Source organism: Podarcis cretensis, assembly GCF_951804945.1.
Source record: "Podarcis cretensis genome assembly, chromosome: 4".
Lineage (NCBI taxonomy): Eukaryota > Metazoa > Chordata > Lepidosauria > Squamata > Lacertidae > Podarcis > Podarcis cretensis.
This window is the reverse complement of record NC_137173.1, coordinates 7,859,855-8,121,353: the sequence shown is the minus strand read 5'-3', so window position 1 is coordinate 8,121,353 and position 261,499 is coordinate 7,859,855. Positions and strand designations below refer to the sequence as shown.

Sequence of the window (261,499 nt, the reverse complement as noted above, 5' to 3'; positions counted from 1 at the left end):
CATGTGTAATAAAAGCATTTATTCTAAAGACATGGTTGACCCTTCTTGGCGAGTGCTTGGAACCCCTCTCACTGCTCAGAGACACAGGTGACGTGAACTTTATATTCTTATAAGCAGCATCTAGGTTTCAGCTTTTCAGCTTTCAATGAAGACAATCTGATTTTGCAGAACTTTTCATGGATAATTTATCGCACTCCCGCTGTTTTCTTTATTGCTGCTTTTTATTACTATTATTGCTGCTGCTGCTCTTGCTGCTCCCTGTGGTTTGTCTGAATCTTAAAAAAAAAACAAATTACAAGATGCGTTTAATAAATAAATCAAAATAGCGATCCAGCTTGCTGAACAGTAGGATAGAGATTTAAAAATGTGCAGACGACAGCAACCCGAATTGCACCAGTCAAGAAATTTTATCCACCGGACTTCCAACGGGCCTGAGTTTGTACGGCAGACCAACCTGAAGCATCGTGGCATCGCCGGCGAGCACAGCTCCAGAACTTTTGGCCGAGGAGAGCATGGCACCGAGATAAGCAGGAATGTGATCCGGCGGTGGAATAAGAGGCCTTTTGTTCAGCAAACAAGGTCCGAGTCAGTAGCGTGTTGTTGGGAGAGTCACTCCATCCGAATGGCCTGCGAATAAGATACGGGAATAGAGAATGCATAGGCTCTGTGACTCCCTTGGGAACAAAAAAACATATTAACCCAAGAGATCACTTATCAAGAATGTGACTGTAAAGAGAGGCCTATGAAAGGGATTGATTGATGTCCGGGAGCATGGCGTTCAGGTTTTAATGAATAACAAGCTCTTAGCCATTATTGATTAATACTGGGAAAGTATCTACCGTGTCTGTTGGTTGTGGCAATCTCTGGCTGCTTCCAGGGTCGGGGAAACATCCTGCAATCTGGTATTCTGTCACATCGAATACACCGAGGTTTTAGTCCTCATGGCTAAGGAGAGCAGCTAAGCCTATTGCTTTCTTTAAAGCAGAGGAGCTGTTCTCCTTTTCCATGATTTTTTTTGTCTTGTCTTTTTTGCCCAAGTTAAATATTTACAGGAGTTACAGCGCAGCTGTAAACAGAGAGATGTTTCAAAGCCATTAGAGAACCAGAGTGGAATCAGCAATGACTGGGAACTGAACCCAAATGCAGTTAATGGGACAAGCTACATAGATATCTCCCATTTTATCAAGCACATCCCAGTGGGACTATTGGCTTATGAGTTCCAGCCTTGCTCATCAAAAAACACTCCTTCCTCCTTACACCTTCCAAATGGGATATGTCTGACTGCCAACGGTTTTTCCTGGGTCTTTTATCCAGCTGTGTGATGCAGAAATTAAGCTATTGGCAGTTTTCTCAGCAGGGAGAGAAGTAAAAGCTTCACTCACAAGAGTCATAGGAACGTGCAAGCCCACCCACCACGACACGGTGATTGCCTGCGAGCGCTCCAGTTGGAGAACCCACACTGTGATCAACTCCCGCCCGGAAACCTGTGTCCCCACTGTGGAAGGATGTGTGGATCCAGAATCGGCCTCCACAGTCACTTACGGACTCATTGTTAAAACCGTGTTTATGAAGACAATCTTACTTGGCTACGAAGAAGGAAGGAAGGAAGGAAGGAAGGAAGGAAGGAAGGAAGGGCAAAGGTTTGCTTGCTTAACTTCTACGCTGCTGTCAAAGGCACAGGAGCAGAGTCAACAAAGAAAGTTGACAACTCTAAGCTGGAGGTACGATTGGCCTTCATTTCTGTACATCTTTCTGGGGAGAAGCCCATAAAAGCAACTCAATAATAAGCTGCAGAAACAGTTTTGCAGACTGAAAACCAGCAGAGGTGATGGGAGTTTCCAGGGTACTGCGCTAAATATCACATGTACCACATTCTGCCTGTCTGGAGAGAAGTCACATGCTCTCCAGACATTCCTCAGATGAAAATAAGGACATTTCTCATTCCCCACCAACTGGCCCTTCTTAACACACACACCCATTTTTGTCCCATCCCCCCTGCCACCATTTCAGCAACAGGAAGCTCCAAGCTGGGCATGTTTAGCCCGGAGAAGAGGAGGTTAAGGGGTATGATATGATAGCCATGTTCAAATATATAAAAGGATGTCACATAGAGGAGGGAGAAAGGTTGTTTTCTGCTGCTCCAGAGAAGCGGACACGGAGCAATGGCTCCAAACTACAAGAAAGAAGATTCCACCTAAACATTAGGAAGAACTTCCTGACAGTAAGAGCTGTATGACAGTGGAATTTGCTGCCAAGGAGTGTGGTGGAGTCTCCTTCTTTGGAGGTCTTTAAGCAGAGGCTTGACAACCATATGTCAGGAGTGCTCTGATGGTGTTTCCTGCTTGGCAGGGGGTTGGACTCGATGGCCCTTGTGGTCTCTTCCAACTCTATGATTCTAGGACACAGGGCCCATAGCCTTCAAAAATGTACAGTGGTACTTTGGGTTAAGAACGCCATTCGTTCTGGAGATCCATTCTTAACCTGAAACTGTTCTTAACCTGAAGCACCACTTTAGCTAATGGAGCCTCTCGCTGCTGCTGCACCGCCGGAGCACGATTTCTGTTCTCATCCTGAAGCAAAGTTCTAAACCCGAGGTACTATTTCTGGGTTAGCGGAGTCTGTAACCTGAAGCGTCTGTAACCCGAGGTACCACTGTACTGAGAAACCCCCTTTATCCTGGTTTTATTTTATTTCATCCTTTGGTAGATTTACAAAAAGGAAAAACACACACGCACACCAATAAATAAATTTTAGAAAGGGGCAAAAATAGGCACAGATGCACAAAGCTGGTGTTGGTGGAGGGGGGTCTGTGGTCTAAACCACTGAGCCTCTTGGGCTTGCCAATCAGAAGGTTGGCGGTTCGAATCCCTGCGACGGGGTGAGCTCCCGTTGCTCGGTCCCTGCTCCTGCCAACCTAGCAGTTCGAAAGCACGTCAAGTGCAAGTAGATAAATAGGTACCGCTCCGGCGGGAAGGTAAACGGTATTTCCATGTGCTGCTCTGGTTCACCAGAAGCGGCTTAGTCATGCTGCCACATGACCCGGAAGCTGTATGCCGGCTCCGTTGGCCAATAAAGCGAGATGAGCGACTGGACCTAATGGTCAGGGGTCCCTTTACCTTTACCTAGGATGAAATCAGGAGCCAGGATGGTTTTTGTAATTCCGGGACTGTCCTTGGAAAAAGGTAAAGGACCCCTGGATGGTTAACTCCAGTCAAAGGCGACTATCGGGTTGTGGCTCTCATCCTCACCTGAGAGACCGGTAGTGTTTTAGAAATTCCTTCTCCACACACAGAGAGAGTTACAAAAATTCAGGATGACCAGCCCTGGCTCAGCAATTTCCAATTACGGATTTCCTCGGTCACATAAACAACGAGGCTTCCTGTAAACATTTCTCACTTGGAAAAATACATAATTTCGCTTTGGAACTAAAGAGGGGCTTAAGCTGTTTCCTAGGGAGTAAACATCCACTTTTACTCGGCCCTGCCAATTAAATCCTTCAAGCCCTCTGCAATTTCAAAGGAAATTCTGAGCAATTAAATATAAACAGCACAGACTCTGTCTTCTAACTGATCTCAACCCTGAACGGGAGAAGAAGGCTGGTTGGCAGGGCAGGGCGAAACTGCACCATCTCCTTTCTAAATGTTCAATGGCATTTGCTTTGCCATTGAGTCGGGTTTCATCCCAACCACCTTAATCGGCAATTCCGGATCTTTGCAAACAAAGCAAGGTTGTTCTCTTGGTTGGGACATAAACAGGGAAACCTGAGCATGCATGCAAGGAGCGAACGAGAGCGGGTTTGCGGGGACACTTTCCTGTCCTTGTGCCTTCAGCAAGACCTTCATCTTCAGAAATCAGCAGAAGATAGGGTTGCCAGGCATCCGGAATACTGCAGCCGCAAGCAAAATGTCTGGGGAAATCCGTACTGTTATGTACTGAGTTGAATACGATTCAAAATGCAGCAGCCTGATTGGTCCTAGAACAATAGGGTCCAGAATGCAGCAGCCTGATTGGTCCTAGAACAATAGGGTCCAGAATGCAGCAGACTGATTGGTCCACAGGAGCCACCCAATCCAGCTCCAGGTGGAAGTGAATCCGCAACCTGATTGGCCTACAGGAGAATCCCGGAATTAGCCAATCACGTGGGGCCCATTGTGTAAATAATGTATATAAAGCAGACGTTCTGGGGGAACTTCCATTCCTCCTCACTACTATGAGCTGAATAAAGAGCATGAAATCCACTCTCAGCTCCGAGTGTATTTCACGTACGTATGGCAACCCATGTCTCCTGTGTCATTTATGCCGATTTCCCTCAGAAATAGCTCAACAACTTTGGCCAAAACTAAAAAAACACACAAAAAACTCAACAATTTTTCTATCCGGTAATATGCCTGGTAATAGGTATTGTCACCGGCAGGCGTCTGCCTGGCAAACCAATGTTTACCAAAGGCACAAGCACCGTGGCTACAAAAAAAACAACAGCCACAACCTTTGAGGCTTTTTGCAAACAAGCAGTGTATAAATTTTATGAAATAAATCATGATAAATAAATAAAAGACAGCAGCTCTTTCTTCCACTACATGTGCACAGACAATATCTTGGGCCAGGATTAGGACCCACCCAAACATCCATGTGTGGTTATGATTTGCACTCTTTTTTCAAAAAATAGATTTTATTGGAATTTAGAAATAGGTATGCAGAAATTATTATGAAATATCTTTTTTATCAAAAGTAAGATGTTAATCTAGATAGAAGCACAACCTAGAAAGAGAGAGAGAGCTAGAAAGGAGAGAAAGATTGACAGGAAAGAGAAGAAAGAAAGCGAAGAAATAGAAAAAATAAAAGAAGGAAAATAAAGACCTAATTCATTGTCTATCAGCTATTTATAAACGTTATTCAACTCATCCACTCCAATATTACACCTCTCAAAACCACTTTCTATAAACCAACATCATCTTCAAGCCCAAATGTCCTTAATTCATTTTCTTTTTCATGCAAAATGTCGATAAGAGGTTTCCAATCTTTAGCAAGTGTTAACAATGATTTTTCTCTGCTTATACATGTCCATTTCTCCATCTCGGCTAAGTCCAATCATTTTAACAGTCATTCCTCCATTGTTGGTAAAGATGAGTCTTTTACATCTTTGTGCATATAAAAGTATATTTTATTATGCAGTTATGATTTGCACTGTTGAGGGCATTGGAGCAGTTATACACGATCCCACTTTAAATTTAGATTTAGATTTAGATTTAGATTTAGATAAATTTATTGTCATTGTCCGTATATACACAGTATACACAACAACGAAAATCAAACACCCAAGACCGGATTCACATACACATTTGCACGTAACTCCAACACTCTCATCCTATTCAAACATAATCTATTAAAACATACATAATCCAGAATATAACACAACCTATTAGAAGCATAGCATAACCTAAAACCTATCTCATTCCTTACTACTCACTGCTTGCTATTTCTTACAACTGGCCCTGAGATCATTGTTTAGTGCAATCAGAGCTCTTGGATAGAAACTATTCAGAAGGCGTGTAGTTCGTGTTTTCATTGTCCTATATCTTCTGCCCGAAGGCAACAGTTCAAAGAGGTTGTGAGCAGGATGGGTGGGATCTCTCAGGATATTGTGTGACTTCTTCAAGCTGCGAGACGTGAAGATCTCATCCAGGGTTGGTAGTTGGAGCCCAATAACATTCTGGGCAATTTTAATTATTCTCTGTAAGGCTTTTTTATCCATTCCAGAGCTGCTCCCATACCACGATAATATACTATAGGTTAAGACACTCTCAATGGTACTATGATAATAGGACAGAAGTAGGTGCTGGGATAGATTCAATCCTCTGAGCATTCTCAGGAAATACAACCTCCCCTGCACCTTCCTCACAACCATATTAATATTTGCAGTCCATGAGAGGTCCTCAGAGATGTAAGTGCCCAGGTATTTAAAACTACCAACCCTCTCCACCTCCTCGCCATTTATGTGCAATGGTAAAAATACACTTTTCTTTCGCCTAAAATCAATTATGAGTTCTTTGGTTTTTTTGGTGTTTAGCATAAGATTATTTTCTTTACACCATTGAATTAACCCCTGTACTTCTTTCCTATAAGCTCTTGTGCCTGCAAAAGTTTAGGGTCAGACGCACAACGTCATTCTTAATCCATGCATTCCTGGTAGCTTCCTGCTGAAATCCTGCTACTTTTTCTATGACAAATATTCTGTGCTTGTTCCCTTGCTGCTGTTATTGTCGTGCTGGAAGCACCGCAGAACAACTAACAAAGCAGAATGGCGTGCAGATGCTCCAATATACATCTAGCACTAATGCACTATGACCAGGACATTCACAGGGAAACCAAAATGCTTGTTTACAAAGCTATGGTACTACCAATCTTGTATGCTTGTGAAACGTGGACCACTTATAAACGCCATCTCCTCAAAAGACTCCCTCAATGGCGTCACAAAAAAAAATTACACATCACTTGGGAAGACAGGCCAACTAATGCCAGTGTACTGGAAGAAGCAAACATCACCAGGTTTGAAGCAATGATTCTTCAACATCAACTTCATTGGACTGGTCATGTTGTGCGGATGCCTGATGATCGTCTTCCAAAGCAACTAGAATCATAGAATCATAGAATCATAGAGTTGGAAGAGACCACAAGGGCCATCGAGTCCAACCCCCTGCCAAGCAGGAAACACCATCAGAGCACTCCTGACATATGGTTGTCAAGCCTCTGCTTAAAGACCTCCAAAGAAGGAGACTCCACCACACTCCTTGGCAGCAAATTCCACTGTCAAACAGCTCTTACTGTCAGGAAGTTCTTCCTAATGTTTAGGTGGAATCTTCTTTCTTGTAGTTTGGAACCATTGCTCCGTGTCCGCTTCTCTGGAGCAGCAGAAAACAACCTTTCTCCCTCCTCTATGTGACATCCTTTTATATATTTGAACATGGCTATCATATCACCCCTTAACCTCCTCTTCTCCAGGCTAAACATGCCCAGCTCCCTTAGCCGTTCCTCATAAGGCATCGTTTCCAGGCCTTTGACCATTTTGGTTGCCCACCTCTGGACACGTTCCAGTTTGTCAGTGTCCTTCTTGAACTGTGGTGCCCAGAAGTGGACACAGTACTCCAGGTGAGGTCTGACCAGAGCAGAATACAGTGGCACTATTACTTCCCTTGAACTACTCTATTCCAAACTTAAAAATGGAAAGCGTAATGCTGGTGGTCAACAAAAGAGGTTCAAAGACTCTCTCTAGGCAAATCTTTAAAAATGTAGTATAAACACCAACAATTGGGAAACACTGACCTGCGAGTGCTCCAGTTGGAGAACAGCCTTTACCAAAGGTGTCGTGGGCTTTGAAGACACTCGAACTCAGGACGCAAGGGAGAAACGTGCTAAGAGGAAGGCACGCTTGGCAAATCCACACTGTGACCAACTCCCGTCCGGAAACCAATGTCCCCACTATGGAAGGACATGTGGTTCAGAATTGGCCACCACAGTCACTTACAGACTCACTGTTAAAACCGTGTTTATGGAAGACAATCTTACTCGGCTACGAGGGATCGCCAAAGGAGAAGAAGACTTTGACTGCATCAGTGGCATGTTGCAGAAGATACCCACAAAACACCCATCTGGAGGGACCCTACATTCCATCTCATATGGAAAACAGAATGCAATATCCTGATGTAAGAAATAGATTCCTCATGGGATCACTGGCTGCCATTATGTATCTAGCAGGCTTCCTGTCCTTTTAAGAAATGTATGACAGGCTGAAGTTCCACCAACGAAGCTTTCTCCGGCGCTGAGATTTGGTGCAGCTGGAGTCACACCTGTCGAAATTCTGCCTCATACCACCATTGAAAGGGATGCAGATGGCATTGTGGGTTAAACCACTGAGCCTCTAAGGCTTGCCGATCAGAAGGTCGGCGGTTCAAATCCCCGCGACGGGGTGAGTTCCCGTTGCTTGGTCCCTGCTCCTGCCAACCTAGCAGTTTGAAAGCACATCAAAGTGCAAGTAGATAAATAGGTACTGCTCTGGCGGGAAGGTAAATGGCGTTTCCGTGCGCTGCTCTGGTTTGCCAGAAGCGGCCTAGTCCTTCTGGTCACATGATCCGGAATCTGTACGCCGGCTCCCTCGGCCAATAAAGCGAGATGAGCGCCGCAACCCCAGAGTCATCCATGACTGGACCTAATGGTCAGGGGTCCCTTTACCTTTACCACCATCGAAAGCCACATAAGAAAGGCAAAGGGGAGGAAAGTTTTCACCTACTGAAAATCTACTCGCGCTAAAGACCCGGGAGAACTCTCAGTGAGGAGGAGTTGACTGTTCTGAGTATTTTTTTAGTCGAAGAGTGTTTCACATGCAATACCCTCACAACGGCCCTGTAAGGTTGGTCCTCAATTGCTATTTTCTCCAAATTGCATGTTGAGCTGGGAGCAGCTTATGTAAAGCTGGGTGTTTGGGCTGGGTGTTCATCAGTATGCAGATGACACCCAGCTCTACCTCTCTTTTAAATCAGAACCAGTGAAGGCGGTGAAGGTCCTGTGTGAGTGCCTGGAGGCGGTTGGGGGATGGATGGCGGCTAACAGATTGAGGTTGAATCCTGACAAGACAGAAGTACTGTTTTGGGGGGACAGGAGGCGGGCAGGTGTGGAGGATTCCCTGGTCCTGAATGGGGTAACTGTGCCCCTGAAGGACCAGGTGCTCAGTCATTTTGGACTCAAAGCTGTCCAAGGAGGCACAGGTCAAATCTGTGTCCAGGGCAGCTGTTTACCAGCTCCATCTGGTACGCAGGATGAGACCCTATCTGCCTGCGGACTGTCTGGCCAGAGTGGTGCATGCTCTGGTTATCTCCCGCTTGGACTACTGCAATGCGCTCTATGTGGGACTACCTTTGAAGGCGACCCGGAAACTACAACTAATCCAGAATGCGGCAGCTAGACTGGTGACTGGGAGTGGCCGCTGGGACCACATAACACCAGTCTTGAAAGACCTACATTGGCTCCCAGTACGTTTCCGAGCACAATTCAAAGTGTTGGTGCTGACCCTTAAAGCCCTAAACGGCCTCGGCCCAGTATACCTGAAGGAGCGTCTCCACCCCCATCATTCTGCCCGGACGCTGAGGTCCAGCGCCGAGGGCCTTCTGGCGGTTCCCTCATTGCGAGAAGCAAAGCTACAGGGAACCAGGCAGAGGGCCTTCTCGGTAGTGGCGCCCGCCCTGTGGAACGCCCTTCCAGCAGATGTCAAAGCGATAAACAACTACCTGACATTCAGAAGACATCTTAAGGCAGCCCTGTTCAGGGAAGTTTTTAGTGTGTGACATTTTACTGTATTTTTGGTTTCTATGGAAGCCACCCAGAGTGGCTGGGGAGGCCCAGCCAGATGGGTGGGGTATAAATAATAAATTATTATTATTATTATTATTATTATTATTATTATTATTATTATTAAAGTCATCCATTCAGTGGATTCTGGTGCCTCGTGGCAGAGACAAGATGTGAAGGAAGGACTTTCTGATTCATGTTTCTTGGCTGCTCTGCTCCTCTCTTGCCCGTGCATCCAAACTAAGCACTCTTTCCATGCTTCCTCTATTTATTTCCTCGTTGTCATGCTTTTGCCCAGTGCAGTTAGCCAGCAGTTACTGGCTTTTGCACAAACAGCAGAAAGCATGTTGCAACTCCTTGGTTTCTGCTAGACATTAGCTCATGTTCAAAAATGTCCCTTTTGCAATCCGTACCTTGTGACCAAATACCAGGGAACACCCTGACATTGGTGACATAAATCTGGCCTCAACGGGTGCCATGAACTTTCCTGGACCTGCTGGTTTTCAAGGGCTGCAAGCCGTTCCCACAAAGAATCCACTAGTTCATTAATTGCAGGTTTTTTAAAAAGGCACATTAATCCATCAGTTCAGGTATTTTGCCCTCTCCAAGAAAATAAAATAGGATAATAATTACAGGAGCAAAACTAAATGGTGCACGGATAAAAGAACTGTTGCAAGTCCACCCTTCCAGCATGTCAAATATTAAAATAGTTCTGACTTGCAGTGTGCTTGCGGTGTCTCAGGAAAGCCCACCACTCAGTTGCAGAACACTTGCTTGGAATGCAGAAGGCTCCACATTCGAATCCTGGCATCTCCAGGGATGCAGGAAGCTGCCTTATAATATAATAATAACAATAATTTATTATTTGTACACTGCCCATCTGGCTGGGTTTCCCCAGCCACTCCGGGCAGCTTCCACAGAAACAAAAAATACACTAAAATGTCACACATTAAAAACTTCCCTGAACAGGGCTGCCTTAAGATGTCTTCTGAATGTCAGGTAGTTGTTTATCGCTTTGACATCTGATGGGAGGGTGTTCCACAGGGCGGGTGCCACCACCGAGAAGGCCCTCTGCCTGGTTCCCTGTAGCTTTGCTTCTCGCAATGAGAGAACTGCCAGAAGGCCCTCGGCGCTGGACCTCAGTGTCCGGGCAGAACGATGGGGGTGGAGACGCTCCTTCAGGTATGCTGGGCCAAGGCCGTTTAGGGCTTTAGATCAAGTCAGACCACTGGTCCATCTAATTCAGTACTGCCTACACCAGAGATGTGGTACCCATGGCTCTCCAGATGTTGGACTACAACTCCCATCATCCCTTAGCATGGACCTTGCTGACTGGGGATGATGGGAGTTGTAGTCCAACGACATCAGCATGGGGAAGGCTGTATTACACCAAGACGGCCCATCTTCCTGAAAACTTTAATTGGCCTGTAAGGTGGCAGATAAGGTGGAAGGAAACCTAAACGAAATGCTTTGTCTTGCCTGCTTCACAGACCTGTTCTGTTTTTTGCAAGATGCCTCTGATGGTCCAGCGGGCGGACAAAAGATGTTATTTGCAAGCAGGCTTGGAGACGTATCATGTGATATGTGTTCTGAGTGCTCTGTTGCATGAATGAGATTTCCCTGTGCTTTTTTCTAGCTGGGAACCTTTAATAATAGGGTGGCAGGTAATTCTCCCATTGTTACCTCCGTATGCCGGGAACGAGTAGACCCTTTGAAGTTGTCCTGATTGCACAGGTATTAACAAGGAGCATGAGAAAGAAAAGAAAAGAAAAGAAAAGAAAAGAAAAGAAAAGAAAAGAAAAGAAAAGACAATAGTACTAGTAATATGAATAAAACAGCACTTGTGAAGAAGAAAGCATCACACACAATCTTTGAAAAAGACATTTGCATTTGTATGTCATCTAAATTTTTGTACATTTTAGTATTAATAAATAATGGATATATTTTAATAACAACAACAATAATAATTTTTGGTTTTTTGTATTATTATTATTATTATTATTATTATTATTATTATTATTATTATTATTATTATTTCTGCCTGTTTATTAATGGAATTGAACCCGGAAACTCATCCATGAAAGCTTGATTGAGCTGCAGTCTCTTCACCTCCGGGCTTCAAGCTGTTTGATCTTGAACGGACCTGAAGAGTGTTAAGCCACAAGTTCTCTCACACATTTGCCAATTGCATTTTCATAATTTGCTGTGCCACTTTAATTATGAAACATCAGAAATTAATCCGAGAGGTCACAAGTCTCCGGGAGCCAAAGTGAGGAATTTGCTGGTGTCGCATGTGACTCACCCATCACCCCCGAGTCCCCACGGCTAAAGGAAGCCATCCTCAACAGAACACACACCAGATATTTTTGGACTACAATTCCCATCAGCCCCAGTAAGCAGAGCTGGGAGTTGTGAAGAAAGGTTGCAAAGCAGTATTGGAGATTTCTTAGTCTAGACTACAGAAAAAGCAAGGAAGAGGTGACATGATAAAAGGAATGGGCAGGGTGTTGTTGTTGTTTAGTCATTTAGTCGTGTCCGTCTCTTCCTGACACTCTGGACCAGAGCACGCCAGGCACTTCTGTCTTCCACTGCCTCCCGCAGTTTGCTCAAACTCATGCTGGTAGCTTCGAGAACACTGTCCAACAATCTCGTCCTCTCTCATCCCTTTGTCAATGTTGTGACACGCATCACTTGGGAAGACAGGCAAACTAATAACAGTGTACTGGAAGAAGCAAACATCACCAGGTTTGAAGCAATGATTCTTCAACATCAACTTCATTGGACTGGTCATGTTGTGCGGATGCCTGATGATTGTCTTCCAAAGCAACTACTCTATTCCGAAGTTAAAAATGGAAAGCGTAATGCTGGTGGTCAACAAAAGAGGTTCAAAGACTCTCTCAAGGCAAATCTTTAAAAATGTAGCATAAACACTGACAATTGGGAAACACTGGTCTGCGAGCAGTCCAGTTGGAGAACAGCCTTTACCAAAGGTGTCATGGGCTTTGAAGACACTCAAACTCAGGACGCAAGGGAGAAACGTGCTAGGAGGAAGGCACGCTTGGCAAACCCTCACCATGATCAACTCCCACCAGGAAATCAATGTCCCCACTGTGGAACGACGCGTGGATCCAGAATTGGCCTCCACAGTCACTTACAGACTCACTGTTAAGACTGTGTTCATGGAAGACAATCTTACTTGGCTATGAGCGATCGCCAAGGAAGAAGAAAACTGAACTACCTTCACCCTCCGTAAAATCGTGGTTGCCTTGGCCATCTGTCCTGGATGCTTTAGTTGAGATTCATCTGTATTGCAGGGGGTTGGACTAGATGACCCTGGGACCCTCCTTCCAACTCTACAATTCTAGAATTCTGTAGTAGTAGTAGTAGTAGTAATAATAATAATAATAATAATAATAATAATAATTTATTATTTATACCCCGCCCATCTGGCTGGGCTTCCCCAGCCACTCTGGGCAGCTTCCAAAAAAATATTAAAATATGTGAAAGATTTCAATCTTTCACTGTTCCTTTTCCTGATCTGGACCCCTTTACCAAGCATCTTAAAAAGCAAGCTTGCCTCGGCTTCGATGGCACGAACCTGTCAAATTCATCGGCGATGGCCCTTGCCGGTTCTCTCCTGGCTGTCAGTAGGCGGGCAGCGGACCTGTCAAGCGATGGCCTTTGTGTCACTGGGCTGCTTGCTCAGAACTGACACCCGTTTCCAGGGCGTCGAAAGCCAGCCATGTGGAATGAAGCAGCAGTGCTGCTCAGGGCAGCCTTCGTGGGCTCAGCGCAGGATTTGGGAAAATGCAGGCAGTTTCCGCCCAGGGTGGCGAGGCAAGGGAGCACAAAATTGAGAAGACTGATTCGGGGGTGCTGAGCACACAAGATTACCAAAGTCCACTCCTGGTGTGTTGGCTGGTGGGAGTTGGGAGTCTAAAGGCTGACTGGTGGTTGGAGGAGAGAGCGGTGGGGAGGGCAGAGGAAGAGGGCTCCTGTCAGGTGCTGAAGAATCAGCTCAGCTTGTTGGCTCCCTCAACCTGAAACGTTGCAAAAGGTGTGTGCTTCACTCCTGGCAAGATGAACATGAGCTCAATAATAATAATAATAATAATAATAATAATAATAATTTTATTTATACCCCACCTTCCCTGGCCAGAGCCGGGCTCAGGGTGGCAAACACCAATATAATCACAGTAAAAACATAATGGGGGGCGCAATTTAAAATACAGCTTAAAATGCAATTTAAAATGCAGCCTCATTTTAATAGTAGCCCATAGATCAAAACCGTAAGGGGAGGGAAACATAAGGGTCAGACTGAGTCCAAACCAAAGACCAGGCGGAACAGCTCTGTCTTGCAGGCCCTGCGGAAAGATGTCAAGTCCCGCAGGGCCCTGGTCTCTTGTGACAGAGCGTTCCACCAAGTTGGGGCCAGTACTGAAAAGGCCCTGGCCCTAGTTGAGACCAATCTAACAACCTTGCGACTTGGGACCTCCAAAATGTTATCATTTGTGGACCTTAAGGTCCTCCGCGGGGCATACCAGGAGAGGCGGTCCCGTAGGTACGTAGGTACTATGTTAAGAGGAGAGAAACAGAAAATGAGCCTTATTTATTTATTTATTTATTTATTTATTTATTTATTTATTATTTGTTATGGGTTGCCATATTTCAAAAAGTACAAACCAAAAAAGTACAAACCAAAGTCCCAAAGTAGTTGACCTTTTTTCCCCCTACAAAAACACCCCAAAGTTTGCTTTTTTGATTGACTTGCCTAAGATTCAGGACAAAGCTCCGCCTTCCCCTGCAGGACAATTCTGCCTTTAAAATCCCAGCAATTTTGGGGAAAATCCGGACATATGGCAGCCCTACCTTATGAGAAACAGCTGAGGGAGTTGGGGAGGATGTTTAGCCCAGAGAAGAGAAAGACGCAGAGGTTATTTTAGCCAACTTGGATGGCTTTTAAAAAGAATCGGACAAAATAATAATAATAATAATAATAATAATAATAATAATTTATTTATACCCCGTCCTTTCCTGTTCAGAAAACTGGGCTCAGGGCGGCTAACAACAAATTTAAAACACATAATTGATGCTACAAAAAAAGCATAAAATACTGTGTAAAACGTGAATAACAATAAAATCAAAAATCAATTTAGGGGGAAAATCCATCCAATAAACCTTAGATGATCACCAGGGCTAGATGGCTAAATCAGTTCCACTTTGGCCAGTGAGGAGACCAGGGGAGAATTAGCTGTGGGATCCCAGAGCGGGTAATCTTCATAAAAGGGCAGGGGGAGGGAAGGAAGGGAAACAAAAGATCAGGCTAAGCTCAAATTGAAAGCCAGGTGGAATAGCTCTGTCTTACAGGCCCTGCGGAAGGAGGTTCAATCCTGCAGGGCCCTGGTCTCATGGGACAGAGCATTCCACCAGGTCAGAGCCATCACTGAAAAGGCCCTTGCCCTGGTGGAGGATAATCTGACTTCCTTAGGGCCCGGGACCTCTAAACTATGGTTATTCATGGACCTTAAAGTCCTCTGCGGGGCAGAACAGGAGAGGCGGTCCCGTAAATACGAGGGCCCTAAGCCACCTCTTCTTAATGGAGAAGAGGTGCCCCTGAAAGCCAGTTGAATACATCTCTGAAATACCTTTTAGGGCAATCCCTGTGGGTTAAACCAGAGAGCTTAGAACTTGCCGATCAGAAGGTCGAAGGCAGTTCGAATCCCCGCGACGGGGTGAGCTCCCGTTGCTCGGTCCCTGCTCCTGCCAACCTAGCAGTTTGAAAGCATGTCAAAGTGCAAGTAGTTAAATAAGTACCACTCCAGCGGAAAGGTAAATGGCGTTTCCGTGAGCTGCTCTGGTTCGCCAGAAGCAACTTAGTCATGCTGGCCACATGACCCGGAAGCTGTACGCTGGCTCCCTCGGCCAGTAAAGCAAGATGAGAGCCGCAACCCCAGAGTCAGCCACGACTGGACCTAATGGTCAGGGGTCCCTTTACCTTTACCTTTATTCGGCCAAGGAAAATGTCACCAAAGAGTGTGGAAGCCAGTGGACTCTGGTGCAATAGGAAAAAAGGGGTGTTGCGCCCAAAACCTTAGCTGGCCACTGCCTCCCTGCTTCATTGCTCACAACCAGTCCAAAGGGCCACACTGGCCCCCAATTTCCTCCTCCTCCTCTGCCCCATTGCAGAACTCAGCTGGAACAAGCCCCGGTTTAACCTCTGAGCAAACTTGGTGCAAGGATGCTCGATAAATAGGTCGGGCGGAGCAGACCTTCAGGAGCATCGCTGCAGAGGCTGTCACAAAGAACATCCAGCATGCATGTCTGGCAGATGAAAACACGTGGATCAAAGACATCATCGCGTAATTGCGGTTCGGAGTCAACTAAAAAAAGGGGGGGGCAAAAACCATCCAGGGATTTAAACTCTGCTTCATTAGGGATCAGACCACCAGGTAAACAGGAAACACGCAGGGAATGTCTATCCTTTCTGCGCTCTCTTGAAAACCATTTTTAATTCCTGCTTACATAAAACCAATCCTGCTGTTTCCACTGCCTCTCTTCCACCTCTCTGAATTCCCCATTCTCTCTCTCTCCCCAGCCACCGACTGAATGTCAGCAGAAAATAATTCCTTTAATGAGTGTGCAGAGATACATCAGCTGACTGGGGTTTACCTCGGCAAAGTCCGGCAGGTCACAGGGGGTCAAATTCTGCAGCAGGCGGGTGTTTAATCCCAGCCTTTTATAGGACATGAGACTCGGCAGCCCAAGTGTGTGTGCAGCCCAAGGGGAAAGGTCTCTTCTTTCCAGGAAAGGACTTCTGCAATGAATAAGGGGCAAAGATGGTCTGGAGTCTCCAGATGAGTTTGGCAGTGGGGATTAAAGGGTGTATGGGGAATTCGGGTTTACACATTTGGAGTAATAATAATAATAATAATAATAATAATAATAATAATAATAATTTATTATTTATACCCTGCCCATCTGGCTGAGTTTCCCCAGCCACTCTGGGCAGCTCCCAATCGAGTGTTAAAAACAATACAGCATTAAATGTTAAAAACTTCCCTAAACAGGGCTGCCTTCAGATGTCTTTTAAATATAAGATAGCTGCTTATTTCCTTCACATCTGAAGGGAGGGCGTTCCACAGGGCGGGCGCCACCACCGAGAAGGCCCTCTGCCTGGTTCCCTGTAACCTCACTTCTCGCAATGAGGGAACCGCCAGAAGGCCCTCGGCGCTGGACCTCATTGGGTTGAAGAGCTCTGTGTCTCTTGCACAGGGGTCAGCAATTTTTTTCAGCAGGGGGCTGGTCCACTGTCCCTCAGACCTTGTGGGGGCCGGAGTGTATTTTGAAAAAAATAAAATATGAACGAATTCCTATGCCCCACAAATAACCCAGAGATGCATTTTAAATAAAAGGACACATTCTACTCATGTAAAAACCCTGCGACGGGGTGAGCTCCCGTTGCTCAGTCCCTGCTCCTGCCAACCTAGCAGTTCGAAAGCACGTCAAAAGTGCAAGTAGATAAATAGGTACCGCTCCGGTGGGAAGGTAAACGGCATTTCCGTGCGCTGCTCTGGTTCACCAGAAGCGGCTTAGTCATTCTGGCCACATGACCCGGAAGCTGTACGCCGGCTCCCTCGACCAATAAAGCGAGATGAGCGCCGCAACCCCAGAGTTGGCCACGACTGGACCTAATGGTCAGGGGTCCCTTTACATTTACCTTTAGGGAAAGGCACTGAAGTGTGGGGCTTGAATGAATGGCCAAGAGGAAGATGTGCAGATGTCCCAAAAGCAAATCAGGATGAATGCAGAATAAAAGTCTGTTTAACATGTACCCCTAAACTGATTAGAAGGAACGGTCAGTATATAGATGAACGCAGAGCTTCCCAAACTTTTTGGGGGACCCTCTTGGTTCCATAAACCCAGCACCCCCTAGCCTATAAAAATAATTGTTCAGACTAGCGGTTTGCACAACCCACCAGCTCTGGACACTGTTTGTGTTTGTGTTTGTGTGTGGCTCCAGGCCCACAAGGCAGACAGCTAATTTGACTCATCTGCTTATCTGTGTGTAATTGCCCGCCTTGTTCAGCGTGTACTTAATTAGAAAGCTGGTTTGCTGTTCTAGGGTGAAAGCTGGGGCACCCGCAACTGTAAAAAATTGAACGCTCTGAACAGTTATGTAAGCTCAGAGAGAGAGAGAGAGAGAGCCTGGATTAGACTCTATTTGCAAAATTCAGCTCTTCCCAGCAGGTAGGAACACTGCAAAACAAAATAACCACCCCTGACTGGCGAGGGGCAGGCAAATCTTAAAGAGTTTCAGCAAGGAGGTAGATTAGCTGCCTTTGTTCCTCTTCCGTATCTTTTGAAGTCTGAAACCTTAGCAGCTCTCCTGGTTTTTGCTCCGGTTCCGCAAAGCTCTGATTTTGAGGATCACACAAAAGCTCTGTTTCAGGACCTGGGAAAAACTAAAAAAGGGATAAAAATAGATGCGTAATTGTCAGCGCAAAAAAAAAGCAAAAGCAAAGCAGATGCGTCCCAAAATTGCCTGATTATGCCCTAGATAGAAGAGTGTATCACCGCCTTAATTCGGGTTCCTTCATGGCCAGCTCTTTCCTCTGGCTACGTTGTTGCCATACGTCCTCTTTTTTCCAGGGCATAATAAGGCAATTTTAATGGGTAGGTAAAATATAAAATAATAAGGCTCTTTTTAATGGGTAGGTAAAATGAGAGTCTTCATAGCGATCCATAGTTAAAAGCAGAAGTTGGCAAATGTGTCCCCTTTTTTCCTCTTCAAAATATGGCACTGCCAGGGCTGGATTTACATTTGATGAGGCCCAAAGCTACTGAAGGTGATAGGACCCTTTAGATGTCCAGCTGTCCTTTGTCAACAACAAATTGCTTTTTTATTGAATATATGCTCTATGGTAATTTATGGACCTAATAGGTATCTCAAACCATTTGCACATGTCGCCATGCAGAATGTAAAAAGGGAACCCTGACCATTACGTCCAGTCGTGACTGACTCTGGGGTTGCGTGCTCATCTTGCTCTATAGGCCGAGGGAGCCGGCGTTTGTCCGCAGACAGCTTCTGGGTCATGCGGCCAGCATGACTAAGCCGCTTCTGGCGAACCAGAGCAGCGCACGGAAACGCTGTTTACCTTCCCGCCGGAGAGGTACCTATTTATCTACTTGCACATGGCGTGCTTTCGAACTGCTAGGTTGGCAGCAGCAGGGACCGAAAAACGGGAGCTCACTCCGTCACGGGGATTCGAACCGCCAACCTTCTGATCAGCAAGTCCTAGGCTCTGTGGTTTAACCCACAGCGCCACCTGCGTCCCAATGCAGAATGTAGGCACCCTATATATAGAAAGGAGCAAACGAGTGATATTTTAGGGAGCAGGCTAGCAGGTGGGGCCCATGACTTACATCCTAGGAACCTACAAAACACTGTTGCTGTATGTAGGTTTTATTTGATTTGTTTTTTATCTTATATTTTGGAAATGTGCATCCAGTTTTTTTTTTCTTTATATTTTTTGGGGGCCCCCAAGAGAGTGGAGCCCTAAACTACAGTGGTACCTCAGGTTACATACACTTCAGATTACATACGCTTCAGGTTACAGACTCCGCTAACCCAGAAATAGTGCTTCAGGTTAAGAACTTTGCTTCAGGATGAGAACACAAATCGTGCTTTGGCAGCGCGGCGGCAGCAGGAGGCCCCATTAGCTAAAGTGGTGCTTCAGGTTAAGAACAGTTTCAGGTTAAGTACGGACCTCCGGAACGAATTAAGTACTTAACCTGAGGTACCACTGTATAGCTTGTTTAGCTTATACGAAAATCCGGCACTGGCCACTGCTTGCCTTACTTTAAAACCAGCTCTGCCAAAGCTGGCAGCCTCCTGGTGTTTAGGACCACAGTCGTGCCGGGTCTCCGAGTAGAGTAACTTTTGTTGAAGAGAATATGTATGCACAAATACACTGTGCCATAGGGAAGGAGAGGGGAAAGATAGAATCCATTCAACACAATGGGGAATACAAAATACCTGTCTTGCTTCCCAACAGCAGCGATGAAAAGCATTCGCAATATGCAGGCAATAACAGAGGAATTCTGCCACCCACAATCTAGGTCCCTGGTGCTTGAAGAATCTCCTGCTTCCTCTCCGAAATGAGGCCCTGGCATTTGCCCAGAAGTCCTTAGCAAGCAGAACTGCTGACTTAAGTTTCCTCATTTGCGGCCTCCCAAGATTAGCACATAACTGGCTCCTGGAAATCACCCAGGCTCTAGAATGCAACAGGAGATTTATATTTCTGGCTCACTGAGGCAGATACAGCCCTGGTCCAAATTCCCCCCCCCCCTTTCTCTTTCTCTTTCTGCTCACCTCCCTCTTCCGTCTCAGAACGGGAACTCCTGCTGACACAGTTCTTTTATTCTTTTTCTCTGCTTTTCAGTTTTATACATTTCACTCATTCATTTTACAATAATTTCAACACCTCAAAACTCGACTTCCTTCCCCTCCCCCCTTTGTGCAGTTCCTAAAGTTTATTTTTAATACCTTAGGTAAAGGTAAAGTCTGACCATTAGGTAAAGTCGTGGCCGACTCTGGGGTTGCGGCGCTCATTTCGCTTTATTGGCAGAGGGAGCCGGCGTACAGCTTCCGGGTCATGTGGGCAGCAGGACTAAGTCACTTCTGGCGAACCAGAGCAGCGCACAGAAACGCCGTTTACCTTCCCGCTGGAGCAGTACCTATTTATCTACTTGCACTTTGACGTGCTTTCAAACTGCTAGGTTGGCAGGAGCAGGGACCGAGCAATGGGAGCTCACCCCGTCGTGGGGATTTGAACCGCCAACCTTCTGATCGGCAAGTCATAGGCTCTGTGGTTTAACCCACAGCGCCACCCGCGTCCCTTTAATATCTTATGCATATCCAAATTAACTAAATTTGCTCATTTATTCATCTACAGTCATACCTCTTGTTACGTTCGGTTCAGGTTATGTCTTTTCAGGTTGCGTCCCACGGTGACCCGGAGGCACCGGAAAGGGTTACTTCCAGGTTTTGCTGCTCGCGCATGCGCAGACGCTCAAAATGACGTCGTGCGCATGCGCAGAAGCGGCGAATCGTGACCCACACACGCGCAGACACGGGTTGTGTTCTGCTCATGTTGCGAACGGCGCTCCAGAACGGATCCTGTTCGCAACCAGAGTTACCACTGTACTTCATATATACAGTGGTACCTCGGGTTAAGTACTTAATTCATTCCGGAGGTCCGTTCTTAACCTGAAACTGTTCTTAACCGGAAGCAGCACTTTAGCTAATGGGGCCTCCTGCTGCCACTGTGCCGCCAGAGCACTGTGCCGCCAGAGCACGATTTCTTTTCTCATCCTGAAGCAAAGTTCTTAACCCAAGGTAATATTTCTGAGTCAGCGGAGTCTGTAACCTGAAGCATCTGTAACCCAAGGTATACGCTTATGAAACTGCAGGTTATTACAATAATCCTGCCAATGTTCTTGTCTGTTTACATCTGCAAATATTCCTGCCGACGCGATTTTAAGACTGTATGGCCTGTGACTGAGAGGCTATATTTTGGGTAAAATAAATAAATGAATCACAATTTCAGTAGGGTCAAAGCAGAGATCCAAATGTTGATAACAGCCTCATTTTAAAAATAGACTATTTCCCAACCAACCTCTGATGGCCCATCGGATAGAGAGGACTGACCCCTTTAAAGATGGACACCTGACCCTTTCTCTGCATTGCTATGAACATTTCTTTATGTTCCTGTTGTTGCTCCCCAGGTAACAGGACCGAGGAGAGGATGCTTGAATAAATTTTGGTTCCTGCAGCCTATTTTGGGGGCATGCATGCATTCAGGGCCAGATTTAGGTTTGATGAGGCCCTAAGCTACTGAAGGTAATGTCCAGCTTCATATGTCCAGCTGTCCTTTGTCAACAACAATTTGTTGCTGTTTTTTGCGTTGAATATATGCTAGATGGTAATTTATGGACCTAACAGGTAAGAAATGCAGGTAAGAAATCTTTTCAATTTTAATTTTTTATCATCTACGTTACTGTTTTATTTATTTTATAGTACAGTACATTGATTATTGCTTTCCTTTTATGGATCAAAGGTCTGGCTAGATAGTAAAATCTGCTGTTTTAGGGGTTGTTTTTAAAAGTCTGGAACAGATTAATCCGTTTTGCATTACTTTCTGTGGGAAAGGGCCCCCTGGTTTTGGAACGCTTTGGTTTTGGAATGGACTTCCGAAACGGATTAGGTTTGAGAACCAAGGTACCACTGTACAGTGGTACCTCAGGTTAAGAACTTAATTCGTTCCAGAGGTCCGTTCTTAACCTGAAACTGTTCTTAACCTGAGGTACCACTTTAGCTAATGGGGCCTCCTGCTGCTGCTTTGTGATTCCAGTTCTCGTCCTGAAGCAAAGTTCTTAACCCAAGGTACTATTTCTGGGATAGCAGAGTCTGTAACCTGAAGCGTCTGTAACCTGAGGTACCACTGTATATAGAAAGGAGCAAACCAGTGATATTTTAGGGAGCAGGCTAGCAGGTGGGGCCCATGACTTACATCCTAGGAGCCTGCACAACACAAAACACTGTTGCTGTATGTAGGTTTTATTTTATTTGTTTTTTATCTTATATTTTGGAAATGTACAGGCAGCTTTTTTTCCTTTAATTTTTTGTGGGGGGGCCCACTTGGGGCCTTAAGCTATAGTTTGTTTAGCTTATATGTAAAGCTATGGTTTTCCCAGTAGTGATGTATGGAATGAGAGCTGGACCCTAAGAAGAATGGATGCTTTTGAATTCTGGTGCTGGAGGAGACTCTTGAGAGTCCCATGGACTGCAAGAAGATCATACCGATCCATTCTTAAGGAAATCAGCCCTGAGTGCTCACTGGAAGGACAGATCCTGAAGCTGAGGCTCCAATACTTTGGCCACCTCATGAGAAGAGAAGACTCCCTGGAAAAGACCCTGATGTTGGGAAAGATGGAGGGCACAAGGAGAAGGGGACTACGGAGGATGAGATGGTGGGACAGTGTTCTCAAAGCTACCAGCCTGAGTTTGACCAAACTGCGGGAGGCAGTGGAAGACAGGAGTGCCTGGCGTGCTCTGGTCCAGGGGGTCACGAAGAGTCGGACACGACTAAACCACTAAACAACAATAACAACAACAAATCCGGCACTGGTTCCTGCAACCCATATTGGGGGCATGCATGCATTGCATTTCTAACTGCTACCCTTGCAGGAAAGTGTTTTAGAAATGGTGACATTTCGCCACCTGCTGGCAGACACACATCTCTGCCTTGGAAGCAATTTAAGACTTGTTTTTGTTTTGGGTTTTTTTTTAAAAAAAGGGGAAGTCTCCAGTTAGGTCAGCTTTATTAATAGAATGACTGGATGCAGGATTATTTTGCACTCTGAACACTTTCCCCCCTACAGAAATACTATCCGTTCCTGATGTGAGCAGCTGAACTTCAAGGCTGTCAGTGATGACATGGTACTATTCTGCACAGGCAGAGGGAATGGAAGGGTTGTGGCTTGGTGGAAAAAGCACATTTTTGCAGTCCAAGGGCAATGCTTGATTTACGTATAAGCTAAACAAGCAATAGCTTAGGGCCCCACTCTCTTAAAGGTAAAGGTAAAGGTACCCCTGCCCGTACGGGCCAGTCTTGACAGACTCTGGGGTTGTGCGCCCATCTCACTTAAGAGGCCAGGGGCCAGCGCTGTCCGGAGACACTTCCGGGTCACGTGGCCAGCGTGACATCACTGTTCTGGCCAGAGCCAGAGCCAGAGCCAGAGCCGCACACGGAAACGCCGTTTACCTTCCCGCTGGTAAGCGGTCCCTATTTATCTACTTGCACCCGGAGGTGCTTTCGAACTGCTAGGTTGGCAGGCGCTGGGACCGAGCAGCGGGAGCGCACCCCGCCGCAGGGATTCGAACCGCCGACCTTTCGATCAGCAAGCCCTAGGCGCTGAGGCTTTAACCCACAGCGCCACCTGCGTCCCACTCTCTTAGGGGCCCCCAAAAACTAAAGGGGAAAAAACCTGGAAGTACCTTTCCAAAATATAAGATAAAAAGCAAATGAAATAAAACCTACATAAAGCAACAGTGTTTTATGTTGTGTAGGCTCGTAGGATGTAAGTCATGGGCCCCGCCTGCTAGCCTGCTCCCTCAAATATCACTGGTTTGCTCATTTCTGTATATAGGGTGCCTACATTCTGCATGTGCAAATGGCTTTAGATACCTATTAGGTCCATAAATTACCATATAGCATATATTCAAATTTAACAACAGTGACCATTTGTTGTTGACAAAGGACAGCTGGACATATAAAGGGCCCCATTACCTTCAGTAGCTGAGGGCCACATCAAACCTAAATCTGGCCCTGTCCAAAGATCTCATGTTCAATCCCTGACAACTCCAAGTTGGACTAGGATAGATTGCGTCTAAAATTATTATTATTATTATTATTATTATTATTATTATTATTATTTTATACAGTTCTACGATTCTGTGGTTCTATGACTTCCAGGAGGTTCCCAAAAACCCTGGCATTGGTGCTGGTCGCAGCAAATTGCTAATCCCTGAAAAAGTGCTGACATTTCCCCCCTATACTGAGCCTGCTTGGCGTGGCTAACCTGGAAGAATGGTCTTGCTAACTGAAGACAGAGGGACAGATTAGAGCAGCCATTTGTCAGACTCATTGTCTAGGCGCACATCCCAAATCAGCGCTAATGTCTCCTTATCTTGCCTTCCTGCCTCTTCTGCTTCCACAAAGCAAGATGTATTTATCTGGGCTAAATCTTGTCTCGACTTGCATGTTCCACATTGCCTTGCAGACCATTGGATAAGTGGGCTACTGTAGGGTGTTTTGGACTACAAAGCCCATCAGCCACAGCCAGCTCTGGGCTACGGTGGTCTGGCTATTCGTGTCCAGGGATAGATGGGGGACCCATCCACTGAAATAGCAAAGTGCATCACCTCAGGCCCTGAGGAAAACGCGTAACCAAACCGAAATTGAGACTCGGCCAAACTGTTAGAACGTTTCCAATGGCAATTTAAAGCCGCAACGCTTTTCGTTTTGCTGACACAGGGAGGGCTCGGAAACTCTACCTCCGTTTGACAGCAGAGTGTGAAATGCTTCGCCGAGTGTCTCCAGGCAAGATGTTTCCTTCTAAAGGCAGCTTGATCCTTCGTGTTCAGGCACGGCGAGGAGGAGGAGACCCCGTTAGAAGCATTTCAGGAAGATGACGAAAGGCTGCCCTCAGGGAAGGCTTTTTGGAAAAAAAACATTTGATGGCTTAGAAACCACAAGTGGGGCTGAATCACAGAGAAGGAAGCCCCACCCCGTCTAAAAATGGTGCGGTCTGCAAACTGTGGTGCGGAAAGTGCACATGAGGTGGAATCCTGACAAGACAGAAGTACAGTGGTACCTCGGGTTAAGTACTTACCGTATTTTTCGTCCTATAGGGCGCACCGGCCCATAGGACGCACCTCATTTTTTTGGGGGGGGAAATGAATAAAAAATATATATTTCCCCCCCCCCAGCTGCGGCTGCCGCCCCAAGCCTTGTGCACACCTGCCCGAAGCACGGGGCGCTCTCCGGAGGGCTCCGTGTGCTTCGGGAGGCAGGCTGGCGCCCCAAGCCTCGCGCGCCCGGCAGGAAGCCCCTCCGGGCTTGCAAGGCTTGTGGATAGCTTCCTGGAGCCTGGAGAGCGAGAGGGGTCAGTGCGCACCGACCCCTCTCGCTCTCCAGGCTTCAGCGAAAGCCTGCATTCGCCCCATAGGACGCACACAGTTCCCCTTCATTTTTGGAGGGGAAAAGTGCGTCCTATGGGGCGAAAAATACAGTAATTCGTTCCGGAGGTCCGTTCTTAACCTGAAACTGTTCGTAACCTGAAGCACCACTTTAGCTAATGGGGCCTCCCGCTGCCACCGCCACGCAAATTCTGTTCTCATCTTGAAGCAAAGTTCTTAACCCAAGGTACTATTTCTGGGTTAGGGGAGTCTGTAACCTGAAGCATCTGTAACCTGAAGCATCTGTAACCTGAGGTACCACTGTACTGTTCTTGGGGGACGGGGCGGGCAGGTGTGGAGGACTCCCTGGTCCTGAATGGGGTAACTGTGCCAGCCTGGGAGTCATTTTGGACTCACAGCTGTCCATGGAGGCGCAGGTTTATTCTGTGTCCAGGACAGCTGTCTAACAGCTCCATCAGGTACGCAGGCTAAGACCCTACCTGCCCGCAGACTGCCTCGCCAGAGTTGTGCATGCTCTAGTTATCTCCCGCTTGGACTACTGCAATGCACTCTGTGTGGGGCTACCTTTGAAGGTGACTCAGAAACTGCAACTAATCCAGAATGCGGCAGCTAGACTGGTGACTGGGAGCGCCGCAGAGACAACATAACACCGGTCTTGAAAGATCTACATTGGCTCCCAGTATGTTTCTGAGCACAATTCAAAGTGTTGGTGCTGACCTTGAAAGCCCTAAACAGCCTCGGTCCAGTATACCTGAAGGAGCGTCTCCACCTCCATCATCCAGCCTGGACACTGCGGTCCAGCTCTGAGGGCCTTCCGGCGGTTCCCTCATTGCGAGAAGCAAAGCTAAAGGGTACCAGGCAGAGGGCCTTCTCGGTAGTGGCACCCACCCTGTGGAACGCCCTCCCACCAGATGTCAAAGAGATAAACAACTACCTGACATTCAGAAGACATCTGAAGACAGGCCTGTTTGGGGACGTTTTTAATGTGGGACATTTTAGTGTATTTTTTGTCTTTGTTGGAAGCCGCCCAGAGTGGCTGGGGAAACCCAGCCAGATGGGCGGGGTACAAATAATAAATTATTATTATTATTATTATTATTATTATTATTATTATTATTACTATTACTACTACTACTAGTACTACTACCCCAATTTGCTGTATCAATGACTCAGTTTGGGAGCGGCACGAAACACAGGGTTCGCAACACAAGACTAGCACTCAACTTCGACATGAGATTTGAGGGGGCAGGAGCTGAAATTTTAGAGCCACATGTTAATGCAGCTGTCCAGCATCCTGTTTTCACAGTGGCCAGCCAGGTCCCAATGGAAAGCCTGCTAGCAAAATTTTGGGAATAGCTACAGAGCTGCAAGACAGAGCTGTTCCACCAGGCCTTTGGTCAAGGCACAGTCTGACCTGCTCCTTTGGTAAACCTCATAGAACTCTAGGCCAATGGTTGCCATTACCATATTTTTCGCTCTATAAGATGCACCAGACCACAAGACGCACCTAGTTTTTGGAGGAGGAAAACAAGAAAAAAAATATTCTGAATCTCAGAAGCCAGAACAGCAAGAGGGATCGCTGCGCAGCGAAAGCAGCAATCCCTCTTGCTGTTCTGGCTTCTGGGATAGCTGCGCAGCCTGCATTCGCTCCATAAGACGCACACACATTTCCCCTTTTTAGGAGGGAAAAAGTAAGTCTTATAGAGCAAAAAATACGGTAATTTGATTCTGAATTGATTTTAGAATGTATTTCAATTAATTGATTGTGATTTTACGTAAACTGTGTTACTTTTATTGTTGTTAGCTGCTCTGAGCCCGGCTTCAACTAGGGAGGGTGGGATATAAATAAAATTATTATTATTATTATTATTATTATTATTATTATTATTATTATTTCCCCTCCTGTGCTTTCCAGCAACTACTACGATGTCAGCTGTGGAGGCAGAGCCTGGCTATCAGCCATCATAAACCCCTGAATTTGTCACATCCTCTTTAAAACCACCCAGGTTGACAGCCATCAATAGCCTCCAATATTGGGATTGAGCTCCACAGATAAACTGTGCACAGTTTTGAAACAGCCCTTTCTTTTCTCTGCCCCGAATCTTCCAACACTCAGCTTCTTGCCCACGAGTTCGACTGTTGTGACAGAGGGAAGTAAACTTTCCTCTATCCAATTTCTCCAAGTCATGAGTAATTTTCATAAACTTCTGTTATATCAACTCTTATTTGCCGTTTCGTTAAAATTAAAAGTCCCAAACACTGCAAACATTCTCCATAGAGGAGCCGCTATGTCCCCTTGATCATTCTGGCTGCTCTTTTCTGAGAGGAGAAAAAAAAGTGTAGCTGAATCTTAACCCCAGAATGAACACAGTGTTCTGCCTGACTCTTAAATGCGGCATTGAGAAGAGCCACCCCCTAAACTCACAGCATTCCCAGCTTGGAAGCACGAATCCTAAGAAGGGAGGTAAGAGGGAGGGGCGTTGTGGAGGAGATTCTCTCACAGCTGCTGGCCAGGACTCCCGACATCTGCGTTTCTCTTAGCAGACATTGCTTGGCAATATTTTTCCAGAGTTGCATCATGCCGACTCCCAGAATTTTCTAGACAATCATCTCTCTGCCTCTGTGGGGGCTTGAAGCCTAAATTGTATATCTATACAAAGCTGGAGCATGACATAAATGTGCAAAGGAAACAGGCAATTTTCTCAACGGGGAGAATTTGTGTTGGGCTAAATTAAAAACTGTGTGCAGTTCCTGCTAGCCATCCCTGTGATTTCTTTTTCACCCAGAAAAAGATCAACGCCATCCAAAGAATACTGGCAAAATGTTATAAATAAGGAAATGTATAATAAGGAAAGCTATGTAATATGATTAGGACTATGATATGGTCCTTAGAAACACTGATATTGGAAACTGCTACATATAATTACTAAGAAATTCGGATGGAAGAGATTCGAGGAAGTCAAATACTATGTTTATGAAGATGGATGGTACTTAATTTTAATTAATTAAGTGGTAATATGTTGTATGTATCTTTTTTCTCTTTTCTCTTTTTCTCCTATTTTTTGTTTGTCTTTATTATTGTTAATCTCTTCTTTTTTATTATGTTTATCTACTGAAAATAATAAATATTATTTGGGGGGGGGGGAGAATACTGGCAAAATGCTCAAAACTGGCCTCTGGAAGATAGCTCTGGATTTATATCATTTTGGCCGACCAGTTCCTCAATTCTGACCCAGTTGTCATCACTTAGTCTGACTTTTTTCTCCTGCACGTTCAGCCTGAAAGAGGCTTTGTGCTCCTCAGCACTGGATTAAAACTCGCACCAACATTCTTAACAACTAGGTAAAGGTAAAGGGACCCCTGACTGTTAGGTCCAGTTGCGAACGACTCTGGGGTTGCGGCGCTCATCTCTCTTTACTGGCCGAGGGAGCCGGCGTACAGCTTCCGGGTCATGTGGCCAGCAGGACTAAGCAGCTTCTGGCGAACCAGAGCAGCGCACAGGAACGCCGTTTACCTTCCCGCTGGAGTGGTACCTATTTATCTACTTGCACTGGTGTGCTTTTGAACTGCTAGGTTGGCAGGAGCAGGGACCGAGCAACGGGAGCTCACCCCGTCGCGGGGATTCGAACCGCCGACCTTCTGATCGGCAAGCCCTAGACTCTGTGGTTTAACCCACAGCACCACCCGCGTCCTAGGTGGGTTTGTTAAAACAATAATGCTTTTAGCAGGTGCCAAAAAAAGTACAATAAAGGCACCAGCCTGACATTAATAGGCAGGGAGTTCCGAAGTTGCCGCACTAAAAGATTGAGTTGTTACAAATGCAGAACAGGTGTTGTGTGAACCTGTAAAAGTGCCAGTTCCTCCGACCAAAGGGATTCTGGGAATTGTAGTCCAACATCTGTAGGGTCAGCTAAAGCACATGCAACCGCTTTCTGGCCTTCCATTTCTGCAGCACATGGGTGGTGGGAATTGGGAACCCTTCCTGTTCTCATGGGCCGGGTGCCAAGATGCAGAGATCGCAATGAACATGCGGGAAGAAACTGAGCTCAGCTGGATGGCAGGCAGAGGGGGCCACAGTTTGATGTTGAAGCCCATAATTTGGATGCACACATGTCGCTTGGCTCAGTCCCTAAATCAGCCTTGCCCAGCCCTGTTTTGAAAGGCAGCACCCTTCAGCCTCAGACAGCATGGCTGTTGGTCAGGCATGAGGACAGGTGTAAAGGTGAGGTAAAGGTAAAGGACCCCTGGACGGTTAAGTCCACTCAAAGGTGACTATGGGGTTGCGGCGCTCATCTCGCTTTCAGGCCAAGGGAGCCAGCATTTGTCCACAGACAGCTTTCCGGCTCACGTGGCCAGCAGGACTAAACCACTTCTGGTGCAACAGGACACTGTGACGGAAACTAGAGTGCACAGAAACACCGTTTACCTTCCCGCTGGAGCGGTACCTATTTATCTACTCGCACTGACGTGCTTTCAAACTGCTAGGTTGGCAGGAGCTGGGACAGAGCAACGGGAGCTCACCCCGTCGTGTGGATTCGAACCGCTGACCTTCTGATCGGCAAGCCCAAGAGGCTCAGTAGTTTAGACCACGGCGCCACCTGCATCCCCAGAACAGGAGTAGATCTGTATTTCTGAAGTCACTTCAACAGCAGATGGGGGGAAAAAATATCGTCCCCCAACCGCCTCACCCTGCTCCGCCCTGTATTTTGCCAGAACAAAGATTCCTCTTTTTAAGGTGATATTGTCATCTCCCGCTTTCAATGGAAGTAGACGTAAATTGAGCGTTTTATGCGAAAGGTGTGTTCCAAGGAGGGATCTGAAGGAAGCCAAGAATATGATCCTCAGTGAGGGAGTTCTGGGCACCTAGTGAGAATGGGTGGCACTCTGAAAACCAATAATAATAATAATAATAATAATAATTTATTTATACCCCGCCCATCTGGCTGAGTTTCCCCAGCACTCTGGGCAATCTAGTGTTAAAAACAACACAGCATTAAATATTAAAAACTTCCCTAAAGAGGGCTGCCTTCAGATGTCTTTTAAAAATAAGATAGCTGCTTATTTCCTTCACATCTGATGGGAGGGTGTTCCACAGGGCGGGTGCCACCACCGAGAAGGCCCTCTGCCTGGTTCCCTGTAGCCTCACTTCTCGCAATGAGGGGACCGCCAGAAGGCCCTCAGCGCTGGACCTCAGTGTCTGGGCTAACGATGGAGGTGGAGATGCTCCTTCAGGTCTACAGGACCGAGGCCATTTAGGGCTTTAAAGTTTCTGTCATTTGGAGGAAGCAATAGTAAGGACCAAACAGCAACCAAGGATAATGGAGCCCACTAAGAAGCTCTCGATGTCCAAAGGAAGGCACATCTGGACCCAAGGAAGCCCTTTTATACCCCTTCTGGCCAGGGACATCTGATGGTAAGACTCGGTGGGTGGAGTCAGTTCAGGCCCCTGCAGTCCTGCATTTCACCACATGGGGCAGCTGCACACTGAACCCTCAAGCTTTTACACCCTTGGAGTTGAATTAAGCATCACCCTTTGCAATTGGATTGGGGGAATTTGCCTAGCCGGCATTACCCAAGCTGGAGTCTTCTGCACAGAATAACAGCATTCTGTTTTCATTTGGGAGTGCAGGAGGAATTTCCCTTGGGGCACATTGGCAAGAGACTACGAATTGCCTTCTGCGCCACCGGACAGTGAGAATCAAGCAGGTATTAGTCAGTTACAGAGGCTCTATTGCATGGGTAGGCAAACTAAGGCCCGGGGGCCGGATCCTGCCCAATCGCCTTCTAAATCTGGCTGGTCTGGGAATCAGCATGTTTTTTACATGAGTAGAATGTGCCCTTTTATTTAAAATGCATCTCTGGGTTATTTGTGGGGCAAAGGGATTCGTTCATTTTTTTCCCTTCAAAATATAGTCTGGCCCCCCACAAGGTCTGGGGGACAGTGGACCGGCCTCCTGCTGAAAAAGTTTTCTGATCCCTGCCTATTGAGTCAAAACAACAGAGAGCTTTGCAGTACCCTAGGTAAAGGTAAAGGGACCCCTGACCATTAGTCCCAGTCGTGGACGACTCTGGGGTTGCGGCGCTCATCTCGCTTTACTGGCCGAGGGAGCCGGCGTACAGCTTCTGGGTCATGTGGCCAGCATGACTAAGCCGCTTCTGGCGAACCAGAGCAGCGCACGGACACACCGTTTACCTTCCTGCTGGAGCGGTACCTATTTATCTACTTGCACTTTTGACGTGCTTTCGAACTGCTAGGTTGGCAGGAGCAGAGACCGAGCAACGGGAGCTCACCCCGTCACAGGGATTCGAACCGCCGACCTTCTGATCGGCACGCCCTAGGCTCTGTGGTTTATTTTATTTTTTTATTTTTTATTTATAAAATTTTCAAATTTAACAATAAAAAAAAACATTCCATTTGAATTATACATCCAATTCTAATCTTTCCACTTTCAGACTTCCTTCAGTCTATCTGGAAATTTTCCTGTTTTCACAGTTATTCACATTTCTTGCATCTATATTGTTTTGTTTTGTTTTTAACCAAATTAATCTTAACAATTATTATAAAACAATAATTATTTCCATTGTTATCACAGAGCTTCTTGAAAACCTACAAACATTAATTGACCTTCACAAATATTCTTAATATACTCTAAATTTATTCCAGTCCTCGGTAAATCTCTGATCTCGCCGGTTCCGAATTCTCCCCGTTAGCTTGTCTAATTCTGCGTATTTCATCAACTTTATTCTCCATTCTTCTTTCGTCGGGATTTCTTCCTGTTTCCATAGGCTCTGTGGTTTAAACCACAGCGCCACCCGCGTCCCTAAAGACGATCAAATTCATGGTGGCATAAGCTTTTCGTAGACTGCGGTCCCTTTCATCAGAGTATCAATAGGAGTATAGCATCTAGATCAAGGGAAGTAATAGTGCCACTGTATTCTGCTCTGGTCAGACCTCACCTGGAGTACTGTGTCCAGTTCTGGGCACCACAGTTCAAGAAGGACACTGACAAACTGGAACGTGTCCAGAGGAGGGCAACCAAAATGGTCAAAGGCCTGGAAACGATGCCTTATGAGGAACGGCTAAGGGAGCTGGGCATGTTTAGCCTGGAGAAGAGGAGGTTAAGGGGTGATATAATAGCCATGTTCAAATATATAAAAGGATGTCACATAGAGGAGGGAGAAAGGTTGTTTTCTGCTGCTCCAGAGAAGCGGACACGGAGCAATGGTTCCAAACTACAAGAAAGAAGATTCCACCTAAACATTAGGAAGAACTTCCTGACAGTAAGAGCTGTTTGACAGTGGAATTTGCTGCCAAGGAGTGTGGTGGAGTCTCCTTCTTTGGAGGTCTTTAAGCAGAGGCTTGACAACCATATGTCAGGAGTGCTCTGGTGGTGTTTCCTGCTTGGCAGGGGGTTGGACTCGATGGCCCTTGTGGTCTCTTCCAACTCTATGATTCTATGATTCTAGATGCATGAAGCATCCTCCATTACAGGCAGTGGTGCCATCAGGGAAAGACAAATTCAAAAAGTACAGATAGGGACAATTAAAGTTTGACTGTATGCAAGGTAAATACCACGCAGTGGCAGGCATAGGTGATAAAATAATCAGGCTGGCCACCCCAGAACTAGCACAACCGCATCCTAGAATTCCTGGAGCTTTTGTTGCTGATCCAGAAGCAGAACAGGGCAATAGCAAAGAGGGCAATGGCAAAAATTAAGAACAAGCGCCGCAGCTGTTTCATTACAAGATGGAGCTGTGCGTGCAGCAGGAATTTGCTTATTTACGTCTCTTGGCATGTGCTATAGGAGGAGATGGGCCTTTGGCAGCTGAGGCCTGTCATTAGAGAAAGAGACTTCTCCTTCCATGCTTACACAAACGTACGTCGCCCCCTCCCTTCCCCCAGCTCCAGTTCCCCCTTGGCTTGCGGCAAACTGTCCAGCGTGGCAGTGGGTGTGAGTGGAGGCTGGAAGATGCAGAGCTGCAAAGCCACACCCCTTCAGATTTCTCAGATTTCAGGAGATTGCACCAGAAACTTGCAGAGCAAGGGTTTTTTAAAAAAGACAGAGAGAAGAAGAAGAAGAAGAAGAAGAAGAAGAAGAAGAAGAAGAAGAAGAAGAAGAAACAGCAGCAGCAGCAGCATTGGGGATTTGGGGGGGGCAACTGTAGTCGGTTGCATCTAAATTCCTATTCCAGATTTATGAATTTGTTGTTGTTGTTTAGTCATTTAGTTGTGTCCGACTCTTCGTGACCCCCTGGACCAGAGCACGCCAGGCACTCCTGTCTCCCACTGCCTCCCGCAGTTTGGTCAAACTCAGGCTGGTAGCTTCAAGAACACTGTCCAACCATCTCGTCCTCTGTCGTCCCCTTCTCCTTGTGCCCTCCATCTTTCCCAACATCAGGGTCTTTTCCAGGGAGTCTTCTCTTCTCATGAGGTGGCCAAAGTATGGAGCCTCAGCTTCAGGATCTGTCCTTCCAGTGAGCACTCAGGGCTGATTTCCTTCAGAATGGAGAGGTTTGATCTTCTTGCAGTCCATGGGACTCTCAAGAGTCTCCTCCAGCACCAGAATTCAAAAGCATCCATTCTTCGGCGATCAGCCTTCTTTATGGTCCAGCTCTCACTTCCATACATCACTACTGGGAAAACCAGAGCTTTAACTAGACGGACCTTTGTCAGCAAGGTGATGTCTCTGCTTTTTAAGATGCTATCTATGTTTGTCTAAATTTATTAATAAGACAACCAAATATAGATGATACCAAAATGGAAACATATAAGCTTAAATTATTTCTAAGAATTACACATAAACATAAAACACGTGACCAGTACAATAAGCAAAAGGTAAAGGGACCCCTGACCATTAGGTCCAGTCATGGCCAACTCTGGGGTTGCGGCGCTCATCTCACTTTAGTGGCCGAGGGAGCCCGCGTACAGCTTCCGGGTCATGTGGCCAGCATGACTAAGCCGCTTCTGGCAAACCAGAGTAGCGCACGGAAACGCCGTTTACCTTCCCGCCAGAGTGGTACCTATTTATCTACTTGCACTTTGACATGCTTTCGAACTGCTAGGTTGGCAGGAGCAGGGACCGAGCAACGGGAGCTCACCCCGTCACAGGGATTTGAACCGCTGACCTTCTGATCGGCACGCCCTAGGCTCTGTGGCAAACCATAGTTTAAAAACAGAATCTTAAATCTCGGGGAGGGGGATTGCACACTACAGAATTGTAGAATTGGAAGAGACCAGAGAGTCATTTAGTCCAAAACCCTGCAATACAAGAAGCTTACCCAGTTTTCAAACCGTACCAGGCCCTGCTCAGCTTTGCAAAAGGCGCTAGCAGTTTTATTGCTGTGCCACCACACTTCCATTTTACCCGACTGCTCTCCCCTAGGGAAACCTGATCTTTTAGCGCTGAATTGGAATGAAAAGGCAATTGGGTTTCCTGTGGACTGTGGTTTGTTCCAATTTAGCCCTGTTGAAACCAAAACAATAGAAATTGCATCTCAGCCACATCACTGAGTGTAACAAGCACCACAAAAAAGGATTCTCAATAGGAATGCCTAGCTCTTTCACACAGTTTACAGAATAGCATACAATGCCTGGCTTCCTCTACCCAGGGGCACCAGTCTCAGAAAATTCGGCTCCATTGCCTGTGAGTGTTTTGCAGAGAAAAGGTCGATTCAAGTTCAGATCGATATTTCTCTTCCCTGGTTCCAAAGTGGGGAGAAGCACTGGAGGAACTAACAGCATCCATGTCTGGTTCTGCAAGCAGAGCTTGGAGTTGCGCTTATCAAAAATAGCTCGAAAAGAGATGTCCTTACATGCCCTCAGTGTTCCTAGGCAGAAGGAAACATCAGGTGGCATGAGAAAAAGAAAGAAAGAAAGGAAAGGATTTTTGCTAGGGGGGGGAAATCGCATTCCTGAAGAAGCCACGGGAAGCAACATGAAGACCATGTCAGATTGTGGCTCATCTAGGCTGGTATTGTCTGCACTGAACGGCAGCCGCTGAAGCCAGGGACTGAAGCTGCAGTTGTTGTTGTTGCACCCACAAAACGTGTTCTCCGCAACTGAGCTGCAGACCTTCGCTCTATCAAGGTGTGCTGGAACTGATTAAAGAATTTAGAGAAGTGGCAGGCTTTAAGCTGAATATAACAAAAACAAAAATGCTTGTTAAAAATGTAACCACAGAAGAAAAGGACGACTTAGAAAAAATATTGGGCCTGAAAATCTCTTCAAAAGCGAAATACTTGGGTATTTGGATCACCCCCAAGAACATAAACTTATTTCAGGATAATTACACCAAAACTTGGCTAGAGATTAGAAAAAACTTGGTAACCTGGAGTAAACTAAAATTAACATTTCTGGGTAGGATTTCCATTATAAAGATGAATGTGCTTCCAAAATTAATCTTTTTATTTCAAATGATTCCGATACTGGGTGAAGCAGGTTGTCTCAAGATATGGCAAAGAGAAATTTCCAAATTTCTGTGGGAAGGGAAGAAACCTAGGATTAAACACCTGATCTTAATAGACATAAAAGAGAGAGGAGGCTTTTCCCTACCCGATTTAAAACTTTATTACGAGGCAGCCTGTTTCACCTGGCTAAAAGATTGGTGCACGTTGCAGGATCCAGATCTCCTGGACCTGGAAGGTTTTAATAACCGTTGGGGATGGCACGCCTACCTAATATATGGAAAAGCGAAAATTCATAAAAAATTTACCAACCATATAATAAGAAAGTCACTCTTTGCTGTATGGGAAAAATATAAAGACCTGATGGAGCCTAAAGTCCTGTGGTGGACTTCTCCAGTACAAGCCATAGCAGTAAAACAGAAAAATACTCAGGAAAGCTGGCCAACGTATAAAATGCTTCTAAAAAATGAAGATAACCAAATAAAATTTAAAAAATTTGAGGAAATAAGAGAACACATTTCAGACTGGTTCCAATACTATCAGTTATTTGAAAAATTTAAATCTGACAAACAAAAGGGGTTCTCAGTAGAAATTTCCCGATTCGAATCTGATCTTGCAAATTCTAAAAGAAAAACTCTTTCCAAAACTTACCGACTCCTCCTTGACTGGACAGTCAAGGTGGAGGAGGTAACAGTGGCAATGGTGAGGTGGTCCCAGGATTTTGGCCACTCAATAACCATGGCCCAATGGGAAAATTTATGGAAGATCAATTGGAAATTCACAAACTGTTACACGATTAGAGAGAACTTTCAAAAAATGCAACATCGATGGTATCTAACACCATGGAAACTTTCAAAAATGTATAAAAATGTGTCAAGTAATTGTTGGAGATGCGGAGACTCTGGAACATTCTACCATATGTGGTGGACATGTAGGAAAATACAGGTATTCTGGGAGAGTATACATGCAGAACTGCAAAAAATGCTAAAGATCTCTTTCAATAAAAAACCAGAGGCCTACCTCCTGGGAATAACAGATTTGGATATTCCACAAAAGAGGAAGGGTATCTTTTTATATGCGATGGTGGCAGCAAGAGTTTTGATCGCAGCAAAATGGAAGAGTAATGAAATCCCCTCTATACAAGATTGGATCCAAAAGCTGACAGAATATGCCGAATTAGATGGTTTATCAGAAAAAATAAAGAATAAATCAAAACAGGAATTTGTTTCTAAATGGGAGGTTTTCAAAGAATATCTGAAAAATAAATATAGTAGTTTAAATTCTGTTGCAGCATTCGAGGAACTTCAGTAATAGTTGCTAGGTAGATAGAAGAAATTAGATTTATTGAGAATAAGTTTAATTATGAAAAAAATGTGTATTGGCAATAAGTAATATGAATTTGAAATATGGAATAGACGTGAAGTTGGGTCTTTAGTGTTAAGACCAATAGATGTTTTATTGTTTGGTATTTGTGTTTTTTTTGTGTGTTTTTTTCTTGTTGTATAAATAAATATTTTTAAAAAATTTAATTTCATGTAGGAAGGCAATTGTCCATCCAGACTTAGCACAATTTCCGTAAGAAGCAAACAAACAAAAAACAAGGTGGGCTTGTGAGTGTGGAGATACAAACACCCTGTTCAGATGGAATGACGGCCCCCCAGGCAGTTATCTTGACAAGGGGCTCCCTGTTATGTGATCAGTATTTGCCTGAGCTTTGACTCTGGACTAAGGATTCTGAGCTCCTGTGTTCTGATTCGATACACGATGTCCAATCACAGAACATTTCAGGATTTGGGCCTCTGCCATTGGCCCTTGAACTCTTGAGTCGTGATTCGCAGCTTGGAAGTTTAGACAGCCAATCACGTTGGGAGTGGGAGTGGCCCAGGCCTTCAGAAATGTATATAAGCAGTTGCTTTGCCCCTGTTGTCCAGTTATGTAGTTCAATAAAAGTTCTTGCTGTTATCGTTGTGTCTTGCCATGTGGGAACCCACCTATACTTCACTCCCCAATCACATTGGGGAGGAAAGAGTCACTTAGGGTCCTTCCAGAAGACCCAGAAGACCCTGTGAACAGAGCATCCATCTTGATTTGTGCACAAGGAGATTAGAGAAAGAAAGCTGCAGAGATAGTGCAGGATAGTGCGCACCCCGGAAATGATCTCTTTCAGCTTCTGCCTTCTGGAAGAAGGTACAGGGTTATAAAGACCAGGACTAGCCGCCTGAGAAACAGTTTCTATCCAAATGCGATTTTGGTTTTAAACACAGTGTAAGGTAGTCTCTATGTGAGTATATTGTATTCAATTATGGGGTATCAGAGTTTTTAGGGGCTAACCAGGTTGGGATAGCTGAGATAGCAGGCTTGTTGGTTTTTGAATGTCTGATGTAGATTTTTTTCCAGTTTCGTTGTTCTGTATGGGACAATGACAATCAAGATTATCGTATCGTAGATGCTGCCAGCTACTTAATGAACATTCATCCTGACTTGTTCGCGGGGAGGTTTGACGACACTGCATCGAAACAAGGGTTGCCCCACCCCTTCTCCTATGCACCCCCTCCCTTTCCTATCGCAAAGAGTCTGATCTTTCAGGGAAAGTGGGTTTGTTACAGAAATCCTCCAATCACACCACCCAAATTTAACGGTGCAGCATTGAAGCAAGTGTCTGGAAGCGTCGCAAGGTGGCAATGCTGCAATGGACCTAACTGCGTTCGGATGGGGCCAGAAACTTCCTAGATTCAATTCTTGAAGAGCTGAGCAAGGACCTAAAGCATGATCTAATCGCAGCTAATCCTGTTCCTGTTCTTGTTGGGGAGAGAATAAAGCTCTTGTCCAACTTCCTGGCTGGTCTGTCTTCTGAGCTTCCCATAACGCACGTGGCACAGTCTTCCTGGGACCAGTTGGGAGCGGGTGTCATGTGATCAAATGCTCCCCCATGCCAAAAACTCCATTACGTTGGGAAACCTGCACGCCCGGAAGAAGCCAAACCAGGGATACAAAACTCATGCGCCAGGCAGGAACTTTTCTCCATGAGGTTCTCTCCCCTGTGGAAAAGGAAAATCCCGACAAATCCCAGTGTTGCATGAACAGCTTGGGGTGGGTTGGGGGGGGGGGGTTAGATAGATAGTTTATTACGGCCATAGGCCCATATTCAATAGATCATACAACAAAACAGGTATGACAAAGTAAAATCAATAAGTTAAAATACGTTTAAATCAAGTACATCTCAAACCGTAAATTTCTAAATTCTATTAAAATAAGGACAATATAGCGCTTAAAATATCAAATTATCAATATAAATCAATATTATTTAGGCAGAATCAATAATCATAGAGTAATCCATTTTTCCTCTTATAAGCTAATACTGTTATCAGAAATCTGGCAACAGAAAGAGACCTACTCGGATCAGAATCTTGCAGTAAATGTATTAGCTGTGTTTCCAAAGAGTCGCCCGAGATTTCCAATAATAAAGGGGACAAAAATCTGATCCGAGAAACTGAATGTAGTGAACAACAGAATAGTATATGTTGGGGGGGGGGGGTTGGAATCAGGAACACGGTCCTCTTCCTCTGCATGACCTTACTATCCTGTCTCCCTTCTGGAGTTCTGTCATTCTGCTTCCAGATGACTGCATTTTTGTGCACTCCATTTGCAGCCTCCAATGTAATAAACGGTTATTATGGGGAACAGATGAAACAAGCTATTTCGCTCGCAGCTGGACACAAAAGATGGGCAATAGGAGGGGAGCGAGGAGACATTCCTATCTCTCTCATCTGCCATAATGCCCATTAGCAAAGGCTGGTTGGAGACTAGATGAGGGAGATATATGGAGATTTTGCTCTCAGTTCATCTGAGGGCAGATTCATTTAATTCATTGGCTTCAAGTATCCACCCAGAAAGAAGAAGGAATGCAATGCAGTTTACAAAAGAAATCAAACCCTATGAAACAATAGTTTATAACGCAGGTCCCTTCCCAGACTGTCAGTGTCTTTGGCAGATTCAAGCTGCCACAATTACAGTGGTACCTCGGGTTACATACACTTCAGGTTACATACGCTTCAGGTTACAGACTCCGCTAACCCAGAAATTGTACCTCGGATTAAGAACTTTGCTTCAGGATGAGAATAGAAATCGCACAGCAGCAGCAGCAGCAGCAGGCCCCATTAGCTAAAGTGGTATCTCAGGTTAAGAACAGTTTCAGGTTAGGAACGGACCTCCGGAACGAATTAAGTACGTAACCAGAGGTACCACTGTAACTGTGGCAGCCTGAATCTGCCAAAGACAGATTGGGAGGTCCTGCACAACAAACTCATGCCCCAAAACAATAGTTTTGCAGTAAAGAAAGTGACAGAAATTCAATGGAAACTGTGAGGAAAGTCTTTTAATGCTTAAATGTTTCTTTTGAGTGTGCTTGAATCTTCCTGCCACACCTGTGTGATGCTCCACACCCTCTGAGAAGCCCTGCTTTAACTGGAACACATTCTCTCCTGGGGAATATCTGGCTGGTACATGCTCTGGTTATCTCCCGCTCGGACTACTACCATGCACTCTACGTGGAGCTACCTTTGAAGGTGACTCGGAAACTACAACTAACCCAGAATGCAGCAGCTAGACTGGTGACTGGGAGCGGTCGCCGAGACCATATAACACCGGTCCTGAAAGACCTGCATTGGCTCCCAGTACATTTCCAAGCACAATTCAAAGGGTTGATGTTGACCTTTAAAGCCCTAAACAGTCTCGGCCTAGTAGACCAGAAGGTGTGTCTCCACCCCCATTGTTCAGCCCGGACACTGAGGTCCAGTGCTGAGGACCTTCTGGCGGTTCCCTCCCTGCGAGAAGCAAGGTTACAGGGAACCAGGCAGAGGGCCTTCTTGGTGGTGACGCCCGCCCTGTGGAACGCCCTCCCATCAGATGTCAAAGAGATGAGTACAGTGGTACCTCGGGTTAAGACCTCAATTTGTTCCGGAGGTCCGTTCTTAACCTGAAACTGTTCTTAACCTGAAGCACCACTTTATCTAATGGGACCTCCTGCTGCTGCCGCGCCGCCGGAGCACGATTTCTGTTCTCATCCTGAAGCAAAGTTCTTAACCCGAGGTAATATTTCTGGGTTAGCGGAGTCTGTAATTTGAAGCGTATGTAACCTGAAGCGTATGTAACCCGAGGTACCACTGTAACCATATAAGCTTTAGAAGACATCTGAAGTATTGGGAAGTTTTTAATGGTTGGTGTTGTATTGTGTTTTTAATATTTTTGCTGGAGCCAGTCAGAGTGGCTGGGGCAACCAGTCAGGTGGGTGCCATTTTATTTATTTTTATTTTGATTATCATTATCATTATTCCACCTTGGGCAAAACGATTCTTGCATTGCAGGAAACTGGGCTTGGTGACCCAACTCTACAACCCCATGTTTCTGTAACTATAAAGGCAGTTTAAAGCAGCACCAACACATGCATAAAATCCATTCTTTTCTCCTGCCTTGCCTTTCCACTTAGGTGTTGGGTGGAAGGGAGAACAGCTCACGTTTGCAGCGTTTCAAAAAAAAACCCCTTCGCTTCTCGTGCCGAACTGCAGCGAGAGCTTGAAGGACGTGGGAGGGAAAAGGAGACAGAACTACGTCTGTGCGCCTGGAAACGAGACTCTCCATAGGACCCTGCAGGGCCGGGAGGGAGCAGCAGGAGGGGCAGAGAGAAGAGCGCTGCTTGGGACGGGGGGGGGGCATCCTTTGCCGCAAAGACGCAGCTGGAGAGCGCTTTTTCCTGTCCCCCCCCTTACAACTTTCCAGAAGTTTCTCTCGCGGGGTTATATAGCCCCCTCCTCCGGGCCGCCGCGTCGCAGAAAGCGCAAAGAGAAGCCCGGCTGTACTTTCGCCGCCCGAGCGCCATCTCCGAGGTGAGCGGGGGCCCCTTTTGGAGACTTTTTGCGCAACTCTCGGGGAACCCGGCGCGGCTTGCGCGCGTGGCGAGTGCCCGCTTACTCGGGAGTAAGCCCCTTGACCTTCGGCGGGACTTCTTCCCAAGGAAGCGCGAAGCTTCCTTAAGGCCGGTTTGGGGAGCTTTCCTTTTTGGAAAACCTGCCTCGCTTGGGAAAGCGACTCTCCCTTTCCGGACGGCGAGGCGTCCGTTCCCTGCGGGTGGTTCTCCTGCGCAAGCCCCGCTGGGAGAAGCCGTGCCGTTGTGGTCCCGAGGCTTTGGCAGGAGAAGGGCCCGCGCCGGGGTGGCCTCCTTAACCCCGCTTGCCCCAGGCGTGAATTCGGATTAAGGCTCAGGGTGGCGCTGATCTTGGATTTGAACTTCGCTGGGGGCGTAGGGGGGACAGTTTCGTTTCCTTTTCGCAAAGCTGAATTCCTTTTGTAGCTGGTTCATTTGACTCTGCCGGCTTTTTGGGGGTGCGCTCAAAAGAAACCCCCTCCGTCGCCACCAGGCGGGACCTTGGAGACACGTCGATGAGCCGTCGAGCTCTCCTTATTTGGGGAAGGTGGCCTTTTCATGCAACGCCTCCGGGCTCCCCATCCAGGATCACAGAATTGTAGAGTTGGAGGGAACCCTGGGGATCATCTAGTCCAACCCCCTGAAAATACGAATACGCAGCTGTCCCAGTCAGGGATCGAACCTGCAACCTTGGCACTGTCAGCACCAGGCTCTATCCAAATTGAGTTATCCAGGCTATACAATGAAATGCTTTAGACGGGGGCTCCTGGCAGTGATGTACCCAGAGACCAAGGTTGGTTTAGTCCAGCGGTTCTCAACTTGTGGGTCCCCAGATGTTGTTGGACTACAACGCAAGTGGGGCGCATCTTGCGCTCTAGGATGCGCCTCGCCGTGCGCTCTGCAGGGCGCGCGTAATGCCCGTGCGCCCGCTCGCTTTAGGACCCGGCTTTGGAGAGCGGATGCCGAGAGGGACCCCCGGGATCTCCTGGAGAGCAGGCGGAGCAGGGAGGATCGCGAGATCGCCCTTTTCCTTGTGGGGAGCAGCAGCAGCCGCCTCCGCCCCGTCTCTCTCTCCCTCCTCCGGCGCTATTCCTGGGCCTTGCGAGCTAGTTGGCTGCAACTTTTGCCGGCAGGATTAAGCCTGCTCCGGTTTCCTCGCGGCTGCTGCTGACTGCATGGAAAGATTATACAAGCCTGGCCCCATAGAAGGGATGCTTGTTTTTTTTTTGGTGGTAGCGATGTGGTACTATACTTTGCGTTCAGTGCCTAGATTGGGGGAGGGCGTTCCAGGTTAAATGTTGAGTTATTCCCCACCCCCACCCCTGATGCCCAAAGGTCTCAAATGTGGGGTGGAGTGGCAGGCACCCACTAAATATTTGGGGATGGCAGAAGAAGTGGAAAGAGGCAGAGAGGGCACAAATCTCGCCAACGCTAAACACATCCCATGAGAGAAGTTTAAGTGCCTTAAAAGGTAGGAATAGACCTGCTTTTGGATCAGATTCAAAAGTCCTTTGGAGTCCAATATCTTGCTTCCCGCAGAAAACAACCAAATGCACCCAGAAAACAGGACAAAGAGGCAGCAGCTCCTTTCACTTAATGTGCCCTTAATAGCTATGTATTTTAAAACCGGGAACAAAACAGCTAAAAGCTGAAAGCCCCACTAACTGGGGGGGGGGTAGGTCCCCCCCCCCAAAGAGAGCAGAATTAGCATCTTGGTCAGTGTGAAGTGTTTGTGGTTTGGAATCTCCAAAAATAATTCCATGCGGTTCATCCCTTGTTTGTCTGGATGAATAAATACAAAAGGTAGGTGTTCCAGAATCATAGCGGACAGACTTATTTCAGGTCCAATGCGGTGTAGTGCGCCTATGATATGAAACGAGAAGTGTAAACCCACCCTCCCTTTTTGCCGTGGGAACCCAGAGTTCCCCCCGATAAGCAAAGCTTAGAAAGGTAAAAGAAAGCCAAGTTCAAAAAGGCGCATTGTGCTCTCATGTACAACTAACAAAATGTTACCTCTTTGCTAAAATGCAGTTGCTGTGAGATAACAGTTTCTTTGTCTGCAAACCCAGAATCTGTTTTGTTTTTTAACTTTTGAGGGTCGGATCTTTTGGTAACCCGAGAAAATGCTGTCACGTTTCACGTGCAAACTCTGAAATCCAATGCAGAATGCAAAAATGGTTTATCTTTAAAAATAAGTGTCCGGCCCTCCTGGAAAAGTCTCGACAGCTTAGCAGGGAGATTTAGGACAATGGCTTACATTTTGATGGGTGTGTTTTGAACAGGTCAGCATCTCTGTCTCCCCATCCCCAGTCACTCCATTTAAAATGTTTTGCCAAAATAAACCAAATTCCACGAAAGCCCCAATTTTGCGATGCATCCGAATAAACAGTGGGCGATATTTGTCTGAGATGCTTTTTTGACGAAGGGTAATTTGTGCAGACTGCGCCCGGCTTTGGTTTAGATACGGCATACCATTGCTAACTCTCGGTATCTGGTCTTGCCTCGGCTTGCTTACGTGGCGTGTGGGGGCAGCCAGGGACATAGGAGGGGCTTCATTATGTGTAGCTCTGAGGGAACACTGCAGAGGATGCTGTGTTGATTTTATGCGCTGCCAGAGGTCGATTTGTGCATTTTCCAGCTTGCCCATTCGCTTGGGGAAAGTTTTGGCACACTTCTGGAACATGTTACATATTTCTTTCATTTCTGCCACACCTTTTTAAATGCTCCAAGGAACCTTTTTATGACTGAGTGGAGATTTGAACCCTGCTCTCCCAGGTAACGGCTGCACTAGTCCAGTAGAGGAAAAGCACCAGTATTTTAAGATGATTCAAGTGCATAGCAAACACAAGCTCTACCCATATTTTGCATTCCACAGCTGGTAGCTAACCGGTTTCCTAAAATGCTTATAATTGCATATTTAACATTCCAAAGCTGGTAGCTAACTAATTTCCTAAAGGGTGGATTGAAGTTTAAGTTAAATCCCAGGACTGCCAACCTCAAATCTCACAAATTTCTCTCAAAGCACCATGAGTTGGGTTGAGAAAAGGAGGAGGGTTGCTCATTTAGGGCACCCAAATTCTTTTTCCCGCATATCTATGGTCCCAGGGAGTTCCACAGCTGCTGGCCCCGCCCACCTGCCCCTGAGGCCCCGCCCTCTTTCTTGGAAGCCCTATCCACATTATGCCATGTGGAAGTGGGAGGGGCTATGCAAAACAGCGAGAAGGAGGACCGCCCAGGCATTGGCTTGCGGGCAGGAATTCCAGAGGGGCGGCCGTGTCACTCTGTGATTGGTCCCCTTCCGATTTCAAAGTCCGCTTGGAACAGTGAGGTCTAGAAAGTTGTTTCCTGCAATTAAAGGAACTGCTCCAAACCTCCTAGCTAGCAGCACCCTCTGATTCCTTCCTCCTTCCTGGCCCGCCGACATGTAAACTGTAATTTCTAAAGCATCCTGTTGATCTGTTCTGTGCAAATGTTCTCGGATCCTTGAGGGAACTGCCTGATTTGTCTTGTTTTTTTTCAGAATGAAAAAGCCAAACGTTGACCACACTAAGAGAAAGTTCCAAGGTATCTTTAGAAGAACAACAAAAACTAAACAAAAACCCTCCACACTTGTCACACCACACATCCAAAATGAAATAACACCTAAAAGCTAGCGCCCTGTAGCTTTTAAGGAACCTGGGTTAGAGTGATAAGTTTGAAGACTAAAGCCTTCTGTCTTGCCCTGAGACAGGGTAACCTGGTCCACGAAAAGCATCCGAAATAGCTAGCTTGGCCCAGCTGTTCATATAGCGTTGCCATATTTCAAAAAGTAAAAACCAGAATACCCTGAAAGTTGTAAAGCGCTTTTTTTTTTGAAACCACCAAAATTGTTTTTCCAATGAAAAAAACGCCCCAAAAAATTGCCTTTTCGATTGAAAGAGCGCTGCCTTTTGCAAAAAAAAAAAAAAAAAAAATTCAACAACCTCCTTGATCACTGCATTGTTCAGTTGCAATTAATGCTTATTTCCCTGTTTAAGCTAAAATCACCTTCTTGAGAGTTAAAACGCTTTTCTTTGCTGGGAGCCTAATATAGAGCCTCAACACCGCCTCCTTTCTGAAAACCTTGTGGGTGGTGGAGCGGCAGGTCTGAAAATAATTGGGTTGTCGGTTCATAACCTGGAGATGGACTTAACAGCTCTGCAGACACAGGTGAAGAACAAGCGTAGAAACTTTCCTGTATCTTCCTCCTTCTTGGCTGCAGAGCTGTTAATAACAACAACAACAACAATTTATTTATTTATACCCTGCCCTCCCTGGCCAGAGCCAGGCCTAGGGCAGCTAACACCAGTAAAATTACAATAAAAGCATAATGGGGGGGGCGTGACAATTTAAAATATGGGTTAAAATACAATTTAAAATGCAGCCTCATTTTAATAGTAGCCCATAGATCAAGACCATAAGGGGAGGGAAACATAAGGGTCAGACTGAGACTAAACCAAAGGCCAGGCGGAACAGCTCCGTCTTGCAGGCCCTGCGGAAAGAGGGCAGGGCCCTGGTCTCTTGCGACAGAGCGTTCCACCGAGTCGGGGCCAGTACTGAAAAGGCCCTGGCCCTAGTTGAGACCAACCTAACCGCCTTGTGACTTGGGGCCTCCAAAGTGTTGTCATTTGTGGACCTTAAGGTCCTCCGCGGGGCATAATAGGAGAGTATGTTGGAGATTGAGAGCTCTTAAGTTTGGCAACTCCAGGCGAGCTCACTCTTAACGTTCTCAAAGACAAGCAGTTTAACCCCAGCAGCAGTCAATTACTTTGCTTCTGTAGCAAAACTTTTTGCCCTCCAATGTTTTTGGACAACATATCCCATCTTCCTTGACCGCTGGCTGCTGGGAGATGGAGTCTACCAGCATCTGGAACATGTCACCATCCCTGCTCCAGATGTTTCAAATTACAACGCATCATCATCATATTTGGCGCAATCATATAGAGGGCCAGAGGTTCCCCTATAGGCCCTGTCTGTCGTGTCCAAACCGCTAACGCTGTTTGCTTAACCGCTGAAGACCAGCTTTTGCTGCCGTTTGAGAGTGTTAGCCATGCGGACTACAGAGGAGTAAATCTTTGCTGGCCGAAGCTGCAGCCGTCGTAGGGATTTGTTACTGCTGAATGTGCCACTGGAGCATAGCTGCAAAGGCACCAGCTGCTCAAGACACATTGGGAAAGACGATGAAACTCTTAAGCTCAGGGGCATGGGTTTGATCCCCATGTTGGGTAATCATCATCATCATCATCATCATAAATTATTTGTACCCCACCCATTTGGCTGGGTTTCCCCAGCCACTCTGGGCGGCTTCCACAAAGACCAAAAATACACTAGTATGTCATACATCAAAAACTTCCCTTAATAATAATCCCAGCTCTACAGCACCTCCAGGCCGGCCTTTCTCAACCTGTGGGTCCCCAGATGTTGTTGAACTACAACTCCCATCACCGCTAGCTAGCAAGGCCAGAGCTCAGGGATGATAGGAGTTGTAGTCAAACAACATCTGGGGACCCACAGGTTGAGAACCGCTGCTCAAGGCTGTACCATTCGCAAAGTGGACGTTGCAGATCCTGTTCCGACAGATCTAACTAGGGACTGGTTCTAACCAGATCAGAATATATACAGCAAGAAAGAAGACATCTGGTTTTAAAAGCCTTTTTCATCTCCATCCCTGCTCCCACCCAACCGCCGTCACCAAAAAGACCTTTTTTAACTATCTGCATTGCTCGGAACTGTAATTTGACTCCACTTGGAAAGCTGTGCTATTTCCAGGAGTTAATTGCAGGGGGCCTTTTGCTTCTGTTTTGCCTGCGTGGCTCTTCTCCCCCTGCTCCCCCCCCCACGCTTTCTGCATGGAATGTCCCGGGGGGAGGCGGGGAAAATGGCTTCCCCCACTTCCTTCGCTTTGGTTTATTCTGCTGCATGCAGAGTACATAGCTCAGACCCCACCCTTGGCATAGTGCCACAGAGCGCAGCTGGATGAGGTCTTGGCTACCTGCCAGATGGGATCAGGGAAGAAAAATTCAGAATTGGGAGCAGAGTGGAAGCTCAAAAAGAGTTTTGTCTGAACTGGCCTTTGCCAATCTGGTGTCTTCCAGGTGTTTTGGAACATCTGGATGTTTTGGACGCTCCTTCCTTTTAAAGCAGAGATCGGACGGCCATCTGTCATGGATGCTTGACCTGAGATTCCTGCTTTGTGGGGGGTTGGACTAGATGACCCCTGGGTCCCTTCTAGCGCTAAGATTCCATGGAGAGCACCAGATTGTTGAAAGGCGGAGTAATAATAATACAGTGGTGCCTCGCAAGACGAAAAGAATCCGTTCCGCGAGTCTCTTCGTCTTGCGTTTTTTTCGTCTTGCGAAGCAAGCCCATTAGCGGCTTAGCGCTATTAGCGGCTTAGCGGATCAGCTGATAAGCGGCTTAGCTGATCAGCTGATAAGCGGCTTAGCGGCTTAGAAAGGGGGGGGAGGGGAAAAAACCCGCAGGAACTCGCAAGACATTTTCGTCTTGCGAAGCAAGCCCATAGGAAATTCGTTTTGCGAAGCACCTCCAAAACGGAAAACCCTTTCGTCTAGCGGGTTTTCCGTCTTGCGAGGCATTCGTCTTGCGGGGCACCACTGTAATAGGTAAAGGTAAAGGACCCCTGACAGATAAGTCCAGTCGCGAACGACTCTGGAATTGCGGCGCTCATCTCGCTTTACAGGCCGAGGGAGCCGGCGTTTGTCCGCAGATGGTTTTTCCGGGTCATGTGGCCAGCAAGACTAAGCCGCTTCTGGCGCAGCGGAACACCAAAACCAGAGCAGCGCAAATAATAATAATAATAATAATAATAATAATAATAATATAGTTACACCCCGCCCATCTGGCTGGTTTCCCCAGCCACTCTGGGCGGCTTCCAAGAAGGTATTAAAATACAGTGGTCCGTTAAACATTAAAAGCTTCTCTAAACAGGGCTGCCTTCAGATGTCTTCTAAAATGCCGTTTACCTTCCCACTGCAGTGGTACCTATTTATCTACATGCACTGGTGTGCTTTCAAACTGCTAGGTTGGCAGGAGCAGGGACCGAGCAACGGGAGCTCACCCCATCGCGGGGATTTGAGCCGCCAACCTTCTGATCGGCAAGCCCAAGAGGCTCAGTGGTTTAGACCACAGCGCCACCCACGTCCCTGTAGTAGTAGTAGTAGTAGTAATAATAATAATAATAATAATAGTGATGGATAAATAGTATTATTTAGGGCACTTTTTGAAATCCGAAGAGAAACATTGAATAAAGCTGAACACTGGAATATTTGCAACAGGTAGAAAGTGCTTCTTCACACAGTGCAAAGTTCAGCTATAGAATTTGCTCCAGCCAGATGTCATAATGGCCACCGACTCAAGAGGGCTTTAAAAGAGAGTTAGACAGATGGAAAGAAGATAAAGTCCTGACCAGAGAAGAATGGCAGATCGAGTTGATGGATTATGCAGAAATGGCAAAAATGAAGAATCACAAATCAGGAAGACCCAAATTTTAATAAGGAATGGGGGGAATTTATAATTTACATTAATAACCATTGTAAACCATTAAAATCATTGGTACCCAAATACAGACGGTCTTTTACCCTCGCCAGATTTAATGTTCTCCCTTCTGCCTTCCTTCAAGGCAGATTTGAGGGCAAACCATACACAGCACGGGTCTGTCCTTGTGGCTCGTTGGAAGTTGAAACTGCTTCACATGTATTATTACGTTGTCGTTTTTATGAGGATATACGTTTGACTTTTATTACACCTGTTTTGCAAAAGTCTAGGAAAGAATTGGAATATCATAGTTTAAAACTACTGCTAGAGGACAAGAATCCCAAGACTACATTAAATGTAGCTAAATTTTGTGCGTCTGCAATCAATCGCAGGAAGCAAGTGGTACCCCATAATGACCAAACCCCCAAATGTTAATTACAGGGGGCACGATAACAATTAATTTTTAATTTTTATATTTAAATCCTTGTTATATTCATATTGTCCCTTGTATACTTGATATTTTTTTATGATCTGTGATATTGTGTATGTTGACGCTGGTCTGTGACCGTATTAATAAATTCATTCATTCATTAAAATCATTAGTAGGATTGGAATAACACTTGTAGTTTAATGGTGAATTTTGGAGACAATGGAGAGGTAAAATATTTGGATTATCCTAAAAGATGCAGGAGGAAATGATTAACAACAGGACCCACAAAGGGGAGGAAAGGTCCATGAGATTCTTTGGAATCTCGTTTTTATGTTGGATGTTGTGATTGTAAAACTGTAATTTTAAAAAAGCAAATGAATAAAATAAAATAGGGTCAGACAAATTCACAGAGGGTCTCAGTGAGTACTGGCCATGAAGGCTGTGCCTTGCCTTCACAGTTTGAGGCAGCAATGCTTATGTGGAAACCACAGGAGAATCGAGGGCTTCTGTGCTCGAATCCTGTTTGCTGGCTTCCCACAGATGAGTCCCTGGCCTGATCCAGGCGGCTCTTTTTATGCTCTTTTGGCTTTGTGTTCCCGTTCGGAAACTACTTTTTAACCTCTCTTGAATCGAGAAAAAGGACAACGTCCCAGTAGTGGCAGCAGCTCTGTGCATCAATTCGACCCTCCGCCTTGGCGAAAGGACATTTTCCTCCCCAGTGGGAATATCTGGGATTAAGGCTTCTTCAACAGTTCAGTTGCTGCTATTAATACTGCACCATCGAGGCACTTAGCCAGTTCGGACAAATCCAAAGCGTTTAACAACCTGTTCCAGCCTTCTTTAAAGCTGGTGTCCGCCTGTCACTGGACTCCAAGTCCCATCGGCCTCACCTGGCCTCACGAGCGGTCATAGATTATGGGATATAGCTGGAGATTGGATTTGGGACAGATGTGGTGCAGATGTTTTAGTGGGAACATTCACAGTTAGCCCTGATGTGGAGTCACAAGAGAATCTCTCCTTCCTCTGGGAGAGGCTGCCCGTTGCCTTGCTGCCTGAGTCTGTGCTCTGGGATTAAAATAAATAATTGACATAATTCAGCCAGAAGTATTTCCCAGAATAACGGCTGGTGCAGATTTTTTTTTTTTTAAAATTTTTTTGCATGCTGAAATGAAGCCTTTTCAGGTGCAGGGAGAATAGTGGATACATCACATTTTTAATTAAAGGGAGGAATAAGATTGATACAATTTTTTGGGGTGGGGGATGACCCTTAAATACTCAAACTTTCTTGGAATCCGAAAGCTCCCTCTGGTGGGTCCTACAAGGAAGTGCAGATAGCTGCATGTTGACATTTGGAGATTGCAACCGATTTCTGTCCTTTTCCTCCGCAGCATGCAGGACTCTGCAAACCTCCATCATATTCCTCCTATCCTCACCTTTTCTCTAACCCGATGGCCCTTGCAGGGATGGTGAACCAGTGGCCCTTTAGATATGGTTGGACTACAACTCCCATCATCCCTGGCCATTAGACATGCCTGATGGGAACTGGAGTTCAACTTGATTCCTTGGCAGGGATGTGTCCTCGTTTTGCACCTCTTGCTATTTATTGGCCAAAGGTGATTTGCAGCAGCTTGCAACCAACCAAATGAAAACCCACATTGGGACAAAAAAGCCCCCCTTGAAACAGTACATTAAAAATACCCCAGCCACTTTTCCACCACCATTTTGAGATGAGGAGACCAGAACCACATGCTGCATTCCAGATACGGCTTTACACTGAGCCACGCTGCTGATTCATGGACCTCTATATTGTCAACTCAGACTGGCAGCAGCAGCAGCAGCTCTCCAGGATTTCAGACGGGACATTCTCATCCCTAGTGGGAGATGCCAGGGATGGAACCAGGAACCTTCTGCATGCAGGGCAGGTGTCCTGCTGTCTTGCCAAAGGCAAGGTGGTTCTTTTAATGAGATTCAGAAGCAATACAAGCACAAGTGAGAAGATTAAAGTTTCTGTTCTACACAGCAAGCACTATATACCGTATTTTTCGCTCTATAAGACGCACCAGACCACAAGACGCACCTAGTTTTTGGAAGAGGAAAACAAGAAAAAAAATATTCTGAATCCCAGAAGCCAGAACAGCAAGAGGGATCGCTGCGCAGCGAACCCTCTTGCTGTTCTGGCTTCTGGGATAGCTGCGCAGCCTGCATTCACTCCATAAGACGCACACACATTTCCCCTTACTTTTTAGGAGGGAAAAAGTGAGTCTTATAGAGCCCAAAATACGGTACATAACCAAGCAAGCACTTTGATCTACCACTGAGAAGCCCTTGAGAAGTTTCGAAGCAATTCGCCAGATGGCCTTTGTTTGCACAGCCCTGCTGCCATCAGTCCATGCACAAGCTTCTCAGAACTATGTCCAAAAACCACCTGATTTATAGATTATTGATAGCTAGCCTGTATGGCTTGTCCAACTGCCTAGATGCAGTTTATTCTTATTTTTAATTTTTAATTTTATTTGCTCAACACACCAACAAAAAAAGTATTACACCATAATAAGAATATCATCAGTCGTGCATTACATAAATAATTCATGTAAGTTCCATAATCCGTAAACTGTAATGGTCTCTTCCTTTTAAATCCGACTTGCCATCTACTCCATAAATCTAATTACCATTCTTTGCTGCCAATACATGTTATTGCTATCATCTCAAAATGTATTATCACATACCTAATGAACGATATTGCTGGTATTATTCAAATGCCGCAATGGATTTTAAGTCAGTATTATTAATTTTCAAATATATTTTAAACGCTTCCCATTTTGAAATAAATTCTTTCCTTAATAAAATTAAATTAAATTTTATTTTATTTTTTTGGATAGGCTGTCTAATTCAGCATAGTCAATCATTTTTTGGACCCACTCTTGTCTTGAGGGAGCTTTTTCACTTTTCCACTTTTGTGGCTATAAGAACCCTCCCTGCCACCGTTGCATAGAGAAAGATATCCTTAAATTGCATCAATAATACCCAATCAATATGCCTCTAGTTTGAAGTTTATTCATTAGTCACAATGTGCTGGTCGTTCATTAGTCAGCCTCTTCTCAATACTTGTACATCAAAGAAGGTCAGAAGATAACCAACATTATCGCTTCTTCCTTCCACCAGATGACACATTAAAGGCTACTCTCAGCCATCAAAGAGCAGAACAAGAGATGTTGTTGTCGTTTAGTCATGTCCGATTCTTCGTGACCCCATGGACCAGAGCACGCCAGGCACTCCTGTCTTCCACTGCCTCCCGCAGTTTGGTCAAACTCATGCTGGTAGCTTCGAGAACACTGTCCAACCATCTCGTCCTCTGTTGTCCCCTTCTTGTGCCCTCCATCTTTCCCAACATCAGGGTCTTTTCCAGGGAGTCTTCTCTTCTCATGAGATGGCCAAAATATTGGAGCCTCAGCTTCAGAATCTGTCCTTCCAGTGAGCACTCAGGACTGATTTCCTTCAGAATGGATAGGTTTCTTCTTGCAGTCCATGGGACTCTCAAGAGTCTCCTCCAGCACCATAATCCAAAAGCATCAATTCTTCGGCAATCAGCCTTCTTTATGGTCCAGCTCTCACTTCCATACATCACTACTGGGGAAACCATAGCTTTAACAAGAGATAGAGGGGAAGTAAACACAGGCAGGAAGAAAAGACCATGTCAGATAACTAAACGCCTTGATTGCCCCTACACTTGCCACTAAGCAACATCCCTTCCCTACATAGGCCCTTCCAGCGCTGGTGGTTTTCTTCACCCATAGAATATGTCTCCTGGTTGGAGAAGGAGCAGGAAAACGGGATGGCTCAGCCTCGCTAATCCTTGCCTTCTGTTTCCTTGCAGGCTCAGCTGGTTCCCAGCGTCCATGGCAGCCACCATGTGGATGATCCGACTCCTTGCGCTCTGTGCCTTGGTCCTTGCCGTTCCCCCGGAGGACAAGAAGAAGAGCGAGAAGAAGGCTTTTCCCGGAGACAAGAAGCTGAGCGACAAGGCGTCCGCCCTGGCCGACCGCAGCGCCACCCTGGCCTTCAACCTCTACCACGCCATGGCCAAGGAGAAGAACATGGAGAACATCTTGGTGTCTCCGGTGGTGGTGGCGTCTTCTCTCGGGCTGGTGTCCCTGGGCGGCAAGGCCACCACGGCCTCGCAGGCCAAGGCGCTGCTCAGCGCCGACAAGCTGAACGACGACTACGTCCACAGCGGCCTCTCGGAGCTCCTGAGCGAGGTCAGCAACTCCACGGCCCGCAACGTCACCTGGAAGATGGGCAGCCGCCTGTATGGCCCAAGCTCCATCAGCTTCGCCGACGACTTCGTCAAGAGCAGCAAGAAGCACTACAACTATGAACACTCCAAGATCAACTTCAGGGACAAGCGGAGCGCTCTCAAGTCCATCAACGAGTGGGCCTCCCAGACCACCGACGGCAAGCTGCCCGAGGTCACTAAGGATGTGGAGAAGACGGACGGAGCCCTCATCGTCAACGCCATGTTCTTCAAACGTAAGTGGAAGCCGGCGGGGAGGGTGGGTTGAGGTGCAAGCCCTGAGCTCTTGCTGAGCATGTGGGGTCCAGATAGGAGTGGTGGAATTGTTCAGCCAGCAGGAAGAGCCCTATTGGATGAAACCAAGCGTTTCTTAAATGGAAAATGAGCCAGGTCCCAAGCAAAGAAGAATGGCCACTTGAGTTGACAGAACATGCACAGCTTGCAGACTTAACGTACAGAATAAGAGAATGAGAACAACATGCATTTAGAGGTTGGAAAACGTTTACTGAATATATGGGAAATAATGGTGTACAGGTGAAAATGCTAGCGGCGTTAGATAACCAAAATGGAAGATGTAGAGAAAGTATCAGCAACAGAGGAATATCAATCAATTGGTAAAGGGCTGTAATGAGAGATTGGCAATACAATGGTACCTCGGGTTGCATACACTTCAGGTTACAGACTCCACTGACCCAGAAATAGTATACCTCAGGTTAAGAACTTTGCTTCAGGATGAGAACAGAAATTGTGCTCCGGCAGCGCTCCGGCAGCTAATGGGGGGAGGCCCCATTAGCTAAAGTGGTGCTTCAGGTTAAGAATGAATCTCTGGAACGAATTAAGTACTTAACCTGAGGTACCACTGTATTCTCAATGTGGGCTTTGGGCACATGCAAGAACGAGACATCAACAGTGTGGTGGCATTTGGTTCCTTTAGGGGAAAGGAGTTGCATCACTGTGGGTGCCACTACAGAGAAGGCCCTGTTCTGAGTCACCATTCAGTGAGCAACACCTATTGTTGAAAGGGCATCCATTCAGGGTGCAAGCTGGCTGGCCCAGGGAGAGGCACTCAGATAAATACCTCAGTCCCAAGCTTCTGAGGGCTTTGTGTATTAATATCATCACCCTGGATTTGGCCTGCTAATGTAAAGACGGCACAGAATAAATAGTGTTAAATAGCATTGCCTGCAAGTGCCAGTCAAAATGCCAGCAGCTGTGTTTTGTGCAAGTTCCTTGCTTCTGGGTTTGGCTTCTTGAAACGCCTGAAACCGTGGCTACAAAGCAAGAACCAGCTGTGTGTTTTTTGAATTGTGGTTGGAGGGGCACGCGTGATTAAATCAGATGTATGAGATACAACAAACTAGTCTGTCCTGCTGTTAACCGGCCTTGCTTCATCTCTTTGCTTCCACAGCTCACTGGGACGAGAGGTTCCATCACAAGATGGTGGACAATCGTGGCTTTATGGTGACGCGTTCCTACACGGTTGGCATTCCCATGATGCACCGCACCGGTAAGAGTGCCTGGAAAAGGAGGCCAGCTTCATTGGCTGGAAAAAGCTTCAGTTTTAGACTGCTAACACTTTCTAGGACATGGCCCCGTTCGCCTCTGTGTGGCTCCATCCTTATTTCAGACTTCGTGATATATCAGTATCTTTGGCGATCCCTCGTAGCCGAGTAAGATGGAATGTAGGGTCCCTCCAGATGGGTGTTTTGTGGGTATCTTCTGCAACATGCCATCAGTGCAGTCATAGTCTTCTTCTTCTTTGGCGATCCCTCGTAGCCGAGTGAGATTGTCTTCCATAAACACGATATTAACAGTGAGTCCGTAAGTGACTGTGGAGGCCAATTCTGGATCCACACGTCCTTCCACAGTGGGGACATAGGTTTCCGGGCGGGAGTTGATCCTGGTGTGGATTTGCAAAGCGTGCCTTCCTCTTAGCACATTTCTCCCTTGCGTCCTGAGTTCGAGTGTCTTCAAAGTCCACAACACCTTTGGTAAAGGCTGTTCTCAAACTGGGGCGCTCGCAGGCCAGTGTTTCCCAGTTGTCAGTGTTTCTACTACATTTTTTTAGATTTGCCTTGAGACAGTCTTTAAACCTCTTTTGTCGACCACCAGCATTACACTTTCCATTTTTAAGTTCAAAATAGAGTAGTTGCTTTGGAAGACGATCATCAGTCATCCACACAACATGACCAGTCCAACAAAGTTGATGTTGAAGAATCATTGCTTCAACACTGGTGATCTTTGCTTCTTCCAGTACACTGACATTAGTTCACTTGTCTTCCCAGGTGATGTTTTAGGAGACACCATTGATGGAATCTTTCGAGGAGTTGGAGATGGCGTTTATAAGTGGTTTATATTGTGATGTTTAGCTGGTGAACTATCACGATGTTGAAAAACAGACATCGGCCAGCCCTAATCCTGATCCTAAGTGCTCTTTAGTTGCTTAATTTTTTTCCCTTTTTCTTGGTACTGTTTTGCCTTGCCTCCATAGAAACCCAATAAATATTAGTGCCAAAAAAGAAGAGTGCAGTCTGCATTGATGTGCCGCTGCGCCTTTGCCTGCTTCGCCCCTCGCCTGTCTCTCTGCAGCCGCTGACTCATTCCCCTTTGTTTCCGAAGGGCTGTACAACTATTTCAATGATGAGGCAGAGAACCTGCAGATGGTAGAGATGCCTCTGGCGCACAAGCTGTCCAGCATGATCTTCATCATGCCCAACCATGTGGAGCCGCTGGAGAGGCTGGAGAAGCTGCTGACCCGGGAACAGCTGAAGGTCTGGCTGGGGAAGATGAAGCAGCGAGCCGTCGCCATCTCTCTGCCCAAGGTCAGCCTGGAAGTCAGCCACGATCTAAATGTGAGTACCGCCATTGCGTTGCATTTCGCTTTTCATTTGTACGCTCTAGCGTTCCCAAAGCAAAGGAAGGATTAGACCCTGATTAATAGAATGCATTAATAGAAATAGAATAATAAATAGAATAGAATGATTCTATATTCTATAATGAATAGAATAGAATGATTAATAGAAAGGGACGCGGGTGGCGCTGTGGGTTAATCCACAGAGCCTAGGACTTGCAGATCAGAAAGCCGGCGGTTCGAATCCCCGCGACAGGGTGAGCTCCCGTTGTTCAGTCCCAGCTCCTGCCCACCTAGCAGTTCGAAAGCACACCAGTGCAAGTAGATAAATAGGTACAAGCTGTCGGTTAAACCACAGAGCCTCTTGGGATTGCTGATCGGAAGGTTGGTGGTTCGAATCACTGCGACCGGGTGAGCTCCTGTTGCTCTGTCCCAGCTCCTGCCAACCTAGCAGTTTGAAAGCACGCCAGTGCAAGTAGATAAATAGGTACTATCCAGCGGGAAGGTAAACGGCGTTTCCGTGTGCTGCTCTGGTTTGCCAGAAGCGGCTTAGTCATGCTGGCCACATGGCCCGGAAGCTGTACGCTGGCTCCCTCGGCCAGTAAAGCGAGATGAGCGCTGCAACCCCAGAGTCGGCCACGACTGGACCTAATGGTCAGGGGTCCCTTTACTTTAATAGAATGCACACAGAGGCTTGGCCAGCAAGACTCTGGGAGGGGTGTGTATAATAATCCTCTCCACCCCTCGGCCCAGGTCGTTTTATTCACAAAAGAACTTTTTACACAGTGTTCGTAAGAACCAATCGGATTTCCTCTGAGCATTTCAAAAAACCCTACGTGGGACAAAGTCAGATCAGAAGAAATTATTTTAACTACAAAGACTACTCTGAGCATGCGTACATATCTGAGAGTAAATAAAACAGGACTAGAGGAATGCTTTTAGGAAACTCCGGAGGTCGTAAACAGGAGAGGCAAGATGGCAGTATTTACCATCTCCTTCCTGGCCCTTAAGATCTATCTAAAGATTAACAAACTACATTAAAGAAGCTACCTACTATATTTTATGGCTCTGGATGCCTGATGAACAACTGGCCTGTGTACTTAGAATACTGATACGTGCCTGTCAGGGTAGAGAAAACAAATTGCAGAAATGGAGAGGCTTGTGGGATTTGATCAGAAATTATTGTCAATGAATCGAACCCAGTCAACACCATGCTTTCACAGCGGACACAATGGCTTTGATGCATATTTTATAATTCCTCATAGTAATCCCATCTGATCCACACACTCTTGACATGTTCACTCCTACACTACACTACTAGAATCAAAGGAATCTCTCTCTTGTGTGCGACTACTGCCGTGAGGAGGGTACTTGATGCCCCCAAATGGCATATGGAAAAAGAGCAGAAGTCAAAATGAATGGGAGCCGAATTTGCAAGTTAAATTCATAAAATTGGAGGACAAGACAAGACAGCCTTCAAGGAGGATTGGAAAACATTTGTAGATTATATAACAGCCATACCTTGGTTTTCGGTGCGGCTTCCAATTGGCTGCAGGAGCTCCCTGCAGCCAATCAGAAGCTGCGCTTTGGTTTCTGAAGTCGAACGGACTTCTGGAACCGATTCCATTCAACTTCCAAGGTACGATTCTGTGTGTGTGTGCTAAAATGCTAGCAGATTTGGAGTAAGCTCATCAGTAAAAGTTACTTAGAGAATATGGTGGTGGAAAGAAGGTATCAAATAATTATAATATGCAGCCGAAATAGATAATTTGAGGAAACCATGGAAGGGTGGAAGGGAAGTCGATTACCAAGGGAATGTGTATTGGAAAACGTTTGACTAATTGCATTGTTTTTTAATATATATATTATAATTTGTATACTGCCTTTGTATGTTACTATGCACAAGGTGATTTGTAAGCTGAAGAAACGATGACTCAAATCACAAAGATCACACATGTAATAAGAGTCCGATTCAATACAAAAAAAGTCACAGTAACAACCAGTCAAATACAGTGGTAACTTGCTTTGAGAACAGCTTAGTTTATGAACAACTTGGACTAAGGATGCTGCAAACCCGGAAGTAGGTATTTTGGTTTGTGAACTTTGCCTTGGAAGCAGAACATGTTCCGCTTCCTGTTGAGAGTGTTCCATTTGTAAACTGAGTCCACCAGTGCTATGGGAAAGCACGCTTTGGTTTAAGAACGGACTTCCGGAATGGATTATGTTCGTAAACGGAGGTACCACTGTAAAGCAATATTCAACAATCCATTAGAATATAATATATATGTGCTCTCGTTTTCCAGAAACACTTGGCTGATCTTGGCCTAACAGAAGCCGTTGACAAAAACAAGGCCGACCTCTCTAAGATTTCGGGCAAGAAGGATCTCTACCTCTCCAACGTCTTCCACGCTGCGGCCCTCGAGTGGGACACAGAAGGGAACCCCTTTGAAGGGGACATCTATGCCCGAGAAGAGATGAAAAACCCAAAGCTCTTCTACGCAGATCACCCGTTCTTCTTCCTGATCAAAGACAATAAGACCAACTCCATCCTTTTCATTGGCCGACTAGTGAGGCCCAAAGGAGACAAGATGCGTGATGAATTGTAGTGTGTGAGCCCAAATATGCCATTCGCGTTGGGTTGCGTTTTATTTTTTTAAAATGGGGGGAATATGGTTCATCTTCTACAAACCAGTGCACCCATGCCATTAACTCACTAAAAAAAATTGGAGGTCGTAAAACAGCGGGGAGTTTGGGTCAGGGAGAAGCAAGCCCAGGGAGCCATCCCCACGAGAAACCACTTTTTGACGCTTTACAACTTATCCTCTTAAGACCTGCCCTGGCGCCACAGGGGAAAACAGCTCCCAAATTTGTTGTTCATGAGCTCATCCCTAGCAAGGTGGCATCCATTGCCCGGTGAGAGATCCTTTTAATTTGTAGGCGTTTTTGCTGCTGTTGAATGTGAAACAGGGGTACAACCAGCTACACGCAATATTTGATCACTAATAGGTGAAATTCTGAGTTCGTACCCGTTACTTGTAAGACCAACTAGTCATTGGGAGGGGTGAATTAAAAGGATTTCTCATTAGTGCATCCTTTTGTCAGCTGAAAAGCCCACTTTGTTTTTAGTTGGGACATTTTCTGAAGTGGAAAAAGGATTCCGGTTCTTTGCGATGGGTTACATAAAAAACCACTCTGGTCCCCAGTTGTGTTTCCAGACAGCCACATCCCTCCCAACTCCTGGAATGTCCCCTTAGTAACTAACTGGTGCTTTTCCTCATAAGAGGCTACATCCATCATTGAAGGAATGAGCAGCTGAAGCTTGCATTGGCGATGGGTGCCTTATCTTTTTGCCTTAACCTTGTCATTAACCTTCCCATTTCTTTTCTCCCTTTGTTCTGAGGCTCCCCACTGTTAACATTCCCTTTTACCGGAGTTAACGTTGGCAACTCTTGGCCCTTCTTAACAGCATTCGCGTAGTAAGGCAAGGAAGCATTTGGGGTGCCAAAAAAGATAGAATGCCAAGAATAAGCCCAGAGGAGGGTGGGTGCAGGGCAATGGACACAAAACACGGGCCTTACAGTGAACAATTCACACACTGAATCCTGGTGCTATTATACACTTTGGGAAGAGGGTCTGGGTGGGGAAGAGAACAGGGCAAAGCGCAATTGTGAGATGATTGATTTGTGTTATGTGAATGCAAGTATCAGATGCCTTTATTTTCTATGGTCGCACAAAACCTTTGTCGTACGATTTTTTTGCAATAAAATATTTTTCGGTGACTTGTCCTAAAGCCCTTGAATTTAGCAGGAGAGTGGCTCTTCCCATATGCATAAGTCATCAAACTCTCGAGGCTTGCAGGTTCTACGAGATTTCCAACACAGGCCACATATTTCCCATATTTCTTACAGATCTATGAATACTGTGTGTTGATGCAGTTTATTCTTCTTCGGCGATCACTTGTAGCCAAGATTGTCTTCCATAAACACGGTCTTAACAGGGAGTCCGTAAGTGACTGTGGAGGCCAATTCTGGATCCACACGTCCTTCCACAGTGGGGATATAGGTTTCTGGGTGGGAGTTGATCACAGTGTGGATTTGCCAAGCGTGCCTTCCTCCTAGCACGTTTCTCCCTTGCGTCCTGAGTTCGAGTGTCTTCAAAGCCCATGACAACAAGGGGGATGGACATAGGAAGATGCTTCCTACTTAGGGCCAGTGGTCCAGCTAGCTCAGTACTGCCCACACGGGTTGGCAGCAGCTCCCCAGCATTCTCCGCTGGCCTTAACTGAAGCCATCTATGTGCAAAGCCGATGCTTTGTCACTCCATAAACTGAGGCAGTAAAAACCCATCGTTCTTCACCATGTGTCATGGTGGCTGGGGCTGATGAGTTTTGAGTCCAGCGTCAAGATAGCAGGCCCCTCAACTATGTTTTGTAGGACCTGCCAAGGGTAGCTGCCGCCGCCACTTAATTCCTCATCACCCACCACTCCCAAGATGACCCACTACAGTTGTACCTTGGTTCTTGAATGCCTTGGTACACATACGTTTTGGCTACCAAATGCCGAAAACCCGGAAGCATTCCAGTTCCACATTCTTTGGAAGCCAAAAGTCCGACACAGCTTCAGACTTGAGTGCAGGAAGGTCCAGCAGCCAATCGGAAACTGCGCCTTGGTTTTCGAATGGACTCCTGGAACAGATTAAGTTTAATAACCAAGATACCACTGTATGCTCCTTGGGAGACACCATTAGCAACTGGGAACTAAACTAGGCAATCATTTGCTGCAAGCCAGCCAGCCAGGCTGTTCTATTCCTGATTCTAGTTGACATTTTTCATTGCTGCTTCCCTTAGAAGTTTAGCCCCACCTTTTTAAAAATCTCAAGCCTGAAGCTTGGATCTCAGCTCTCACATGCATTATCCAGAACACACTAACTCTTACTTTACAGCACAGGTGGACAACATATTAGGAACCTAAGGACACTTAAGGTCATCATCCAACTGCCTGCAATGCAGGGAATCCTTTGGCTCAATGTGAAGCTCAAACCCACAACCCTCATGCTCTACCAACTGAGCTAAATATGTGTTCCAGCTCCTGTCCTCTGTGGCCAACCAGGTGTCCATTATGGGAAACTCGGGATTTGAGAGCAAGAGTGCAACTGGTTTGTAGCTAGTGGTGTTCAGAAGCATTGATGCTTCCTGGCATCCAGATGCAGGGGTCAGCAAAATTTTTCAGCAGGCGGCCGGTCCACTGTCCCTCTGACCTTGTGGTGGGCTGGATTATATTTGGTGTGTGTGTGTGTGTGAAAATGAACGGATTCCTATGGCCCACAAATAACCCAGAGGTGCATTTTAAATAAAAGCACACATTCTACTCACGTAAAAACACCAGGCAGGACCCACAAATAACCCAGTGATGCGTTTTAAATAAAAGGACACATTGTATTCATGTAAAAACAGAGATTCCTGGACCGTCCGTGGGCCGGACTGAGAAGGCAATTGGGCCGGATCCAGCACCCGGGCTATAGTTTGCCTACCCATGATCCAGAGGGACACCTGACCTCAAGGGAAACTTTGTGGGCCACGTGCCAGTTTGAGTGAAGCAGCAGGTCTGGCTTTCACAGAAAAACAAAAAAGCATTTCTGTATACAGCAACACACACACACAGGACCCAATCCACCCAAAGGTCTTGCCACAATTCAAGGACACATTTCAGCCAAGTGGAAAAAAAGCACACAAGAAGCTGGTATTGAGGCTTTTCTGGTTTTGCTTGACAGGAGGCAAGAACCTTATACACCATGAATTTTTCTTAATCCCCGTTGGCAGCAAACTTATTTCCCGTGGGACTGAATTGCATCCAATACATGGTTCATGTGCTGAATGCTACCCCCGCCCCCACTTGTGCACAAAGCATTGGGCTACTGCCCTATCGAGGGAAGGGACGCAAGGCAGCAGCCCCAATCAAGGGAAGACTTGGGACAGGCTGGGCAGCAGCTTTTGAGACTTCCAGGCACAGTTCCAGCTTTTTTCTGAAAGTATTTGTTGTGCTGGGGTACTAGATACTGCAGCACACACAAAAGCTATCTGCGGAGTGTGCTTGGCTTCGATCTTGCCTCACCTGCTAGGCTTAAGCAAGTCAAGGGGTTCTCAGCCAGTCTCAGGATCTCCCTAGCGATGGCAACCCCTGCCTGGGTGGGGTGTGAAAATAGCACACACCTCCTCCTCCTCCTCTGGCCGTGCAAATCCTTCCATAGCAAAATAGTACTATCCCCCCACAATAAGGGAGGTGTCAGGAGGCTTGGGGGATCCTCGAAATTTACAGAAATACAAAAAGGAATAAATTAGAAGCGGAAAACACCCCAATGAGAACAGAGCACGCTCAATGGTCATACAATGCAGACTGAAAATCAGAAAATTTGGGGGCCCACTAGGGGGCGCATAGGAAGATGGCCGACAATAACATCTCTCCGACCCACGGGAGGTATTTGGAGGCTATGCTGGGAGTAATTAGCCTCCCTAAACCCACTCAAGACGGTGAGTGGGGCCGTATGCCTGCTGTGCCCGATACCACCCCCGAATTTTTGAGGGGGATGGAGGCATTAGGCACAAAACCCTCCCGTGGGTCGGCACTCCTGGACTCCATCTCTGACCTGCGCCACTAGCTGCGAGAACTTCAAAAGAAACGATTTGGCACAAAGGAAACGCACATACTTCAGAAAATGAGGAGGAGTGAATACTGCAACAAAGAGGTCTCTGGAAAAACAAGATTTAATTTACGAGAAGATACGTCAAGATACGGTATGGCAAAGACTGATGGGGGAGGGGGAAAAACCTTTTATTTTACTTATGTGATTAACCCCAAGAATCCCCTCCCTTCAAGAGTCAAAAGCCAGAAATGAGGTTTTAAGGACTTAAGCTGTGAATCTAAGGCTGTGTGGAGATAAACTTTCGAACCAAAGTATGGTTTTAGAAGACTGTGGAATGTATAAGAGCTTTGTTCTGACGCAGTTAAAAATGTCGTCGTCGCCATCTTGGGAAACTCTGTCGGAGGAATAAGCCTGGGAGGACAGTGAATATCGTGGGAGAGACTCATCAAAGAGGCTTTAGGTACGACAGAGCTATGAATTTACAAGGGAAAAAGTGATCTTATCTCCGAAGGTGATGATTTATGGGAACCATCTGGAAGGAGGTTCACGACGGGAAATCTACGCAGGAGCATTACCGGTGCATATCGGCTTAAGGAGACCATCAGGAGAGACCATAAAGGACAAAGAGAAAATATTTGATTAAGAAGTGATGTGGAAACAGCAAGATAAGACTGGAAAGAACTATGAATATGCGTTTGGATTGTTTGAACGTCTATTTGGACTGATTTGGATATTAATGCAGAAGTAATGATTAGATCAGAATCCCTCCTCGGATCTGGAAATATGGGACCCCCCAACAAAATTTAAAAATTCGGCACTGTAATTTGGAATTTATGTGATGTGGTTTGATTCGATGTGATTGGCCGGTTAATAAAAATTTATTAAAAAAGAAAAAAAAGAAAATCAGAAAATTTGGCAGGATGTTCAGCCAGACCTGCATGAACTAAGGCATGACTGGCTAGTTGGCACCTTGAACAAGCGCATTCCACACAAAAACACTTTGCTGCAAGAGAATGAGTGTCAAGTCAAAATGGCAGCAGTTGTTTCGCTGAGGAGTCAGAATAATTCAAGTTTCTCCCCCCTTCTCTGCTGCTATCGGTTTTACAGGGATCGCCGCAAAAGGATTAATAAATTGCTTTGATTCATACATTGATCTCAATGAGCTAGGATTGCTCGTGTTGCTAACACCTAGGAAGTATTCCTCCAATGGACTTTGCTTGTGCTAGTGACATCAGCATATAAACAGTGCTGGGACACAGCTAGAATGCACTTTCTGGTTGGTTGGAATCTCAAACAGCTACAGAAAAAGGGGCAGCAAATAAACAGCAGCTGCAACCAACGGGGGAGAGCAAAATCACTATCCCTTCAGCTTGAAGAAGATCGAGGTCGGTGCTAATGAGAATGTTCATAGAACCTTTTGAACACATGGGTGGCTCAATGGTTTCAGATATTGGTTGGCCAGGATTTAGGTCCCAAAGCGGGCAAAAAACGGTGAGCAGGTAACAGAAACAACCTCCAGCATGTTGTCTTTTTCTGATTTTATTAAAGAGATATTTGTACAAGACGCCAAACTCTTTGTTCCAGATGTTTTTAAACCTGCAACAGAAACCGAAGAATTAGTGAGTGGGGAGCTAATACCCATACCATGAACACAATCCCTGGGGCAACAGCCTGCGTTGTTTTATCCCTGTAAAGCAGGTACAGGGAACCTGTAGCTCTCCAGAGGTTGACGGACTCCTGCTCCCATGAGCCAACAAAGCCAGTGGTGAGGGATGATAGGAGTTGTAGTCCTGCAACATCTGGTGGGCTGCAGTTATAAAGCATTAAATACACTGATTGCTCTCTACGAAACTCTAGCAACATGCAGCCAAGAAGTGCAGTACGTTTCCGAGCACAATTCAAAGTGTTGGTGCTGACCTTGAAAGCCCTAAACGGCCTCGGTCCAGTATACCTGAAGGAGCGTCTCCACCCCCATTGTTCTGCCCGGGCACTGAGGTCCAGTGCCGAGGGCCTTCTTGGTAGTGGCACCCGCCCTGTGGAACGCCCTCCCACCAGATGTCAAAGAAAACTGCTACTACCAGACTTTTGGAAGACATCTAAAGGCAGCCCTGTTTAGGGAAGCTTTTAATGTTTGATGCATTATTGTATTTTAATATTTTGTTGGAAGCCACCCAGAGTGGATGGGGAAGCCCAGCCAGATGGGCGGGGTATAAATAATAAATTATTAATTATTATTATTTACACTGCGGCTCACCCCCAACGTTTTCTCCCAAAAACCCGTGAGGAATAAAGCAAAGCGACTCACCCCTTATGCCGTGGGGACGGGCTGAGGCATGGGGGGCTGTTCTGGCTTTGTGCCTTTCTGCTCCGAGATGGGGGTGGTGGGCAAGATCTCCTCCTTGGGCTCCACGATGCTGACATGGTCTGGCAAGGGCTTCTTGGGGCCAATTTTCCCGCTTGGGTCCCAGGGAAGCATGATTTTCACTTTAATGCCCAGCACACCTGGAGTAACAAGGAGACACTGTCAAGAAAAGCAGCCTGGGCAGTTAAGTTTCCTCTGCCACCCACAGCCTAGGCCTTCATTCTGTCTTGGGCATAGGCAAACCCGGCCCTCCAGATGTTTTGGGACTACAATTCCCACCATCCCTGACCACTGGTCCTGTTAGCTAGGGATCATGGGAGTTGTAGTCCCAAAACATCTGGAGGGCCAAGTTTGCCTATGCCTGGTCTTAGTCTTTGCTGTCCTTGTAGAGAGAGAGAGACCAAGCAAGCAATTCCCCTCTCACAGTATTGGGGGGTTTGGTGTTTCAGAACATTGTCCTTGGGCACCTCTCACACCTCTGCATGAAAAATAGAGAAACAAGCCAGAAAAGATTCTCGAGACACTTCTGCAAGCTGATTCACAGGCCGTGAAACTGAGCTTTCAAGGAGTTACAGGTTCAGTGCTCCCCCCTCAACACATGGCGGTTCCTTCCCTTGGCTTGAGGCAAACCAGTGTGCAATTTTGTCCCAACCAGCAACTATTGTATAATAACAACTTTATTATTTATACCAAGCTAAGATAAGAAATGAGGTTTTTAAGCACTGTTAGCAAGACAGGTGCAAGCTATGACAAGACAGCAAACTATGGTTTGCCTCAAACCAAGGAAGAAAGGGTACCAATAAGACCAAAGGTCCTGAAAGGCTCAATCATCTAGTGCAGGGGTCTGAAACCTTAGGTCCAAATGCAGGCCTCTATCTGGCCCCTGGGATTTCTCTCCCCAGACCACACCCTTCACCAGCCCTGGCTGTGAACTCTTGATAATGCTCCTTGTTCTCCTGGATTCAGGGTAGAAAGGGATATAATAATAATAATAATAAATTTTATTTATACCCCGCCCTCCCCAGCCAAGACCGGGCTCAGGGCAGCTAACAACCGATATAAAAACAAATTGATTGAAATACAACTTAAAAACAAGATTAAAAGACAACATTCAAACATTAAAATGCAGCCTCATTTAAATAGAAACTCAAATCAAATCAAAACTTTTTTGGGGATGAAAACGTCAAATCTTCACCAAGGCTAACTATCCAGATTGGCCCTACTTGGGCCGGAAAAAAGCCAGGGAAGTCCCCAAATAGGAATTTCATCACAGGAGGAGAAAGGAAAAAAGAAAGAGGGAATCAAATAGATTCCAAGCCAAAGGCCAGAAATGCGGAAAGAAATCAGATCCTGCAGGGCCCTGGTCTCATGAGTCCCAGCCGGGGCCAGTGTTGAAAAGGCCCCTCTGGTTGAGGCTAATCTAAATTCCTTAGGGCCCTATGTTAAAAGTACACAGAAGTTCCCACACTGTGCAGAGGTAACATCAGCTGTTCTCCCTGCTTTTTGCCTCTGGCCCTACACTACTGGCACGTGGCCCTCCAGAAGGGAACATTCAAGGAGGCTGAAGAGCCAAAGAAGGTTCCCTGCTTCCGACCTACTGCCAAACCATGGCTTGACGCAACAGGAGAACCAGCCCAGCTAGACTACGAAGCAGCCGTGGGTTATAGAAGGCCCAGAATCTTGTTAGGAACAAGGAAGCCAACTGGGGGCTGCCTGAGAGATTGCTTGCCCCCCCCCCACTCACCCTGCCTGAGGAGGACGTGGCGGACAGCCGTGTCGACGTAGTAGTTGACGGGGTCTCCGCTGTGGATCATCAGGCCATCCACAAATTTCATGGACTTGGCTCGCTGGCCACGGAGCTTTCCCGACACCACCACTTCACAGCCCTTGGCTCCACTCTCCATGATGAAGCGGAGGACACCATAACACGCCCTAGAAGAGAAGGAAAGCTCTCCGTTGAACCGCGCTGGGCGTTCTCCTCTAATCTACTGCTTTATTATCAAGATAAGGAGGACAACCCACACATCATCCCCATAGACTTCCAATATTGGACTTCATCCGCAATACTCCCTTCTCAGACAAATGCCTCAAGATCATCCAATGAACAGGACGCCTCTGTTGGGAGTACCCAAGCACAGTGCCACAGAACGTGACACTGAGCTGTTTACTCCAAGCAGGATGGCAGCCATTTCTGACTCGTCATCGTATCATCACTGAAGGGTTTTTTCTTTCCTTTCTTACAAGGGTTGTCATTCAACAACGCTCAAGGAAGAGACCATACTTTGGGGGAATCTGGCAAGGCAAGTTAGCTCGAGTAGAAACAAGAATCTCGCAAATTCGTTGTGGCATAAACTTGCCTGGGTCAGGGTCTCCCCACTCTGCTCTCCCTTTCCCTATATTGAACATCAGATTGCAAGCTCTGCAGGGCAATGACTTGTCCTCTCCACCTCTGAAACATCATGCTACATTAATACTTTTGCCCATTATGCAGAAGAGAAAGGAGCAACTGCACCAGCGCAGAGATGAGGGGAACTTTAAGGTGCGTTAAGGTGGGATTTATTCAGCCCAATGTGTTGATTACAAACTTCCGCAGAGGCACAATTAAAACCCCAGTTTTCTAAACGCTATTGCAAAATGATTAGACGGAGTGTTGCTTGCTTACCTACGGACAGCAAGGCCCCCCAGAAGCTTGTAACGCAGTGACTCTGCTTGAGCAATGGCGCACAGCCCTCTCGTGGCCACCTTCTCAGCGTACAGCTGGAAAAGAAAGCAGGAACATTTTGTCCATTTTTTATTTTTGCAAAGTTCAGGCTTGCAGGCACCTCTGTTGCTTTACAGGCTCATCTTCACTTTGCACTCATGAACTCTCTGAAAATACTTACATGATCTTAAGGGTTTGTAGGTGTTCTCCTCCGCTCCACAGGCTGAGCCAAGGCATCCCATAAACACACCAGTTTTCAGTGCAGGGCCCACTTACGCTGTGCCTTGCGCAGTATCATGAAAATGAGTTTTAAAAGCCAGTTTGGTTCCAGAACCGTTGGCCAACTTGGAGACGCCACCGTTGAGACGCTTCCAAGGGTGGAAAGTGTCTACGGAAAGCTCAACCAGGTGACTCAACCTGTTTGGCCAATACTGGGCAAAACCATCATTCCAGACATGCCAAGCACAGAAGGGGCAAAGGGGCTAAAAACTTAAAAAGAAATTAATAGTAAGAGGGCCATATACGGAAGAGAGGGAAACACAGCACTAGCTGGGAAGCCAACAGCTGAGAACTTCTCTTAACACAGCCCAGCACCTTCCAAATGTTTTGAACTACAATTCCCAGCACCCCCAGCTAGCATGGTTGTTGCATAAAAGTAGATTCTTACAGCTTTGTACAGCTCACTAATGGTTAACATAGGTGTTTGGTGAGTCCAGCAGCTAAATGAAACTTGAAAGGGTAATTAAGTTTGCAAATTTGTTTTAGATTCGCAATTCTGATCATGGTTAGGGGCTTTGCGAATTTTAACTCTCATCCACCCATTAGATTTGAAGCCTCTGACCTTCGCAGCCAATGCTCCAACCTAGCCTCTTGCAACCCTCCAGATGTTTTGGGATCCAGCTTCCACCAAACACAACCTCTGGCCATACTGGACTGATAGAAGTTGTGGACCACTGACAACTGGAGGGAGGGTGACTGGCTAGACAAGGCTTTCTCGTAGCGTTACAATCACATCAGCGTAGATCAATAAATCAAAACCAGTTTGAGGAAATACTCCCCAAACCTTGACTCGCCCTTCTCAGACAAATGCCTCAAGATCATCCAATGAACAGGACACCTTTGCCCAAGCACCCACACGCAGCACCACAGAACATGGCGCTGTGCTGTTTACTCTGAGCAGGGGGGTGGCCATTTCTGACTCGTCATCAGATCATCACTGAAGGGGGAACATGGCACACAATAAGAAGAGTGAAAACTGGGGCAGCCGTTACCTCAACGCTTCCTTCGGGAAAGCCAAATCGCTTCTGGACAACAGCAGTCAGCTCACGAATACGGCGCCCTTTCTCACCCAGAACATTCTGAGTTCTGAAAGAAGGAGCAAAGGCAAGGCATTAAGTCTTCACTTAAGATGTTCAGATATTTTAGTCTACATTTTGAAATCGCTGAAATAACATGGGGTACTCGAGGAGTTATCAGCACTGAGAATGTAAGAGGCAGGTTGCTTGATCCAGCAGGTTTTCCCCCTTTTAGAAACAGTGTGTAAAAGCAACCATTTGTCCCGTCCTAACTCTGACACTGCCAGAGTTTAACACATTAAGAGATGTTAAACTGAAAGAGCTGATCATGTGAGTGTAGGCCGATATGGAGGAAGGGGTGAGTTGTTCCCAGTTACATTAGGCTGTGCGTTTACAACTGGCCATGACTCTTTCTTAGCAAAAAGTAGCCCTTGGGTCAACACGCAGGTTGGAAGGGTCTGCCATTGTTTTTCCACACCAAATCATTTGCAGCAAATGTAATGGAGGCCCAGCTCTTAATTAAATCAATTTTATTATACAGTCCCTGACCCATTAACAGGAAGAAGGACAATAGTATTTCCAACATAAAATGAATTAAAACTACAAAACCACACATTTTAAAAAGGAACTAAGCTACACGTAAAACTGATGAAACCCTCATTAATTTTTGCTGCAAAAAATCCTGAAAATGCTAGAAACATGTTGTTTGACCCAACATGGGTTAGATTTCCAGGTACAGCAGCACTTAGGCCACCCCTACCCTCATGGACCACAACTCCAATCAGCCTCAGCCAGCATGACCAAATGTCAGGGACCAGGATAACAGTTGTCTACAAGTCAGAGGGCATCAACATGCAGAAGGCCAATCTAGACCAGTATTTCACCCTGCAGTTCATGGAAAACTATTGTCTGAATCTGGATCCAAGTGGCTCCTGCACCCGTGGTTTTTGAAAAGGGTGAGGAATACAAAGCAAGCTGTCTGCTTGTACAGAGCAATATAGGGAAACCATGCAAACCACAGCAACTCTTCTGATCCATCTCAAACATTCAGGAAGAAACCATTCCTATTCAACAGGAATGCAGTAGATGGCTGCAGTGGCAGATCATGTGTTATGCATAAAGAAGGTCTCAGGTTCAACCCCTAGTATTTCCACGTAGGGCCAGGGAAATTCTCTGTCTTAAACCCTGGAAAACCTCTGCCAGTCAGTGTTGACAATACAGGGTTAGATGATCCAATGGTTGGCTTGGTAAAAGGCAGCTTCCTATATTCCACCCCAAACTTTGATGGTTTTCAAATACATGAGCCCTACATTTACAGATCCACTCAATCTTCCTGCAGTGTATACATGTCTGTAGTAGGTACTGGCTTCAATATTTCAATTGCCTCAGTCAAACCACCCTATATGAACACACCGTCAGACTTTTGAGTTATCGCAGTGGCAGAGTTGTTCGCCCACCACCAGACACGTAGATGCAAGTCACCTGGTTGCAAGGATGATGATTTCTGTCCTGGTTGGGGTAACTCTGACCTCCACACCAGAGTAGCCATCTTCAGCCAGCTCCCGAGTCAAGAACTCATTCAGTTCAGCTTTGAAGATACCATCAGCCACAAACTAAAAAGAGCAAAACAGATTATGAGAAGCCAGCAGCAGTTTAACCCTGCAAACCCCGAGGGAAAAAGCCTCGTTTAAAAAACAATAATAATCAACAAGCAGTTACTATCTGCTGGGCCTGATGTGCACCAATCCTGCCCAGTGCATGTGCAGCATAACCAAAAGGCTCAAAACTTCACTCAGTATAGAGATGGACTGGATTAAGAGCCACCCAAGTTTCTGCCGTGACTCTTGGAAGAACCTTAGCTAAGTGATGTAGTTACACTTCCCAGAGTGGTTTACCAATTCATCCCTCTTCGCAGGAAACCAGGAACTGTAGTTTTCTACGGGAGAATTGGGGTGTCCTATTAACTCTCAGAACCCTTAACAAATTAGTTCCAGGATGCTTTGGGGGAAACTCTGATTGTGGTATGACCCTGCTTTCATGTACAATGTAGATGGGGGCACACACACACACACACAATTTCTTGATCCTGAGGTCTATAAAACCGGGTTGACACTTTTAAAAAGAAAACTTTTAGCAGAAACCTTGTACTTTTGTCTACCATGAACGAAGGCAATGTACTACCCTGTCAGAGCAGCTGCATGCAACAGTAAAATAATGCATTAGTGACGCCAACACAGAATGCACTCCTGCAAGAAGCCCCCTCTTCCTGCAAAAACTCCTCCAGGACTTCATTTAGTTTCCCGGGGACAAACCTAGCAATTGCTCTTAGCCCTGACAGCCCCCCCTGAACCTCCACGTGGAAAAGCAGCATCCCTGCCAAAAAATGCCAGTCACCGAGATACTGGTGCTTTAAAGGTAAAGGTAAAGGTACCCCTGCCCGTACGGGCCAGTCTTGACAGACTCTGGGGTTGTGCGCCCATCTCACTCAAGAGGCCAGGGGCCAGCGCTGTCCGGAGACACTTCCGGGTCACGTGGCCAGCGTGACATCGCTGCTCTGGCGAGCCAGAGCCGCACACGGAAACGCCGTTTACCTTCCCGCTGGTAAGCGGTCCCTATTTATCTACTTGCACCCGGAGGTGCTTTCGAACTGCTAGGTTGGCAGGCGCTGGGACCGAGCAGCGGGAGCGCACCCCGCCGCAGGGATTCGAACCGCCGACCTTTCGAGCGGCAAGCCCTAGGCGCTGAGGCTTTAACCCACAGCGCCACCTGCGTCCCAAAGGGCATCCCACCTGCGTCCCAAAGTGCTTTACTGGTCCCCAAAGGGCATCTAGCTGAGACTACACAGAGTCATAGACCCTTCTTACTTATTTGGGAACAGGAGTTTGGTACTAGAATGCAGCTTCTTATCCTTTTTCCATTAAAGGAAGCCTTTTTTTTCGCATTCAGCAGCGAGAGCAATTGCGCTGCGTGCAGAAGCCCCCAGGCTCAACCCCGCGTGGCCCCTCCAGGAGCCTTTTTGAAGGTCCCCCTTCCCCCAAACCTGGAGAGCTACTGCCAGCCAGTGCAGGCAATATAGGCCCAGGCAGACCAATGGCCTAAGCGGGGCATGGCGCAGGGTCCTGTGTTCTCCTGGGCAAACCTCGAGCGGCCTTCTCTTCTCCCCCAGCCCGGCCTGTCCAGGGCCCACCCGCCATGTTCTTCAAGCCAGGCCCAGCCGGGTGAGGGGGGAGACCGGCCTCAATCCACGTCCATCCGCCGGTCTCGCCCCGCCGCCGACCCCTCCAGGGACCTCAAACCCCGCAGCTCGGCCCTCTGCTCCTCATCCCAGCCTCCTTTCCCGGCTCCAGTCCCCGCGGCTCTGCACCGGCCCCCGAGCTCCCTCACCTTTCGCTTCTTGGAGATCTGCACCGCCATCTTGAGCCGAGCAGCCCGGGCTGAAAAGAGGCTGCTTCCGCCGCCGCAGAGGATTATAGGGCAGGCAGGCCGCTTTCCGTTGGCTCGCGGATGTCACGTGGGCGGCCGCTCAGCATGCTGGGAAACGTAGTCAGTCGACGTCCCTTCACAGCGCGGCTCGTGGCGCATGCGGGACGTCGTCGCGTCCCTTCGCTGCTTCCCATTGGACCGCGGTGGTGGTCCCCGCAAGAGTGCATCATGGGAAACGTAGTCTTTCTGTGTTTTTTACCCAAATTAAAAGGAGTTTGGCCAGACTTGGCGGGGTCGAGGAGTGAAATATTGTTAAATGAGTGCAAAGATAATTCACAGCAGCGCACATAGCTGTGCGCATTAGTCGTTTGATAATAATAATAATAATAATAATAATAATAATAATAATAATAATAATGATTTATTTGTACCCCGCCCATCTGGCTGGGTTTCCCCAGCCACTCTGGGTGGCTTCCACAAAGACCAAAAATACACTAATATGTCATACATTAAAAACTTCCCTGAACAGGGCTGCTTGAGGGAAGTATGGCCATATAATAAAATATGATAAAATATAATAAAATTGCTAATAGGCAAATGAAACCTCCAGGAACAGAGGCAGTCTACCTTCAAGTGCCAGACGGCAGCGACAGCCAGCAATGGAGAAGCTGTTTGTGTGCTCGCATTGGCATCTGGCTGGCCGCCTCCAAAGTAATTTGGAACAGGTGGCCTGATGCAATAAGAGGAAAGGCTGTCGCTCCACTACTAAGTACAGCATCTGTTTTTCCTGTTGTTTTATTTGATGTTGTGATGTGTTGTAAACCACTTTGAGTTTTTTTTCCCCTTTAAAATATAAGGCGGTATAGAAATGAAATGACTAATAATAATAAATTTCATTGTAAAAAAAATAAATGGTGCCTAGCCATTTCATTGTGCTGACCGTAACCTAGGTTTAAGGTGCCATTTGGCGATTAGCTTCTACATCTGAGTTTCCAAAACTGCTCTGGTATTATTATAGGATTTCAACCAGGCTGATTGGAGAGAGGCAGCCACAGGAGGAGCAAGGGGGCTGGATTAAGGAAATATAAGTGCTGGCCAGAATGGCAGGAGGCCAGGCCAGAGCTTGGTAACCATATACCACTGTGCCTCATATTTATTTGTCTGACAAATAAATTATTATTTTAATTTCTCTATTGCAGCGTTGAATATTTCATTCCAGCTAAGCGTTAACTACAAGCAGGGTGCTACACTGGAACTCTTCCAGCCCTGCAATTCTATGATTCCATGTATCTTTTTTTAAAAAAAAAAAAAATTCTAGATATGACCACAGTGGGGCAGTCCCTTCCTGCAGAATAAGACACATGCTTTGCTTAGCCTAAGATAGACACATTTTCCAAGGGGGCAAGTGGACTCTGTGCTTCCTTAGAAGCTGATCAGGGGTTTCCTCAATGAGAGGACAATCAAGAGAGATAGAATCATAGAATCATAGAATCATAGAGTTGGAAGAGACCACAAGGGCCTGAAAATGATTTATAGGTGGTACATGACCCCAGTCAAGCTTGCTAAAATTATCACCTGCCTGATAATAAATGTTGGAAATGTAAAGAAACTGAGGGTACATTCTTTCACCTTTGGTGGACGTGCCCAAAGATTAAGGCTTTCTGGGAGTTGATATATAATGAACTGAAAAAGGTATTTAAATATACCTTCCCTAAGAAACCAGAGGCCTTTCTCTTGGGCATAGTCAGCCAATTGGTGTTAAAAAAAGATAGAACGTTTTTTATGTATGCGGCAACAGCAGCAAGAATACTCATCGCAAAGTACTGGAAGACACAAGATTTGCCCACCTTGGAAGAATGGCAGGTGCAAGTAATAGACTACATGGAATTGGCAGAAATGACTGGCAGAATCCGAGACCTGGGAGAAGAAGCGATGGAAGAGGACTGGAAGAAGTTTAAGAACTATCTGCAGAAACACTGCAAAGTTTATGAATGCTAAAATGATGTTGGATAGAAAAACAATATGGCATTAGTGATACAGTGTTAAAAAAGTATGCAAAAATGTAATAGAAAAAGGGCGAAAGAACAAGGTTATATTATGTCAAAAGTAAACAATATGTTAAAGGTGTTTAATTATAAGGAGGAAAGATTGGAGACATAATAGAAACGATTACATTAATTAGAAATGAGTTTTGAAAGAGGGTAAGGACTTGCTGTATCTGATTGGACAAAGAGGAACACAAAAAAGGGAGCCGTGAGGAAGTCAAGAAAGAAAGTTTGGTAAATATGAATCTAAAAATTGGACTTTTTATTTTTATTTTTATTTTCTTTTTCTCTTTTTTGATGTATACTGGTGACTGTTTTTGCTGTTTTGTATTTTTGTTTCTTCTTTTTTGATGTGTTTTCTTTTTCGGCAAAAATAAATAAATATATTTTTTTTAAAAAAAGAGACCACAAGGGCCATCGAGTCCAACCCCCTGCCAAGCAGGAAACACCATCAGAGCACCATCAGAGATGATTTCCTAGAAGACAAGAGGCCCACAAACCTCTAGTGACGTACAGCCAAGGGTTGGTCTTGAGGATCGGACATATGCTGAGCCACCAAGGTCACACATAGCAAGAGAGAATGTGAGCCACTGACCGCTCACCATCGTCCACAATTGTCACTGGTTCCATGGCCCAATTGCTTCCTCCTCCTTTTCAGCTGAAATCGATACTCCCATTGTTGTAAGCCAGAAAATTGCTTATCTCCTGAGTTTACGCCAATAAAACTCAGAAACTTGAGGAGTTAGGAGTCCAGCGTTGATTATTGCAAAGCAATAGGTCACAGTCAGGGACGCAGGTGGCGCTGTGGGTTAAAGCCTCAGCGCCTAGGGCTTGCCGATCGAAAGGTCGGCGGTTCGAATCCCTGCGGCGGGGTGCGCTCCCGCTGCTCGGTCCCAGCGCCTGCCAACCTAGCAGTTCGAAAGCACCTCCGGGTGCAAGTAGATAAATAGGGACCGCTTACCAGCGGGAAGGTAAACGGCGTTTCCGTGTGCGGCTCTGGCTCTGGCTCTGGCCAGAGCAGCGATGTCACGCTGGCCACGTGACCCGGAAGTGTCTCCGGACAGCGCTGGCCCCTGGCCTCTTAAGTGAGATGGGCGCACAACCCCAGAGTCTGTCAAGACTGGCCCGTACGGGCAGGGGTACCTTTACCTTTACCTTAGGTCACAGTCAGATCGTTCTGCAAAACTGTGAAATAAAAAATTTAAGGTCTTATATATATAACAAATGTTCGTAAATGTACCAAGCAAACACGTACATAAATATATAAACCACATGTCTGAAGCAGCACAGGAAAACAGCCCTGAAACCATTTTGACTCCCAAACTGACCAAATGATTTCTCTGCAAGGTCAAGGAAAATGGAAAAGCCTCCCCATTGTCTTTTCATTCACAAACCCTGTCTTAAGGGTATGTCTGTGTATGAATAGGGTGAGCCTGTGACCTGGCTCAGGAACTAAGTATTTATCATTACAAAAGACTGGCCAGGCTCCCCAGGGTATCCAGTCAAGTGAACATTAACAGGTAACCTGCTAGACAGGAGGTAAACAACGCACTCAGATTTCTCTTGAGCTACACCCCTTTCTGTGATGTATGTATGATGTGTCTGGGGGTTGGTCTTGGACTCCAGGGTGGACAATTTAAAATGTCTATATAAAGGCAGACACACCTTTGTTCAGGGTCCTCCTCCATCCTCCTGTGTGTGAGGGGAGCACCCTGTTGCAACAGTTCAATAAAGATTACTAGCTGCTTTGCTTCTCAATATTCTCTGGTTGGCCTCTGTTATTTTCTCCAATTGATGGAGAATCTGCAAAGGACTCTATAAGGGCTCTTGTGTCCCCCATAAGGGAATAAGGGCAGATTTTCATTTATTACAACTGCAACCCCGTCCGGCAGTCCAGGCAGTGGTACAGTGGTACTTCGGGTTACATACGCTTCAGGTTACATATGCTTCAGGTTACAGACTCCGCTAACCCAGAAATATTGCCTCGGGTTAAGAACTTTGCTTCAGGATGAGAACAGAAATCGTGTTCCAGTGGCGCGGCTGCAGCAGGGGGCCGCATTAGCTAAAGTGGTGCTTCAGGTTAAGAACAGTTTCAGGTTAAGTACGGACCTCTGGAACTAATTAAGTACTTAACCCGAGGTACCACTGTATTTATAAATTTTCAAACAAAGCATTTCAATTTCCACCAATCGTACACATCATTACCTCATTTCATGTTTAATACACATGCGCAGTAAGCACGGGCAGTTTCTGCTGATTAAGTTCTGATTCCCACCGGGTTCTGTTACATTGTGTTAGTGTGCACATTGGGAACCTGTGCTATGTGTAGCCATTTGCACCATGTAGCAACTTATGTTCTAGCTTTGAGCTATATCTTTGTGGTTCACATATTAGCTGTATTCCTGCCCCAATTTAGGGGGGTTGGCAACTTGCAAAATCATGAGTTGAGCCAGTGTGGTGTAGTGGTTAAGAGCGGTAGTCTGCTAATCTGGGGAACCGGGTTCGCGTCTCCGCTCCTCCACATGCAGCTGCTGGGTGACCTTGGGCCAGTCACACTTCTTTGAAGTCTCTCAGCCCCACTCACCTCACAGAGTGTTTGTTGTGGGGGAGGAAGGGAAAGGAGAATGTTAGCCGCTTTGAGACTCCTTAAAGGGAGTGAAAGGCGGGATATCAAATCCAAACTCTTCTTCTTCTTCTTCTTCCATTCATAACCCCTGTTTGGAGGGTAGAGAGTTAATAATCATAGCAAGAGTCCACCGGGCTCTTCTCATGTTCTTATAAACAATGAATACAGTATATAGTAAATACTTTCCTTGGTTGTCGGCCGCAGCCGAAGCAAGAGGAGAAGGTCAAGGAGGCAAAAACACAAAGCGCAGATAATTACAGGCTCGTATCCTGTCCCCAGCAAGGGCAAACAAGCAGAGCACAGTCCCCCTTCAGACCTTCTTATCTGGACTACGCGAATATTCATGGGAGGCTGCCTTGATTTCTCTGCTGCCAAAGCAAAGACGGCTGCAACACAGACCCAGCTTTGTTCACTGAGAAAGAGGTCTCTGCAGAAAGCCGCGACGTGTAGTGGATTTTAGCAGTTTGAGCACATCCGGGAAGGCAGAGTTCTTGCTTTCAGAGGAAGCGCCCCAAGCTCAGTTGGCAGGACACCTCCTTTGCATGCAGAAGGTCCCAGGGGTTCAATCCTCAACGGCACCTTCTTCAACACAATTCCTCAACATCAACTTCGATGGACTGGTCGTGTGGTTCTGATGCCTGATGACCGTCTCCCAAAGCAACTACTCTATTTAAAGACGCTCTCAAGGCAAATCTTTAAAAATACAGTACAGTGGTACCTCGGGTTACATAAGCTTCAGGTTACATATGCTTCAGGTTACAGACTCCACTAACCCAGAAATAGTACCTCGGGTTAAGAACTTTGCTTCAGGATGAGAACAGAAATCATGCTCTGGCAGCAGGAGGCCCAATTAGCTAAAGTGGTGCTTCAGGTTAAGAACAGTTTCAGGTTAAGAACAGACCTCCGGAACAAATTAAGTACTTAACCTGAGGTACCACTGTATAAGCACAGAGAATGGGGAAACATGCCATTTTTCCAGATTTGAACCAAGAAGAAGAAGGAGGAGGAGGAGGAGGAGGAGGAGGAGGAAGAGTTTGGATTTGATTACCTGCTTTATCACTACCCGAAGGAGTCTCAAAGCGGCTAACATTCTCCTTTCCCTTCTTCCACCACAACAAACACTCTGTGAGGTGAGTGAGGCTGAGAGACTTCAGAGAAGTGTGACTGGCCCAAGGTCACCCAGCAGCTGCAGGTGGAGGAGCGGAGACTCGAACCCGGTTCCCCAGATTACGAGACTACCGCTCTTAACCACTACACCACACCTAATCAGGAACTCATCATACACTTTAGCTCTAAATAATTGAATTAGACAGCACCTATATGATGTTGAGCGACAGAATAATTTGGCCACGATAAGGAAATTTTGTCCACGGTATGATTATTATCCACCTAGTCATTTTGATACATTGACACCCTATTTGCAAATTTCAAAATACCGACGTGCTTTCACTTGCGCAAGATTAAATGTGCTACGTAAATATATTTTGGTTTCAAAAAATTCCGCGGGAAAAACAGTTATGTCCCATGTGGAGATGGCAGTATTGAGTCCATGGCTCATGTGCTTCTAGCTTGAACTCTTTATAAAGATTTGAGGAGTGAGGTTATTACCCCTCTATTACTATCCATGTCGGATTGCTCAACTGTTGCTGCTGTGTCCTTTCTCCTAGCAGATCAAAAAAAAATAGCAGGGGAAATTAGAATAAAGTTATTGATTATTGATGTAAACCTCCAGAATGTATTTTGTATAGTTAAGTTTTTACCTCTAACTTCAGTAGATTGTATTTCATTGGTATGGCTAGCGGCTGATTGGTTCAAAATTGGGAAAGGAGTATGACATGGCTGTATATTGTCTCCCTGCTTATTTAACTTCTATGCAGAATTCATCATGCAAAAGGCTGGACTGGATTAATCCCTAGCCAGAATTAAGATTGCCGGAAGAAACATCAACAACCTCAGATATGCAGATGATATAACCTTGATGGCAGAAAGTGAGGAGGAATTAAAGAACCTTTTAATGAGGGTGAAAGAGGAGAGCGCAAAATATGGTCTGAAGCTCAACATCAAAAAAACAAAGATCATGGCCACTGGTCCCATCACCTCCTGGCAAATAGAAGGGGAAGAAATGGAGGCAGTGAGAGATTTTACTTTCTTGGGCTCCATGATCACTGCAGATGGTGACAGCAGTCACAAAATTAAAAGATATCTGCTTTTTGGGAGAAAAGCGACGACAAACCTAGACAGCATCTTAAAAAGCAGAGACATCATCTTGCCAACAAAGGTCCGTCTAGTTAAAGCTATGGTTTTCCCAGTAGTGATGTATGGAAGCGAGAGCTGGACCCAAAAGAAGGCTGATCGCCGAAGAATGGATACTTTTGAATTATGGTGCTGGAGGAGACTCTTGAGAGTCCCATGGACTGCAAGAAGATCATACCGATCCCTTCTTAAGGGAATCAGCCCTGAGTGCTCACTGGAAGGACAGATTCTGAAGCTGAGGCTCCAATACTTTGGCCACCTCATGAGAAGAGAAGACTCCCTGGAAAAGATCCTGATGTTGGGAAAGATGGAGGGCACAAGGAGAAGGGGACAACAGAGGACGAGATGGTTGGATAGTGTTCTCGAAGCTACCAGCATGAGTCTGACCAAACTGCGGGAGGCAATGGAAGACAGGAGTGCCTGGCGTGCTCTGGTCCATGGGGTCATGAAGAGTTGGACACGACTAAACCAATAAACAACAACAGTGGCTGATGCAAATAAAGATTCTTCTGATTCTGATTCACTTTAGCTCTAATGATCACGGACTGTAACTTTTGCATCTCATTGCCATTCAACTCCCACCATGTGATTCTTTCCTCCACCCTTGGAATAAAGGCCAGCCATGATTTAACTTCCTCCTGCATCTGACCATAGTGGGCTCGAGTGCATAAAAGCTTATTATGCTGCCACCAATTTGTTCATCTTTGAGATGGCACAAGACTCTTAGATGTTTTCTCCACAAGGAGATGACACAGCTGCCCTTTCTGGAAATTCATAGAGCCACATCTGTCCTCCAGGCCGGACATCCTATCATCGCCTTTTTTGTTTCTGCCAACGTTTCAGTTTATAACTTGTTCTGCTTTTTAAGCAACCTGCTTTTCCGCTTCCTATTAAATCATGCGAACATTCAGCGGATGCTGACTCTTGACTATATATATGTGGCATGTCTTTTATTATTATTATTCCTTCTTGGAAGCAACCTCATCTGGCAAAGCGCCCCTGCGTCTCAACGGCCAGGCTGCCTATCTGCCCAGACCATCTGCAGCAGAAAAGTTCCCTTCCGCAGAAATAATGAGGGGTCATAATTCTTGCTGTTGCATCACACATGCCAACCTGCCTCTTGGCTTCAGAGGCGGCAGGTTCACTGGAAAAAAACTTGTACAGTGTTACCTCAGGTTACATACGCTTCAGGTTACATACGCTTCAGGTTACAGACTCCGCTAACCCAGAAATAGTGCTTCAGGTTAAGAACTTTGCTTCAGGATGAGAACAGAAATCGTGCTCCGGCGGCGCGGCAGCAGCAGGAGGCCCCATTAGCTAAAGTGGTGCTTCAGGTTAAGAACAGTTTGAGGTTAAGAACGGACCTCCAGAACGAATTAAGTACTTAGAATCATAGAATCATAGAGTTGGAAGAGACCACAAGGGCCATCGAGTCCAACCCCCTGCCAAGCAGGAAACACCATCAGAGCACTCCTGACATATGGTTGTCAAGCCTCTGCTTAAAGACCTCCAAAGAAGGAGACTCCACCACACTCCTTGGCAGCAAATTCCACTGTCGAACAGCTCTTACTGTCAGGAAGTTCTTCCTAATGTTTAGGTGGAATCTTCTTTCTTGTAGTTTGGAACCATTGTTCCGTGTCCGCTTCTCTGGAGCAGCAGAAAACAACCTTTCTCCCTCCTCTATGTGACATCCTTTTATATATTTGAACCTGGCTATCATATCGCCCCTTAACCTCCTCTTCTCCAGGCTAAACATGCCCAGCTCCCTTAGCCGTTCCTCATAAGGCATCGTTTCCAGGCCTTTGGCCATTTTGGTTGCCCTCCTCTGGACACGTTCCAGTTTGTCAGTGTCCTTCTTGAACTGTGGTGCCCAGAACTGGACACAGTACTCCAGGTGAGGTCTGACCAGAGCAGAATACAGTGGCACTATTACTTCCCTTGATCTAGATGCTATACTCCTATTGATGCAGCCCAGAATTGCGTTGGCTTTTTTAGCTGCCGCATCACACTGTTGGCTCATGTCAAGTTTGGGGTCAACCAAGACTCCTAGATCCTTTTCCCATGTACTGCTCTCAAGCCAGGTGTCACCCATCTTGTATTTGTGCCTCTCATTTTTTTTTTGCCCAAGTGCAATACTTTACATTTCTCCCTGTTAAAATTCATCTTGTTTGTTTTGGCCCAGTTCTCTAATCTGTCAAGGTCGTTTTGACAGATACTTAACCTGAGGTACCACTGTACTAGTGCATACTCGATTAGACTCGGATTTTAGGAGGAATAAGGGATAGACGCGTGGGCCTTGCCACCCCTCTAACCTCCAGTTTCTTCCTTGAATCTCCCAGTACATAGGAACACAGGAAGCCGCGCTTAGGGTCAGGAGTGAGCCAGCAATAAATCACACTGAGCAATGGGAGTTAACTCTTCATTAGCCAAAATGGTCTGAGCAGAAATGCCAGACCTAAGGAGCACAGCAAGTCATCTCCAGCAAGTCTTGCCCCCATGAAGCATGAAGATTTACACCGCCCCACAGCTGCCCAAGTCCCCCCTACTTTCCAGGGCTTTCCCCAAGCAATCAGAGACTGCGTCTGCATGAAGCTCAGTTCCAAATTTACATACAGTGTTACCTCAGGTTACAGACGCTTCAGGTTACAGACTCCGCTAACCCAGAAATAGTACCTTGGGTTAAGAACTTTGCTTCAGGATGAGAACAGCAATCGCACGGCAACAGTGGGAGGCCCCATTAGCTAAAGTGGTACCTCAGGTTAAGAACAGTTTCAGGTTAAGAACGGATCTTCAGAATTAATTAAGTTCCTCTCCAGCATTTTGGTGAGGTTCCTGGGCGTATTAGCGTTAGTCACGGGGACAAATAGAAGAAACCTGTTTGCCGTGCTTCTGAACCCCCACTCAGCTGTCCTTGAAGGGAGCAGCACTCCCTGCTTTCCAGGCCTTGGGTTAACCCAGGCAAAGGCTAAATGCAGCCGCTTCATTAAAGTGTAAAGAGCGGAACAAATGCAGACTAAATCGCTCCTTGTTCTTTTTGTCTTCTTCCTTTCCTATGTTTACACACCCGTCACTTCAATAATTTAGTGGTGCATTAAAATTAAAAAAGAGAAAAAGAAAACAACCTCTTTGGAGTGAAGTGCTGCTGGGAAAGCAAATCTCTTGTTTGCAAAAAGGCAACAACATTCCCCCTGTTCGTACCTGGATCCTTCCCCCAGCTTCCTGGAGATCAACAACACCATCATTTTATTTGCAAGCCGCCTTTCCATTCTTAAAACTATTGGTGGCAAGGGGGGAAAATAGGCCTCAAAGGAGAATTCCTGGATGCCAGGATCCAAGTTTTTGGTGAGAGAGCCGCCGAAGAGATGTAGAATCGCAAAATATGCAACAAAATAAAACATGGAAATACAAGCTGTTAGACTTTTAAAATATGACCAAGTACCTTCCAAAGTTCCCCTCTTTCCCTACCACAGAAAAAGACCACACATTCGCTAAGTTATTTGACTTACTTACAAACATTTCAAAGGTCAGGTTCATGTGCTTTTCCACACATTAGTCAGAAAACACAGGCCGTAAAACTTGGTTTAGTTTCCTAAATTATTGGTATAGGAACTCAAGAGTGGCTTGTGAAAGTCATGCAGTCCGAGCTGCAGCAACCAGCTCAAAGCCTCTTCACCTTCTGAAATTCTCTGGCAGACTGAAAGTATAACCATAGACTTTTTATCTTCCTCTCAAGGTGAGGGGCGGGTGACCTAGCCAAGCCTGGCAAGATAGCTTACTCTGTGGCATTAACCCCTTCATGCATTAATTAGACTTAATTAATTAATTAATTAGACTAAAGCATGTTGGTTAGATGAGGCTGGTTGTACCACAAAAACTATGTCAAAGCAGCTTACAACATAGAAATAAATTGGTAAAATACATCAAAAAGTACACAAAATTGAACAATTTCCACATAAATCATAATAAGATTTAAAAATAAATATTTCAAAAAATCACAATTTTTTCTATACTACTTAGATATTTTTAATAGTAAGTTGCTCAGAAATGCAGACACAGAGTTATCTGCTGCCCAACTAATTGGAGATGCTTTTCAAAATATATATATTTTGAAATTGATCAGTTTTAATTTTAAAAATAACCAGTTAATTGATTACACATTGCAGCACTGGTGGTTTGGTTTGGGTTTTTTCTTAAGAAAAACTGTGATTTAATTGGGGATCCAGCCTCAAATTTATAAAGTGCTTTCTATTGATCCTGCAAGTGCTCACTACCTTTTAAATAAACAGCCAACTTTGCATTTGGTAATGCAAAAGTAATTCTTGGGAGGCAGCAATTTAGCATTTCGGACCACAGGCATTAATCACTCGGTGTTTTAGCACGCCTGCTTTCTTTTGGTTTATAACCCTCTTCGTTGTTCCAGCCCTTCTGGGGTTTGTAAAAGCTCCAGAAATAGCTCTGAGGATGGACTCTGAAGCCTTCCGCAGTTTTTTGGGAACAAGGTGAGTTCTTGCCCTTCCGAGATCTTTTGTCCTCCAGACTTTGAGCATTAAAAAAAGAGAAGTTCCTCTTTAGCAAAAAAACAGCAGTCAAATAATTTGGGTTTTGCTGGCTGTTCTGAGGGTGGAATTTTCCATTTTTCATAGAGGTGTTTGGAAATAGCTTTGGGTATGCAGGACTAGCATGATGCCACAAACAGATTACCGTGTTTTTTGATCCATAAGACTCACTTTTTCCCTCCTAAAAAGTAAGGGGAAATGTGTGTGCGTCTTATGGAGCGAATGCAGGCTGCGCAGCTATCCCAGAATCCCAGAAACAGCAAGAGGGATTGCTGCTTTCACTGCGCAGAGATCCCTCTTGCTGTTCTGGCTTCTGAGATTCAGAATATTTTTTTTCTTGTTTTCCTCCTCCAAAAACTAGGTGTGTCTTGTGGTCTGGTGCATCTCATAGAGCGAAAAATACGGTATTCAGCATTGCAGCACCTATTTTTTTTATAAATATTTATTAGAGTTTCCAAATTGATACAAAAAAGAAAAGAGAGGGGAAAAAACAAAAATACACAAAAAGTGACAAAAATACAAAGATACAAAATTAAAAAACAGTTAAAGCAAATATAGTTTTTTTGCAGATAAAATCGCTCAGATTCGGGAAGAAGTAGACTCCACCGTGGGAGCAGGGCCAGGGCGGGAGAGTGCTAGAGTTCTGTCTAGTCAAGTTGAGTGGGATCAATTCCAATCTGTTACCTCCGAGGATGTGGACAGGCTGCTTGGACGAGTGAAGCCAACCACCTGTCTCCTGGATCCTTGCCCATCCTGGCTTATAAAAGCTAGCCGGGAAGGACTGGGCGATGGGCTTCGTGGGGTGGTGAATGCTTCCCTCCGTGAGGGAGCCTTCCCAGACCCGCTGAAAGAGGCGGTTATTAAACCGCTTCTTAAAAAACCATCTTTAGATGCGGCCACGATGGCCAACTATCGCCCAGTTTCAAATCTTCTATTCTTGGGCAAGGTGATTGAGCGAGCGGTGGCCGAACAACTCCAGGCACGCCTGGAAGAAGCGGACCATTTGGATCCCTTCCAGTCGGGATTCAGGCCTCATCATGGGACTGAAACTGCCTTGGTCGCACTGGTTGATGATCTTCGGCGGGCTAGGGACAAAGGTGAGAGCTGTTTCCTAGTTCTGCTGGATCTCTCAGCGGCGTTTGATACCATCGACCATAACATCCTTCTGGACCGTCTTGAGGGGCTGGGAGCTAGGGGCACTGTCATACAGTGGTTCCGCTCCTTCCTCCTGGGCCGTGTTCAGAAAGTGGTGGTGGGGGATGAGTGTTCAGACCCCTGGGCTCTCACTTGTGGGGTGCCTCAGGGTTCTGTCCTCTCCCCCATGCTTTTCAACATTTATATGCAGCCGCTGGGAGAGATCATCAGGAGGTTTGGGCTGGGTGTTCATCAGTATGCGGATGATACCCAGCTCTACCTCTCCTTTAAATCAGAACCAGTGAAGGCGGTGGAGGTCCTGTGTGAGTGTCTGGAGGCGGTTGGAGGATGGATGGCGGCTAACAGATTGAGGTTGAATCCTGACAAGACAGAAGTGCTGTTTTTGGGGGACAGGAGGCGGGCAGGTGTGGAGAATTCCCTGGTCCTGAATGGGGTAACTGTGCCCCTGAAGGACCAGGTGCGCAGCCTGGGAGTCATTTTGGACTCACAGCTGTCCATGGAGGCACAGATCAAATCTGTGTCCAGGGCAGCTGTTTACCAGCTCCATCTGGTACGTAGGCTGAGACCCTATCTGCCTGTGGACTGTCTCACCAGAGTGGTGCATGCTCTGGTTATCTCCCGCTTGGACTACTGCAATGCACTCTACGTGGGGCTACCTTTGAAGGTGACTCGGAAACTACAACTAATCCAGAATGCGGCAGCTAGACTGGTGACTGGGAGCGGCCGCCGAGACCATATAACACCGGTCTTGAAAGACCTACATTGGCTCCCAGTACGTTTCCGAGCACAATTCAAAGTGTTGGTGCTGACCTTTAAAGCCCTAAACGGTCTCGGTCCAGTATACCTGAAGGAGCGTCTCCACCCCCATCATTCTGCCCGGACGCTGAGGTCTAGCGCCGAGGGCCTTCTGGCGGTTCCCTCACTGCGAGAAGTAAAGCTACAGGGAACCAGGCAGAGGGCCTTCTCGGTGGTGGCGCCCGCCCTGTGGAACGCCCTTCCAGCAGATGTCAAAGCGATTAACAACTACCTGACATTCAGAAGACATCTTAAGGCAGCCCTGTTCAGGGAAGTTTTTAACGTGTGATATTTTATTGTATTTTTGCTTTCTATGGAAGCCGCCCAGAGTGGCTGGGGAGGCCCAGCCAGATGGGCGGGGTATAAATAATAAATTATTATTATTATATTATTATAGTTTCCATTACTTATTTCCATTAACTTGTTTCCCAGACCTCCTCTCACCTCCCCCTTTTGTATTCCAATTCAAATTCTTAACTCAGCAAATCCTTATTATAACTTATTATAACTTATTGCTCAACCTTTACGTTACAGCTGGTAACCACTTAATTTCTGTCCAACATCCCTCTAATGTCCATTAATTTTGCAATGCCTCTGCAAATAGTCTTTAAATTTCTTCCAGTCTTCTTCCGCCGACTCTTTTCCCTGGTCTCGGATTCTGCCGGTCATTTCTGCTAGTCCCATGTAGTCTATCAGCTTCATCTGCCATTCTTCCAGAGTGGGTAGATCTTGTGTCTTCCAATACTTTGCAATAAGTATTCTTGCTGCCGTTGTTGCATACATAAAAAAAGTTCTGTCCTTCTTTGGCACCAATTGGCCGACCATGCCCAGAAGAAAGGCCTCTGGTTTCTTAAGGAAGGTATATTTAAATACCTTTTTCAGTTCATTATAAATCATTTCCCAGAAAGCCTTAATCTTTGGGCACGTCCACCAAAGGTGAAAGGTCGGCGGTTCGAATCCCTGCGGCGGGGTGCGCTCCCGCTGCTCGGTCCCAGCGCCTGCCAACCTAGCAGTTCGAAAGCACCTCCGGGTGCAAGTAGATAAATAGGGACCGCTTACCAGCGGGAAGGTAAACGGCGTTTCCGTGTGCGGCTCTGGCTCTGGCCAGAGCAGCGATGTCACGCTGGCCACGTGACCCGGAAGTGTCTCCGGACAGCGCTGGCCCCCGGCCTCTTAAGTGAGATGGGCGCACAACCCCAGAGTCTGTCAAGACTGGCCCGTACGGGCAGGGGTACCTTTACCTTTACCTTTACCAAAGGTGAAAGAATGTACCTTCAATTTCTTTACATTTCCAACATTTGTTATCGGGCAAGTGATAAATTTTTGTGAGCTTGACTGGGGTTATGTACCACCTATATATCATTTTCATTATATTCTCTCTTAAGGCATTACATGCCGTAAATTTCAAACCGGTGGTCCATAACTGTTCCCAGTCAGCAAACATAATGTTATGTCCAACATCCTGTGCCCATTTAATCATAGCAGACTTCACCGTTTCATCCTGAGTGTTCCATTTCAGCAGCAAGTTATACATCTTTGACAAAATCTTAGTTTTGGGTTCTAACAATTCTGTTTCTAATTTCGATTTTTCCACCTGGAATCCAATTTTCTTGTCCAATTTATAAGCCTCCATTATCTGATAATAATGAAGCCAGCCTTGCACTTTGTTTTTTAGTTTCTCAAAACTCTGCAATTTCAGCAGCACCTAAGCACTTCTGTGGGGAGGTGTGCCACTTAGGGGCTGCCACAGACAAGGCCCTCTCCTGCTGCCCCAAGCAGACTGCAGCTTCTGAACGTAATGGAACTACTAAAAGGGCTCTCTCAGCTGATCTTTCTTAGGCATTTTTTAAAAAAACAAATTTTATTTGATTTTACAAGCATAGAGTTATAACAATACCAAGTAAATATTCACATTAAGATAGATTTTTTCAATTTTGAAAAGTTTTTATTGTTAAAATAATTCAGCATTAATACACACATATTATTGTGAATATACAAGCATACAAACATACATTTCATACAATCCTTAAATATATACAAACATACCTACATTCAGTCCCACAGATAGATTTCTCTGAATCTCCGTGCTTCCCACTATCCTCTCCATGGGACTTATTGTCAACATTTTCCACTGCATATTATTTCATAATCCATTTTTAAATATCTCTCCATAATGTCCATGATATTTGCTACGTTACAAGTGTCATTAAAATCCTGCTAAGGTGTTCATCTGCTGACAGTGGTCTCCTAAATAAATTATAAATTTCTCCCATTCTTTCGTAAAGTCTTTGTTTTCTCGGCTCCTGAGTTTTCTGGTCAGTTTTGCCATTTCGGCGTAGTCCAGGAGCTTGGTTTGCCATTCCTCTCTGGTAGCGACTCTTTCTTCTTTCCAAACAAAAAGAAGACACAAAACAAAAAAAGTACAAATGAAACATGATTACATACGAAAACTTATACAAAGGTAAAGGGTAAAGGGACCGCTGACTATTGGGTCCAGTCATGGCCGACTCTGGGGTTGCGGCGCTCATCTCGCTTTATTGGCCGAGGGAGCCGGCGTACAGCTTCCGGGTCATGTGGCCAGCAGGACTAAGCCACTTCTGGCGAACCAGAGCAGCACATGGAAATGCCGTTTACCTTCCCGCCAGAGTGGTACCTATTTATCTACTTGCACTTTGACATGCTTTCGAACTGCTAAGTTGGCAGGAGCAGGGACCGTGCAATGGGAGCTCACCCCGTCGCAGGGATTCGAATCCCCGACCCTCTGATCGGCAAGTCCTAAGCTCTGTGGTTTAACCCACAGCGCCACCCGCATCCCTATAATTGTCAATTACACACACACACACACACACACACACACACACATTTCAGTTCTTTTCTTCCAATTGACTTCCTTCATCCTCAACACGGGTTCTTTTATCGTTTTTGGTAAACTGTCTCCTTTTTAGTTCATCATTAACTTTTTCTTTCTGTTTTTAACTTAAGTACCGTAAATTATTTTGTAGACGTTAATGGAAACAAGTCCAAGTATTCATTTGAGAGGACTACTTTTTAAGACAGTCTCTGTATTTTACCCATCCTTTTTGGAATTTTTGCTTGGTTTGACCCGATTGCCTCTGGCCAATTCAATATAATCAAATAATTTGTCTTGCCATTCTTTTTTTGTCGGGATTATTTCTTTTCCCCAATTCTTGGCAATTAGTGTTCTCGCTGCTCCCATGGCGTAAAGGAATATTTTCTTATTTTCTCCGGCAATATCTCATCTGACAGATCGATTTGGTACTTTAAATAGGGAGCACTGGTGTTTCTCAAAAGGTCACCTGTTTTGCTTTCAAGAGTGGCAAATTAAAATGGAAAGGTTTGCAGGGATGATGAGTTGAATTTTTAATTGGACAGAATTTTTAATTGGACAGAATGTCTAGTTCGTACAAGAGAACAGGCCTTTTCTATGGTGGCTCCCTGCGCCAGTTGAAAACATTCCTCTTTGCCCAGGCCTATGACTGTTAAATAATCTATGGCCTTTAAAGGGGGGGGGGGGAATGGGCTGCCATTATGATGACTATTTTATTGTTAGGCTGTCAGTCTGCATACTTTTTACTATGTTTTTATTATATTTTTATCACTGATGTTTTGTACTGTGTTTCTAGTGTTGTACACTGCCCTGGGATCTTTTGCTTAAAGGGCGGCATATAAATTGAATGAATGTAAATGTAAAGAAAAAGAGGGACCATTTTATCACATGTGGTGGGAATGTAAAAAGGTGAAATGCTTCTGGGAGACGATATGCAATGAGTTGAATTTTTTTTTTTGAAATATACATTTATAAAGAAACCAGAAGCATTTCTATTGGGTGTTGTGGGGAGTGACATAAATAGAAAGGAATGTAAGCTCTTTTTATATGCAATAACAGCAGCAAGAATGGGACGCAGGTGGCGCTGTGGGTTAAAGCCTCAGCGCCTAGGGCTTGCCGATCGAAAGGTCGGCGGTTCGAATCCCTGCGGCGGGGTGCGCTCCCGCTGCTCGGTCCCAGCGCCTGCCAACCTAGCAGTTCGAAAGCACCTCCGGGTGCAAGTAGATAAATAGGGACCGCTTACCAGCGGGAAGGTAAACGGCATTTCCGTGTGCGGCTCTGGCTCTGGCTCTGGCCAGAGCAGCAATGTCATGCTGGCCACGTGACCCGGAAGTGTCTCCGGACAGCGCTGGCCCCTGGCCTCTTAAGTGAGATGGGCGCACAACCCCAGAGTGTCAAGACTGGCCCGTATGGGCAGGGGTACCTTTACCTTTACCTTTAACAGCAGCAAGAATATTATTGGCCCAAAAATGGAAGCAAGAAGAGTTACCGACGATTGAAGAATGGAGAATGAAGTTAATGGACTATGCAGAATTAGATAAACTAACAGGAAGGATTCAAAACTGGCAAGACCAGAAATTCACGGAAGACTGGAGTAAATTTATGGACTATTTGAAAAGTAATTGTGAAGAACAGACAACGTTTGTAGGGTTGCAATAAGTTTTGTGAGGAGTATTATTAGAAGTATTGTAACAATGAAGAAGGGGAAGGATGATTTGTTAAGAGATGTAAAGGCAATATAAAGTTAAGAAATGCATAAGAAGTGGTTAAAACGGTGGATCATCAGAGGTGCTGATGGAAGTCTATAAAGACTGTATAAGTGATAAGTTTTGTGGTACATTTTATAATTATATGTTAAAATTAATAAAAAATATTATATAAAAAATAAATTGAATGAATGAATTATAGTTTTAATAATTACTTTAACTGTGCAACGTGTTTTGTTTTATGTCTCTTGCTTTGCAATGGCTGTGCAATCAAACATATGAACAGAATTTTAGGGGATTATAGCAGGCGTCTGTAAGGAAGGAACCCCACTTTTCTTATTAAAGCAGACCCTTCTGAAAGTAAACTTCAGCCAGGGGAAAGAACACCACCTAAAATGGCAACTTTGCTTCTGTTCACCAAATAAAACATTTTCCCGCTTTTGCAAAAATTCAATACACTTGATGCCTCAGAATTAAATTAATTCTCGGGCTCAGAACAATTTTTTAATTGGATCCTTGCCATTGATTTTTACCTGGCTAGTTCAGAAGATTTTAGAAGAAGCAATTAATACTTGTTAAGGCTTGTAGTTAGTCCTAGATGCCTCCTCCTCCGTTCCTTCCCCCTTGATTAATTAGCGCAAATTCTCCCTAATCGGCCAAAAATGTGTGTCTGCACATCACCGCTCTGTTCCTACTGAAGTTTAACAAAGTTCAAACTGCTGATGGGTGGTGCAGGAATAAAACCGCTAGCACATTTGCAGAGCTAAGCAGCGTCCGGCATGATTTCAGTTTGGATGGGGGGCTGAATGTTGAGATCCCTTCCTTGCAAGGGGTTGTACTAACTAGAGCAGGTTTCAGCAAACTTTTTTCAGCAGGAGGCCGGTCCACTGTCCCTTAGACCTTGTGGGGGGCCGGACTATATTTTGAGAAAAAAATAAAATGAACGAATTTCTATGCCCCACAAATAACCCAGAGATGCATTTTAAATAAAAGCACACATTCTACTAATGTGAAAACATGCTGATTCCTGGACCGTCGCGGGCCGGATTCAGAAGGCGATTGGGTCGGATCCGGCCACTGGGCCTTAGTTTGCCTACCCATTAATCAGATGACTCTTGGGGTCCATTCCAGGTCTACAGTTCTATGAACAATCTGCTTATGTATGGATGGGAGGGATATAATGGGGGTAATTGTGCTGGGCCCCAAACATAGAGGGGCCACACCAACGAGAAGAAATTGGTGTTCCCGCTGGTTCTCACCATCTTTGTCCTTTGTTCTACCCCTCATAGATATGCCTCATTTCCACCTGCTAAAGGTAAAGGTAAAGGTAAAGGTAAAGGGACCCCTGGCCATTAGGGCCAGTCGCGGACGACTCTGGGGTTGTGGTGCTCATCTCGCTTTATTGGCCAAGGGAGGCGGTGTACAGCTTCCGGGTCATGTGGCCAGCATGACTAAGCCACTTCTGGCGAACCAGAGGAGTGCACGGAAACACTGTTTACCTTCCCGCCGGAGTGGTACCTATTTATCTACTTGCACTTTGACGTGCTTTCGAACTGCTAGGTTGGCAGGAGCAGGGACCGAGCAATGGGAGCTCACCCCATTGCGGGGATTCGAACCGCCAACTTTCTGATTGGCAAGTCCTAGGCTCTGTGGTTTAACCCACAGCATCACCCACGTCCCTGCTAGGGCTGGATTAAACCTTTAGAGGCGCACAGCACTTAAAATATTTTGGTGCCCCTATACACACAGGGGTAACCAACATAGCGCCCTCCAGATCAGGAATCTCCAAACTCAGCCCTCAAGCTGTTTTGGGACTACAACTCCCATCATCCCTAGCTAACAGGGCCAGTGGTCAGGGATGTCAGAAGTGAGGTTACAGGGAACCAGGCAGAGGGCCTTCTTGGTGGTGGCGCCTGCCCTGTGGAACGCCCTCCCAGCAGATGTCAAAGAGATAAACAACTACCTGACATTTAGAAGACATCTGAAGGCAGACCTGTTCGGGGAAGTTTTAAATGTGTGACATTTTGATGTATTTTTAATCCTTGTTGGAAGCCGCCCAGAGTGGCTGGGGAAGCCCAGCCAGATGGGCAGGGTACAAATAATAAATTATAATAATATTATTATTGCAGCGAGTGCAAAACACGGGGAGGGGGAGGGGAATCCACACCATTGGTGGCTTTCTACCTGCAAGGTTGTTCTTCTGTCTTAGTTTTCTCATTGAAGGGTTGAAAGCCATTCCAAAGGGCCTTCTCAGAGGTGGCTTGCAGAATCGGCCGCCCCCATCTGCCCCCCCACTGGTGTGTGAAATGGGTCGGCCTTCCTCATCGTTCACTTTCAGGAGGAAATACTGTGCAGCTTATAAGTTATCCTGGGATATACTCACATTAACCAAAGTGGATCTGCTGGGGTTCAGAAACTCAGTTGCAATTCCTGCGTCGCAGGGGGTTGGTCAAGATGACCTCTGGAGGGCCCCTTCCAACTCGGATAATAATCTGCAGGCAGCTTTCCCCCCCCCTTCATTTGCACATAGCAACCGCTGACTCAAGGACTCCTAGTTTCCTCGGCGTGCATTTCCCTTTCCATCCGTCCGTAAACGGTTCCTCTTCTCCCTCCTTCCTCTCCTGCAATGCAGAGGCTTGTTCTCATTCCGGTCAGAGCCTTCAATCAGTTTTATAATCCCAGTTCCTCTGGGTTTAATGCTGGGGACAGATAGGAGCAGCTCACCTTTGCAAACACATCTTCAGCATCTCACGGTTCCTGCTGTGTAGATAACAGGAAGATCTCTCTCTTTCGCTCACACAGTCAGCTTGCAGTGGCCTGTTAAGATTTATACCCAACTTTGCCAGTTTCCCATACTGCACAATTCTTACCACGCAGGAAAAGCAGCTCATCTGCTACATCTCCCAGTGCCCTGATCTGGCTGTCAGTAGAGTGGTGCCCCGCAAGACGAATGCCTCGCAAGACGGAAAACCCGCTAGATGAAAGGGTTTTCCGTTTTGGAGGCGCTTCGCAAAACGAATTTCCCTATGGGCTTGCTTCGCAAGACGAAAATGTCTTGCGAGTTCCTGCGGGGTTTTTCCCCCTTTTTTCCCCTTTTCCTAAGCCCTAAGCCGCCTATCAGCTGATCCGCTAAAAGCCGCTAAACCGCTAATAGCGCTAATCCGCTAAGCTGTCAATGGGCTTGCTTCGCAAGACGAAAGAACCGCTATACGAAGAGCCTCACGGAACGGATTAATTTCGTCTTGCGAGGCACCACTGTATATGGAAACATCACCGTTGCAGACACCCAGATTGTTGACATCACATGATGCGCCTATCTGTGGGAAAGAAGAATTTCCCAGGACGTTCACAGGCTGGATAAGTCTTTGTGAAGAGTGTAACTTGAAACCTTCTGTGTGCGCATGCTCAGGAAGTTTGTCAGACCTGCTTGAAGAACTGAACTGAAAGGACGTGTTCTTCTCTAGTGCTGTAATGTCAGAAATAAACATCATGTAAATAGATTTCTGACTTGTTTTCTTTCCCCTGTGGAAGCAGGAGAGAGGGGTTGTGCATTTTACCCACGCTTGGGAAAATGTCGCCTATCAAAATCTCCCTGGTCTGTCTGGATATCAGCCATATGAGGTTACTGGTATGCAAGCTCCGAGGACAGTGAGAGGGGCCAGCCTCTGTGGAGGGGGCTTGCAAACCGACACTGGCCACAGTGATCCACGCGATGGTCACCTCCAGGCTTGATTATTGTAACTCACTCTATGCAGGGCTGCCCGTGAAACTCACCCAGAAACTCCAGCGGGTGCAGAATGCTGCGGCGAGGCTCCTTACAGGGTCCTTGCTGTGGGATCACATTCATCCAGTGCTTTTCCAGCTGCACTGGCTCCTGGTGGAGTACAGGGTCAGGTTTAAGGTGCTGGTGCTGGTTTTGACCTTTAAAGCCCTAGGACCCACGTACCTACGGGACTGCCTCTCCCTGGTATGTCCCGCGGAGGACCTTAAGGTCCACAAATGACAACACTTTGGAGGTCCCAAGTCACAAGGAGGTTAGATTGGTTTCAGCTAGGGCCAGGGCCTTTTCAGCTCTGGCCCCGACTTGGTGGAACGAGAGACCAGGGCCCTGCGGTACTTGACATCTCTCCACAGGGCCTGCAAGACGGAGCTGTTCCACCAGGCCTTTGATTTGGACTCAGTCTGACCCTTATGTTTCCCTCCCCTTACGGTTTTGATCTATGGGCTACTTTTAAAATGAGGCTGCATTTTAAATTGTATTTTAACCTGTATTTTAATTTGTTTTTTTCTCCCCCCCCCCCCTATGTTTTTATTGTAATTTTACTAGTATTAGCTGCCCTGAGCCTGGCTCTCCATATATATATATGGGTCTGCCCCACACTATGTGCTCTTCCCCCCTCCCCAGCCATTTTGGTCTCTTTACTCAGCTCATCGGTCCAGCTTTTCCACGTGTAACAACGCCTGAATTGTACCCGTGCTATTTCAATGATGGTAATTTTTATTAAATTTTCTGTTTTACAATTTCAAATAAACATTTTAAGAACTTTAAAATATCCAATGACTTCCCCCTTCTTCTCTTTCCACGGTTCATTTTACATATCATACACCCCTGCATATTTTACTATAACCATTCAAATCAATTTCCCACTTACTTTTACATCCATCAAAAATTACTTATCTTAGTGCTGCCAGCGTTTTCAGCCGTATATTTTCGATGTTTTCCAATCTTCTTTAAACGTATGTTCTTCTTGCTCTCTTATTCTAGATCAGGCATAGGCAAACTTGGCCCTCCAGATGTTTTGGGACTCCAACTCCCATCATCCCTAGCTAACAGGACCAGTGGTCAGGGATGATGGAAATTGTAGTCCCAAAACATCCGGAGGGCCGAGTTTCCCTAGGCCTGTTCTAGATGTTAAATCTGCAAGTTGCACACATTCTGTCAACTGAAGTTGCTAGTTCTCTTTGGCTGGGACCTTGCTCACCTAAATGTGCTGCTTCCGGGTCATGTGGCCGGCATGACTAAGCCACTTCTGGCGAACCAGAGCAGCGCACAGAAACGCCGTTTACCTTCCCACCGGAGCGGTACCTATTTATCTACTTGCACTTTGTGTTTTCGAACTGCTAGGTGGGAAGGAGCAGGGACCGAGCAACGGGAGCTCACCCCGTCATGGGGATTCGAACCGCCGACCTTCTGATTGGCAAGCCCTAGGCTCTGTGGTTTAACCAACAGCGCCACCCACGTCCTTCCTAAAATTCTATGAGCATTGTAATATTGAGGATGTATATCAAACAAGCGTGTGTGTATGTGTGAGATTGAAATGTATGGATGATGAAGTGGAAGAACTGGACATTGCTTTGGTTGATGGTTTTGTTTTTACTAGATGACCCTCAAGATGCTTCCTGCCTCTACGATTCTTGATCGTATTGATCTGTAAGTCACCCCAAGAGCCTCTGTCCGAGATCCAGGAGAGCCAATGCCAATCAGTCAAGGCAATACTGAACTGAGATGGGCCAAAGGTCCGATTCAGGGTAAGACAGCTGCCGACATTCAGGTTTATAGGTAAAGGTAAAGGGACCCCTGACCATTAGGTCCAGTCGTGACCGACTCTGGGGTTGCGGTGCTCATCTCGCTTTACTGGCCGAGGGAGCCGGCGTACAGCTTCCGGGTCATGTGGCCAGCATGACTAAGCCGCTTCTGGCGAACCAGAGTAGCGCACGGAAATGCCGTTTACCTTCCCACCGGAGCGGTACCTATTTATCTACTTGCTCTTTGGCGTGCTTTTGAACTGCTAGGTGGGCAGGAGCAGGGACTGAGCAATGGGAGCTCACCCCGTCGCGGGGATTCGAACCGCCGACCTTCTGATCAGCAAGTCCTAGGCTCCGTGGTTTAACCCACAGCACCACCCTAAATCCCTTTATAAAAGTGCCCCACTTGTTCAAGTTTTTTGAAAGGCAATGCCTCAGCATTCAATATGCACTAAGCCACACCCCATGATTTAAAGCCACTTTTTATTATTCAACATTTTATACATAATAAATACAAAGTTTTACAGCCAATATAAAGAAAGCATTCAAAGTTCTGCTTTCAAGTGTACTGTTGGTGTACACAGTGATATGTTCTATTGCATGCCCTGTATGAAGTTTAAAAAGGAGGTGTATTTTTACAACTTTTATTTTTTAAATAAAAATTAGCAGCTCTTACAGAAAATATTTTTAAAATATAACTAAGAAGATTTTTTTTTTTTTAAATAACACTTTCTGAATTTTGAGAGTCTGGGTAACACACACAAAAAAATATGCGGGGAGACTGGCCAACGAAATGGAACATGTTGATATTATTGGCAACGTTTTTCATGAAGCATTTTAAAACGTATGCAGTACAGCTCTTTAAAAAATTGGATTTGTGTTGTTGTTTTTTTAAAAAAACTTAAGAATAAGTTTGATAAACAATTTTTTAAAAGACCTCAAACAGATCAACAGGACAGAATTAGCACCCCCCCTGCAACCCCCCCCACCCCCCTCCCCCAAAAAATTCTTCACAGGAAATCTGCCAGATATTTGGCAATTGCTGTCGAAGGCGCTATTAGGCTTCAAACAGCTCCTCCCTTGCTCAGGCCAACCAAATGAAAGGGAAATAAAAAAATTGGCAAAAACAGTCATATGTCCAGAGACCCAGCCAAGATTATTTGTGCAAAGTTTTAAGATGAAAATCTCGTCAAACGGTTTCATGAAATGCAGCCACGGAATTAAAAAGGAAGAAAAAAAAAGGAAGATGTACTCCATTAGGCAACAAAGTGCGGAAACGGATTCTTGGTTTTACGCGCTTTGCAGGGGGCCGGGGGGGTTGGCTGGAGAACGAACATACAAGAGCTCTTTCGACAGGACTGACGTTTCAGCTCCAAGAACATTTCTGTAGGTGGTTTTTTAAAAAATATATATCCCAGCCCTTTGGTTGGAAACGACTTGGGACGGAATTTGATTCAAATGGTTGCCCCTTCTTCCTCTTCCCTCTTGAGTATTGCCCCTCAGAGACTAATTCCACCCGAAATACATTTCCTCCCCCTTATTTGACTGTTATTCAACTACAAAACGACCGCCTCTCTTGTAAGTCGCAAGCGGCTTTCGCTCAGAGAAACCGGGGTTTGGAAGGGGCCTCTCCACCGCGCCCCCCCCCGAGAATATCTACTTTCCGCTCTCCGCCCTCCAAAGTGGGGCGACGGAGCTGGTAAGACCCCAGGGATGGCTTTTTGAGCTTGATTTGGGGAGGGGATGGTTGCCATTCCACTGCCCCTAGTCCCAAGTGCGGGGGGAGAGAGAGAGAGAGGCAAGACGGAGGCCTTGTTGTCCATTTTTTTTTTGACCCGGTGCCATTTCCTCTGCCAAGCAGGTTTTTCAGATTTTTTGCAGAGCTGGCTGGGGGTGGGGAGATTATTCGAAAGCCTTTTGGAACAGAGGCGATAGCTGGACAAGCAAAACGAGTGCTGCAGGCGGGAGGCGGCAACGGCGCCGCCGTGCCTCTTTCAACGCCGTTGGGGGTGAGGAGGAGAAATCAAAGGACTGTCCGTCTCCAGCTGATATCGCCGCTGCCCCCTGGGTCTGAGGCTGGCCGTTGGGCTTGGCGCGGCGTTCTGAGCTAGCACTACCCAAAGCTAAAGCTAGACACCACACGTCAATATTCTAAACATTTAAAACTTCTTCACTCTAGCCGGATGTTCCAGTGTCCAAAAGATACTGCTAATGTCAAGAGAGCAAACTACACAGCAAGGACTGGGGCCAGGAGAGACACAAGTACAAAAGGAGGGGAGGGCGGTGGGTTTGGGTGGGGTGGGGTGGGGGGAACCCTCTCAAAGAGGAAATGAACACCTAGTTCCAGCTCTACAGTGAGAATCCTGCTTATTCAGTTTTACCCTAAGAAAAACATGTCGTTGCTACTAAGTCAGCATTTCTGTAGTAGTAGATACTCTATTACTAAATGCACCGCATAAATATCAATACAAAAGGAACGTTCAGCGCTGGGGTTTCGCAGTTAATTACAAAAAGAGGTGCGCGCGGAAGTAATTAACCCCAATAGGATCTGCAGTGCTTTTCTTTAGTTGTAGGATTGGGTTTTTTTTGTTTGTTTCATCTTTTGTTCGGGGCAGGGGAGCGAAAGAGAGGGGGGGGGGGAAGAGAGGAGCCAGCCTCTTCTTTAACTTACACTTGTGTGCATCCCCTCCTCTACCGTACATTCTGATTAATAAACCTAATCAGATAAGTAACGCTACTTGAATAGGAAAAATTTTTTTTTTGACACATTCCTATGGCAACAGTAATATACTGTACTAATGCACATGGTTTATGTATGCAAGACTATGGGCTGGCCTACATGCCCTGCTTCCACCTTGCAGAAATGTATTCCTGTGGTGACTTTCTGTTCCTGCTGCAGCCCGCAAGCACCGCTTAAAATCGCCCCCATTTCCCTCGTCAAGAGGTCTCAAGGTGTCTGATGCAACGAGGAAGGGGACCTTAACTTGTGGTGCTACACACTGCAGCAGTTACGGGGAAGAGCCAACCTGCAGAATTGTTCCTGCAAGGGAAGCTGCGATCTGTAGACTGGCTGTAAGCGGCACGGAATGGGGAGCCCCCAGAAGCCTCCGCCGGAAACTGAGACGACCAGCTTTTCAGCTGCAAAGGCGTTCCTCTGCTTGCTTTTTGTGCTAAAGGAGTAAGGATGGCAGATATATAAAGTGGAACCAAACAGCAACAAATTAAAAGGCACAAAATATTAATGACCGTGGGAAGAAGGGGCCACCGCCACATCAGTGGCCCCGGAGAATCCTCCCGCTTCTCCTCAAGTCTTTTTTAAAAAAGTCTCTTCCATCATCATCATCATCATCATCATGCAAAGGTGCCCAAGAATGAGAGCTGACCAAACATCGCCAACATTTGGCCTTGATTGTAGCACTACTGCGCAATTCGTCCCCGCTGGTCACACCAAGGTGATTTCAACATCCTCAATCTTCTCTGTCGGCCTGCGATGCTGCGTGGGAGGGGGAGGGGCAGCTCGCACCTGAAACAGTCAAAACCGAGCATGAGAAACCAACCTGAGCACAGAGCCAACCATGGTCCTCATGCATGCAGTTTAAGAACAGAAGAGCCTGCTGGATAATAATAATAATAATAATAATAATAATAATAATAATAATAAACAAACAAACAAACAAACAAACAAACAATTTATTATTTGTACCCTGCCTATCTGGCTTGGTCTCCCCAGCCACTCTGGGCAGCTTCCAACAAAGATTAAAAATACATCAGAGTGTCAGACATTAAAAACTTCCCTGAAAAGGGCTGCCTTCAGATGTCTAAAAGTTTGGTAGTTATTTTTCTCTTTGACATCTGGTGGGAGGGTGTTCCACAGGGTGGGTGCCACCACTGAGAAGGCCCTCTGCCTGGTTCCCTGTAACTTGGCTTCTCGCAGTGAGGGAACCGCCAGAAGGCCCTCAGCGCTGGACCTCAGTGTCTGGGCTGAACGATGGGGGTGAAGATGCTCCTTCAGGTCTACGGGGCCAAGGCCTTTTAGGGCTTTGAAGGTCAACACCAACACGTTGAATTGTGCTCGGAAACGTACTAGGAGCCAATGTAGGTCTTTCAAGACCGGTGTTATGGCCCACCTAGACCAGCATCCTGCTCTCCCAGTGGCCGACCAGGTGCTTGTGGAAAACCTGCAAGAAGGCAAGCACAAGAGCTCTCTTCTCCCCTCCTGCGTTTCAGCAACTTGTATTCAGAAGCATCGCTGCCTCCAACCGTGGAGGCAGAGCCCAGCCATCCCGGCTACTAGCCATCAATAGCTCCCTCCACCACAAGCTGCCGCTGGTTGGGGTGCTCAGCAAACATCTTAGTGGCTATCTCCCTATTTTACTGGTGGTGTACTTCCTTATTTACAGCAGTGGTGATGAAGGGTGCCACAAATCAAGGGTAAGGTTACGAGATGGTTTGCCTGTTGTGCCAGGAGAGCTAAATGGAGCCTCCCATCTATTCAGTCTGCTTCTGAACATGAGATGCTGTGGCCATAGCAACAGGACTACTGCTGCTATGCCTCAAAGGTAAAGGTCTAGGGACCTCTGACCATTAGGTCCAGTCATGACCGACTCTGGGGTTGCGACACTCATCTCGCTTTATTGGCCTAGGGAGCTGGCGTACAGTTTCTGGGTCATGTGGCCAGCAGGACTAAGCCACTTCTGGCGAACCAGAGCAGTGCATGGAAACGCCGTTTACCTTCCCGCCGGAGTGGTACCTATTTATCTACTTGCACTTTGACATGCTTTCGAACTGCTAGGTGGGCAGGAGCAGGGACTGAGCAACGGGAGCTCACCCCGTCGCGGGGATTCGAACCGCCGACCTTCTGATCGGCAAGTCCTAGGCTCTGTGGTTTAACCCACAGCGCCACCTGTGTCCCTGCTGCTATGCCTTACTCCGGGGTTTTTATGCAAGCAGGCAGCCGACCCCTGTTGGAAAGAGTGTGTTGGGCTAGCTAGTTTTGTGGTCTGAGTTAGCGTGGCTCTTCTTAGGTTCTTCATGCATCTAAGGCCTTCCACATTTGGGGTGTGAAAGATTGGACGCCTCTCAGCATTGCATCGTGGAAAGAGGGTGATCCGCCACCAAACTCCTCTTCTACCCTCGCCCCTGGGATCTGCTTGACTGCTCCAGCACAGCCTTGATTGGGGGGGGGGCAGGAAGAACATAGTCCTGTCATAATATATCACTTCCTGCACATGCCCCCTGCCAGCACTCAAAAATCTTGCAAGGTTTTTGAGCCCCGTGGAGTCACAGGACTGCGCCACTGGCACCACAACAATTAGCCTGGCATCACTTGCTGCATCCTCGTTGCCAGGACTGTGTGCCAATGCTGGCCACCGCTTTTGCTGCCACCACCATGGCTGCTGGCATTGCTCAGGGCAACCTTTTTCTCTGGTCTACTGTACTGGGGAGCAGGAAGTAGAGGAACAGAGGAGAACGGGTCTCACCCTGTGCCACAACCAAGCTTACAAGCCTCTTATCCAAGAAGATTCAGCTACCCATGGCAACCGTATCTCAGGCTGGCCACCAATGAAATGTAATGACAAAGGTCTGCCCAAAGTTGCAGCATGCAGCAGACTGTTTCTAAGCCAGTTTGTGTTTGGCCCCAGTCAAAGCAACAACACTCAATTTCTACAGCTCTGTGGTGCGTTTAGAAAACTTACTGGTCTCAGTTTGCCATATGAAGTGCTTTCGGGAAGAGGTCGTGGTGGCTGAGAGAATCCAGGAGAGTTTGCAGTGTAGCTGTTTTCTGAAACTGGTGGGGGGTGGGGAGAGAAGCAAAACAAAAACAAACTTATGTCAGGACTGGTGCAGCTGCAGGTCAGCACAGAGAGGAGCAGTAAAGCTGACCCTTTATTCAAGGAAACAGAATACGAACAGATAAAGCTACGGGCAAGACTGGCCCCTGTAAAGCAGTTGCCAGAACTGACGATCTGTGCCCCCCACTTCCCCCTTAGTCACCTCCCCGTTCGGCTGTTTTCCCAGCAGTCTTAAACTCTGCTGGGAAGGGACTAGGTTGTCTTTGCTCTGCTCCACACAAAGCACTCTGTGCCCTTGTAGACAAGGGAGGAGGGGAGCCAAATACAGTAGGACTGGCCGGCTCTTGTGAATCTGTTGCAGCCTCAGCCCCCACCTCCTCCTCAGCTGCCTGTCCTGCGTCTGAAGTGCTTTCTGCCTCTTCTTCCTTTCTCTCACTCCAGCCTGTTGCTTGTTCAGCACCCAACCATTCTGCCCCCTCCCTTCAAACTCTGACCTGTCTTCAGTGTCCTCCGAGCCTTCCTCTTCTCCCACCATTCCTCCTCGTCCAGCCAGTCCCTGACAATATTTGCTTCCAGACGAAATCGGTCACATAGGCTGCACCACTGACATATGCTGAGTGGAGAACTTTGGGATTTCAAGCCTTGCGTAAGAACATTAATTTTGGGGGGACTTTTTTCTTTTGCAATGGAGATTCACGAACTTCAGGGATGTGTGTTTTCTGTGTGGCCGCATAAGAGAACGACACCTCATTCAAAATTTAACATTCTGAGAGTCTTTATTTTCTGGTTATCCACCGCCGCTGCTGCCCCAGCTCCTGGTGTATGCAGGACTTTGAAAAGTCAGAAGTGCAAACCCCAGTGGTTTGCATTGCTCCCTGCTACAACTTTACATTAAACCTGCTCCATCTTCTGACGGAAGTGACTGGCAGAGTCCAAGACGGGGGAGAGGAGATGGTGGAAGAAGATTGGAAAATTTAAAGTCTATATATAGAAATATTGTAAAATTAATGAGTGATAGAAAAATGTTGGAATGAAATTTTATGGCCTTAGTAGAAATGTTATAAGGAGTTAAGCTTAAATAAGTATACTAGTTTTAATGGAAATAAGATTTAAAATATGTTAAGACATTTATATGATAGAAAATAGAGAAAGATGGAAAGGAATTGCTGAAACAATTAATGGAAGTGGAATACAAAGAGGGAGGTGAGAGGAGGTCGATGAAACAAGGGAATGAAAGATAGAGTATGGAAAAGGTATGATGTATGCTTTTAAATTGTTTTTGTTTTGTTTTGTTTAGTTTATTGTGTTTAGTTTAATGTGTTAAGGTTGTGTTTTGTATTGTTTATATATTGTATTGTATTGTTTTCTTTTTTTTGTTTTCTTTCTCTTCTTTCTTTTTTGTAAGCTTTAAAAATAATAAATATTATTTTTTTAAAAAATAAACCTGCTCCATCTTCTTACAAAATTTGGCTATTCTCTCATGCAGGGTACACAGTGACACCCAGGCTTTCATCTTAGCATTAGAGCTTTCATCTCTCTTACCATTTGTTGTTGGAGACCTTGGGAAATACTGGGAGCTTCTCTTATCAGGGCTGTGGAAAGGACTGGTTGGAGGCTGGTCGTAGAGCGGCAGTGGCGCCAGAGAATTCTGGGGTGCTGGAGATGGAGATACCTGCAATGCAAAGAATAAACAGTAGGAAGAGCTGCGACAAAGTAAACCGGGTAGTTTCTGCCTACAAAGAGTCGTGCCTGCATAGTAGGCTCTTTTCAGGGTTATCTTAACAAACCATTTCAAATGACAGGAATAGAAGCATTCATTCATTCACCGTAATTCTGCGACTGGCAAAAATGTTTTGTTATTTATGAATACTATATCCAAGACCGATTTGTCACAGTGATCCAAGGTGAGCAAAGAACAAGTTAAAAGGATTACTTTGTAAGCTGCTTTTGGCTTCACAGGAAAAAAAGGAAGAAAGGCAGACACGCATTATGTAAACAAAAGCATAACAATTTTTTTAAAAAAAACACCCAATGCATTGAAAACAAATTTAAAAGCAAGACACTGAAATTGATATGACTGTATTTTTCGCTCCACAAGACGCACTTTTTCCCTCCTAAAAAGTAAGGGGAAATGTTGTGTGCGTCTTATGGAGCGAATGCAGGCGGGAGGCACTGCTCAGCGCTCCCTTTAAAGAGCCGTGTGGAGCGTGTTCTTGGGGGCTTTTCTGCGAGGTGGGAGAAGGGAAGCCCACCAGTCCCTTCTCCCACCTCCCTCCTCGAGGAGGGAGAAGGGCAGACCACCAGTCCCTTCTCCCACCTTGGGGGAAAGCCCCCAAGAGCCGCACTTCCTTTAAAGAGCCACACGGGGCTTTTCCGCGAGGTGGGAGAAGGGACTGGTGGTCTGCCCTCTGTCCCTTCCCACACCTCCCGGAAAAGCCAGCCAGAGCCGCTGCCAGGCTCTGCTCAGCGCTCCCTTGTAAGAGCTCCCTTTCTTTTTATATAATATTTATTAAGATTTTGGAAATTACAAAAAGAATAAAGAAAAATTGAACATACAAAGACAGAAACAAAAACAAAAACACTACATAAAACATTAAATTAACAAAACAAAACAAAAACAATTAAAAACACCTCCAATATTTTCAAATCTTAACTTTCATACACTTGTTTCATTGACTTCCTCAACGCCTCCCTTTTTGTATTCCACTTCAATTAACTATTTCAGCAAGTCCTTTCCATCTTCATCTATTTTCTATCTTAAAGTTAATTTTAACATATTGTAACCTAGTTTTTTCCCTTTTAATGCATTAACAATCTATCTATACCTAGTTCCTTCTAACATTTCTGCCAAAGCCATATAGCTTCATTCCACCTTTTTTCTAACATTCATTAATTTTACAATATTTCCGTAGATAATCTTTAAACTTTTTCCAGTCTTCTTCCACCGACTCTTCTCCCTGGTCTTGGATTCTGCCAGTCATTTCCGCCAGTTCCATATAGTCGTAAGAGCTCCCTTTCGTCCCTTGTCCCGCTTCGCTGGGAAGCCAGCAGAAGAGGCACTGCACAGCTATCGCTCTTGCTCTGCTGGCTTCAGCGAGAGATGCGCAGCTTGCTCTGCTGGCTTCTCAGCAAAGAAGGAGGAACGGAAGGGTTTAAAGCAAGAAAAGCAAGAGCCGCCTACGTGTTCTGCGCAGAATTTTTTTTTCTTGCTTTCCCCCTCTAAAAACTAGGTGCGTCTTATGTTCAGGTGCCTCTTATGGAGCAAAAAAATACTTAAAAAACAGCAGAGATATAAAATATCAAGCTGGAAAAATCTACACTAAAAAGCAGAACGGAATAAAACAATTTTAGGGAGGCCAGGAGGGTTCATGTAGACCTCCTGAGGGAGATAACTCCACAGCTGGAGATAGTTTCATGGGCACATCTGCAGAGCATTTGCAGAGCTTCCCCCAAAGCTCCTTGCTCAGTGAGATCTCCCTGTGTACCAGAGAACCCACAGAGCTCTGGGCTACAGGCCTCTCCACCAATTAAGCAGCATCAAAGAAGTTTGTGCCCTCGTGTGTGTAAATGCAGCATGGAGTTGCAGCCAAGTCCAGTTCCGTGGCGTGTAACTGAAAGATGCAAGTGGCCAAAAGCACGCATTTAACACATGCGTGGTTTACAGAATCAATGTGCTACAGTGGGGATCCGAGTTCGAATCCCCGCTTGTCTATTCTTTTTTTTAAAAAAACACACAAATGCATGGGTTGCTTCATAGTGCAAAGCGGTTGAAGTGGTGTAAAAGATAAAGGCCACAAAGTTCACTGGGTGTGTTTTCAGCCCATGCCGCCACACAGGAATCACCCTTCACTCCTTGGAGAAAGAGGAGGCAACAAACAAACAAAGGAAAGAGGTTTTTAATGTAAAAGAAAGCAAGGAAGCAAGTTCAACAATAAAAAGTTGACTCACTACCCCAAAATGAAGGCGCATTTTTCAGAAATGAACACTAGGCTGGAACTGCAAGAACTGGCAATTCTCCTGCTGCCAAGCTCTGTTTGATCTCTCAATGTACCACACAGAGATTAATTACAGGAAGGAGACGGGGAACTTCCTTCTTCTGCCTCTTATTTCCTTTTTGCCCCTCACCACTCCTTTCATTCTTTGTGCAACATCTGCTGTTAACCTTTGCCAATGTTCGAAGCATGATTAATATTAAATGGACTCGGGCAAAGAAAGCTGAGGGCTGGGGCCTTCGTTTGCAATTCTCCAAAAACCTCCCATTTACGCTGGCATTTAAACATCTCACGAGCAGCTACTGCCCCGAATCATAGGGGGAAAGTTAGGATCAGGTGGCTGTTATAACTTCCACAAAGGGATCCCAGGGTTTTGATAAGCACTTACAAAGACTAAGGAGCACAGAGGCACTGAAAGAAGTGATCCTTACTAGTTCTGTCAGCCCATAATGTGGTCTTGTCCTTGTAGAGCAGGCATGGGAAACCTTCAGGTTCAGCATACCTGAAGGAGTGTCTCCACCTCCATCGTTCTGCCCGGACACTGAGGTCCAGCGCTGAGGGCCTTCTGGCGGTTCCCTCATTGTGAAAAGCAAAGCTACAGGGAACCAGGCAGAGGGCCTTCTCGGTGGTGGCACCCGCCCTGTGGAACGTCCTCCCACCAGATGTCAAAGAGAAAAACACCTACCAGACTTTTAGAAGACATCTGAAGGCAGCCCTGTTTAGGGAAGCTTTGAATGTTTAAGAGGTTATTGTATTTTAGTGTTTTGTTGGAAGCCGCCCAGAGTGGCTGGGGAAACCCAGCCAGATGGGCGGGGTATAAATAATAAATTATTATTAAATTATTATTATTTTTGGCTCCACAGGCCAGATTCTCATCGGGGCTGGCTTCACAGGTCAAATTTGATTGGTGGAGGGATCTGCCCATCTGTCCATCACTTGATGTCACAATGACATTCAGGATTTCAAAGCACCTCGCAACCCACTGCTAAAACAAAGCCCCTCCCCCATTTTTAGCAGGCAATTCTGATGCAAACCGCTTCCTGGATCAGGAAGGTGTTGTTGTTGCTGTTATTAACAATAACAACAACAACAACAATTTTATTATGTATAGCCCACCCATCTGGCTGGGTTTCCACAGCTACTCTGGGTGGCTCACAGAACATTTGCATTGGTATCACCTGTTAAAATGAATACTTCCCCCCCCCTTCTTTTTTTAGCAGGGGTTCAGAAACGGGTTTACATGGGATCCCCTGCTAAAATGAGTGGGGGCGGGAAGGAACTTTTGTTTTAGGAGAGGGATTTCCAAGCAAGCTCTTTCTGGAATCAGGAAGGGCTTTGCAACTTGCCAAGATGAACGGAATTGAACCCTGCCGCTTTGGCTGGGCACCTCTGTTCCCCCGATGGTGACGCACAGATGTGGGTGGAGCTTCTTTCAAATATTACACCTCTGCTGGACGTGTCATTGTGCGGAACGCTGCAGGCAGGCCTTTTCGACAAATCCAGCAATCAAAGCTTGCCAGTGTTAAAGCGGTATGCCACCTGGCTCCTGAGCTAGGAAGAGTTTAGCTCCCAGATACTTGCCTGCCTTTGTTACAGTGTTGAGGGCACTCTCTGAAAAGCACAACTGTCTAGTGAAACAGGGGAAATGTGGCAATTGCTGATTACATTGTGGCTGGCCAAGCCTTTGTCCAGTCCCACGCATGCCCATTCAGGTCACGGGCAAAATTCTTCCCATACCTGAGCATCCACAACGCACTGAATCTCTCCATTTTCCGAGGCGGTTAGCTCTTCTACTAGTACGGATGGGAAGACCCCGACACATCCGTTGAACTCCCCTTCCCAGAAGCCATCATCGTCCTGGTTTTCTTTGTTCAAGATCCGGATTATCGCTCCCTCCGGGAAGGACAGTTCGTCGTCTGTCTGCCCCTCGTAATCATAAAGTGCTTTTACAAAACATACTGGGAAAGAAATGGCAAATGTCATGATACAAGAATCTGACAAGGTTCGAAACGTGTTTTAGCTGAATGTGCTTCTTAGATCAGTTTCTGCTGGAATCCTAAGGGTGGCTCCTGGAGCTTTTCCCAGCACAGCTATACAGTGGTACCTCGGCTTACATATGCTTCAGGTTACATATGTTTCAAGTTACAGACTCCGCTAACCCAGAAATAGTACCTCGGCTTAAGAACTTTGCTTCAGAATGAGAACAGAAATCGTGCTCTGGCGGCACGGCAGCAGCAGGAGACCCCCATTAGCTAAAGTGGTGCTTCAGGTTAAGAACAGTTTCAGGTTAAGAACGGACCTCCAGAACGAATTAAGTACTTAACCCGAGGTACCACTGTACGACTTGGGGGGGGTCATATGTAAAAAGCAGTGTTGTAAGTGGCTGAGTGTGCCCGTTTTGTTATTTACTTACTACAGTGTTACCTCAGGTTACATACTCTACAGGTTACATATATTTCAGGTTACAGACTCCGCTAACCCAGAAATAGTACCTTGGGTTAAGAACTTTGCTTCAGGAACACAGACATTTTGGACTTAGAAGGATTTAATAATGCTTTTGGGTGGCATGCATATTTATGGTACAACAAGGTTAAAGTACATAAAGCATTTAAAAACCATATTGTCAGGAAAGCATTGTTTAATGTCTGGATAAGATACAAAGACTTATTGGAAAATAAAACCCCAAGGTGGTTGTCACCAATGGAAGCGAAAGCTTTTAAAAGACTCAATATGGAGTCCAAATGGCCAAAATATTGGGAAATTTTGGAGCAAGAGGGAGACAAATTGAAATTGCAGAGTTTTGAGAAACTAAAAAACAAAGTGCGAGACTGGCTTCATTATTATCAGATAATGCAGGCTTACAAATTGGACAAGAAAATTGGATTCCAGGTGGAAAAATCGAAATTAGAAACAGAATTGTTAGAACCCAAAACTAAGATTTTGTCAAAGATGTATAACTTGCTGCTGAAATGGAACACTCAGGATGAAACGGTGAAGTCTGTTATGATTAAATGGGCACAGGATGTTGGACATAATATTATGTTTGCTGACTGGGAACAGTTATGGACCACTGGTATGAAATTTACGGCATGTAATGCCTTAAGAGAAAACTTAATGAAAATGATTTACAGGTGGTACATGACCCCAGTCAAGCTTGCAAAAATTTATCACTTGCCCAATAACAAATGTTGGAAATGTAAAGAGACTGAAGGTACATTCTTTCACCTTTGGTGGACATGCCCAAGGATTAAGGCTTTCTGGGAAATGATCTATAATGAAATGAAAAAGGTATTTAAATATACCTTCCTGAAGAAACCAGAGGCCTTTCTCCTGGGCATGGTTGGCCAATTGGTGCCAAAGAAGGACAGAACTTTTTTTATGTACGCGACAACAGCAGCAAGAATACTTATCGCAAAATATTGGAAGACACAAGATCTACCCACTCTGGAAGAATGGCAGATGAAGATGATGGACTATATGGGACTGGCAGAAATGACCAGCAAAATCCGAGACCAGGGAAAAGAGTCGTCGGAAGAAGATTGGAAGAAATTTAAAGACTATTTACAGAAATATTGCAAAATTAATGAATGTTAGAATGATGTTGGACAGAAATTAAGTGGTTTCCAGCTGTAATGCTTAAGAGATATGAAAAATAAGGTTTAGAAATAAGTAAAAACTAATGTGGAGAATTTGCGGAATTAACAATTTGAAATGGAATACAAGAAAGGGAGGTATGAGGAGGTCTAGAAAATAAGTTAAGAGAAAATAAGTAATGGAAATTTTATGTGTTTTTTTTATTTGTTTTTGTATTCTTGTATTTTTGTTGTTTTTTTCTTTTTGTTTTACAATGTATTATTTTGAAAACTTCAATAAATATCTTATATAAAAAAAAAGAACTTAGCTTCAGGATGGGAACAGAAATCGTGCTGTGGTGGCACGGCAGCAGCGGGAGACCCCGATTAGCTAAAGTGGTGCTTCAGGTTAAGAACAGTTTCAGGTTAAGAACGGACCTCCAGAACGAATTAAGTACGTAACCCGAGGTACCACTGTATTCAGTTTCTATCCTGCCCTTCATTAGTTTATGATCCCAGAACGGGTTACGGAATACAACAAAAATACTCAAGCAGCAGGCTAAAACGATCAGTTTGGAGTCAAATATTAAACAGGCAAGTTTTCCCCCGGTGACAAAAGCTGGACAATGGCGGTGTTGTGGGAGAGGTTTACGGATCATTTGGGCTACCATTTATCTTTCGATAACACCCACAATGCAACTGGCTGTGCCTTTGCAAAGTATAGTTGTTGTATGCAGTTGCTGTATGCAGGTATCAGACGAAAGATATGAAAGTTCTTAACACATGCCTTTGCAAAATATAGTTGCTGTATGCAGGTATCAGACGAAAGAACTTAAGACAAGGATTCCCGGAATAATACCTTGTTTCACCCTGCTGGGCTTCGTCAGCATAGTATGCTCGGCTGTATGCAACTATACTTTGCAAAGGCATATGTGGCACATCACAAAGAAAAAGTTCATTTACTGCAAGTACTGCTCCTTAAAGTTGTCGCGTCTGACACTTGTATTCATAAAGACATACGTGGAACACAAAAAAAGCTTCTATTTGGACATTACGTATATAAGAACTGATCTATTTGTATTTCCTGTTCAAGTGCTGGTCTTTAATTGCTTCTACTTACCGTATTTTTCGCTCTATTGGACGCAGTTTTTCCTCTCCAAAAATTGAGGGGAAATGTGTGTGCGTCCTATGGAGCGAATGCAGGCTTCTGCCATAGCCGCGCGCAACCCCTCCGGCAAGGAGAGGCTGCACGGGGCTATGGATTCTTTAGCCCTGCGCAGCGTCTCCCGGGAGGGAGAGGCTGCACGGGGCTAAAGGGGAAACCAAAGCAGCGAGCGGGATCCATCCTGCCCCCTGCCTTGGCTTGCTCCGTAGCTGCGCGCAACCCCTCCGGCAAGGAGAGGCTGCACGGGGCTATGGATTCTTTAGCCCCACGCAGCCTCTCCTGGGAGGGAGAGGCTGCACGGGGCTAAAGGGGAAACCAAAGCAGCGAGCGGGATCCATCCCGCCACCTGCCTTGGCTTGCTCCATAGCTGCGCGCAACCCCTCTGGCAGGGAGAGGTTGTGTGCAGCCTGTACGCTGCTCTTTGGGGCTGGGGGGAAAATATTTTTTTCCTTGATTTCCCCCCCTAAAAACTGGGTGCGCCCTATGGTGCGAAAAATACGGTAATTTGATAATGTGAAAAGAGGTATGTTTATATGATGTATAAAGAATTCAGATAGTTAAACACAGCCAGTTAAGTTGTGGGTGTTACTGTCAGTTGGATTTACGTAACTATAGGTTTGATAGTGTTGTGTACCACTTATCTTTCAGCAAACAAATTTGTTCTTAAACATTGCTTCCATTTATCTACGGCATATTTTCATCACTCTGCAAACTGCCTTTGAGTAGGAAAGAGTGTGAATCAAAACTTATGGAATAAATGTTCGCCACCTGAAGGACTGGAGCTCATTGCAAAACACCAGAAGTTGCTGGCACTCACCGCTGGAGTCTCCGTTGAGGCTCCCTGAGACCAGCTCGGCTTCCGTTGAATTACTAGAAGTGTGAGACCGACTGTCCAACGCCGCCAGTGATTGCAACATGCTCAGGAGACTGTTGGAAGTTGGGAACTGCAGGTACTTCTCTGGGACGTAGCCCACGTGGCCAGACTTATTCCGTGCCTGCGGGAGTTGAGAAAATGAAAGGCTTAAGAGAAGGGGGCAAATGGATGGAGGAGCATACAGTGGTGCCCCGCAAGACGAATGCCTCGCAAGACGAAAAACCCGATAGACGAAAGGGTTTTCCGTTTTGGAGGTGCTTCGCAAGACAAATTTCCCTATGGGCTTGCTTCGCAAGACAAAAATGTCTTGCGAGTTTTCCCGACTTTTCCCCCTCCCCCCCTTTTTTCTAAGCCGCTAAGCCGCTTATCCGCTAACAGCGCTAATCCACTAAGCCGTTAATGGGCTTGCTTCGCAAGACGAAAAAACGGCTAGACGAAGAGACTCGCGGAACAGATTCTTTTCGTCTTGCGAGGCACCACTGTATATATATACACCTTTCTGTCTTCCTTTTCCGTTAGAAAAGGGGCAACCTACCACCCGCCACGGCCCTTTCAACATGCCACAACGACAGGAAAAGCAAAATGATACCTTTACCCAATCTTCCATATCTCCATCTTCAATAACTTCCAAAACTTCATGTTCCTCAATGGTTAACTCGTCTGGTTGGGAAGCCTGTGGTGAAGGAGGGCGATAAATATCTTGGCATATAGATACTAAGGCTCAGGAAACCGCAACTTGCAATGGGTCAATCGTAGCAGGGGAAGGATCAAGGATGCCACACCCTGGTTGAAGCAGCCATCAAGCGATTTCTTGAAATCTATTCACAACTGAAAGAGTACCTTCTCCCATATTAACCAGGTGCAGTTAATTATCACGCTTCCTAGAAACTTATTTCCTCAGGATGTGCATGCCCCCAAATTCGCCTTGTATTTGCAACCTGGTCATTAAAAAAAAAAAAAAATCTGCCAGAGATGGAAGGTCCTACCAGAGAGGAATGGCAAGCTAAGCTGATGGACTATGCTGAAATGGCAAAGCTGACTGGAAAACTCAGGAACCAAGAGGACAAAAACTTTAAAAAAGGATGGGGAAAATTTATAACGTATCTAGGAGACCGCTGCAAGCAGATGGAAGCATTAGCAGGATTTTAATTTCACTTGTAATGTAGCAGATGCCATGGATAATTTGGATTGACATAAAATATAGAGTATGGAATAATATGCAGTTGTAAATGTCGATAATAGGACCCATGGAAGGGGTTGGGGGGGGGGAGTCGCGAGATTCAGAGTAATCTCTATATATGGATATGCATTTGGATTGTTATAATTTTATATTTGTAAAAACAAATAAACACGACTTTAAAAAATCGGATCTGTTTATATGCCAATCTTTGGTCCCTCTGCCTCAATGTGTGCTCTGGATTTGAAGCCGCGGTATAAAATGAAGCTCTGTGTTCCTCATTCTCTATAGCGTAGAACCAAAAAACGACTATGGCTTTTCTCACTTTTGGAAATCTCTTTGGGAACTGCATTGAAAGGTAGCCCCTGAGCAGCACATTCAGGAGCTGCTCCTCTGAAAGGGGCCATAGAATCATAGAATTATAGAGTTGGAAGAGACCACAAGGGCCATCGAGTCCAACCCCCTGCCAAGCAGGAAACACCATCAGAGCACTCCTGACATATGGTTGTCAAGCCTCTGCTTAAAGACCTCCAAAGAAGGAGACTCCACCACACTCCTTGGCAGCAAATTCCACTGTCAAACAGCTCTTACTGTCAGGAAGTTCTTCCTAATGTTTAGGTGGAATCTTCTTTCTTGTAGTTTGGAACCATTGCTCCGTGTCCGCTTCTCTGGAGCAGCAGAAAACAACCTTTCTCCCTCCTCTATGTGACATCCTTTTATATATTTGAACATGGCTATCATATCACCCCTTAACCTCCTCTTCTCCAGGCTAAACATGCCCAGCTCCCTTAGCCGTTCCTCATAAGGCATCGTTTCCAGTCCAGAGCCGGTGCAAAACAGTCCCTTCCTCCAAACACAAGTGGATTCATTCTAACCGAAACCTAGTGCATCACACTGAGGTCTACTAAGGACGCTTTGATTTTGAACACAGCTGAGGCTCCCATTGATGTCAAAGTAGGTATGATTGTTTGCTTACAAAGGCCTCTCCTCTTCCTGGAGGGGAGGGGTTGTGAGTGGGAGCAGCTTCCCGCAGCAGCAGGGAGGCGTATTCGGCTCCCTGCTTCTGATTCGCCCCGCTGCCGCGACCATGCCCTTCAGCCGGCCAATAGGGCTGGCTGGTGGGCGGGGCTAGCGGCATTTAAGCAGCCGCATGCTCTGTCCCCAGTCTGTTCCTGCTTGCATCAGATCTCCCTCCCTCCCTCCCTCCCTTTAGGTCAGTTTCCTCTGCGGATTGACCTTGCTATGGACTTCGGTTGGTTGCCTTAGTTGCCCAAGGGACCTGGTAGGACTTTTTTTTATCCGTTTGGCAAATTGGCACCAGCCTCTTGGTTTTTTCGCCTACCTCGTAGCAACTCATCACAACTTTGGCGGTTAGGCATTGGAATATGTGTACTGTGTTGGAGGATTGGGTATGCCCATCATCTACCCCTCCTCTTTTGGGTATTCCGTTAAAGGAATCCAGCGGTCGTGGATCCTGTCCAAAGCCCTGCTGGTGGCTAGGGCCATGGCACGACCCCCGGTGATGTCATGGGGAAGCTTCCAGTTGTATTTGCATCAACAAGCTCCTCCCACTGGTTGTTAACCCTGAAATGACTCCCTGCTGAGCAGGGTGGAGTCATGTATTGCTGTTTTATCCAATGCCTAAGCCAATACTACTCACATGCTGTAGCCAATAAAGTTGTGGCCTTATTTTGCCCATTAACCAAAAATAATGTGTCTTTGTGTCATATTACAATCCTATGCGGCCCAGTATACCTGAAGGAGTGTCTCCACCTCCATAGTTCTGCCCGGACACTGAGGTCCAGCGCCGAGGGCCTTCTGGCGGTTCCCTCACTGCGAGAAGCCAAGTTACAGGGAACCAGGCAGAGGGCCTTCTCGGTAGCGGCACCCGCCCTGTGGAACGCCCTCCCATCAGATGTCAAAGAGAAAAATAACTACCAAACTTTTAGAAGACATCTGAAGGCAGCCCTGTTTAGGGAAGCTTTGAATGTTTAAGAGGTTATTGTATTTTAGTGTTTTGTTGGAAGCCGCCCAGAGTGGCTGGGGAAACCCAGCCAGATGGGCAGGGTATAAATTATTATTATTATTATTATTATTATTATTATTATTATTACTACTATGTGGGTGGCGGGTCCTCGACTCACAACAAGATCCCGCCCTTTTACATACCTTGTACGAATAAACAACTTTGCAGGTCAACGGGTAGTTTCTGAGCGTACCAGAAGGACTGGAGCTGCTGTCATCGAAAGCATCCATGCCATCTTCTAGCTCTTCCCCTTCCTCCTTTTCCATGTCAACATTTAGCTAATAGGAGAGAGATTGGAAGAGGAAAAACCTGTCACAATTATAAGGTAAAGTGACCCCTGACCATTAGGTCCAGTCGTGCCCGACTCTGGGGTTGCGGCGCTCATCTCGCTTTAGCAGGAGCAGGGACTGAGCAACGGGAGCGCACCCTGTCGCGGGGATTTGAACCGCCGAGCTTCTGATTGGCAAGTCCTAGGCTCTATGGTTTAACCTGCAGTGCCACCCGCGTCCCGCAATTATACCTACAACCTAAAGGGAACACCAGCAGGACACTTGCCAAGTGAGGATCCAAAAGCAAAGGCAGCAAGGGAACCGAGCTGTTGAGATAACAACATTACAGTGGTGCCCCACAAGATGGACGCCTCGCAAGACAGAAAACCCGCTAGACGAAAGGGTTTTCCGTTTTGGAGGCGCTTCGCAAAACGAATTTCCCTATGGGCTTGCTTCGCAAGACGAAAATGTCTTGCGAGTTCCTGCGGGTTTTTTCCCCTCCCCCCCCTTTCCAAAGCCGCTAAGCCGCTTATCAGCTGATCCGCTGATAAGCCGCTTAACAGCTGATCGCTAAAAGCCGCTAAACCGCTAATAGCGCTAATCCGCTGTCAATGGGCTTGCTTCGCAAGACGAAAAAACCGCTATACGAAGAGCCTCACGGAACGGATTAATTTCGTCTTGCGAGGCACCACTGTATTTGCCAAGAAGCCGTTTAGGCACCACTGCTGCCCAAACAATTTCATTCTACCTTGGATATTATCCCAGCTGTGTAGTCAGTTATGAAAAAAAGCACCAAATCAAAAAGGTGTGAATTGCCTTGTACGCCTTCTCCATGAATGAGTTAGAAAGCGACCGACAAGTCGGCCTGTGTGATCCTTCCCTCCTATGGAAATTCGCTCTGTGTGTCTCTCTCCTTCCCTCTTCTACGTACAGAAGCAGCTGCGCTACTTTGTGGGTGGCAAACCTCTCTGACTGCCCCCCGCCTCCTGTTCGGAAGCCCCGAGTCACTTGTAGTACCTGTCATGTCTCAGTTTGACCATCCATGGAGAAAAGCATTGGGTTTTTTTGTACATAGGGAGAGGCTGTAGCACAAAGAAAGTTAGGAATCTCCTCTTTTCCTCCCATCAATCGAAAAATCCTGGAAACAACTCTCTCCAGACAATCCTGGCTCGGCATCCTCAAAGGAACGGAATGTGACTGCTGACAACTTCAGCGTGCGCCACAGACAGTGCAGAGTGCTGCCAGCAAACAGAAATGGCTCTATTTTGCATTTCCTATCTTTTGGTGTTCCAGCGCTCTGGTCTTTATGCCAGCGTTTCCCAAACCTCTGATATCTGGGAGGACTTGCAACATTACTTGAATTGAAAACTGGAGGCATGCTCCATTCTTTCACATTCTAAGCCCTTAGGGTCAAAACTTCTAGCACTTTCAAGTTTTGTAACTCATATGGCCTTAAGACAACAGTATGTTAATTACTCCTCAGTTTCCACATGAAGAGTCAATTGACAATCAGATTATCCAGTGGATTTATGGACCCTAAATGCCTGAGAAGCTTCAGGCCAGGAAGTCCTGGAACTGGAGGTCTCCTTTTTAAACCAAGAGACTCTTTTTGGTTTACATGAATTTGTGGGAAAACAAATAAGAGCCTGGATTCTGCAGCCACTTAGGGCCCTTTTACACAATCACCTATGCTGAGCAGCTTGCAATGCAGTTCTGAAGAAGTGTGCATGCACACGAAAGCTCATACCAAGAACTAACTTAGTTGGTCTTTAAGGTGCTACTGGAAGGAATTTTTTTATTTAGCTTGCAATGCAGTTGTCCAAAAAGATTTAACCGGTTGGCTGATATGACTGGCAGGATTCGGGACCAAGGAGAAGAGTTGGTGGAAGAAGATTGGAAAAAAATTAAAGCATATCTTCAAAAATATTGTAAAATTAAGGACTGTTAGAAAGATGTTGGAAAAAGAAAATTAGGTGGTTTTGGTAGAAATGACATAAAGGAATAAGCAAAAATGAGTTGATGAAATTGACGAAAGAGAAGACGCTAAATTACAATATATTATATTAAATTACTTAAATGAAAATAAGGTTGGAAGGATTTGCTGAAATAACGATTTAAATTGGAATACAAAATTGGGAGGTGAGAGGAGGTCAAGGAAACAAGTAAAGGAAGAAAGTTATGTAAAGGTTTAATCAGTTCTTTTTACTTTTTAAGTGAATATATTTTTCTTTTTTATTTCTTTTTGTTTTTTCAGTTGTTGTTGTATTTTTCTTTTTGTGTTTTGTATTGTTTTTTTTCTTTTTGTAACTCTTAAAACTCTGAATAAATATTATTATTAAAAAAAAAAAAGATTTAACCAGCCTCCAAGGTGTTGCATGTAGAATTGTTAATTCAGAAACTAGGGGTGACAACATTTGCTGCCTCTTGAATCCTTTGTATTTCATGCAAGGGAAAAGTAAATGTGCTAACCAAGCAGCAGGGTTAGCTCTGGTAGGCCTATCTCCCAATTCCATAAACAGTCACCAGGTAAGTCAAGAAAGAGGTGTGGCAAGAGGGAGAATTTTGATCTCACTTGTAGTGTAACAATTATCATGGAAAATATGAATTGATATAATAGTTAGAGTGCGGAAGAAGAAGCAGTTTTAATTGTTTAAAACGGGACTCCAGGGAGGGGGTAAGTCCTGAGATTCGGAGGAAGCTCTGTATATGGTTATGTATTTGAAATTTTAAATAATTTTGTATTGTAAAACCTAGTAAAAATGATGATGATTATTTTTTAAGAGTCACATCCGGACATTATGAAGTGGTTCTCTGTGCACATGAGTACAGTCGTGCCTTGGAAGTCAAACGGAATCCATTCCGGAAGTCCCTTCGACTTCCAAAACGTTCGGAAACCAAAGCGCAGCTTCTGATCGGCAGCAGGAAGCCCTGCCGGACATCCGGCTTCCAAAAATAGTTCGCAAACCAGAACAGTCTCTTCCGGGTTTGCTGCATTTGGGAGCCAAAATGTTCGGGAACTAAGCTGTTCCAAAACCCAAGGTACAACTGTATTTGATCAAGTGAGGCTAAGCAATGGGATGTCAGCAAAGCATATGCACAGCTCCAGAACAGCCTGGAAGCCACTGCTCCTGCACAGGGAAGCTGGAATCCCAAGAAGAATGTCAAAGAAATGCCAACCTGCAGAACGTAAACTAGTCCCCAGTGCCCCCTCACGCTTCGAAAACATCACTTTGAAGCAGAATAAACATTTTAAGAAATAAATCAATAAATCAAAGAATGCTAGCAGGATGTAACTGAATAGGAAGTGTACTGGACATTCTACTGAAAGTTTAAGATTCTAAACCAAAAATGTTTTTTTAAAAAACAACAACCAATTGGAAGCCTGCATTTATTTATTTTTTAATGTGCAATACAACTGCTGGCAGCCTGTAAATGTCACAAGCTAGAAGCTGGCTCCACTCTGCTGCAATTGCTATTGCCAGTTCAACAGCTTGTAGTCCTATAAAACGTGGAACACAACCAGACTGTGCCTACAGACACCCTTGTTGTAATTTAAAACACAGGGTGATAGCTATCTGAAGTCATGAACAGCCTAGAGAACCACCAAAATGAATAGACTTCAGTTCATTTATTTCAATTGTCTTTTCAGAGTATGAGTAATTTTGGGTATCATTCGTTTAAAAACATGCTCATTTGTGAACGGCAAACATTTTGAGGAGGGTGGGGGAGAGGTGCTTAAATGTGCAATGTGCAAAGCAGAACAAGCAGTATTCAGGATATAGGAAAACTAGAATTGGAATAAATTGTAATCTTTGAGGGCGGGAGGAGGAAGTTATTATTGTGGAAAAATTCCGAAACGACATTCAAAATTGTGAATAGCCAATCCATGTATGCTTGATGCTCTAATTGGATCTCTTGATCTTTCTAAAACGAATCTGCAAGAACCTATGTGTTCATAAAGGGCAATCCTCTCCTGTCCTACATTTCTGTGCAAGTATATGGGAAACTGCCAACCTAGCAGTTCCTGCCAACCTAGCACTTCGAAAGCACGTCAAAATGCAATTAGATAAATAGGTACCACTCTGGTGGGAAGGTAAACGGCGTTTCCGTGTGCTGCTCTGGTTCGCCAGAAGCGGCTTAGTCCTGCTGGACACATGACCTGGAAGTTGTACGCTGACTCCCTCCGCCAGTAAAGCGAGATGAGCGCCGCAACCCCAGAGACGTCCACGACTGGACCTAATGGTCAGGGGTCCCTTTACCTTTACCTATATGGGAAAGTTGGCTGTCCGCAGCAATCTGCTACACACAGTAAGCATCAGCAACTGGGACAATTCCATGCCTCTCCTGCTACATCCTCTAGGTGCCATTCCGCTAAAGTAGTGAGGTGCGAACGAGCCCTGGCTGCAGCCGCAGAACTTGGCAGCAGCCCAGCTTGGAAAGTGATGGCAGGGCCTAACCCACCAGCCTTCACTGCTTCCTCAAAGTGAGCCTACAGTAAAATGACTTACTGACGAAAGCTCTGCACAACCTGCAGATGAAGAACGAAGGGACCTCGGTGGTATTAGCAAAGGTAACATGCAATTACAAAAGCTGCTGTCTGCACAACTTGGATCAATGACGCATGAGGCTTTCCTGCCCTGAGACAACTGTTCCAACGTGATCCATTGGAGAGCTCCAGCATTTTCTGCAAGGGATCTTCAAATCCATCAGGTCTCGTGTTGCTTCAGTGGCGCACTGAAACGTTTTTGCTGCCACAAGTGACTACATGGGCTGTTTTTTGCAGTCAGATTATCCCCCTCTACGCATTAAATAACAAAGGCAGGCTAAAGGAGTATCTTACTGGGAAATGGATTCTGTAATAGCATACAATCTTGGACTATAGTCCATGAACGCTTATGCCATAAGTTTGCTGGCTTGTAAAACGCCATCTTTTAGTTGCTGTTGCAACAGCCTAACACTGTTACCCCTCTTGAAACTGATTCTTTAGTAAGCATTTTGACAGGCTAAATATTGAACTTTCAAGCTGCTTGAGGGACGCTATTCTCTTATTTAGAATTTGTTCGGCACACAGCTGTCAAGAACCTCTTGAAAAAAATGGGTCGGCAAATGCAAATGCAAAGAACACAAATGTACCTTTGCTAAGCTACCGTATTTTTCGCTCTATAACACGCACCCGACCATAACACGCACGTAGTTTTTAGAGGAGGAAAATCCGTAGGCATGCCACCCGTAGGCATTTCCTCCATAACACGCACAGACATTTCCCCTTACTTTCTAGGAGGAAAAAAGTGAGTGTTATGGTGCAAAAAATACGGTACGTTTGGTAAGGGATGGCAGAAATAGCTTTGCTGTTGTCATTTTTTTAATCGCACATGCCCCTAGGGAATGTACAACAGAGAACAAGAACGAGACAGTCAGGTATTTTTGTTTCGGAAACTCGCACCTTTAACTGCTGTAAAAAAAGCCAGCTTCTAGCTAACTCCAGCATGCCCGCCAAGGGCAAGCCAGGAAGCTGGCTAGAGGGAGTGTGTGTCAAAGGGGGGAAATGGAAATTAGATTTTATCCTCCCACACTCCAGCATCTGCCAGTTTGTCAGAGACTGGCAACGGCTATAGATGCCGTTCCAACTGCTGGCATGCTGCACTGGGCAGACGAAGAGAGTTGGGGAGAATCCAGGATTTGCAACAGGAAGGGAAGCGGGGAGCCAAATGAAAGGAGGGAGGGAGAAAGCAGCTTGGAGGAATGAGATGTTTCTTTTTCTGCGTGGTGATGAAAAGAGATCTAAGGCTTAATTCCCCCCAGGCCTCTTCCCAGCAGAAACAAAGCCCAAATTCACTTAAATCCATTTGTGTGCATTCACATTCCTCTTGAGCCTAGCCTCTGCATCCTTTCCAACCCCCAACCCACCTACCATCAAAATGTACACTGTAAGCTCCTTGGAAGAAAGTGGCTTTTTCTCCCCCCCCCCCCATATTGCCCTGTCAAGCCAATGTGGTGCAAGGGGGCTGTGTATCTGAAACAGGAGCTGGGAGACCAGGGTTCACAACCCTCATTCAGCCACGTGAGTCACCTTGAGACAGTCCCAACCTGCCCTCGTAGGGTTGCTGTGAGGAAAGGCATGAAAGTGACATGCGTCACCTTGAGCTCTTTTGAGGAATGGTGTGATACAAATGTAAGGGGGGGGGAATGTGCACCTTGATACCAGTTGCAACGGCAGCTTGAATGTAGACCTTGGTTTGCAATTCTGATTATAACCATCTGCAGAAATAAAGCTCTCAGGGATGGTGCTGAGAGAACCCATTGGAAACCTTGCAGGATTTCCAGAGTGATCCCACAGCAGATATAATAGGAATGTGGCAGGAAGGGAGGTGAGGAAAGAAGGAGAGTGGGAGGACGTGGTCAGTGGGCAGGAGTGCTTATTCTCTCCTGCACCCATCTCTCCCACAAAAATGCCCCTCGCGGGGATTACTTAGCAATGTGCCTGTGGTTTGCAGTTTCTGGTGAAACCTTTGTCTGGACTACAAAATGCTCGGCTGCGTTGGAGCAGATGCGCTAAGCCAGGGGTGGCCAACTCCCAAGAGACTGCGATCTACTCACAGAATTAAAATCTGGCAGTGATCTTTTGAGCTTTTTTTAGGGAGGAGGAAAGCCCCGTTTTTGGGGAGATCAAGGCTAAGCTCTTGGGAGGGCCACTCACAGATTGCTGAGGAAACAAACAGCCTCCCTGAGTAAACTCCGTCTTCCGTTCTGCAGATTGTGCAACATATGATATATTAAAAGGAGATGCGGTTGGCCACCTAGCTACTAGCCGTATAAATCCTCCTGGTATAGAGATAGCCAAAACACATCAATACTCATGAAATCATAACCACACCTTTTGGCTCAGCCCTCTTCCACCTTTCCTGTTATTGGTGTGGCCCTCTATTCCACTTTGATTTGGAATATGCACTCACAGATCTGCTGGGCTGAAGTTAGAAACAGCCACCTCTGATGGTTTCTAACACCCACTGACAACCCACAATTATCTGTTCCACTTAAGCAGTGCCAGAGGAGACGCAGACGCACAGCGGGGATGCGTGACTGTAACTAAGGGTTCAAAAGTAAAGAGGAGGGGAAAGGCAAACGTCATGAAGAGGAATGTACCAAGTGCGAAGAGCCGTTATTGGCCACCGTGGGGAGGCTGGCCCATCTCTCATTCTCCAGTTCCTCCATGACTTGATTCATTGCACTTTTTAGCCAGGTGTCCACTGAAACCCCAATCTGCTTCAGAAGGTCGAGTCGAGCTTCTGCTTTCAGCTTTATTATCTGTTGGTGGAAGGGAAAAGAGAAAGCAATTAGGCTCCTTGCACTTCCTGAGACACTTGCTTGAGGAAGACGGACATCAGCAAGAAGATCTGGTCTTGAATGAAGTACCGTATTTTTCGCTCTATAAGACGCACCAGACCACAAGGCGCACCTAGTTTTTGGAGGAGGAAAACAAGAAAAAAAAAAATTCTGAATCTCAGAAGCCAGAACAGCAAGAGGGATCGCTGCACAGTGAAAGCAGAAATCCCTCTTGCCGTTCTGGCTTCTGGGATAGCTGTGCAGCCTGCATTTGCTCCATAAAACACACACACATTTCCTCTTACTTTTTAGGAGGGAAAAAGTGAGTCTTATAGAGCAAAAAATACGGTACCTAAAAGAGTTGTTCTCCCTCCCACCCACCATTTTGGGCCCTTCGAGCAGCAGCAAAGGTCCTGCCTTCGGTGCCAGTGATGAGTGGCGCTGACCCGTAACAGAGCCTTAATGGTGGCATTTCCACCTTTTGTGGAATACACACTCCTTGGTGAGCTGCACTTGCCTCCCTCATTATTAGCACTCAGGAGGAATTTAAAAACACTCCTGTTTATTCAGGCAATTGATGGCTAAAAGAGACTGTCCCTGGTAATCTTGAAATGATTAGCTGCAAGGGGGTGTGACTGCTTTTAAAGGGCTGATTTAAATAAGTCTTTTATTTATTGTTTTGTTGTCCTGCTTGGTTGTTTGCCACTGTGGGCTCCTTTGGGAATCACAGAGTTGCAGAGTTACAAGGGGCCCAGAGGGTCATCCAGTCCAACCCCCTGGCAATGCAGAAATCTCAACTAAAGGGAGATGGGGAGCAATAGAAATCTAATAAATAAATTTCATTCTGCAGCATCTGTACAGAGTTATGGAAGCATTTGCCAAAATATTCTATTTATTCAGAAAATGATTTCTAGATTGCCCTTCACCATATGATTCAAAAGTATGTTACAATACAAATAAAACAGTGTGTGCCGGGGGAGATGTACAGATCACAACTCTGCACACATACATGATCACAGCCACCCTTTTGGACTTACACATTTATTATCAGTTGTTGCTTTGTTTGAAGGTAGCGCTTAAAAAATAGCTCTGTGCAACCCTCCCCTGCATATAGAAAAATAAAAGCTGAATAATACAAGCTCAGAATTCTGAGATCTGCTGGTGGTTTGAGGGCTTCAGTTCAGTGGTTAAGAACATGATTTGCATACAGAAGGTCTGTGTTGAATCTCTGGTACGTCCCGGCTAAAAGGAACTCTAAAGCAGGGCTGGCGAAGACCTCTCTCTCTGTGCCTGAGACCGTAGAGAGCAGCTGCCATTACTTGGCTAGATGGACAAATAGCCTGATCTCCATGTAAGGCAGTTTCAAATGCTGTCAAAACCTTAAAGCAAAGTGTTAAAAGCTTCGGAAAATAGAAGGAAAGAAGAAGAGAGCAAACATCCCTTGCTTTTCAAACACAAAGACTAAGGAACAATTTCCACACATTACTGTACCCATCTCATTGCTCATTGCCAGTACTACAACCATCTTTTTGGAAACTTTAAATACAGCAAAGCAGTCTGGAAGGACCTGAAGTTTCTCGTCCCCCAAATATGCCCAAAGTTCAAAGAGATGGCCCAGAAGTGGCCCAGAAAAGGACTGCGAAACTAGGACATTTACGGCAATGTTATTGTTGGGTGGGCAGTGTTTGGGCCATCTTGCCCACAATAGCTCAACCTCTTGAGAAAAAAATTATTGCCACAATTCATTCATTCATTCATTGCCTTCTAAAACACCATCTCAAGGTGATTTACACACAGGAGTTAAAAACACAAAAGCAACAAATACATTTAAAACAAGGCTAAAACCCTAGCAAGCAGACACGTGGAAAGGACCCATTCATCCGACAGGGAAAGTCTGTAGGAACAAAAATGTCTTCTATTGTTTCCGGAAAGTGAGACAACCACTGTATGTCAACAGAAATGCTATTCCAGAAAACCTCAGTGTTCTTTCCTTGATGAATGTTGTGTAAGTGTTGTTGACACTCCCTATATACTACCTTGATTTATCTACGAAATAAAAACGAAGGGTTCCCACAGAGAGCAAACTGTGAACCCTACAACACACCACTACCGTTAACAAAAGCCCAAGCCCCACACAGATATCCCCCCACTCCATATAAAGGTAAAGGGACCCCTGACCATTAGGTCCAGTCGTGGCCGACTCTAGGGTTGCGGCACTCATCTTGCTTTATTGGCCGTGGGAGCTGGCGTACAGCTTCCGGGTCATGTGGCCAGCATGACTAATCCGCTTCTGGCGAAACCAGAGCAGCACACGGAAACGCCGTTTACCTTCCCGCAGGAGAGGTACTTATTTATTTACTTGCACTTTGACGTGCTTTCAAACTGCTAGGTTGGCAGGAGCAGGGACCGAGCAACGGGAGCTCACCCCGTCGCGGGGATTCGAACTGCCGACCTTCCGATCAGCAAGCTCTAGAGGCTCAGCGGTTTAACCCACAGTGCCACCCACGTCCCTTCACCACTCCATATACGATGCACCTAAAGTTGCCTTGGTCCTCTACCCTGTATACCTACATGTTGGACTTCACATGGGACAAGAAGTCTAGAGGTTATCAAAAGAGGACCCTATTTGTGCGATCTTCACTACAGGATCGAGGAGCACCCATTCACGGATGTCAGGTGAGGCGGGGCATGATCCCCATCAAATCTGACACGTGGCGGCAGGATGTCTGCATAAGGGTTAAAGGTATACTGCTGGTTTGGGAGCAGCTTGCCAGTGCTCACCATCCCTTCCAGAAATAGTAGCAAACAACAACAACAACTCTTTCCATGTGGTGATTTAGACAAGGAAGTGACTCATGAGACCAATCCAGCATCGCTTGAACGTTCCGTGGGAAGCAGACTTCATAGTAGCGTGCCCATGTATTGGAGGGGGTGGGGGAGAGAGGTTCCCACTTCAATGACCCCAATTTGCAAGGCCTGACAGTGACAAGCATGTATTTTTCAACAAGAACAGCAACCTAAAAGGCTCTGGAATACACCATGTAAAAAAAACCAGGTTATACTCCTATTAAGGACTGGAAGGAGGGAATAGGGGAGTGGATGATGGGAGCAAGAGTTCAGGGCAGCGTTTCTGTGGGAAAGAGCACGGCTACTGAACCAGGAAAAGGTTTCTGCGTCGCAGCCGCTCAGGCAATGTTGCTTATCATCGAACCATCGGATTAATGATTTAATGCCACAGATGCCGATTCTCACGGGCAAATTTCTCAAACGAGAAATCAAAATTCTCTCATGCGACAGCGAATGCGTGCCCGCACACCGTTTGCCTTCAACTTGTATTAAAATGCCGAGTGTCAAATGGCAGTGGCGGTTGCTCGCGAGTAACCAGTCAGGACTCCGACCTGTCTTTTACAGGTTTTAAGCAAAACTATTTACGGTGCAGAACCACAAGTTCATGTCTATCTCAATCGATAGCAGAATCCGGGAGCGGCCGTTTCCGGGTCCTCCCCCAACATAAGAGCTTAGTCACCCCCAGCCTTTTCCTTCCTTCTTTGCGTTTTACACCTCTGCGCAAGGTGGGCGACGGAAGAAGCATGCTTCCCTCCTGGCCGGCTTGGCAAGGAGTGGTGCTGAGGCTCCCAGCAGCATCTTCTAGCCCTTTCCCCTTCCTTACCCCAGAGGTGTGGCTTTCCCCATCCTCAGACTGACTAGGTGCGGCGCTGGGGCTCCCAGCAGCATCTTCTGGTCCCTTCCCCTCTTCCCCACTGGAGGTGTGGCTTTCCCCACCGCAGGAAGAGGAACTGCTTCGCAAGATTTTCAGAGGTTCCCTGTATCCCAACTGCCCCTCTGCCTCCCTTTAATGTTCTGGTGGCAGTCACCTGACACCGAGGATCCAATCGAAGGCAGGAAGAGGAAACAAGGAACCAGTAAGATACCACTGCATGTACATCTTGACCCATGGACAGCGGCGTAGCGTGGGTTGTCAGCACCCGGGGCAAGGCAAGTAATTTGCGCCCCTAACCCCTAACCTGCCGCCGCTGCCAGCTTCTTCTTGCTGCTGCCTGGGTTGGGGTATTTACGGTAAGGTAGCCACGGCGGCAGCGGGTCCGTGTCAGGTGATCTGAGGCGAGTTGCCGCTGGCGTTGCCGCCCAAACAACGCCGCTTGCCCAGAGGAGGAGGAGGGCAGAGAGGCGAGGAAGATGCAACATGGCCCAGCAGCTGCAGCAGCAGCGGCGGAGCTGTGAGGAGGGGCTGCCTGGTGCGCCCTCCGCGGCCAGCGCTGAGAGCCGCTGCCTGCCGGACGCCTTCAGCCCGGATGCGCGCACAGCTTGTCGGTTCCGCGAGACATGGGGCTCTGCTACAGCCTGCGCCCGAGGCTCTTCGGCGACTCCGGAGGCGGCGAGCACGCCCCCCCAGATGTTGCGCCCGGTGCGGCCGGCCCCCCCTGCACCCCCCACGCTACGCCACTGCCCATGGACCATGTTAAGGGGAGCTGCCGCAGGCTGAGAACGTGGCCGGTCTCTTCTGTGCATGCGCAAGACTGATAATCTACTAGGAGAAGTGGTACCTTAGGTGGGGAAGAACCAACACACTTCCACCACAAAAACACAGTTTTTAACACCCCTTACGAAGTGGCACAATCAGTATAAAACCCCAGTGTAAAAATGCAAGCTCCACCAGTGGAAGCCGTCATGTTGGCAGCAGGATTGTTTAAAAAAAGAAACAGCCTCCACTTAAAGCTAAAAAACAGTGAGGTCACCCACATCTCTCACCAAAGATGGCAACCCAGAGCGTGGGAACAACCGCAGAGAAAGCGCTGCCCGTTGTATGCTCCAGCCGAGCAAGCCTGAACACAGATACATCCTCAGATCTCAAATAGTGGGAAGGATCATACTGGTGAAGGCACGCCCTTCAAATATATCAGAACATGGCCAATTAAAGCTTTAAAGCAAGGAGGGGGGGGTATCTGTGCCCACCAAAATGTTGCTAAGACTCCAACTCCCATCAGCCCCTGCTAAGCTTGGCCAATGGTCAGTGAGGTGGGAACTGTGACCCAATGACTCTGGTGGGTCACAGTTTCCCCAAACTTGCTTTAAAGTATAAGCCAGGGCCATCTTACCCCTAGGCACTAGGGGTGCAGGGCACCTGGGTGCTGGGCTCTCAGGGGCACCAGGCTGAGAGTTTGGGGCCTGAGAGTTGAGTCTGGGGAAGAGCCCACCCGTCGGTCGGAGTGCCGCGGTGGACTCTTCTGCTGTGGGCGGCTCTGCACCGTGAGTTTGGGGCGACCGAGCCAGCGAGATGCTGAGGTGGCCGGCTGGCTCTGCTCTCCTGCGTGCCTGGGACTGGGCAACCGGAGAGGGGGCACCAGGCGGATCTTTGTACCCCAGCGCCGCATATGCTTAAGACAGCCCTGGTATCAGCATCCTGAATTCGGACCAGAAGATTAGAGGTTGTGGAGCCAGTTCAAGGTGAGCCCACACTGGTCTAATATGGGGCCTTTCTCTCTTTCCTGTTATTAGGCAAGCCTCAGGGTAATGAGTTAAAATAATGAAGCACGTTACAAGGAAACTGTTTAAACTGTCCTTTCCTGTCAGCATAATTCTCAGAATCATGAGTTTGCAACAGAAGCAGAAAAATGTGTTCCAGAAGGAAAGGAAAACAGTGACAATAGTTACATTGCATCCTAACCTGTCCAAACATTTTTGGACAGAACTTGTAACATTAATAATTACTTTTTACCTTTCATGAAGTAAGAGGAGAATGAGCTCGCAAAGGGGTGGGGAGATTCTCCTTCAGCATTTCTAGTCTACCCTCTTCCACTTACAATCAAAATCAAAAACTGAATTTCATTGTCTACAAGAAATTAGACCTCCCCAGTCTGATTTCCTAAAGTCTTAGTTTAACACACTATTTGTCACAACTTTCTATCCTCAGGTAATCTTTTCACCTGAAACCCCTGGGAGTCACAGCCTGTCAGTGCAGACAACACTGGGCTAGATGGACTGACCTGATTTGCAATAAGGTGGCCTCTTTTTCTCCTACACAAATGGGCTTTCATAAAATCTGTTATTCACCTTGTTACTGCATAACCCCTGATACAACTAAGCTCCTTGCATTGTGGGTCTCCTCAGAGGTTTCAGTGGAAAAGACTAAGGATAATAGAACAACAGCAGCAACCTTTGTTCTGCAGAGGGTCTTCCCTGCCATAGATCACAGCGGCCAGTGTGTCCCCACACCCTTTTCTTTCCGCATCTCTACCTTCCTGCCCAGAAAGCTGTGGGGCGATGGACAGGCTGCTGCTGCCACAAGCCTGAACCAATCGCTTGCAGGCTGCGTTTGGAATTAGGCTGAGGACTGCAGGTTGACCCAACCCTGCATTGCAAGTGAATGCTAAAAACTACTGCACCAGCTGATTCAAGTCCTTAGGACACAATATTCCATTGTCTATTCCAGCACATCAGCACAAAACAGCAAAATAGGTGCTGAAGGCCTGTTCCAGCAGTGCTGTGGGGCAGATATGCGATGGCAAACGTTCAGGCGAGGGGAAATTGTTTCCCAGAGCTGGAAAGAGATGCTGATGTCTGCAAAAGCTACACGGATAACTTCCAGAAGCCGGAGCAGGGATAGAACAGCACAGCAGAGCTCTTCAGTTTTCTGAAGTGATTATCTGGAAAAAAAACATGAACTGGCTTCCTGCACTTAGTGATTTATTAAAATATACGGATACACACAAGATTGCTAAGTGAATGTTGCACAATGTATATTTATGCATAAGCAGTAACAGAGGATGTTTGTTTTTTAAAAAGCAGTCTCCAGGCAAGATTTTGCCAGGCCTTCTATAATCTGGTGGGTGATGTTAGTTTAGTTACTTTTGCATCAATGCTATAATTTGTATCCAAGTTTGGGGAAGGTCACCATTCACAGGAAATGTTAACTGTCATTATATTCTGGAATTTAGTGAAAAATCAACATAGCCAAGTCAATTAACCCGATGCTACTCCTTAGCTTCTGATCAAAGAAGCTTTGCAAAGCAACACTCCTCCATCGATGTACAGGTGAGCACATCATTTTTAGCTACTTAATGCAGCAAGGCTCTTCGGAATGTTTTAAAAGCAGATTTCATAAAAGCAGTATTATGGCTTTGGTGTGATTGGACATCTAATTTTAGGCATGTGCGTCTCTGAACATAATTGACCAGGAACATGACTCAGTTCAACATTCTTAGGAGATGATTTACTAGCGGAAAAATAACACCTGAAATTCTGTTAAGCCTGGGTTTGCCTAAATATTAAACTACGGGAAGCAAAGTAGTTCACAAAAAGCAGGACAGTTCATTATTTTGTCTGAGCAGATCCATGCAGAAAAACAGCACTATGCAGAAACGAAGTAAAGTCCAACCATAAACAGCTACTAGCAGCTGTTTTGCAAGTGCTGTAGTGGATTTTTCCAGCCATTCCCCCTTACAAATATTTACTTGTTCCACAAGTTAGCAGGTAACCCATGACAGCTTTGGTGGAAACCCATTTATTATAACACAAATAAGGTTTACCCAGCACACAGCATTTTTATCATTGTACATGGGAGGCAAACACTCCCAAAACTCATGCAACAAAAAGGGGCTGCCACAGAAACCATGATCTACACTGGAAGATAAAAAGCAGTACAGTGGTACCTCGGGTTAAGTACTTAATTCATTCCGGAGGTCCGTACTTAACCTGAAACTGTTCTTAACCTGAAGCACCACTTTAGCTAATGGGGCCTCCAGCTGCTGCCACGCCACCGGAGCACGATTTCTGTTCTCATCCTGAAGCAAAGTTCTTAACCTGAAACACTATTTCTGGGTTAGCGGAGTCTGTAACCTGAAGCGTATGTAACCCGAGGTACCACTGTAATGTATTGAAGAGAGGTAAGACCACAGCCTAGCTTCAACTGACCAGCTAAACCAGGTGAGGGTCTCAAACCCTCAGTGAGTTAGGGACTTCCCCTGTATGTGAAGACAAGCAGATTGAGTGGATGAGACCAAGAGTGGGTCCCACAGTCAAGAAGGCAGTTTCTGCCCATGATATAGAGAGGAATGTGGGGAAGATGGGGCTCATCCACCTGGGAAGCGAGCCCACCTAGGAGAAGGAAAACTCTGAAGCTAAACCTCTGCTGCCTTGCAGCTATACCCATTCCTGAGAAAGGCTATGGGAGTAAACCCATACCAGCTGCCTTATGGGACATCTTTGGGAGAAGAAAAGGCTAAGGAGTCAACTCTACACAAATCCAGAGTGGAATCCCTAAGATGGTTGGATGGTGCCTTGGACGCCTCCTTCCAGCAACTCCTGCAGCCAAGCTGGTGCCAAATGTCCTGCTCTCCTTCGGACCTCATCAGTGGGGCTGAGAGGTGGGTCTTATCGTCTGGGTAGCCCAGGACTCCAGACACACTGCCCAGGTTTGAATTCCAGAGAGGTCACTTTCGTGCTGTTAAAGCAGCAAAAACAAGGCAGGAGGCAGCAGTTACGAGCTACCAGTCTCTGCAGCCACAGCCGTCGCTGTGATTCTCCAGTAGTTGGACTTCACCCCTGGAGGCGCACTGCATTGTGTCTTGAGACAGACAGATGCCAAAAAAAGAGAGAAAAGAAACAGAGGCATGGTGGATGTTCACAATTTGCAAAAATAGTCAAAAGAAACCCTTGTTTTCTGACCTGCTTGTGGGCTTCTTGGCAGCATGTGGAACCAGATTCTTTGGTCTGTTCCAAGCAGGGCCCTTACGTTCTTTTTTGAGGGGAAAAGTCGACATTCAATACTTTCGCACTCTCCTCCTCCCTCACAAAGGTTTTCTGCACTAAGGCACATGTCAGCAGCAGCTGCTTTGCCTTACTGAAGGTGTGAAATCATTTTCTCATTGATTTCCTCATTTTCTCCCCAAAACAGACTAGGTTAATTTTAGACTCTATTAATATGTGCTGAAAACCACGCAAACGTCAGCACTGAGGTGAAAAGTTAGCAGCAAAAAATATGCCAACACCAGGAGGCTGAAAGATAGGCCCAGGCACTGAGATGCAACAAACACACAGACAAAGGCTGCAGGATTTCAGAGAGGACGACACATGCGAAGCATGACTGAGGATCAGTTAAAAGAGATCTGTTACTGGCAAGACACAGACTCGGCTCAGATAAATGCTAGGTGGTAAAGCATGGGGAAGTTGTTGTTGTTTTTTAAAAAAAGTTTCCTTTCCAGTAGCAATTTGTACCCAATCTTCTTCTTTGGCGATCCCTCATAGCCGAGTAAGATTGTCTTCCATAGACACAGTTTTAACAATGAGTCCATAAGTGACTGTGGAGGCCAATTCTGGATCCACATGTCCTTCCACAGTGGGGACACTGGTTTCCGGGCGGGAGTTGATCACAGTGTGGATTTGCCAAGTGTGCCTTCCTCCTAGCACGTTTCTCCCTTGTGTCCTGAGTTCGAGTGTCTTCAAAGCCCCTGACACCTTTGGTAAAGGCTGTTCTCCAACTGGAGCGCTCGCAGGCCAGTGTTTCCCAGTTCTCAGTGTTTACACTACATTTTTTTTAGATTTGCCTTGAGACAGTGCTTAAACCTCTTTTGTTGACCACCAGCATCACGCTTTCCATTCTTAAGTTCGGAATAGAGCAGTTGCTTTGGCAGACGATCATCAGGCATCCGCACAACATGACCAGTCCAACGAAGTTGATGTTGAAGAATCATTGCTTCGACACTGGTGATCTTTGCTTCTTCCAGTACACTGGCATTAGTTTGCCTGTCTTCCAAAGGCATGTGTAAAATTTTTCGGAGACACCGTTGATGGAATCTTTTGAGGAGTTGGAGATGGAGGAGTTGTCAAAACTACCTGGGAGTTAACATCACTGACATAATTGGAGTCCTCCCCTCGGCTGCTTTAATTACTGCAGCCCATTCATCCAAGAAGCCTGGCACCATCAGTTCTTGTTTTTGCCAACAGGTGTCTTGAATCAGTGACCATACCCTTAACACAACACTGCCCGGTTTGGGGGGGGGGGTTAGGGGGGGGGGAGAGAGCTATTTCCTCTCCTCGCAGCCTCATGTTTATTCTGCCTTTTATCAATCTAAAACAGATTTTAGGAACCCTTTTGCATGTTTTAAGCTGCTGCACACACAACGAGAAAACAGCTAAAAAAAATAAATGCACCGCTGGTGCAAAAAGACCCACTAGCTGCTGCAATCTGAGCCACTGCCCTACACCATCAGAGATAAGGCTGTAGCTAACATTCCTCTCACCTCGGCTTTGCGGATGTTCTCTCTGGCTTCATCTATCTTCTGTTCCAGTTCTGCTCGGCTCTGCTCAGACACCACAGACCCATGGCATTCTAATTCTTCCAGAGTCTGCCAAAAACAGGAAGGGGAGGGGGAAAGCATTTGGTGTGTTTTTAATTGAACTGTTGTTTCTGGAAGGGATATGAAGCGTCACTTCAAACCTCGCGCAGAAGCTCGCCCTTTGCAAGGCTTTAACAGGCGGACCTCCATCCTGATTTACAAACAGCCACAAATGGGAAGAAGAGAATTCTTCGCTGCTCTCCTTTATGCAGTTTGATTTACTTTCCTTTGTATAAAACAAGTCCGAAGGAGGCCCCCAACCCGCTCACAGGTCCTTGTATGATCAGTGGAAACAGTTGGCCCTGGCAAGTATCAACCACCCTCAGTTCCAACCTGATAATTGCCACCTGCCCAGATTTTAATTTGTCTGAATTAATTTTAAGAGGTATTTTAATTAATTGATGTCTGTTTTTATGCATATTGTGTTGTTATGATGTTAGCGCTCTGAGCCCAGCCTCAGCAGGAGAGAGTGGGATACAAATAAATTATTATTATTATTATTATTATTATTATTATTATTATTATTCACCAGACATGCATCCCTGAATGCTGCTGACTTTACACATTCGCATTTGAACCCAGATCTAGGTCCACACATCTCATGGTTGCTTAAGACAGCGGTGCCTTTGCCCGTGCTGAACCAAACAGAGCTTGTATTTTATGCAAACCACAACTCACAGCACAAACAACTAAAAGAGCCGGAGCTTGCTCTGATTTCTAATGCTGTAAGGGTGGACGTTCCAAGCCATGCACTTTTCCTACTCTGACTGGTGTCTTTCCAAGAGATCAGGAGGAAAAGAAAGGAAGAAACTTGGAAACTGTCTCACTCAGCTGGCTTTGTTTATAAATTTAAACAGCAATGTCACAGCCATGCTACAGAGTACCAAGATTTTCCCTGCCCACCCCCTTGGGGAGAAGAGGGAGGAAGGGAGAATTAAGGATATAACCCTTTGATCTGGATATTTCCACTCAAATACAATTGCTCAGATATGGGCAGTGTCTCAGCTTGCTTCTCAAACAAAATGCAAGCAAAAATTAACAAAAGTGCAGCCTGAAATGTTATGCCGGAAAAGAGGTGTGGTTCCAGTACCATGAAGATATAAAAGCAGATGTCTGTAAATGTAAAGGATTTATGGAAAGAGTGCATGAGAGCACCTGGGTCGATTATTTGTGATGTGAATTGCTCTCTTATTGTTGGTGGCTTACGAGGTCTTTGAGTGAGCAGTACGCAAGCCGTTAAAATAAATTTTGTAAAATAAATAAGGATTATTTTAAATGACAGACTTGTAAGGTAAGGGACAACTGAAGGAAGACATAAAAGATGACAGTACATTGAGGGAAGCATTTATTTGTTTCCAATTCTCTGTCATCTCAGTACACGTTTTTACCCATGTTGTCTGGCTTACATAAAAACCAAACCTTGTAGGTTTGTTTTAAAAACAAATGTGTGTGTAACAGCATATACAAGAGTCCGAATAGAATTGAGATTTATACCAGTATAAAGCTACTGCTTTGCAAATTTAGAGAACTACCTTTTTTTCTCAGCGGTGCATACAGGTAGTGCCACGTAATGTTTCCTGAAGCTACTTGGAAGCTACACAAATCAGGGGCTTGAAAAATCAAAAGGAGAACCACTTCTCTCACAATCCTAAATGTCATATAGGCCTTCCTAGTGCGAGCTGACAAGGACATAGATTTGTAAATGAACCAGAGACCTCTTAATTTGGACTGCTTTTAAAAATGAAACATCTTGGCAAGGTAACATTGCAGCATAGTGTGGCAGCACACAACTAATAAACAGACGAGACAACTCTGGCAAAGGCAAGCCCCTTTAAAACATTGCCAACATGACTGAGAGTAATTATCATCTGTTAATTATCACACATCCCAGTTAAAGCACTTTGAAGAACAAGGTGATCTACTGGGACAATGTGGAACAAAGAACTCAGTGCAAACAAGGCCAAAGCCAGAGTTACGTGGGATGTCATAGGATGGAATATATACTGTATTTTTCGCTCTATAGGACACACTTTTCCCCCTCCAAAAATTAAGGGGAAATGTGTGTGCATCCTATGGAGTGAATGCAGGCTCCTTGGCTTCAGCGATAGCAACGCGAAGCCTCCGAAACACAGAGGGAGCACTCCCTCTGCGCTCCGGAGGCTTTGCGTTGCTTTTGTTGAAGCCTGGACAGCGAGAGGCGTCGGTGCGCACCGACCCCTCTCGTTCTCCAGGCTTCAGGGATAGCCGCCTGAAGCCTTCGGAGCGCAGCGCGAGTTCCCGCTGCGTTCTGGAGGCTTCAGGTTCCTTTTGCTGAAGCCAGGACTCTCCTGGCTTCAGCAAAAGGAACCCGAAGTCTGAGGAGCAGAGCGGGAACTTGTGCTGCGCTCGGAAGGCTTCAGGGATAGCCACGTGCAGCCCCTCCGGCAGGGAGAGGCTGCAGGCGGCTATGGCTTCTTTAGCCCCGCACAGCCTCTCCCAGTTGGAGAGGTTGCGTGCAGCTAAAGAGGAAGCCAAAACAGTGAGCAGGATCCATCCCGCTCACTGTCTTGGCTTGTGCCATAGCCGCGCGCAACCCCTCCGGCAGGGAGAGGTTGTGCGCGGCTAAAGAGGAGCTCTGGGAGAAGCGTACATAAGCGGAATAAGATTTTTTTTCTTAATTTCCCCCTCTAAAAACTAGGTGCGCCCTATGGTCCGGTGCGCCTTATGGAGCGAAAAATACTGTATACCAAGTAAGCTGTTTCCTTTCCTCATGGAATGACAGATGCTGTGAAATGGAATGTGAGTGGTGTAATCCTTCACCAAGGTGGCTGGATGAACAGGACAGGCAAGAAGCCGCCAATAATCTTATTTGTTTTCAACCCACCCGTTGACTGTGAATAATGTTTTTGTGCTCTCTCGCCACACGCGTCGCCCATTTTCGGGCTTCCTTGTTCAGACTGTGCTCTTCTGTCGTTCCGGTCTCAGATTCCAGTTGTCGACTCTGAAACACACACATACAAGAAAGGAAAGTGAGTGAGGGGATTTCCTAGGCCTGGCCTTCCCACCTGTGACATCCTCGTTTATGTAGCAATCTGAAAAATGTTATTTAACTCACTTACAAGACTTCGCAAAAAGGCTTTTCCCAGATTCTTGTTATATGAAGCTGAACATAACAAGCAAATTTCAAACACAGAAAAAGCCCTGCTGTCTGTCCATGAGTTTTGTCATGGGAGAAATGAAAAAAACTGAAACCAGTGTAATTTGCTCTTTAATGCTTTACAAAAGCAAGATTGGGTTGTTTTCTTTTTTAAAAAAAGAGGCTGCTGTAAAGTGAAAATGAATTATCTTAAATACGATAAATTTCTGAAGCAGAGGAACCAAACAAAGAGCAGATAAAATGCCTCAGGCAAAGAGGGAATTTGGGGGCTGAGATCTAACTGAGATCTAAACTTTATTCTGCATTACGTTTTCCAATGTTTCATAAGCTTTCACGAGATTGGTGAACACATGAACAAAAGATGATTTCACAAAGACCCTGAATACTTACCAAACTAGCCCATGCATTTAATCGAGGCAAAAGCAAGGTATTGATCCGCACTCCCACCCCAGAAATTACCAGCAGCTGACAAGCGCATGCAATGCTTTACTTGCACCATTACAGGATGGTTCTCGCATCACAGGCAACGGTCCTATGATGGGACAACCACGTTTTGCAAAAGCCGACAGCAGGGGTGTTCGGGGTGGGCTGTATGACAAAGGGATATGCATTCAACCCTGAGCTCCTGCACGTCACAGAACGGAAAAGGTCTCAATCATCCAAAGAACCATATAAAGTACAAGTGGTCCAGAAGTTGAGGAGAGGCAATCCTCTCCACTGTAACAGTTGCTGGTTTCCTCCCTTCTCTTTCATCAGAGCATCTTAGAATCATAGAATTATAGAGTTGGAAGAGACCACACGGGCCATCGAGTCCAACCCCCTGCCAAGCAGGAAACACCATCAGAGCACTCCTGACATATGGTTGTCAAGCCTCTGCTTAAAGACCTCCAAAGAAGGAGACTCCACCACACTCCTTGGCAGCAAATTCCACTGTCAAACAGCTCTTACTGTCAGGAAGTTCTTCCTAATGTTTAGGTGGAATCTTCTTTCTTGTAGTTTGGAACCATTGCTCCGTGTCCGCTTCTCTGGAGCAGCAGAGATGCAAAAAAAGCACATTCTTCTAAAGCAGGAAGATTGTGTCCATTACCTCCTTCCCCGTGAATAGGGACTTTTATGTCTATTGGGGGGAAATCCAAGAGCTACCCACTTTAATCCTTCAAACTACACTTACGAATGGCTCCAGTCGCCTCTTTAAAGGTTCTATAAGAAATCCCCTAACTCTCCCCTAAGCAACGGATGCTGTCGGATGATGCTCTCCCGCAAGGTGCCCCAGTAGCAGGAAGCAAGGAGGATAGCAGCTGGGGAGCAGACATTTCCCACACTTATCCACCCCACCAGTGGATCTCCCCCCCCCCACTCCTGGCCAGGGAGGCTTGCTTGGGATACCTTTTTATATTTTCAGTACCAGGCAGATATTTTTATTCCTTAAAAAAAAAAAAAAAGGTCTCAGAACTAAATTGATGGAATCATAGGATTGCAGAGTTGGGGGGGGGGTCATCTAGTACAATACCCTGAAATGAAGTAATCCAGCCCACAGCCATCCCTGGGTGGGCTTGAACTACCACCCTTCTGGTTAACAGCCAGACACATGGACCCATTGCATCACTAGGGTAGTTTGGGTATTTCTGGTGACTTTCAACTAGTGTCCCTGTTGTTCCACTAATTAATTTTTCTTAATGTTTTATACCTGTCATCTTTGTCCATGGATCACCGAAGAATGGATGCTTCTGAATTATGGTGGTGGAGGAGACTCTTGAGAGTCCCATGGACTGCAAGAAGATGAAACCTATCCATTCTTAGGGAAATCAGCCCTGAGTGCTCACTAGAAGGACAGATCCTGAAGCTGAGGCTCCAATACTTTGGCCACCTCATGAGAAGAGAAGACTCCCTGGAAAGGACCCTGATGTTGGGAAAGATGGAGGGCACAAGGAGAAGGGGCCAGACTGTAGAAGACTTCAGTTCTCTCACCACCTACATAGGAAGCCACAAGTCAGACCCTTGGGTTCATCTAGTTCAGTGCTGTCACTTAAGAGGCACACTCTTAAGACAGACGGATGCCGACAAAGGATGTGTGCCACTTTTGAGTGTCAGCTGCCAAAGAAAATATGGCTTGTCTCTGAAATAAAATAGAAACCATGCCAATACATTTCCTGAAGGGTAGCTGTGCTGGTTGTTTCTGCTGGAATGGACGGTATTCAGTTGCCATAATGCCAACACATTGGTTCAGCGCCGTAAGATTCTTGGGTTATTTGAAGTGTCCCACCAAGAAAATTGCATGATTTGCTCATCAATCCTATTATTCTGTAAGATTATAGATTTTGCTGGACCATTTATTTCAACCAACCAATCACACGTCTTGTGCACCATGAGGAAAATTTCTCCAGCTCCAGGGAAAACTTTGGTGGGTATGGCCTAATCTGGTATGTTGTGCCAGCTCACTTGCTAGGAACAACGTGTTTCTGCCTCGAAACACAGGACACATAATGGTCTATTCCATTGTTATTCAGCTGTGGCCTGCTTGACGTAAGAATTCCAACAGTTCTTGAAATGCCCCTCTTTTTTTGCGTGGGCTACAAGCTCATATAGGCTTCAGCCACACTAACTGAATTCCAGCAGGGATGTGTATTTGCTGAGATGGTGCCAATGTTTATTACGGGATCTTAGTTCCAACTCCATCCAGGAGGAAGAAAACAAACCCTCCCCCATTTTGGCCTGAAAGGACAAACAACAGTCCAAAAAGCGGAGCTAATTATAGATTCACTTTCTGCCTTGAGACTTGCAGCGAAAGCGCTCTGAAAAACCCTTCAGCCTTTGAAAGCAAAAGAGAGCACTCAAGTACACAAAATGGCACAATATCAGCCATCCCGTGGCGCAACCATCTAGCCAGATGAACCCTACCTGAAAAGAGTGTTACTCCTAAGAAGTGGTAGAATAACTGTCTATCAAAAAAGGAGGCAGGGGAATGGACAGGCGTCATGAGATAGGAAGTGATGCCAAAAAACGGCATGGTTTGCTCAAGCAGCAACAAGGGAAGCCAGAAATTGTGCCTGGAGCACTAAAGTAGAATCTAAACTGGGGACTACGACATTATAACGTAATGTGAGATGCTGTTTAGGGATCCCAGATATGAACATTAACAGCATCTTCAGCCAAAGACCAGCTTGGCTGCTTGACAAAACTGTTGGAAAATTCCATTCCACCTTAAGGAGCAAACATGGGATTATTACATGTCACATGTCTGTTAACATTCCAGCACAGTTTGCTGTGAACTTCCGTTGTGTGTGTAGCTTTTGCTTTTGATTCTTTTGCCGAGAAGACAAAGAGAGAGACGACATGTTTCTTTGTCCTGATTTATGATTAATAAATTCGTAGTTGTAGTATACTTCCACAAGCCTCACGCTTATTCTGTGTGTGCAGTTTGCTCTGCTAATATAGTGTGCCCTGGCTTTGAAGCCTGGGTTGCTGATTTACGTCGGAGCAGAGGCTGATGGGTCTTCGCAGTGGGATGGCTGGAAGGAGACGACCCAGCTAGGGCTAGCCAGCTGGCCTCTGGACCCATTGCAAGCCGACAACTACCAGCCCGGTTAGTAACTAACATACTGATTCTCAAACAGATTAGATCAAAGAACTACAGGCAATTGTGTAGAACTTACAAATAGTAACTGGGGCTTTGTCAGGGTTGCATAATGAAACGCTCCTCAATAATAATAAAACTGCCAATATCACAATTTATAATCTATGGTGCAACTGCATTGGGGTATAGTTCTGGTCGTCTCATCTCAAAAAGGATATTGTGGAGTTGTAAACAGCTCAGAAAAGGGCCACCAAAATGATGGTGGTCTTTGTTGGGAATTTGAATACGTGCAGCTACTCACACAGAGTCAATTAGGGTTTGGCAGACAGCCAAGGCAATGTGGAGGAGTGAGTCTTCCTGGTGATACAGAGGCATGGAGACAGCTCCATGATTGGTCAAGCTCTCTCAAGGGAGTGATGATTAACGGCCTACTAACTGGAATGTGTTAGTTCAGTAGTACGAGTTTGAATGTAGGAGTTGGAGGTTGAGAGTTGTGAGTCGTGTATGAGAGAGTTAGCTAAAGATCCGTGTTCTGTTCTGTTCCTGTAAATAGCCCACTGTATATAATAAACACCTAACTACAAGTTCCTGATTCCTGCTTTGTCTATCCTGTCTGCAGCCAAGTTGCCAATTGCTTCTGTGGATTCTGCGTTACTCTGCTAGGTCTGGCTAAGGTCCTGCAACTAGTCGGAAAGTTGCGACACACCAATAGGTTTTGCCAATAGTCTTCTCCCTTGTTTCCCACAGGCATCTAGTTGGCCAATGTGATAACAGGATGCTGGATTACACTGGGCCATTGGCCTGATACAGCAGGCTCTCCCTATGTTCTTATGTTAGCCAAGCCATTCCCCTATCAAGCTACTTTCCTATTTGCATAGATATTATTTATTCATTTATTTGTGTGTGTGCGCGCACGCACGTGCGCGCAGAAGAGCATTCCACCAGTCCGAAGTTGCTCAGCCCAACCTCAACTTCTGTCTTTGAGAACCAGGCCACAGCCTGTATTTCAGAATCTCTAGACTCTGTTCCCCATCAGAAGCACCGCACCTGCCTTACAGAAACGCAGAAAGACTGGGTCAAATATGTATTGATGGACTGGGTTGCAAGCTTGACTGCTTATTCAGGAGAAAACCTGATTTCTCACCTATTTTCTCATAAATGGTGAGGAGTCTGAGAGAGGAACGGCTCAAAGTCTAAAAAAACCCAGCAACATGCTAGGCTCTCATTAGAGCTGCAAAGGGAATGCCTAGCTGATCATTGTAAAAATCAGAAAACTCCCAACAGAAATGAGCATTTATTGCATGCCAGCTACCATACACAAAGTGCAACAAAACAACTCAGTCATTGCTTTGGACAGACATGGGGCGAGGTTTCTACAGCTCACCACTGTAGGGCCCAACCACTGAGAGCAGGAGAATATGCACGATTTAGGGTTCACAGACTTCTGCCTTTTAAAAAGGCACAGTTGAATTTACCACCCTGGTGCCCCTCTTTCTCGTTTTCAGTCTGGATTTATTGTGGCTTTTTTATTTTTACTTTAGTTGTAGGACTACTCGCTGTACCGTTTTTACTTTAGAGGAGTCTCTAAAAGCACTGCGGGATAATGTATTCTTCTGTTAATAGCGCTCACATGCAGTGTGAAAACTTGCACAAAGACTCCCAACAATTCCTCGTTCTGTGCAGACAAGCCAACTACCACAGCAGCTGTGTTAGAATCTAGCACTTCTCACATGCAACGCGCAGATGTTTAAATAGAAGCAGAAGAAAGGTTCCTGTTAAAGCATCCCCAGTTCCGAGGCGGGGTGCGGGAACGGGGAGAGAAGCATCTTTGAAAGGCTCTTGGCACATAACTACAGACTCCTTGATTGTCTAAGGAAGACTGCAAAGAGGAGAAGAAAAAAAGTTCACTTTCTAAATGGGGGTGTTCACAAGCCTGTTGGGTCCCACAGAATGAAGTGACTCATGCCCCTGCACAAATACCCAACTTTGTTAATAATACTATTTTTGTTCTGCCTTATCTATTCACCGCCTTCCCAGGAGTTTCGGAAAACCCTAAAGGAAGTTCGGAGAGAAGAATGGCTCTCACTTTACAGTCCTGTTTTTCATTTGTGGCAGGTTTTCTCAAAGGGTGAGAGTGATATAGCTTTCAACCGTTTCAGACCTGGGGTCCCACAGTATCTGCAAGAAGAAATTAACCTACACATTCACCGTTTGTTTCTTTGTACTCGTCTTTCTTTCTGCATGTTTTATTTCCTTGCCTCTTTTAACCCCTTGCTTAAAAAAAACAAAAAAAAAAAACCCAAAAATTGTGGGGTGCCATTGGCGTGACCCACTTTTAGGTCAGAATGTGAAATAACATGTGGATTCTGATCCGCCACTCCAAGGAGACTTGCAGCCTACTGAACACCTTTCTCTTTCAGCAAGACTTTAAGGCAGATTTCCTCAAACTCAGCCCTCCAGATGTTTTTGGCCTACAACTCCCATGATCCCTAGCTAGCAGGATCAGTGGTCAGGGACGCTGGGAATTGTAGTCTCAAAACATCTGAAGGGCCGAGGTTGAGGAAGCTTGCTTTAAGCTAATATCTTTTTTAATATTTCGTTGGAAGCTGCCCAGAGTGGCTGGGGAAACCCAGCCAGATGGGCGGGGTAGAAATAATAAATTATTATTATTATTATTATTATTATTATTATTATTATTATTCCCCTGTGGCGACTGCAGCCTAGATTCATCGCCCCTGCCCTGCACATCCAGGGCCGGATTTAGGTTTGATGAGGCCCTCAGCTACTGCAGGTAATGGGGCCCTTTAAATGTCCAGCTGTCCTTTGTCAGCAACAAATTTTCCCTGTTTTTGTGTGTTGAATATATGCTATATGGTCATTTATGGACCTAATAGGTATCTAAAGCCATTTGCACATAACAAAAATATGTATTCTATCAAAGTAATTGTTGAACTGAAATACAATTAAGAAGAAGTATTTTAATAGGTACCCCTGCCCGTACGGGCCAGTCTTGACAGACTCTGGGGTTGTGCGCCCATCTCACTTAAGAGGCCAGGGGCCAGCGCTGTCCGGAGACACTTCCGGGTCACGTGGCCAGCGTGACATCGCTGCTCTGGCGAGCCAGAGCCGCACACGGAAACGCCGTTTACCTTCCCGCTGGTAAGCGGTCCCTATTTATCTACTTGCACCCGGAGGTGCTTTCGAGCTGCTAGGTTGGCAGGCGCTGGGACCGAGCAGCGGGAGCGCACCCCGCCGCAGGGATTCAAACCGCCGACCTTTCGATCGGCAAGCCTTAGGCGCTGAGGCTTTAACCCACAGCGCCACCTGCGTTTAAGGTGCTTTAAAGGTTTTAATTTTAAGGTGCTTTAAATATGTGCTTATTGCTTTATCACTTGGCGTTCACTGTTCTGGGTTCCTTTCAGAAGAAGGGTGAGATATAAATTTAATAAATAAATTAAACCTGTAGTATTTAGTATCAGCTAGAATTCTACACTTCAGCACTGACCATCACTCTGCATATTGGCTGGAATGAATCAGGCATGAGTGAATTTTGCAATACCCCAAGGTTAACGCAGTCAACCTCCAATGTACAGAATATAATGTCACAGGCAGCAACTTGGCAAAAACAGGAAAGAACTGCTTTTAAAAAAAATTGTTTCAGCTCTTTGGGGCCATTATCTTGGCAGTAGATTTAGTTGTTTATTGCATTTTCTCACAGGATCACATGCTGTTTGAGGAAGGGGCCTCCATTTCCAATCAGGAAACATAAAGAGCTAGCAAATTTCCTTCTATATTTTGCCATGCTGTTGCAAATATGCTTATCTATGCATTAGTGAGCTTGATAGTAAGTTCACTGTGCACTGCAGTTTGGGGAAACTTCTGATTAAGAAGTTTACCTTGCCTCCTGACAGCTTTGTGGTTTGGATTTCATTTTAGTTCATTTGCTTTTAACAAAATTTGATAAAACCCCACTCACCCCATTGCTAAGTTAAAGCCGCCTCCCATAAGCCTCTGATCTCGCCCATTTTTGTTCCCCTCCACTGCTCTTCTCACTGTCTTCTGTTATTTGCTATGCCTCCACCCCCCAATTCCCTAACCTCGGCCTCAAGACAAAATCTTCTGCTTTTTAATCACAACACTCAGATTCTCCTTTAGCCTGTCCTGGATTGTGTAGCTTTGACCACAACATTCAAACGTGATCTACCGTCCTCCTGCAAAGGGTAGCACAACAGTTGGGTGGGAACCCAATGTTCCATAGCCAGTAATTTACGGGACCAGGGCAGGTTCTCAATTCTTTACCGAGTCCCAGTACTATACAAATGTTTGCAGATAATCTTTTAGGAGTGTAAACTGGGGATACACCTGCCTTGTGCAAAGTGAATGGGATAATCCGGCAAGTTGAGAATGGCTGTGTATTGAAATTTCACCTTCTGCTTGCTGTTGTACAGGGAGCTGGATCAGAAGCTGTATGGTAAAACAAGCAACAACCCTCTGTTGGCAGCAGGAGAGTCACCTGTCTCTATTACTGACCCCCTTTTACATGTGTTCGGTGGCTGAAGGTGTTATACTGGGTAGGCGACTTTACTAACCCTCCCAAGAGATAGCCGGCTTCTCACTCACACCCTGAAAACATGCTGAATTATTCCAAGCAGAAAAATGGCACAGCAGTTGAACAGCTATAAATGTTAGACTGCATATGCCCCTATCTCTCCCCGCTCTGTAGTTAAGCAACTGAAACCTCTCTAGGAAGAGGCACCCAAGTTCTGTTGAACTATTTATTTGATTGAAAAATTAGTCATTGATTGGGGGGGGGGGGAGTCTTGATTTTAGTTCAGGTCAGCAGATTACTCCGTAATGTTCACTGCACAGCTTGCCCATTGAAAACAATCATGCATATCCCATGAAAAAGCTACTTGCGCCGAACAGCTCCAACACAAAATGGAAATGAAGTGACTAAAATGCATAACAGTTGCATATTTCTACCCCCCTACTTCAAGGATTGTTAACGAGTAGACAAATATAGACTTCCTGGTTTTGAGTATTATCCAAAGACTGACTTGCGGGATGAAATTTAGTAGGAAAGTAAAATGGCCAAAAATGAAACATCGGCTACGTGGACTGATAGAAATAAGGACACCACTATCAGTTTCCTGGATCCAATTTGACGACACACGTTTTTGAAAAAGCAAGACAAAGCTTGTTTTGCTTTTATGTCAACTTCAGTATAATGAAAACCAAAGAAAAAAACCCAAGTACTGTATCTGAATACATTTGTACTGGCCCAATAATGGAGCCTACATTACAGTTTAAAGCTTCTGCATTTTTTGGGGTGGGGGCTAACTGAGCTGAATACCCAATCCTTTACCTGGTGCCTGATGATTAGGACAAGTTAATTACGTTGGCTTTCTGTATCTCATTGTACCTTCAAAGATGAAGTTAACTGGGGTGCCTAAGAGGGCATTTTCTGCGCAATACCTTGCGCCAGGGGCTCTGCTCAGCTCCCTCTTTAATGCATTCAGGGACCACTCGATGACTATTGTTCAAGATGGCTTTTGGCCACAGCTGAAGGTATTTTAATCCCTTGGGCAGCCTTCCTCAATCTGGTGCCCTCCAGATGTTTTGCACTACAACTGGCACTGACCCCAGCCAACATGGGCAACGGTCAGGGATAATAATAATAATAATAATAATAATAATAATAATAATAATATATTTATACCCCGCTCTTCTGGCTGGGCTTCCCCAGCCACTCTGGGCGGCTTCCAACAAAATATCAAAATGCAATAATGCATCAAACATTAAAAGCTTCCCTAAACAGGGCTGCCTTCAGATGTCTTAGAAGTCTGGTAGTTGTTGTTCTCTTTGACATCTGATGGGAGGGTGTTCCACAGGGCAGGTGCCACTACCGAGAAGGCCCTCTGCCTGGTTCCCTGTAACTTGGCTTCTCACAGTGAGGGAACTGCCAGAAGGCCCTCGGAGCTGGATCTCAGTGTCCAGGTAGAACGATGGGGGTGGAGACGCTCTTTCAGGTATGCTGGACTGAGGCCGTTTAGGGCTTTAAAGGTCAGCACCAATGCTTTGAATTGTGCTCGGAAACGTACTGGGAGATGACAGAAGTTGTAGTTCATCTGGAGGGCAGCAGTTTGGGGAAGGATGTCCTAGCAGATGAATTATTTTTGTCTATTGTACTCTGCTATCTTAATAGTCTTAATAAGGACGCAGGTGGCGCTGTGGGTTAAAGCCTCGAATCCCTGCGGCGGGGTGCGCTCCCGCTGCTCGGTCCCAGCGCCTGCCAACCTAGCAGTTCGAAAGCACCTCCGGGTGCAAGTAGATAAATAGGGACCGCTTACCAGCGGGAAGGTAAACGGCGTTTCCGTGTGCGGCTCTGGCTCTGGCTCTGGCTCTGGCCGGAGCAGTGATGTCACGCTGGCCACGTGACCCGGAAGTGTCTCCGGACAGCGCTGGCCCCTGGCCTCTTAAGTGAGATGGGCGCACAACCCCAGAGTCTGTCAAGACTGGCCCGTACGGGCAGGGGTACCTTTACCTTTACCTATCTTAATAGTATTTGTTCACTGCTGCTGCTGAAGTATGCTGCCTTGGGCGCTTTAGCAATTAAGGCAGAAAAATTACATATAAATATCTTAATTAGTTTAACTGAAATCAAGAGTATGGTAAGATACCCATAGTTTTATTCTGCTTTCCCAGAAGGGTACATGGAGCTGAAGGGGGCACTTCTGGTCACAGGATTATGTAAAGCTACTCTAAATATCAGATGGTGCATTGACATCTCACGTCAAAATTCTGAATTATTATAAATTGTGTGCTGTTTGGTCCAGTAAAGTTAAGCAGCCCTCCGAGAATTTAGTTCAGTTCTGAGATCTTGACAGTAGGAATCTGGTTTTTAACACGTTATGCATTCATTTGTCACTTTATGCATGGAAGCAGATTGCACCATAACAGTCCTTGTCATCATGCATATCAGCAATACCACGAGACAGTAAATGGTGAGAGCAGATGCTGCCATGTACCTCTACTAAGGTCATTCTCAGAGCACTGACAGGTGAAGGCTCAATATCCACCAGCTGAACGGCATTAAAACTCTGAATGTCAAAGGTTGCACAAGGACAAAACACACACACACACAAACACATACACACACACACCAGTTAGAACTGCAAGGCAAACACAATTAGGCAAATATGGTTAGTCAGGGAAAACTCAGCCCACTGCCTTTTATATACCCTTGGACTTGATGTAAACAATGTACTGGAGAAGTCAGAGATATAAAATTAACTTATCTTTTGTTGAGGATGAAGTTAGAAAACATCTGAATTTCAAGGGCAAGTCTGTTGTTTTTAACAAGGCTTACCCAGTTTTTATCTGCGTTTCCCCTAATGCAGCACAGACCCAGATTCCTTCCCCCTTGCTAACTATGGTTTATCAAAAATCTGCAAAAAGAAATGACTTTTTTTATAAAAAAACTTACACATTGCTTATATTGGTACTTTCTATTACCTTGGTGTAAGAAGCACAGAAAATTGCCCTTTAGCCACCTTGTGAGCTATTTGCTTAATGTGAACCTCTGCAAATATTTGGGGAGACAGTACGATTTGGGGAAAAAATATTTGCCGTGATCAACCATTTCTTAAAACAGGATAAATTTTTAGAAAATCCCACCCAGCCTCCCCCGTATTTAGGAACTATTCTCAACATAAAATAATTAATTTAGGAAGCTTTTTTGAGGACCTAAAAACTTAGAAAAAAAAGGGCAATAAGCAAGGGCTGACCACATACAAGGAAAACACACAAGGCAAACACTGGGATCGGTTACAGAGCATTGTGGTACAGTTGCAAAGATGAATTAGACCCTCCGCTAAGGTAAAGGGAAAGGGACCCCTGACCATTAGGTCCAGTCGTGGCCGACTCTGGGGTTGCGGCGCTCATCTCGCTTCATTGGCCGAGGGAGCCGGCGTACAGCTTCCGGGTCATGTGGCCAGCATGACTAAGCCGCTTCTGGCAAACCAGAGCAGCGCACGGAAACACCGTTTACCTTCCCGCCGGAGCAGTACCTATTTATCTACTTGCACTTTGACGTGCTTTTGAAATGCTAGGTTGGCAGGAGCAGGGACCAAGCAACGGGAGCTCACCCCGTCGTCGGGATTCAAACCTCCAACCTTCTGATCGGCAAGTCCTAGGCTCTGTGGTTTAACCCACAGCACCACCCACGTCCCAGACCTTCCGCTACCATACTCTAAAAATGTGTCTAAATGAATAAGCTTCATATTCCACCCCAGGGGATGGGAATGCGCCATCCGGCCTCACCTTTCATCATGCATTCACCCCATACAACATTTGCATGTTGGACTTCATATTTACATAGGGAATGGCATGAATAGAATGCAATCAATTGTACAACTCAGTTTTGTGTGGGGCCAACAGGGAGGACTCGTGCTGGGCTCTAGACACCAAGGTCCCTACGGATATATTAAGTTGAATGTGAAGTATCGGGTGAGGAAGATACACCTTGAGTGGGGTAGGTTGGTATAATCCCAATCTCCCACCACTCTGAATGTTTGAAAAGGGGTAGAAAGGTATAGGACTCCTGACAGTTCAGTCCAGCCGCGAACGACTCTGGGGTTGTGGTGCTCATCTCGTTTTACTGGTCGAGGGAGCCGGCGTTTGTCCGCAGACAGTTTTTCCGGGTCTGCCGAAACCAGAGCAGCACACGGAAACGCCGTTTACCTTCCCGCCGGAACGGTACCTGTTTATCTACTTGTACTTTTCGGTGTGCTTTTGAACTGGTAGGTTGGCAGGAGCTGGGACCAAGCAACAGGAGCTCACCCCGTCGCAGGGATTTGAACTGCCAACCTTCCGATCGGCAAGCCCTAGGCTCTGTGGTTTAACCCACAGCGCCACCCGCGTCTCTTGAAAAGAGGTAGCACTCAATAAATTTTTGCTGTTGTCCAAAGCAACTATGTGCACTTGAGCCCACTCCTTTTAACAGGCTTAGCACACCTGACTCAGCGCACCTTAGCACACCTGGGTCACAATCCTGTGTTCCCTGTCTGCTGAAGAAAGGCTTAAAAGGCTATGCGAGGTTGCAAAACTCTTGGACAGCACGTAGATCTTGTTCCCCTTACAAAAGCGGCTTCCCTGGATTGTGGCTCATTCAAAGCATTGAACAAAGGAGTGGAATTAATGTATTTTTTAAAATGCCCTTACGGTGTCACTGTCACAAGGCTGGAACTGGAAGGACTGCGGTTTATGAAATACGGAGTTCTCTTGCAAGAACAGCTGAAAATTGTAATCTCGCACTACCTGAAAGAGACAATGAATACGTTTACAGGCATTTAATCCCTGATATTAAAGAGAGAATGTGTGAGACAGAAAAACTGAAGAAACTGTAACACTGCAACAGTTAAGGCAACACCAGAAGTTCTGCAAGGTGCAGTACAACATTTAAAACGAAATCAACAAAGATGCTGTAACAGAATCATTTAAAATACCAATAAAGCATCAATGAATACTTACTGGATTTTTTTAAAAAATTTTTTTGTAAAGGCCTGCCTAAACAAAAGAAGTTTTCACAGAACATATGCACAAAGGGAGACATGGTTCCTGCCCAACCTCTAGTGGTAGGGGGTTCAAAAGAGCTGGGGCTGCCACACTGAAAGCTTGGCCCTGAGTGAAGACCAGCTGAAACTTGGGGGGCCACAAGGGAAAACGCAAGACGTGCCTGATCACAGGATCTCAGCCTTTCAAGTTGGATGGAGCTTTTGGAACCAGACCATCCTTAAGGTACTCTGGGTCCAAGTTGTTTAGGGCTTTTTCAATTAATGTAAATGCCTCAAACCTGGCCCAGCTGCAAACTGTCAAATTGCAATTGCAATTTATACAGGGTTTGTAGATGTCGGATGGCTGGAATGCATATTGATCTTGAACGGGAACGTTATTCAGAAAACTTAAGAATGCATATATGATCCCAGAATCCAATGCAGCCACCTGCCACGCCATCTTTATCACGGTGCATTTTAATTCTTAAAACTCTACAAATTGGGTTGGAGTTGTAAGTGTCTGTTATTTATATCTATATTTTTAGAAACTGCAGAACATTAAGAGTGAAATGTGGTATCAGAAAGTCAAAAGGCTTATGAAGAGACTAGAGAAGAGGGATTAAACCATCACGAGCTTGGGATATCCAAACATTTCACAGACAGCAAGGGTGGATTAACCACATCAGTATCAAATGCAGTGCAGATAAAGTTTTATGTGGGTTCCTCCAGTTGGCCTGGGTGGCCTGTACAACTACAGTCCTGTGCAGAGGTGATGGGACAGAGCAGAAGTGATGCATAATGGATAAATCCATTTGATGGATTGAAACTGCCAGCTAAGGGAGACTATATAAACATACCCTAGGAAAAACCAATGCTGCAAAATATTCCTCAAGCAGCATTGTAAACGGTTACAGAACTTGTAACTGCTTTCAAACTATACTTGGAGGATTCCAGGCCAACTTTGATAACAGTGCAGAGCTCCAAATCAAAGGGATAATGCTATTGTTGTAAGACAGGGACGGCCAACTCCTAAGAGACTGCGATCTACTCACAGAATAAAAAAATGGCAGTGATCTATCCCATTTTGGGGGGGTTCAGGTCAAAGATCTTGCAGGTTTTTTTTAGGGAGGAAAGTCCCATTTTTTAAGGGTTCAGGGCAAAGTTGTTGACTTTTTTAAGGGAGGAAAGACCCTTTTTTAAGGAGTTCAGGTCGAAGTTGGGCCGGATTTTACCACCGCTAACGAAAGGGAGCCAGCAATCGACTGCAATCCACCGAAACCTCGCAGGGAGCTACCAGTAGATCGCGATCGACCTGTTGGACATCCCTGTTGTAAGAAATGGAGTAGGGGGTGGCGGTGTCAGGTTTTTGCTCCGAATTATTCCCAGGTATATGAAACTGCCTTATATAGATTCAAGCCACTGCGCCAGACAGCCAGCGCTTCATCTGGTTGGCAGCAGTTATCCTGCGTTGCAGGAAGACATGTCTCTCAGCCCTGCCACCACAGACAGAACCTCAGACTTCCTGCATTTAAAGCTCACTATCAAGCGTTACATCACTACCTTACGAAGCGCTGGCCATCTCCATAATGCTGGCCTCTCCGTCCTCATCACCCTTTTCATGGTAGCTAGTATTAACATTGTGGTGGTGCAGTATTCTACTTCCCTGGTTATGACCACTTCAGGGTCCTCCCATTTAAAAAAAAAAAGTCACAGGTCCCACCCTGTCACAACTATTTTGGAACACAGACAAAAAAATTAGTTTGCTGAAAAACTTACCCGACTGGAAGTTTCCAAAAGAAACTGGAATGTGCTTTGTACAGCTTGGCATACTTCTAATTCAGTCCTGCTGAATGCCATTAAATAATCCTTAAGGTGATCACATACATTCCCATCAAGAGCCTGCATTAAAACAGAAGCAAAAAAATTACTATTCATGCTCATCTGGTGGAGTGAATATCCGCTATCTAAATAAAATGCATTTATTCACCTTCATGCTTGGTCATCTTGGGCTCATAAGCATCCCGAAACAGAACTGAAATTGCTATCAATTCCCACTAGCTGGCACTAAAGAGTATTCCAAAAGCCAACAGGGGCTAATAAAAACACTTTTTTGCATTTTCACAAAGGAGATGTACCTATAACATATATTGAGGCCTGAATAATATATTTAGCTTAGAAAGGCTGCATTTCATCCACAGAAGTGATTGTCTCTGCAAAAAACACACAATTCCTATTCGATTAACCATGTTGCTTTCTTAACAAATGCTTCTACTTGAAAGAGTAATAATATTTAAGGGTACTCTAATTGCTAATAAATTGTAGTTGACTAGTCACAGAAAGTAATAGGTAAGGGACCCCTGGACAGTTAAGTCCAGTCAAAGGTGACTATGGGGTTGCGGCGCTCATTTTGCTTTCAGGCCGAGGGAGCTGGCGTTTGTCCACAGACAGCTTTCTGGGTCATGTGGCCAGCAGGACTAAACCGCTTATGGTGCAATGGGACACCGTGATGGAAACCAGAGCGCACGGAAACACCATTTACCTTCCCCCCACAACGGTACCTATTTATTTGCACTGGTGTGCATTTGAAATGCTAAGTTGGCAGGAGCTTGGACAGAGCAATGGGAGCTCACCCTGTCACGGGGATTCGAACCGCCGACCTTCTGAAAAAGAAAACCCCTTAATCACGTGGCCTTAGAAATTGGATTTTTGACCAGGATGCCAACCAAGACAGCAACCATCATTGCCACCTGTTCCTCTAACTCGGTACCCCCAAATTAAGACCAAGCACTCAAGGTCCCATTAGCTTCAGACTCTGACCTTCCCATAACTATGCAGGGCTTTTGTAGAACTAAGATTCCTCGGCATATTTAGAGGGGAGATATCGGGAAATTCCCCATATGGATCGCAAATGTATATATGGATACAATCAGGTAGAGGTCATCACATGCTATCTGCACCAATTGTTAACTGGCTTCCAGGTTTAATCCACACAGGAAGTGACAGTTGAACTCCTAGCAGAGAAACATCTATATATTACACACCTGGTAGCCAAATTTGCGCCGGCAGCCAAGAAGCTCCGTTCCAGCTATGTGAATGCACTCCAGTTTTAAAATCTAATGTTGTAAATTTCCTTTTTATGTTGTAAACTGCTACAGGTTACATTGTATGATTTTAGAGGAAAGTTTTCTGGCGGTTCCCTCATTGCGAGAAGCAAAGCTATAGGGAACCAGGCAGAGGGCCTTCTCGGTAGTGGCGCCCACCCTGTGGAACGCCCTTCCAGCAGATGTCAAAGCGATAAACAACTACCTGACATTCAGAAGACATCTTAAGGCGGCCCTGTTCAGGGAAGTTTTTAACGTGTGATTTTACTGTATTTTTGGTTTTTATGGAAGCCGCCCAGAGTGGCTGGGAAGGGCCAGCCAGATGGGCGGGATATAAATAATAAATTATTATTATTACTATTATTATTATTAAATTATTATTTTATTCTCTGCCGTCCATTGTAAAGGCCTTTGGCTATATACAATAATATTGACTCTCTCACTTAGTCCTATGCCCATTGCGATAGCTTCTGCCACTTTGCAGAGAATTACCGGAGGTTGTCAAAGTGAAAATGTATGCAGTGCTATTTCTAGATATGCAAGAGAATTATCCGTAGCGAGCATGTTTGCAGGTTTCTCATTTCACCTACTGCATTTAAAGATGTTGGTATCTCTCAAGTTCGGTGTAAAGTGGTTGTCAACACATCCCTGAGATCATGTGAGAAGTTAATTAAACAGGAGAACATCCATGCTGACATTCAGCATATATGAACTGAACTACTGCTTTAATTGTAACCAGCTGAGATAAAGCAGGGACTAAAACAATTTTTTAATTCACAGCAAGCAAGAGATACGAAGCAAGTATACAGCCATGGTAAGGAGCGCCTTAGGAGCAAAATAAACTTACTTGCTAAGTGCAAATCCTAGAAGTGCTCAGAAAGGAAAAAGCTAACAATGTGCGAATAGGCATAATGTAATATATATCCCACTTCCATCAGGGTTGTAATGGCTGATTTTGACTGGCCACAAAAACATTCATATTATATAACAAAAGGCAGAGGGCTGAAGGAAGTCCTGTATACCTGAAGGAGCATCTCCACCCCCATCATCCAGCCCTGAGGTCCAGCTCCGAGGGCCTTCTGGCAGTTCCCTCCCTGCGAGAAGTGAGGCTACAGGGAACCAGGCAGAGGGCCTTCTCGGTGGTGGCGCCCGCCCTGTGGAACGCCCTCTCAGCAGATGTCAAGGCAATAAACAACTATTTTACTTTTAAAAGACAACTGAAGGTAGCCCTGTTTAGGGAAGTTTTTAATGTCTGATGCTGTATTGTTTTTAATATTTGGTGGAAGCCGCACGGAGTGGCTGGGGAAACCCAGCCAGATGGGCGGGGTATAAAATAAATAATAATAATAATAATAATAATAATAATGGTCATTATGAGGGCTGCAACAGAGAGTGGGTTGGAGGCGCATTGTATGTGCACTGCATGAACCTCTGGGGATGCAGCACCTGTGTGCATCTAAGTAACTGGGCACCCCCACAAAGAGGCTTCTCTGGATACATGCCAGGATGCGTTGAGGCTATGGGAGTTCACATCACCATGATGGCATCTCAAACACACTTTCCCCTTAGGAATGATTGGTGGACAGTGGCAGCAGAGGTTGGATGGCCATCTGTCACAGAAGCTTCAGCTGAGATTCCTGCATTGCAAAGGGTTGGACTAGATGACTCTCAAGGTCCCTTCCAAGCCTATGATTCTATTATTTACCGTATTTTTCGTCCCATAGGACACTCCGTCCCAAAGGACGCACCTACTTTTTTTTGGGGGGGGGGGGAAATAAAGGGAAAAAAATTTCCTTTATTTCCCCCCCCCAAACCAGGTCAGGGAACAGTGGGATGGCGGCGCTGCGCCTCCCCGCTGTCCCCTGAGCTTGTGGGGCTGGCTGATGTCTGTCCGGTGCGCGGGGCGCTCTGCTTCAGGGCGCCTCACCCGCCGGGCGGCAGGCTGCTATCTGCAGGGTGGGGAGCTCTGCGGGGAACTCCTGCAGGGCTCCCCATGCTGCGGATGTCTGTCCGGCGCGCGGGGCGCTCTGCTTCAGGGCGCCCCACCCACCAAGTTGCGGACACCTGCGCAAAGCACGGGGCGTCCTCCAAAGGGCGCCCCCGTGCTCTGCGCTGCCGGCTGCCGCCCGCAAGCCCTGCGCGCCGGGGGGAGTTCCCCCAGGCGCGTAAGGCTTGCAGACACCTGTGCGAAGCCCCGTGCTCCCGGCTGCCGCCCACAAGCCGTGCGCGCCCGGGGGGAGTTCCCCCGGGCGCGCAAGGCTTGCGGATAGCTTCCTGGAGCCTGGAGAGCGAGGGGTGTCGGTGCGCACCGACGCCTCTCGCTCTCCAGGCTTCAGCGAAAGCCTGCATTCGCCCCATAGGACGCACACACATTTCCCCTTCATTTTTGGAGGGGAAAAAGTGCGTCCCATAGGGCGAAAAATACGGTATATGGGGGGAAAGGTGCATGCTTAGAGACGTAATAGAATCAGAGACCTGCAATAGACAGAAGCTTCCAGGGCAGTGGAAGAGATTATTGCAAGGCATAGCCCACTGACCATGTCATTTAAAAGTATCTCGTTTAGCTTATATGCCTGTTGTCTTTGTCCATGGAGTTTTCTTGGCATGGATACTGGAGTGGCTTGCTGGTGCCTGCTCCAGGTGGATCACGTTTGGTCAAAACTCTCCACTATGACCTGTCCATCTTGGGTGGCCCTGCGCGGCATAGCTCATAGCTTCTCTGAGTTATTTAAGCCCCTTCGCCACAGCAAGGTAGTGATCCATAAAGGAGAGTCCCATGGACTTGAGACTGCCATGGACTGCAAGAAGACCACACCTATCCATTCTGAAGGAAATCAGCCCTGAGTGCTCACTGGAAGGACAGATCCTGAAGCTGAGGCTCCAATACTTTGGCCACCTCACGAGAAGAGAAGACTCCCTGGAAAAGACTCTGATGTTGGGAAAGATTGAGGGCACAAGGAGAAGGGGACGACAGAGGACGAGATGGTTGGACAGTGTTCTCGAAGCAAACTGCAGGAGGCAGTGGAAGACGGGAGTGCCTGGCGTGCTCTGGTCCAGGGGGCCACGAAGAGTCGGACACGAGTGAACGACTAAACAACAACAAGTTTAGCATATGTTAGGAGCAATTTCTTGTAAAAATGACTGAAGAAGTAAACATTAGCAAAGCAAATGTATTTGCTAACTTAGTTGGATTCCCCACCTCCCACCCCAGTACGTGAACACTACTTGCTTTTAAAACAACTGCTGCTCTACAGACTCATTTAGAGGAAGACTAAGAGTTTAAGGAAGATAAGAGCTTCATCAAGTGGTATAATATTAACCGCATCAACTACCTGCTTCCTAAATCTGAGACAGAACCAATCATCAGTGGTTTCGGGTTTCAGAAATCCATAGGACTTTCAGGAAGTGAAACCAATAGCTTCAAGAGAAATGGCAGGTGTTTCTTTTTTTAATGGCAGGCTAAAATTCCAGTGGGACTTGTACTGTTTTATCACGACTTCAAATGCTGTTTTAATGTGTTTTCTAGCTTTTCCTCCTTGACACAGGCAAAGTTCCTGCTCAGATCTTCAACAGCTGCATAAGAGCAACTATGTACAGGATAGCAGTTCAGTTATAAAGTCTTAGAATCACAGGGACAATCCTAGAATTCATACTGCCCTGTGTATGATTTTGCTTCTAGTGCCAATGGAAGAAATACCTTTTTCTCCCAACGGACAAAGTGGCATCACATGGTCAAATGCTCTATCTATATATTTAATCAAACCTATTCGAGAAGACTCCCTGGAAAAGACCCTGATGCTGGGAAAGATGGAGGGCACAAGGAGAAGGGGACGACGGAGGACATGATGGTGGGACAGTGTTCTCGAAGCTACCAGCATGAGTTTGACCAAACTGCAGGAGGCAGTGGAAGACAGGAGTGCCTGGCGTACTCTGGTCCAGGGGGTCACGAAGAGTCGGACACAACTAAACGACTAAACAACAACATTCCTTTTAGAGCATGCAAGCTTTCGAGTTACAGAAACACCCTGGATTAAGAGAAAAATAATGTTCTCTAATTGTTAACTGGCAAAGTCACACCAGAAGAATGCTCACGAAAAAGGAATCTGTCTTGTATCTTTTACTCTCTAGGACCTATTGCTTCATATATGTATTTTCATACCTGCACTGGTGTAAAATGATCCAACGTCCTACAAGAAATGGTACCACACAAGCCTTTATTGTGCTGACTTTCCTTGGCGATGAGCCTCAGCACCCAGTATGCACAATTTTGTGCTAGGGTTTTAGAAGCCCCTGGTTCTGCCTGCTTCTCTCATTCTGTCCCTATAACCCGCTTTTTGTCCAAATTATACTTGGGCAGAGGGGACGCGGGTGGCGCTGTGGGTTAAACCACAGAGCCTAGGACTTGCCAATCAGAAGGTCGGCAGTTCGAATCCCCGCGACGGGGTGAGCTCCCGTTGCTCGATCCCTGCTCCTGCCAACCTAGCAGTTCGAAAGCACGTCAGAGTGCAAGTAGATAAATAGGTACCGCTCTGGCGGGAAGGTAAACGGCGTTTCCGTGCGCTGCTCTGGTTTGCCAGAAGCAGCTTAGTCATGCTGGCCATACGACCCGGAAGCTGTACGCCGGCTCCCTCGGCCAATAAAGCGAGATGAGCTCCACAACCCCAGAGTGGGTCACAACTGGACCTAATGGTCAGGGGTCCCTTTACCTTTATACTTGGGAAGGGACACAACATGGGATGGCTACAACACCATGTGTTGCTGTAGTGGTGCAACACCAGCCTAAGACTGGCCTGGCAAACTACACAGTGAGCAAACCGCTCAAATAATGAGAAGGAAAAGATTTATAATCCTGAAAAACACAGTCTTGATCTTATTACCATGTCAATGGAACTGTTACTGCTTAGGACAATTTTTGTATTTAATGGAATTTCCAGTTTAACAGTTTCTGGACATTAATAATGATCTTAACATACCTTAACTCTGCTGAGATCAGCAGCAACACTCTGACTAGCAGAAAATATGAGGCGGGGGCAACATTTTCTTTTTTTAGGAAGGATGAACAGGAAAAGCTCATTGCTAGTAGCTGCATTCCACAGCAATTAGGTCTCTCAGCAAAAGTGTATTTGTTAGATATTTTAGACGCTACTCCCTGCAGCAAACCAAAAGCCTCACACATCACTTACTAGGGATCTACTCTTCTCCCCCAAGCTAGAATTGTAGTTGTTTTTTGGCAGAAAACTCAAGCAGCTCAGCCTAATGGTAGATATTTGTTATGGAACGTTTGAGCCTGGACAGTCAATTTCTGGGCAACTGAAAAGAGTGCCTTATAATGGAAAGATTAGAGCACTTTGAACTGGCATGTTTGTGGCCCAAACTAAAACAAATACTTGCTTCAGCTTTTAGAGATACCGTATTTTTCGTCCCATAGGACGCTCCGTCCCATAGGACGCACCTAGTTTTTTTTTGGGGGGGGAATAAAGGAAATCCCCCCCTTTATTTCCCCCCCAAAACCAGGTCGGGGAAACCGAACCAGGTCGAGGAACAGCGGGATGGCGGCGCTGCGCCTCCCTGCTGTCCCCCGAGCTTGTGGGGCTGGCCGATGTCTGTCCGGCGCGCGGGGTGCTCTGCTTCAGGGTGCCCTGCCCGCCGGGCGGCAGGCTGCCATCCGCAGCGTGGGGAGCCCTGCGGGGAACTCCTGCAGGGCTCCCCACGCTGCGGATGTCTGCCCGGCGTGAGGGGCGCTCTGCTTCAGGGCGCCCTTCGCGCAGGGCGGCAGGCTGCTATCCGCACTGAAGCTGGCTTGACAATAGATTGACAGAAAGTACAGATGTGTGAACAACTGAAAATCTAGGGACAGTAAAAAGCAATAGGTGTTCTTTTCTGAAATTTGCTTGGTAAAATGTTCAGCGACAAAAAGGCACCCAAGATGGTCTTTTTTAACCGATTTATAGGTATAAATAGCAATACAATTTTCAGTCTCTTTTGTTCCATCCACCCCCCCCCCTCTCTCTCATTCTTGCACTTCCTTCAGCCTTGAAGAGCTATCCTGTCTCTTGACCAAGCCATTTCCCTTCTCTCTAAATCCACTAGGGAGAATCTGTTTCACTCAGATGTTTTACACCGTGTCCAGTACTGATCAGAGTCTGCAATGCTAGCAAAGCTGTATTACTTGATATTTCTCACCTTTCAAAACATGTTTCTAGCCCTATCTTTAATCCTGATAGCTGCTCTGTCTTTCACTGGAGAACAGTTCCGGAATATCATTCTGATCTGGAATCTTTTAACTTACAAACTAACATTAGGGGCAGATCAATGAGGAGGCAAAATGGGGGGTTTGCTCCAGGCTTCTAGGCAAGCAAGCAGCCAAACCAAGGACAACCTCTCCCCTAATTGTTTCAGACAGATCCTGGAGACCAAATACAGTAGTTTGCCTCTTAGGAGAAAAGAGATATACAAAAGATGGGTAGGGATGTGGTAGCAATACTGGTGAGGGCACATTATAAAAGGCTAAGGTTTCCTTTGTGTTATGTATTGAAGTTCTCACTCAGGCCACCAGGAGTATTGTGTATGTAGTTTTCACTCAGGTCCACGTCAGTTATTTTAGGCGGGAAACCCTGGGTTGTTCTTGCTACAATGTTTGACAGCCAGCTGCCTATAAAAGCAGGCCGGCTGAGCTGTTTGCTGTTCAGTTTCTATTCCAGCTTACAAAATAAAGAGCTGCTTGGAGAAATCGCTCTGTCGTCTGCCATGTCTACCCACTATTAAACACTGGCGACGAAGGTGGGATCGATGGACATCAGAGCACAGCCAGACGCGGCCACCCTCTGAGATGAGCTGAATCACGGAGCTGAAACACTGAGCGAAATCACGGAGCAGAACCAATTCAGAGCTGACCGTTCTGGCTAGAGCACAGTGTACCATCCATCGCCTCCACGTCGGCATCGGAACCATGGCTTCACTCGTGCCTCTACCGCCGTTTGCCCCAGCCTCTGTATCCTGGGACTCCTACCTCGCTCGGTTTGACTGCTACCTCCAAGCAAATGAGCTGACAAGAGGGTCTGTAGAGCAGAAGCGGGGCCTCTCCTCAGCCTTTGTGGCCCCGAAGTGTTCGCGACGGCCCGAGCATTGGTTGCGCCTCTAGCAGTCCAGGCAGCACCTTGAGACACGATCCAAGAGAAGCTCCGCAACCACTACGCACCAAAGCCGTCCAAGATCGCTGCCCGCCATGTGTTCTACCACTGGAACCAGGCAGAGGGGGAGTCAATCAACAACTACACCACCACCCTCTGACAGGCTGCAATGCACTGCGAGTTCTGAGACTTAGATGATGCCCTGATGGATCAAATCATCTGTGGGGTCTGGGACATCCGTCTGCAACGGCATCTCCTCGCCATGCCAGACCTCACGCTGCAGAAAGCCACTGAGGAGGCCGTGGCCTCAGAAGCTGTTGAACTCTCCGCCCAGGAAATCCACAAGGCCAGTAGACCGTATTTAAAGGACTATGTTGTTGGACATGTAACACTGTTGGTCTAATGGAAGTAATGTGAAATGTAACCGATATGCTTTGTGCCTAATTGAACCATTACGTGTAGTGCTGTATATAAGGAAACCATTACGATTGTAACTAACGCCTTATCTCGGTGGGGAGGGGTGTTATGTATTGAAGTTCTCACTCAGGCCACCAGGAGTATTGTGTATGTAGTTTTCACTCAGGTCCACGTCAGTTATTTTAGGCGGGAAACCCTGGGTTGTTCTTGCTACAATGTTTGACAGCCAGCTGCCTATAAAAGCAGGCCGGCTGAGCTGTTTGCTGTTCAGGTTCCATTCCAGCTTACAAAATAAAGAGCTGCTTGGAGAAATCGCTCTGTCGTCTGTCATGTCTACCCACTATTCAACACTTTGGATCCCCAAAGTCTAGAAATGACCTGTTTGACAAATCACATGGGTCTTTTTGAAAGGCATGCCCCAAGACTGATGCGATCACCCGGTTATCAGCAATCTGCTCTCATATCCAGGGCAGGGGGTTTCACATGGGCTTCCTTCAACATTCAGGAACGCAAAGAACAACAAAACTGCCTTTGTGAAATCAATGCCAAAACTGTTGCGAGAAATAACCATGAACTCCTTCCGGCTGGGCTGAATTTTAAATAGATAAGATAGATAGATGCAGGGCAATGTAGAAGTAGTTAATAAATTCTGAAATCTGCACATCGGGGAGAAATGAAAGAATATGTTATGCCACCAAGCTGTGACTGTGTAAGGGAACAGGGGCTGTCACAGCAGAGGCTAAAGAGAAGAAATGAAATGGAGAAGATGACACACGTGTGTGTGTGTGTTTTAAACACCCCTTTGGGAAAGGGGAAATATATCATCCATTGAAGATTTATAGTGAATCTATTTTATTTATTTTTAAATAATTTGTTTTATGTACCACCAAATCCCAAGGGCTTGTGAAAAGGACTGTAGTATGTATTACACAGTTTAAAAACCTGAGCTGACAGACAAATGAGTTCAGGGCATGCTCCTCTGCCCCTCCTTTCCTTGATTTAGCCCTCCCTCTAAATAAAGCAATTAAAATTAGAAAATTAATTACTGTATGTTAGTGAGATGCAAGCAAGGCATGTGGGGGATTTCCAGGTTATTATCTTTCTTTCTTTTTACTGTATGTCACATATACAGCTATCTCCCTGTTGCACAAACATCCAATGAGAAATGAGCTGCTGGCTCTCCAGGAACAAGTTCCTTCCCTTCAGGAGAAGCTCGCTAACCCAGAAAAGATGAGAAGCAGAGAGATTGCTGGATGAGGCCTTTAACAGGAGGGGAGTGAGGAACTGGGGCTTGTCTCACACCCAGCCAGCACTAAAACCACACACAGACTAAGCCCACAACAAAATTAAAACTATTTGGTTACTGCTTTCTTTTGGACGGCATGGATGTCCCAAGGGAATGAAATACTATGAACTTGCTCATCGTCTTTTGATTTAGAGACAGAGGAAGATTTGAACAGTACGGAGAGGAAAGAGGAAGCATCTGATTGGGGAAACACCGCCACAACTTCAAGAGTACACAGTATGTAAAAATGCAAAGAATTCCTCGAGACAGCTTCCCTCTTATTCTTTAGCCACCAGAAGCCAACACACCACCATTTTTCTTTTAAGATGTTATGAAAGTTTAACTCTACAGTGCTTTAACTTTGCAGTGGCTGGCCTGCAGCCTCTTTCCACCTTGGCACATCTCAAAGGAGCTGGTTCCAACATTCTGCAGTCAGATCTTGTTCACCTTTCATCTAGTACCAAGCAGAACCCAGCTCTCCAAAGCACTGCTCGTCTTACTAAAGGTTAAGGCATGATTCTGGAAGCACACACAAATGGGACTGGCTGATGTCAGTTCTCATTTTCTTGAGTGCAGGGCTTTGGAAAAGGCAAAAAGGTCTTTTGTGACACTGTATTTTAAGGGAGGGAGGGAGGGAGGGTTCTAGAACAAGGAGGAGGACACTGAATTTCAGCACCAAAAAGTACACATGGAGATGGCCTTTCTTTTCCCCCCGTTTTGCAAATGCACCCACACCCAGACTCACCTCCTTTCTTACTCACCCTCAAGGCTGGCTACCTAAACATATGAATTCAATTCCACCCTTGTCAAAGAAACGAAACACCCAAAGCACACAAAAAGTAACCACTATAACTAGGAAACATTTATGTCTGCATTTTCCCATCACTTGATGAAGCTGCTCAAAGTCATTCCAGACTAAAAGGCCCATGTGCCCCAAAAGCAGCTCTAACAAGCCTCTGTGGGGAAAGAACTTGCCAGCTGGGGTACCAAGACGGCCTCTTCCTATATTTGTTACAACATCTGGGCACATACAGTATATTCAAGGAGCCCTGAATTCCAGTATCTAGAAACTACAGTCATACCTCGGGTTGCATGATTTCTGGTTGCGCACTGTGCCAAACCTGGAAGTACTTCCGGGTTTCAGTGCTTGCGCATGCGGAGAAGCACTAAATCGTGACCTGCGTGTGCGCAGATGCGGCGCTGCAGGCTGCGGATTGTGAATGTGCTTCCCACATGGATCATGTTCGCAACCGGAGCATCCACTGTATTGTGGAGCAAACACCCCAAAGGAACCTCCCTGACCAAGCTGAGACTACCTCACGGTCTGTCTGTAAGCTGCCCTCTGTCTAGAATGCACAGAGAACCTGCAGCTTAAGGTTCCCACTCCCCCTGGGGAGCCAACATTGCGCATCACCCCTAAAATGCCACAAGAGAGATAAATCAATAGGGAGCGGAAGGAAGACAGGGGATTTTGCAAGCTGCCAAACAGAAAGGGAGAGGAATAAATCGGGCAACCTCTCTAAGATACAGTGGTACTTCTGGATGCGAACGGGATCCGTTCCAGAGCCCCGTTCGCATCCTGAAGCGAACGCAACCTGCGCCTGCGCATTGAGATTCGCCGCTTCCGCGCATGTGGAACACTATTACTTCCGGGTCACCGCGGAGCGCGACCTGAAAATACTCATCCTGAAGCTACTTCAACCCAAGGTATGACTGTACAGTGGTGCCCCGCAAGACGAACGCCTCGCAAGACGGAAAACCCGCCAGACGAAAGGGTTTTCCGTTTTGGAGGCGCTTCGCAAAACGAATTTCCCTATGGGCTTGCTTCACAAGACGAAATGTCTTGTGAGTTCCTGCGGGTTTCCCCCCTTTCCCCCCCTTTTCCTAAGCCGCTAAGCCGCTTATCAGCTGATCCGCTAAAAGCCGCTAAACCGCTAATAGCGCTAATCCGTTAAGCTGTCAATGGGCTTGCTTCGCAAGACGAAAAAACCGCTATACGAAGAGCCTCACGGAACGGATTAATTTCGTCTTGCGAGGCACCACTGTATCTCAAAAGGTCTGGGCTATCCTTCTCGTTTTTTAAAAAAATCAATACAAGATTAATAGTACATACTTTGGGGAGGGGGGCTACAAGACTATGTAGGAAATCTGACTTGTGACACTACCTGTTAAGTTCACAATAATGGTTCCCCACCCCCCCAGATTTGGTGGTAATTTCGTCAATCAAAGTCTCTAAGCAGCTCCATGTTATGCAGACCATCACAGGTTCTTTTTGCCACTTTCTTCAACACAAGCATTGGGTTGTAACCAGTTCTGCGTGAGCCAAGCCCTGCTAAGACAACGGGACTTTCCTCTCCTCTCCCCTGCTGCCTCCCACAAGTCACCCCAAATCTGCTCCAGAGGGTCCCCCCATCTCGAGGGTAAGCCCCGCTGCGCAAGTAGAAGTCGGTTCCACTGGCGCCACAGCAAGACTGGATACAACCCATTGTCTGAAATGTGATTTATGAGACCTACAGCATAATTCACCAAAACAACTGTAAATCCGGGATTTTACGCACAGCTAAGTATAAAGAGTCACATTTAGCGCACATATAATTATGTATTTTTCTAACTTTCAATCAAAAAAATAATAATTCAAAAAAGACTCACGTGAGATACTATTTCTAGCATGTTTCAAAACCTTGTGGAGACAGTTCTTCTGCACAGGGCCTGCTTTAACATATTCTTGGGTGGGTGTGGGGAGAAATACTTAAGCAAACATTTTCCAGGAAAATATAATTAATAAGCTTATTTGCTTTGGACATCTGCCATATGCAAAGCCTTTTCTATGATATCTCTCAAGTCGATACACTGCAACACACATACACAGTTTCTGCTGGGAGTTCAGAAGTAGTGCTGGTATTTTATGCCTGTGCTAAACAAAATTTACTGTTTTTATATTTTTTTTAAGGTTTAGATAGAAGGCAGTTCTCTCCCTACTGCAACCCGAATTGGGTTATCCAAGTAAAACAGAGCTAAAAATACTAGCTGAGCCCCATTCCACACCGATTATTACAGTGCTTTCTTTACCAGTGAAAACTGCAGGAGTGTTAGGGCAGCTGTTATAGCAGCACTTGACTTTTATTGTTTATTTAAAATAAAATAAAATAAAATAAAATAAAATAAAATAAAATAAAATAAAATAAAATAAAATAAAATAAAATAAAATAAAATAAAAAAGGTATCTGAAGAAGTGTGCATACACACGAAAGCTCATACCAATAACTAACTTAGTTAGTCTCTAAGGTGCTACTGGAAGGAATTTTATTTTATTTTATTTTGTTTCGACTATGGCAGACCAACGCGGCTACCTACCTGTAACTATTGTATATTTGTTTATTGTTTATTGGGACCTTGCTCTTCTTTCAAGGATTCCAGGGCAATGCACACAGTCCTCCGATCGACAACAACCCTGTGCAGGAGGTTAGGCTGAGATATATATGGAGTTTTATGGATAAGCCAAGACCTGAAGCCTGGTCTCCCTGGCTGAAGTCCAGCACTCTCTAGTCATATCACACCATCACTTTTAATGTATTTATTAATCACAGCTATATGAAGCCCCATAACCAGAAGTCTTTAGGCAGTTCTCTGACCACTATCGGAGCTGCGAAGTCCTCTGCCTGGAACAGTTGCGGAAACAAAAGACTACCCTGGATTCATGAGAGACATACATCTGAAGGATACTGTGACTGTGTATTCTAGGGTCTCATTTGTAGCTCACTGTAATGAGAAAGGGGGCATTCCACACACACACACACACACACACACACACACACGAACACACAATGATGTCACAGGATCCATTTTCCTTCCAAGAGGTGAGCAGCAGATTTTACGCACACAAAATCTTCACCTTCTCAGAATACAGAAGCACAAGAAGCACAAGGTCCTTATAGTCTGGACCAATAAGTAAGGTAAAGGTAAAGGTAAAGGGACCCCTGATAGTTAAGTCCAGTTGTGAACGACTCTGGGGTTGCGCTGCTCATCTCGCTTTACTGGCCGAGGGAGCCAGCATTTGTCCACAGACAGCTTCCGGGTCATGTGGCCAGCATGACTAAGACGCTTCTGGCGAACCAGAGCAGCTCACGGAAACACCGTTTACCTTCCTGCTGGAGTGGTACCTATTTATCTACTTGCACTTTTTGGCGTGCTTTTGAACTGCTAGGTGGGCAGGAGCAGGGACCGAGCAACGGGAACTCACCCCGTCGCGAGAATTTGAACCGCCAACCTTCTGATCGGCAAGCCCTAGGCTCAGTGGTTTAGACCATAGCGCCACCCGCGGCCCTGGACCAGTAAATACTGTACATCGAATGGAGAAATAACACCCAGCTGACATCCAAGGGAGAATAATTCCGTAGGGATTAGGAGGCTGGGTCCAACAAGAGGCAGCCGTCATTGTCTTGAGACAGCTGCAACATCCGCTCAGATTCTGTTTTAACCTTTAGCAGCAATCATGGACACATTTCCAAGATTTCCAGTGCAACTGTGAAAACTGAGATGTTTAGGACATTGCACAAGACAATAGATCCCGCAGCAATGAGTGGAACAATGCAGATTCTTATACTACCCCACCCCAGGAATGAAGCCTGTACTGCGTTTAACCTCCCCCGACAGTTTCGGAAAATGATAAAGAATGGAATAGCAAGCTTTCAAGGAAAATCACAACCCATCTGTACAATGGCAAGGTCACAGCAATGGCAGATGCATCAACAGAAGCATCTCCTCAGAAAACCTCAAGTCAGCAGCAATTAACGTGTACAATCTCTGAACTGGATCCGTTCCAGCAAAACAAGTCAGGCATCAAACAAGCACACTGTCAAACAGATCAGTGGGCAGCTGCCCCTCCGATAGGAAAGAACCACAGCACAAATTCCTGCACTTGGAAAAAATAATCTGACAAAGAGATAGAACGTGCAAAATCACCGCTGGGAAACACAGAGGTTAGAATCAAATAATTGTAATTAAATGGTGCAAAATGCAAAAAATGTCAGGGATTTTCATTTAGCAAAAACACCGCTGACAGCACTTTGGGACTGCACATGGAGGCATTAAGTAGCAGGGGCCGCAGAGGGCTAAACTTTCTGCTTCTTCTCCCTTCTCCTCCCCCAGTGCTGGTCCTTCAGTCAAAATTAGCAGCCCTCCCATGGATCCTTTTGTAACAAAGGAAAAACATGCTGTGCCACATCTGTTTTGTTCCCAAGTTTCCAAAGTTTGGGACAGTACAAGGTGTTCTTGATTGCACAAATCTGAAATGGACGCAACGTCCTGAAAGAGGGAAGAGTCCTGACCCCGTTGTCTTCAAGGTCTGAGTGGATGCAAGAGCAACCCTGGGAACTTTTGGCCAAGTTTATCTCCCAAGAACTGAAATGACCAGGTAAAGCAAGATACAAGGTTAAGGGTTCCTAGAGATCTTTCTGATCACTAAGAATTTCTGCAGCAGCCCCCGCCTGCTACCACAGACACCATGTTGTTACGATGTAACGTGGGTCTCAACATTTCCCTCCCCTTCTCTGTGTCAGCATCGCCCCTTGAGCCAGTGCACCAACTGGACTCATGCACTTCAACCCCGACTGGGCTAGGCGAGCTGGGTAGCACTGCCAGCGACCTCCTTTCTCACAGGGACAGGTCACCGTGCTGTGGACTCACAGCTTAGAGCTGAGAGCACCGGATTCACTTGCACAATAATACAGTCGTTGCGCAGCAGAGTTTTGCAGAGTCTTGCAGAGTATAAACCACTCGGAGAGCAGCTCTGTAGAATATCTTCCTTTTATTCTATAGCTACAACTATGATACAAAACTATATACAGAGCTAAAGGATCTAAGCATAAATCAATGCTACACTGAGAGTCTGCAGCTGCTCTTAGCAGCAACCTTATCTCTAGACACGATCTCTAACACTCTCTCTCTCTCCGATACACTGACTGACTCACTCGCTGACTGATTCACTCACTGACTAAGTAGAAAGCAGAACATTGCTCCTCCTCTCTGTAGAATCAGCAGGCTCCTCACCTCAGGAGATTCTTGGATATGGGAGGGATGAAATCTCCTCACTCTGATGGCTAGTTTTGTACATTTTCATCAAACAGTTTCCATGCCTGTCGCTTCCTTCTTTGCCCTCCTGGCTCATATGAACAAATGATGCTGCCGGAGACCAGTGCAGACCACCTACTCTTGCTGGCTATAGCTCCGTCAGGTGGAGACTTGGCCTATATTCTTTTAATCAAGAGATGCCACAAACTACACCTGGGTTCTTCTGCATACAAATCATTCATTTTGCCATTGATCTCCCAGCCTCATTTAGATATATAGTGGTACCTCGGGTTACATACGCTTCAGGTTACAGACTCCGCTAACCCAGAAATAGTGCTTCAGGTTAAGAACTTTGCTTCGGGATGAGAACAGAAATCGTGCTTCGGTGGCGCGGCCGCAGCAGGAAGCCCCATTAGCTAAAGTGGTGCTTCAGGTTAACAACAGTTTCAGGTTAAGAACAGACCTCTGGAACAAATTAAGTACTTAACCCGAGGTACCACTGTATAGTGGTACCTTGGTTTGAGAACAGCTTAGTTTATGAACAACTTGGATTAAGAACGCGGCAAACCCGGAAGTAGGTGTTTTGGTTTGTGAACTTTGCCTTGGAAGCAGAACATGTTCCGCTCCTGTTGAGTGTGTTCCATTTGTAAATTGAGTCCCCCACTGCTATGAGAAAGCACGCCTTGGTTTAAGAATGCTTTGGTTTCAGAATGGACTTCCGGAATGGATTAAGTTCTTAAACCAAGGTACCACTGTATTGGGGAAAGTTGCATTTTGGAAATTTAGCTGAATTCCTGCATTCTAGGTGTAAGTGTGGGGCATTTCTGCATAAAGTACAAGCAACATTGCTGTCAAGGTTCAGGGCCACACCACCTCAAAGACCACTTCTCCCCATATGAACCGACCTAGACCTGGCAACCATCTCCTGAGGCCTTTCTTCATGTGTCCCCCTACATGAGAGGTCTGGAGAGTGGCAACACAAGAACAGGCCTGTTCTGCGGTGGCTCTTTGTTTGTGGCATGCTTTCCCCATGAAAGATCACCTGGCACCTTCATTCTAGACCTTTAGGCACTAAACCAGGGGTAGGCAACCTAAGGCCTGTGGGCCAGATGCGGCCCAATTGCCTTCTTAATCCGGCCTGCGGACGGTTGGGGAATCAGTGTGTTTTTACATGAGCAGAATGTGTCCGTTTATTTAAAATGCATCTCTGGGTTATTTGTGGGGCCTGCCTGGTGTTTTTACCTGAGTAGAATGTGTGCTTTTATTTAAAATGCATCTCTGGGTTATTTGTGGGGCATAGGAATTCGTTCATTTTTTACTTCAAAATATAGTCCGGCTCACCATATGGTCTGAGGCCCAGGGCTGAAAAAGGTTGCTGACCTAGATGAAAACATTCCTCTTCCCTCAGGCCTTTGGCTAATTAAACAATCTATAGCCTTTGAAACAGTGTGTGTGGGAGGGTTATTTTTTTGTTTGTTGTTGTGTATTTTTGTGTTTTCATATTGTAAACTGCCCTGTGATCCTTGAAGGAAAGGTAGCATAGAAATTTAATAAATAAATAAATGTCTACTCCCAAAGAAATTCTCTGAAGATACAAATATTGCCACGGGTCATATGATGCTAGACAAATTGCTCATTGGAAATCAGATATGCTCAAGTATTTGGTGCTGAGGTTATAAAATTATTTGTATGAAACTTAAGAAGACAAGCACAGGCTAGAATAAAAACAACAACACGTCAGCTTAGCTATGATTTAAGGATATTGCAAATCAAAGTGCCTTGAAAGCTCATCCTGGGCTTCAAATTACTAATCCGACCAGATCATTGGATTTTCTTCTTTTTTGGTCCAGCAGATTTGTATTCCAAATATGTATGACAGAACTAAAATTACATCATGCTCTGCTGTGCCAAGGTGGTGTGTGTGTGTGTGTGTGTGTGTGTGAGAGAGAGAGAGAGAGAGAGAGAGAGAGAGAGAAGGAGAACGTAAATAATTTAAGAAATTAAGAGGCATGGAGGGTCTCCAGGAAAAGTGACATTAAATTGATTTTTGGATCATCCTCCCAGACTGTATTAATAATTAAAACGGCATTTTGAAAAGCACACTGCACAGTTGTCTGTCTGGGGATTTAAGAGTGCCCATCTCAGTTCTCATATTTCACCCTCAAGACAAAGTCCAAGCAACGGCTCCTGCACAGGCACCACCAAAATGCACACAGGGGCTCACAATAAGGTCTGTGCGCAGAAGGGTAGTCATTAGTGACGCCGCTGAGATTTGAGCTTCTGGGGCAGCGGGGAAGGCAGGCAGCAGGCTTTGTCCTAAACCCAGTATAACGCCTGGTTCACAAATGCAGAAGCTCAATAGTGATGAGGGGGCAAAAGTCTCCGAAATCTTCTAAGACTGTACTGGCCCAGCTGGTAAAAATCATAGAATTGTAGAGTTGGAAGAGATAATAATAATAATAATAATAATAATAATAATAATAATATACCCCACCCATCTGGCTGGGTTTCCACAGCCACTCTGGGCAGCTTCCAACAAAATATTAAAATACAATAATCTATTAAACATTAAAAGCTTCCCTAAACAGGGCTGCCTTCAGATGTCTTCTAAAAGTCTGGTACAGTGGTACCTCAGGGTAAGTATTTAATTCGTTCTGGAGGTCTGTTCTTAACCTGAAACTGTTCTTAACCTGAAGCACCACTTTAGCTAATGGGGCCTCCTGCTGCCGCCGCGCCGCTGGAGCACAATTTCTGTTCTCATCCTGAAGCAAAGTTCTTAACCTGAAGCACTATTTTTGGGTTAGCGGAGTCTGAAACCTGAAGTGTATGTAACCCGAGGTAGCACTGTAGTTGTTTTTCTCTTTGATATCTGGTGGGAGGGCGTTCCACAGGGCGGGTGCCACCACCAAAGAAGGCCATCTGCCTGGTTCCCTGTAACCTCACTTCTCGCAATAAGGGAACCGCCAGAAGGCCCTCGGTGCTGGACCTCAGTGTCCGGGCAGAACGATGGGGGTAGAGATGCTCCTTCAGTTATACTGGGCCGAGGCCGTTTAGGGCTTTAAAGGACAGCACCCACCACCCACTGGCAATGCAGGAAGCTTTCTGCCCCACCTGGGCCTCAAACCCATGGCCTTGAGATTAAGAGTCTCATGCTCTACCAACTGTGCTATCCCAGTTTATGTGCTGCTGGGGAAAAACTGCAGAATAATAGGAATAATAAAAATAATAAAATTTTCTTTATATCCCGCCCTCCCCAGCCAAAGCTGGGCTCAGAGCGGCTAACAACAATAAAAGAAACACAGAAGGATTGTGTATGCAGGGAAGGCCCTGTGCCACTTTAAATTGACCCCTCCCTGGCTCCGTTCAAATGCAGTCTGGACCTAAGTGACCAAGTCCAGCTATTCATCGCATCTTTTCAGTGTCAGGTTTTGCAGTCCAATGATCCATCTAGCCTCCAGCTCCAAAAGGCGGCTATCATTCTCTACTAGCGGTAGAGAAACCAAAAGCAGAATACATTCATTTAGCCCTGCACGCCTTGGCCCTGCGGATTTTTCTTGCAATGTTGTTGCTTCTTTATCGCTAGATGAACTGCTATTTAGCTAACAGCAGACTGGTCAGGGACAAACTTTGTTCCCCAAACTAAACCCCTGCCAGCCAAATATATTATGAAGATCCTGCAAAAACCTTTCTCATTCTGATCTATCATTGTTCTATAAATAAGCCATAGTAAAGGTAAAGGGACCCCTGACCATTAGGTCCAGTCGTGGCCGACTCTGGGGTTGCGGCGCTCATCTCGCTTTACTGGCCGAGGGAGCCGGCGTACAGCTTCCGGGTCATGTGGCAAGCATGACTAAGCTGCTTCTGGCAAACCAGAGCAGTGCACAGAAACACTGTTTACCTTCCCACTGGAGTGGTACCTATTTATCTACTTGCACTTTGACGTGCTTTCGAACTGCTAGGTTGGCAGGAGCAGGGACCGAGCAACGGGAGTTCACCCTGTTGTGGTGATTCAAACCGCTTACCTTCTGATCGGCAAGTCCTAGGCTCTGTGGTTTAATCCACAGAGCCACCCACGTCCCTCTAATAAGCCATACATTGCTTCAAAGCCTGCTATTACTACTGCACAGGGGGTTTTTGGGGCCAGGGGTGGGGATGGTAATAGATGCTGCAGACTGTGGAGAATCTCCAGACTGTTTACAAAAGATCAATTCAAATCTACCACCGGACAGCTGATGACTGGGGACAGGGTAGAAAAAGCTCAGTCATTTAACACCATTTTACGGACACACATTAAAAACCAGACTGAGATTTAGAAAAATGCTGTTCGTGTGTGCTCAAAAGGTTTGTGCATGCCCAGTGGAGTGCCCTCTCTTGGTGGGGCATTCATGCCATTCAGACCACAGCGCCTTTGGGACACCACTCAGCATGGTAAAGGGGTAACCACAAGTCCAAAGGCTCTCTGAGCAAGCAGAACTAATTCCCGAGTTCTTTAGATCCAGGCTGCAGAATACTCAATGTGCACCAATTCAACATTAAGCGATGCATCACGTTCCACACTGGCTCAATTCAGACATTAACACCAAGCACTAACCATAGGTTTAGGACCCAAATCATGGCCTGAGCTTTCAAATGCACACTATCCAAAAGTGACTTGGAGGGGTTTACCCGCTTTCACCAACGATCTTCTCAGCACCAACAATGGCCTGTAAAATCCAACTATGATTTCCAGTGCTGGTTTATGGATGACCATAAACCAAACTATCAAGTCAAACATCATACTCTGACTTCAGTAACACATACAGGCACGGTCTGATATATGAACTGACCCATTTTCTCTACTCATCATCTAGGGGGTTTGTAACTTGACAGTGTTTAAACATAGTTACAGCTTTATTTGGCTGGTATTACACAATAAGGAAGCATTGAAATATTTCTGAATCTTCCAAACTCTTAAAACACAGCATGAACTTAAGTGCAAAGCAATAACGCTCTTATATTATTCCAGCATTGTATCATATAACAGAATCTGTAACACAGAGGGGGAAATACAAATTATTTGACTAAATTTTATCTGCCATTACCTTCATAATATTTACTAAGTCTGTCTGATAGTAGCGATCTTGGTGTGCATTCGCGGCTGCTAAAGTGAGAAGGTAGTCATTCCTCGCATGAGTAGCTTTGGAATTACACTCAGACCGTCGTGCTTTTAACTATATCAATAAAACAAAATTAGTTGGTAAACAAACGATGAGCAATGATTAATACATGAAAGTTTAACATTGTGAAGCAGTAAGAGAATGAAGTTTAACAGCCCAGTATATCTTTCCAATGATACCTGCTGCAATTCTTTATGGACTAGAATAGGTATCTAATTAGATACACAATTTTGAAATAAAATAAGCAGGGTACAAATATATAATACTTGTCATTTATGCGTATTGAGGGCTCGAAACACTTTGTGTATGTTCTTTTACTAACAACCCCACAGAGCAGATCATTATCCCCACAATATAAACGAAAGGCTAAGCTTGTGACATAGTGGGTTACTTAATGTCACCGGTGGAGATTTTAACTTGGGGACAACGATGCATCACATTACCCCTAAATGGCTCTAGTAAGGAACATAAATAATATATTTTATGAAGGTTGCTTAAGTACTGCATAACAACAAGAAGAATTGCCTGCCACTCCTATAATCTGAGATGGAATCTGAGTCTTTGCCCTTTTGCCTTCTGCAAATTGTGTATTACAGAATGTTCTCAGTGCAAAAAAAAACATTGTCCTGCCATAAGCAGGCTAACTGGGCTGGCAAAGTAGCTACAGGAGACACTTTGCTGTACACAATGAGGTAAGCAAAACAAGACCATATTAAATATAATCAGGTAAACAGGCTAACTGGCCAAAGCCAAGAGCTCTGCTAAAACCCTGCTTGTTAAACCCAGCAGGTGGGACGGGTTTGGCACTGGGCAGTATTTCCTCCTCTGGGAAGAGGTCAGAGTTGCACTTGTGGCAGAGATGGAAAAAGTTCTCACAGATTATAGACATCTTGATGCTGATGAGAAATGCTTAAGAACTTCAAATTCCTGGGTTGTTCTTAATGGATTCTAATGTACTGTTACACCTGCAACTAGAAAACAAGCCTGCCCTGGTCACAGTTTGGCCAGTTTAATGAGGCTCTGCTTTAGGGATATTTCTAGCTCACCCTCTAGACCCAATATATCCCTAGAATTATAATGTGCAACACTCACCTTTACACTTGCTTTCTGTAAGCTTATCCTTGACTGAAAAAGACTAAGTTTAGACCTGTGAACGAAAGTAAGATAATCGATCAGCAGATGTCTAGAACAGGCATTACATTTAGAAAGCAGCTCATTTGAAGATGCTTATCTTCCCCAATATGGATGTAACATAGACACAGCACTGGAGAAAATGGAGACAACTCTTTCCTAGCGACTGGATTCGATTCTAAAGGTGACCAGCAGAGTGCCTGTTTACAGGCTTGAATTACATCACTAATATTCAAGCAGGATGCATTACATAAAGCTATTTTAAACACATTTAGAGGCAGGAACTGTAGACACGTCGTTACATACTTGGCCTCAATATCGGCCTTTTCACGGACAGCATGAGCCATCTGCTCTGTTTCGAAGTACTTCTTCTTGCCCTTAGCTAAATCTTTGACCGTCTCTTGCAATTCGGCCTGGATTCTGGTCAGCTGGTCCACACACTGAACAAAAAAGAACACACAAAAGAGGAAAAACTATTATTGCTATCATCATCAAAGTAGAACAGTCGCTACTACTGTATCCCTAATTCAAAACAACAACAACAAAACCTTCCATTCTGAACATATTGACACAGAGTATTTGTATTCTGTACATGCTGCTACAAGCTGACATTGTCTACTATGGGAACAATGCAGACTGTAACCACAGCCAGTGCAAACTGTTATACTTGGGAAGATGACGCAGGCAAAAAGGTTTAACAGATGCTCAGCACATAGCAAGTAATTGCACTGCCAACATAGCAAGTAATTGCACTTACTCCATGGGAGCGTGGCCATAGGATGCTGTAATGGCCACTGGGATAAATGGTTTTTTAAAGAGCACTGAAGAGAAGGTGTTCTACTGATCACCGCCAGCTATAATAGCCAGAAATACAACTCCATTTTCAGGGACCCCACACACGGGGGGATGAGTTTCTCCATCAAACATTATTTGAGATCATCCCTGGAGCACCAGGTAGGGCACCATCTGTGGAGATGGACCATTGGTTTACCTTGGATTCCTGTGTATGTGTGACTAGGTTACCTTGACTCTCAGTAAGTTCAAAGAATGGCTCTTACTCCAGAACATAAATCTTCCCAAGGCAAATTCTCATATAAGAGTTATTTTTGTGACGTGCTGATTTTTGAGTGTTGCAGATGCTACATGGCATGTGTCAGGGAACTCCTGTCGGAGCCAGAGGGAGAGAGAGGGCTCCAGAGGGATTCCGGAGAGCGTCCCGGGATGGGGAGAAGCAGCCCATCTTCTGGGGAAGGAAATCAGCGTAGCACCAGTGAAGAAGGGGGGGCAGATGGGGGAATTGGCGAGGCGGTCCCATGACTCCTCGCCAGGGACCAGCGGGGAGAGCACGGGTCCTCCGCTGCCCACACCCTCCTTGCGCAGAAGGCTTCCGCGCAGGGAGAGTAGGCGGAGACTCAGCGTCAAAGAGCTTCTTTGCTGGAAGAAGTTCAAGAAACGCCCACTGACGGATTCTGCCAGCGATTGAGACAGCCACGGGCGAGTGGCTGTCCGGACGGAAAAGGTTCACTCAGGCAACCCAGCCAGGTGTGGTGCTGGTTTACACACGGAGCAACCCCTAGAACCATTACAGCATGCAATGAGTGTGTTATAGACAGCAGCTCTCCCTGCATAACACACACACACACACACACACACACACACACACACAAATAAATGTGCGCTTAAGTCACGTTTGGAACTCCAAGAGAGGCATTCAGCTACCATTTGCAGTCTCTCCAGATCTATGACAATGGTCTCCAAATTTTCATTGATCTTTCTTGGAAAAATTACAACACCGATTTTGCAGAATGCAAGCGAAGCAACGAATAGATGCCATTTCTTGTGACCTCACCGTTGCGGATACAGGGAACAAGCACAATAATTAATTTCGGATCTGCTATTTATATGAGAATGTCTTTTGATAAATCGGAAGAGGAGGAGGGCCTAGGAGAGCTGTCTACCAGCTTCGGCTGATGTTCCAGTTACAGTCTTTGCCGGACAAGGACGGCAATATTAGCCTTGAGATTGACTACTGCAATGTGTTCTCTGGGGAGTTTTGCTTCAGGGTAGTCCAGAAACTGCAGGGAATGCAGAACTCAGCGGATAGGTTACTACATGGTGCAGCCTACCAGAAGCTTGTCCTCATACAACCACACTGGCTGCCAGAATATTACCAGGCCAGGTTGAAGCACAAGGTGCTAATTGCTAGAGGCCTACTTATCTGAGGAAGCACCTTGTCCTGTACCCTTGAGATCTACGCATCAAACCGTCCTGGTTGTTCTGGCACCTGCATGTGAACATCCTGTGGCCTCTTTGCTGTGACACTCAGCCTTTGGCATTCCTTCCCCCCTGAAGCATGACAAGCGCCCATCTTAACTGTGTTCTGACATCTGTTACAGACTGTAATGGTTCTAGGGGGTTGCTCGTGTGTAAGTTGTCGCCACACCTGGCTGGGTTGCCTGGTTGAACCCTTTCTGTCTGGACAGCCCTTCACTTCGTGGCTGAGAGCCAGTGTGGTGTAGTGGTTAAGAGCGGTAGATTCGTAATCTGGGGAACCGGGTTCGCGTCTCCGCTCCTCCACATGCAGCTGCTGGGTGACCTTGGGCCAGTCACACTTCTCTGAAGTCTCTCAGCCCCACTCACCTCACAGAGTGCTTGTTGTGGGGGAGGAAGGGAAAGGAGAATGTTAGCCGCTTTGAGACTCCTTCGGGTAGTGATAAAGCGGGATATCAAATCCAAACTCTTCTTCTGTCTCAATCGCTGGCAGCATCCGTCAGTGGGCGTTTCTTGATCTTCTTCCAGCAAAGAAGTTCTTTGACGCCCAGTCTCCTCCTACTCTCCCTGCGCGGAAGTCTTCTGCGCAGGGAGGGTGTGGGCAGCGGAGGACCCGTGCTCTCCCCACTGGTCTCCGGCGAGGAGTCCTGGAGCCTTTTCTCCGATTCCCCCATCTGCCCCCCTCCTCCACTGGTGCTACGCTGATTTCCTTCCCCAGCAGATGGGCTGCCTCTCTCCCTACTGGGACCCTCTCCGCCATCCCTCTGGAGCCTTTCCTCCGCCTCTGGCTCCGATGGCAGTTCCCTGACACAGACCTATCTTTCTGTTTTTAGATTTCTCTACTGCGCTCGTTTCTCTACTGTGATGTTCCTTGTTGTTGTTTTAATATACACTATTTTAATACCTTCTGTAAACCATCCTGGAATTTGACAGTTAAGGGCAGCATGTAAATATTTTAAACCAACCAACATAAAGAAAGGAGTGGGTAGGGTGAGTCGGGATACAAAAACCTTTGGTTAAGGCAACTCATACTTCTATACTGATGCACACAGGGCTTAAAACGGACACATGTAAATTAAGTGCTGCATTCTTTAAGAAGCTGCTGCACTGCTGCACAAGTACACCCAAGATTTAGGACTAAAAAGTCCCGACAATAACGGATTGGCATAACAAGCTACAAGAATTTGCTGAAATGGCGCAGTTGACAAACAGCCTGAGAGGCAATTCAAAACAAAAATTTATGGAAAAGTGGGATAAATATAAGATATACATTCAAAAATACAGTAAAGGTTCACTATCTATGCTAGCATTCAATTGACGTTGGAGAGAGACTGAGTTGAGAAATAAGACCAAGGGTACATATTGATAAAGGAATGTATTAGATAAAATGTAAAGAAATGTACCATAATAAGAGTACAGTCATTTGTAAAAAAGGAATATACAACGGGATAGACAGGAAGTCCAAAGTGTTGGTGCATATATGATTTTTGGAATAGTTTTTTGTCTTTGTGTTTTTTCTTTAGGTATATAAACTTTGTAAATAAACTTTGTATACATGCTGAAAATTATATTATAATAAGCCTTGTAATGTAATATGATAATGTTTACTGATGTAACATAAGAATGTTAATAAATAAATAAAACTAAAAAAAGAGAAAAAAATAGGACTAAAACACACAATACACACAAATGCTTTTGAACAAAACCCAGGCAAGCTGCTTATTTGGGAGGATGTGACTTGAACTGAAACAAAGAGGGATGATAAGCTTCTCTCAGTTGCTGCTTTTCAACTGCATTTACACACACATGCACAAGTTCAGGACATGATTATTCTTCCACACATGCATCTACAACCGAGCAGAGGCGAGAAGCAGCTTCAGGGGTGATTTGAAGGAGAAAAGCAGGGATTGGAGGAAGAATTAAATAGTCTTCTCCTGTCCCCTCTCCACTGCCCTTTCCCCAAAGCTGTTTTACCCTGTGAGATGCAGTTAAATTAGCGACACATGGTTTTGAACTACCGTATTTTCCGGCGTATAAGACGACTGGGCGTATAAGACAACCTCCAACTTTTCCAGTTAAAATATAGAGTTTGGGATATACTCGTCGTATAAGACTACCCCTCTTCCAACACACAGCAAATATATATATATATATATATATTTTAAAAAAGTCTCCAGTCCGGCTCGGAAATCCACTCCACTTCCCAGTGGCCGGGGGTGCGCTTAATGCTGTTGTTGGTTCCCTGCCTTTGTTGTGAGCCTTTCCTTTTCGTTTACTCGGGGGCTGCTTGGGCCACGTGTCTAGCTGCTGGGGCAACGCGAGGCTGCCATTTTGGACCACGTTGTCTACTACCGGGAGCAGTTAGGGTCATTCTGTTGCTGGTGATTGGGGAGGCACCTGGGGCCAATTTTCAAGCGTATTTCTGCTTCATCTAGAGAGCTTGGTGTCCTCTGATTTAATTTACTCTCGTTTTGTCCTTTGGTGGGGAGTTGCTGCTGTAGCCGGCGTATAAGACGACCCCCGACTTTTGAGAAGATTTTCCTGGGTTAAAAAGTAGTCTTATATGCCAGAAAATACATTAAGTTCTATCCTAACACTGACCTGCAACCCATTTACCCAATGCAAAATTAATTGCCACGATGTCACATTAAAACCAGCTGAAGATTAGCATCTAAACTGATGAATTGGTACTTTTCACACACTGGACATGTTTCAGGTACACATACATGAAATATATTGCTACAAAGCTAGGAGACTGACCCTTCAGCTACTGAATCATTTCTCAAAAAAAGAGGAAAAGGAAAGGGGGGGGAAGGAAAAGTAACATTTGCCTCCTTTAATCAGAATAGCCCCCTTTGTGTATTAAGGCACAAGGTTGCCTCTGTACTGATTTTTCTGGCCAGCTGCCTGGGATGCCTTTACAGGATGTGGCTGAATCATCTCGATTTCCGCTACACCCTTAGATCCTTCAATAATTCCTCAAACATTTTAAAAAGGTACCACACCTTAAATTCAAAGCCTACCCCAGACTAACTGGGAAAAGTTCAAAGCTACCTCCAAAGATGCTTATTTTTCATAGAGTTTTTTGCAGCGGCACGGGATGTATTTGATTTCATTGAGAAAGCAAGCTGCGATGCCTGTTCTCCCCCAGCTATTTCAGCTAAAGTACAAGGCACATGATGGTACTTTGTTGCTTCAGAAAAAAGAAACTCAGTTTTAACTTCAACAGAAAGCATCTGTGTACATCATCTCAAGAGCGGTAGAGCGGTAGAGTTGAGACAAGCCTCAAGGTCATCTGGCTCAATCGCTAAGCCCCTTTGCCTCAGATGAAACACACTTAACAAAATAACCTTAGTGGGGGGGGGTACATCTCCCCCTCACTCCTCTCTCTTCAAATCTGCACCCTGGAACACAAACGTTTGAAACATCGGACGAACTGTTAGGAAAATACCTTCTTCAGCTGCTGTTCTTTAAAACACTTGACTGCCCTGGCAGGTTCAGAAATTAGGTTCTTGTAATTTTCACAGATATTGAGTCTGGATTGAGCCACTTGCACTGTGCCTTCAAGAAACGATTTCCACACTGGATACATGCTCCTAAAATACAAAAACAAAAAAGGAGAGAGAGAGAGAGAAGGTTGGTATCACTTGCGCCAATTAATGGGCTGTTGGAACCATCAAAGACCTGCTGTGATAAGCTTGCTAGGCAGTTTTAGGACAAATCGCTCATCTTCATGCTGCCGAAATCCTGTCTTTGGTGAGGTGTCTTACTCGAGTCTGTGAAATCAGTTTCAGTTATTGAGGCCTGACAATTGGGATAAAGCGACTCTGGCTGTCCATCCCACTGCTTGCCCTCTTGACCCCTTGCCCTTCCTGGCTTATCCGTGAAAGGGTGGGGGAGGAATGAGCAGGTGGATCCAGGGGGTAGTTGGCATATTCTTGCATGAGGGTGTGGTGTGCAGCACTTTGAAGGAGACACTGGTGCCCTTGGAACCATCTCTGCCCATGAGATCCAGGAGCTTCAAAGAGTGCCCATCACCAGCTTCAGCTGCAGCATCAACTGTGCCTTTTCCTGGACAAATACGAGAGAGACAAATATATCTATTTTTACATGCCCTCTACTGTATCTACATCTTATTTGCCTTTTCCCCTGTACTAAAAAGCTGCAACCTTTCCTTACAGGGAAGTTGTTTCAACCCCACGATAATTCTGATATTTTACAGGGAAAAGTGTTCTCTCCACTCTTGAGGTTGCAAAGCACAGCACTCGCTCTCCTCTCTATTTAAATCTCCCTTTGTGTAGAGATTTTCAAAAGGGTTCATAGAATCATAGAGTTGAAAGAGACCACAAGGGCCATAGAGTCCAACCCCCTGCCAAGCAGGAAACACCACCAGAGCACTCCTGACATATGGTTGTCAAGCTTCTGCTTAAAGACCTCCAAAGAAGGAGACTCCACACACTCCTTGGCAGCAAATTCCACTGTCGAACAGCTCTTACTGTCAGGAAGTTCTTCCTAATGTTTAGGTCGAATCTTCTTTCTTGTAGTTTGGAACCATTGCTCCGTGTCCGCTTCTCTGGAGCAGCAGAAAACAACCTTTCTCCCTCCTCTATGTGACATCGTTTTATATATTTGAACATGGCTATCATATCACCCCTTAACCTCCTCTTCTCCAGGCTAAACATGCCCAGCTCCCTTAGCCGTTCTTCATAAAGCATCGTTTCCAGGCCTTTGACCATTTTGGTTGCCCTCCTCTGGACACGTTCCAGTTTGTCAGTGTCCTTCTTGAACTGTGGTGCCCAGAACTGGACACAGTACTCCAGGTGAGGGGTGACCAGAGCAGAATACAGTGGCACTATTACTTCCCTTGAACTAGATGCAATACTCCTATTGATGCAGCCCAGAATTGCATTGGCTTTTTTAGCTGCCGCGTCACACTGTTGGCTCATGTCAAGTTTGTGGTCAACCAAGACTCCTAGATCCTTTTCACATGTACTGCTCTCAAGCCAGGTGTCACCCATCTTGTATTTGTGCCTCTCATTTTTTTTTGCCCAAGTGCAATACTTTACATTTCTCCCTGTTAAAATTCATCTTGTTTGTTTTGGCCCAGTTCTCTAATCTGTCAAGGTCGTTTTGAAGTGTGATCCTGTCCTCTGTTACATGACAAATCTGAAGAATCATGAACTGTGCAGGCTGTTTATGTTAGCCAGATTTAATATGTTTCCCTCGATGATAGTAAGAGGAAGATATTTAGCTCTCCCAGAAGCAGAGCATCTCTGCAAATGTGGTAGGCAGGAACCTGATACCTTGGAGCATATTTTCTTTTCTTGTGATTTTGGCATTTATGCCAGAAGACAATTGTTAGAGGCCTTACAACTTAACAGGCTCGGCTGTATGCCGCCAACAGTTCGGGACCTGCTCTCGGACAGGAATGATCAAATTACTTTAATAGTGGCTAAATTTTTGCTGTCTATGTGGAAAGACTGGGCCATTATAGAGAGATTTAGTGGTTCTTGATTGGTTGGTGATGTAGTAGTGTTATTCTGTATTATTTATGCAAGTTGTTATGCTAAATTCGTATTTTCCACAATTTGTATATGGTGTTTGTTTTATAATGTGTGGTTTGCTATGCCTAATAAAGGATTGATTGATTGATTGATTGATTGATTGACTGATAATTCTGATTGCTCTTTTCTGAACCTCTCTCAGCTCTGCAATATAGTTTTTAACATATGGCAGCCAGAACCGAACATAGCAGATTCATTTAAGTATGAGCAAGTTAGAGGGATATTATATTTGAACATTATATTGGAGACTTCCAAGCTTTACAGTAATATTCATCATATGCTGTCCTAGTTCCTTAAGTAACCACTGCACACCTGGGCCAGGTAATATAGGAGCGTCTCCACCCGCATTGTTCTGCCTGTCCGAGCACAATTCAAAGTGTTGATGCTGACCTTTAAAGCCCTAAACGGCCTCGGTCCAGTATACCTGAAGGAGCGTCTCCACCGCCATCATTCTGCCCGGACGCTGAGGTCCAGCGCCGAGGGCCTTCTGGCGGTTCCCTCCCTGCGAGAAGCAAAGCTACAGGGAACCAGGCAGAGGGCCTTCTCGGTAGTGGCGCCCGCCCTGTGGAACACCCTCCCATCAGATGTCAAAGCGATAAACAACTACCTGACATTCAGAAGACATCTGAAGGCAGGCCTGTTCAGGGAAGTTTTTAATGTGTGACATTTTAGTGTATTTTTGGTCTCTGGAAGCCGCCCGGAGTGGCTGGGGAAACCCAGCCAGATGGGCGGGGTACAAATAAATTATTATTATTATTATTATTTAGCATTATGTGAAAAACTCTTGATCCACTTAGGAGAACATCCACTTTTCTGCAAGTTGCTTCCATGGAGGAAGTTCATGAGAGATGGAGTGATAAGGATAGAAAGGTGAAAAAGAATAATGGAGCGTTTCATTCAAGCTGCTCTTTCACATCCACCATCCCAAAAGCTTTACTGGTCGACATCTATTTCTTTTCTTTTCTTTTCTTTTCTTTTCTTTTCTTTTCTTTTCTTTTCTTTTCTTTTCTTTCTTGAAGTCGCATTGTTTATTTGGGAACTGGACACATATAGCACAAAAGCATATGCAAATTTGCTCATACTTATTTTTTATACTGCCATGCATCTGAGGATCACAGGACAGTTTACAATATAAAAACACAAAAATACAGTGGTACCTCGGGCTGAGAACTTAAATCATTCTGGAGGTCCGTTCTTAACCTGAAAGTGTTCTTAACCTGAAGCACCACTTTAGCTAATGGGGCCTCCTGCTGCCACCGCGCCGCCGGAGCATGATTTCTGTTCTCATCCTGAAGCAAAGTTCTTAACCCGAGGTACTATTTCTGGGTTAGCGGAGTCTGTGACCTGAAGCGTCTGTAACCTGAAGTGTCTGTAACCCAAGGCACCACTGTACATAACATAGTAACCAACAAAACAATACCCTCCTAATTTAAAAGGCCACGAACTGTTAAATTAGCCAAAGGCCTAGGAGAATGTTTTTGCCTGGCACCTAGAGATATATAACAAAGGTGCCTGGGCGGGGGGGAGCATTCCACAAGCAGGAAGCCAACACAGAAAAGGCCTATTCTCGTTTTTGCTGCCCTCTGGACTTCTCCGAGAGCCCTCAAAAAACAGCCTCAGATGATGATTGCAGAGTCCAGGTCGGTTCATATGAGGAGAGGTAGCCCTTGAGGTATTGCAGCCCTGAGCCATTTAAGGCTTTCCGGGCCAAAGCCAGCACTTTGAATTAGGCCCAGAACTTTATGAGCCACGGGAACTTCATAATTTCAATAGCTTCAATTCAAATTTAGCCTCTGACAAAGGGCTCATTCAATGCAGAAAAGGTTTTGATGCAGCAGAGACTTTGGGCTGGGTGTTCATCAGTATGCGGATGATACCCAGCTCTACCTCTCTTTTAAATCAGAACCAGTGAAGGCGGTGAAGGTCCTGTGTGAGTGTCTGGAGGCGGTTGGAGGATGGATGGCGGCTAACAGATTGAGGTTGAATCCTGACAAGACAGAAGTACTGTTTTTGGGGGACAGGAGGCGGGCAGGTGTGGAGGACTCCCTGGTCCTGAATGGGGTAACTGTGCCCCTGAAGGACCAGGTGCGCAGCCTGGGAGTCATTTTGCACTCACAGCTGTCCATGGAGGCACAGGTCAAATCTGTGTCCAGGGCAGCTGTTTACCAGCTCCATCTGGTACGCAGGCTGAGACCCTACCTGCCTGCGGACTGTCTCGCCAGAGTGGTGCATGCTCTGGTTATCTCCCGCTTGGACTACTGCAATGCACTCTACGTGGGGCTACCTTTGAAGGTGACTCGGAAACTACAACTAATCCAGAATGCGGCAGCTAGACTGGTGACTGGGGGCGGCCGCCGAGACCACATAACACTGGTCTTGAAAGACCTGCATTGGCTCCCAGTACGTTTCCGAGCACAATTCAAAGTGTTGGTGCTGACCTTTAAAGCCCTAAACGGCCTCGGTCCAGTATACCTGAAGGAGCGTCTCCACCGCCATCATTCTGCCCGGACGCTGAGGTCCAGCGCCGAGGGCCTTCTGGCGGTTCCCTCCCTGCGAGAAGCAAAGCTACAGGGAACCAGGCAGAGGGCCTTCTCGGTAGTGGCGCCCGCCCTGTGGAACGCCCTTCCAGCAGATGTCAAAGCGATAAACAACTACCTGACATTCAGAAGACATCTTAAGGCAGCCCTGTTCAGGGAAGTTTTTAACGTGTGATATTTCACTGTATTTTTGGTTTCTATGGAAGCCGCCCAGAGTGGCTGGGGAGGCCCAGCCAGATGGGCGTGGTATAAATAATAAATTATTATTATTATTATTATTTGCTGACACGAGTGGAGATGGGGTGGATGGGTGGGAGAGAAGTTCTTCAATTCCTGCCCCACGCCACAGCTCCTCCCACTATTCTGGAGGGTCACCAAAATCTGGAGCAGTTTTCAGAGGATGCAAGTAGGGGGAAGGGGGAATGAGTGAAAGTTGCCCCTGCTTCCACCAGCAGAGGCATCCTTTGCTCCTGAATTCTGCTCTGGGGATGGCTCCTACCCACAGAAGCCAAGTTGGGATATAAGTCCATATAGAATATCTGTAAGAAAATAAAGAGCATTTGATCTTATGCACAGAATGCCGTCGGCAACGCAAGTGAACTTGCTGAAATTACCTGAAGTCATGTCGATCATCAGCTTTTATTCCAGGCCACTCTTTCTTTAAGTACTGACTAGCCAATTTCTGAATGCCCTGTTTGAGAGAGAGAGAGAGAGAGAGAGAGAGAGAGAATTATTTACAAATGAATTTGGACTCTTGGCATTTCTCCAAAATATTAAATGTGGTTTTTCAGGAGGTGTTGAATTCCCTCTATTTGAATTTCCAACAGGGCCAGCAACCCAAAACAAATCTACACTCTCAAAGAATTGCATAGCATACCCTCATGGATCACAGCAGTGATGGCTACTAAGATGCTTCATGGCTCACATTCACGACAGGAGTTAAATACTGGTAGCATAAAAGCATGTGTTGCTGCATTTGTTTCACAGAAAGCCTATGCCCCAAAGTGGCTTGTGTTTATGCTTGTCACTCCTAAGACTGCTTTTTGCCGTCAATTTCAATGAAGTTGGTAACCTTGCAGAGAGATTTTCCTGAAGAGCATCAGTGGCAATTTTAGCTGTGTATTTAACACTATTTTATTACTACTAGTGTTTAAGAAATGCAACTATTTCAATAAAAATTATATGTAGCATATGTATGTAGGTAAAAGGTAAAGGTAAAGGGACCCCTGACCATTAGGTCCAGTCGTGGCCAACTTGGGGGTTGCGGCGCTCATCTCGCTTTACTGGCCGAGGGAGCCGGCGTACAGCTTCCGGGTCATGTGGCCAGCAGGACTAAGCCGCTTCTGGCGAACCAGAGCAGCGCACGGAAACGCCGTTTACCTTCCCGCTGGAGCGGTACCTATTTATCTACTTGCACTTTGACATGCTTTCGAACTGCTAGGTTGGCAGGAGCAGGGACCGAGCAACGGGAGCTCACCCTGTCACGGGGATTCGAACCGACAACCTTCTGATCGGCAAGCCCTAGGCTCTGTGGTTTAACCCACAGTGCCACCCGCGTCCCTATGTATGTAGGTAGTGTATGGCTATTAGGTAACACAGCCTTTATATAAAGTACTTATGGTTGAAGCAGGAAAAGGTTTCACATATACACTAAAGCCTTGAATGAAGTTAAATTTGGTTGTAGGTTTTAATAATTGGCCTGTAAAAGATTGTATCCATAAATAACACTTCAATAAGTTTTGTGGAGATTCATTTTTGTGGCTTTGGATTTGTGAATGCAGATTTTAAAATTAATTTAATGAGTGATTGTTGACATTTTTCAGTTTACCCAGGAAGGCTGCTTATAATGGAAATTTGAAGTAAATGCTTTACTTCCCCCTTCTTTGACTCTTCAGCGGTGAATATTGCTATCCTGTTTTTTTATGCATGGTTGCTTATTCTGACTTTAAGTTCCTTTAAAAACCAGTTTTGTTTAGTTTTTCTGATGTTATATTAGGCGACTGTTGAAGACCTTCTGTTGAAACGTATTTGACTTACATTAAAATATATTGTACAGGACTGGCCTAATAAGGATTTATTACTGGGTTGTTTGTAAATATAGTATTTATTTTACTGTAATAAGGAATTCTTGATTTTTTATATACATTCCCCTCCACAACTCTGTTTGTGCCATGGTTGTTTGACCCATTTTTTTAGTGGTTTGCGGGAATGCTGTCAAGGAATTGGGAAGATGACATGAAGCCAATACGGTACAACAGAAAGACCAAGGGGCCTAGATGTGGGAGACCCCAGAAAATTACTATCACAACTACTGTGGACATGAACGCAACTGACCAGTCATGATCTCTTGCAATAGAGTTGAAAAGAACATATTGTAATTCTACCAATACCCAGTTAATACTCTGCACTACTGAACCTAGATAAAAATTCTGTCATTCACCCAAATTGTCAAAAGGCCTGCACATTTTTGGGGTTGGTGGGTGGGATCTCACATACGTAGCCATAAATGGCAGCAAAAGCATCTCTTTTCCAGTGAAGACTAATACAGTGGGTTTGTATTTGCAGTAAGCGTATAATATAAGGTCCTCCTTGTTCTGTTCTCAAGGACACTTGCTGCTTCTCCTCTCAAAAGGTCCCCAAGACAAAGACCATCACTGTTTGGCTCCAACTGGGAAATCTACCAATAGTTTAACCTTTGGCACAGTTACATAGAGCATGAGGCTTAGGAGTGCGCTCAGTACTTGCTTGTGGGTCACTTGGCAACCTTTTAATTCAAACAGTCGTGGTTGCAATATTTAAATGAAGGCAAAATCCCATTATTGTACATATGACAATTAGTCCAACTGTAAAGATTCGGGCTAAAAAATCTGGGGTGGGTTTTTTTAAATTCCTACGTAGAAATTAAAAGGTACTGTTGGCTAACCTTTGGACCCCCTAATATTTCAATCTGAGGGTTTGCTCACATAATACAAAATGGAAGGTAATTTTCATAGATATATGACATCCATGATATATTCCTGAGTATGTTAACTGGTCATTTTTAGAATCTTAAATACTTTTTGTCGGACACTGCCCTGCATTTCAAATGCAACATGTAGCTTTAACCCTTTCCTCCTCCTCATGGTCCTGACAAGAATACCCTCCATCCCCACAAATGCTGTGAACATTCTTCAGTCGCACCAGCCTAAGTTATGATCAGAATTTCACACAGGCGTGGTTCGCACGTAACACTAAGCCACCGGTCTATTTAGCCAAAATATGGTGTGGTTTGTTTGAATGTCCAAATCAAGCCCTACAAACTAATTCTGGTTTCTCTTCTGGAAATAAACCATGATGTGAAGCCACTGTTAAGCTTTTGAACCATGGCATGTTCCAACTATGGTTTGGCATTAACGTGAACCTAGCAGCCTCGCGTAACCATGGTGTGCTTGGCCACCTCACTGCAGATGTTGGCAAAACTAAACAAGCTTTGGAGAAACAGTCCATGCCTTGCTTGCTTCCCGGCGATTCCTAGATTGTTGAACAAAGCAAATGAAGAAATTGTATTGGCAGAGTAGCAAGCAGCCACATCGTTTGCATTTAGATACTCACATGAATATATAATTAACAAGAGGAGGCCTGCGAAAAGCCTTTGAAAAATGGAAAGGAAAAATGGAAGGATAAAGAGGATTTTTTTTCATCCTTTAACTCTTTGGTTCCCCCCACCATACTCCCTCTTTAGACCTGACTCCAGGGATAATTTCTGCAGTTGCAGCCTCTCTGCTTGGGCTAGGGCTCTTCCGCAGCTCTTTGGAAGCCATCGTGGGCAAGGAAACCAACTCCTAGGGGCCTAGGGCTCTTGGGCCCCCAATAAAATATTTTAGGGTGCCAGCCGGCCCTCCCCCAGTTGATGGATTGCCCCTTCACTGCATTCACATGCTCCCCAGCTCGTTTCCCTCTCTCACCCTCTCCACCCTGTTTCCGGGCTTGGGAGCAGGGAGTGATGTCCACATAGGCAAATGGACTGTGCGCGCACAAATGATGTGCATGTGTTTTTACTCAGCTTTTTATTTCTTATCTTGCCCCACCTTTTTTTCTTTTCAATGAGCAGGTAAAGGTTTTATAAACTCACAGCAGAAGAAATCATGGTCTCTTCTACACTAGTCATAAGAAAATATATTTGTTCCTCTCTATGCATAGTACTCTGATATTATTCTTAAACTTTCACATAATATACCATTACAAAGGGAAGAGGGAGAGGAAGCTGAAGATCAATGGATCTGTCAAGCAGAAATTTAAGAGTACCAAAGGCCAGCTCCTCTGAAAATATCCTCCTATGCAATTAGTGAGCTCTCCCCTTTCTAGCCTGTGCTTTTATATTCCACCTTTACAGCCTAATAAGGCTAATCTGAGAGAAGATGAGAAAGTAGTGATGAACTTTCCCCACTGTTAAGGAAAAATTATCTGGTCCAGATAATGCATTTTGTTCGACACAACCAAGCCATCTCTGACTGGAATTTAAATTGCAGAATGCTCTGCCCCAGCCTAGCTGAGCTGCTTCAGTGCACTTAGCAATTTTATCACAGGCAGAAGTAACTGCTGCATCAGTTAAGGACTCCATACCCAGGATATTAAAAGGTCATCTTTAAAGTATATTCAGGGATCACTTAACCCCACTGCAGAATAGAAAAGAGCATGGCCATATCGGTTTTTACTGTTGTTCTCCTGTAGCACCAACACCCATATTTTTCTGGTTTTCCTCATTGCATTTGCATGCTCTGGCAAAATGGGAAACAGTCCGAACTATTTAATGTTTCAAATAGTTAAACCTTATCCACGAAAATTTCCCATTCCCCAGAATTAAAGAAAACCTGATACAATTCGAGAGAGAGAATGTGTAAAAGCAACGCTTGCCAACTTTTGGCCAGGCGTCTGCTCTTGTGCCTTTAGCTGAAGTTATTAGTTGATAATAATGCCACTAAAAGATTCACCTGGTGCTTTTCACAGAACAGGCTGCTGTTAAAAGGCACAGAAATAGACCAGGCTGCCTGCTCCAGTCAACTGACAATCTTGAATTATATGGTGGTCAAATTGTTCAAAGAAGTGAGCATCAAGTCAGAGCTATAGTGAACACTCTCAAGGGCAAATGCAAGCCACTGGCAATATTCTACCCTAAGCTTTTCCCAAAAAGCTTTCGTGACAGCAGCCACGAAATTAAAAGACACCTGCTTCTTGGGAGAAAAGCAATGACAAACCTAGACAGCATCTTAAAAAGCAGAGATATCACCTTGCCAACAAAGGTCCGTATAGTTCAAGCTATGATTTTCCCAGTAGTGATGTATGGAAGTGAGAGCTGGACCATAAAGAAGGCTAATCGCCAAAGAATTGATGCTTTTGAATTCTGGTGCTGGAGGAGACTCTTGAGAGTCCCATGGACTGCAAGAAGATCAAACCGATCCATTCTGAAGGAAATCAGCCCTGAGTGCTCACTGGAAGGACAGATCCTGAAGCTGAGGCTCCAATACTTTGGCTACCTCATGAGAAGAGAAGACTCCCCGGAAAAGACTGATGTTGGGAAAGATGGAGGGCACAAGGAGAAGGGGACGACAGAGGACGAGATGGTGGGACAGTGTTCTCGAAGCTACCAGCATGAGTTTGACCAAACTGCGGGAGGCAGTGGAAGACAGGAATGCCTGGCGTGCTCTGGTCTATGGGGTCATGAAGAGACGGACATGACTAAACAACTAAACAACAACAAGCTTTCCCCAAAACTCTCTAGGCAAGTTTTAAAAGTATATCTTTCATTTATTGTCTTTTCCTTTCTAGGACTAAATCCTTCCAAGGCAACTCACAACCGATTAAAAACATACAATTCATTTATTTTACAGATTACAAACCATAAAACAACTTTTAAATGTCAACATTCCATAGAAAGCTCCAATATGTGCTCTGGGTGCACATCATCCCAAAATATGAGAACTGCAAACAGATCATGAAGAGAAAGAGATGCTTACTGAATATTATCCAATTTACAGCTAGCAATTCTGATGTAATAAGCACAACCAAATTGCTGGTTAGCAGTCACTCTTCCAAATCCAGCTTAATGCATTTTGTAAAAATGTTCTAGTTCTAGTTGAGTGAATTTACATGTATATGTATAAAGGTAAAGGTAAAGGTACCCCTGCCCGTACGGGCCAGTCTTGCCAGACTCTAGGGTTGTGCGCTCATCTTACTCTATAGGCCGGGAGCCAGCGCTGTCCGCAGACACTTCTGGGTCACGTGGCCAGCGTGACAAGCTGCATCTGGCGAGCCAGCGCAGCACACGGAACGCCGTTTACCTTCCTGCTGGTAAGCGGTCCCTATTTATCTACTTGCACCCGGAGGTGCTTTCGAACTGCTAGGTTGGCAGGCGCTGGGACCGAACGACGGGAGCGCACCCCGCCGCGGGGATTCAAACCGCCGACCATACGATCGGCAAGTCCTAGGCGCTGAGGTTTTACCCACAGCGCCACCCGCATCCCATGTATATGTATAGCCACTACATAATTTTGTAGTTATTCTTCAAAGTCTTAACTAATTTTTCTTTTAAGGGGCTATTTTATAAAGCTGTCTATCACAAAATTATGGGCTGATGTCCATTAGATAAATGTGAATTTCAAATCCATCACCACTTTGCAAATGATGGAAAGATGCTTCTTTCAATGCCTTCTTTCTACAGAAGTAACAATATTCTACATTCCAAGATAAAACTTCAAGAAATGTTTTCTCTCTCTCCACACACAGTGCAATACTGTTTCCTCCATTACGACTTACTAATGGATATTTTAAAAACCTTGCAAATAACTGCAGATGCAGATGCTATTGCAATAGAGTAACAAATATAACATGAAATGCAACAGTATGAAATCCTGCACCACAAAAAACCCATACAATTATCTGCACAACTGGTTAGAGGTTTCATTGTTTTAAAGGAACAGTAAAGCATGCTGCTTCATAAGTGTTCTCTCTGATTTATATACATTATAAAATGAAATAACAACAACAAACTTTAGGTAAAGGGACCCCTGACCATTAGGTCCATTCGTGGCCGACTCTGGGGTTGCGGCGCTCATCTCGCTTTATTGGCCGAGGGAGCTGGCGTACAGCTTCCGGGTCATGTGGCCACCATGACTAAGCCGCTTCTGGCAAACCAGAGCAGCGCACGGAAACGCCGTTTACCTTCCCACCGGAGCGGTACCTATTGATCTACTTGCACTTTGACGTGCTTTCGAACTGCTAGGTTGGCAGGAGCAGGGACCGAGCAAAAGAGAATTACAGCTAAAGAATCCCTGGGAAATGGCCACCCAAGCTCTGCTTAAAGGCCTTCAGGGAAGGAGAGTCCACCACCTTCAAAGGAAGTCCATTCATAGTTGCACCTGGGTTCAAAAGGGATGCTACCACATGGAGCCACTCTTAGTTTGTGAATGCCAGGGGCAGAACCAGTGAGAGAGTTGTAAAGGTAAAGGTAAAGGTACCCCTGCCCGTACGGGCCAGTCTTGACAGACTCTGGGGTTGTGCGCCCATCTCACTTAAGAGGCCAGGGGCCAGCGCTGTCCGGAGACACTTCCGGGTCACGTGGCCAGCGTGACATCGCTGCTCTGGCGAGCCAGAGCCGCACACGGAAACGCCGTTTACCTTCCCGCTGGTAAGCGGTCCCTATTTATCTACTTGCACCCGGAGGTGCTTTCGAACTGCTAGGTTGGCAGGCGCTGGGACCGAGCAGCGGGAGCGCACCCCGCCGCAGGGATTCGAACCGCTGACCTTTCGATCGGCAAGTCCTAGGCGCTGAGGCTTTAACCCACAGCGCCACCTGCGTCCCCTGAGAGAGTTGTACGGTTGCGCTATCCAATCCAGCCATGTTGATTGTCTTAATCAGTTGATGGCATTACGGGAAGTTCTTTTAAAAATGCAAACAAGTCCAAACATGGGTTATGAAATTGGAACAGGTGAACCACACTGTGGTTCCAAATGCAATTATTCCTTTTATTAAAGAATATGAAGGGGGGGAGTTAGCTTTGATGGTAGTGTGAGGAAAACAAGCCCCTCTCCAGGGGGGCAGTGGGAAGGTCATTGAACAAGACTTGGAAAATAGCCATGCTGTCAACTATTATAAATCTGATACATTTGGCCTTGCGCCTTTCCACAGGGAAACCTTTTAAAGTTTTATTATAAAGTGCTCCAGATCTCTCACATAACATCTACACTGCAAAATAAAGAAGATTTTTCCCTCCATACTTCTTTTCCGGATATCCTTTTCTGCAACACACTGCTTCCATAATAGCCCTAAACAAATATAAAAGTGGGTGGAATATTTTTTGCTTTGTCTTCTCTTTGCATTGTATTAAATGAGAGCATTGCTGTAACTCTGTGTGCTGTTCCAAAGTCCAGTGATAAATACCTATCATTAAATGCTGAACACTTTGCTGTATCACACAGTACGTACAAGCTAGCCAAATTAATGGTTATTTCTTGGTTTGGTTAACAGTATCCTTGACTGGTCCAGGGGAGCTCTGATCCCTATGTGCTGCATGCATGTGGGGCCACATTCTCCCAGAACAGGTTTAGTGTAGCAACTGAGACACATGCTACTAAGTCCCTGGTTCATCTAGCACATGGGTAGGCCAACTAAGGCCCGGAGGCCGGATCCGGCCCAATCGCCTGCGGACGGTCTGGGAATCAGCATGTTTTTACATGAGTAGAATGTGTGCTTTTATTTAAAATGCATCTCTGGGTTATTTGTGGGGCCTGCCTGGTGTTTTTACATGAGTAAAATGTGTCCTTTTATTTAAAATGCATCTCTGGGTTATTTGTGGGGCATAGGAATTCGTTCTTCTTCTCACCCACCCCCCGAATATAGTCCGGCCCCCCACAAGGTGTGAGGGACAGTGGACCGGTCCCCTGCTGAAAAAGTTTGCTGACCCCTGAACTAGCACCTCAACCATGAACAGAGAGTGACTTTAGGTGAACCTCTGTCTTAGACACAGCCTCTCATCAACAATAATACAGTGGTACCTCGGGTTAAGTACTTAATTCGTTCCGGAGGTCTGTTCTTAACCTGAAACTGTTCTTAACCTGAAGCACCACTTTAGCTAATGGGGCCTCCTGCTGCTGCGCCACCGGAGCCCGATTTCTGTTCTTATCCTGAAGCAAAGTTCTTAACCTGAAGCACTATTTCTGGGTTAGCAGAGTGTGTAACCTGAAGCGTCTGTAACCTGAAGCGTATGCAACCCGAGGTACCACTGTACTCCTGGCATTGAACTAACTTTCTCAGGAAGGAAAATATTGCAGAACTGAGGCAAGGAGTGGTGGCAAGAGATGAAGTTCTAGGCTTTGCTGGCAAATTAAAACCTGAGTCTGGGTTAGAGTTCTCAAAGTCCTAAAATGTGAAAATAAAGAAATGAGGGGAAAGTAACTTGCCTTTAAGATCAGCCTCTGGACCAGAGGACTGGAAAGTGGGCATTGCAATACCCTTCTGATAAAGGGACCCAAAGGGAATCCAAAAAACCACCAGCTGGTTATCTTAATGTCTGCTCCAGGAAAATGGGTGGAAAGAACGATTAAGGATAGACACAGGAAGCAAATGGAAGAATGTGTCTTGCCAAGGCAGAAACAGCATGGCTTCTGCAAAGGTAATTCTGGCCTCTGTAATCTTTTAGGGTTTCTTTGAGAGTGTCAGCAAGCGTACAAATGGAGACAACCTGTTCAGCATTGTCTAGTGTCCTTTCATTGATAAGAGTGACATGGTGCAAAGTGAAAATAGACTGTGCCAGATCACAACAGGCAAGGTAATAGATACAAAGGTAACTGTGGCAGGTGTTGGCTAGAACTCCCCAAAGAGAGCTGTTGTCTTCTGAAAGCTGGCTAGTCTGGACCTGCAGTTAATCCCATTCCAGCTAAGGGCCACTGCCCAAATTTGCAGTCACTATCTCAGTGTGTAAGGGCAAGGAACACATCAGGGGGCGCCCTCCACATCTAAGGACTCTGGTAAAGCCACATCTTCTGGCCAGATGGGAAACTGAGGCCAGACACAGAACATGACACACATTGAGTATTAATCCCTTATCAAGTCATCAGTGCCTTTACTTTTCCACACTTTTCAACTGCCTCAGAATTCACCTTTCCTCCAGGCACCTCAGAATATCCACCCAGATGAGAATGGAAGTCTATTCTGTCTTAAATTAAATTCTAGTTTAAATTAAATGAAAACTACTACCAAAAAAGGGGGAAAGATTAAGTGCAGTTTCCCAGAAGGATGTGTCAGGATCAGGGGACTGAGCTGTGGAGAGTGAGACTTTGTTGAGAATATTGAATCATTCCTTCTTCCATCCTATTCAGCTGAGCTCCCACCCCTTAGATGGCTCAACCACTTCTGCCTTCAGAGAAGACTTGCTGCTAGCCTGTGAAAGGAACCCTTAGCTTCTGTTTTTCATCAGCATGGTATTTTACATTTCTTTTCAACACCGGCTTTCCTAGCTTTCTTTTCTGCCTGTCCTCTTGCTTGGCTGATGTTTGCTGGTCATCCTTTCATCCCTGTCTCTGTGTTCTTATGTTCTGAATGTACTTCTGTTCTTGCTTCTAGTACAGACATGATCTTCGGATGAAGGACGATACATAAATTTAATGAAGAACAGTAATATTCTTGCTTCAGAATTCTAACAGAATCCACACTAACCTAAGTCCTGCGCACAGTGGCCAAACTAAGCCACAGCAATAAAATACTCAGACTATTGTAGACAGAGGCAGATCAGATCTAGAAGGTGGGACAACTCCTTCCCTTAGGATGCAGAAGTCTCTGAAGACCATACCTGTCAGATCCAGAGGGAGGTATCATCCTGTCAATGTCCTCCAGTTCATTCTTGCAAATCATGGAAAGTCTCTCAAATCCTCCAAAAACAGCCCCTTTAGATGAATCATTTGCTGTGACATACATTGCTCCCTCCTTTTTAAGGAGCAAGTAAAAAAGGGAAGTACCGTATTTTTCGCTCTATAAGACGCACCTAGTTTTCGAAGCAGGAAAACAAGAAAAAAATATTCTGAATCTCAGAAGCCAGAACAGCAAGAGGGATCGCTGCGCAGTGAACGCAGCAACCCCTCTTGCTGTTCTGGCTTCTGGGATAGCTGCGCAGCCTGCATTCGCTCTATAAGAAGCACACACATTTCCCCTTACTTTTTAGGAGGGGAAAAGTGAGTCTTATAGAGCAAAAAACACGGTATATTGATTTGAAGTCCAACTGCAGATACATGTATTGTTGAGCAACTTCATAGGGGACTGATGATGAATGTCAACCTAATGCTACAAAAAGCAGCTTTCTCCTTTTGGTACTCCATGCCTTATAGGTTGGTATCTGCTCAGTGCAGGGATTCAGGACACTAGAAAGCATCAGAACCATCTTTGATGTGGATGCCCATCAAATCATCCTAGAACCATGGCCAGGGAAAGGATGGTTCCTCCTCATACTGGGGGACAACTGCTAATCCTAACACCCAGCCTCTCATGCCATACCTTAAAGTGGTCATATCACAAATCAATACTATGTGGAAAGCTGCTCATTTTGTGTGTGTGTGTGTGTGTGTGAGTGAGAGAGAGAGAGAGAGAGGGAGAGAGAGAGATATTCAGGTAGTAAAGGCTGACACCTTGTTGTTTGCCAGATGTTTATACGCTTGTTTTGGGTATACCCAATTGGAGCTTTACACTGGATTAGATGAAGTTCGTGCTTAACCATTTGCGTAAGATTTTCACTTATTTCTTGACTCTGATATTTAAAATACTGACTCCTTTTTATTTGTGCTTTTTCTAATCTGCGTTCTTTCTAGACAAATATGTCTAAGCAACGGTGTGAAGGCATCTCATACACCCCCTGAAACCCAAGTGTTTTCCCTCCAATTCCACTGAAACAAATTTAAAATATATTTAAAGGCTCCTTTAAAAGCTCCCTTCATCTCATACATGATTAGAGGACGTGCTTATAAAAATACACTGTAACAGCTCAAGTATTTGAGCTATGTTAGTCCAAAGCGGGAGCTGAGCAACTTTAAAAAGATTCCTTTTAAAAGAGCTGTGGCCAATGCAACCCTGAGGTTCTCTTAAAATAGAAAATGCCTCCTTTGTTTTCCCCACATTACTGAATACCTGATAGACTTGTAATCACTGCAGATGTGTTTGCATTCAAGTTCCAAAGGTAACGAGCTTTAACACCCCAGGATATAGAATTGTTAGGTGTCAAAATACTGGCAAAGTGTGTCTGAAAATATTTATCATTTCAAGTTGCAAAGTCAGCTGCGCTCTGCGCTAACTGCAAAGACAAATCAAAATAACTTACATTTTATTCACATACCAAACTGACCATAAGGTGCTTTTTAAGAAAGCTGACCTTACAATTAAATGGCATAAAAAGCAACAGCTGAAAGGGTGATACCACCATGCTTTCAACAGCTGGTGGCTGAGGAAAGTACAACACCCTGCTCTAACTGTGGATTTCCTTCCTTTATTTTTTCCATATGGGTGTCAAATTTAACCCATCAGTGTTGGGCACCTAACAAAGTTTGCATTATTTTTGAAAGTACTAAGGTGCTTTTTGTTTAAGCTGTCTAGAAAACAATGCTTCCAAACTCTAGTTCAAAATAAAAAAATTAAAAAAGTTTTAGAATATACATTTCCACCATTAAATATCCACATTAATCGACTTCACTTCTTCCCCTTCCATGGTTCTTTTAATTTTCCCATAGTTTCTGCATATTCTGAAAAAACCCAACCCATTTAATTTAATTTCCCCCAATCCTATTTCTTTATTACACATTATACTGTTGAATGCCTCTGGTCTGGGGTGGAATGTTCTTTAAAACATTGTTTTCATCTCATTGCATATCATTTCCCAATATTCTTTGACTATTCTGCATGCCCACCACATATGACAAAATGTTCCTTCTACTTCTTTGCATTTCCAGCACACATCAGATTCAGATTTATACTTCTTTGCTAATCTGCTCGGAGTTAAATACCACCTATATATCACTTTTATTGTCTTCAGATTGTATAAATCTTTCGCCTTTTACAAAATCTAGTTTTACAACAGAACACACTTACACAGCTTAAGCTTGCATTCATGGCTGTTTTGGAAATATTGGCTTGCTCTTGCTTGGCGTTTGGTTTAATAACAGAGGCAAGCCTAAAAGACAACTAAACCAGGGATTATGAATTGTTGTTGTTGTTTAGTTGTTTAGTCGTGTCCGACTTCGTGACTCCATAGGCCAGAGCACGCCAGGCACTCCTTTCTTCCACTGCCTCCCGCAGTTTGGTCAAACTCATGCTGGTAACTTCGAGAACATTGTCCAACCATCTCGTCCTCTGTCGTCCCCTTCTCCTTGCACCCTCCATCTTTCCCAACATCAGGGTCTTTTCCAGGAAGTCTTCTCTTCTCGTGAGGTGGCCAAAGTAATGGAGCCTCAGCTTCAGGATCTGTCCTTCCAGTGAGCACTCAGGGCTGATTTCCTTCAGAATGGAGAGGTTTGATCTTCTTGCAGTCCATGGGACTCTCAAGAGTCTCCTCCAGCACCATAATTCAAAAGCATCCATTCTTCGGCAATCAGCCTTCTTTATGGTCCAGCTCTCACTTCCATACATCACTACTGGGAGAACCATAGCTTTAAATATACGGACCTTTGTTGGCAAAGTGATGTCTCTGGGATTATGAATATGTTTCTATTTTGTGCCCATCCTTCACCCTAAGGTCCCAAGGTGGGTAACCTTCAGGCCCAGGGGCCACATTATGCATTTTTCTGGGTTACCTTGGCCCCTGCCATCCCTCTGTAGCCCAGAATAGGAGATCAAGCTGCACCGCTTCTTACCTGACACGGCTCCCTCCCATCAGGAACCAAGAGGGCTAAAGTCTAATCTGGGGTGGCAGAGTCAAAGAAGAGGCATGTGCTCACTTACCTTAAAGGGCACTTCTCCCATTCAAAAATGAGAGATTATCCCAAGGCCTCTGGGGTAAATTTCACTTTGCAAAGAAAAGAGCGCCTACTGGATTGAAACCAGCATGCATACATGTACACGGCTTTTCATTTTAGAATCCTGGCATAGTTTTTAATCTGATGGTCCTTGGCTAAAGAAGAAGAAGAAGAAGAAGAGTTTGGATTTGATATCCCGCTTTATCACTACCCGAAGGAGTCTCAAAGCGGCTAACATTCTCCTTTCCCTTCCTCCCCCACAACAAACACTCTGTGAGGTGAGTGGGGCTGAGAGACTTCAGAGAAGTGTGACTGGCCCAAGGTCACCCAGCAGCTGCATGTGGAGGAGCGGGGAATCGAACCCGGTTCACCAGATTACGAGTCCACTGCTCTTAACCACTACACCACACTGGCTCTCAACAAACTGTGATAGCTCAACTGGTAGAGCCTGAGGCTCTTAACCTCAGGGTCATGGGTTCAAGCCCCATGTTAGGCAAAAGATTCCTGCACTGCTGGGGGTTGGACTAGATGACCCTTGGAGCCCCTTCCAACTCTACAGTTTTAATATTATATGAACTGCAAGCGTACTGAGTCTGGGATAATTCCAGGGTCTTCCTGGAAAAGCTGCTAGGGAGAGATAAAATAGCGATCAACTGCAAAGGGGTTTGGGGTATTTAATTTGGCACATTTTACTAGAGAATCTTCTGCTATTCTAGTTTATGCAACAAACAATCTTAGCAGTTGTGACCGTGGTTTATATTGTATGTGTGGTGCCTGATGATTTTTATGGTTATTGCTGTTTTTCCTTTTGTTATTTTTCTGAATGATGCCATGGCCTATGGCTAGCGCAACAAAAGTCGATGATGATGATGAATGCTGGGAAGAGAGGGTAATATCATCATGATAGAGGTGGGGAAAATTCAGTCATCCAGGCTCAGAAAATTAGTCATTCCTCATGCAAAACATTAGGAAATGTCAGATTTTTAGATATGAAAATCTCTTATGTCTTCAGGGTACTCAAGGGAAACATACTCAGATGACCGCTTTCAGATTTTTCTAGTCCCTGAATGTGCGCACACCAGGTAGACGGGTTTTTACCTTTTGGGGAAGTAATCTAACAATTTGTAACCGATTCTAGAAGATGATATCGAGGTTATTCCACTGTGGCAAATAAACTAGGAGTCCTGTGCCACCTTAAAGACAAACATAGATATTATGGACTCACTTATGCGTCAGCCAGTCCTCTGTTGTCACTTGTTTACTTAACTATATCTATTTTTAAAACTTGCATCTTACTTCCCATCCCCCCAAAAAACTCCAAAGCGCCTTGCAACAATACAAGATACAAAACAAATTCACAAAAATTATTTAACCACACCAGAAAATACCACTTCATAAAAGCAGAAGCATTCCTAAAGCAACACAGAGCAACTCTCAAATCTCAAAAAAATGGAAACAACCAAAACATATGCAAACCTGAGAAGAGAAGTTCTTCTGCTGAAGACCTTCCTAAATACCATGCTTGTATTCAGAAATGGACTGGGTGGGTGAGGAACAAAAAGCAGAAGCTAAATCTCAACAAGACAGAAATACAGTACTATAGCTAGATGTTCCTATGCCCAGGAGTTGGTTTCTGCAGCCTGTGGAGTGAAAAAAAGTACAGTGGTACCTTGGTTCTCAAACGTCTTGGTTCCCAAACAACAAAAACCTGGAAGTGTTCCGGTTTTTGAACGTTTTTTGGAAGCCGCAGGTCTGATGCGGATGTCGGCTATTGTTTCTGGGGCGCCTGCTCCAATCAGAAGCCATGCCTTGGTTTGCAAACATTTCGGAAGTCAAACGGATTTCTGGAATGGATTAAGTCTGAGAACCAAGGTACTACTGCATGTTTTTGCTATTTATTTTGCGTTTTTGTGGCTTTTTCAGTTAATTTGTTTTTGTGACTGCGCGGAACCCTGTTCAGTTACTGATTTGACTGCGGAAATTGATAAAAGCTCCCCATCCAAAGAATGACTATCATCAGTGCAGGTAAGAAAAAATAATAATTTTTATTTTTATGACCTACAATACTGCTTATTTATTTTGTAGTACAGTGGACCCTCAGGTTATGTTACCTTCGGGTAACGTAATTTTCAGGTTGCGACCGCAGCAAACCCAGAAGTGGATGTGCCGCTCGCACGTGCACAGAAGCGCTCTGCGGCAGCGCATGTGTGCGCAGAAGCGGTCCTCCGGTTACGAAATCTTCGGGATACGGCCAGACCTCCGGAATGGATCCTGTTCATAGCCAGAGGTACCACTGTACAGTACATTGATTATTGCTTTCATTTTATGGATCAGTGGTCTTGTTAAGATAGTAAAATCTATGTTAAATTGCTGTTTTAGGGGTTGTTTTTAAAAGTCTGGAACGAATTAATCCGTTTTGCATTACTTTCTATAGGAAAGCTTGCCTTGGTTTTGGAATGCTTTGGTTTTGGAACAGACTTCCCGGAACGGATTAAGTTTGAGAACCAAGGTACCCCTGTATGTAGGAACAGATATGCAGACTGGGGTTATTCCTGGATCCAAACATGATCACTAGAGGCTCAGGAGATCTCTGCTGCATTGGATACCTTTTCCCGGCTTCAGCTGGTTCATTAGCTCCACCATTCCTAGGGAAGAATCGTTCAGCCACAGTGACCTATCATCTGGTAACCTTTCCACTGAATTACTCAGCCTTCATGCTCAATAGACAGGGATTTCAGAGGCTGGAGAGCACCACGTTGACTTCCTCTGCGGCAATGTATTTTACATTCAGGACTCCCTGGTCCTGAATGGGGTAACTGTGTCCCTGAAGGACCAGGTGCGCAGCCTGGGAGTCATTTTGGACTCACAGCTGTCCATGGAGGTACAGGTCAATTCTGTGCCCAGGGCAGCTGTCTACCAGCTCCACCTGATACGCAGGCTGAGACCCTATCTGCCTGCGGACTATCTTGCCAGAGTGGTGCATGCTCTAGTTATCTCCTGCATGGATTACTGCAATGCGCTCTATGTTGGGCTACCTTTGAAGGTGACCTGGAAACTGCAATTAATCCAGAATTCGGCAGCTAGACTGGTGACTGGGAGTGGCCGCCGGGACCACATAATACCGATCTTGAAAGACCTACATTGGCTCCCTGAACGTTTCCGAGCACAATGCCAAGTGTTGGTGCTGACCTTTAAAGCCCTAAATGGCCTCAAAGGCCAAGTAGACCTGAAGGAGCATCTCCACCCCCATCGTTCTGCACGGACACTGAGATCCAGCACCGAGGGCCTTCTGGTGGTTCCCTCATTGCGAGAAGCGAGGTTACAGGGAACCAGACAGAGGGCCTTCTTGGTAGTGGCGCCCGCCCTCTGGAACACCCTCCCTTCAGATGTGAAGGAAATAAGCAGCTATCCTATCTTTAAAAGACATCTGAAGGCAGCCCTGTTTAGGGAGGTTTTTAATATTTAATGCTGTATTGTTTTTAACACTTGATTGGAAGCCGCCCAGAGTTGTTGGGGAAACTCAGCCAGATGGGCGGGGTATTAATAATAATAATAATAATAATAATGATGATGATGATGTAGAGCTCTTGGAGAAGACTCAGAAGCTTCAAATTAGCTGCCAGAATTTTAACCACTGCAGCTGGATGGAATCATTTGATTCTAAAACAGGGGTAGTCAACATGGTGCCCTCCAGGTTTGTCCCAGCAGCACCAGCCACACAGTCAGAAGTCAAGGTTAATGGGAGCTGTAGTCTAACTTCTGGAAGGCACTGAGTGAGTTATTTCCTGCTCTAAACTAAAGCATTGGTTTGTCACCAACCAGGATCCACAGAGCTTCTCTCTCAGTAATATTTTCCCCTGCCTGCCAAAAGTGTGCCATCCTGATCGCTGTCAGGTTCAGTATACAACTCTTTGGCCTGAATCCTGGTATAATACAAAGACCCCTATATTTTTATCTCCTGCATCTCTAACGATCTGTTTGGATGCTCTGTTATTCCAGGCCAGAAACAAGGACAAAAATCTATATCCCAGAAAGATGTTATATTTAAACATTCATGAAGCAATCTTATCGGAAAAAAGTGGGAGACACTGTACCATTTGTAGGAAAGCTATTTCCGATCTGGGAGGAGAGAGGGTTGCGGGCTAATCCCTCCCACACACGCGGGGGCTGGCCCTTTGCCCCCGCGAGAAGAGGGAATCCCCGGGCGTGTCCGCGACCCGGCCCGCCAATCAGCGGGCCGGGGAGGCGGGGCCTAGCCTATTTAAGGCCAGGCACGCCCGGGGACCGCCCTCTTTCCCCTTTCCAGCCGAGCGGTTTTCCCATCCCACCCACCCTTTAGGCTTAGCTAGCTATGACCTTGCTATGGACTTCGGTTGGTCATCGCAAGGGGCCTGGTAGGAATTTTTCCAATTTGGCGCACTTCTAGCCTTTTGGTTTTTTCGCCTACCTCGTAGCAAACGTCACAACTTCCGCGGTATTGGCGGTTAGGCATTGGCAGGGGTTAACTGTTATGCAAATGAATGGGGGGAAGGAAGCGCCATCACCTTCCCCCAATGGAAAGGGTGGTCCGGTAGAGGACTCCGGGGGGCGTTGCCCTGTCTGAAACCTAGGGAGGTAAGGGCCCCCGGCACGCCCCTGAGCGGTGACACCCGTGGGATCCTAGTTGGCGTACTTCAACAGGACTCCCACGGCTGGTGGATAACCCTTCCCAGTCCCCATGCCGGGGAGTCGATAGGAGCCAATGCCTAAGGCCAATACCTTTCAATTCTGTAATCAATAAAGTTGTGGCCTTTTTATGCCCATTAACCTTAAATAATGTCTCCAGTGTCTTCATTTCACATGGGGGAGGGGACTTGCCATGCAACCACGTCAAACAATTGCTTATGCTACTGCAAACCCTTCATTATCCAAGTACAAAAGGCAGCTCTTAAAAAGCTGCCTTATCATAAAAGTGTATTAACCTGAGACACATCAAGGCATAACCATTCCACAATTACATCAGGAAGTGGTGACAAAAAACATCATGCATTAGATAGAACTTTTGTGTCCTTTCAAGAGCTTCTCAAACATACTTACTAATGAAGTCAGTTCATAGGAAGTCAGCTATAGAGTGTAATCTAGTGACATGAAATAACCCCTTACATACTGGGTGTTACATGTGCATGTACATGTACACATAGATAAAATTATATTGATGTGAGAGAAAGGGCTGGCTAGATATATTATAGTATACCTCTTTAAATATAAACAGTGCTTGTATTTGGATTTCAACTTGATGTCTTAATATAGTTTGGCAAGAAGTAATGCAGTTATTCAGCTTAGAAGATCAGCAACATTTTATCATTCTTAAGAGGGTTAATGACTAAACCAAACAGGGGCTACATAGAGAGGTCAGAATGATGCGGTGAAAATCCATGCAGTCAAATGGTATAGTTTCTATTTTAATGCGCCCCCCACAGTAAACAACAACAACAACAACAAAACCGTGCACAAAGCAACTAACAACAAATATTACTTTATCAAAATACATTACATTTTATAAAGAGGTACAAATGGATCTAGCTTCGTAAGCCCACTCTTAGCCAAATAAGCACATGGGGAACATTACACATGCCTCTTACAAGGAGGTTAAAAAAATAAATAAATGGATGCATTTAGTAGGTATTTTTATTTCTATTTGCTAAATAGAAATTATATTCATATCCAGCATTTTCTGAGGTTCATGTAACTTCCTGCAATGAAGTATCAGTGAAGTTTATCATCTTCCATAATTAGTTACCAGCAACTTTCTCTTTTCCCATTTTCTATTCATCATCATCATCATCATCATCATCATTTAATTGCTCTGCATAGGTGAACTGGACCATTAGCGAACACTGGACAACATTTAATTTATAGAAAACATTTTGAAGTTTGGAGGGGTTTCTTCCCCCCCCCACAATTCCCACACCCCTAATTAATATTCATGAGGATAATTTCACAAAGGCAGTTATAAAACTATGTCAAAGAGGACCTTCAAAATATCATTGTGTTAGCATAGAAGTAGGAAATTCCTTCACTCCCTTGAAAGGGGGGATTAAAAACCCAACACAAGCATTTACTGAGTGATTAGTTTTATAATATTTTAATCAAGTTATTCATTACGCAGAAATAACACTGTGGAAACAGAGATAAACGTTGCACAAAGGCTAAGTTCATTTGTTCTGGACAGGTGGCCAGTCTGCTCCTCCACACTGGCACCCAGAGCCCGCCCACAATAGTACTAAAGACGATTATGCAAATAGCCACTATTCCCTGCTATTTTCCCAGGAATGGGAGAAGGGGTCCATGTGGAAAGAGCGATTGTTTCCCAGTCATGTGGAAAAACAAACCAGGATTTCCCTCTGTGCCTGTTCCCCAAAGGGGAGGAAAGGAGCGAGAGAGGGGAAGAGAGCGTGCAGGCCGGCCTGCCGACGTGTGTGCCGAAGTGTAAGAGGGCAAAATTAACTTACTCGCAACTCACTCCCCAAGTCCCCTTTTCTCCTGCTGTTCCCCAGCAGCGTGGCACAATCAGAAAGAGAGGTGGGCAAGAGAGGGAGAGGGAGGGAGATCAAAACAGAAGATGTGCTACCTCTAGAAGACATGTTAATACAGGTCAAAAGTGGTGCTGAAGCTGCAGGAAACAAATTCTGCTACACATCTCGAAAGCTCTGTTTCATGATTATCAAGAGCATTTCCAAAGATTTTATATAATTTAGGAACCCCTATAGTTAAAGCTCTGGTTTTCCCAGCAGTGATGTATGGAAGTGAGAGCTGGACCATAAAGAAGGCTGATCGCCGAAGAATTGATGCTTTTGAATTGTGGTGCTGGAGGAGACTCTTGAGAGTCCCATGGACTGCAAAAAGATCAAACCTCTCCATTCTGAAGGAAATCAGCCCTGAGTGCTCACTGGAAGGACAGATCCTGAAGCTGAGGCTCCAATACTTTGGCCACCTCATGAGAAGAGAAGACTCCCTGGAAAAGACCCTGATGTTGGGAAAGATGGAGGGCACAAGGAGAAGGGGACGGCAGAGGACGAGATGGTGGGACAGTGTTCTCGAAGCTACCAGCATGAGTTTGACCAAACTGCGGGAGGCAGTGGAAGACAGGAGTGCCTGGCGTGCTCTGGTCCATGGGGTCACGAAGTGTCGGACACGACTAAATGACTAAACAACAACATCATGTAAAATATTTATAGCATATGCTTAGTGATGCAAAAATATACCGTATTTTTCGCTCTATAAGACGCACCAGACCATGAGACGCACCTAGTTTTTGGAAAAGGAAAACAAGAAAAAAAATATTCTGAATCTCAGAATCCAGAACAACAATAGGGATTGCTGTGCAGCGAAAGCAGCGATCCCTCTTGCTGTTCTGGCTTCTGGGATAGCTGTGCAGCCTGCATTCGCTCCATAAGACGCACACACATTTCCTCTTACTTTTTAGGGGGGGGAAGTGAGTCTTATAGAGCAAAAAATACGGTAAATGTGTGCAACGTTACCTGCTATCTGGTAATTACAGCGGTGTGTAGGTTTATTTGTGGAGGCTGGCCTGGCAGGGGTTTGGACAATTTTCCTTTGGTTCATTTCAACTCCTCCCTTACTTACCTTCCTTTCAGAATTACAATTTTGCCAAGCCTCTATGAGTATTGTATGCCAGTGTCTGTCAGGGCACATGTGAGGAGCAACAAGAACTGGCAGGCTGCAGATATCACTATCATTGGCTCACATTTTCAACAGGCATATATATCCTAGAAGAGAGGTGGGGAACCTTCGACCTAGATGTGGTCCTCCAGGCGTCTCCACCCCCATCATCCAGCCCAGACAATGAAATCCTGCAGCGAGGATCTCCCTCTCTGTGAGAAGTGAAGCTACAGGGAAGCGGGCAGAGGGCCTTCTCGGTAGTGGCGCCCTCCCTGTGGAACACCCTCCCACCAGATGTCAAAGAGAAGAACGACTACAAGACTTTTAGAAGACATCTGAAGGCAGACCTGTTTAGGGAAGCTTTTAATGCTTGATGTATTACGGTATTTTAATATTTTGTTGGAAGCCGGCCAGAGTGGTTGGGGAAGCCCAGCCAGATGGGTGGGGTATAAATAATAAAATATTATTATTATTTTATATATGTTGGAAGCTGCCCAGAGTAGCTGGGGCAACCCAGTCATGTGGGGGGTGGGGTATGAAGAAGGAGGAGGAGAAGGAACTTTTGCCTGGCTGGTATGTGTCATTGAACAGTGATGTTTCCTCCTTGCTTGGATATATGTGTGCATGCACATGGCATATCTGAATGACACAGCCCTCTGACATTTTGGAGTGGCAGGAATGTTGCCTAATGTACAAAGGCAGAAGTCCCATCCATTGCTTTCTCCAGTTTTACCTGTGGCCCAACCCACCAAAGGCATTCAGCTCCCTGAAAAGTTTCCTATGAATGAATATGACCCTTAGGCTGAAAAAGGCCCAAGGACCTAGACACATAATAGTTCTGCAGATTCAACCAATCCTCAAGCCTACCAATTCCAACTGTAACGTATTCCGCATTAATTCGGGGAACCCAACTCAGTCATCACTGATAAAAGGTGTACACTCAAATGTAAAACTTCCCGTGTTCTTGAGGAGTCTCTGAACTTGCCTTCTCAACAAGAAGTATATACAGTGGTGCCCCACAAGACGAACGCCTCGCAAGACGGAAAACCCGCTAGACGAAAGGGTTTTCCGTTTTGGAGGCGCTTCGCAAAACGAATTTCCCTATGGGCTTGCTTCGCAAGACGAAAATGTCTTGCGAGTTCCTGCGGGTTTCCCCCCCTTTCCCCCCCTTTTCCTAAGCCGCTAAGCCGCTTAACAGCTGATCCGCTAAAAGCCGCTAATAGCGCTAATCCGCTAAGCTGTCAATGGGCTTGCTTCGCAAGACGAAAAAACTGCTATACGAAGAGCCTCACGGAACGGATTAATTTCGTCTTGCGAGGCACCACTGTACAGTGGTACCTCGGGTTAAGTAATTCGTTCCGGAGGTCCGTTCTTACCCTGAAACTGTTCTTAACCTGAAGCACCACTTTAGCTAATGGGGCCTCCTGCTGCTGCCGTAGCATGATTTCTGTTCTCATCCCATTTTCTGTTTTTAACCTGAGGTACTATTTCTGGGTTAGCAGAGTCTGTAACCTGAAGCGTATGTAACCTGAAGCGTATGTAACCAGAGGTACCACTGTCATGCTATATAGGAAACCAGATACCCTGGGGTATTATTTGAGCACACAAGCACAAAATAATTTGGCAAAAAAATAAATAAAAGGAACCAATAAACCCATCTTCAAAATGACAAACTGAAGTGCCTAGAGAGAGAACACATTGGTCAATAAAAGTAAAATAAGGAGGTTGAATGAAATCTTTTGCTGCTTACTGACATGTTGATTTTTAAGATGATGAATTACTGGTCAGCAGTAACAAGCAGCAAAGTGCTCTTTAATTTCCTGAATTTCCAGTAAATGATGACAAAACTGAAGCTATGATAATCAGTGGCTGAGAGCCAATTCTGAAGGATCTCACTCAAGGACAGTGTAAAAACTTAAGTACCTTTGGCTGATATATATGCAGCCCTCTCACTAAGAACAGACTACAATGCCAGTCATCATCAGGTGCAAAAATGGAGGACTTTTAGATTTCAATACCTCAAGAGCCCCACACACCAGATCAAACATTCCACACACAGGTCCAACTGCCCCTCCCCAGTACAGAATTAGTTGCTCCATTATTTGGATTCCAGCCAATATTAAATAAATTAAACAAAAAAGCCTACCCTGAATAAAGGAGAAAAAAATCTTTTTCTGACACCTGTTATGAGACTTTCCTGCCTCTGCTCTGGAGAGTTCCTTAACTCTTGAGAACTCTTCCCACTCAGGGATGCCTGTTCCACACATGGGTAGACACAAATGACTATCACCCACAAATTCGAAATATCAAGCTTAGCAGACAATATTTAATATAGTTCATACTGGAAAACAGCAAAGCTGTTCATTTTCAAAATTCTGACGCAAACAGAATTCTATAGCACTGACATTAAATGGAATTTCAATTCAAAATCTTTCTGAAGGTGGAGAGCAGGATTTGTTAAAAAACAGAGTTCTCTGAAAACTCAACTCCCCCAAGATATTTGGATATGGTGGAGGTATGTTGGGAAGTGGAAGTGAGAGCTGGACCATAAAGAAGATTGATCGCTGAAGAATTTATGCTTTTGAATTATGGTGCTGGAGGAGACTCTTGAGAGTCCCATGGATTGCAAGAAGATCAAACCGATCCATTCTTAAAGAAATCAGCCCTGAGTGCTCACTGGAAGGACAGATCCTGAAGCTGAGGCTCCAATCCTTTGGCCACCTCATGAGAAGAGAAGACTCCCTGGAAAAGACCTTGATCTTGGGAAAGATGGAGGGCACAAGGAGAAGGGGACGACAGAGGACGAGATGGTTGGACAGTGTTCTTGAAGCTACCAGCATGAGTTTGACCAAACTGCGGGAGGCAGTGGAAGATAGGAGTGCCTGGCGTGCTCTGGTCCAGGGGGTCAGGAAGAGTCGGACACGACTAAACAACTAAACGACAACATCATGTTGGGAAGTGCAGCTGAACACCTGCCTTCTTGACCCATGGCAACTTCTTAGAGCTAGCCAAAGGGGACTGACTGGTTGGTCCTGGGAGTGAGTGATGCTTCACTAGAGGAGGCAGAGGTACTGTGTCATCTGCCTTGAAGGAGGTGGTGGCACGTCCACTCCTTAAGATAATTTCTCTGAACCCAGAAATGCCAAATATCCTCTTTGGAGGGTGAGACAAATATCTTCTTTGGAGGGCACAGGTGGTGGTAGCCCAGCTTCAGGCATGTATGAAGGAAACAGATTATCTGAAACAGTTTCAGTCTGACTTCATGCCCAGTCACAGGAAAAGCCTTGGTCACCCAAGGGGGATGTGGTGTGTGTGGAACTGTTCAGTGCCATGGAAGCTGGTCTGTTGGATCCTGAAGGCTACGGTCTTGCCCCCTATGCTATTCTACATCTACCTGAAACCACTGGAAGCTGTCATCAGGAGATCTGGTATTATCAACATGCAGATGACACCAGACTTCTCTCTCTACTCCAACTGAATCAAGAGATTTGGTTGAAGTGCTAGACCAGTTCTTGGAGGTGGTGATGGTCTGGATGTGAACCAATAAACTGCAGCTGAATCCTGAAACTACAGAGGCGTTTATGAGTCTGGGAGGTGGGAAGATGGGCTGCTCTGGACGGAGCTGCACTCTCTTCGTACGGTTAAGTCTTTGGAATTGAGGCTTCCATAACTAATATGGGAAGATAACAGGGGAATGCCTAGTTGCGCAGAGAAGCCGCAAGAAGGAATTGAAAGGAAAGGTTCCCCCAGACAATTTCCTTCACGGGCAAATGGCACTTGGGAAATAGCAAATTACCAGTTTAATTTAATGGCATGCAACCTAGCTCTTACCACACAGCAACTGAAGGACAGCTCTCACTTGGGTTTTGTTTTTCCGCTCATGAGTTACTACACTAGCTCTGCATCTTAACAAAAACAGCCAGCAGCAGTTGCTAAGCCAGACAGTGTCTCATCTCCCTGAAAGACATGCCAAGAGGAGGAAAATCTCTTCTCTCCACAAAGGCTATTTCACGAAAACCGGACTTTTCTTCTTTTGGTCCGCAGTTCTAACAGCCTCATGCTCCTTTATTCAAAGTCACAAAGCAGGAGGAAACAAAGTATTTCCAGGATTACACTGAAAACACATTTCTTAGAATAGCTGGCAGGAAATGGCAGCTTTAAGTTCAGATTTGTTTTTTTTTCTTTTAAAAAAGCCAAGTTAATTGTCAGAGTCCTTATAGATTTCATTTAGAGCTTTCATCACACCTTAACATAAGAAGGGTTTGCTGGATCAGACCAAGGGCCCATCTTGTCCAGCATCCTGTTCTCATAGTGGCCGGCCAGATGCCTGTGGGAATCTGGCAGGCTAGATCTGAGAACAAAGGCCCGCTCACCTCCTGCAGTTTCCAGAAACTGGTTTTCAGAAGCATTACTGCCTCCACCTGTGGAGGCAGAGCATAGCCATCCTGGCAAGTAGCCCTCACCTCAATGAATTTGTCTAATCTTCTTTGAAAGCCTGCTAGGATATCGCTGCCTTTTGCTGTATGAGTGGAGGTGGCCAAGAGAGCTAATAAGAGAGCTAATAAACCAGGGATGAGTAAATTTGTCCGTTTTGGTCTCTCACTTTATAATAATAATAATAATAATAATAATAATAATAATTTATTTATTTATACCCCGCCCATCTGGCTGGGTTTCCCCAGCCACTCTGGGCGGCTTCCAGCAAAACACTAAAATACAATAACCTATTAAACATTAAAAGCTTCCCTAAACAGGGCTGCCTTCAGATGTCTTCTAAAAGTTTGGTAGTTATTTTTCTCTTTGACATCTGATGGGAGGGCGTTCCACAGGGCAGGCGCCACCACCGAGAAGGCCCTCTGCCGGGTTCCCTGTAACTTGGCTTCTTGCAGTGAGGGAACCGCCAGAAGGCCCTCGGCGCTGGATCTCAGTGTCCGGGTAGAACGATGGAGGTGGAGATGCTCCTTCAGGTATACAGGACCAAGACCGTTTAGGGCTTTAAAGGTCAGCACCAACACTTTGAATTGTGCTCGGAAATGTACTGGGAGCCAATGTAGGTCTTTCAAAACTGGTGTTATGTGGTCTTGGAGGCCACTCCCAGTCACCAGTCTAGCTGCCACATTCTGGATTAGTTGTAGTTTCCGGGTCCCCTTCAAAGGTAGCTTCTGTCTGTGTGCTGACTAGCAATTATTAAATGGAGTGGGGGGTATTAAGTTTACTTTGACTCTAACTTCTATGGAGAGGGGAGGGGGTTTCTTAGTAAGAGAATAACGTAACACATAAGTCTTTGGAACTGTTGTTTATTCATTCTAGCTCACCATTGTCTTTAGTAAGGTGAGTTTGAAGTGAAGAGGACATGGCCTTAATTTTGTGAAGACCACAATTTCACCTTTACAGTTCCTGAATCACTAAGTCACCTTAAAACGTTTTCATTATCTGTATGAAGTCCGGTTTCTGCTTGCAGGAGAGTGATAATTAAACCTTTCTGGAACATACAAGGATTAGTATGCTGATCTTTTTTTCTTTTTTTGCAACTATTGTGGATCAGGATGTTAATTGTTCTTTCCAGGTCAAGTCGCATATAGTTGATGAGCTGTATATTTTATATTAAACTCATGCCGGGTGCACAAATGCCATGATCCATAGAAATAAAGCATGTAGAAAGTTCAGACTAGCCCCTATCATTACAAGCATCAAGTAAACTTCCATGATTGACAGAACTGACTCATGGAGGGTAGGTCTAAGCCACTGACTGTCACTAGGTCATGCGGACATGAATCCATAAGGAAATTTTGCATTCAGCTACCCTCCTTTACCGGAACATACTGTATCTCAATCGGCATGTCCTTGAATCACTTTTCTGACTTCAGACATTTCATCTGATATTGCCCAAAGATTTTCAAATAGATCACCACAACTGTAAGATTTAGAAATTTGCCTTGAAATAAATCAAAACAGAGATTCCCAAACTGCTGACGCCAATATCACACTTAGTGGTTTTCCTAAATACAGTGGTACCTCAGGTTACATACGCTTCAGGTTACATATGCTTCAGGTTACAGACTCCACTAACCCAGAAATAGTGCTTCAGGTTAAGAACTTTGCTTCAGGATGAGAACAGAAATCGTGCTCTGGCGGCGCGGCGTGGCAGCAGCAGGAGGCCCCATTAGCTAAAGTGGTGCTTCAGGTTAAGAACAGTTTCAGGTTAAATACGAACCTCCGGAACGAATTAACCTGAGGTACCACTGTATATGCTTACACTGATCATCCCAGGACAACACTATCCACTTCCTTTCCTGAGTCACTAGCTCAGCACTCCAGTGTGATAGAGAAGTCCCATCAATAACAGGAAACTGTGAATGGGAAGACACTAAACGGAGAAGAGGGCGCTGCAGAGATTTGTCAGTAGAATGGAGAAAGTAAAGGAAGCTACGAAAGCTAATCTGAGGACCATTTCCTTACAAACAGTTTGCTGGGACACACTCTGAGAAAACTCATCCCATGATTGGAACATAGTAACCTCAAGCATTCAGGAAAACACAGACACACAGCTCTTCTTACACGAGTTAGAAAACTGACCGAGATCCTGTGATCATCAGCGGAGGTCCTTCTTAATGTGCCTCTACCACAAGAGGCCTGGAGGGCGGCAACACGAGAGCAGGCCTTTTCTGCAATGGCTCCCATTTGTGGACTGCTCTCCCTAGGGAGACCCTCCTGGTGCCATCATTACATATCTTTAGGTGCCAGGCAAAAGCATTCCTCTTCTCCCAGGCCTTTGGCTAATTAAACAATCTGTGACCTGTGCACGTGTGTTTCTGTTTGTTACTATGTTATGTACCGTATTTTTCGCTCTATAAGATGCACCAGACCACAAGACGCACCTAGTTTTTGGAGGAGGAAAACAAGAAAAAAATTATTCTGAATCCCAGAAGCCAGAACAGCAAGAGGAATCGCTGCACAGCGAAAGCAGCAATCCCTCTTGCTGTTCTGGCTTCTGGGATAGCTGTGCAGCCTGCATTCGCTCCATAAGACGCCCACACATTTCCCCTTACTTTTTAGGAGGGAAAAAGTGAGTCTTATAGAGCAAAAAATACGGTACTTCTGTTTTTTTTATATTGCAAATGGTCCTGTGATCCTCATGTGAAGGGGCAATACAGAAATTTAATGGATGATAATGGAATAGAAAACTCAATTTTCCACTTCATAAAGAAGGATCTGCAATCCCATATGACTCCAGTGTTGCATCACTCCGTTTTTTCAAGAAGTGAGCAGGTGGCAATGGAGGGAACTGTTACGTTTTCTCCTTACCTCTTATGCCCTTAAGGAATTGTCGGGGCGTTTCAGGAATTTTCCTGTGCAGAGTCCACACAACATGCACACACGGGGATAGACAGCTTTTTGTCTACACAGCTATGCTTGTATGGAGATTTTTGTCTCCTCCATATAAAAAATAAGTAACCTCAGGGCAAACTTCTTTTAAAAAGAAGAACCGATACCAATAATTGGCAATAATACTCCTCCTGTACCTGTATACAGACTGAACATCTGCACTGCATGAGTATCTTGAAGCCAATGGCAATAAATAAAGCAAAAAAAATAAGTATTCACTCAGTCTGTATCTCACAAACACACCTCCTTTTATCCAAGCGCTGCTTCTGGGCTTGTGGCCAATGTGATATTTAATTAAAGTCTACTCACTCTTGATTCTCTCTCAATAACTTGGTTACCATCTTAAACGGCCATTAAAGGAATCTCATTACACCAACTGAGCTTCTGCTGAATTTCCAGATGTTGCAATGGTATGATTTTGAAAGAAGTGGCAGCTTGAATGCCAACAGAAGGCCACAGATAGACTTTTAAAATCAGTGAGATGTCATAGTTATCCGTCTCCTCCGTTGAGGGATGGTGTGAATTTGCAATTGTACTCTCCCGGCCTAGGACAACACACAGGCTTCGATAAGAGACAGATCTCCAGGAGGGGACTTTGCCTGCACGCCCTGCTTCTCCATCACAGATTTGTCCTGTCCTATAACATGCTGTATGTATGGAAGTGAGAGCTGGACCATAAAGAAGGCCGATCGCCGAAGAATTGATGCTTTTGAATTATGGTGCTGGAGGAGACTCTTGAGAGTCCCATGGACTGCAAGAAGATCAAACCGATCCATTCTTAAGGAAATCAGCCCTGAGTGCTCACTGGAAGGACAGATCCTGAAGCTGAGGCTCCAATACTTTGGCCACCTCATGAGAAGAGAAGACTCCCTGGAAAAGACCCTGATGTTGGGAAAGATGAAGGGCAGAAGGAGAAGGGGACGACAGAGGGCGAGATGGTTGGACAGTGTTCTCGAAGCTACCAGCATGAGTTTGACCAAACTGCGGGAGGCAGTGGAAGACAGGAGTGCCTGGCATGCTCTGGTCCATGGGGTCACGAAGAGTCGGACACGACTAAACAACAACAACAACAACAACAATAATATGCTGTTGGGCAAGGGTGTTCCCATGATTGTACTAAGGGCCTTACATTTTAGAGACAAGGAAATCGAACCCTTCTTCCTGTACAAAGCTGAGTGTGACCTTACAAGATAAACCTTGGAACTGAGGCTACCTTCTATATCTCATCGCCAAGGAAGACTGTTACCTAGCCATTGTGGATAAGGAAACCTGAGTAATTAAACTGGTGTCTTGTTACCGAGAGACTAAAAATATTTCAGATTCCCTACAGCTCTGTCAAAGCAATAAGCCAAAACCAAACTACTCAGAGAGAGTGGAGTTTGCTCACTATTAGAAGTTCAGATCTCACATTAGTGCACTAATGTTTCTCCATGTGGGAAGAGACTGGGCACTACTGAAGGGAAAAGGAAGTCTTGCATGCGCCATTCTGACTTCTGTAAAAGGGCGACATGCAACATATAAAGTGACTCCTTAAAATATGTGTTTCACTCCTCGTGAGCAAAAAGCACGCTGAAGTTAAAATCGAAGAACTGTTTTGGTCATTACATATACATTAAGCTCGCAACTTACTATGCCAGGGATGAGGAACCTTTGGCCCAACTTCAGGCAGCTTTTACCCAAATAATAACCCACTGAGAGGGCTTATCATTCTGTGAAATGAATGTGTGACTTTCAGCCAGTCGTTCCTAAAGTCAATGTATGCATGATTTCTTTCTCTATAGTTTGCAATTAACCAGCAGAGTTATAATGAAATCATCTGTTAAGGGTTTTAAATTTTGTATGAAATGTTTTGTTTAGTGCGGGAGACATTAAGCTATATGTTATCTCTCTCACACTGAACAAAATAACATTTGCACAGGAAGTTCACCAGTCCCTGGAATCTGAACCATGATCTTTCACACACAATTTAAAACCCTTAACAGATGACTTCATAGCACAGAAATTATGAAAGGGGAGGAAAAATCTAAGCATATTTCCTTTACCCCATTGTAGTGGCTAAATAAGATTGCATTGCTCACGGCAGTCAGTCTTTTGGCCATTTGAACTGGAGTTTAAACCTTATCACTAAATGCAGCACTCCTTCAAATTAGGGTATAATCTTTTTTAAAAGAAAAAAGAAGGACCTTAGGGCTACAGAGAAAGTTATGACAATATTCGAAGTGCTTAGTGAAATCTCAGAACACCCTGGGGAAGGACAGGCCAAACAGGTCCTAGTGGAAGTCTGCAATGCTCTGTGTTGTTCCTTGTGACATTAGCAGAAGACAAACTTGTGTCTAATAGGCAAGACGCAATAGTTCAGGCTGCAAAAATGTACCACCCCACTGCACAGAATTTGGACTTTTAATTTTAAAACATTAAGCACCAAGCACACACCCCTTTATTATTTGGAAATTTAAGAAAGAAAAAATATATAAAATATAAATAAAACTAACAGTAATAAAAAAACACTATAATCAGTTCACATTAAAGATACAGTAACCACCAGGGCATGCATCTTAAGTTAAATATATGAGTTTTTTAAGTTTTCTAGATGTCCAAATGGGTATCCACATGAAATTGATGCCACTCTATGCAATATGGTTCAAACAAAGCCAGGGCGGAGTGGTCCTCAGATCACTGGGCAATGGATGTGTGTACCTATCCTGTAAAAGCACTCTTAAAGGATCCATGAAAAGCTGGAGAATGCAAGTTCTACTAGACTGAGATGGCATGATGGGCTGCACTATCATTATGCCAACAAGTTCAGTAAAGTCCTGTAACTGAAAGATGTAGAAGGTGGGTTTTAACTTAAATCCAATACTTTCATTCAGTAAGTATTTTTCTTGTCGGGACAGCAACCCAGGTCTTAACTTGCCTCGCACTATAATTTCACGCAGATTGACTAAGAGGAAATTCCCACGGAGTTCAATAAGACAAGCTCCTAGGAACTGTGTAGAATTTGCAGCCTTGAGTCACACTAGTGGATTCAGATCTCAATTATATTGCATGCTCCCTCCAGCATTAATTGCAAAAAAAAAAGGGGGGGGTTCTAGCTTCGTTAATGAAATAAGGCTATCCAAGTGAATGTTTACACTTCAGGTGAGGAATGGGAATTTGAACCTGAATTGCTAAAGATAATTATGACAATGGCAGATGCAGCACTGCAGCCTTCACGATGGCCAGCCAAATATAACCCACTACCTTTGGGCCCTACAGGAACTTCTCTCTGCAGGTAGCAAATATTTGTCAGATTAGGAGCCTGCCTTTTTATTACTTGGCAGCTGGCACAGGCCACTTTCCTGAGTTGACTTGGCCACCCTTACATTTCCGCTCCCCCCCCCTTTCTTTCCTTGGGAGGGTAAGGCTGGAGAGCTGGGCTGATAGAAGGCTTTTTATCTGCTCGAAGCCAAACAAGTCAGCTACTGTACACTTAGGACCTTATACACTGAATAATCATTTACAACAGATTTAATTTAAACATTCTCTCTGTTTTCTTTAGCTGTCAACACTTTCTGGATTTCTCTGCAACTGAAAGCACTGCTTCTAGCACGGCAGTGAGGGGAAACAGGCTTTAAGGAGTTCACTATGCCCCTTATATTCCCTAGACTAAGAAAAAAAGCACTGTTCAAACCATCTTGCTCAGCTGTGCTTAAAGCCGTCCAATGCATCTGGTGGGGTCTCCTGTAAAGTCCTGCTCACTAAATCAGGGGCGTCCTTAGGATGGTCAATAAAAGTCTGGCTTAATTTGTACTAAATGTATGGTAACCATGGCCAACTTTATAGTTTAACTACTGCTACAGAAAAGGGCCCCAGCAGGACTATACACAAACACCTACGCCTGAAGGATGGACCTATTCCATCCAATTCATGTTTCAATCCGCTTCAAGGTCTCCTACTGCTCAGAAATTCTGGCGCATGTTCCTTCAATCGACACATTTTTGACCATGAAAAGAGTACAGCCTTTGCAATTCAGTATGTTTTATTATAGGACTTAAATGACAAAACACTGTCATTTCTTTGTTTCCAACAAGACACGGTTGGCACAGCACCAAAGAACTCACACAAAGCAGTTTATTTCATCTGTACCATTTCGTTTTCTGAAGAGCAAGAAAAAAGGTTACTATTTCTGTCCGGCGGAAGGGGCAATAAGAGGGACTCGCTGAAGCCAAATGTTTCACGATGAGGTCTGTTCTTCACTGCTTGTGGTCTTCAACATGCCACTCAAAATTTATTGGCAAGCTACATTTCCCCTCAATAACTCTTCCCCTACCTTCAAACAACAAACAACAACTGAAGATAAATGTTTGGTAATTGACAGACTGTAAGATAGCAGAAGGGGAGACACAAAGGGGAAAAAATGTGACAAGTCTGACAGAACTGCGACCAGCAGGCATTATACATGTATTCCTTGTCAGAAATAATGAAAATGAATTTCAGACATGTTGCAGACAGACAGAATAGAAAATGTTTTTATTTAGTGTCCGAATTCGCCTAACGAGCTGATGGTCAGCATGCCAGCGAAGCAGACACTTGCAGGCACATGAATAGTTCAGTTGCACCAAATTAAACCAGAATAGTTAAATGTGTGCATCCGTGCAGCATTTTTAGTAGTGCTGTTGGTATTATTTATTGTTCACGTGGGATATAATGTGCAAAGGATATCCAATTTCTCGCGAAATTCATCTTCTTAAGAGAGCCTGAGAAGAGTGCCCCTATTTCTGTTTTAATGAGGCAGACCCTGCATTTCTCAAAGCTATTTAGGGACTTCACGGTGAAGGAGATTTATCCCTAGGTTTCAGAGGTCCAAAGCCATTCAACAGCACCACACTGGATCACACAATAAGTGTACTAAGAATAGAGTACAATGTGCAGAACACTGAAGGCAGGGCCGCGTTATGCAAACCCAGCCTTGTAGCACAAAGACTCCAAAGTCTCTTTCCCAGCTCAGAGGCCAGCAACCTTAATCGGAGGGTGGGCTGGTTGACGCTCCGTCCATCAGAGGATGGGCCGGAGCGTGCGCGCACGCATGCTCTTCCGGGTAAGAGGAGCGCCCGTGCGCATACACTATTTCCGGCGCTACTCTGACCTGGAAGAGCACCAGAAATAGTGTGTGCGCATGCGCACGGGCGCCGGACGCTTCTCCATCCCGCATGCGTGCGCACACACTATTTCCGGTGCACATCCGGGACAGAGGAGCATTTGTGTGCACAGGCGCCATCAACCTGGAAGTTGGTCCCTGCACCACGCTGGTAAGAGCAGGCAGCGGGGGTCGCCATGGGTCAGTTAGACAAGCCTTGTGGGCCGCTACTGGCCCATGGGCCTTGAGTTGCCGATCCCTGTCTTAAGTGCACTGGAAGAAGGAACCCCAAATGTCTTACACCTGAGGCGAGGGAACAGATCATCAGCAAGACCTTGTATACAACAAAAACATTCCTAATGCCAGGAATGTGGAGGTTAGTTAAGTTTCTCTGTACCTAATTTTTGTGGGACCACTGCTACCTTTTCTGGGTCTGCCTTGTTGGCAGTGGCCATGTCACCAGGACGGGCTTTTTTTGGTTGGATGGGAGGGGAGCAGAAGACTTGGAGCAGAGGAAAAGAGACACTTTGCCAGTCCTCAGACAATCAGCACGGAGTTATTCTGCGACTTACCTGGGCATATTCTCTTTCAATTGCAGCCTTCTTCTGACTGAATATCCTACAAGAAACATGAAGGAAATGTCATCAAAACAGAGAGTATTACAGGGCAAATGCAACTGATGCATTTTAAAATTAAGTTCTGCATAAGCTCAGTTTACTGTAGGTTTGCCCTGGCAAGAAAACGCATGGATGAGGAACTGTTCAATGATTAAAACATTATCGGGCATCTGAAGCTTATGGGTTAAGAAGCAGTTCCGCCTCAACTGGAGGACATTTCTTGGGGATGCCACAAGATATTTCAACCAGCCCAGCTGAGCCACACCTAGGCTTTTTAAAAGGAACTGTTCCAGTTCTATCCTTAGCAAGTTTGGCCAGATTTTCCAAGTGCTAGACTCTCATCCCCTCTCAAAGAAATGCCCTGCTTCAGTCACACTGGCACAGATCCCCTTACTGTCAGTGAAGTGAAGTGTAAAATTTCCCAGTGCTTCATTTTTTCTGAGGATTTTTTTTCCCATTTCCTAAGTTCATTAGTAGCAAACTACAAATAAATATCAAGCAAGCCTAGCAATTTCAAAGGTTTTAAGTTAAAATAAATTAAATCACTCTCTAGGGCATCAGGACGGCTTTCTTTAAATGCAGACTGAAAATCTGCATGTCAATTTACAATTCTATTCCTTGTAATGAACAAGTCCTAGTTGAGAGGTGAAAAGACATTCATTCTTTATTGGTGTCTATTTTATCAGTTTTCTACTTTTCAGCAAATTCAGTAAAGGTTTTGTCAAGTAATAACCTGAACATTCCAAGATATATTTAAAAATTATCGGTCATAAAAGCAACACCAGAATGAAATATATATAATCTACTTAAAAGGAAACTCTCAATAACAGGAGAAATAACATAAAGACGATGTAACTGAAAACTGAGATTAACCCCCCCAGTATTTTCTTATTGTTTTAGTCAGTCAATAATGGTTATAAATCATATGGTCTATATAACATAACCCATTAATATTACATTATACCAAAAACGTGGAACCATATAATTGCAGACTTGAAAGGCACCAAAGATCATCTAGTCCAACCCCGTGCAATGAGGCTTGAATCCACAATCCTGAGATTAAGAGCCTCTTGCTCTAACAACAGAGCTATTATTTCCATGAAAATATATTCCAATTTTAACAGATGAGTTTCAGCTCAACACAAGCTTTCTTCAAGCTTTAGGAATTTACATCAATTCTTGTTATCTTTTAGGTACCAGGTCCTCATTATAAATATATAATAGCCTTAATGGTATTAAGAAATTGACACATAACAATTCTTAATAATTTTGACAGATTTCTTTCAGAGCTGTTGAATATTTCTACATGCCCACCTGGAAAGCCATATGGTATTGGTTCAGCACATCTCCAACACAAGTGCATCCTTATTTATTTTACTTAGTCATGTTGAGATAGAGATTTTTAATTGAGACCACATAACACTGGTTCTGAAAGACCTGCATTGGCTCCTGGTACATTTCTGAGCAAAATTCAAAGTGCCTTGGCCCAGTATATCTGAAGAAGCGTCTCCACCCCCCATCGTTCAGCTCCGAGGGCCTTCTGGTGGTTCCCTCCCACAAGAAGTGATGTTACAGGGAACCAGGTAGAGGGCCTTCTCGGTAGTGGCGCCCTTCCATCAGATGTCAAGGAAATAAACAGCTATCTGACTTTTAGAAGACATCTGAAGGCAGCCCTGTTTAGGGAAAATTTTAATGTGTGAAATTTTATCGTATTTTTAATATTCTGTTGGAAGCTGCTCAGAGTGGCTGGGGAAACCCAGCCAGATGGGCGGTTAATAATAATAATAATAATAATAATAATAATAACAACAACAACAACAATAATACTATATGATGATGATAAAAATGCTCTTTCTATATTTTCATTAATCACTACCTGACAATAAATTTGATCATTCGGCTTTCAAATAATGCATTTTCATTCTTTTCATTCTCCATTAAACCACATAAAATTTAGATAACTCCTTCTGAGTCACCTGTAATTATACTAACAATTTTTCAAGCCAAGTTAGTTACTGACCTACCTTTTTATATACTTCAAATGAAAATATTCAAACCAATTCTTTCTTTCCAATATTTTTATTATCTTTAAATAAATATTTCCCCCTTTATTCATATTTGGATTTGGATTTGATACCCCGCCTTTCACTCCCTTTAAGGAGTCTCAAAGCGGCTAACATCCTCCTTTCCCTTCCTCCCCCATAACAAACACTCTGTGAGGTGAGTGGGGCTGAGAGACTTGAAAGAAGTGTGACTGGCCCAAGGTCACCCAGCAGCTGCAGGTGGTGGAGCCGAGACACGAACCCAGTTCCCCAGATTACGTGACTCTTAACCACTACACCACACTGGCTCTCTATTTAAAAAAGATTTAGGTGTACACATTCAAGCTGTAGTCAGGGCTGTGTGTTTCCTGCAATTCTGCAAGAGTACAGAATATAGTGTTCAGCATGGAGTTATTATTCGTAATCTCGGCTTTATTTAAAAAAAACAAACACACGTTTCTGGCTGCTAAAATCTGTGAAATTTTTCAAAGTCCTTGCCCCTCCTCTGATTAGCAAAACCATGATAAATTATGCGAGAGCAGGAGTTGCAGAAATATGCAAATTTGTGTAATTGCATTAAGCTATGGCTCACAGTTTGGGACGTGGGTGGCGCTGTGATCGTAAGGTCGGTGGTTCGAATCCCCGCGGCGGGGTGAGCTCCCGTCGTTCAGTCCCAGCTCTTGCCCACCTAGCAGTTCGAAAGCACCCTTAAGTGCAAGTAGATAAATAGGTACCGCTTTATAGCGGGAAGGTAAACGGCGTTTCCGTGTGCGGCGCTGGTGCTGGCTCGCCAGTTGCAGCTTCGTCACGCTGGCCACGTGACCCGGAAGTGTCTTCGGACGGCGCCAGCTCCCGGCCTCTGGAGCGAGATGAGCGCGCAACCCTAGAGTCGGTCACGACTGGCCCCTACGGGCAGGGGTACCTTTACCTTTACCTTTATGGCTCACAGTTTAGCTTAAAACTTTTGTCCCGCCCCCAAGCATAAACTAACAGTAGTGATAAAGCCTTGAGGATTTCCCCCTAAGACTTCAAACATAAGTTCAATTCATAGTTGCTTCCTCTCATAGAAGTCTGCTTTGTATGAGATAATTTGAAGCTCTATTGCAGGAACGAATACTGTACAGCAACTATGAGCATCGCTCATGTACTTTGTGAAAGAGTCAAGCAGCTTTTAAGATACAGAATAGCCAACATCTGTTAGAAATGCCAATAAAGGCAGCATTTTACCTTTTGAAAATTACAGAACAAAGTAAAAAACAAAACTAAGTTATGTTGTACAAATAGACTAATATTTTTCTGCATTCCAAATTAGTCAACAGCTGAAGCAGAAACTGATTTTTTTTGTCGTCTTAATCCATTTTATAGCAATAGGCTCCCTACCCCTCAAACAACCTCAAATTAGTTTGCTTTGCACCCAGTTCAAATAAAATGCTCCTGTCTCTTGTGACAGCAAATACACTTAGTTGCACAGAATGCACTACAATGATTAAAAACTTTATTTTTGTCCCCTGTGATCATTATCAAGCAGTATGTTAGAAATCTTGCTTTGTAGCAATGCTATTCTAACGTACAGAAAAAGCCTCTCTCGCCCCGAATATTTAATTGCAGCATGAACTAGCTATTGCATTTTATTCTCTCTCTGCAAAGAATTGACTTAGGAAGAAGCAATACTGGAGATTGACAGTACCAGCCTTTTATGTTTTCAGGATTTGTGTTCTTTCCAGCTGTGTTACTGACATCCCTAAACAGACATATACAAAGCTTTTTTTTCCCCCACCTCAGGACAAGACATCAAGAGAAACAAGATTTAAAGAGTCAGATTTCCCAAGAGTAAAGAACCTCTGCTAGCAGCAGGGGAAAAAGTCACTGATCTAAAACATTTACTGTCTTATCTTGAGTAATCTGACATTCCACATTTGTACAATGTCAAGAATTTCAGATTTAACAGTTTAATTCAAGAGAGGGGAGGGGGCTTGTTTGTTCACCAGCATTCTAGTAGTGAATGTTTGGCATTATATATTAACAAAAGCCTTCTGTAGCACTCATTAAAATCCTGGAAAGAGCCTATTTGCTTGCACAACCCCCTCCCCCATCTGTTATGCATTACGCACATGTATTCATAACTGCTGTTTTATATGCATGACTTCGACATTAATAATTGCTACAAAAGAAGGCTAAAGATGGTAAACTGCATTCCCTCCGACCTTCTCTCTGAGGCAGAAGCTGGTGTTTTCAAGAAATCTGTCAAGTAAAGAAACCTTGTCCTATCAGAGGTATTTATGCAGCATGCGTCCAATGTTTACCTTAATTTTTTTGTATAAGAGCACATAGAAAAAGCAAAAGGTTTTGTTTTACATGACCGAGGTGGGGGAAATGCTTTGCCTGTTTTTTTTTTTATAAGTTCACATTTATCCTCCTAAACTACTCAGGGCCAGGAAGCACCTTTGCACAAGCATAAAAATCATGTACCTGTCGTATGCCTCCTTTAAAAAGCAACCTCCTAGGTTTCTTGGGTGCAGAGTAAAATGTGACAATATGCAGACATCAGAAGAAGCTGCTCACACAGGAATCAGGGCTGGGCAAAAATTAGCAATGGCCTTTGGGTAGGGTGATGTGCAGCAGCAATATATTCTCCCACAGTTACATCAGGTCCTCATGACTCCGCAATGCATCTTTTCTTGCCCCCAACAATCCACCTGCCTCTCAAGTGCTCGCCAAGATAGAAAACAAACATGTAAATGCTTTAAAAGGCTTTACTTTGGAATCAGAATATGTGTAACAGTTAACCTATGTCAACCAGGGGATGGGGAGAGATGTCATTTTTGGTACAAAATTGGTTTCCTCTGCAAATTCTTCAGATGGCCATTTTATATACAACTCATTCATTTGAAATTAAGTGAGATTGTCACGTTCTGGCCTTCTTGTTACTGCCCCATTAAGATTTGCTAGACAAAGAATGGCTCCTGGGGCAGAACTGCCAAGCCAGCAACCCTGCGGGGCCTCAGTTGTAACATGCTGGTCTTGTACTGCAGCCTGCCAAGCACTCGGTAAATATAATTTATGTAGCCCCAGGTAAACTTCAAAACAAGAGCTTGAGTCTCTGTCTTGTGCGCTCTGTTGGTTGCTAATAGAAAACAGGCAGCCATGAGTTTGACAGTTCTGCCCTAAAAGGGAGATTCCACCATGCTCTCTGAGAAGGGAGGGCCTCTTCTCAAAGCAGCAAAGACTTCAAAACCAGGGGAACTCCTAGAATCAATAAAAGGGAAGGGGTGGGGATAGAAACACGGTAGAGGTATTAGCCATGTCAGGAGACTGGTGTAGAACGGACATAGGGGATAGCATGAAGGCACGAACCAAGGTTAGAGAGCATAATAGTCAGGACATTTCTGGTGCACTTCTAACCAGTCCCTGCTATTACATTGGGAAAGGGAGATATCCATGCGTGCGTCCAGACAGACAATTAACAACAGACCCATTCACACTGGATGACTTGCTAATGTGCAGTTAAAAGCAGCCTTTGAAATTCGCCAGGCGCATTTTGCACGCAGCTATTGGTCACTTGCGACCAAGTGAAGACGCCCAGGCACCAAGATGTTGCCTGAAGTCTCCACCATCTGAAGATGCATGCCTGGGGATCCTCGGATTTCGACTATTTTCACACACTAGCAACACATCCCGTAGAATTTCATCCATCATATTTTATCTGCATGATCAGAATGAATTTCAGGAACCAAAAAGTTGTATTGAAAAACGCGGTTTTCGGGCCTTCTGGCCCAAAAATGGCAACTAGGTGTTCCATTTTGGCAACTATAACACTGGTTTTAAGGAGCTATTTGGCACCGAGCTTATATATCTGAGTTTCTAACATTGGTTAAAAATCTGTTGCATAATAAGATGGTTGACCCAAAGTTTCTTGCTGTCCCCACCATTCATTCTGCTGGATCCCCCTGCCTCTTTCTACAAATAAAATACTAGGGAAGGACAAAGGAAGCATTGAGAAAAAGAATACACAAGAGTTAGGAGAAGCTTTTTCAATCCAATGGGAATGGAATGATGGAAGCCAACAATTCTCTCTCTCTCTCTCTCTCTCTCTCTCTCTTCCTTTTAAGGGCTGCTAGCTAGCTGCACTATGCTTCATATAAGTGTAGTTTATACGTTCAAATATACATTTTGGACTTTCCAGGGGAACAGAAAGGCTAGCAACAGTACCCATGGGAATCACCTAAAACTGGTGAGAGGGGGGATACATTAGTTCCTCCTCTATACATAACTGTGGAGGAAACTAGTATTATGTGGTCTGGCTTTTAAAAGAGTTCTTCCTCCTTATACCAAAACAAGCAAGCAGTGTGTGTGTGTGTGTGTGTGTGTGTACGTACGTACACACACACACACTTGACAGAACTTGGCAGGTTCATGAACAGCTCCAGTTTCAGAAGATCTGCAACAAACGTACCATTGCCGACAGAATGTAGCCTCCTTATATATTGTTTGCTGCAACTGGCGAGCTAGTTTATAGCCCTGATTAACAAATAATATTCTCCACACCATCTTGAAATGGATGCCTTTAGTCAAGAGGCAGCAAAGCGTTGCTTAAATGAATGGAAAAGACTTCAGAGAGCTAGAGCTAGATGACAGCTTTGTGGCTTTGAGTCTGTTTTAATACAGTGTTTATAAATCAGCTTTCTGCCTTGTACCAAGAACTGTCACAAGTTATAATTTATAAAATTTACAGTTATAAAGGCTCTTTAAGGAAGTTCACACTGCAGGAGGGAAAGTCAATATGATTTTGTTTTGCTTAAAATAATTACTAATTACTATTTGAATTTTCCATTTACCGCATAACACAATTGGCCAACTATTTTTTGGCATGTGTGGCACAGGGGAAAAAAGCCCAAGCTAAGACTGTACCACTCCAGTTCCATACACGGCTCGCTGCCACTCACTGTGAAAGTAGATTGTGATATGTAAATACTACCTTTTTTGTTCAAAAATTATTTAAGTGCCTACCAATTGCATTCTTTTCTTTGTCAATGCATGGAGTCAGATTAAGCCCTCTCATTATCTTAGGAAGCTGGTGCATTTGAACTCAGAGAAACAGACTTCTAATGATTCTCAGAAGATCATGAAGACTCAAACTAAATTTGGCACACCTGCCAGCACATCCTCTTTCTATCACTCTTGTAGCTTTCAAATTGAAGCGAAACTGAAATTCAATGCAGGAAGCAGGCTGGGATCGTAAAGGTTTAGAAAGTTACGGTGGAGCAGGGGCCAAAAGCTAATAAAGAAGAGAAGAAGAAGAAGAAGAGGAAGAAGAAGAAGAAGAGGAAGAGGAGGAAGAAGAAGAGGAGGAGGAGGAGTTTGGATTTGATATCCCGCTTTATCACTGCCCTAAGGAGTCTCAAAGCGGCTAACATTCTCCTTTCCCTTCCTCCCCCACAACAAACACTCTGTGAGGTGAGTGGGGCTGAGAGACTTCAGAGAAGTGGGACTGGCCCAAGGTCACCCAGCAGCTGCATGTGGAGGAGCGGAGACGCGAACCCGGTTCCCCAGATTACGAGACTACCGCTCTTAACCACTACACCACACTGGCTCATAAAGGCATTGAACGGTAATAGAAAGGAGCATGTTCATGAAAGCAGAGTGCCCAGACTTCAGAATGAACAAGATCGTGATTGTGGTGATCTTCTCAGGTATACTAACAGTGTGGAAGAACCTCATTTGACATGGAGAATCTTTCTTTTCTTTTTTTTTTAATTTCTTTTTATTGAGTTTCTCTTACAACATACACAAAAGAGAAATAAATTAAAAGAAAAATACAACTACACATCGTACAAAAAGGAAGATAAGAAAAAGAAAAAAAGAAAGAACAACTAATGTACATGACAAATTTAAGTACATAGTTTAAATACACAAACTGACCTCCTTCCCTGCTGATTTCGGGTTTCTTAATTTAAAAATTTCATCTTCTACAGCTGGTATTGATTACTGATTTATACATCGTAAGTTTTATAACAGACCTGCTATAGTTGGTATGTTTCTATAATTTCCTTCAATATAGACCATAAATTTATTCCAATCATCAATTAACTTTGTATTTTTTTGATTTCTAATTTTTGCGTCATTTTTGCCAATTCGACAAATTCAAATAATTTTGTTTGCCAATCCCTCACCGTTGGTATATTTGTGCTTTTCCAGTTTTTTGCAATTAATATTCTGGCCGCTGCTGTTGAATATTGAAACAGGGTTTTATCTTCTTTCCTTATTTCTTCTCCAATAATACCTAATAAAAAGGCCTCTGGCTTTTTAGGGAATGTGTACTTGAATATTTTTTTTAATTTGTTGTAAATCAAATTCCAGAATTTCTTGACCTCCTCGCATGTCCACCACATATGTATGAAATTACCTTCTTTTATTTTGCATTTCCAGCAGGCCTTATTTCCGGTCTTGTACATCTTGTTTAATTTTACTGGTGTTATATACCACCTATATATCATCTTCTCTAGGTTTTCTCTAATTGCAACACTTGCCGTAAATTTTATTCCATCATTCCATAATTTTGACCATTGTTCATATTCTATGTTATGTCCCAGGTCCGTTGCCCATTTTATCATGACCTCCTTAATTTCTTCGTCCTTTGTATCCCATTCTAGTAATATGTTGTACATTTTAGATAATAATTTGGTTTTGTTTTCAATTATTTCGATCTGGAATTTGGATTTCTTTTCATTCATTCCTACTTTTTTATCTTCTGTCCATAATGCATTTATTTGATGGTACTGTAACCAGCCTGCTAATTTTCCTTTTAGATCTTCGTATGGTCTTAATTTCCAGCTGCCTTCAGATCTTATCAATAGGTCTTCATATGTCAGTCTTTGCTCTTCCATGTTTACTTTTTTGATTATTAGGATATCTGTTGGGGACAGCCACCAAGGTGTTTTCCATTCCAAAAGTTTTTTATTTTTCTCCCAAGCTTCATACAGTGGTCCTCTAATAGTATGACTTGAAAACCCTTTGTGAGCCTTCTCTTTATTTGACCACAGATAGGCGTGCCAGCCGAACCTATTGTTAGACCCTTCTAAATCTAATAAATCGGTGTTTTCTAGGGTTATCCAGTCTTTAACCCAACATAGGCAGGCAGCCTCGTAATATAATTTTAGGTTCGGAACTGAAAAGCCCCCTCTCTCCTTTCGGTCTGTGAGTAATTTAAATCTAATCCTTGGCCTTCTCCCCTGCCATATGAATTTCGAAAGGGTTTTCTGCCAGTCTTTAAATATTTTAGGGCCTCTGATCACTGGAATATTCTGGAACAGGAACAACATTCTTGGGAGTACATTCATTTTTATTGCCTCCATCCTACCCATCCACGAGAGTTTAACTCTGTTCCAAGTATCTAAATCTTTTTTAATTTCCTTCCATGCTGTCGAATAATTATCTTGGATTAAATTTATATTTTTTGGTGTGAGCCATATGCCCAAATATTTAATTTTTCTAGCCACCTTGATTTCGTATTGTCTCTCTAATTTTTCTCTTTCATCTTTTCCCAGATTCTTGATCATCATTTTTGTCTTTGATTTGTTCAATTTAAAACCGGATAGCTTGCCGTATTCCTCCAATGCCTCCAGCGCTTTGCTAATACTTTCTTGCGGCTCTTCCAAGGATAACATTAAGTCGTCTGCGTAAGCTTTTAGTTTATATTCCTTTATTCCTACTTTAATTCCTTGGATCTCTGGAATTGTTCTTATTTTGTTTGCTAACACTTCTAGTACCATAATAAATAAAAGCGGGGAGAGAGGGCATCCCTGTCTTGTTCCTTTTTCGATTTTAAATGAGTTTGTAAGGTTATTGTTTATAATCAATTTGGCCGATTGGCTTGAATATATTGCCTCTATTCCTTTCATAAATTCGCCCTCAATCCCTGCTTTCTCCATAGATTTTATTAGGAACAACCAAGAAACGTTATCAAACGCTTTTTCCGCATCTATGAAAATCAACGCCGCCGGTATTTCATTATTGGTTTCCAAATGTTCAATTATATTTATGATATGTCTCACATTATCTTTCATAAACCTATTTGGGAGGAATCCTGCTTGGTCTTTGTGAATTAAATTTACTAAACAGTTTTTCAATCTATTCGCCATATCTGCAAAGATTTTATAATCATTATTTAATAAGGATATCGGCCTATAATTCTTAATACTCAATTTATCCGTATCCGGTTTAGGAATTAACGTGATATGAGCTTCTCTCCAGGACTCTGGTATTCTTCCTCCTCCTAAGATGTTATTCATAGTATCACAAAGCGCTGGTATCAGTTGATTTTCTAAAGCTTTATAGTATTTGGCAGATAGGCCATCCGGTCCTGGGGCCTTTCCCAATTTCATTTTTTTTATCGCAATCTGGATTTCTTCTATTTTTATGGGTTTATTTAACTGAGTTCTTTCTTCTTCTGTTATGGTCTTCCCTCTGCAGTCCTCTAGATATTTTTCTATTTGAGTTGGATCTTCCTCTTCTTTCTTATATAGCTTCTCATAAAATGTAAGAAATGTTTTTTGTATTCTTTTTGGGTCTTCTGTCACTTCTTCCTCTAACTTTATTTTGTTTATCACATTTTGTTTTTGCCTTCTTCTCAGTTGCCAAGCTAATAATTTTCCCGTTTTGTTTGCTGATTCAAAATATTTTTGCTTCATTAACTTAATTTTCCATTCGATTTCTTGGTTTGTTAATAATGAGTATTGTGTTCATAATATTTTTGTTGTTTGTATGTTTTGTTCATCTTTCGGGTTTTCTGTTAATTTTTTCTCACACTCTCTTAGCTGTCCAAGAATTTCTTCTTTCTTTTGCTGTCTTATTTTCCTCTTATAATTGTTTTGTTGAATGAAGAAACCTCTTAGAACAGCCTTACTGGCGTCCCAAACTACTTCTATGTTTGTTTCTGCATTGAGGTTCAGATCAAAATATTCCTTTAGGGTTGTTTTAGCTTTTTCAATAATTTCTTTGCTATCTAATAAGTATTCGTTCAACCTCCATCTAAAACCCCCCTGTGATACACCTTTTATTTCCAATGTTATCGGATTGTGGTCAGAGAGGGTTCTCGGTACGATTTCACATTTTATAGATCTTAAAGTAAGTTCCCTCGAAGTCCAGATTTGATCTATTCTGCCCCAGCTTTTGTGTACTTCTGAGAAAAAGGTGAACTGCTTTTCTGTTGGATGCTTATGTCTCCAGATGTCTACTAAGTCCATGTTTTCTTCCAAATCTTCAAATGATTTCGGTAGCTTCCCTTGGTTTCGTTTTTTCTTTTCCGTTTGTCTATCGATTTCTGGTATTGGCACTGCATTGAAGTCTCCCAATAGTATCGTCCTGTTGTTTTCTAATTCTATTAAAATTTGTTCTAATTTCTTGAAAAATTCTAATTTGTTTGAGTTTGGGGCATATATGTTTACCACATTTAGTTTCTCCCCTTGGAAATTAATTTGCACCCCCAATATCCTCCCTTCCTCATCTTTGTAGATCAGTTTAGGTTCCCATTTTTCATTGACATATGTTACTACTCTTTTTTTCTCTGCTGTGGAATTTATAAATTCTACTCCTAATTTCTTATTTATCAGAATGTGTTTATGCTTTTTAGTTACGTGAGTCTCTTGTATACAGATTACATCCAACTTTTTCTTTTTCAAGACACTTACAATTTTATTCCTTTTGGTTTTTTCATTCATACCATTTACATTCCATGTTAAGATTTTTAGGTTCATTGCTTCGTTTGTCTACTAATAAACCAGTGGGTTACCAATTTAGATTCGGGTGGTTTTGCTTTCTGCTTCTTCTTCTTCCTCTTCCGCTTCCTCCTCCCCTGCTTGCCCTTCTCCTTCCTCCTCCTCCTCCTCTCCCTCCGCTCCCTCCTCCCTCTGCCCCCTCACCTTCTCTTTTAGGCCTCCTCTCTCATCAGTATCTCCACTTTTCCCTCCATATCTCTCCTCCATCCTCCCAAGATCTTTTTCATATCTACGCAGAAATTTACCCACTTCCTGGCTTTCAGTAATCTTGAATCTTTTTTCCTTATAGAAAAAGGAAATCCCTTCAGGGAACTCCCATCTATGTTGTATGCCGTTCTTTTTCAAAGTATTTACTAACTGTTTGTACCCCTCTCTTTTACGCAGAAGCCTGATTGGTATTTCTTTAAAGATAATAATTGGTCTGCCTTCAATTATTAGTTTTTTTTGGTAACTTTCTCTTAGTATTGCACTTCTCATCTCTATCGATTTGAAAATCACTAAACAGTCTCCCGGAACCTTTTTCAATTTAGTTTGTTTAGACCTTATTTTTATTCTAAAGGCATTTTCTATTGTTTGTGCAACTTCCTCTTCACTAAGTGCTAACCAGTTTGGTAATTCCTTGATCATTTTTCCTTTAATGTCCTCATTAACTTCTTCTCCTACTCCTCTGAACTTTAGGTTTAGCTGTTTTTGTTTCATTTCCATCATTGCTAAGTTGTCCAAAACCTGGTCCTGGCTTCTACTCAATTCTCCAAAATTCTCTTTTAATTTTTCTGCCTCCTTTCTCTGATCTTTCATCTCTCTTTGTATTTTTTTATTTGAGTCTTCCAAGGTCTTTGAACGAGTCGTTAGTTTTTTTATCTTGTTTGACAATTCCCCTACCACGCCCTCTATCTTTTTGTCAATCGATTCCTGCATCTCTCCTAATTTTCTCTCCATATGGATTTCATTCTGTTTAAATTCCTCCTTTATTTTCAGCCATAGTATATCTAGATCTTTAATTTCCTCTTGTCGAGATGCTTTCCTCTCTAATGGTGTTCCTACTGACTTTTTCCCATTCTTTCCCGACATTCTCCCCACCTTCACCCTCCCTCAACCTTTATCCTCAATTTATACACGTGTTTAGTTTTCTTATGTCTCTCCCCTAGGGGGCGCACAATTTTAACCCACTTAATCTTCTGCGGAGGGGTACACTAGCCTTCTCTTGATCAAGTTAAGGCGATACTGTCAAGTTCAACCATCAAGTGTCCAATATCAAATATCAAGTGTCCCCCGCCTTTCAAATATTATCTAAATATATTAAGCTGTTTTCCTTCTTTATCTTTAAATCAGCCTTTCTCGAGTTGAAACGATATTATCCAATTCTACAATCATGCGTCCCCCCACCTTACATATTTTATCCTAATAAATCAAACTGTATTTCAATTTTCCAATTTATCCTTGTAGATTTCCAGAATCTAAGATTTTGCCTTCAAACTACCACTCATATATTTCAAATGCTTAATCAGACCAAATCAAAACCTATTGACAATATAGAACAATATAGAAATATGGTATTAAAATAAAATCAAATTGAAAAGTTGTTAATCTTATGTGGTAGAGAAGGTATGAGAGAAGGAGACGAAATGGTATAAACGAGGGTTGGGAGTTGTGGGTATATCTAATGTCCAGTTTTTGTTTTGTTTTCAGTTGAAACAGTTTATTTCTCCTTCCTTCGTTCACTCTTCGGCCACTTGTTTGGCTTAATCCATTTCAGCGGGGTGCAGACAATATTTAATAATCTATCTTTAATAATCTATCTGATTAATATTCTTTCAAAAGATGAGTGACTGGAAAAAGTTGGGGAAAGAAGGGGAGAGAAATGGGGGAAAGTTGGGTTAAGTTGGGGAAAAGGGGGGAAAAGGGAGGGGAAAGGAGGAGCGGGGAGTTCCAAATTTTTCAAAGTTCCGTGAAGGGGGAGGACTTCCAGCTAGGTTTTCAGCCTCCCCACTGGAACATTCCAGTAAAGAGCTAAGCTGGAAAGAAAAATCAGAAGTCCAAAAGTTTTTATCCTTTGTGGAAGGGCAGGAAAATATAGTCCAGCTGGTTACTTTGTTAAAGAAGAAATAAATATTAACAAGCTATGTAAGATCAAGTCCGGCACCGTCTCCCTCCAAACATCAGGGTAGGGGATGACAAAGTCCGAAATAAAAAAGAGGAAGGTAATAATCCAAGTTCTCTAGCTTTTTCTGAGTAATATAAATTAAAGTCTATAATCGGGGCTAGGAAGGAGAGGGGATAGATGCTTATTCACACTGCAACAGGACTGAGTGTAGAAAATGAGGGAAGAAAACTCCCCATTAGCGCCATTACAGTCTGTGTATATTCCGTCTTTTCTTCTCTCCCCTCTCTCTCGCTGGCCCTTCCACTTTAATTGAAGCCTCCGCTGAGTCTTTTCTATGTGCCTAGCCACTTTTAATCTTCCTCTTATTCTTTCGTGTTCCCCCACTGCGATACAAAGTCTCTAAAGTTTCCTTTTCTTTGGTTACTTTTCTTTTGTTTGTTTCCTTTGCCTCGCTAAACTACCAGCAAGGACTTTCACTTCGCCGTCTCTACAGCAGGTAATTGGTGGTTTCTTTGTTTCACTCTTACGATTTTAGTTCCAGCGCCATCTTAAATCCGAAATACAGGTCGGGCTCCTTATTTTAATCCGTTTACATCCAACGCTCCCTTAGTTGTATCTTTTAATTTTTAATTCCAAATAAGTCTCTCAACACCAAGGGAGCCTGTTCTCAAAGTTACGGAGATTTGTCGCCTTTTCAGTGAGAGCTAGAGGCATCGCCACACGGGGTCCGCAGAGCTTACCGTTCGCGTTTCTCAGTCCCGTCACTCCCGAGTCTCTCAAAAATGAAAAAAAACCCCGAAGAAGTTTCGGAACCATTCCAACGCTGCTGGTTAGCGTTTCCCTCAAGGGGGCCCCCCTTGAGATTTTGGGGTCGCAGTGCCTTTGCGTTGCCCCAAAAAACCCCGTGCAGTTCGGAGAAGCCCTTCAGCAGCTTCTCCGCGCTCCCATTCTGCTTGCGATCCAAACCGGAAGTCCGACATGGAGAATCTTTCAAGTGCTCTGGTACACAATCGGATTCTAGTTTTGTATTCAACTGGTGAATGCAAGACACCCATCTGTACAGTCCAGTGTCAAATACCTGCTGGGGCTGCCAGAGTCTGCTCACAGTTTTCGCCAGAGTTGTCCAATGCTATCTTTTCCCCTTTAGTTATTCTCTATGGTCCCCCAAGACTTTTATATCAGGCTGAGAGCAGGCAGTCTTTTTAAAAGTTTATCTCACATGTACATAATGCTCTGAGCCAGAGTTCAGGAAAAGTACTACACCTGTCCAGCAAATATAAAAAGGAATTTATTCTTTTAAGACATGTGGACTTTTCCACCCGGCTTTACTATAACATCCAATGAAGGAAACTGAAGGAAAAAACCTTTGTTTCATTTACAATTGTAAGGCAATAGAACATGGGTAAATATAGGACTTGCTAGCAAAGGGAAGCTTCTCTATATCTGTGCTGCACTTGTTTTCAAAAGGATGAAGCTTTTCCAGTGACTCAAAGTCTCCAGGCCTAATTTTTCCAACACTAGTTGCCATTCTGCCATCACTCTCAACATGCACTTTTAAAAAGCTACTTATCCAAGTTTTCTTTTAAAACCTTATTTATGAACATTATCTCCGACCTTTCTGAATCTAAATCCAATCAAGACAGCTTTCAAATAACATTCAATTATATACACAACAGTAGCATATTAAAGTGGGGGGGGGACGGGACATAGCAGTATCTGCCCCACATGATAGTAGATGGTGGATCACCCTGTGTTGCTGGGGGGTGACGACGACAGTACAACTGAGGCAGGCCCTGACACGGTCTCTTTCAGTCTGCCTCCCACTCCCTGCAATTTCTCCCACACGACAGATTTTCAAGAAACCGCATGGAAGAGATATATGCTCAATCCATAAATAAATGGCCTAATAAAGAGCCACATCGTCCCTTATAGTTGACGATGCCTCCACTTTTTGAAACATTCTTGGGATCCTAAGCCATTCTCCAATACCAAACTGATGTGATGAAAATGATGCGACACACTGTGTAGAGCAGGCACAAGGGTTCAAACTGAGCTGGGGAGGAGTAAAATCTAAGTGACCGCAAATTGTGGACCCCTGAATACAACCACCAAGGGCTATTCCAGCTTTATTAGGGTTACTTTACACATCATTTGATGACTTGAGTTTGCTTATGAGCAGTGCTTTTTTTTCTTTAAAAAAAAAGTGTTTAGGGGCACTCTCATTTTCCTACTCATACTGAAATACTGCCCCCTCAATGAGGCCAAACTTAGATTCACAAAATGTTTAGGGGTATTTGTACCCCTGTGTCCCCCCAGAAAAAAGCACTGCTTATGAGCCATTACAAAACAGACAGCAGAGACAGCACCATCACACGTGGTATTTTGATGGAGTGAGTTTACACACTGGCTTGCAAGCCTTCAAGCTCTGACTGTAAGACATGGTATATACATGCATGAACTGGTCCTTAAATCTCAAAAGTGCTGTTTCTACCAGTGTAGCTCACCTGTATCCCTCAACGAATGTATATGCAATTGACTGCGCAAGTTTCAACAGGCACCCACAAACCATTTCTGCAGGAAAGCCTTTGCACACTATTGCGTTTTGCTACACCCCCACATTAAACAGTGTCAGGGTTTTTTTTGTCTTTTTGTATTACTTGATCATGAATGTTGCAGTATTTGACAAGAAACTTCTCCAATGTTAAGCCCTTGGCTCTCAGCTTGAGCAAAATGCCTGGGAACTTCAGCTTAAAGGTAAAGGTAAAGGTACCCCTGCCCGTACGGGCCAGTCTTGACAGACTCTGGGGTTGTGCGCCCATCTCACTCAAGAGGCCAGGGGCCAGCGCTGTCCGGAGACACTTCCGGGTCACGTGGCCAGCGTGACATCGCTGCTCTGGCGAGCCAGAGCCGCACACGGAAACGCCGTTTACCTTCCCGCTGGTAAGCGGTCCCTATTTATCTACTTGCACCCGGAGGTGCTTTCGAACTGCTAGGTTGGCAGGCGCTGGGACCGAGCAGCGGGAGCGCACCCCGCCGCAGGGATTCGAACCGCCGACCTTTCGATCGGCAAGTCCTAGGCGCTGAGGCTTTAACCCACAGAAAAGGTTAGCAGTGCAGAGAACACATGAACCTCAAGGCTCCAAAAGCAAAAGGCAGTTTTAAAACAAATAAACAAACAAACTTTGGGATTATTTGTTGTTTTGCAACGTTTTGGCAAAATATTTCCGGATGCCTGGAACTGGAACAAGTGAATCTCACTGCTGACAAGAAGCCATTCCTCCAGCCTGCTGTTTTACCACTTGGCTGCGGCTTCATTTCTGGATGTCACCCTCTGCGCTTTTGAATGCGCAGATTCTGCTTGTTTAATTCTTTTACACCATTAACATTTGAAAATGCTTCCATGATTCTTCAGAGGTACAGGACAAGTTTTAAACGTAATGCAGAAAATTATTTTCCTTCTGGTCCTATGTTTCAAAGGTCATGTTGATTTTTCATATGTAAAGTTTTGCCAGGTTGTAAATGCAAACAAAAAGTCTACATTGAGAAAGAATATTTCCTTCCTGTTGGTTCATGTTCTGTTATGCAAGGACTATTATATAACCTAGACTGCCTCAGGTTCCAAAGAATAAAACACTTTAATAGTGCACGCAGCTGCTTTCTCTGCTGCCAAGCGGAAGATATGTTGTTTCCCTTTGATTACCTATAGATATTTAGTATTAGACCATTACACATAATAAAAACCATCTAGTTTCAAGAGGTCCAGCCAGTTACATCTTAAGTTGGGAAATGAAGTTCTGTCTTTGACACACTGTGTTCACTCTACTGCCCCAAATTCTAAAAAGCAACTACCCCTATAAAGGCTATTATGTAAATCTTTCTGCCACTGAGGGTTTCGCATTTAGTTCCTTGGAAAATAAAACTAAACATGGGGACTGACAACTCCTTCACAAACCATTGTCTTTTCACTGTGGTTTAAGGCAAAGGTTCAACCAGTATGAAACATCTATTCTTCCTACCTGGCTGTCATTTATTACTGACCAGAAGTGATATGCAGCAATACAGGACAGGTGGCAGTCAGTTACGACAGTGTGAAATTGTAAACTTGGCTTTATAGCTTTACTAGAAGCAATTAAATGATGTCTCGTTTTAGCACAGAAACTGTGTCACCCAAGATTTTGCATGCAGAAGTCAGATTCTATTGTCCTGACACCATATCTATTTAGGACTTGTTCTATATAAAAACCTTTTAACCCCAGCAGCATGAATATATATGTAAACACCAAGAGGAAAAATATTCTAGTCTGTGTAACTGTTTTAAAAATGGATAAGCCACATACTGTAAAGGATTACAATGCGTTGCTATTGGCAACAAAGCTTTAAAAAAAATCAGATTGGGGCATCTAGAATTCCCTTAGCAATAGAAGTAGTAAATCCTAGGCAGCAATTCTGCTTTCATCAGAAAGACACTGGAGTACATCAAATGCTTAGAAGAACATTTCATCCTAGACACAATGGAGTACCAAGACTGGTGGTTTTTCCCAGGGGGGAGGGGCAGGGCGGGGTAGCTATAGAAGAAGGTAATCATAGAATTGCTTGCATTAAAAGCTGCTAGTAACAGATGTGCTCGATTTTATATACGATTTTATATATACAACGAAAAATATGCTAGAAATACATCATAAAAGCCCTGACTGGCTTTTACTGTTGGTAATTACTTCATCTAGACCAGTGACAGCCAAACTTGGCCCTCCGGCTGTTTTGGGACTACAACTCCCATCATCCCTAGCTAACAGGACCAGTGGTCAGGGATGATGGGAATTGTAGTCCCAAACAGCTGGAGGACCAAGTTTGGCCATCACTGGTCTAGACAGCATTAAGCTACCCTTTAATTAATTTTTTTTATTGAACAAAGAACAAAAGTAATACAAGTAATTTCTACAAAATCAATCCTCTCTCATATTTCCAAGAATTAGCAGGCAATAGCTAGTGCTGTCCCTCTAACAAGAATGCTGATACAACTGATAACATTGAGATCAAAGGAGGAAAGGGATAAGATTTTGGGCTTACACTACGAAAAGTCACTGGACATTTTGGATAGAAGAATTGAAATTTATAAAGATATCCCTAAACAACTGTTGGACCTTAGATCCGCCTACCTTGAATTGGTTAAACTGCTTAGGAGCAATTCAATTATCTTTAGGTGGGAATTTCCCCAAGGACTATCTTTCACCTTCAGAGGGAAGAAGGTTAAAATTAGAACACTGGAAGATAGAGACAAATTTCTGACCACATACGGAGAGGACCTTCAAAAAGGAATTGAACTACCCTTTGGGCCTGGAGCACCGGCGGTACCGGCACCCTTGGAACCTGAAGATTCAGTGAATAAGATACCACCCCTGGAAAAATAACCAGATTATTTCAGGATGTCTCTGCAACTTCTGAGCTGGAATATAAATGGTTGTAACATCCCGGAAAAAAGGAGGAAAATATTTCATATACTAAAAAAAGAACAATTGGACATTATTTGCCTGCAAGAAACACATGTGACTAGGCTCCACAGAAAAGTGTTAATAAACAAAAGATTGGGCCAGGAATTTATATCTTCGGACAGAGTAAAGAAGAGAGGTGTGGTCATATATGCAAAAGAGAGCCTGTCACCCAAATTCCTATTTAAAGACGAACATGGAAGAATTTTGGCAATTGAGATACAACATCAAGGAGAGAAACTTTTGATATTAGGAATCGGGGAAATCGGAATTTTATAAGAAGTTGCGTGAGACCATGCTGGATTATCTGGACTACAACAACATCATTTTGATGGGAGATATGAATGGGGTCGTATCAACCAACATGGATAAGTCACAAAGCCAAAATGTTACAAAAGATGGCAGACTACCAAAGACCTTTTTCGAAATGACAGACAATATGGATTTGATTGATATTTGGAGGACAAAGAACCCCTTGGGAAGAGAGGGAACATTTTTCTCTGAAGCCCAACTGACCTGGACAAGAATCGACCAAATATGGATATCTAGAGGTCTGGCACCCAAGGTCAAAAAGGTGGAAATCTGCCCAAAGACCTGCTCCGACCATAATGCAGTAAAGATGGACATGACACTAATACCAACCGGCTCCTTTAGATGGAAGATGAATGACAATCTGTTTAGAGATCAGGAGATTATCAAGAAGGCCCAAAAAGCTCTAAAGGATTATTTTGAGATAAACATGAACACTACGGTGGAAAAAAGAACCATCTGGGACGCAAGCAAGGCAGTGATGAGGGGGTTCTTGATACAATAGAATGCTGTAAAGAAAAGGACACAAAATGAGAGGAAAGATAAAATCTTGGAGAAAATTAAAGAATTAGAAAAGAAGCTAAGATTAAACCCGAAGTCACAGCCGACGCTGAGAGAAATTAAACTTCATCAAGCACAATATTCTAAATTGATAAACCAGGAAATAGAGTGGAAGATTAAATTAATGAAACAAAAAACTTTTGAATCGGCGAATAAATGTGGAAAACTGCTAGCTTGGCAGTTGAAGAGGAGACAAAAACTAAATACAGTTACAAATTTAGAGATTGAAGGAAGAAACATTCAGAACCCTGTGGATATTAGAAAGTGCTTCCAGAGATATTTCAAAAAATTATATACCCAAGGGCCGCAAGATGAGATTGAGATTAAACAATTTTTGGAAAAAAATGGATTACCAAAATTGTCACAAGAAAATAGATCAATCCTGAACTGTAAAATAACACGACAAGAGATTGAACAAGCCATTCAGAATATGAAATTGGGCAAATCTCCAGGACCAGATGGGCTGACCTCCAAGTATTATAAGACACTAAAAGACTATCTGATACAACCACTGATGGAGGTTAGCAATGAAATTATGGAGGGGAGGAGGGCGCCAGAATCGTGGAAAGAAGCCTTCATCACATTGATACCAAAATCGGAAGCTGAAAAGACACAACTTAAGAACTATCGTCCCATCTCTCTTTTAAACGTGGATTACAAAATATTTGCAGATATTCTGGCAAGTAGATTTAAAAAAGTTTTAAATGAGGTAATTCATAAGGACCAGGCGGGCTTTCTCCCAGGTAGACACTTGTTTGCTAACACAAGGAACATTATTGACATTTTGGAACTTTTGCAAACAGACATAAATACAAAAGCAGTGTTAATTTTTATAGACGCGGAGAAGGCCTTTGACAATATCTCCTGGAAATTTATGAAGGGAAATTTAAAAGAAATGGGAGTGGGACGGGGTTTTGAGAATGGGATTGATGCAATATATTCAGAACAAAAGGCTAAATTGATAGTTAACAATGTGGTTACAGAAGAGTTTAAAATTGAAAAAGGAACACGACAAGGCTGTCCTATTTCCCCTTTGCTATTTATTTCGGTTCTGGAAGTGCTCCTGAATATGATTAGAGGGGACCGGTTGGTGGAAGGAATTCAGGTCGGAGCGAAACAATATAAACTCAAAGCTTTTGCAGATGACCTAGTTTTGACCCTGCAGGAGCCAGAATCTAGTACGAAAAGAGTACTACAATTGATCGGGTGGCGGGATTTAACTAAACAAACAGAAAACCAAGGTATTGGGGGAAAATTTGACAGATACAGAGTCAGAACGGTTTCAGAGAAAGACAGAATTAAATGTGGTTAAAAAAGTAAAGTACCTAGGGGTAAATATAACAGCAAAAAATCTGAGTCTATTTAAGGATAATTATGAAAAATGTTGGTCAGAAATTAAGAGAGACTTAGATAGTTGGACAAATTTGAAACTTTCTTTGTTAGGCCGAATTGCTGCTATTAAGATGAATGTATGTTTCAAACACTACAGATTGTGGACAAGACGGAGTGCTTCCGGAAGTGGCAGAGAGATATTTCTAAGTTTGTCTGGCAGGGCAAAAAGCCCAGAATTAAGTTTAAGATATTAACCGACGCGAAAGAGAGAGGGGGCTTTGCCCTGCCGGACTTAAAGTTGTATTATGAGGCCGCAGCTTTCTGCTGGCTAAAAGATTGGCTACTTCTCGAAGACACTGATGTATTGGATTTGGAAGGTTTTAACAATGCTTTTGGTTGGCATGCATACTTATGATACGATAAGGTTAAAATCAATAAGGCCTTTAAAAACCATATTGTCAGAAAAGCAGTGTTCAATGTCTGGACAAAATATAAAGACTTATTGGAAAACAAAACTCCAAGGTGGCTATCACCTCTGGAAGCTAAGGCCCGAAAAAGACCCAATATGGAGGCCAAATGGCCAAAATATTGGGAAATTTTAGAAAAAGATGGAGACAATTGGAAATTGCAGAGTTTGGAGAAAATGAAGGATAAAGTGCGAGACTGGTTACACTACGCTCAGATTAAAGAAGTTTTCAAAAATGACAAAAAGTTAGGGTTCCAGGTGGAGAAATCGAAATTGGAATCAGAACTGCTAGAACCTAAGACTAAGGTACTTTCAAGAATGTATAACTTGCTGTTAAAATGGAACACACAAGATGAAATGGTTAAATCGGCTATGATAAAGTGGGCACAGGACATTGGGTATAATATCATGTTCGAGGACTGGGAAAGGTTGTGGACCACTGGGTTGAACTTCACTGTATGTAATGCTTTGAAGGAAAATGTAATGAAAATGACATATAGATGGTACATGACCCCAGTTAAACTTGCTAAAATATACCATTTGTCTGATAACAAATGCTGGAAATGTAAAGGGAATGAGGGAACATTCTTTCACCTCTGGTGGACGTGCCCTAGAGTGAAGGCCTTCTGGGAAATGATATATAATGAGTTGAAAAAGGTATTTAAGTATACTTTCCCCAAGAAACCAGAGGCCTTTCTCCTGGGTATTGTCGGCCAGAGGGTGATAAAGAAGGACAGAACTTTTTTCCTGTATGCAACAACAGCAGCAAGGATACTCATCGCCAAGTACTGGAAAACTCGAGATCTACCCACACTGGAAGAATGGCAGATGCAACTGATAGACTATATGGAATTGGCTGAGATGACCGGCAGAATCCGAGACCTGGGAGAGGAGAGGGTTGAAGAAGATTGGAAGAAATTTAGGATTTATTTACAAAAATACTGTAATTTGGTTGAATGTTAAGAAGGATGCCAGACCATAAATAATTGAGCACCACTAAATTAGACATAATCTGGATGATAAGTGAGATTGAGGAAATTATAAACCTTTTGGAGAATTATTAGACTAAATTAAATGAATGAGATTTAAGAATGTAAACAAGATGATAAATTGCTGGAAAAAGTTTACAATGATGTAAGTGGGAGCGGGAGACGTGAGGGAGTCCAAAGAAGCTTTGAAAATATGTTATGATACATGTCATATTGTTTATTATTTTTGCATTTTGTATTTAAAAAATCTCAATAAATACTTATATATAAAAAAAGAATGCTGATACAACAATCCAATGGGTTATCTCTTCACATATTGTTTATATATATATATCACCAGATGAACTCAAGGGCTGGCTCAATGCCTGGACTCCAAAGTATGCTACCTGTACCCTACAAGCCATGGAGACTCATGTACCACCAACATATTTAACAGTGGAAAACAGCCTCTGGATATCCGGTATTAACTGGCAAAACCATTGAAGAAGTATTTTCTGTTAAAGCTCCCCTCAATCCTGAGAGTTAACAAAAAGTCTGAGCATCCTTAAGAACATGTAAAGTTTATTTGAGCAAGCATGTGAGTTTTGCAACTACTATCTCACCAGTTCCAGCAGAGAATTCAACAGCTGCCTGACCACTTGGTCAAACTATCAAGTGCCTCCTCTGGTAGTGAAGACCTGCAACCCTGGAACAGAGTTGCATGCAAACTGCACATGTGATCCTGTATCCATTTCTGAGTCGAGCATAAAAGCAGCTCTTTCCTCCAAGGAAGAAATGTCATCACTCATTGTGATTCAGGAACCTCCTGTGTCCACAGCGAACCATCAGATACACCTACTAATGTATTAAGATAGCATCAGAATTAGAATGACCTTCCAATTATAAATGCCAGTGCAAATAAAAATGTATTGCAGCACTTCTGGGAAGTGCTTGAGTTTATTGGCAAATCTCCAGAAGGAGTGCCAGAACTGCAGGATACCCCATAATACAAGGTCAAGATCACAACGGAACACATAGAGGAGGGGCAGCTTCCAAATATAGGAGGGACCCAAAGGGTTGACAGCTCATAAAGCAAAACCCAGCTTCTTGTACTGAACCTGGATGACATGGAGAATTGGTCTGATGCACTCTGTGAACTTGGAGGATTCTGCATGCACAACACATCCACTGCCATCCCAGAAAGCATAGGTGGGAAGAATATTGGAAAAATAATACAGTATGCAGTCTAGCATCTTCTTCTCAGCACCCAACCAAAAACAGGACATGAGCATGATAGCCCTCTCAAGCTTTTCAAGGTGTAGCAACCAGAACTGTAAACAATATTCTAAGAGTGAACATGATATACATTTATATAAAGGCATTACAACGTGGGTTTATTTTTGATCTTCTTGCTAATGATGCTCAGTGTGGAATCTGCCTTTCACAGCTGCTGTTCCCATTATCCCAAGACCTCTTTCCTGCTTAGCCACCATCAACTCAGTCTATATCTGTGTATAGTTGAAAGAAGAATTTTTTTCCCAGTGTGCATCACATTAAGCTTTCACTGAATGACATTTGCCATTGTCCTGCCTGCTCACAGCGTTTCAAGAGATCATTTTGGAGCTCTATGAAATCCCTTTGTGTTCATTGCCCACACAAACAATCTGGAGTCTTCCACAACTTGACCACCTCATTGCTCACCCCTTCTGGTCATTATATCTCACAGATCTACAATACAGCAGAAGTATGAGCTTGCAAAGTGATAACCAAGCAATATCTGTTCAGGTCTTGGAAGGAATGGAAATTTTAAGCTGCACTCGTGATCCAATGTTTGTGTACTCTGGTGGAGTCACATGACTTTAGAAAAGAAAGAACAGTTGTATGGACATAGAACTGAATTTTGATATTTGCAAAGGTGTTAGCTAAGACACGCAGTCAAGGTCACAGTGCTCACTGATGTTTGGATTTGCAGATGATAAAAGAAGGTACTGTTTCATGAAGTCAAAGCATTCCATGGCACATACCAAAAGCATACCGGTATGATGCAGTTTTAGCTTGACACACAATTCTATCTGAAGCAGCTGCAAGCTTCACAAACACATCAATGAAAAAGCAGAACCACGTCATATCTGTCCCCTCGTGTTATCATAATCTTTGAACATGTCACCGATACCTCACCCATTTTATGGATATACTACACCACATGGTGCCAATTTATGTCACAGATAAACAAAAGTCTGGCTCTTTGGTATTCTGTAGTCAAAGCAAGATAAAAATCTATAGGAATTCTAGCAAGAAACACTATAATATCCACTATGGAAATTTGCAACCAACATTTAAACTTGCCAGAAAGGAGGGTTGGACCCCATCATTGTTAACGATGCGTATGACATATTAGTTATACACAATGAAGTAAATGTATATTTTTTCTTTAAAAGGGTGCTGTGTGCCAGGTTGGAGGGTTTATAACTGGCAAGGCCATCTATTTTATTCACTAATCCCCAGGGCAACGGTTTGGACTCAACTCAGAAAATCTAACATGCTAGTTGAAACCATGGGCTGTATTCAATATAGCGCTCAGCAGATTGTGAAGGGAAAATCTTGTGCCGGTGCGACAATGGAATTATCTTCCCCTTTCATCCCCCCGATACCCCTTTAAAGTAATTCTGTGGTTCCCCCAAACCCTCCAGATAAATTAATGGGGGAATAGGAAATCCTTGTACGTGAGCATTAACCCTTGTACTAACAAAAATGCTGCCCCGTATTTGTACAGCCAGGAGGGAAGGGGCAGGAATGCCTCATTCACAAATGGAACTCCACTCATGGTTCTTGGGTTCCAACCCATAGTTCCAAATATTGGCTAAAATGTCACTGCGATCCAAGTTAATCTACCAAATCTCCCAAGGCTATATTATGGGATACAGCATTTTCCAGAGACAAGATTAATGTAAATCTTCACCAGCCTGAGTTTCCGGACTGTATTTAGAGGCAGCCCCACATATTGCATATTGCAGTAATCTAACCTAGAAGTCACCAGAGCATGGATGACAGAGGCGAGGCTATCCCTGCCCAGATAGGGGCACCGCTGGGCCACCAGCCAAAGCTGATGGAAGGCTCTTCATGTCACCAAGGCCACCTGTGCCTCAAACAACAGTAATGGATCCCAAAGTACCCTAAACTACGTATCTGCTCCCCATCAAGAGCAGGCGACCTACCATCCATCCGGTCTAGGGAACTACCCACTAACAGTACCTCAGTCTTTTCTGGGTTGAGCTTCAGTTTGTTGGCTCTCATCCAGGCCATTACTGAGACAAGACAATGGTCCAGCACATCCACTACCCCACCTTCAGATGTCAATGAGAAGCAGAGCTGTGTGCCATCAGCATATTGCTGACAACAGGCTCGAAAACTCTGGATGACCCCACTTAGCGGGTCAATGTTAAACAATATGGGGGATAAAACTGAACCCTGAGCAACCCCACATTGAAGGCTCCATGGGGCCACGTAGCACTCGGCAAGCGTCGCCCTGTGGAAATGGGCATCCAAGAAGGACTGGAACCACCACAACACAGTGTCATCCCACAACCCTGCAAAGTAGGACAGCTACTCCAGAAGGATAGCATGGTTGATGGTATGAAAAGCCACTGAGATGTTGAGGAGAATTAACAGGGATACATTTCCTTTGTCTCTCCCCCAACAGAAGTCATCATACAGGATGACCAAAGCAGTTTCTGTGCCAAACCCAGGCCTAAGTCCCGACTGAAACGGATCCAGTATGCATACTGTATGGGTGGAGGGGAGGGGGGTTACTGGTTTGTGCTTTTCTGTTCCTGTTTTTATTGTGTATTTTGTGCTTTTATATTGCATTACGCTGTGAACAGCCCTGAGAATCTGCCGATGAAGGGTGATATACTAATTTAATCAATAAATAAAACAAATAAATGGCAACATGTGTGATCTAAATATTGCTCCATTTCAAAACTAAACAGCTTCATGAAAAGCAAACTAGCAGCATGTCTTTCAGAGAACTTGAAATGCCAATGGTGTTGAAGTTACACGGAGGGTTTTGACTAGCATGTGTCTATAAGACCTTAGCTAGAAAGTTCTAGTAATAATAGAAAGAAATGCTGGATGATCTCACCCCTGAAACTACTACTGTTCCAAATATCCTAAGGCTAGTAGGGAAAGCGGTTGGACTCACAAACTCTGGCACAAAGAACAGTCTAGAGGCTACCAGCAAATAAGTAAAATGTTTGTTTCTTTGTTTGTTTATTACATTTCTATACTGCTCTTCATCCCAAGATCACAGAGTGGTTTACAATATAAAATAGTCTGGTAACTCTAATGAAGAATAATTGCTAGATGTAGCTGGATTTTCTTTCAAGAGTGTTTTGGGGTGGTTTTTTTGGTGTTTTCTTTTTAAAAAAGACCTGGCATTAGTAAGAAAATAATTATGGTGGAGAATGAAGGAGTGGCAGAAACTGTATTAGGTGCCCCCAAGGAAAGAAACCTAAGAAATATTATCTGTTTTTCAAAAATTACCTGTCTGTTGTAATAAGAGTACAACTGAAAGGCACCAACACTTTTAATTTAATTCCTTCAAAAAGAAGCAAAATCTAGAGCTTTGTCCATACTATGCATTAATGTCCTTTCAATATAACATTTCCCCTGCTCAATATTGTTAAAGCATTTGCTTTGAAAGAGATGCAAATCAAACAGCAAGCTATAGTCTCACAACTCAGCCACTAAGTATTGCATTTCTCATTTTCCTCTCTCTTTCCTCTAATCAGATTCCTGATCACAGATCCCTGTTTATCATATTTGCTGTACATGTTGTATTCTATGGCTCACGCAAGACATTAAGTTGTGCCTGCTAGCTGAACGTATTTGCTTTTAAGATTTCCACTATATGCTCAGGTGCATTCCCGAACACAAGGCAGTCTCTTCTACAGTAAACAAAAAATGCTAAAGCTGGAAGGCAGACTCAGAAGCTTTTCTTGTAACTGGAAAGTTTAAAAGGAAAGGAAATTTAGATTGCTGGTGTCTGGAAACAGGACAAGGTAAACATCAATAGTATTTGAAAAACCTTCAGTGCAAAGAGAGCCTAGAAATCTGATCAGTCTTAATAATTCTTTCTAGAGCCATGACTTTGATTAGTGGAAAGAATTGTTTTTTTACTAACATCTACTCAAAGAGCTCCTGCCAACCTAGCAGTTCAAAAGCACAAGTAGATAAATAGGTACCGCTTCGGCGGGAAGGTAAACAGCATTTCTGTGCGCTGCTCTGGTTTGCCAGAAGCGGCTTAGTCATGCTGGCCACATGACCCGGAAGCTGTACGCTGGCTCCCTCCGCCAATAAAGCGAGATGAGCGCTGCAGCCCCAGAGTCGGCCATGACTGGACCTAATGGTCAGGGGACCCTTTACCTTACTCAAAGAGCAGAAGACCTTATATGTTCACCTCTGATCCTTTTCACATGGTAAACCAAGTTGTAGCTGCTAGGATATGTTAAAGAAGATGTGAATTACAGTTATTCAAAGCACATTTTATTTGTCGGAGTTTTTCTCCAAGTACCCCTTTCTCACCCTGTTCTTCAATTTCTATACATTAAGAGAAAATTGAATTCAATAACTTTTTATTCCCATGCTGAGTCTCTACAATGCCACAGTCTATGTCAAATAGGCATCTTGATTTTGAAGTCTATTTCTTGAACATATTTCTCTAATTAGTGCTTGGAATCTGTGTCACTTGTTAACTAACACATTGTTACAACAATGTAATGAAATAATGTTTCTGCTTTGATGCTTTTATGTTTTGTTAGGTACATCATCAATGACAGGCTATACTCAGTTATTCCATTTAAGACATATACCCAATAATCAAAACATGATTTGCTGCCCTAGAATAACTATCTTACGATACCTGAGTTAACAGTATGTAGCATCTTCTGATTTCACCCCATAATTTCAGACTTCTGTAGGACTAGGCTCTTCCCAAATTTAGATACGCTACTTTAATCTATTCCTCCCTCCTACTGAGATATTTGTTGGATAGAAACCACATAACCAAGTATTCTTTATCTACACTTTTTTTTTTTTTTGCAGTGACATAAAAGATGGAAGGATAACTTACCAAGCTTTTATGTCTTTTGAGAATGATTGGCAGTGGTTTAGTCATGCTGGCCACATTAGCCAGAAAGCTATCTGCGGACAAACGCTGGCTCCCTCAAGATGAGCGCTGCACCCCATAGTCGCCATTGACTGGACTTAACTGTCTAGGGGTCCATTACCTTTTACCTTAGTACATAGTAAATTATAGCTTTGACTGGCGGGCTAAACCAGGTGAGTGTAGCCAATGAATCTTAAACCCTCAGTGAGTTAAGGACTATCCCTGCATTCAAAGACAGGCTCTCGTGGATTGCGTAGACAAGACCGATAATGGGTCCAATGGTCAAGAAGGTGGTTTCTGCACGCCTTGTTCCAGCAACTCCTGCAGCTAAGCTGGTACCAAATGTATTGTTCTGCTTTGGACCACACAGCGAGGCTGGGAGGGAGATTTTGTTGTCGGGACCTCGCAGGACGTCCAGACACAATGCCCAGGCTTGTGCCTCGGGGAGGTCACTTCAGTACTACTAATGCAGTGGTTTGACTTCACCCCCCAAAGTACACTCCATTCTCTCTGGAGACAGATGGATGCCAACAAAATTAGTGGAAAGATGGTAAGGGAGCTGAGCTTTATTCAGCTGGTGGATGGATGGCCCTGCATTTGGGCAGAGGATACGGTAGGTGGGTCTTACACAATTTGTGACCTACCAAGCTGCAAGCCAGCCATATATTGGGCTATGTGTCAGATGCCTGGCAATCCCCCTGGCATTTTAGTTCCAGATGGGCAGCAAGAACAAAATGTTTACTGACCCACCGTGTGCCCCTACCTTCCATTTGGTGTGATGGGTCACAAGTTACATAAGTTGAACTGGATGGCCAAATTGTGCCTTGGTTCCTTTCAATTTTACTATTATTCAATTCCAGCACTGGCAAAACACATACATGCAACCCAAAAAACCCCCATTAGCTCAATTCATAGAGTGAAAAAGATAGGCAGTAAGTCAGTGGTAAAAAAACAACACATTATCAGTAAGAAAGCTTCAATAATAACACCTCTGTTCAGGCAATGCCTCATGAAGAATCAGTACAGAAGTGAATCTTATTTGCAGTGGGTGTGTTCTGTCTTTCATGTGGCTATTTCGTGTTTACCAACTCCCTTCCTCTGAAGACATGGTAAAGCCAGGAGAGCTTCAGGAAGTGGTGGGTGGATTTCAGTGGTTGGCATTAAGTCAGCCAGTTTGTTTTGAAAAGAAATAGAGAAATCAATGGAAGATGTGTCTTTTTATCAATAGCTCTGGCCAGGATAGCTGAAAAGAACCCTAATGTTCTGAAGGTAACATGCTTAATTTATGATTGCCAGATGCTGGAGACAGTTATCAGTTTCATACAATCTGATGAACTTACAGAAGCCTCTGGCTTGCCTCTGCTGGAAACAGAATGCTGGGCAAGTTCTTAATTGTGTGGCTGTAGCCAACACAACTAGTTTTATCTCAGTGTTCAAGGACAGAATACTGTACAGTATCTTATGCAGGTGTTGCACTTATATGCAAAAATGCATATGGCTATGAGTCCTGGAAGGCCTAGGAGGGCAGGACCCAGACTGACTCCAGCGACAAAACACAGGCCGATAAACAGACTCTTGGACTCAGGTATTGCTTAGGGGAGTTTGTTGCTGTTACTGATGTTTGTTTGTTTTTTAGATATTATGATTTATGTGGAAATTGTTCAATTTGGTTGTGTGTTTTTGGATAGTTTATGTTGCAATTATGTGTTTCTTCATGTTGTAAGCCGCCTTGAGCATGGTTTGAACCGTGGAAAAGCAGCATACAGTACAAATAAAATTATATAATGTATATCTAAACCCCTTGGGGGGGGGACTCCCCAGTGAGCATCCTGGGGCAGCTGCAGGCAGCGCGCCGAGAAGGCCTTGCCCTCCCTGTCCTTCAAAGCAAGGCAGAGAGCTAAAAAGCTCTTTCTGCATCAGGTTTTAGCAGCACAAAAAAAGCTTTTCAGCTCTCTGCCTTGCTTGCATTTAACTTGTGGGATTTTCAGTCACCAGCCTTCAACCACATATGGTTGAAATCACCCAAGTTAAAAGTGCTTAAGATGCGACTGTACTGTAGTGAATTATTAAAGGTCCAAGCCCTGCAAAGAGAGCAAATGCAGTGGTGCCCCGCAAGACGAATGCCTCGCAAGACGAAAAACTCACTAGACGAAAGGGTTTTCCGTCTTTTGAGGTGCTTCGCAAGACGAATTTCCCTATGGGCTTGCGAGTCTTGCGAGTCTTTTCCCTCCCCCTTTTTCTAAGCCGCTAATAGCCGCTTGAGGGACGCAGGTGGCGCTGTGGGTTAAAGCCTCAGCGCCTAGGGCTTGCCGATCGAAAGGTCGGCGGTTCGAATCCCTGCGGCGGGGTGCGCTCCCGCTGCTCGGTCCCAGCGCCTGCCAACCTAGCAGTTCGAAAGCACCTCCGGGTGCAAGTAGATAAATAGGGACCGCTTACCAGCGGGAAGGTAAACGGCGTTTCCGTGTGCGACTCTGGCTCTGGCTCTGGCCAGAGCAGCGATGTCACGCTGGCCACGTGACCCGGAAGTGTCTCCGGACAGCGCTGGCCCCTGGCCTCTTAAGTGAGATGGGCGCACAACCCCAGAGTCTGTCAAGACTGGCCCGTACGGGCAGGGGTACCTTTACCTTTACCTTTTAATAGCCGCTTAGCCACTAATGGGGTGCTTCGCAAGACGAAAAAACTGCTAGACGAAGAGACTCGCGGAACGGATTAATTTCGTCTTGCGAGGCACCGCTGTGCTGGGACTAAGCTCCGGGGCCTGTGTATCCTAAAGGAACACCACCTGTTATTTAAACCTGGAAGGCCTCATTTTCCAGCCTTTCTTTCAAGCAGTTACGCTCAAGCCAGGTCTTCTCCCAAACAGCCCCCACTTTTTAGGATGCATTTTGAGAAAGGTCTGCCTGGCTCTTTCACTGGCAGTTGAAGACATGGCAGTTTTAGCAGACGTTTTCTTCCGGCGGATGGCATGGGTAACCCATTCTAATTTATACATTTTAACTGTGATCTGAAGCTGCTGGCGACTTAATATTTTAACCTGTGGGCTTTTTGTGTTTTTAATTTGGGTGTGGTTTACAGCATAGTGGCCGCTGAGAAATACTAAAAAGAACTGAATTTATTTTGGAGCACATTATTAAATGCGAGCTTTGGTGCATAATAGAGAGTGTTGGCTGATCTATAAACAAGCCATGACACATACTCCTGAGACAAGCAACCTTCTGTCCCTCTGTGAAGATGAGCCACCATGCCAAATCCACACCTCCATGCTTGTATCACTTCAAGTTCCAGCATCAGATTACTTTCACTTTTTGTACAAGCAAGGTGGTTAAAAATAAACATCACTCTTTTACAAACACAGTTCTGAACACCAAGTCAAATCTGGGACAGCACAGTAAGAGTCAAAAGAAGTCATCTATTCCACAACAATATGCCATGTGGCTAGTTACTAAAAATTCCTGCAAACTACAGTGCACAGTAAATTAAGATTCATGTTTAAAACAAAACATTTTAGAAAAAGTCTTAAAGCATAATGATTAATGTATATAAGTTAAAATTTGATATATAAGTTGAATTAGACATAATAACAAATTAGGGTTAAAAATCTAAGAATAAGAACTTGTTGAATAAATATCTGGATAAGGAATACAAGAAGGGGAGGTGAGAGGAAGTCGCAGAAAAGAAGTTATTGGAAAAAAAGGATTGTTAAGGTTGATTGTTTTTCTTTTTTTGTCTTCTTTTTTCTTTTTTGTATTATTTGAAACCTCAATAAATATCATTTTAAAAAAATAAAACAAAACATTTTCCTTGTGTATTTACATTATAGAAGGCAACTGCAAAAGAAGCTAATTCAGAAAAAGATCTGTAACCTCTGGAGGGACCTCCATTTCCCCAAACAAATTGCAGGAGTAAAAAAAAAAAAAGTGTGCACATTTGTAGAATGTTCTCAGTCTTACTAATCACATTTGCTAAAGCACAAATTAGTAACTTGTATAGCAGTTTTAAGAACACAGCTCATTTATCAAGTTCAGTTGCACATCATCTATGATAACAGAGCTCCCAATTCTCCCAAGTGCCACTTCTTATGTAGTCAAAAATGGCAACACACACACACACACACACACACACACAAATGGAACCTCAAAATTTGCAAAAGCCCCCACTCCAGCTCAACAGCCAAAGCCTGTTGAATAACTGGGGGGGGGGGGGTGTTTGTCATAAAACTGGGTGGAGGGGGGACGGAATGGCAGGAACCCAGAAAAGATACTATCCACGCTGCAACATTCTGTCACCTCTATTGCTATCTCAGTTGCTGAAGAACATAAATTATCACCCTCCATTGCTCAATAGGTGCAGAAATCCATTCATTAGGAGTTATTTGAATTTTAATTTTTAGGTACCGTATTTTTCCATGTATAAGATGCCCCCATGAATAATACCAACAATCCCTATTTTCTTGAACCCCAAATTAAGAAATTGGGGCAGAGCCAGAGCCTGAACCCAGGCCGCCCATGCCAGAGCCTGAAACAGACCCTAGGCTGCCCACGCCAGAGCCCAAACACGAACCCAGGCTGCAAAGACCAGAGCCCCAGAATGAACCTGAACCCTTGTGCATTCACCATCTGTGTATAATATGACCCCTAATTATTAACCCAATAATAACAAGAGCAATAGACTTACTGTAGAAACAAAACTACCACGTGCAGAAGGGAACAGTCCTTTGTATGTTAAATCAGATATGTGCTTTTGTCCATGTACCTCTGTTCTGCTAAGAGAACCCCTTAATTCTACTTGCTTTGAATAATCAGTGCTGACTCTGAATTGCTAGTTACATTTAAGTGTAGAAGTGCCAATTATTCTGCAATAATTAGCAGTGCATATTTGACACCAAAATTACAAAATAATTTTTAAAAGCAGTCCAAAAACTTTATGATCAGGAATGGACATTATCACAGCCAGAATGGGAACACACGACAACTGAAGCACGGTTGGAAAAATCAGATCACTTATGTTTCAGGCATTTACAAATATCTTTCAACAGTAACAGAACAGAATCTTAAAATTGGCTGTCGGCAGACAACAGATTTTTCAGCTCATATTTAACAAGTTAGATGAGAAAAAAAGAGGAGAGTGTGCTGGCACTTAATTAACAGTACACTCTAAAGTTTAGTGAATCTTAAGAGAACTTCAAAATATAACTAAATCACCCCATCTGGATTCCAGGGGGCATCTGATTCTACCCACCAGAAAGACAAGGTTTGCTGTTGCCCAGGTCTCTGTTGTTGTTGCTGCTGTTGTTGTTTTAAAAAAGGTAGCTACAGTCTAAAGCAGATGAACCATTTGGTTAGTGTCTGCCTGTTTTATTTTAAGGCATGAATTGTTGTAAGATCCAGCAGTTATTAGGCAGGATACTTGTTTCCCTACAGAAGTTTCACAACTGGATTTGTAGACTGTGCAAGTTTGACTGACTGTGATTGTCCCTCAGTCTTGGGGAAGAGATGTGTTTTAGTTATAACACATGAAGAGGGCAAGAATGGTTGACAAGTATTGGAAGAATATTAGCTGCTGCTGCATCCAGCAGGTCAGAGGTTCCCCAACACTCATATGCTGGATGGATGGATTTCTTCAACCTGCCAAAGCCTCTTGAAGCAAGCAAAACTGGAAAAGGGCCAGATCCTATGCTGTATGGTCTTGTTATTTCCGAAGAACCTTGAACCTTTGATTGTTATCGTGAAGAGATCAAACTCCAACCACAACAACGGCAGGCCAGCTGCAGATCCTTTTCATAAACTAAAACTGAAATACTTTGCAGCTCAGCACTGGTAAAGAATTCTCTATTACAGATGTTCTCTATGTAGTTGCACCTGTTATCTTCCTCCTTATCTTGCACTGCAATGCTTCAGAAACTAACATAGAAAAGAACTATTCAGAATGTAAGCCTGAATTTACAAATACCCAGGTTTTAGGATCATATCTGAAATTTTGAATGCAAGTTACCCCAATTTATCATATTAGAAATTCTACACAGCCATTCCATGTAAACCCCCCCCCCAGGAGAGAATTTGTTTGCAGGTGGTAGGGTGGTTGCAGCTACATCCCTCATGAAACTATAGACTGCCCTGCTCAGGTCTTTTGTTTGATAAAGACTGAAGACTGTAAACAATTACTTACTATATATTATATTACAATAGACATATTTGCTTGGGATGGCTCAGTCAGAGACTCTTAATCCCAGGTTGTGGGTTCAAGCCCCACGTTGGACAAAAGATTCCTGCACTGCAGGGGCTGGACTAGATGGCCCAATGATTACATATTCTAGATATCACAACTTTACAGTGTCATGTTATAGAAAGTACTGAGAGAAGAGTTCCTGGACTTGCAACCAAGTGCCACAGTCATAAAGTGTAATCCCTATAAACAACCTACTCAAATCAACCTGACCGTGGTTAACTAAAGTTTTATTTCACCAAGAATGCATACTCGCTATTTTCACATACCATATGCTGCAATCTTTCCCATAAAAAGCAAGTGTAACTAGTTAAGATAATGATCTTCATAGACTACGGAGCTTTTTAGAAGAATTTCAGTGATACAGAAGTACTGTCAGATTATAGGACTTTATCAAGCCGACACTTTCTAATCTGTCTCTTCCACCTTTTCTATGTGCTGATATGTAAGCCTAGGTAATCTTTTTGAATTTGCAGTTAGTGAAACACAGTACTGAGAGGAAAAGGGCATCTACAGGTTTATTGACATTTAAATATTCCTCAACATGTGCATCCTAGACATCAATGGTCTCTAAATGGAGCCATTGATTATTTCTCCAGATGCTTCTCAGATACATATTACTCCCCATAGTTGCTTTGACAATAAAATGCATGAACACTAAGAACAAGAAATTCCTCTTTAACATCAGGTTATAAACGAATTTTGTAATGATCAACATAAAGGACAGTTGCATAAAGGCTGAATTCAGAAAAGTTAGTTAAATGCAATTTAGGTGAATTACCACACCCAAATATTTGTAAGGTAAAGCTAGGAAGCACTGAAGAGCTTTCTATAAGAAGAATATTGCCAGAAGGACCTGGATTGTTCATGACACATATTTATAACCACCCCTCTTTCAAACTGAGCAAGTATGCATTGTGTTAGTTCCAGTTATAATTTCCAGCTGTGTCAATGCTTTAAGAGTCTAAAAGCAGGAAATCCAAGAGGAAATTCCATCGTCAGTTCCCGGAGTTTTGTAACCCAAATGTTCTTCCAAAAAGGAGCTCTGAAAGGAATCTGGGAGTGTTTGTTGTAGCCTTACCTCATATCTTCAAGTAAGTCACATTCTGCCTGATGTTTGGCTTGAATTTTTGTCATCTGTTCAGCCTGGATAAGTTTTAGCTCTTGAGTGATTTTCACCTTAAAAAATAAAAAGACACATAGCGAAAGGTGTAATTTAAAATCTGTTTTATTCTTGTAAAGTTGGTTCTCAATATGCTATATTCTAGAACATATTTTTTCATATTACAAGCTCCATGAACAGCGACATGTTTTTGCTTACTTCTAAAAACTGCAGTTCCAAACTCTGTAGAATAGGCAGCATGCCTTCTACCAATCTGTTTATATGGTCTACACTCCTGGAAGGCACCATGTAGCAAACATACTCCTCCTCTGAATTTTCTCTGAACTGCAGTAAACTTGAGAGCAGGTCTCATGTCATGATGATTTGAAGCAAGCAGACCAAATGTTAACACGGAAAGCACCTCACCACCACTAAGGAAGAGTAAGAGCCACTTCTCTATTGCAGTGAGCTCTGAAGAAGATGGCAGAAAGGCACATGTTTCTCACAATTTTACCCAAATCCAGTATTACAGAAAACACCCCTCTTTCTTTTTCCAAATCTTTTCTCCCACTTATCCAAGCTACCCCAGGATGTACTATGGAGCTTGAGAACAAGTTAGAAGCAAAGGCAAATAATAGCCAACTAGTGAGCCAACCTAAAATTTATGGATCCCTAATCCACAATATTCTCATTTTGTAATTTGACAACTGTAGCAACTAACATCGGCGAGTTTTTAAGTTCATACCATTTGCCAAAGTAAAGTCATTTGCATATCCTATTTTGAATATCTCAAGCTGGCACAATGCAAAAAACTTTGCCTTTGGATGGTATTGCAAGCAAAGTTTTCAGATTGCTAAACAATCAAACAATCAAGAGAACTCAGAGTCTCAAGCCTTGAGCTACTGAGATGTCACCTTGCAGTCAGGTCACATATGAAGTTGGCAAAAAACAAACAAGGAGGGAGAAGGCGCTCAGAATTCCAAGGTGCAAAAAAGATTGCTGAAACGTTTCTCAAAATTATTCTTAAAATGCAGATAATGTGAATTACGTGAGTCCTTATTTCTTTCTGTTCTAAATACTGTATCGAATTTAAACTTTCATACCCACAGCCTCTCACTGCTTCCTGCTACTGCGAGCAATATGTTCACTTCTCTCTAAACGTCCAAGCACGGACCCACTTGCAACAAGAGATTCAGCTCTGCAGTGCTTGGAGCAAGAGTGCAAATACTGAGGGGAAAGAGGTAAATCACTCCCAAACTCAGGATGTTTAAGAAGAACACCAGAACACAGGATGAGTCTTCTGAACCTGGCCAATGGTCCATCTAGTTCAGCATCTTGTTCTCAGGATAGCTGACAAGATGGCTCTGGGAAGCCTGCAAGCTGGATGTGGGATTAACTTATCTCCCAGCTGCAATTTGCAGCAACTAATATTCAGAGACATATTATCATTATTACTATTATTAATTAGATTTGTAGAACAGTGCAATTGATGCAACTAAAGTTTACATTGGTTGACTCCATGTAACATCAACCTTTAAATGCAATTATCTCAGTCTAGAGTCCAGCATCCTTAATGTTTTCTGAATATAGCAGTCAAATATACCTTTGTGTCGTAACAATACATCATCTTGAGGTCATGTTTTTTTCAACCTGCCGCTTAGCAGCATGACAGGGGTTGGACTGACTCGTTACAGGCATCACCACAGAAATTCACATTTTTTAAAAGACACAGGCTCAAACCTTTTAACCCTTTTTGCTTTTAGCATCATGTTGAGCCAGATCATTATATAGAGAAAAAACACAACTCTTCTGAAAGAAAAAAAGAACAAAAACAGGGAAACAGACCTTCCCTCAAGCAAAAGCAATCTTCCCCATCTTATCCGCTAGGCAACAGAAATCTCACCTCCCCCTCTTCTGGCAATCCCAAGACTAAAAATATTCCCTCAGCAACAAGAATGCCCCAATCCTAGAAAAACACAACGAGGCAAGCTTTTATGCCCAGATAGCCAAGACTTAGTACTTTTAAACAATCGGAGAATCCAGTATTCTTTTTAAAAAAACCAAAAAGCTGAACATGTTTGAATTTTATCCAAACAGCACGAAAAATAAATTCATCAAGCATAGCTGCCTTAACCCATGGAATGGAGATAAAATCCCCTTGTGAAATTGAAACACAGTGCACAATGCATAAACTTGCATGCAATATAAACAGAGTGGAAACTAGAATGGCCTTTAACATAAACTCTGCTTCCTGGCCAAGTCCACCCTCAAAACAACAGAGAGGGGCAGAGAAAAGCATCCTTCTTCCCTCCCCCAAACGTAACAAGCTATCTTGATGCACTGAGGAGTTCAGGCTTTTTGTTTTACACAGTTCAAACACACACACACTCTCCAATATATTCGGTCGCATCAAAGTTCCATTTTAAACACACAAACATATATAAGCAGCTCTTTACAGAGTTCTAGTAAACAGGCCCCGAGATCTCAAGGGTAATGTCCTCAACTCTTACAGCACTATACCCCACTCCTAACACTACCAAAAGCATTATTTGAATTCTTTTTTTTTTTATTGCCAATCCCGTGCATCACATTAAACATGCTGTCTGATAATACTAGAACCCAGGGCTTTCCAATTAAGCTGGTTATCAAGATTCAGGACATACAACATGAAGTACTTCTTCACACAGTGCATAGTTCTGTGAAAACAGAATGCTGGACTAGATTGGGTCTTGGTCTGATCTATCCAGGCTCCTAAGCTCTTGAGACTTACTCATTCCCCCTTTTATAACACAAATGGTTAACTCCACCCACCCTCATCCGTGTCCTGTAGACTGAATTGCTATTAACAGTCCTTCCGTAACTCACTGCCCAAGTTCTCAAAGTGATTATCCCCACCACTGGGTGTCAACACCAGAGATGCTGCAAAAGCACCACAAAAGAAAGGAATCTACAACCCTCTCTTATTTCTTTAGAGGCTTTAAGCATGGTACTGTCCTGACCTACCAGAGCTCTTGAATCATATGACTGCAATGCAAACAGCTGACCAACCTCCTAATATCCTCATGTAGTCAAAGTCAACTTTAGGACACCTGACACCACAATGATTCTTTATTCTCTAATGCTGTCATCCACACTCAGTTCCTCTTTTCCCCGCCACCACAAAGTCACCAAACTTTGCTAATGCATCCCATATCCCTAAGGAGCTGCCTCGGTATCCTGCTAGTCTATTTGGCACTGTACATATGCACTCAGATGAACAGCAGCTGTCCAAGGTCTTTCGCAGGCCTCCTGGCCAATTACCGGTACCTGTAAGCAAACTTCTGAGGCCTTGTACATGCAATGGAGCTACAACCCCTGATAGCATCCACCGCACAGCTTTTTGTGGCCCGGTCTGTGTGATCCCACATGACCCTACCCTAAAACAGCAGCAGCCTTCCAATCTCACAGTACTCACAGCAAATCAAGCATCCATATAGCTATTTTGATCAGGATCTTAGTCCTCTTATACCAGAATCCTACCTTCCACTCCCCCTGCTCTCTGCAGTGCAGATCATTCCTATTTAACCCAGTCCTGTTTCCAACTTCCTATGACAGCCAGCATCCACCAGAAATTGCACTTAGCCCCATATCTAACCAAGGCAGGCCACCTGCCCCCTTACAAGCAACCTGACCCCCAAACATTCACCAAACAGACCAATTCGCCATAGCTGACCACCACAGCCTTCAGACAAACTTGCCTCCCTAACAATCATATTCTGCCACGATTCCCATTCCTCTGCAGCCTACCCACAAAATCCCTACAGCTCTCACTGCAACTATTTTCTCCACCTCTTCAGCACCTCACAACTGCTTGTTGCCTGTACTGAGTTCCCTTGCCATTATAACCATCCCAATTACACACTGCTCTCCGCTAACTCTGCTGCAAGCATGTGGCACTGCTGCAAAGCCCCGTGCCCCCTTCACTGTGCCAACGGCCCCTCACCTTTAGGTAGCCTGCATGGCACTATCCCATCCGACACTCAACACACCCCAAATCTCAGTATGTCAACAGCACCCTTAGGACCCACTAATTCCATGCCCCAGGGCAACCTGCTACCAACCGCCATCTGAATCCAACCTCCAAAACGCTTAGTGTGGGACAGCAACCTACCTTCCACCAGTCCCCCTTGGGTCCTCAGTAATATATCTAGCAACCCTTGCTCACATTCACAAGTTGCACTGTACCTCCCCCTTAAAAAAAAAAAGCCTCAATTCATGGAAAGAGACCCAACCACATGCCTGTCTTCTGCACCACCCTGCCCTATGCCACCTTTGCCACAAGCAGCTCTGCAGCCCAAGCAGACACACAAATAGGACCTTTGCAACCCTCCTTTCCTGTTCCCCCAAGATGCCACCCCCCCCCCGCCAAAATAAAAAGCCTATGGCTTTGCACTCCAGCCTAGGACACCAAGCATCCCTTCCACCTGCATCCCGATTCAGAGGCTCCTGCAGCCTGTCTGACAGCTAATAGACCCCCCCCACCATCAAAACTCCCTGTCTGCTGCCCCCTTCACACCCCCCCCCACAGAGCCAACCCTGCCATGCCCCTGAAATCCAGTTCCACAGGCGACACCTCTGCAGCCCCTGCTGCGGTGGGTGCCCCCCCACCCCCAAAATGCAACACATTTGTAACACGCACATATACACACCCTCCCCAAATCCTAATCACCCTCCCCCACGGGGCCTTCAACGACCCTCTCCTCTCCTCCCCCCCCCAACGCTAAACCTCTATAAGGCACGGGCCACCCCCCTCGCCCGCTCCCCTTTCCCTCCCCACACATCACTACGCCCCCGCCCCCCCTCTTTCTGCAACCAAGGCTGTCTTTCTCTCTGCATCCCCCCCCTCCTCAATTCAGAGCCCCCCTCCCTCAATTCAGCCTCCCCCCCCCCCGCCTTTGAGGGGGCAGCACCTCTCCTCCTTCCTTCCCTCCCCCCCCGGTTTTTAATTTTTACCCCTCCCCCCCCGCACGGCCTGCCCCTCCAACTCCCCCCCCCTCACCTTCCTCGGCGGGGGCTGCATGGCGGAGGCGGCGGCGGCGGCGCTGCCGCTCTCGGCCTCCACATCAATCCCTTCCCCGCCCCAAACGGCGGCGGCGGCGGCTCTGCTGAGGGGAGCTGGAGGGGGAGGGGGGCAGGCAACGGTCGGCTCCGAGGAGGCGGCGGAGGAGGAGGAGGAGGAGGAGGAGGCGGCCCAGCTCGGTCCCCGGCGCGTCTCGCTCTCTCTGCGGCAGAGGCAGAAAGCGAGAGAGAGAGGGAGAGAGAGAGAGAGAGGGAGCTGCGGGTGGGCGTGGCCAGGGCGGAGAGAGAGGGAGACCGAGCGGTGGGCGTGGCTACGGCGCCGGAGGGGGCGGGTGGGAGGAAGAAAAAAAAGGGGGCGCGGCTTTCGGCCCGCCCTTTTCCGCGCCGCCGCCGCCTTTCAGGGCCGAGCGTCTGCGCCCCTCGGCCGCGCGAGAGGTGGGAGGAGCTTGGCGCGAGAGAGACCTCGCGTCGGGGGGGGGGGGCGCGCGCGCGCGCGCGGGAGAAGGCGAGGTTATAAAAGGCGACGGCGACGGGGGGGTCTTCTCACTGAGGCGCCGCTGCCGCCCAGCTCACGGAGTCCGCGCGCGCGCGCACGCTCGCTGGCGCCTCCTTCCCGTGTGGGGCTGAGGGGAGCGAGTAATGGGTTGGGGGCGTGAGGAGAAAGAAAGAGAGAGAGATTTGTCGGGGGAGAAGAGGCGAGGAGCCGGATACGGGTTCCCTCACCGACTGTGAGGGAAGGAGGAGGAGGCGGCCTGACAGGCGGAAAATGAGGCGCGCGCGCGCGCTCCCGCTCACCTCACTGAGGGGACAAAAAAAAAATAGGTTTTTTTTTATTTTAGGGAGTGGCCTCTTCGCGCGTGTCGGTGTGACAGAGGCGGGACCGGCTTTTCATCGCCTCGCACGTGTGAAGGAGAACCCGCCGCGCTTCACATCCGTGACAACGTGGGGGGGGGGGAAAGGGATGGCGGCGCAGGGAGATAGAGAGAACGCGAATGCTTTCCGTCTCCGTTTCATTCTCTCCTTCCCCAAAAGGGGGTGTCTTTCCAAGCCAGCCCCGCATCCCGCTTATTCAGACGACCACCTAAACACGGGGAGAGAAAGGGGCGGGGAAACACGGGAGAGTCTTGAGGGGCGGGGCTTAAGCGGGGCGCTCGCGCTCTGATTTGACTGACAGGCGGATTAAGTGGGCGGTGAAGGCGCGCGCCGACGCTGCCCCGCCTCCCTATTGGCTGGCGCGTGTGAGCGTGTTTAAAT

The 261,499-nt window shown here is 44.9% G+C and overlaps 3 protein-coding genes across 9 annotated transcripts; 1 reads left to right on the top strand and 2 right to left on the bottom strand.

Annotated features, from left to right (window-relative positions):
• The first annotated feature begins 41,202 nt into the window (after nucleotides 1-41,202).
• Nucleotides 41,203-60,289, top strand: SERPINH1 (serpin family H member 1). Of its 2 annotated transcripts, XM_079973964.1 has the most exons (6): nucleotides 41,203-41,388; nucleotides 44,947-44,990; nucleotides 53,243-53,895; nucleotides 55,068-55,166; nucleotides 56,279-56,511; nucleotides 58,814-60,289. In XM_079973964.1, exons 3-6 carry the CDS (start codon nucleotides 53,265-53,267, stop codon nucleotides 59,114-59,116), a joined length of 1,266 nt encoding a protein of 421 aa, XP_079830090.1. In that variant the 5' UTR covers nucleotides 41,203-41,388; nucleotides 44,947-44,990; nucleotides 53,243-53,264; the 3' UTR covers nucleotides 59,117-60,289. The 2 variants fall into 2 exon arrangements, with proteins under 2 accessions (XP_079830090.1, XP_079830089.1); XM_079973963.1 differs by lacking the exon at nucleotides 44,947-44,990.
• Nucleotides 60,290-64,672: 4,383 nt separating this feature from the next.
• On the bottom strand, nucleotides 64,673-73,044 carry RPS3 (ribosomal protein S3). Its single transcript, XM_079974176.1, has 7 exons — nucleotides 72,892-73,044; nucleotides 70,990-71,120; nucleotides 69,484-69,577; nucleotides 68,174-68,268; nucleotides 67,256-67,443; nucleotides 65,455-65,651; nucleotides 64,673-64,745 (listed from the first exon to the last, which is right to left on the bottom strand). The coding sequence occupies exons 1-6, from the start codon at nucleotides 72,919-72,921 to the stop codon at nucleotides 65,458-65,460; spliced, it is 732 nt and encodes a 243-aa protein (XP_079830302.1). The 5' UTR covers nucleotides 72,922-73,044; the 3' UTR covers nucleotides 64,673-64,745; nucleotides 65,455-65,457.
• A 23,862-nt stretch (nucleotides 73,045-96,906) lies between these two features.
• On the bottom strand, nucleotides 96,907-260,492 carry FCHSD2 (FCH and double SH3 domains 2). Of its 6 annotated transcripts, none has more exons than XM_079973645.1 (20): nucleotides 260,226-260,492; nucleotides 255,167-255,264; nucleotides 218,612-218,657; nucleotides 184,525-184,601; nucleotides 179,261-179,405; nucleotides 173,845-173,978; nucleotides 173,500-173,554; nucleotides 172,333-172,461; nucleotides 151,026-151,148; nucleotides 148,918-149,013; nucleotides 135,849-135,965; nucleotides 132,890-132,994; nucleotides 122,451-122,612; nucleotides 115,182-115,316; nucleotides 112,425-112,508; nucleotides 111,779-111,956; nucleotides 107,962-108,182; nucleotides 103,775-103,904; nucleotides 102,137-102,222; nucleotides 96,907-99,963 (listed from the first exon to the last, which is right to left on the bottom strand). In XM_079973645.1, the coding sequence occupies exons 1-20, from the start codon at nucleotides 260,244-260,246 to the stop codon at nucleotides 99,883-99,885; spliced, it is 2,223 nt and encodes a 740-aa protein (XP_079829771.1). In that variant the 5' UTR covers nucleotides 260,247-260,492; the 3' UTR covers nucleotides 96,907-99,882. The 6 variants fall into 6 exon arrangements, with proteins under 6 accessions (XP_079829771.1, XP_079829769.1, XP_079829768.1 ...); XM_079973643.1 differs by having other exon boundaries at nucleotides 102,137-102,228; nucleotides 260,226-260,491; XM_079973642.1 differs by lacking the exon at nucleotides 260,226-260,492 and adding an exon at nucleotides 255,407-255,555 and having other exon boundaries at nucleotides 102,137-102,228; nucleotides 112,431-112,508.
• Nucleotides 260,493-261,499: the final 1,007 nt, after the last annotated feature.

Bases quoted from the DNA above. Each gene is read 5' to 3' on its own strand.
- SERPINH1 (XM_079973963.1), top strand. From the start codon at position 53,265: ATGGCAGCCACCATGTGGATGATCCGACTCCTTGCGCTCTGTGCCTTG. The intron at 53,896-55,067 runs GTAAGTGGAAGC...TTGCTTCCACAG, and splicing joins CAACGCCATGTTCTTCAAAC to CTCACTGGGACGAGAGGTTC. The intron at 56,512-58,813 runs GTGAGTACCGCC...CTCGTTTTCCAG, and splicing joins AAGTCAGCCACGATCTAAAT to AAACACTTGGCTGATCTTGG.
- RPS3 (XM_079974176.1), bottom strand. From the start codon at position 72,921: ATGGCGGTGCAGATCTCCAAGAAGCGAAAG. The intron at 68,269-69,483 runs GTAACGGCTGCC...TTTCTTTTCCAG, and splicing joins TTCCCGAAGGAAGCGTTGAG to CTGTACGCTGAGAAGGTGGC. The intron at 67,444-68,173 runs GTAAGCAAGCAA...CTTCTCTTCTAG, and splicing joins GGGGGCCTTGCTGTCCGTAG to GGCGTGTTATGGTGTCCTCC.
- FCHSD2 (XM_079973640.1), bottom strand. From the start codon at position 255,496: ATGGTGCCTTCCAGGAGTGTAGACCATATAAACAGATTGGTAGAAGGC. The intron at 218,658-255,166 runs GTAAGGCTACAA...TGTTTCTTGTAG, and splicing joins GACTTACTTGAAGATATGAG to GATATTCAGTCAGAAGAAGG. The intron at 132,995-135,848 runs GTGGGTTGAAAA...TGTTTTTGGCAG, and splicing joins ACATTATTCACAGTCAACGG to ACTCTGGAAGAATTAGAATG.